The sequence below is a fragment of the Eschrichtius robustus genome, chromosome X (assembly GCF_028021215.1).
Source record: "Eschrichtius robustus isolate mEscRob2 chromosome X, mEscRob2.pri, whole genome shotgun sequence".
In the NCBI taxonomy this organism is placed as follows: Eukaryota; Metazoa; Chordata; class Mammalia; order Artiodactyla; family Eschrichtiidae; genus Eschrichtius; species Eschrichtius robustus.
This window is the reverse complement of record NC_090845.1, coordinates 90,711,418-90,999,775: the sequence shown is the minus strand read 5'-3', so window position 1 is coordinate 90,999,775 and position 288,358 is coordinate 90,711,418. Positions and strand designations below refer to the sequence as shown.

The following is a 288,358-nucleotide window of genomic DNA, read 5'->3' as shown; positions in this document are numbered from 1 at the left end:
TGGATAAATCCAGAAATAATTAGGTTGAAGGAAAGAAGACAGACAAAAAAAATACATTGTATGATTCCATTCATATAAAATTATAGGAAAAGAAAACGAATCTATAATGACAGAAGATCACTAGTTATCTGAGAACGGGGTAGGGTGATGTAGAGAGAGAGGCAAGAGAGAGTTAGATGGGAAGATTACAAAGGAGCACTAGGAAGCTTTTTAAGTTGATGGATATGTTCATTATCTGGACTGTAGTATTGGATTCACAGGTGCATACATATATCAAAACATTAAAGCATATACTTTAAGTAAGTACAGTATATTGTATGTTAACCATACCTCAAAAAGTATTTGAAATATATTTGTATATTCATAATTCTCTGATGCAATTAATCAGTTGAAAGATTCCCACAATTATGCTCTTATAGTATTAACAGGTCCACACTCTATATTATCAAATTGGTCCACACTACAGACAACCAAAATAGAAATAATCATTTGCAATGAAATATATCCAAATATTTAGGGAAAGCTGATGTCCATTTCTACCTGAAGTACAGAAATAAAAATATTACATCCTAGAAAAATAATCATAATGATATTTAAGAGTAACTGGTTCTTTTAGAGAATGAGGCCGAGTATCATTATAATAAACTCTAGGATAATAATTATTTTTTAAAATATTAAGTTCTAATAACTGAGATTTTAAACTAACACTTGGACTTCCCTGGCACTCCAGTGGTTAAGACTCCGCGCCTCTACTGCAGGGGGCATGGGTTCAATCCCTAGTCAGGGAACTAAGATCCTGCGTGTCGTGTGGTGCCGCCAAAAATAAATAAATAAACGAACACTTGGAAATTTTCTGCCTCTTTAAAATATTTCATTATATAATAGGAAAAAAAACGTGGTCAGCAGAGAACGATCTATATTACAATCTCAAATTGCTAGAAGAGCTAACAACTGCATATTTCCACACTCATCTGAGAGATACATGGGAAGTGATGATTATTATTTGTACAGTAAAAACAATTTGGTATATTTATTGCAAATGCTTGTTTAAGACCAAGTAAGTTCCTTCCTCAACTGGACAATTCATTGTTTTTCAGCCAAAAAGAAAAAAAAAAAAAAAAAGGCTTCTCTGAGATGGGCCTCGAGGGCTACTGCAAAGCATGTAGCTGCTGATGGAATGAAATTCCACCTGCTAAACAACTTCTTCCATGATGAGATCAAAGTAGCTTCTCTACTTTTAGGCTAGTTTGTGAACCTCAAAGGAACTATTCCACAACATGCTTTTATCAGATCTATGAACTCACTTGAGTCAGGCAGCATAACCAACTAAAGATGTGAAACGTTGGGGTCTCCTGAGGACTGCTGCCCTTGAACCTGGAGTAGAAGCTATAGCTGCCTTCAGGACACAGATCCTCAGAACCTGAGTCCTTCAGACACCTGATGTGAGCAAGGCCACTGGCATGAGGAGCTGCAGAGGGAGAGACAGATCCAGCAATCGCCATGCTTTACTGGCGTAACTGTGTGCCCGGCACTATACTATGTCCCCTTTCACCAAAAACAAAACACCTTCCCTCTTCAGACCAGCTATCTGAGATGACCCTTCCTATAGGGCAGGTCTGGGGAAATGAGCAATCAATCAGATTCACAATAAAGACATAGGATGGTAATAGCTGGTGTTGGAGGAATGAAGGGGCAATAGATACTGGCATACACTGTTGGTGCCAAATGAGCATATCCATTTTCTGATGCCCATGTTATTACAGCTGAATAACTTGAATGGCCTTTGATACAGAAGTCCTATTTCCACCAACAAGAGAGTTTTGGGTGAGGGAGAGTTTTGGGAAGGATTCCCAAGGTGATTATGATCTGCATCCAGGTTAAGGGGCCCTAGCTGAGGGGAGGCATATAAAGGAGCTACATGAGTTCTCAGATTTGTGGGGGACGGACAGCTAATATTTATGAAGCTTTTTTAAAAACAGGGCCAATGAATAGGTTCTTCACATTGTTGGCTGAATTTAGTCCTCACCACAAACTTGCTAGTGAGGTATCAGTATCCTCTCCATGGATGTTAATGACTCCAAGCATGCATTCCTAAGCACAGAGACAGATGGCAAAGAAGATAAAAATCCAGGTTCCCCACTTAGCCTTTACTAACATGGGGGATGGGGCAGGGATGGGAGTGGACGGGAAGTGGTGCCTTGTTAGTACTGCTTGGTTAAAGTAGGATTTCACTCCCCACCAGGCCTCCACCGACACTACCCTGGAAGGTGGGGAAAGACACTTCCTTACTGCTCTCCATGTGGCCTCCCCCGACACTGTGGAGGGCAGTGAGGTGGGTGTTCGTTTCCACCAGGTGGGGATGAAAGTCCCACTTTCCCATGGGGTCTTCTCTGATACCACCCCAAAGAGTGGAGAGGGGTACCTGTTTACCATCAAGTGGGCATGGAGTCCACATTTCCCACTCAGTCTTTGCTGCCATGGTGAGGGCGCAGCTGTTTCACTCTGTGATGTTAGGGCAGTTGTTGTCTAAAAGCTTTCTTTCTTGCTAGGTTCCCCCTTTTTCTGGTCCTGTGTCTAGATACAGCAGGCTTTTCTTGGAGCTCTTCTTGTCTTTTCCTGTTGGCATTTTTGGTCACTTGCTCTTCCAGCACCCCGTCTGGGATATATGAGGCAAAAATAAAGCCAAGGGAATTCACTGCATGTCATACCTTGGGTCCCAAAGTCCCAAGCCAGTCTGCCTTTTTTCTCTCCACCTTTCAGAGTCCTATATTTGTTTTACATATAATATCGAGAGATTTTAGCTGCACCTTGCAGGAGTAATAGGGAGAAGTGTATCTACTCCTTCTGGTCTCCAAAATAGAAGTCCTTTCCTTCTACTTTTAATATAAGTAAATAGTACCACGCCATTTAAACCTTCATGTACATTGACTTTCTCACTAAACATTATATTCTGGAGATCTCTCCACAGCCCTATGTGGAAATTTTCATCATTCTTTACACCTTACGTACTGTACGCCTTTGTGTGATTGTTCGATGCTTTATTCCTCCATCACACAACCGATGAATATTTAGGTTGTTCCCATTCTTTTGCTATTCACATAGTGCCAGAATGAATATCTGTATCTATATTTTTATTATATTTATATCTAAAACCGTTTGTGTCATTGCCAATATATCCTTAGGATATCCCTGGAAATAAGATTCGTGAGTCAAAAAGTAAAGGCATATAAAAAATTGCTACATATTATAAAATTCCCCACAATAATTGTATTAGTTTCCAATGACCACTATACTAAATTACCACAGGGAGTTCCCTGGCGGTCCAGTGGCTAGGGTTCGGCGCTTTCACTGCTGTTGCCCCAGGTTCAATCCTTGGTAAGGGAACTAAGATTCTGCAAGCTGTGTGCGTGCATGCGGCATGGCCAAAAATAAATGAATAAGTAAATAAATAACAATAAACTTGGTGTCATTAAACAACAGACATATTCTTTCATAGTTCTGGAGGCTACAAGTCCAAAAGTAGTTTCAGTGGGCCAAAATCAAGGTGTTAGCCAACTTAACTCCCTTCAGAGACTATAGGGGAGCCTCCTTGCCTCTTCCAGCTTTTGTTGGCTGCCAACATTCCTTGGCTTGTGGCTCTATCACTCCAGCATCTGCATCCTTGGCCACATTGCCTTCTCTTCTGTCTGTGTCAACTCTCCCTCTGCTCCTCTCTTATAAGGACACTTGGGTTTGCATTTAGGGCCCATTTGGAAAATCTAAGATAATCTCCCCATTTTAAGATCCTTAATCTAATCACATCTACAAACACCCTTTTTCCATATAAGGTAATATTTAATAGGTTCCGGGGGCTAGGACCTACTATCTTTATGGAGACCATCAAGCCTACTACAGTGATCATACCATTTTGCATCCCTGTGAGCAGGGTGTGAAAGGACATGTTTTTCCACATCCTCACCAACTGACTGTGTTGACAAAAATCTGGATCTTTGCTAATCTAATACTTAAGAAACAGTATCTTAGTGTAGTGCTAATTGCATCTCTCTTAATTAAAGAAAGCTGGAGACTTTTTTCATACGTCTAAAGACAATTTATATATTTTTTTTTTCTGTTAACTTCAATAGGACTTTGTTTTTTCATGCCTCTATATTGACAAGCGTTTATATTGGAGGGATATGAATGCTTTTTCAAAGACGTTAGCCGCAAATGTTTTTTCCCAGTGTCTTTATTGGCTAGTGTGTTTTTGCCATGCAGAGTTGTCATTGTTATTTTTATGTTGTCAAATATGTCAATCTTCTTCCTTAATGCTCCTGCATATTGATTTATACTTAGGAAAGCTTCCTCTGCTTCCAGATTATAGAATTCACCTATATGTTCTAATACAACACTTGTATGGATATTTCTTTTATACTTCATTCAGAACCATTTGGAATCTATCCTGCTGTGTGACAGAGAAAGGGATCCCTTTTTACCTTTTTAATCTTATGGTTATCTAGCTATCTCAATACCACTTCTTAATCCTCCATCACATCTCCACTGATTTGTAATGCTGCTTTTGTCATAGTCTAAATTTCTAATTATAACTGGGGCTATATCACTATTTTTTATTGTTTCAATAATTTTTCAGTCAATTTATGGACCAGTAAAATAAAAATTAAAATATTTTACCTCTACTCACGTAGAGCTTTCTCTTCCACTTAGAAGGAGGCTGCACTTTCTGTCTGGAGGTCATCAACATCCCTGTACCATGGCGAACCCCACCCCACCCCACCCTAGGCATTCAGAAAGCTCTGACGGGTGGATGTGGGCCACAGCCCCTCCCTCCCACCTTCCTGCTCCGCGATGCTCAAGCTGCAGTTCACGCTTCTGTCAACAGGTGGCACCAACGTACCGCCATCATCAAACTTCTCTACAAAAATGGGTCAGTTAGAAGCAAAAAAAAAAAAAAGCAATACCCTCCCTTCAAAGGCAGCCTGTGAACGTCTGTGTTGAATGATTCTTAATTCTATCTGAGAAGAACTGTAGGTGTAAAAGAAGACCATAGAAACATATACTCTGGGGACTGCACACGATGAAACACCAGGTGGCAGCAGCACCATGGCAGTGGGCAGTGGGTGGGTGAAGGGCAGCGCAGGGCAGGAGGGAGGTGACAGAGAGGATGGGGCATAGGAGCGGGATCTAAACAGCTGTGTCCAGTGTCGTGGACAGAGGATGACAGACAGGGGGTGTGAGAAAGTCTGAGAAGCCTGTACGGGTTAGGCTAATGGAGGGTGAACACCCAGCTCTTGGGGAGGGGCCCCACTACCGTGTAGACAAGTCAACCTACACTTACGAGCGAAGAGATGACTGAATAAAAATGATGTAGACTTGGGGTCAACAGCAGATGGAACTGCTTTGAATACATATGAATTTTCCAAACAGAACTGGTATCAGAGTAAACAAACCATTTAAAGACATTTCCTACTCTTTGTAAAATGTACGGTTTCACAGCTGTGTGGCGTGAGCGCCGTGCGATGGAGCTGGGGAAGAGGCAAAGTATCACCACACAGCTTCCAGTGAACTGAGAGGGGACAGGCAAGCACATCCTCACTCCTGTCTCTTGTATTTCATGTGCTTTCCCTTCCTCTCACTTTCTTCTCTATTCCATGTGCTGTCTTATCCCTTACTCTCCCTTCTAGTGGAACATCAGAGAAGGGTGTGGACTCTGAGCCCCAGAAACAGGAGCTGATAGAGAAGAACCAAGTGTGATGGTGAATCTGCTAGACAAGTTCCTGGAGCAAGAGTGAAGAGATCGGGCCCCATCATTGGGACACTTTAGGTAACTCACTAACCTTTCCTCCATCGTCTTCTATACAACAGGATAACGATACCCAATCCCCCTGACTACCCAGGACTATTGTGGAGTTTAAGTATGATCCATGTGGGAAAGCAATCTGTGCTCAGAGCTGGGAGGGAAGGACCAATGCATTTTCGAGTAATTATATTAACAATGACATCCCAGAAATCATAGAACTCTGCATGGTAGGCATTAAATTAATGCTACACAAATGTCAGCTGTTTGGTCAGAATTTTCCCAAGTGTGGTTCATGGCAAGATTCCTGTTTCACTCTAGTTTGAGAAAACTGGCAATAAGCAGGCAAGTCAATAAGCAGGGCAATTTTGTATGGGGATGAGTGCTTTGAAGAAAATAAACACATAAATTGAGTAGAAAACATCAGGTCAGGGAATACTATAGATGGCGTTGTCAGTGAAGCTTTTGCCTTGTGTACCATTAGTTTGATGCCTACCATGCAGTGAAGTTCCAATACTAGATTGAATAGAAGTGGCAAAAACAGGCATCCTTGTCTTGTTCCTGATGGGTTGTTGCTTTGAGATTTATTTGAGTTAACAGATGAAATCCCTTTGAATAATGCTACGCACACAGTAAGAGCTCAATAAATGTTAGATTTTGTATAAATATGAGCAAGTTGACATTTTTACAGTTTTGATAGTTTTACAGTTTTCATGTGTCTTTAGTAAAGTTTAATAATCTTGCAACTGAATCCTATTCATCAACTAAGGCATATTTTCTTGTTTTATGGATTTTAAGCAGATAAAAAATTGATATATAACATAATATTAGTTTCAGGTGTACAACATAATGATTCAATACATTAACTCAATTAAAGAGCTTCACTGACAACCTTATTCAATGGGGAAAGAAAAGTCTTTTCAACAAACGGTGCAGGGGAAAGTGGATATCCATATGCATAAAAATGAAGTTACACCCTTACTTTATACCACATATTAAAATGAACTCAAAATGGATCCAAGACCTGAACATAAGAGCTAAAACTATAAAACTCTTAGAAGAAAACATGGGGGGAACCTTCATGACACCGGATTTGGCAATGATTTCTTGGATATGACACCAAAAGCATAGGCAACAAAAGAAAACATAGATAAATTGGACTTCATCAAAATTAAAAACTTTTGGTGTGAATCAAAGTGATAGTGAATCAAAGCACACTATCAGGAGAGTGAAAAGACAATCCACAGAATGGGAGAAGATACTTGCAAATCATATATCTGATAAGGGATTAATATCCAGGATATATAGAATTTTTATAACTCACGAACAAAAAAACCTAACAACACAATGCAAAAATGGGCAAAGGACTTGAATACAAATTTCTCCAGAAAAGATATACAAATGGCCAATAAGCACATGAAAAGATGTTCAACATCACTAGTCAGCAGGGAAATGCAAATCAAAACCACAATGAGAAACCACTTCACACCCAATGGTATGGCTATTATCAAAAACAAACAAACAAACAAACAAAGGAAAGTAAGAAGTGTTGGCAAGACTATGCAGAAACTACAACACTTGTGCACTGTTGGTGGGAATGTAAAATGGTGCAGTCTGTGCAGAAAGCAGTATGTTGGTTCCTCAAAAAAAATAAACACAGAATTACCATATTATCTAGCAATTCCACCTCTAGGCATATTCCCAAGAGAACTGAAAGCAGGGACTCAAACAGATACTTACACACCAATGTTCATAGCAGCATTATTCACAATAGCCAAAAGGTGGAAGCAACCCAAGTGTCCATCAACAAGATGAATGGATTTTTTAAAATGTGATATACACATACAATGGAATATTATTCAGCCTTAAATCAGAAGGAAATTCTGATACGTGCTACAACATGGATGAACCTTGAAAACATTCTGCTATGTGAAATAATCCAGACACAAAAAGACAAATATTGTATGACTCAACTTATGTGAGGTACCGAGGATAGGTAAATTCATAGAGACAGAAAGTATAATAGAGGTTACCAAGGACCGGGGAAGAGGGGAATGGAGAGTTATTGTTTACTGGGTACAGAGTTTCTATTTGAGATGATGAAAAAGTTCTGGAAATAGATAGTGGTGATGGTCGCACAACATTGTGAATGTAAGTAATGCTACTGAACTGTATACTTGAAGTTGGTTAAAACAGTGAATTCTGTTATGTATATTTTACCACAATTTTTAAAAAAGAGTCCTTTCAAGGGAAAGAGGGAGGCAGAAGAGTCAGAGAAAGAGATGTGACAACAGATGCAGGGGTAGTAGTGAGAAAAAGATTGGAAGATGCTACTGTGCTGGCTTTGAAGATAGAGGCCACAAGCCTCAAGCCATAAGCCAGGAAGGGCCACAGGCCTAGGAATGCAGTCAGGCACTAGAAGCTGGAATAGGCAAGGAAATTCATCCTCCCCTAGACCCTCCAGAAGGGATGCAGTCCAGCTGATATCTTAATTTTAGCCCCAGTAATACCGATTTTGGACTTCTGAACTCCAGAACTGTACGATGATAGATTTTGTTGTTGTTGTTGTTGTTGTTTTTATTGCTTTTTGGTCACGCTGCTTGTGGTATCTTAGTTCCCTGACCAGGGGTCAAACCTGGGCCCTTGGCAGCAAAAGCACGGAGTCCTATCCACTGGACCACCAGGGAATTCCCTAGATTTCTGTTGTTTTAAGCCACTAAACAAAAAGTGAGCTGTGGCCAAATAATGGGTTTCTGTTCATTTTGGCATCCCCTTGCTTGTTCTTTTTTGTGATTTCCTTGCTTGTAAATAACTAACTTAATCTCTGGTTTGTCATTTTTAACAGAAAATATTTTATTTCTTGTATGAGGCATTACTTCCTGTCTTAGTCCATTCGGGCTGCTATAACAAAAATACCATAAACTGCATGGCTTATAAACAACAGAAATGTGTTTCTCATAGTTCTGGAAGCTGGAAGTCCAAGATCAAGGTATAAGCATGGTCAGGAAAGGGCCCTCTTCCAGGTCACAGATTTCTCACTGTATCTCCATGTGGTGGAAGAAGCTCTATGAAGTCTCCTTTATAACAGCACTAAGCCCATTCATGAGAGCTCTGGCCTCATGACCTAATCACCCCAAAGGCCCCATCTCATCACTTTAGGGCTTAGGATTTCAACATATGAATTTTGACCATATGTTGAACATTCAGACCGTAGCACTTCCTGTATCAACAAGTTTTAACTGTGTTAATATTTTTATATTATTAAATCTGCCTAGGCTTTTGTTATATGTACATTTTACCACACAGACTTTTTCTAAAATATGAACTGACAAGAATCAGCCTCACTAGTAGAATTGAGCATAATTTTGTATGTCTGCTGCCTATCTTATGTTTTGGTGGTTACAAAGACCATTTTCATTAAGTTCTAAACACACTTAGCATTGTTCTGATGGAATAGAATGATTTCCTCTCCATGTATCTAGAATTTCCTTTACCTTTGCTTTTTGCTAGACCACACACACACACACACAGACACACACACACACACTTAATGCTCCTTAGAATATGGATAATCAATGCACATGATTAAAGAGAAAGTTTAATGAAGTGTCAAGAATGGAATCAGGACCAATTCCATTCTACTGGGCATTGAACTGGGATGTACTTTTCATTGTGCCAAGTTAACATGGTGGGTTTTATTTGTCAAACACAAGTACTTGAAAGTGAAAAAAAAAAACAACTCAACATTCAACTCTTTTGAGGAAAAAGAAAGAGCACCACCCTGTTAGCTTACTTGGTCACCATAATTTTTGTAATTTGCTGCAAGAGAGGAGAGGTATGCCCACTGGTAGCTCTAGATGCATGTCCATGTCCATCCATGATTAAAAGCAAGCAAGCAGGGACTACCCTGGCAGTCCAGTGGTGAAGACTCCGTGCTCCCAATGCAGGGGGCCTGGGTTCGATCCCTGGTTGGGGAACTAAGATCCCACATGCTGCACAGTACGGCCAAATAAATTTTTTTAAAAAGCAAGCAAACGAACAAGAGACACGTATCACACAAATTCTGAACATCCCGGAAAGACTCTTACTGACTCAGCCTGAATGACTTTCCCACACTTGGAGGCAAAGGCTGAAGCCCAGGGGCTGCAATTCCTGATTGTCTGGGGCCAGAGAACAGTAGGGTGGGAGGGGGCTGCTCTCACTGGAGGTTCCCGTTAGTCAAATGACACATAAAGGCAGGTAATAAAGGTTTCTGGTAAAAAATGAAAGATTCTAGGGTGGAAAATAAAAGAATAGAATGATACTAAATGAAATAAAATACAGACTTAAAAAAATGAAGCCACATTGATATAAACAGATAATTATATATATATATATATATATTTGAATTAATAATGAATGAGAGGAGACAAATTGTTTTTATTGAATAATTCTAAATAACATATGTTGATACCCTGCTTCTGTGAAGGGAACCTGAAATCTGCCTTCCACCTCTGAGGGTAGGGCAGACTTAGTGACTCACTTCTGCAGAACAGAGGAGGCAAATGGAAAACAGTTACTGTACACTGGAGAAACTGGGCAAACAGCACCTTAACCCACTGATGAAGGTCAACATCTCCAGTGACTCAGTGATGTCATGTGAGTACCATGTCCTCCCAGATATGATGTGATGAGAAGGGCACTTCAACTCTGTGGTATTCTTTCTCAAAACCCACAACCACAGGCTAATCACAAGAAAAATAAGAGACTATGCCTGTATTCTTCAAGATTATCAAGGTCAGGAAAACAGTCTGGCAGCTCCTCAAACAGTTAAACAGAGAGTTACCATACGACCCAGCAGTTCCACTGCTAGGTACACAGCCAAGAGAAATGACAACATATGTCTACATAAAAACTTGTACGTGAATGTACGTAGCATCATTATTCATAATAGCCAAAGGTGGACACAACCCAAATGTCTACAAATTAATGAATAAATAAAATGTGGTATATTATTTGGCAATAAAAAAGAAATGAAGTACTGATACACGCTACAACATGGATGGACCCTGAAAACAGTATGTCAAGTGAAAGAAACCAAATATCAGAAGAAATAAGTGGAATCATTGTATGAAATGTCCAGAATAGGTGAGTCCCTGGGTTCCTGGGGTTAGGGGTGAATGTGGGCATTAACTGCATTCAAGCACAATGGGACTTTTTGGGGTGATGGAACATCTAAAACTTGATTATGATAGCGGTTGTATAACTCTACACAGTTACTAAAAATCATCAAACTGTACTCTTAAAATGTGTGGACTTTGTACATTGTAAATTATATTGCAAGAAAGCTGTTAGAAATATGATACTGGCCTGGTCTTGTTTCACCACAGTAACAACCAATCTTTTCCATACAAAGGTCTAGATGCACGTGTTTTACGTGTCACGTGTTTTACACAAATGTTAATTTATATAAATGGGGGCTGTATCCCAGACCCGCTGACTCTATGTCCTCTGTTCCTCCAAGCAATGCTTTTCCCCCACAAATATTACTGCAGGTTGTGCTTGTGTGCAGAGTTTAATTTATGTGTGATCACGTCCACATCTTCCCACTGTGGTGGTGACTTGAGAGTGGGTCTACGATAGAATCCAGGGCCTGGCCTGTGTGACACAGTATCAGCCTTACGACTTCGTTCACTCCACTGTGGCCTTTCCCACGTGACTCCACTTTGGGGAGATTACACTGGAACTATCTTTCTGGGTGTCAGTATGGCAGGACTTCTCAAAGGGCCATATAGTTGCACACCCTTTGTACCAACAATTTCCCTTTTAGAGGTTTACATTCAGGATGCAGCTAAGGGTGGTGATTAGGATTTGGTTATAAAGACGGCCATCCTGGTAATTCCCTAGCTTCACTTCTGGGTCTGAATTTAGGAAGGGAGACCAAATGGCAAGCAACGCCATGAAGGCACAGAAGGAAGCAGAAGGAAATGTGGCTGTCAGTGCGTGCACGCGCGCTCACGCGCACGCGTGCACACACACACACACACACACACACACACACACTCATACACCAAACAGATTCTGTTATCATAATACTAGAATTCTCCCAAGACAGTTTTCTAGACTCAAAGAGGGCACAGTCAGCTCAATAGCAAATAGCCATGAGGAATGTGTCCTTTAGCAGTACACAGACACTTTCAGATGCCATCCACAGTGTTAGTAGGGAATATCAGAAACACTCTGTAACACAAGGTTGTGAGAATTAATTATGTCACATCCATAGTGATAAAAGAAATGTTCACATATTGAGGTATGGGGAAGTCATTCTAGCTTATACATGAGTTAACTTGAATTTTGTGCTAACTAAAACGGCCTCTTTGTGGCCTTTCAAGCATACATTGTACATCTGCTTTAATTACTAAAGAAAAGGGCACACTGACCAGAAGTAAAGAATGTCCAAGTTAAAAGTCAAGATGAAATGCCCCTCTTTCTGGGATGCTAATGCTGGTACTCCTTTGATGATAAGACTCCCTTCCTAGCTGCCAAGGCCATACTGTACTTGCTGTGCTGTACGCGTATGTGCTGGTCTGTTTTTTTTGAAACATTGGAGAAATGTGTCCCTGACTTGTTTAATGTTCTTTGTTCTGACAAGATATAAAACTGCTAAAGGGGACTTCCCTGGTGGCGCAGTGGTTGAGAGTCTGCCTGCCGGTGCAGGGGACACGGGTTCGAGCCCTGGCCTGGGAGGATCCCACATGCCGCGGAGCGACTGGGCCCGTGGGCCACAACTGCTGAGCCTGCGCGTCTGGAGCCTGTGCTCCGCAACAAGAGAGGCCGCGATAGTGAGGGGCCTGCGCACCGCGATGAAGAGTGGCCCCCGCTCGCCGCAGCTGGAGAAAGCCCTCGCACAGAAACGAAGACCCAACACAGCCAAAAATAAATAAATAAATAAATAAATTTATTAAAAAAAAAAAAAAAAAACTGCTAAAAACCATGCTTCTCTGGAGCAGTTCCTCAGAGCTATCTGAGAAGCTGGCTTCTGGGCTACAGTCTGCAGTTTGGCTCAAATAAAACTCTTTTCTATTCCTATTATAGATTGTTAATTGTGTATTTCCATCGACATTATGACGGAATTCTAGAAAAGCAGCAAAAACAAGTGATAATCAAAACAATGAGGAGAGATGATTTGCTGCCTATAGGAAAAGCAAAGATTCACATTATTTCTAATGCGTGGAGACACAGGCACTTTCTTACAATGATGTTAGGAATATAAATTAGTAATGTTATTTCCAATGTTGTGTAAATATAAAACATTACATATTTCCTTGTTTATAAAGAACATTTTCAAGAAATTATATAAAGAAACACTTCAAAGATATATATGTATATATGAGCAAGGGTGTTAAGTATACTGTTGTTTGTAACAGGAAATACGGTAAGGGCACTAAATTTTCACTACTTGGGTACTGGTGAAATAGTTTGGAGCATCATATGGTGCAATGCTCAATCAATATTAAAAATTGAAATTATAAAAATATTTAAAATATATCATAGAAACGTATTTATGTGAAAAGATGGCCATAAAAGTACAAAAGAAAATCACAAAGATTTTAAGTGGCCTTGATCCATTTTGGCTAATAAGATTTCTAGCTATTCACCCAGAGATCTCAAAGAGTAAAATGTTTAAATGATCTTTTATTTCCACTCACATAAAACTTTTTCTTCACCGTAGAAGGAGGCTGCACTTTCTGTCTGGATATCTCAATGTCCCTGTATCCTGGGAATGCCCCCCTTTCCACGCAGACTTCCAGAAAGCTCTGCCAGCTGGGTGTGGGTCACAGCCCGTCCCTCCCACCTTTCTGCTTCACGATGTTCAAACTGCAGTTCAGGTTTCTGTCACGAGGTGGCATCAATGTACCGCCATCATCAAACTTCCTGACAAAAATGGGTCAGCTTGGAGGGGAAAAAAAAACCCCACAAATACCCTCCCTCAAAACACAGCTTTTGAATCTATGTACAAAATGATTCTAATTCTGTCTAAAAAAAAAAAAAGATAGGTATAAAATAAGACTGTAAAAACATATACGCTGGGGGCTGCACATGATGAAACACCAGGTGACAGTAGCGCCTTGGCAGTGGGTGGTGGGGGGGCGAAGGGCAGCACTGGGTGCGGGGGGCGGGGGAGAGAGGATGGGGCATCCAAGTGGGATCTGAACAGCTGTGTCCAGTGTCCTGGACAGAGGATGACCGACAGGGCAGACAGGGGGTATGAGAAGGACTGGGCAGCCTGTACAAGGGTGGGGTAATGGAGGATGAACGCCCCGCTCTCTGAAAGGGACCCCTCTACAGTGTGGACCCATCAACTGACAAGAGAGAAATCAATGAACACGATGTAGATTTGTGATCAACAGCGAATGGAACTGCTTTAAGAGACATATGAATTTTCCAAACAGAATTGGTATCTCAGGAAACAAACTGTTCAATGACGTTTATTCCATTTTGCTACGTGTACTCATTTTCCTTAAAAAATAAAAATAAAAATAATAATGGAGATGGCGGTCTGCAGGTAGCTGGATCCAGGATGCTAGCTCTGAGAGTCTCAGACTCAGAGGCTCAGCAAGAGGGAGGGAGTGATGGAGGTTCAGATATTGGTCTAATGGTTTCAGCTAGAGTTTTATGGAATTTTAAAATCTACTGGCAGCCATCTACCTGTTTCCATCATTTTCTAGGAAATCTAAACCTGAAATTGGAAGTCCAGCTTTGGTTTGAACTGAAGATAAAGCTGCAGCTGTGAGAGTGTGAGTACTTAGGGTGATAGAGCTGGAGGAGACATCGAAACACACACCTGTGCAGACAGAGACACTTGCAACTCTATTTTTTCCTGCTTTGTTTTTCCATGTAACTGAAAAAATAAAGGCTTTTCCAAAGTAATGAATGCCTGTGTACATTACTTTTCTGAATCTGTTTGCAAGTATGTTCTGCTTTCAAATTTTTGTCAAAATACTTTTTCCCTGAATACAATATTTCAAACTATATATGAAAGTACATCTATAAAATGAAATTATCCGGTATCTCTCAGTAGCGTGACCCTACCCCCTGACCCAAAGGGGTCTGTAATCATTGAATGATGCCTCCCTTCCAGACGTGTGCCTGTGGTGAAGGCACATGACACCCTGCACACCCACAGGGTCTTTTCCAAAATAAGAGTCACATTACTCATCTTTTGCATCTTGTCTTTTCCACTCAATATGAATTCTCAGGATTTATATCTGCATCTTATTAATGCTTGTGGTTTGGGCAGATTTTGACATGTTTATTGTTCATTTATAATTTTACACGAATTTGCTGTTTAAATTATGAGCCAATCTCTTTGTTTGTTATTAAGCATGTATCACAAACCAGGGATACTAACCCAGTAGCTGAGTAGTAGTTTGCATATGCTTTCTCCCCTGTTTTCAAACAATTCTTAGTATATTCTCCATTTAGAATGTGTTTTAAATCTCAGTAATATTGCAACTTAAAAATTATGTAGTTCACAATTCTAAAAATACAGTGAACAACACTCCAAGAGCAAATAAGGCAGCCCCTAGAGTTTAAGTCATTCAGAGCCCAAGAAGAGTCAAGACGAAAAATGAAAAACTTTAGAATAATCCCCCAGTTAGCTGTTGATCCTGAGAAAATAAAGTTGTTGCCCTGATTTATTTAAACTCCCTTAAAGTCAGTATCCTGATTTGAATTATAGATAGATAGAGAGAGAGAGAGAGAGAGAGAGAGAGAGAGAGAGGAGAATAGCTGGTTATGATCAAAGGAGATGAAATATAAAATGCATTTGCTTAAAGTAGCTCTGTACACATCACTTTCCTTCCCTCTGGGTCACCTGTCCCATCTATGCTTCTGCACCAGTCCAATTCAGCACTTCAGGGATGAGCCAATGGATATGGCCAACACCCAGGTCTCTTGACACAAGGGGCGGGATTTCATCTCCTCTGTCATCTTCCTCACCCAGAGGGTTTGGTGAGTGAGTACCCATGGGGCCACAATAGCAGGGAGTGTGATCGACCACTTCTCCAGCCCTGGAAGCCCATCTTCTGAAAGGGAGGCTGCTCTGTGTCCTCGAGAGAAGGTGAGGGATGGAAACTCATCCTATCCCACCACTTACCTGGAGAGGTGACCTAGGCTCTGTCAGCCTGAGCTTGGGCATCTGTGATGTGGGACTCACGATACCTGTGTCACAGAGCTGTCCTGAGGGGTGAATGAGGAAACCTGCCCAGAGTATATGGCACGTGGTGGGACTTCAGTGCCTTTTAAATGTTGGGATCCAACAGTAGGGGCTGTCTGAGCCTCGGGACTAAGGCAGGGATTATGAAAAGTCATTTCTCACTGTTTCTCCTACAGAGATTACATACATCTAGAGGAAGGGAGCAAATATCTCTCTGACAAGTGTTGACTTGAAGGGTTTGAGATAGTCGGTTCTCTTCATTCTCTGGTGTTACAGAAGCTCCTAAGAGCTGCTCCATATCATTCCCGGGTGCTGATCCTAATCCGGTTCCCCACGCTGGGAAGACAGGCTTGCCTTTGACTCACCTGATGAGCTCAGTGAGAGGTGGCACCAGGGCAGCGCGCTGCGGTGTTTGCCTAACTGCTGCTCCTGGACTGCTCTGTACGTTAATATGTTTATAGGAAAATTTGGGACTCACCCCACATTCACCAGTGCAGGGGTCCTCAGATCATGCATCATCCAGCCACATCACACCAGGACTGCAGCCATCTGCTGTCTCCCTGAGAGGCAAAGTTCCGAGGGTTACTAACATTTCTTTGTTTCACTCTTTCATTCACTAATAACTAAATATATATTGAGCTCAAAACCCATAGTATTCCATTAGAGTTGTCTCTTTACCTCTAATGTGGAGGGAAGAGGAAAATATGGGAAAAGTCAATGGTTAAATCTGAGGTGACATGGCTCCTGCACATTAACTTTTATACTTTCAAGGAACTGAAGATTTTTTTTTTTAATCCCTCTTTGTACCTCTCATCCCCATACAGTCACAGGCCTCTGTCTCTCTTTTCCCCTTTCTCTCCCACCCTTCAAAATCAAAGTTCCAGAAAGCATTTTCTGCACTCCCTTTTAACACTCTTCACTTCCCACTGTCTCCTTATCTCACTGCACTGTAGCTTCTGTCCCCATAATTGCAATGAACGTGCTCCCACCAAGGTCACAAGCCTCCTTTTTGTCACTAGGTTCAGATATTTTGTATAAATATGTTAACATACTGAGTGTTACTTTTAATAACCACTTAAAATATGCATCTTTGTGCAGACTGCTCCTGTCACTTAATATCAAATCTTTGACAGTTTCCCTGGCTCTGGAGCATGAGGTGCCAGGTATAAACCCAAGCTGTCCTGCTCCCCAACTGTGCAGTCCTGGGCCAAGTCCTTATTCTCCCTGTTGCACAGTTTTTCATCTATAAAATGAGGATTAGCAACAGTATCTACCTCATAGAGGTGCCGGAAGCACTGATAAACTCATACATAAAAGGCACTTGGTACATAATACATCTTAGCCTATTTTTTATTTCGTTTTCCCTGTATCTTTATTGATATTACTATCCCAGCAGTTATGAAAAAATAGGACTTTGATGCTTATTCACAGTCAGTGACGTTTGGGGGATGTTTTTACTGAGTGTATCAGTTTCCTAAGGTTGCCATAAAAAACAAAAAACAAAAAACCATGGAATTCATGGCTTAAAACAACAGAATTTTTTTTCTCTCTCTCACTTCTGGAGACCAAAGTCCAAAAGTAGGGTGTTGGCAGGGCCATACTAGAGCAGCAAACTCCAGTCTCTGCCTCCATCTTTACGTGGCCTCCTTCCTTGTGTGTGTGAAATCCCCCTTTCCTTTCTCTTATAAGGACACCAGTCATCGGGCTTAGGGGCCACCTTAAATTCAATATGAACTCATCTCAAGATTAATTACATGTGCTCAGACCGTACTTCTAAATAAGGTCGCATTCACAGGTATGGGTTAAGGCTTGGACATACCTTGTTGGGGGATATAATTCAACCCACTATAGTGATATAAGCAGGCTAAAAAACTAAAATGAGATCTTACCTTTTGTACAGAAGCATAGGAATGCATCCGTTCATGCATAAATACCCAAATTCCCATATAAGAAAACTTTGGGGAAAACATAACCCAGATGAAAACATTAGCAGGGATTACCTTTGAGTGCTGTGTTTAGGGTATTGTTGTATTATTTCCTTTTCTATGTGTTTTATTTTTACCTATAGCAAATATGTATTACTCTTGTAAATACACAAAATAATAAAATCACTGGGAAACATAAGCAATCTCTGCTCCGCCTACAGGAGAGCCATAAATTTAGAAGAGGAACATCCCTGAGGCACAGGAAGGGAGAACAAGATGTTGGGGAGCCCATTCCACAGTATAACAGGACACAATTCCCCCAATTCCAAACCATATTGCTTGCTATCAATATTTTAAATTCCCTGTTATTAAACTGGGGGAAAATGTTGTACCTCGGTTTGATCTGTTTTTTTGTGCCCTAATGAACAGTGAGGCTGAGGGTCTTATCATATGCGAAGCACTAGTTAGTGTACACAGGATAGCTGTGGGGCTCGGCAGCCACACACTGTCTGTTCACATCTTAGTCTTGTGACTGGCTAGCCCTGCCCTCATGGTGCCCCAGTTCCCTGATGGTTAAAGTGGGGCAACAGGAGCTCCTCCTCATAGGCTGTGGGGAGGATAAAATGAGTAAGCATAGGGTTAACGCCTACATCAGTGCTGGGCAGTGAAGAGGTCACGAACAAATATTAATGATTCTTATTATTATCATACCTAAATGGATCATTAGAAATTATAGGATCATTTTTATTACTATGTGAGCTTATATTGACTGGCTTGACTTTCAAAATATGGTGTTTATCATAAAAAAGTAGTTTATAAAACTGTAAGTAGAGAAAAACAAATATCATATACTAACACATGTATGTGGAACCTAGAAAAATGGTACAGATGAACCGGTTTGCAGGGAAGAAGTTGAGACACAGATGTAGAGAACAAAAGTATGGACACCAAGGGGGGAAAACCGCGGTGGGGTGGGGATGGTGGTGTGCTGAATTGGGAGATTGGGATTGACACGTATACACTGACGTGTATAAAATTGACGACTGATGTAAAAAAAAAAAAAAAACTGTAAGTAGGATTTCACCTCATTGCTATTCCTAAAAATGCATAATTATACTTGCATAGTACAATTTCTGAAAAAAAAATATGTGGACCGTTCTTAGCCACGGGAAATAGACTTTTAAGACTTTTAATGATTTTTTTTTTCATTTCATGCATTGTCTATCCATTTTTATCTACAACAAAAGTGTCTTGGTTTTGGAAGTGCAAAATATAATAAGAATAAATGTCCCTAGCCCTTCCCATAGGAAAGTAGGTCAGCGTCAACATGGGGAATCCTTAAGCCACGGGAATTAAGTAATGGGCGGTCTCAGAACTAATTCATGAATCTACCACATGACACTCCTAGTTGGGCTAGGAGAAAATCAGAGATGCCAGCAAGCATTTCTCTCTAATAAACCTTACATTCAGCAGTCAGACGACATCTCCACTTCCCAGGATTTTAGTGAAGGTCATGAGATGAAAAGTAGTTTCACAACATGCTTCTTTCTGTTCTCTCCCAAGTAAAGCCCCTTGAGCTAAGAGCAAGCCATGTATTTAACCACCAGTTAGCCAAGCAGTGAACTCCACAGGGAAGGGAAAGGGTGAGGGTCTGCATGAGATCACCTAGCACCCGGCCCTACGGCATCCAGAGGGGAGAATGCTTAAACAGCAGGATTCAGGGGAAAAGTTTAGTCACAGGATAAATCAGACAAAGTCCCCAGGAACAATCATCATGTGAGAATGAAATCAACTTTAAAGTACCTTCCTTATGCAACTAAAAATAAGAAAAGGAAAATACACACATGCCCATCACTTGCAATACAATATCAGCTCAAGTTCAAAATGGGATACATGCCCAAACCAACTGAAGGATTTGGGTGTTAGTCTGAACACAGGAAAACTAACTGCCTGCAATCACATCTTCTTTCACCAGGATGACCCAGATTAGGTTTCAGATGTACAGGCCTAGCTGAGCAACAGTGTGAATGAAAGACAGAAAAATTGGGCCTGGACAAAGGGAAGAAGTGTCATATTCAGGAGGCACTGAGACACTGTTTAGAGCTAGCTGAGACATGGCAACTCTAAGACTTTGAACACAGCAGATAAAAAGCGACTAAAAATAGTGTCTGCTGATTCCGTTAGCAAAGAAACTGAGAAAACAGGTGTGTCCATTTTAGAAGCTCTGAAAGAGAATATATATGGCATAACATTCATAACATATACATTTCCTTTCTGCTCCTTCAAATCCAAGTGATCTCTATGAGCTCTTTTTATTTAAGTCATCTGTTTTCTTAGGGGAGAACAGAGGAGAAACCATACATATGTTTACTGAAGTTTTATGATATTATAGATCAGATATCTTCTCTCGGTTTGTTCATTTTTCCTCACAACAGATCTGAGGTAGGTATCAACATGCCATTTCATAGATGACCCACTATACTGTCACACACATCTACTTAGAGGAATCTTTCTTCATTTTCCACGGGTTATTTTTTTCCCAATGAAAAGATATAATTTTTAGGAATAGAAACAAAAAGTTTCCTTTAAAGCAGATTACAAAAATTAACTGTTGCATGATCCCAATGCCCGTTAAAGAATTCATGTGTTTAAAAAGAATGAAAGGACATATAGGTAGCTTTCATTTCCTGCTTACTCCTGCATCTGCATCTCATTTCTTTATTAAATGTGAATTAGGTGTCTACTGTGTACCAGGCACGGTCAGTCCAATTCCACATCTGCATCCCACGCCTTCCCTCCCCTGATCAGTAGGCCTGGGTAACTGGAGATGTCCACAGGCAGCAAGGTGGATGTTAGTGCGCACACCATGGGGTGGTGAGGTATGACCTCAAAGGGACTCCATTCCAAACAAGTTTAGTCCAAGCTTCACCCTGAGTCCAGGAAACCTGGCATCTAAACAGGAAATAATGCAGTTGAGAGGGGAGAGGTTGTACTTGGGAAACCGAGGCAGCTCCTAACCCACACCTATGTTCTCTTGAAGAGCCCTAAGAGGCTACTACTTTCTCCTGACGAGACTTCCCTCCCAGAAGGACAGTGAGTGTCAAGGTTATAACACTGTGTGGTTTCAGTCTTGGTTCTCTCATGGGTGCGAGCTAGAGCATTACTTTCTCTTAGTTCTTGGCTGGGTTGTGTGATAGATTTCGAGAGTGATTTTGTGTCTGTCTTATCCCTAGGAGGGTGGTCCCTCCCATTTAGTTATCTGAGGGGTCCATCAGAGGTGACATGGAGTTTCTGCTTCATTTAGGGCCTTGTCTCCCAGTGGTGGGGGCCTGGACCCAGATCCACAGGAGACAGAAAGCACAGAGACCAAGTTCTCAAAGACAAGCCCAGATCGGGACCCTGATCTGAACATCTAAGTCTCCTGATTTAGTGGATAGTTTTCACAGCTTTCTCCCAAGATGAGACCTCCCCTCAGGGTTCCTGTAATTCCCAACACCCCTTATGATCCATCGTTCTCTCTTCCCTCTCCTGTCCACAGAAGTACACCCACAGTGAAGTTCCTCTATAAACTTGCTGGTGAGAAACCATTTCCAACTATGACTAAATATCCAGAAGGAATTAGGGAAAAGATGATATATTCATTTTAAAAAATACATTGCAAAAGAAAAGCACATAAGCAAAGCAAAATGAAAAATTAAAAATTGGGAAAAATATTTAGAACTTGCATACAACAAAGGGTTATATCCGTAATACGTAGAGAACTCATGAAAAAGTGAGGGGGAGGGGAACCAAAAAACATGAAAAACACCAAGAAAGAAAAAGGGGCAATAGATACTAACAGGTATGTCACCAAAAAAAAGGTCCTTAAACATGTAAAAATTGTTCAATCTAACTCATGATAAGAGATACAAAGAAAAAAAATAACTACCTCTTCTCACTAAATATATAGTCTGTGAGGAAACAGGCTTCCCAGGCATTACTGGAGCTTATGTGAAATGGTCCAACCCCCATGGATAGGGTTTAATGCTATCTAGTAAAATTACTAGTAAAGTGTATTTCCCCTTGGAACCGGTAATCACTCTTCTAAGTAACTATCCCAAAGAAACAATGCAAAAGATAAAAAGGCATAAGCACAAGGTCATTCCTTTCAGAAAAATTTGTAACAGCAGAAAATTAGAAACAAGACAAGAGTCCACCAGCAGGGAGCTGGATGATCACCAATGGTCCATCTACATTCTAGCAGACTATGCAGCTGTGGAAGCAACGAGGACTCCCTCTCTGTGACGTGACTCTGTGGAGTCATCTCCAGGATATATTGTTCAGTTAACAAAGCCCGGTGCAGAGAAATGTGTAGAGCTTCTGTCCAATACAGTAGCCACTAGACACACGTGGTTATTTAAATTTATATTAGTTATATTAATGAAATTAAAAATTCGGTTCCTTAGTCACAACAGCCACATTTTAGGTGCTCAACACCCGCAAGTAACCTGTGGCTACCATGCTGAACAGACAGATACATAGCATTTTCATTTCTGCAGAAACTTCTATTGCACAGCACTGGTGTAGAATATGCCGCCTTTTATCTATGAACAGGGGAGAAAACTAATATATGTATTGTAATTGATTATATTTTTTTAAATGGAAGGTTAAAACTCAGACTAACAAAAATGATTACCTATAAGATGACAGAGGAGCAGCTCAGGATGGAAGATGATAGATATTCTCATTAAAAATGTGATACATTTTTTCTTTTTTTTTCTTTGATTCCATATATATGTGTTAGCATACAGTATTTGTTTTTCTCTTTCTGTCTTACTTCACTCTGTATGACAGACTCTAACTCCATCCACCTCATTACAAATACCTCCATTTCATTTCTTTTTACGGCTGAGCAATATTCCATTGTATATATGTGCCACATCTTCTTTATCCATTCATCCGATGATGGACACTTTGGTTGCTTCCATGTCCTGGCTATTGTAAATAGAGCTGCAATGAACATTTTGGTACATGACTCTTTTTGAATTATGGTTTTCTCAGGGTTTATGCCCAGTAGTGGGATTGCTGGGTCGTATGGTAGTTCTATTTTTAGAAAAAATGGTCATGAATAACCTAGGGGCAAGACGGGAATAAAGACACAGACCTACTAGAGAATGGACTTGAGGATACAGGGAGGGGGAAGGGTAAGCTGGGACGAAGTGAGAGAGTGGTATGGACATATATACACTACCAAACGTAAAATAGATAGCTAGTGGGAAGCAGCCGCATAGCACAGGGAGATCAGCTCGGTGCTTGGTGACCACCTAGAGGGGTGGGATAGGGATGGCGGGAGGGAGACGCAAGAGGGAGGAGATATGGGGACATATGTATATGTATAACTGATTCACTTTGTTATAAAGCAGAAACTAACACACCATTATAAAGAATTATACTCCAATAAAGATGTTTAAAAAAAAAAAAAAATATATATATATATATATAATACATAATTACTGACTCCAGGTACTGAAAAGGACAAGAAACAATGACCAATCCAGTAGCAATGAGCAACTCTAGTTGCTCAGATTGAACTAAACACATTTCCCACTAAAAGGAACCAGGCTTCCTTGGAGAAAAGGCTGATTCTGAGACTAAGCAGGGATTGTAGCAGATGAGTCTGAACCAAACTCTCATACAAGCACACATGTCAAAGACACAACAGCCAACCCAAAGACTCAGAGGCCAACCCAAAGGCTCTCACACGGTCCAATAATAGAACAATTTGAACATCAAAAATATGAATGACTGCAACGGATTAAAACATCAAGTATATAAACGTCTAGAGCCTATGATGACCCTCTAAAAGAGAAAACAAACAAACAAAACCTCCAGCTTTGGAGGAGCCCAGGGAAACAACTATTGTTTTTTTTTTTGTTTTTTTTTTGGTTGCACTGTGCAGCTTACAGGATCTCAGTTCCCTGACCAGGGATTGAACCTGGGCCATGGCAGTGAAAGCCCAGAATCCTAACCACTAGGCCACCGGGGAACTCCCAACAACTCACTATTTTGAAAAGTAGAAATACTGCAAAAGAATTAAGCATTAATCCTTCTCTTCTGTGTCAACCAGACCTCAGTGTAACCTCATAGCCGATAAGGAGAAGTTTGTTTTATAGAAGAATTCCAACCAATAAATGCAAAAGAAATTATAGAATTAAAACATTACTGGGAATTCCCTGGCAGTCCAGTGGTTAGGACTCCACACTTTCACTGCTGAGGGCATGTGTTTGATCCCCAGTCAGGGAACTAAGATCCTGTAAGCCGTGTGGTGCGGCCAAAAAAAAAAAACAAAAGAATTAAAACATTACCATTTGCAACCATTAATGAAATATAGATCTAGGCCATAATCTTTAAGAGGCTAAAAAACCATGAGTTAAAAGGTCTATGGGAAATTTCATAATGCGTGGATCAGACTGACAACACCTGGACCCAGTGGTCAGTCTCAAAGACACAGTAGGAAAGACAACCAGATATGATGAGGCTCCTGATGTAGGGCTACAGGAAGTACAACTCCACATCTCAGGTACTCTTTCCACAAATCTGAATCTGAGCAAGCCTCTCTATATATAGTAATTACCAATTTAAAGGAAATAGGATGGGCCAGAGGAATAGAACAAACAGCATAATAGAGATACAATCAGCATAATCCAGAATGCAAATTTCACAGGAAAAAGATCCAGTTTGTTAAGTAAATCAATGGAGATTAAAAAAAGAGGACATTTGGATGAAAAGAGACTAAGATTTCAGAGAAATTAAACTTAAAACCACAATGAGATACTACCACATGCATATAAGAACAACAAAAATGAGAAAGATGAAAAATATCAAATTGTCTAATGCATAGTAACTGTGATGATTATCTTTTAACTTTTATAATTAGTATCTTCACATTTTTGTTAAATAAATATGGCCTGTATACGCAAAAACGCCTACTAAAGCATAGTTTCCACCTAACGTCACCCAACATAGGCTGACATAGTTCAACAAATGTCTCTTTCTTCTTCCTAAGTATATTGGCTAGGAGTGTGGGCTATGGAGACAGACCAGGTCCAAACCATTGTTCTACCATTTATAAATGGTATGAATTTGAGCACTTTTACTTCACCTCATAGTCACTCAATTGCCTCATCTGCAAAACAGCAATTATACAGTACTGACCATAGAAGAAAGAAGTTCAAAGCAAAAATATTGCCTTGTGTTTTGGTTTCTACAAGGATAAATGGTCAGGAATCACACAATTTTTAAAATTCTACTGCAGAGACACTGGGATAGCTGGCTCTCTCTGAACCCTAGGAAAAAGAAAGAACCTCTATGTGCCTCAGTTTCATCTTCTGTAAGATGAGGAAAACAACTGTCCTTACCTCATGGGTTGTTGTTTTGAGAATTAATTGAGTTAATACATGCAAACACTTTGAACGATGTGAGGTACACAATATCAGCTCATTAAATGCTAGAATTTTCATAAGTACATGCAAGTTTTGATAGTTTTACAATAAGTTTTCATGCGTCTTTAATAAAGTTTGTCATTTGGGACTCAGCTCAAATAAAACTTCCTGAGAAAGAGCTTCACTGACAACCCTGTCTACAATAATCCCTGTCCTCGTCATTGTCTACTCAATGGATTTTATTTTGTTGCAAAATAAAAAATATAAAATATTTGTTGCAAAATAAAAAATATAAAATGGCCCTGCTTACTGATTTGTTTCCCTGCTTATTGACAGTTTCCCCAAACGAGAATAAAAGCTCCAGGGATACTGCCCTGTCTTGTTCACTGTGTTGCATCCCCAGGGACTAGCTCAGTGAGTGTTATGGGTTGAAATATGTCACCCCAAAAAAGGTATGTTGAAGTCTTAACCCCCAGTACCTCGGAACATAACCTTACTTGGAACTATGGGTGTTGCAGATGTAGTTAGTTAAGATGAGGTCATACTGGAGTAGGGTGGCCCCTAAACCAATGTGACTGGTGTCCTGATAAGAAGACAGCCACATGAAGACAGAAGAACAGGGATAACACCATGTGATGATGCAGGCAGAGGTTGGAGTTACGCAGGGCCAAGCCAAGAAATGCAAAGATTGCCAGCAAACCACCAGAAGCTAGAAGCACAGATAGATTCCCCAACTGGTTTCAGAGGGAGCATGGCCCTGGTAATACCTTGATTTCAGGTTTCTCGCCTCCAGAGCCGTGAGACAATACATTTCTATTGTTTAAGCCACCCAGCTTGTGGTACTTTGCCATGGCAGCCTTAGGAAACTACTGTAGTCCCTCCCATATAAAACACTGAATAAGTATTACTGAAAAGAAAGAACTGTTGACGCCAAAATTACACATTAAAGGATTCACAATTTTAACACCACCTTCTTGCAAATCCACAGCAGTGCTTTTCAAACTTGGATGATACCACAACCAAGAAGAGAAATTACTCAACACGTACACACCTCCCAAACCACCTCCCTATTTTAGATACAGCAGACCTAGGATGAGCCCAGGAATCTGCTGTTTCAACAAGCAGCCCTGGACAATTTTGATGAAGTTGTCCATCGACCACACTTGGAAAAATCCTGACCTACACATCTGACGTTGGTGTACTATTAATTTAATGTCTACCATACAGAGGTCTGTGATAGCTGGTGTGTCTCTGTTAATGTAATTTACTCAAAAGTGCACTGGTCCTCCCCTCCCACCTACAACCACACATTGCTTTCCCACAGGGGATCACAATTAAGTTCCTTTGGATTTTTTTCTTTTTTTTTCTTTTTTTTTGGCCGTGCCATGTGGCTTGTGGGATCTTAGTTCCCCCGACCAGGGACTGAACCCAGGCCCTCGGCAGTGAAAGTGCAGAGCCCTAACCACTGGACCGCCAGGGAATTCCCTCCTTTGGACTTTATCTACAACATCAGCTCCTCGTGACTCACCAGCACACTACCTTCAGGCTACAACTGAAACACTTTCCTGAGTCTCCAGCCTGCTGGCTTTCCCCATCAGACTCCACAAAGCCTCCACAAACTAATGAGTCAATTCCTTAAAATAAATCACTATCTATATATAAACACCCTACTGGTTCTCTTTGAGAACCCTGGCTAATACAGGTATTAAGAATCAAGTATCTTTTCCATCTTAGAGTAACCTGTGCTTTCAACCAAAAAGATTCCCCAGCAACATTTGGCTACTGACAGTTCAGTGAAAATATAATACCTAGAAACTGTAATAAAAATATTCCCATGACAATAACATCAAAAAGTATGAACTACCTAGAGATAACCTATGTTGCACATCCATGTCCACAAATGTGCAAGGCCTAAACTCTGAATGCTGCAAAACATTGCTGAGAAAAATTAAATCAGGACTCAATAAATGAAGGGATATACCATACTCCTAGGTCAGAAGACTCAGTATTGTTAAGATGTCTATTCTCCCCAAACTGATCTATAGATTCCTTGCAATCCCAATAAAAATCCTAGTGTGGGACTTCCCTGGTGGTGCAGTGGTTAAGAATCCACCTGCCAATGCAGGGGACACGGGTTCGATCCCTGGTCCGGGAAGATCCCATGTGCTCCAGAACAACTAAGCCTGTGTGCTACAACTACTGAGCCTGCGCTCTAGAGCCCACGAGCCACAATTACTGAGCCCACGTGCTCTAGGGCCTGCATACCACAACTACTGAGCCTGCGTGCTGCAACTACTGAAGCTCACGCGCCTAGAGCCCATGCTCCACAACAAGAGAAGCCATGCAATGAGAAGCCTGCGCACCGCAACGAAGAGTAGCCCCCACTCGCCTGCATGCAGCAACGAAGACCCAACGCAGCCGAAAAAAAAAAAAATCCTAGTGTGCATATTCTTTTAAAATATTGACAGAATTATTCAAAAACTCATGTGCAAATGTGAAGGGCCCAGTCTATGAAAAACAACTTTGAAAAGAAAAAAGTTGGAGGTTAAGCACTTTTTCAAAACTCATAAATCTACAGTAATCAAGGCAATGTGGTATTGGGATGAAGGTAGAAAAATGTATATCAAAATTTAAAAGTCCAGAAATAGACCCACACATATATGGACAACTGATTTTCAACAAAGCTACAAAGGCAATTCAGTGGAAAAAGGAGTCTTTTCAACAAATAGCACTGGAACAAGTGGATAGCCATATGCACAAACATAAACTGTGATCCATATAATGCACCACATACAAAAGTTAACTCAAAAAGAATCACTGACGTAAACATAAAAGCTAAAACTATTGAAAAATTCTAGAAAAATTCCAGTAGAAAATTCTTGTGACCTTAGGTTTGGTGAAGATTTCTTAGATATGAAATCAAAAGCAAAATCTAAACCATAAATGAACAAATCGATGCACTAAATTTCCACAAAATTAAAACTGTTCTTCCAAAAACACTGTTGAGAGAAAAGACAAGCCATTGAATGAATGAGAGAAAATGTTTGCAATTCATAGATCTGCTATCCAGAATTAAAAATCTCACAAAGGTCAGTAAGAGGAAAACAGATACTCCAATAAATAAGTGGACAAAAGATTTGAACAGATACTTCACCTGAGATATACAAATGTCAAATAAACACATGAAAAGATGTTCATCATCATTAGTCACTACGAAAATGTAAATGAAAACGATGAGAAAACACTACACCCCTCTGAGAAAGTCCAAAATTAAAAAGACTGACCATACTAAGTATTGGCAAGGCTGTGGAGGATGAAACTCTCGTATCTCATACACTGCTAGTGGCAATGAAAAATGATTTGACTACTTAGGAAAAAAATTTAGCAGTTTCTAACAAAGTTAATTTTACAACTACCATATGACCCAGCCGTTGCTCTTCTAAGTATTTACTTAGAAAGAGAAAACGTATGTCCCAGCAAAGAATTATATACAAATGTTCATAGAAAGTTTATTTACAAGAGCTCCAAGTTGGAAACAACCCAAATATCCATTAACAGGTGAATGGATAGAACAAATTGTGGTATATCCATATAATGGAATATTTCCACATTACAGGAAAGGAAAACTAATCTAAAGTGACAAAAGTCAGTAGTTGTATGAGAATGAGGTAGGTTGAAGTAGAGACAGAGGCAGGAGAGAGCTAGGTGGGCAGATTACCAAGGAGCACAAGGAAGCTTTTTGAGGTGATGGATATGTTCATTATCTTGAGTGTAGTATTAGATTCACAGGTGCATACATATATCAAAACTTAGAGCGTATACTTTATTTTTTTTTTTAACTTTATTTATTTGGCTGTGCCGGGTCTTAGTTGCAGCACACAGGATTTTCGTTGCCGCGTGCGGAATCTTTGTTGCAGTGTGCGGAATCTTCGCTGTGGCGTGTGGGATCTTTAGTCGTGGCATGCGAACTCTTAGTTACGGCATGTGGGATCTAGTTCCCCAACCAGGGATCAAACCCAGGCCCCCTGCATTGGGAGTGTGGTGTCTTAGCCACTGGACCACCAGGGAAGTCCTTAGAGCATATACTTTAAATATGCCCAGTATCTTGTATGTTAACCATACCTCAACATAATATTTGAAATATATTTATATATTCATAATTCTCTGATGCAATTAAGTTAATCAGGTGAAAAATTCTTACAATTATGCTCTTGTACATTAACAGATCCACACTATGTCATCAAATAACCAAAATAATCATATGCAATAAAGTATGCCCAAATATGTAGGGAAAGTTGATGTTCATTTCCTTCTGAAGTACAGAAATAAAAACATTATATCTCAGGAAAATCATAATGATATTAAAGAGGAACTGGTTATTTCAGGGAATGTAGCTGAGTATCATTCTGTTAGGGCAAACTCTAAAGTAACAAATGCTTTTTTAAAAATAAATTCTATCACTGACATTTTAAACTAACACTTGGAAATTGTCTGGTTCTTTTAAAAACGTCATTATAAAAGGAAAAACAACCATAGTCACCAGGGAAGAATCTACATTACAATGTCAAATTGTTAGGAAGATCTAACTACTGCATATTTCCATACTCATCTGAGAGATACCAGGGAATCACTGATTATTATGTAAAAGGTGAGAACAATTTAGGTTTATTTATTACTAATGAATGTTAAAGGCCAACTTCCTTCCCAAATGGACAATCCATTGCTTTTCAGCACCAAAAAAGAAAGAAAGAAAGAAAGAGAGAGAGAGAGAGAGAGAGAAGGAGGGAGGGAGGGAGGAAGGAAGGAAGGAAGGAAGGAAGGAAGGAAGGAAGGAAGGAAGGAAGGAAGGAAGGAAGGAAGGAAGGAAGGAAGGGGAAAAAAAGACTTCTATCAGACGGGCCTCAAGGGTTACTACAAAGCATGTAGCTGCTGATGGAAATCCCAAGTGCTGAACCTCTTTCCCATGATTAAATCAAAGTAGCTTCTGTACATTTTGCGAACCTCACAGGAGCTATTCCACAACATGCTTTTATCAGATCTATGAACTCACTTGAGCCAGGCAGCATATCCAAAGAAAGATGTGACGTGTTGGGCTCTCCTGCCCTTGAACCTGGAGTAGAAGCTCCAGCAGCCATCAGGACACAGATGCTCAGAACCTGCCTCCTTCAGACACCTGATATGAGCAAGGCCACCAGCATGAGGAGCTGCACAGGGAGAGACAAATCCAGCAATCACCATGCTTTACTGGTGTAACTGTGGGCCAGGCACCGTGCTAGGCACAGCGTTAGAGACAAGGACACTGAAACAACTGGGTAGTGATCCTAACCACCAGAAGGTACAATGAGCTTCCCACCAGGGCCTTTTTCTTCTCCTTTCCTCATATGTCCCCTGAGAACAAAGTGGAAAAGGAATAAGAAGTGGCCTGAATTCATACAAACATCCATGGTCCTGCGATAACCACAGGACCATCGGCTTATTCACGTGTTATCGCTAAATGTTCACCGAGACCCTTTAGGGAAAGCATCCTTATCCCCATTTTACAGAGGGGAAAGCTGAGGCTCAGAGAGAGTCGTTACCTGTCTCACCTCCCACGCCCCTGCCTTTAGAAGGAAAGTGGCTCGAGGACACCCCTGGAGCAGGACACCGCACCCACTGGGGCCGGGCAGGACCCCAATGGCTTTGCCTACGAGACAGCCCGGGCACCGAGCCCCCAAAGCGGGAAAGAAGTGACCTGGATGTGGATCCCTTTGTCTCCCCACACTGCAGGGTGGTCCAGCCCCCGTCGCGGGTACCCACTCTCCCAACTCAGTTCCAAACGCCTAAAGGAGAAACCTGCTCTCCTTGCCAGGCCGCTTCTGTCTCCATTAAAAAGTCGTCAAGCTCGCCTTATTGACGTCACGTTTCTATAGTATAGTAACCGCCTGGCTCAGGCAGGTCCTCCACCACCTTAAATACCTCCCCACCCTCCTTCACCCCCTTGTCTTTAGCTTAAAGCAAAACACCGTAGCTCTTCAGGCTGCCACTTGGAAAAAAACATACTAATTTGAAGCACTAGACTGGGACCCCGGCAACTGGCAAAAAAATCTGTCCAGTTTCGTGGGACAAAACATGTGCTTGTCGTCAGGAATTGTGTTTGCTTCAAAGAGACAGTAGGGGTGTATTATCAGAACACAGAGACCCAGGGAAGTATGTAGGGTTCCTGCAGTCGAGTTAGCCCTCCCTCTGAGGGTGAACGTGTACTATCACAGCCCATGCTAAGCAGTTAGCCATCTGTGGCAGAGAACTAAGAACTCTCTATAATCATGTAACCCAATGATCTTGATACCTATACAAAAATGTCATTTACAAATCTCAGAGTTATTCCAGGGAGGCAGGCCTAAAACATCATAGTCATTTAATAGGCAGAAACCTGGGTCAATTGAACGATACATTGTTTTTTCCTGGGGAATTCCTAGCCTCCATTCGCAATATTTCCTTCCACGTGGAGGGACAGCCACGGCCAAACCCATGTAACCTCTCTAGACACTCACTCCTCTATCTAGAGAATCACTTACCTGATTAGTGAGGTTGGTTGAACAAACAGGTTGCACAGCCCAGGCCCTCTCCCTTCAAAGTTCTTGAACCAACCTGCCCTTATGGAGCACATGTTTACTCTGCCCTCAGGAGTGGGTCTACAAATAGATCCACAGCTCCTTTCCCTTTCCTGTGCCTCGCCGGGTCCCCAACTATTCCTATGGTCTTGCTCTAAAATGACTGAGTCTTTAAGGGGCCTTGAAAATACACCCCTTCTCCATACCTTGACTCTAAACCAACTAAGAAATATGAAAAATAAGGTGAAAATACATCAACTTTATTCCTTATAAAGGTGATATTGTAGAATGTGGCTCAGATTTCCACAAGGGTAGTGGTCTTCGTATTAATGAACCCCAGAACTGCACAGACGTATCCACCCAGCAGTGCTGCACTGGGACAGCCAGAAAGGACCAGGACTGCAATGCATATGTCTCTGAGGTCTGGTGAAGGCATCCTATGTGTACTCAAGAAGAGGGGCTTCCTTGCAAGGCTATCCTTGTAGCAGGAGAAAGTGTTTCAGGACACCTTCTTTGAGAAACCCTTCTTAAAATGAGTAAACACCCCTTGTTCTGACAGCGTACGCACCAAGGCACCTTCTGAGGATACGGCTTTCCATGTGCCTCAGGGAGCAGTTTGTAGCAATACCTCTCCATCCCTTCACAAGCATGACTGCGGTGGAGCCTCGTCTGTGGAAGGGAATTTAGGAATAAATTTCTAAAATTCCAAGAGTGTGATGAAAATCATACATCGTGAAAATTTATCTTGGGAATCCCAGAAGGAACTGAGGAAATTTCAAAATCTATACCCACATGTAAACCCACACAGAGACTATAGCCAAAATTATAATGACGTCCTATCGAACCTTCAAAGATCAGCAAGTCCCTATCTTATCCAAAGATTACAGACTATAGAGAAAGAGAGTTCACCAAAACTACATGGTTCAGATGTCCACTTCTGTTTAACAAACACCACCAAAACAATAGCCATTTTTTAATTTCTCAGGATAATGTGGGTTGACTGGGTTCAGCCGGATAGTTTTCTGCTCCATGTGGTGTCTCACCTGGGGCTGCCATCAGCTGGAGGCTCCGTTAGGCTGGTACATCTGAGAGAGCTCACTCACATGGATGAGCACGGGTTCTGGCTTCTGCTAGGGGCTCAGCTGTGGTTGTTGACTGGAGCACCTTGGTTCCCCTCCAGATCCCTCCATGTGTAGGGTTACCAGATTATATTTAAACCATTTACATTTGAATTTAAGATAAACAAAAAATCCTTTTTTGTGTAAATTTGTCACGTGCAATATTACTTTGTTCATCTGAAATTCAAGTTCAGCTGGGCATCCAGTATGTTTATTTGCTAAATCTGGCAACCCGAGGGGAGGAGCCTGTGAATTTATAACATTAAGGACAGACCTTCTGAGGTGACTCTTCCACTGGGACTGGTCTGGAAAAAAGAAGAGATCATATTTAGCAATAAAGACAAAAGCTGTTAGTAACTGATGCTGGTGGAATGAAGGGGAAATGGACACTGCCACACACTACGGGTGCCAAATGGGCATATCTGTTTGTTAAGGCCCATATTATCATGGCTGAATAACTTGAATGGCTTCTGATACAGAAGCCCTCTTTCCACCAACAAGGGAAATTCATATGAGGGTTTAGAAAAAGATCCCCAAGGTGATTCTGACCTGCAATCTGGTTAAGGGGCCCCAGCTGAAGGGGCGGGCGAGGACCACATGAGCTCTCTGATTGACGGAGGAAAGGGCTACTATTTATGAAGCAGGTTGTTTAGAGGGGCCCAGATCTAGGTTCTTCATGTTAGTGACTGGATTTAATCTCACAACAGCCCCACTAGTGATGTATCACTATCCTCTCCTCATGGATGTGTGTGACTACAAAGCAAGTGCTCTTGAGCACAGAGACAAATGGCAAAGAGGTGGTTCCCCACGCCAACAGCCAGAGCCAGGGGTGGGACCTGGCAGCCTGGTCACCTTTAGTTGCTGGCGGCAGATCTTTAGCAAAGGTATCAGGACATGTACCGCTGAGGTGGTTAATCTCTGTTCTCCCTGTGTTAACCCTCCCAGCAGCAGGAAGCCAAGCCTGGTGGTCCTTCCCCCTGCCGCGTGGGAAGTTTGTGACCAGGCTGGAAGCAGAAGCTGTCTGAAGCCAGTGTTTCTTCTGTCCTTTGTGAAAACTTATGGAAATGATTAGGCTGCTTGTACCTGCTAGGGAGGAAAGGGCATCTGAGGACACAGAGAGGAAAGTGAAATTTCTCCCAGAGAGGGATGAGGGTGGCTCCGTGGATGGTCTATCAAGGCTGGGCATCTAATCATGACAGATTTTCTAGTGTGGATCGAGGGATGTATGGAGCAGGTGTGGGATTCCAGCTTTTGCCCTAATCACAATATACCATGCATTCTCAACAGATGACATCACCCCCAAGAGGTCAAAGATTGGTTCTTGAGGTTAGGGTTTTCATAGATATTACAACGGTCTGTGAGCTTCCAAAGGACCACAGTACATAAACAGATAAACTACATCTGGAGTATTAAAAATTTCACATTCCGCTGGGGAGTGGGGTTGGGGGTAATTAGGCAAAAAATGTCTGAAAGGGCTCCTGGAGGGTGATAATGAAAGAAGACTGACAAACGCTTCATATACACAGTGACCGCTTATGCAGATGTTGGTGTTGGTGATGATGATTGATGAGGATGAGAATTAAGTATGGGGATTATGTGAATGACTGCTTTCTAAGATGGTGGGTAGAAAGGGATCAGTCAGAACAGACGTCTCCTCTGAGAAAGATGATATGGAGGGTAGGAAATGAATGTAAACAAATGGTACTCTAAATTGTATCTCCTTTACTCTTAACACTTATTCAGTTACCTACTTAATCCTATAATTTAAACATTTCTTTTAATTTATTTATTTATGTATTTATTTATTTAATTTTTGGCTGTATTGGGTCTTCGTTGCTGCGCGTGGGCTTTCTCTAGTTGCAGAGAGTGGGGGCTACTCTTCGTTGTGGTGTGTAGGCTTCTCATTGCAGTGGCTTCTCTTATTGTGGAGCACTGGCTCTAAGCATGTGGGCTTCAGTAGTTGTGGCATGCAGGCTCAGTAGTTGTGGCTCATGGGCTCTAGAGTGCAGGCTCTATAGTTGTGGCTCACGGGCTTAGCTGCTCCAAGGCATGTGGGATCTTCCTGGGCCAGGGCTCGAACCCATGTCCACTGCACTATCAGGCGGATTCCTAACCACTGCACCACCAGGGAAGTCCCTATTTAATCCTATAATTTAGATAAGGGTAAGAAGTTAGGAGAGGTGAAGTAAATCAGGGGAACTGCTATGGGTACCTGCTCAGTACGTGAGCTTGAAATTACTCTAAAGCTTTTCCCGTTGTATCCTGAAGCCACCAGGGCTCTAAATGCTCTAAGTTCTCTGGACACTGGCATTCAATGCTGTCCAAGGTATTGCTTAATTGATTAAGAATGACCTATTTTACTTTTTTTTTTTTTTACTGAAGTATAGTTGATTTCCAATGTTGTATTAATTTCTGGCGTACAGCAAAGTGATTCAGTTATAGATATATATATATATATACATATATTCTTTTTCATGTTCTTTTCCATTATAGTTTATTACAGGATATTGAATACAGTTCCCTCTGCTATACAGTAGGTTCTTGTTGTTTATTTTACATATGGTAGTGTGTATATGTTAATCCCAAACTCCTAATTTATCACTCCCTCCCCCGCTTCCCCTTTGGTTACCATAAGTTTGTTTTCTATATCTGTGAGTCTGTTTCTGTTTTGTCAATAAGTTCATTTGTATCATATTTCAGATTCCACATATAAGTGATATCATATGGCATTTGTCTTTCTCTTTCTGACTTCACGTAGTATGATAATCTCTAGGTCCATCCATGTTGCTGCAAATGGCATTATTTCATTCTTTTTTGTGGCTGAGTAGTATTCCATTGTATATACATACCACCTCTTCTTTATCCACTCATCTGTCGATGGACATTTAGACTGTTTCCATGTCTTGGCTATTGTAAAGAATGTTGTTAGGAACAGTGGGGTGCATGTATCTTGAATTAGAGTTTTCTCTGGATATATGCTCAGAGAGTGGGATTGCTAGATCATATGGCAACTCTATTTTTAGATTTTAAGGAACCTCTGTACTGTTTTTCATAGTGGCTGTACCAATTTACATTTCCACCAATTTAGAATTCATGGAGATCTACGGAGAAAGTGAATATGATAATGCAGCTGAATGGGCTTCCAAAATCATGGTAAATAGTGGAAAATCACAGCAAAATATAACATTAACAGATGGAGTTTTCAATAAAGTAGCTATAGTAGGTATCTATGTAGGTTTCAGTGTAGTTATAATACATAAGGCAAATGTAATGTAAAGGGGGGAGGGTAAGGGGATCTATTAAGGTGAGGTTTCTACATATCAACTGAAGTGGTAACATAATGATTCTGAGTATTGATTCTGAATAGACTGTGGAAAGTTAAGTAGGGAGTTTGTAATCCACAGAGCAACCACAAAAATATTATACAAAGAGATATATTCAAATTCAGAATAGAAACTTAAAATGAAATACTAAAAGGCATTCAGATAAGCCAAAGAAAGGGGAAACAGGGTAATGAAAAACAGAGAGGACAAACAAAACATGCAAAATAAAGTGGTAGATCTAAACAGAAACATATCAATAATTAATTGTCAATGGTCTAAATACATAACTAAATGACTTAGATCGTCAGAATGGATTTATAAAACAACAAAAAACAAAAATGGCCCAACTATATGTTGTCTACAAGAAACTCCCTTCAAATATAATGATATAGGTAGCTTAAGAGTAAAACAATGAATAAAAATACACCACGCAAACACTGATCAGAAGAAAGCAGGAGAATCTATAGATTCTTTACATTATCAGACAATGTCGACTTGAAAGCAAACACAGTTACCAGGGATAAATAGAGTCAGTCAATTCACCCGGAAGATACAACAATTTTAAATATGTATTATATCTAACAATGGAGTCTTAAAATACAAGAGGCAAAACTGACAGAACTGAAAGGGGAATAGACAAATCCACAATTATAATTTGGGCCTTCAATACTCCTCTCTCAGTAATAGAATTAGTAGACAAAAAATTAGCAAGGTTATAGATGAACTGAACACCACCATCAACCAACTAGATCTAACTGACATTTATAGAACAGTCCACCCAAAAACAGCAGAATACACACTCTTTTCAAATGCACATGGAACATTCAGCAAGATAGACTATATCCTGAGTCATAAAACAAACCTTAACAGCTTAAAAAAATTGAAACCAAACAGAATGTGTTATCTGACAATAATGGAATAAAATTCTAGAAATTAATAATAGAAAGATAACAGGAAAATCTCTAAGAACTTGGAAACTGAGCAACACATATCAAGTTAATTCATGGGTCAAAGAGGAAGTCTCAAGGGAAATCAAAAATACGTAGAACAGAAATCAACTATACTTCAATTAAAAATACATAGAACAGAATTAAAATGAAAATAAAAGTGAAAACCTACAGCTATCAAAATTTGGGAGTCAGAAAACAAATAGGTCGTTGTCAGGGTTGAGGTGGGGAGAATGGGTTGACTACAAAAAGGCACAGGAGAATTTTTTGGCATAATGGAACTCGTATATCCTGATTGTGGTGTGGTTATACAACTGTACACAAGTGTACATATACAAGTGTATGTACTTTTCAAGACATAGAACTGGACACTGAAAGGAGTGAATTTTATTTTCTCTAAATCATACCTTAATGAAAACAATTTAAAAAGCACACATCTTGTTAAATGAAGAACATAAGTAGCAGATCAGTGTTATTCTGTGATTCCAATTTCATATCTAACAAACAAATCAGTTAATGTGTAAACCATTGTATCTATTTACGTATGTGTATTTCAATATGCACAGAAAAATGCATGCCAAATACAAATCAAACAATAGCAGTGGTTACCGTTGGGGAGTGGGATGCAGGAATATTGATTAGAAAAGAGACTTTCACTTTGTCCGGCTGTGAGGCATTTTAAACCACACATAAATTATTTATATTTATAACCCATTATGAAACAATATATATGGGAGATATTCTGATAGACAGTGAGGGTACTGAGGAGAATAAAAATAATATTCATTATATACTTAAAACACATTTGTCTAACTCTCCCTTCCACTAAAATTAATTCAGGAATGATAATTAACTCCATATGGTTTATGATCTAAAAATGCAAAAAATAAAATCAAGTTCAGTGGATACAGCTAAAAATTTAAATAAATGTGAACTCTGTTCCTTCAGAATTATAGTTCATTAAGGGAAGATGTTATGCCCTTGGTGAATAATAATGGTATCTTTTAAGAACATCAAATGATCAGGACCTGTGACTGGGTATGATTATAATAGGGAAAATGTTATAGGGGAATATGGACCTCTTGTCATGAACAATTTCCAGGTAGGTTCTAACCGCTTTTTTTTGGTATCCTGTTCTTCCCAATGGCTGTCATTCTTTTAATGGTTGTGCCCTGCCTCCTTCCTTCCTGTCTCAGTTAGAACCTACTAGGCTAGGCCCTACTCCCTGATTTCAAAGCTTACTACAAAACTACAATAATCAAAACAGTGTGGGGAATTCCCTGGCAGTCCAGTGGTTAGGACTCCATGCTTCCACTGCCAAGGGCGTGGGTTCAATCTCTGGTCCGGGAACTAAGATCCTGTCTCAGTTAGAACCTACTAGGCTAGGCCCAAGATAGGCCCAGTTAGAACCTACTAGGCTAGGCCCAAGCCTCATTATATGCTCATTGTAATATATTAGCATACGCCAAATGACACAGCCACCAGCACCATGACAGTTCCCAGGCCATAAAAGGCCAAAAAGTGGGCAGTGGCCCAAGTCCTGGAATCCCCACCCCTTCTCCAAAATAGTTGGACTAATCCTCCTACTTATTAGCCTATGAAATTACCCAGCCCATAAAAAGCTAACCACTCCATACGTGGGGGCCCGTTCTCACCATCTGAGATGGCCCACACTCTGTCTGTGGAGTGTGTATCTCTCTCAATAAATCTACTTCTTACCTATCACTTTTCCTCTCACTGCATTCCTTCTGCAGTGAGACATAAAGAACCTGAACTTCATTAAGTCCTGAGACCAGGTGTGCAGTTTTACCTGGGAGATTGTGGATTTGAGTACCTTCCTAAGCCAGAGATTGTGGGTTCAAGTCCCATCTGAGGTGCAAGTCAGGTGGGTTCGAGTCTCATCTGAGGTGAGATTAGGTTCAAGTCCCAAGCTGAGGTGCACGGTTTCAAAAACTACAATGAGGTATCACCTCACACTAGTCAGAATGGCTATTATCAAAAAGTCTACAAATAATAAATGCTGCAAAGGGTGTGGAGAAAAGGGAACCCTCCTACACTGTTGGTGGGAATGTAAACTGGTGCACTATGGAAAACAGTATGGAAGTTCCTTAAAAAAAATAAAAATAAAGTTACCATGTGATCCAGCAATCCCACTCCTTGGCATATAACTGGAGAAAACTCTAATGTGAAAAGATACATGCACCCCAATGTTCATAGCAGCACTATTTACAATAGCCAAGACATGGAAGCAACCTAAATGTCCATTGACACGAATGGATAAAGATGTGGAATATATACAATGGAATACTACTCAGCCATGAAAAAGAATAAAATAATGCCATTTACAGCAACATGGATGGACCTAGAGATCATCATACTAAGTGATGTAAGTCAAAGAAAGACAAATACCATATGATATCACTTACATGTGGTATCTAAAATATGATACAAATGAACTTATTTACAAAACAAACAGACTCACAAACATAGAAAACACACTTATGGTTACCAAAGGGGAAAGGAGGGGGGAGGAGTAAATTAAGAGTTTGGGATTAGCAGACACAAAATACTATATATAGAACAGATAAACAACAAGGTCCTACAGTATAGCACAGGGAACTATATTCAATATCTTGTAATAACCTGTAATGAAAAAGAATATGAAAAAGATTATATATATGTATAACTGAATCACTTTGCTGTACACCAGAAACTAATACAACGTTGTAAGTCAACTATACTTCAATTAAAAAAAAGAAAAAGAAAACCTCCTTAATATCTCTTCTACTATGTCTGTTGAATTCTTATACATGTTCCTGCACTTAATTTGTTGTCATTACGGTACATAATGAATCTCTGGAAAATTTTGCCATACATTCATGAGAAAATGAGAGTGAAAAAGGTAAATAACTTTATCTTACAGACCCTGTGAAAGGTTGACCTAGAAAAATAAAAGAACTCACTCTTTAGTAAAGTGGTATAATGCAACATTATTGAACAAAACTCACTATTTCATTTTGAGCAAATTAGACCATAGATATATTAAAATGTAGTTGATAATATTTAGTTCTTTGTAAAAAAGATGTTTAAAAATTAGCAGGATGACACACTTTAAAAAACAAAGTCGATCAAAGTTTATCAGAATACAGTTCTTATTAAGAAAACTGAGGTGGCTCTGAAAAGATCCTTTGGTTTGCGATGCTCAGGTGGTCCGGAGGCAGCTCATTTGCCGGTGATGTACCGAATGACTGCCTTGGTGGCGCTGGATATGGCGTGCTTGCCCCTCTTCCCAGGCAGCAGCAGGCGCACGGAGGTCTGCATGTCTCTGGAGGTGAGGGTGGAGCGCTTGCTGGAGCGGACCAGGCGCGCCGCCTCGCCGGCGATTCGCTCAAAGATGTCCTTCACGAACGAATCCATGACGTTCACGGCCTCCTGCGAGAGGCTCAGGCCCTCCTGGACCCGCTGCAGCACCCTTCCGAAATAGGTGGCAAAGCTGTCGAAGCCGTCAGAGAGGCGGCGGCGGCTGCAGCGGCGGCGGCAGCGGCTGCAGCGGCGACGGCGGCTGCAGCGGCGCTTCGGTGTCTTCTGCTCCGGGTTCTTCGGCTCGGCTTCCTTGGTGCCCGGGCTTTCTTCAGACGTCTCCTTGGTGCCCGGGCTTTCTTCAGACGTCTCAGACGAAGGCTCAAGCATGTCGGAATCGTCTTCCCCGCAGCTCAGAGGGAAGGACAGGGCGGCCGTCGAGGTCCCTTGGCCCGGTGTCTACTCCCTGCCTTCTATGACGTCACGGGCAATGCTCACATCTGATTGGATAAAATGCAAAGCAGGGAGGTCTGTCACTAAGGAACCCCATGTCACCTGTGATTGGATGGCCCCCTGCTTGGCCTCCAGTCAGCCAATCACAGTGGAAATCTGGTGACTTTAAACTTTCCGTGACCTGTACCAGAAAATCTTTGAACTATGCCCCGTGTAGGCAAAGTTCACCTCAGCTGATTTATGCCTACTATTTATGCATGAGAACTCTGAAAAGATGTCACCCAAGTCACCTACACTGAAGAAAAATCAGTTTGAGCTTCCTGAGCGAGTCTGACCTCCCTAACTCAAGTCGTTGCCGCCATCAGAATGACTTTAGCCACTTGGCGGGCCATTTTACTCCCACATAGTATCTTGTCTTTCCATGGCTGAGCCTCCGTGGCTTGAGCCGGAAGTCTCTGACATGGTCTGCAGAGTGCTCCTCGAAATCATGGGACATAATTGACCATCTACTGCCTCCAATTATGATCAAAACCCTCAGTGAATCAGAAAAAATTGAAATCTCAAAGCCACATTGTCCAAAGTTGGAACACAAACAGAAATGGGAATACTTTTAAAATTAGTAAAAATACTTAAACATTTCTCAAATATAAAGTTTTCTTAACATTCCTTAGGTCCTCAAAATACCCCACATGCTTGAATTTGTGAACAAAGGTAAGAGTTGTTGATTGAAAGCAATGATTAATTCTCTAAGAAAACACCATAGGAAGAATGGAAGGAATAAATGGGAAGTTCTTTAAAATAAAAGCGTATTTCTTGCAAGAATACATGACAATACAGACAGAGGCATTTCTTTAATGTGTTTCCTTACCAATAAATTGCAGAATTGGAATCAAAAAATGACTTAAGAAGAATTGAAAAAAGGGGGGGGGGTTCATCAATGTGGTTTCATCTGAAATGGTCAAGATTCCAAAGCTGTGTCCATTTGCACTTTTAAAGAACTGCTATTTCTACTGCTCATGAAATGTTTCCAATTATGAAAGCGGAAAGCTAATCTTTATTACCAGAAAATGTAATATGGTGATAAAACCAGTGAAGGAAGCTTGCCGTTCCTTATTTCTAAAGAATCCCATTTACCAATGAAAATACAAAAATCCCACTTGATGTGTTAGTAGTCAAATCCTTCCCTTACTTGTATACAAGGGACAAGAGACACATACAGTACAATCTCTGAATTCAGATCATTAACTTACAGTGATTAAAAACAAGCTAGCAAGCAAACAACAGGGAAGGAACCCCTCCAGTTTCCTCCACAATGCCCAAGTCTGAACCTCCCAAGAATGCTTTTATTTGTTTTTCCCTGGCCACTTTCCCACACTGGGCCAAAGGCTGTGGCTCACAAGCTTCCAGTCCATCACTGGCCGAACCAGTGAACAGGACGTGAGCTGCTCTCATTGGACACTCTTATCATCCAAGTGTTGCATAACTGCAGTATTTAGCTATGTCTTGTTTACTTGATTCTTCAAAGGAACTGTAATCATTATTGCAACTTTTGTGTACAGTCATTGTTTTACATTTACCTCTACTTGCTAATTTATTCTATTAACATTCCTACCTGCATCTCAGATCATCTGCTGTGATCTTTTTCCATCTTCCTAAATTACATTCTTTAGAAGTTCCTTTAACATGGTGTCAGTTGATGTAAACACGATAAGATTTCATTTTTCTCAAAAGTCTTTATTTCTCAGTTAAGCTCCAAAAGGAAGCCAGCACTGAGATGGGGTTAATTATGTGGGAATGTTAATCAGGATTACCATCTGAGGATGGGATGAGACATATATTTATACCCTCCCCTTGTTCAGACATTGGATGTGACTGTCTCAGGAAGTCCCTAACTTTGGGCAAATTAGCTCTCTGAAGCTGAGGAAATATCTGAAAGGTTCAATGGCTGAGGATTAGCACCTGACTGTACTCTCAGCAGCCGGTGGAGCAAGTCTACATTTGAGTGTGGTTTGGGGAGGTCCATCTTCATGTGTAGCATAGCTTCACTATTAAATGATACCTTGGCTAGATATGCAACTCTAGGATGATAGTTACTTTCTCTCAGCACTTGCTTTTGGCTTCAATTTATTAAGACAAAGAGGTCTGCAGTCACACTATTTGGTATTCCTTTTTTAGGCACTGCGTCTTTTTGTCTGCTATTTTGATCTCTAGGGTTACCTTGAAGGTTTACTATGATTTGTCAGGTCTGCTTCCTGAATGGAGGAACTTATGGCTCCCCCTAACTCTGGGAATTACCAGCCATTTTCCTTTGAATAGTATTTTTCCAATATTCACCCAGTTTTATGCTTCTGGAATGCCTATGTGATACTTATCACCTACTTACTCCATTCCTTGAGTCTCTTTGCCTCACCTTTATCCTTTTTTTTTTCTTTTACTTTCTGTGAAGTATTCTATATTATTTCTATTATTTTATCTGTCTTCTAGTTCACCAATCCTCTGTCCAGCTATATCTCATTGGTTATGTAAAATTTCTTCAATCTTTTGTTCATATAATGAATGTTTGCATTTTCACAAAGAATACATTACAAACTTGGAAGGAATAGAATCAGATTCATCTGAATGACTTAGAGTAGCATCTCCAGATATTAGGGAACGGGGAATAGGTTTTTTTCTTGAACTTTTTGATTTTGATATTTCTGTACCATGTTTGGCTTTTCTCTTATGTTTTCAATGAATTCTGTAACAAAGATAATGTTGAATAAGTTTGATTGCGATATGTTTGCTATATTAATACTATTTTCCAGGGTTGCTTATAATTTCTTATTGAAGTAGTAAACCTGTTTCCCTCAATTAGTCTTTTTTATTGAGATATAATGGACATGAAACATTAGTTTCATAATGATTCGATATATGTCTATATTATGAAATGATCACCCCAATAATTCTAGTTAACAGCCACCACCACACACAGTTACACATTTTTTTTCTTGTGATAAGAACTTTTAAGGTCTACTTTCTTAGCAACATTCAAATATACAATACAGTATTTAACTATAGCCACCATGCTGTATATTACATGTCTGCGAATTATTTAATTAAAACTGGAAGTTTGGACCTTACTTCAATCTTTACTGTTAACCATACCATTAGATCATAATTGCCCCTTTTCTTCAATCACCTTCTGAAGTGAATGATCAGATGTACTCATTTTATCTTCCAGTCTTCAACATCAAAACCCATTTTTCCTCTCTCTATCCTAGATTTCATATCTGTCATTCACCTTTGCACTCCCAGTCTTCACTGTCTATATGGTATATTTTAAATGGCATTTCACTAATCCTTCTATTCTATTTCTGAAATTTTAGGTGCAAAACGCCCAAAGAGCTATAAAAATGTCCCAACAGATTCATTTTCTTAAAATAACTTCTCACATAATACAATATGTATGAGACTAGTATGCAAGATCAAGATTGGCAAAACATTTGTATGTCATATGGACAAACACTAGGATTTTGAAGCAGCGGTAGTGAGCATGATGGAAATAAAATGACTTACGCTGTGCATTCCAACTGGTTTACAGTTCTATCTTTGAAATGAGCATGGTTTCAAAAGAGGCTTTGGCTCCCAAAGTTTTGTCCCCTATGTGTATGACGATCTCAAGGCACTATTCAGAGGGATTTACTTGTAGTTGCTCTCCTGACAATTTTCCTGATCACCTTGGAAAGAAAATTCTTTTATTTTCAAGTTCTTTAATGAGATTTTTCTAATATTCCCGAATAATTTTAACTAATGACCCTCATGAAGGGGGTCCAATTATCCTAAATCCTTACTCTAATTTCCCAAGGAGAACTCTGGAAGTATAATGGCTCATCAGAGATCTTCCACAATGGGCTGAAAAACAAACAAAGAAATTTGTACCCAGTCCTGGATCAGGCGTTTCCTCCCTTCCTGCTGCACTACTTAGGAAAACAATTTCTAGTTTCTTGCCCTGCTCACAACCTTTCTCTTGAGTTCATACAGTTCTGCTAAAGCTACATAGATTTGTCTCTCCTGGAGGTTCCTGTCCCTCTTCTGATGGGTTCAAGGAAAGTTTTTTTTTTTCTTTCACACACACACACACACACTGTATTTTATTTTTACAAGAGATAAATAGACTGACACCAAGCATTGTACATGGCTGACCACAACAAAGGCAACAATGATTGCAATTACCAAACATGAAACACACTCATACTATGTCATAATATTGACATTCAGTCCAGTAATCCTCCACTGTAACAGCTGCTTTACTTTGCAGTGAAAACTGATTTGTATATTCTTTGCCTCTGAGTCCTTGTGGGATTTTTTTTTTTTAATTCAAACAGAAAGTCACAAAAATTATACTCATCCTCATCAGTTCACTCAGTCCCATGTAATTAATTTTTTTTTCATCTTGATCTTTTGTTAGCACTTTTATGAGTTCATCAGTTATTCATTAGAGTTCTGAAAATGCTTATTCATTCAGTTCAGCAGTACAGTCAGTTACCAGAAACCTGTACTTGTCAGAGTCTTTTCCATGAATTTCTTGAAGATGAAACCCTTTTATAGGAACATATTTGCAAAAGCATCAGAGTACACCCAGAACTGTCTGTAAATGACAAAAGACTTAAAAATGACCACGGTTAAAGATTTGATGAAAGTTCATAATAATGCAGTTGACAAGAAAATTAGTTATTTCTGAGATATACATTTTAAAGTAATAACTAGGATTATGACTATAACATTATACCAGAACATATAAGGTTTTTAGAAATTTCATGTAATGTCTGAAACATTTATATTAACATATTTCCATACAAGTAACCCAATGAAAGTTTAGTATTCGTTGTTTTGCTTGTTTGTTTGTTTATACTGCAGGTTCTTATTAGTCATCAAGGAAAGTTTTGATTTTTGCAGATTATCCAGCTTTTGCCTCTTTGTTTGGCTCAAAGTGATATTCTTCACAGAAGAAATTACAAATTATTTTAAAAGTACAAATACAGTCCTTTAAAATATTGAACTAATAATGGAGTTTAAAGAAAGTCATAAACAATTCCTAAGGGTTGAAATCACTGAGTATCTTCTCCCTTCACAGAAGTAAGAAGCTAAAAATAAAGAAAATTAAACTAAGCAATGAATAGTCGGAGTGAAAAGAGGATGAATGAAGTCACCTTTTTTCTCTTAATGGGAAACTAAATAATCAATATGATGGAAGAGTCAGCACATGTGCCAATCTACAGCTCAGGTTTCATATCACATATACTTTGAATTGCGTCCCCTGAAATTCTTATATTGAAGTCCTAAACCCCAGTACCTCAAATGTAATCTTACTTGGAGTTAGGGTCATGAATGAGGCAATCAAATTAAAATCTGATATCCAGACCAGATTCTGGTAGAGTTCTTTGAAGCATGTACTCACTCGAAACATTCTCCTTTCTGTCAATCTGTGTGTCTGTATTTCTATGTCCAGGGGCCCAGGAGTAGGGGGATGGTATGTCTACAATGGTCAGAAACTTCATGCCACCAGAGGGAAAGGTTTGACCCGGATTACAGGGATTCACTGCATGCAGGAGTTCACCCAGATAAGAGTGAGTCAAGTGGGAAAGTATTCCATAGTTTAACGACACTGTGGCCCAAGGAACCCAGGACCTTGTGCTACGGACATATCATGTGTGTGGCACCCAGCAGCATCTCAAAAAGCATGTGTTGTGTGGCACTGTTTGTTAGATTTGTGAAAGCTGCTCATTCCCAGACACTTCTCAGATGGATTAAGCATGTCTGTTCCCCTGCCTCTTGACTCTGGCAGGCCTATAATTGCTTTGACCAATGGAGTATGAAAGAAGTGATGTTATGCCCATTACAGAGCTAATCTTTAAGAGGACACATAGCTTCCGCTTTGCTGTTTGAGAGTTCTGAGCCGACAAGTAAAAATCTGCCTATCCTGCTGGACAACCCCTTGGAGAGGTACCTCCATGGCACCAGTATGAGTGTTAGTTGTCTTTTACGCTGCAGAGTAGTTTAAAGGGTCAGTTACACTTCTGTTTTGGTCAATAAATGGAATAGAAAATGGGGGAAATTTACATTCAAGACATGAAAAATAACTTGACAAAATTATTTATATACATTATTGAAAATGCTCACCTCTGTGTGAAAAGTGACAGAAATTAATACTTCATTGAGATCTTTAATAATTGTGGTTGCTTGAGTGGCTGCACCCTTAATGAAAAACTGGACTTTTTCTAATGGAAAGGGAAGATGCCAGTAAAAAAGAATTCTACACCATGCCCTAGATTTGGGGTCAGGAAAAGTCTCCTTGAGAATTTGTAATCACAAAGGTGTCCTCCTGTAGCTTTGGGGTTCATGTTAACACTATCATTATGGTCCAAAGAATTCCCTGTTGTAAACTTTCTTCCACGGTTTGATCATCATATTGTATTTACCAGTAATAAAAAATAGCATTTATCCTTTCATGATTGGAACTATTTTGATAGCAGTAGAATTAGCCGCTCCTTGAAGCCCTCACAGGAAACACACCTGGAAACCTGACCATTAGGATCTTAGCTCATTGAAGACCTCCATTTCTTCAAGTCTTCCTAAGTCCTTCTTGGTTCAATGTCTGTAATTTATTTTTACATAAATACATTAAAGATATACGTTGCTTGAGTTACGTAGGGTTTTGAAAGGAATGTGTTTCTAATTTTTAAATATTTCCCTTTTACTGATTAGTTTCTTCTCACTCAGAAGGTTTCTAGGGAATTAGAAAAATAATTTCTTTCAACTAACACATATTTTTTCATCAATTCCAGTATGTGTGGTATTTGGGGTACCTAAGTAATGTTAAAAAAAATTAAAATTTGCTAAATGTTAAATATTTTTAGTATTTATGTACAAGTATCCGATTTCTGTTTGTGGCCTGTCTTTGGAGAATGTGGTTTTACTGTTCTTTCTGATTCCCTGTAAGTTTGATAAGAATTGGAGGTAAGGGCTGGTCAGTTATGTCCTATGACTGATTTTGAGGAGCACTCTGCTGACCAAGTCAGAGAGTTCCTGCTCAAGCCACGGTGGCTCAGCCATGGAAAGAGAAAATTCTGTGTTGAGAAAAATGGCCCCCAAGTGGCCAGAGTCATTTTGATGGTGGCAAAGGTTTGAGTTATAGAGACTCTCTCAGGGAACTCAAACTGATTTTTCTTCAATGTAGGTGACTTCGGTGACATCTTTTCAAAGTTCTCATGCATAAATAGTAGGCATAAATCAGCTGCAGTGAACGGATGACCTTTTCCTACATGGGGCATAGTTCAAAGATTTTTCTAGTGGAGGTCACGGAAAGTTTAAAGGTCACCAGATTTCCACTGGGATTGGTTGACGGGAGGCCAGGCAGGGTGGCATCCAATGACACGTGACATGGGCTGCCTTAGTGACAGGCCTCCCTGCCTTGCATTTTGTCCAGTCAGATATGGACGTTGCCTGTGACATCAGAGAACGCAGGGATTATAAACCCGGCCACTGGCCCTCAGCAGCCTCATTGTCCTTCCCTCTGAGCTGTGGGGAAGGTGGCTCCGACATGGCCGAGCCTTGCCGTGAGACTTCTTCTGAGGAAAGCCTGGGCACCAAAGAGCCCACAGAGGCCGAACCAAAGAGCCCAAAGCAGAAGATGCCAAGGCGTTGTCGCCGCTGCTGCCCAGACAGTTTCATCACCTGTTTCCCCAGCGTGCTGAAGCAGGTTTTCACGAGGGCCTGGACATCTTCGAGCCCATCGCCGAGGAGGCTGCACCCCTGGCCAGCTCCACCAAGCGCTCCACCATCACCTTCAGAGAGATCCAGACCTCCGTGCCCCTGCTGCTGCCCAGGGAGATTGGCAAGCACGCCATGTCCTAGGCCACCAAGGCAGTCATCAGGTACACCATCCTCAAATGAGCTGCTTCAGAACCACCTGAGCCTCGCAAACCAAAGGGTCTTTTCAGAGCCACTCACTTGTCAGGAAAAGACCTGTAGCACTGAAGAGTCAGATTGACTCTAGTTTTTCGACCTGTGCCATACTACTGCCCATCACTAAAACATTTTGAAGTTGAAGTAAACATCAAACATTATCAGTTCTACTTGAATATATGTCTGTAGTGCAGTTTGTTCCAACAAAAATTGTGACTATTCCTTAACCATACTGCATTTCATAACTTACCTGAACAGTCATTTTAGTTCTAGGTCAGCCTTTATAGAGTTCCTTAAGGTCTAAATTATTTTTGTATTAATTTTATTTTGCATTTTAATTCTCATTCCCTGGGAGGATGTTGTGGAATTTCCTAGAGATACTTTATGTGTGATATAGCCAGAGATAAAGTGAGGAAGCAAATAAGCCCACCAATACATCCCTCTTCAACCTTTTTCGACATGTCCCATAATATTAAGTCATTTAAATGCACACATGAGTACTCAAACATATTACAAAATAGCTACCTGAAACTTCCAAGAAACAATTCACTTTTTTAAGTCACTGGTTTCTGAAATTACTACTGGAATTCATTCAGATTCATACAATTTATTGTTTCCCAATCGAGAATTTTTTGATTTTTAGAACCTTCAGGACCTGCAATTTTGCATCACTGGATGATGAGAGTATCCAGTGAGAGGAGCTCAGGCCCCACCCTCCACTGATGCAGCCGAGGAGGGACTGGCAGCCCGTGAGCCACAGCTATTGGTCCAAAGAGTGGTGGAGTGACCAGGCCTGAACCAATAACAGCCTTCCTGTGATACTCAACCCCGAGATAGAGTAGGAAGGAGGTGTGATAGCTTCCCTGTTGTTTTTCTGTTCAAGTACTTGCTTTGCACCATGGTGATTTAAGTACAGGCATCCAGATTTGGTAGTGGGACATGTCTCCATCTCCTTGCATCAAAATAAGAGGAGGATGTTCAGCAGTTAAGAGAAGTAAGATGACTCCTTCTCCTACCTCAAGTCATTTGAGTGTTAATGCTTATGATAATATTTATTTAATTTAACATCTATTGTGTTCTCTTCTTGGTGCATTGACTTTTTTAGATTTGGTTTTTCTATAGAGGAGAACGTACATGCGCAAAGAATTAGAGGGAGGTGTCAAATGGACACAGAGGTCAACTTGAAGGGCTAACACTGGCCAATTCTGGGACAATTTGAGCATCAAAATACTTAATGATAATAAACCCTTTGAGAAAAATAGGACTTTAGGGGTCATACTTATACAAACGAAAACAATTATTTAATAATTAATTAATGATGGGGAAAAGGGAAAGCTTGACCCTACACTCAAACGCTAAGTAATAATTCTAGAAGAAATGACAAAATTGGAAAAGCAATACTTAAAAGAAACCATAGCAACAAGTGATTCAGGTAAGAATCATAAATAGATGCTCAGACTGCGTCAAATCTCACTGCAGTCACAGAGTCACCATGGTAACTATGCTGGCCTAGTAAAACTGGGAAAAAACAAACAATATCCACCCTGATTACATTCCAATATGTGATAGGAATTAAATAGAACTGACATAACACACAGTAATTAACCTCAAGTATTCTGCACAATAAAGGTTCCTGGAAGCTTTAGCAATATACACATAAGTGTATACGTACATACATACATACATACCCACATACACACATGCTCTCTCTTTCCCTCTCCCTCCTTCTCCTCCCCCACCCCCCCCATTCTCCCTCACCACCCAATATCCCAGGAATTCACTGAATGGATTCACTGGTGTATAAAGAAGAAAATCCCCACAATTCAACAGATTCATTTCTGATCACACATAAATTTCAAAGCTACTGGACTATTTTAGTGATGGATTTTTCTGGAGATGACTTGTAGAATTGTCTCTGGGACATTTTTCTCCATAATTTCAGTAGATTGCCAATAATGGGTAAAAGCTGATGTGGAAATACAGGAAACACAAGTTATGCATCAAATACACTTTCCATTCTACAGTAGCCTGTGCTTTCACTCAAAAAGCTTCCCCAACACTTTCTGTTGAATATTTGGCTACTGACAATTCAACAAAAATAAAATACATGAAAATTTTAACATTTTAATTAAAAATACTGCCATTTATAATAGTTACAAGAAGTACGAGATACTTAGGAATAATTTGTCCACAGATGTGCAATGCCTATACTTTGAGCACTACAAAACATTGCTCATAAAAGTTAAACAACACCTGAATAAATAGAGAGACATGCCATCTTCGTGGTTTGGAAGACACAGTATTGTTAAGATGTCTATTCTCAAACTGATTTACAGATTCAATGAAATCACAATAAAAATCCCAGCAGACACTTTTTTAAAGAAACTGACAGGATGATTTCTAATTTCATATGGAAATAAAAAGGACCTAGACCATGAAAAATCACTCTGACAATAACAGGGTGGGAAGATAAACACTACCTGATTTCAAGACTCATTTTAATTCTGCAAGAATAAAAACAGTGTGGTTTGTGGTGAAGGTGAAAATGTATATCAAAGGAACAAAATGAAGAGTCAAAAAATAGACCCACACATATGTGAACAACTGATTTACAACAAAGCTACAAAGGTAATTTGGTGGACAAAAAATAGTCTTTTCAACAAATGGTGCTTGGAGAAGTGGACATCCACATGCACAAACATAAACTGTGATCCATATATAGTACCATATACAAAACTCAACTCAAAATACATCATAAACCTAAATATAATAGCAAAAACTGTAAAATTGTACCAGAAAACACAAGAGAAAGTCCTTGTGACACTAGATTAGGTAAAAATTTCATAGATGATAAATCAATACCACAATCTGTAAATGAACAAATCGATAAATTGTACTTCCTGAAAGGTAAAAATTTCTGCTCTTCCAAAGACACCGTTGAGAGAATGAAAAGACAAGCCAATGACTGGGAAAGTGTTTGAAAATCATATAACTGATAAAGGACTTGTATCCAGAATATAGAAAATCTCACAAAAGCCAATAAGAAGGAAAAAGACACTCAAATAAATGGGCAAAAATTATGAATAGACATTGCTCACACACCAAAAATCAAATATCAAATAAGTACTACATGGAACAATGCTCAACATCATTAATCATTAGGGAAATGCAAACGAAAACTTCAATGAAATACTACTGCATCCCTGTGAGAATGACGAAAATTAAAAAGACTGAACACACCAAGTCTTGGCAAGACTATAGGGGATGGAACTCTCATACAACTGCTAGTGGAAATGAAAAATGGTGTGACCACTTTGGAAAACAGTTTGTCACTTTATTGTAATGTTAATCTCACATCTATCACATGATCCAGCCATTGCACTCCTAAGTATTTATTCTAGAAGAAGAAAGTCTATGTCTCTACAAAGACTAATACGCAAATGCTTATAAAAGCTTTATTTAAAAGACCCCTAAATTGGAAACCACCCGAACATCCATTAACAGGTAAATGGATAAAAGAAATTGTGGTGTATTCATATACTGGAATACTACTAAGCAATACAAAAGAATGAACTATTGATATGTGCAACAAAATGAACAAATCTAAAAATAATTACAATGAATGAACAAACCCAGACCAAAAAAAAAATTAATAAAACTTATTTGGTTCTATTTAAATACATTTCTGGGACATGAAAACTAATCCATAGTGGCAGATAACTGTTTTTGCCTAGGGACAGGGCAGTGGGAGGGCTAGGGAGGCCATGTAGTACAGAACTAAAAATGTTATGTGCTGGAAAAAATAATACTAATGACATTTAAACCTATATGGTTATTTTAGGGGACATGGTTTGGTATCATTATAATAGGGCAAACTATAGGGTAATTAATATTTTTGAAAATACAAACATTCTTGTAACTGACATTTTAACTAACAGTTGAAAAATTCCTGGCATCTTAAAAATTTCATTATACAATGGATAAAAACATGGTGTCCATGGAAGAATCCATATTACAATATTAAATTGCTAGGAAGACCTTTGAACCAATGGCATATTTCAACAACCATCTGAGAGATATATAGGAATCACTGATTATTATTTATACAGTCAGAAAAATATATATAAATTTATGCACATGCATGTTAAACATAAAGAGCCTTCCTCAAGCTAGACAATTAATTGCTTTCAAAGAAAGCATCTCTAAGATGGGCATCAGGGCTACTGCAAAGCATGTAGCTGCTGATGGAATTAAATGCCACCTGCTAAACCTCTTCTTCCAAGATGAGATCAAAGTAGTTTCCCTACTTTTAGGCTAGTTTGTGAACCTCACAGGAGCTATTCTACAACATGCTTTTGTTCAGATCTATGAACTCACTTGAGTCAGGTGTCATATCCAACTAAAGATGTGAAGTGTTGTGGTTTCCTGAGGACTGCTGCCCTTGAACCTGGAGTAGAAGCTCCAGCAGCCATCAGGACACAGATGCTCAGAACCTGCCTCTTTCAGACACCTGATATGAGCAAGGCCACCAGCATGAGGATCTGCAAAGGGAGAGACAAATCCAGCAATCACCATGCTTTAGCTTTACTGGTGTAACTATGTGCCCCGCACCGTGGTAGGTACTGGGTTAGTGACAATGACACTGAAACAATTGGGTAGTGATTGTAACAACCCAATGTTACAATGGGCTTCTCATCAGGGCTTTTCTTTTTTTTCTCAGTTATTCCTCTGTCTACTACTTAAAAACAAAAAATGTTAAAAAGGAATAAGAAGTGGCCTGAATTCATACAGGCACTCATGATCCCGCAACAACCACAGGGCCGCTGGCTTATTCATGTGTTATCACTGAATGTTCACAGCGACCCTGTGGGGAGGGCATTCTTATCTCCACTTTACAGAGGGGAAAGCTGAGGCTCAGAGAGAGTCGTTACTTGTCTCACCTCCCGCAACCCTGCCTTTAGAAGGAAAGTGGCTCCAGGACACCCTTGGAGCAGGACACCGCACTCACTGGGGCCAGGAGGGACCACAATGGCTTTACCTATGAGACAGCGGAGGCACCGAGCCCCAAAGCGGGAAAGAGGTGACTTGGATGTGGATCCCTTTGTCTCCCCACACCCCAGCGTGGTCCAGCCCCCACCGGGGACCCGCACCCTCAGCTGAGTCCCAAACACCTGAAGGCATGACCGGATCTTCTCTTCAGGCCACGTCTGCCTCGGTAGAAAAGTCTTCACGGTCGCCATAGTGACGTCCAGTTTCTATGGCAACCACAATGCGTAGGCTTGGCCTCCACACCGGAAATGTCTCCTCACCCTGCTACACCAATGGACTTTCGTTGAAATAAAATCACCTTTGCTCTTCAGGCTACCACCTGAGAAAGCATAATAATTAAAGGCACTAGACTGGGACCGGGTAGTTGGCAGAACTCTACACATGTTGTTGGAACAAATCACGTTCCTACAGTCAGAAATTTTTTGCTTTAAAGAGGCAGTAGGAGAATATTGTCAGTATACAGAGACCCAGGGAGGTATCCTAGGGTTCTTGGAGATGAGAGGGTGAGCATATAAAATTACAGGCCATGCTAAGCAGCAATGACTTACCTGATTCACGAGGTTGGAAGGAGAAACAGGGGTTTCGCAGCCCAGACCCTCTCTCTTCAAAACTCTTATAGCAAGCTGCCCATATGTAGCATGTGTTCTGCCCTGCCCTTAGGGGTGTGTCTTACAATTAGCTTACAGTTCTCCCTTTTTTGTGTCTCTCTAGCTCACCAGCTATTCTTATGTTATTGCTTTAAAATGCTTGTGTCATTACTGCCCCCTCAAATACACCTCTGCTCTATGTCTGATTTATGTAGACCAACCAAGAAATGAAAAAAAGAATAAGGAGAACAATACATCAACTTGATTCCTTATAAAGGTGAAATTGGAGAAAGTGGCTTAGATTTGCTGGCAAATGGGCTTCCTATTAATGATGTCCAGAATTGGACAGACTTGTCCACTCAGTAGTGCTGTATTGGGACACTCTCTAAGGCCAAAGACTGCAATGTATATCTATCTGCTGTCTGGTAGAAGAGTCTCGTCTATGTGTACTCAAAGAAAGTGACTTTCTTGCCATTGGCAGTCTCTGTAGCAAGAAAAACTGTTTCAGGACACCTTCTTTGAGAAACACTTCTCAAAGTGAAGAAATACCCTTTGTTCTGAATGAATACTCACCAAACCACCTTCTGAGGCTCCTCCCATGGAGCCATTGTGGCAACACTTTCTTAGTACATTAATTTTGTGATTATAGTGTGATTCCATAATTATTATGGAATTATTTTCCAATTTCCAAGACTAATGTATCATATATTGTGAAAATTTCCCTAGGAAATCCCCTCAAGAAGGAACTGATGGAATGCTCAGAAATGTTCTCCCTCTCATAAACCAACACACAAATTGTAGTCAAAATGATAACAGTCCTACCAAGCCTTCAAGGATAAGAGAATCTCTATATTATCCAATGATAACAGACTACAGGAAAAAAAGAAGTAACATTCACCAAGATCACAATGTTTTGAATATCCATTTCTGCTTAGCAATAAACAAAATAATAACCATGTATTATTTCTCAGGATTCTGTGGGTTGACTGGGTGTTTTTCTGCTCCGTTTGGTGTCTGTTACCTGAGGCTGCAGTCTGGAGGCACCTCTCATCTGGAACATCCAAGAAAGCCCATTCACATGCATGAGGGTTAATGTTGGCATATGTTGGGAGCTCACTGGGGCTGTTGACTGGAGCACTTTGGGTCTTCTCCACAGAGCTCTCCACATGTAGGGCTGCCAGATAAAACAGAGGACACTTAGTTAAATCTGGATTCCAGACAACCAAGAAATGATTTTTAGTGTAAGTAAGTGTGATGGTTAATTTCGTGTGTCAACAAGACTGGGCCAAGGTGCCCAGATATCTAGTCAAACATTATTCCGGCTGTTTCTGTGATGTTTGGATGATATTAACATTTAAATAGGGGGACATTGAGTAAAGCAGATGAAGGCCTGAATAGAACAAAAGATTGACCTCTAACAAGCAGAAGGATTCTGCAGCAGATGGTGTTCGGGCATCTTATAATGGCTTAATGGCCTTTGATACAGAGGTACTATTGATATTTCCACCAATAAGGGAGTTTCAGGTGAAAGTTTAGACAGGGATCATCATGGTGATTCTAATGTGCCACCTGGTTAAGACTCCCTGGCTGAGGAGACACGTCAAAATGCAATAGGAGTAGCCTGATCTGGGGAGGAAAGACAGCTACTATTTATGAAGTAGATCATTTAGAGGGGCCCAGCACTACATTCTTCAAGTTAGTGGCTGGATTTAATCCTTATAACTACCCTGGTGGTGAGGTATTGCTATCGTCTCTTCATGGATGTGTGTGACTCCAAAGCACGTGCTTCTAAGCACAGAGACAAATGGCAAAGAGGTTGCTCCCCATGCCAACTGCTAGAGCCAGGGGTGGGACCTGGCAGCCTGGGTACCTTTAGTTGCTGGTGGCAGTGCTTTAGCAAAGGTATCAGGACATGTACTGCTGAGGTGGTTAATCTCTGTTCTCTCTGTATTTACCCTCCCTGCAGCAGGAAGCCAGGTTGGTACTCACTCCCTCTGCCACATGGGAGGTTTATGATGGGGCTGGAAGCAGAAGCTGTCTGAAGCCAATGTTTCTTCTGTCCTTTGTGAAAGCTTGACTTTACACCATGGAATGTGCTGCCTGTACCTGGTAGGGAGGGGAGGACATCTGAGGACACAGAGGAGGCCTGGAAGGGAAATTTCTCCCAGACAGGGGTGAGGTAAGAGTTCTAAAGGCCCTTCCTGGAGGAGGAGGGACCTGAGCACGGGTCCATATCAACACTTGGGGTTGCTCTTTGGATGGCTCATAAAAGCTGCACATCCAGCCATGAGACAGATTATCCTATTTGGATCAAGGGATGAGTCATGCAAGGTTGGGGCGTGAAGGCACAGAGCCAGCTAGGGCAAAGGTCAGCTCAGCCCTGAGCAGTGTAGACAGATGAGTATTGATGATAGGGGGCTCCCTAGGGTGTATCTGGAAATTGAATTCACACACGTGGGACTGCTTTGTCAAAGAACAAGAATATTTAACATTTTAAATACTGTCTAGGTGAAATTTAAAGTCTCTTTACTAATATATATCTCAACGAACTACAAGATGAGAGCACTTGTTTATCCAGATTTATGCAATAATGAGTTTTACAACATTATTAATATTTGCTAATGTGAAACCCTATTGTTGGAGTGTTAGATTACTTTTCATTTTTTCCCCTTTTTCCATATAAATGGTATATTTCACATGTGCTTTTCTAAGTTAGAAAGTAGGGTGGGAAAGAAACTAACACTTCAAGGGCCCACTACTGGCCAGTGTGTTAGGAACTCTACATACTGTTTTTATAACTTCTTACAACTGTTCTGTAAGTTAAGTATCAGTATTCCCTGTTACAACTCATTCCTCCCCCAAGGCACACTCTACCAAGGCTCAGAGAGGTTAAATACATTATCCAAGGACACACGTGGTAAGAGTGTATCCTAATCCAGGGTTGTTGGATTCCAAAGTTGGGTTCTACTCTGAATCTGTGCACATAGGGTGGGTAGTAACGTTTACTTTGCTCTTGAGCAGGTTTTCTCAACCTTAGCACTGTTGATACTATGGGTCAGAGAACTCCTTGTTGTGAAGGCTGTTCTATGTATTGTGGGATATTTAGCCTCCACCCACAAGATTTCAGTAGCACCCCCAGTTGTGACTACCAAAAATGTTTTCAGACATTTCCACATGTCTCCTAGAGCTGGGGAGCAAAATCACCACCATTTGAGAACTACTGCTCTAGATATACATTTCTGACAGGTAGTTGGATACATGGGTCTGGAGCCTGGAAAAACGTTCTGAGACGAAGACATGATTTGTAGGCTTATGGGGCCTGGCATGTAATAGATGCCCCATAAATATTTGTTAAATAAATGCAAATGACTTATAAAATTGAGAGTCATCAAGTCTTTTTCTATCCTTATACCAGTTCTACAAACTGAAGTAGGACCATTCTTATAAACTTTATCAAAATCTGCATTTTCAACCCAACATTTATTGCTTAGCTTTTGTTTCCCTGTGTAAAAGAAATGTATTTGAAATGGTAGAACATGTTGAAATGGGTTATATTACCACCAGGTAAAGCCAGAGCCACAACGCAACATTAAGATGGTGGAACAAAAGAGTGAAGGTCCAGTGTAGCCTGCATTTCTATGCCAGACCAATGTTAAGTATTTTAATGATACTAACATATTTGATCTTCAAACAGCCCTTTAAGGTTTTATCACCATTTATGGATCAGAAGTTCAAGGCATGGAGAGGTTAAGGAACTGGTCTAGGTCACATGGTTAGTAGGAGACAGAGGAATGGCCCTTCCCAGGACTATATGGTATTAAAGCCCATTGATACTAACCACGAAGGTACCCTACCATGCATCAACAAATATCTCTAGAGTCTCGCCCAGGGTCTGGAACTCAGTGAATTTTGAACTGAATTGAACTTAGATATAGTGACTGAATGTAGAATTCTGGTGAGCCTGCAGCATGACTCTTAAAATAATTTCTTGGACTTACATGGAAAAATATCTCCCTTCTAGAAACTCAAAGTGTTTTTCTGAATGGAAATGACTTTATTCTATGGCCCAGACCTAGCTGGTTGGGAGAAGAGGCTGGTGTGATCTTCTTTGACAGGTGAGACCACCTCCTCTTTGGGCAGTGACTTACCCAAGATCATCCTAGAGTTTTGAGGTGAGGTCTGCCCCTGGGACCCAGGGAGATCTCCTGGCTGGTACTGTAGGATCTTGTACAAAATACACAGAAATAGCTTTTGGTCCTATGTAGCACAGGAAAACACAGGGAATGGGGCAAGTGGTGACTTCATTCCCTACCCCAAACTCTATTCATGGGTTACATGACTCAACTGAGTGGAAATGGTAATAATCACCTTCTTCCTTTCCCCAGCCCCATCATTCCACTACATAGAAATGGCATTGATTCTATCATAGTCAAGATAGAAATGTGTGTGTATTTTCCTTCTTCTCTCCACATGCTCTCCAGATCATTCTGCCCTTCAAATACAGTCACATCTGTGGTTCACACTCTCTTGCCCCCTCCACTACTAGTGGGGTAAAGCTCCACCAGATTCCTGACTCTCTCGGCAAATCCGTTCTCAGAAAGTGCGAGTCCCTCTTCCTTTTCCCTCCAAATGTACTGCTCAGCTTCTGTCTTCACAGGCCCATTGAGGCTAGAAGTAAAAGGGGCCAAGTTCCCAAGACAGTGGTCTTATGGGTCCCCACATTCCCAGGGCCCTGAATGCCTCCTGATTTGCATGTTTCTTTTTTTTTTTTTAATCAGACAACTTTAGGGAAGCAGAAGAAGTAAACATGTCAAATTTATATGTATTTTCTGTTGCACAAATTTGTTTGGGACTAAATGTTGTTCTGCACAATAATCTAAAATTTTTAAAGTATGTGTGACCACATTCCTTGTTAAGAGAAGCTGCCATAAGGTATGTCTTCAAATGGCTTTTAAAACATAGGGGGGAAATGGCATTTGCTTTATCGAGGGGCAGATATATTCTTTTTTGTGTGGACGATTCAATATTTTTATAGATTATACTCCATTTAAAGTTATTATAAAACATTGGCTATATTCCCTGTGTTGTACAACACATTCTTGTATCTTATTTTTTTAATTTTTATTGAAGTATAGTTGATTTACAATATTGTGTTAGTTTCAGGTGTATAGCATAGTGATTCAGTATTTTTGCAGATTACATTCCATTATAGGTTATTACAAGATAATAGGTATAATTCCCTGTGCTATACAGTATATCCTTGCTGCTTATCTGTTTCATATATAGAAGTTTGTATCTAATCCCGTACCCCTAACTTGTCCCTCCCCCTTCCCTCTCCCCTTTGGTAATCCCAGAGTGTATGAGATTTTGTGTTCTTCTTGGCAACTCTGATACCAAAATGCAGTGGCAGGAATGTTTATAGTCCTCTCCTGGGATTTATATCCAGTGCAGTGTACCCTACACCCTTGGTATTGATAACCAGTGCACAGTAATCTGCTCAACAGAAAGAGTATGGAGGTTCTTTTAAAACTTGAAAATAGAAATACTATATGACCGAGCAATCCCAATTCTGGTTATTTATCCAAAAGAACTGAAAATCAGGATCTCAAAGAGATGTTTGCACTGTGATGTTTATTTTAAAGCTATTCACAATACCCAAGATAAAGAAACAACAGATAAGTAAATAAAGAAAATGACATATACATATAATAGATTATTACTCAGCCTTAAAAAAAAGAAAGAATTTCTGCAATATACAACAACATGGATAAACGTTGAATGCATTATGCTAAGTGAAACAAGCCAGGCACTGGAAGACAAACATTGTATGATTCTACTTATTTGAGATATCTAAAATAGTCAAATTGATAGAATTAAAGAGTAAAATGGTGTTTTCCAGGGGCTGGGGGATGGGGAAGTGAAGAGTTATTAATCAATGGTCATAACGTTTCAGTTAAGCAATATGAATAAGTTCTAGGGGTCTGCTGTACAATGTTATATAAGTAGTTATCAATACTGTATTGCACACTTAAATATTTTTAAGAGGGTAAATCTCATGTTAAGTGTTCTTATCAAAATAAAATAAAATAAAATAGGAAAAAAAAGAAGTCAACTGATAATTCTAAATCTGGCAAAACTGTCCTTCAAAAATGAGGGTGAAATTGTCTCCCCATTCCATTGCTGGTTACAGATTTTGTCTGTAACTCTAAGGGGATTGAAATTATTATAGAAATTCTTAGATTCATGTAGGCCACTGTAAGGTATTGAAGTGCTTCATTCAACAATGTATATATCAGAGAACATTGGGAAACATTCTACCAACACTGTACTGTATTTTGTAATAAAATATTTTGAAGATTGAAAAAAATGTGGATGAAATTAAGATATTCACAGACAAACAAAAGCTGAGGGAGTTTATTGCCACTGGACCTGCTCATGAGAAATGCTAAAGAGAATCCTTCAAATTGGAAAGAAAAGATGACATACAGTTTCTTGAGGTCATATGAAAATATAAAGATCTCCAGCAAAAGTAAATAGATGGACAAATATAAAAACAAGTATGATTATAATTTTGCTTTGTAACTCAATTCTTTATTTTATACAGGAATTAAAAGACGAATGCACATAGCACAGGGAGATCAGCTCGGTGCTTTGTGTCCACCTAGAGGGGTGGGATAGGGAGGGTGGGAGGAAGACACAAGAGGGAAGAGATATGGGGATATATGTATATGTATAGCTGATTCACTTCGTTATACAGCAGAAACTAACACACCATTGTAAAGCAATTATACTCCAATAAAGATGTTTAAAAAAAGACGAATGCACAAAAATTAATTACAAATCTATTTTAATGGGTACTAAATATATAACAATGAAATTAGTGACATCAGTAACATAAAGTTGGGGGGTGAGGTACAGAACGGTAAAGAGTAGAGTTTTTGTGTGTGATTGAAGTGAAGTTGGTTTCAATTTATATTACATCATTATAACTTCAGGATAGTATATGTAATGCCCATCAAAACCACAAAGAAAATATTTATAGAATATACACAAAAAGAAAAGAGAAGGGAATAAAAATGTGTAGTGACAAAAATATCAAGTAAATACAAATAAAGGCAGCAATGAAGGAGATGAAGGACAAAAAAGCTATAAGCTATACAGAAACAATAAAATAGCAAAGTAAGTCCTTCCCTATCAGTAATGAGTCTAAATATATGATTAAATGCCCCAATCAAAAGACATAGATAGCCAGAATGGATTTTTATAAAAGCAGTATCCAACTCTACATTGTGTCCAAGAGACCATTTTAGAATTACGGACATGCATAGGTTGAAAGTGAATGGACGGAGAAAGATATTCCATGCAAATAGTAACCAAAGGAGAGCAGGGGTGGCTACTCTAATAACAGACAAAATGGATTTTAATACAAGAAGTGGTAAGAAGCAAAGAAGGACATTATATAATGATAAAAGGGTCAACTCAGAAAGAAGATATAACAGTTTTAAACATAGATGCATCAAACATCAGAGCCCAAAAATATATAAAGCAAACATTGATATAATTGAAGAGACAAATAGGTATCTTTACAATAACAGTAGGAAACTTCAGTATCTCACGTTTATTAATGGATAGAACAACCAGAGAGAAGAGTAATAAAGAAATAGAGGACCTGAACAACACTACAGACCAATTGGATCTAACAGACATATACAGAACATCCACCAAGGAAGAGCAGAATACAATTTTTTAATTGCAAGTGGAGTATTCTCCAGGATAGACCATATGTTATGTCACAAAACATGTCTCACTAGACTTGAAAAGATAGCTGTTGTATAAAGTATGTTCTCCAACCACAATGGAATGAATCGGTAACAGAAGGAAAATAGGGAAATTTACAAATATATAGAAATTAAACAACACAGTCTGAAAAACCAATGGGTCAAAGAAGAAGTCACAAAGGAAAATAGAAAATGTCTTGAGACAAATGAAATGAAAACACAACACACCAAAACTTATAGGATGCAATAAAACCAGTGCTAAGAGGGATATGTATGGCTATTATATTTAAAAAGGAAGAAAGATGTCAAATGAACAACCTAACTTTACACCTTAAAGAACTAGAAAAAGAAGAACAAACTAAACTCAAAGCTAGTAGGAAAAAGAAAATAATAAAAATTAGAGCTGAGATAAATAAAATAGAGAATAGAAAATTTAACGGAAAAAATAACAATAATAGAAAAATAACAATGATACTAAGAGCTAATTTCTTCAAAAAGATAAACAAAATGGACAAACTTTTAGCTAACTGACTAATAAAAAAGAGATAGAAGACTCTAACAACTAAAATCATAAATGAAAATTGGGGATATTTACAACCAGTTTCACAGAATAAAAAAGATAACACAGTACTATGGAAATTATATGTCAATGAATTGTATGACGTAAATGAAATGAACAATTTCTAGAAACACATAACCTACCAAAACTGAATATGAAGAAATAAAATGTCTGAAGAGATCAAAATATTTAGCAGATTGAATCAGTAAAAATAATTTTTAAAACTTCTCAATAAAGAAAAGCCCAAGACCAGATTGCTTTTACAGGTGAATTCTACCAAACATTTAAAGAAGAATTAACACCAATCCTTCTCAAACTCTTCCAAAAAAATTGAAGTGTAGGGAACACTTCCTAACTTATTCTGTGAGGCCAGCATTACCCTTATACCAAAGCCAGACAAAGACACTACAAGAAATGAAAACTACAGGGAAGTATCTCTATGAATATTGGTGCAAAAATCTTCAACTAGATACTAGCAAACCGAATTCATCTGCATATTAAATAGATTATATACCATAACCAATAAGATTTATTCCTATAATGCAAGGCTGGTTTAATATATGAAAGTCAATCAATGTAGTACACCACATTAACAGAATGAAGGGGAAAAAACCACAATCATCTCGATGTAGAAAAATTGTTTGACAAAATTCAACATATTTGCATAATAAAAACTTCAAAAAACTAGGAATAGACAGAATCTACCTAACATAATAATGGCCATGTATGAAAAACCCACAGTTAAAAGCATACTCCATGGTTAAAACAATAAGGTTTTCTGCTAATATCTGAAGCACGATAATGATGCCCACTTTTGCCACTTCTATTCAACATAGTGCTGGAAGTTCCAGCCAGAGCAATTAAGCAAGGAAAAGAAATAAAGGGCATCCAAATTGGAAAGGAAAAGATAAAATCCTCATTGTTTATAGATGACATGATCTTGTATGTAGAAAACCCTAAAGATTCCACAAACTGTTAAAACTAATAAATGAATTCATCAAAGTTACAGGATACAAATAAACCATGCAAAAATCAGTTTCATTTCTATACATTAACAATTGACAATTTGAAAAGGAAATTAAGAAAATAATTTCACACACAGTAGCATGAAAAATAATAAAATACTTGAGAATAAACTTAACCAAGGAGGCAAAAGATTTGTACACTGAAAACTGCAAAGCATTGCTAAAAAAATTTTTAAGAAGACATAAGTAATTGGAAAGCAGCCCACATTACTGGATTGGAAGACTTAATATTGTTAAGATGTCAATACTACCCAAAGCAATCTACAGAGTCAATGAATCATTATAAAAATCCAAACAACATTTTTGCAGAAATAGAAAAATCCACCCTAAAATTCATATGGAATCTCAAAGGACACCAAATGGCCAAAATAATCTTGAAAGAGAGGAAGAAAGTTGGGGGACTCAGACTTACTGATTTCAAAAGTTACTACAAAGCTACAGTAATCAAAACAGTGTGATACTGGCATAAAGACAGACATATAAACCAATGGAATCGAGCACAGAATCCAGATATAAACCCTTACATATATGGTCAATTGAGTTTCAACAGTAGTGCCAGTACCATTCAGTACAGAACAGATAGTCTTTTCTGCAAATGGTTTTGGAAGAACCGGATATCCATATGCGAAAGAATGAAGTTCCACCTTTACTTTACACCATACACAAAAATTAACTCACAGTGCATCAGACTTAAATGTAAGAGTTAAAACTATAAAACTGTCGGAAGAAAACAAAAGGGAAAAGTTTTATGACATTGGACTTGTCACTGATTTCTTGAGTATGACACCAAAAACACAAGAAAAAATTGATAAATTGGACTTCATCAAAATTAAAACTTTTGTGCATGAAAGAACACTATAAACAGAGTGAAAAAGCAACCTATGGAATGGAGAAAATATTTACAAATCATATATCTGATAAGAGATTAACATCAAGAATATAAGGAACTCTTACAACTCAATAACAAAAAATAAACAACTTGATTTAAAACTTGGTAAAGGACTTGAATACACATTTCTCCGAAAGGGATACATCAATGGCCAATAAGCACCTGAAAAGATGCTCAACATCACTAATCTTTAGGAAAATGCAAATTGAAACCACAATGAGATATCACTTCACACTCATTAGGATGGCCATTGTTAAGGGAAAAAAAACCAGGAAATAAGTTTTGGAGAGGATGTGGAGAAATTGGAAAACTTGTGCTTTGCTGGTGGGAATTTAAAATTGTGCACTGGCTGTGGAAAACAGTACGGCAGTTCATCAAAAAGTTAAACATAAAACCCAGTGACTCCATTCCGGATACTATATTTATAGCAGTATTATTCACAGATTCACAGAGCCAAGAGGTAGAAGCAATCCAAGTGTCCACTGACAGATGAATTGATAAATTACATATATATGTATGTATGTATAGGTATATATATATATTTTACACACACATACACACTGGAATATTATTCAGCTTAAAAAGGAATGAAATTCTAACACATCCTACAACATGGGTGAACCGCGAAGACATTGTCCTAAGTGAAATAAGCCAGACACAAAAGGAAAATTATTTTATGATTCTACTTATATGAAGTACCTAGAGTAGTCAAATATTTATAGACACAAAGTAGAATGGGCTTGCAGGGGTTGGGTGGAGTGGGGAATGGGAAGTTATTGTTTAACAGGTATGGAGTTTCAGTTTGGGAAGACAAAAAATGTTCTGGAGATAGATGGTGATGATGGTTGCACCACAGTGTGAATGTATTTAATGTCATTGAACTATACACTTAAAAATGGATAAAATGGTAAATTTTATGTTATGTGTATTTTACCACAATGAAAAAGGAATGAAGTATTAACACATGCAACAAAATATTATGCTGAATGAAAGAAGCCAGATAAAAAGAGTATATACTGTATGATTCCACTTACATAAAATTATAGAAAATGAAAACTAATTCATAGTGACAGAAAGCAGATCAGTGGTTTCCTGGATGAGGGGAAGTTGGTACATGGAGAGATGAGAGGTAAGGTTACTAAGGGGCAGAAAGAAACTTGGAGATGATGGATATGTTCATTATTGTGGTGATAATTTCATGTGTGTCTACATATGTCAAAGCTTATGAAACTGTATACTTTAAATATGCACAGTTTATCGTAAGTAAATTATACCTCAATAAAGCTGTTTTTTAACTTGTGGTTAGACACTTAACATGAAATCTACCCTCTTAACATATTTTAAGTGTACAATACAGTATTGTTAACTAAAGACACAATGTTGCACAAAAGATTTCTAGAACTTATTCACCTTGCGTAACTGAAACTTTATACCCATTAAATAACTAAAGCTGTTTTTAAGATGTGTGTTCCATGGATTGTAATCATCTGGGAGCTTGTTATAAATACAGCAGAGTCACAGGCTAATCTATTGAATCAGAATCTGCATTTTAATAAGATCCCCAGATGATTTGTATGTAAAATAAGTTTTCAGAAATCTGCTTTAATGAATATGTATTATTTTTGCAGAGAAGAATACAAGAAATAATTGTTAATTTTGGAAAGTGGATTATGAAACTACAGTATAATATGATTCTTTTTTCCCCAGTTTGAGATATAATTGACATATAGCATTGTATATATTAAAGGTGTACAACATGATTTGATATATGTATATACTACCAAATGTTTACGGCAATAAGTTTAAGATATTAATTCCATCACCTCACATACACATATTTTCCTTGTGATGAGAATTTTTAAGATCTACTCTCTTAGTAATTTCAAATATGCACTATAGTATTATTAACTAAAGTCATCAAGTTGTACATTACATCCCCAGAACTTATTTATTTTGTAACTAGAAGTTTGTACCTTTTGATCACCTTTATCCAATTCCCCCACCCCGACCCCTTGCCTCTGGCAAGCACAAACCTGTTCTCTGTTCCTATGAGTTTTTTTTTTTTTTTAGATTTCACATATAAGTGAGATCATATAGTATTTGTCTTTGTATGACTTATTTACCATAATGCCCTCAAAGTCCATCCATGTTGTTGCAAATGGCAGAATTACCTTCTTTTTTTATGGCTGAATAGTATTCTAATGGTATATATATATATATATATATATATATACACACACACACATATATATACACACACACATATATACACACATATATATATATCACACTTTCTTTATCCATTCATCCATCGATGAACACTTAGGTTGTTTCCATGTCTTGACTATTGTAAATAATGCTGCAATGAACATAGGGGTGCAGCTATATCTATTTGGAATAGTGATTTCATTTCCTTTGTATATATGTCCAGAAGTGGAATTACTGTATCATATGGTAGTTCTTTTTTTATTTTTATTTATTTATTTATTTATTTGGTTGCGCCGGGTCTTAGTTGCGGCTCATGGGCTCCTTAGTTGTGGCATGTGAAATCTTAGTTGTGGCATACATGTGGGATCTAGTTCCCTGACCAGGGATCGAACCCAGGGCCCCTGCATTGGGAGCATGGAGTCTTATCTACTGTGCCACCAGGGAAGTCCCTGGTAGTTCTAGTTTTTAATTTTTTGAGGAATCTCCATACTGTTCTCCATAGTGGATATAACAATTCACACTCCTACCAACAGTGCACAAGGGTTCACATTTCTCCACATTCTTGCCAGCATTTTCTATCTCTTGTCTTTTTGATGATAGCCATTTTAACAGTGAGGTGACATCTTATTGTGGTTTTGATTTGTATTTTAGTGATATTAAGCACATTTCATGTACCTGTTGGCCATATGAATATCTTCTTTGGAAAAATGTCTATTCAGGTCCTTTGCCCATTTTTTAATTGGAGTATTGTTTTTTGTTTGTTTGCTATTAAGTTGTATGAGTTCCTTATATAGTTTGGATAATAGCTTCTTATCAGATATATGATTTGCAAAGATTTTCTCCCATTTCTTAGACTGCCTTTTCATTTTGTTGATCATTTCTTTTGCTGTGCAGAAGTGTTTTAGTTTGATGTAGTCCCATTTGTTTATTTTTTATTTTCTTGCTTGTGCTTTAGGTAACATATCCAAAAAATCATCATTGTCAAGAACCCCTGTTAAGAAGATTTTCCCCCTGTGATTTCTTCCAGGAGTTTTATGGTTTCCGGTCTTACATTTACGTCTTTAATCCATTTCGAGTTAATTGTTGAGAGTGGTGTAAGATAGGGGTTTCGTTTCATTCTTTTGCATGTGAATATCCAGTTTTCCTAGCACCATTTATTGAAGAGACTATCTTTTCTCTATTGAGTATGCTTGGCTCCCTTGTCAAGTATTAGTTGACTGTATATGCATGGGCCCTCAATTCTGTTCCATTGGTCCATCTGTTTGTTTTTAAGCCAGTAGTATACTGTTTTAATTACTATAGTTTTTGTATAAATGCACATACATATACATATTTTTAAATTGCATAAATTTACATATAACATTTAGGTGTACAACATAATGATTTGATATTTGTATACATTGTGAAATTATGACCACAATAAATCTAGTTAACATTCATCATATGGTTGCAAAAAACTTTTTTTCTTGTGATAACAATGTTTAAGATCTACTCTCTGAAAAACTTTCAAATATCCAATTCACTATTATTAACTATAGTCTATAGCTATAAACTATAGCTTTTTAATATAGTTTGAAATCAGAAAGCGTGATGCCTCCAGCTTTCTTATTCTTTCTCAATATTATTTTGGCTATTTGGGGTCTTTTGTCATTCCATACAAATTTTAGGATTGTTTTTTTCTATTTCTGTAAAAAAGTCATTGGAATCTTGTTATGGATTACACTGAATCTATAGATGGCTTTGGGTAGTATGAACATTTTCACAATATTAATTCTTCCAATCCCTGAACATGGGATCTTTTTCCACTTATTTGTGTCTTCTTCAATTTCTTTCATCAATGTCATAGCTTTCAGTTTAGTGATCTTTCATCTCCTTAGTTAAAATTATTTCTAAGTATTTTATTGTTTCTGATCCTATTGAAATGGGATTGTTTTATTTTCTTTTCAGATAATTTGTTGTTAGTATATAGAAATGCTACTGATTTTTGTATGTTGATTTTGTATCCTGCAACTATATGATATTCGTTGATTAGATCTAACAATTTTTTGGTGGAATCTTTAGGAATTTCTATATAAAAAATCATGTCCTCTGAAAATAGAGAAATTTTACTTCTTCCTGTACAATTATGATAACTTTTAGTTCTTTTTCTTGCCTGATTGCTCTGGCTAGGATTTCCAGTACTATGCTGAATAGGAGTGGTGAGAGTGAGCACCCTTGTCTTGTTCCTGATCTTAGAAGAAAAGCTTTCAACCCTTCACTGTTAAGTATGATGTTAACTGTGGGCTTGTCATATATGCCCTTTTTATGTTGAGATATGGTTCTTCTATACCTAAATTATTGAGAGTTGTTATCATGAAAGGATGTTGAATTTTGCCAAGTGCTTTTTCTGTATCTATTATGATCATATGGCCATTATCTTTCATTCTACCAATGTCACGTAACACATTTATTGATTTACATATGTTGACTCCTCCTTGCATCCCAGGGATGAATCCTACTTCATGGTGTATGATCCTTTTAATGTGTTGCTGAATTTGGCTTGCTAGTATTTTGTTGAGAATTTTTGCATCTATATTCTTTAGGGATATTGGCATGTAGTATTCTTTTCTTGTAATGTCTTTCTCTGGCTTTGGTATCAGGGCAATGCTGGCCTCATGAGTTTTGAAATCTTCTCTACTCTTCAATTTTTTGGAAGAGTTTGAGATTAATGGGCATTCATTCCTCTTTAAATGTTTGGTAGAATTCACCAGTGAAGATATCTGGTCCAGGGCTTTGCTTTGGAAGTTTTCGATTACTGATTCAATCTTCTTACTCATTATTGGTCAGTTCAGTTTTTCTCTTTCTTCCTGATTCAGCCTTGGTAGGTTGTATGCTTCTAGGAATTTATACATTTCTTCTAGGTTGTCCAGTTTGTTGGTGTATAGTTGTTCATAGTAGTCTCTTATGACCATTTGTATTTTAGTAGTATCAGTTGTAATGTCTGAGTTTTCATTTATAATTTTGCTTATTATTTAGGTGCTCTTTTTAAATTGGTTAATCCATTGGTTGTTCAGGAGTGTGTTGTTCAATTTCCATGTATTTGTGAATTTCCCAGTTCTCCTCCTGTTATTGATTTCTAGTTTCATACCATTATGGTCAGAAAATATTCTTGGTATGATTTCAATCTTTTTAAATTTGCTAAGACTTATTTTGTGGGATAACATATGACCTAGCAAATGTTCCATGTGTGCTTGATAAGTCTGTGTATTCTACAGTTGTTGGACGAAATGTTCTATATATGTCTGTAAGGTAGAATTGGTCTATAGTGTTGTTCAAATCAGCTGTTTCCTTATTGATTCTCTGTCTGGATGATCTATCCATTGTTGAGAGTGGGGTATTAAAGTCCCTAACTATCATTGCGTTGATGTTTATTTCTCTTTTCTGTTTTGTTAGCATTTGCTTTATTTATTTAGGTGCTATGATATTGGGTGCATAAATATTTACAATTGTTATATCTTCTTGAATGACTCCTTATCATTATATAATTACCTTCTTTGTCTCTTTTCACCATTTTTAGCTTAAAGTCTATTTTGCCTGATAAAAGTAAAGTTACCCCTTCATTCTTTTGATTACCATTTGATTGAATCTTTTTCCATCCCTTTACTCTCAGTCTATGTGTGTCTTTAAAGCTAAAGTGAGTCTCTTATAGGTAGCATGTTGTTGCATTCTGTTTTGTTATCTGGTATTCAGCCATTCTATTTTTTTGATTGGATAATTTAAATTATTTACCTTTTAAGTAATGATTGTTAGTTTAAGGACTTACTATTACCATTTTGTTAATTGTTTTATGACCATTTTGTAGGTCCATCATTCCTTGCTTCTTATCTTGCTATCTTCCTTTGTGATCTAATGACTTTTTTTAGCTTTGTGCTTTGACTCCTTTATCATTATCTTTTGTGTAAATACTACAGAGTTTTCTTGTGTGTGATTACCATGATGCTTCCTTAAAATATCTTATAACAACACCCTATTTTAAGCTGATAACAACTCAACTTTGATAGCATTCCTAAACTTTACACTTTTACTGACCCCTCTTGACATTTTAGGTTATTGATGTAACAATTTACTTATATTTTATATTATGTACCCAATAATGAATTATGGTAGTCATGATTATTTTTAACACATTTGCTTTTATACTACAATTGTAAGTGAATTACACAACACCATTACAATATTAGAGAATTTGATTATATATTAACCCTTAGTAGTGAGTTTTACACTTACATTCATATGTTTTTATGTTATTAATAAGCATCCTTTTATTCCTGCCTAAAGAGCTCCCTTTAGCATTTCTTGTAAGGCAGGGTAATCTGATTATTTTTGAAAAATATAATACATATGCATAGGACAAGACTGTTAGGATAAGTAGTAAGTTATATTTGCTGATGATTCCCACAATTATTTTAAAATATTTAATTTTTTCTCAGTTTTACTTAATAATACGGTAAATATCAATCAATATAACCCACATATAAACTAAAGTTCCTTGGAGTCCTCAATAATTTTAAAAGTGCAAAAGTCTTCTGAGACCAAAAGTTTAAGAACCACTGCTCTAGATGACTCTCAAGCATACACATGAGCTGGGTATCTGTGATATCCTTTAAGCCCTAGACAAACAAGATACCAGACAAAATCTATGACATGGGTTTGCACAGACGGCAACTGGAGTGAAGATTAGGAGATCTAACTGGGTCCTGGTGTCTGAGCTACTGCTGATTATAGTGTACACATAAGCTAGGTGTCTGTGATATTCTTGGAGATCCAGAAAGACAATATATTAGAAGAAGCACAATGACAGATCTGCTGGCCAAGATGCTGGGGTAAGGGTCAGGAGAGTTTCCTGGGTCCCATGGCCAGAGGCATCACCAATGATAGGACATTGGGTGAGTCAATTCCCTTCTACAGGCCCGAACTGATCACCAGGTTGAAATTGGGGAAGCTGCCCAGCTGTCCTGGAGTATTGTGGAGACCCACAAGATCCCAGCTGGGAAAACACTCTGGGTTCTCAGCAGGGTAGGTAGGAAGGAAGGAACTCTGTTAAAGCCAAGGAATTATTTTAAGTATGGATGGAAAAGTTTAACAAAACAAAAAGAAAGTTGCATTCTGTTGCTTACTCTGATGTATTGATAGAAAGAAAAGAAGGAGCTCTGTTGAGTGCAAGGTCATCATTAGCTCTTATTATTAATGTTATTTATTGAAGTCCATTGATGCAGGTAGAATACTAAGGTCACCTAAAATAACGAGTCTCCTGTCTTCTAGGGAACTAGGGAAAATCACTAGCATCCAGTGTCTTCTGTGTGCTTTCTATGAGTTTTTTACTTTATTATCACTAGGTTTTGAGAGGTAAATTGTGTTCTGACTGTTCTCATTCTTTTGGAAGTAATTTGGGTTTTTAATCCTTTCCTTTGCCTGAGGCTATTTTTAGTCACTGCCCATATAGGAGTTGTTTTGAAGTTATTAGGAAGAGTTAATATGGATATAACTGGCAAATATACCCTCATTTGGATTTTTGTGCCTATTTTGGAGAACTGCAGGAAAATCAAGAGAAAAGAATCTGATCCTATTTTGTTTTTGAATGGCAGCATCTAATTTCTAGCCCATTCTTTGCACTCAACAAATGAATTTCCTCATATTTGTCCACTCATTAACCAGTAGATATTTACTGAGCACCCACCAGTGACAAAAGGGCAGTAAAAGATAACATGATAAATGTAACACACAGTGTTTCAGGGTGATGAAAATAATGATGTACCAGGTAGGCTGCCACTTTACAGCTGTGCAACCTTGAGCAAATGACTTTATCTCTGAAATAGTTTCCTTTAGGGAATATGATTGAAAATGGTGAAATGAGATGCCATAAAGTGCTTAGCACGGTGGCTGGCACATGGAAGATAATTAAAAAATCCTGCCCTCCCCTCAACCCTGCTTTTTTGCTCTAATTGCTACACCTCTTGGTACTTGAGGAACGTAAAATACGTCTCCTAGATTGAGTTTTATTGTGAAAAGAATAAGCACATTACAGTATTGTCATTAACATATAGTTACACAACACCCCAGGAAAAGCACATTACCTCTGGGGTGTTGCGTGAGTATCTATATGTTAATGACAGAGCATAGGCAGCATACCAGTTAAGGTTTAAACCAGCCAGTCCCTGGACCATAAAAAAACTGCTATGTATAAGGGAGGATTCATTGAGCGTTAAGAGCACAGTCACTGAAATTAAACAAAACTATATGGGAATTCTGGCTCTGCCACTACTTAGCAATAACCTTTGAAAGGTTTCTTAACTTTGTTCAGCCTTAGTTTCTCCATCTATCAAATAAGGACAATGGTAAATACATCGGAGATTTTGTAGAGTCAGGAAGGGAAATAAGAACACATTTACATTATATATGACCTTCAGCACCATTTTTGTGTTGTAAAATGATTAGGGTGATATAATTGGGATAGGGATGAAAATATCACCCATTTCTATGTAAACGGTGTATGTACATTCCTGCTTCCTGTTTTCTTTTCTGTTGGTTGTATCCTTCAAGTTACAGAGAAACAGGATCCCACAAAAGAACAAAGCAAAATAATGATTCTGCCAAACAGTACACTATAATGAGAGGCAGGAAATCTGGGTCCCAGGGCTATATTCACCACATTCTCACATTATGACATTAAGTCATTCCACCCTTCCTTACTTCCATCAAAACAGTAATAATACCACTTAGACCTGATGGCCATCCAGAAGAAGCATAATGAAGAGAAACTTGCTCAGTTTTATACTAAAATAATTACAAGTCTAGAATAATTAAAACCAATGAAAGTATATATAATTTAATGAAATAGAATAGAAAGCCCAGAAAGAGACCAAAGTATTTATAAATGTATATTATGATAAAGTGGCATTTTCAAGTCGCTGGGTAAAGAAAACAACTTTAAAAATACTTTCATTAAATATTCAAAAGAAAATAAAGTTAGATTGCCTTCATCACAGCATATTATATAGGATATAATGTCAAATGATAAAAGTATTATTTAAAATCATATGTTCATTAATATACCAATATTTAATTAAAAAAAAAGAAAACAAACCCTCAATTATGCCTATACGTACAGAACATTTGGGAAAAAGTTCACATATGCAGTTTGAATTGGTTCATTTGAATCATGAAGCTTACCTGATGATGGGGTGTGTGAATGATGACTGAAGAAGGGACCTACTCAAATTCAGTGCATTGTTTCTATCACAGTTTGAAATATCTCGAAGATGTCCATTCCATTCAAGAGATTTTTGTGCGAATAAAATTCCTGGTGGCAAAGGCTATCCAAGGAACTAATATTTATTTCTCAACTTACATTTTACAGATGAGGAATTGTTTTTTCAGTATCTAGGGCCTTGTACCTCATTCATTCATTCCTTTATTCATGTAAAAAAAGGAACCCTCAGTAGTGACTAAGTGCTGTTTTTTACATTGTAGGATTTTAGATGGTAGTGAGGGTCTTATGGCAATTATTAGTCAATTGTGTTCCCTGATACTGGAACCATATTACCTTAACCAAAGGGTAAGAGTGTACAGAATGTCAGTTTCAAGGGAGAAGAAGAAACATCTTCGTTAGTTGCTTTTTGTTCCAATCACAGAATAATCCTAACTGTCTGGGAGGTACGACTCAACATAAAGCCACAACCATTTAACAATTTCTGTGTGGCTGGTGAAAGATAAAAACATAATAATTTTATTATTCTTTGCTTTTGACAAGACTTGATAGTCATTTTTTTAAAAAAGGAAGTCTGATATCTGAATGTAAAATAACTCTTTGCATTGCCAATAAGGTATGCAATGCCTATCTGTGAATTTCCACTTCCCTTGATCAATTCCTCCAGGGAACAAAGCAGCTTTTCTCTTCCCATTATACACTTTCAGTGTTTATGTTAATCAGGTTTCTTGAGTTCTAGCTGTTTACAAAACTTACGAATTCCTGTAAGTCTCCCAGCATCTTGGGAGATAATCCCCCTTAATCATCTTGATGAAGGAAGATTCTGGCTTGCTTAATTAAACATCTGATTTACTTTGGGGATTACTATAGGTTTTAGCTCATATTTATGCCTTCCTTTTTATATTTTTGTAATTCCTAGACTAATATGGGTACTTGAAACTTGACTTTGTATCTTGCTCCAATAATTCACCCCTAAAGAATTACTACTTAACTGATATTTTCTTTATGGGTATATGCTCATCAGTTTGTATAACAAATCCTTCCTTATCAGATCTTCTCCTTATGTTATAATTTTATTACAGAAGTAGTATTTGTTTACCTAAGAAAAATTAAAAATAAGCTAAATAAAATAATAATAAAACACTCATGTCTCTCCAGCTATAACCAGTTGGATTTTTGGTATGTCATTCCAGTTTCTCTTTTTGCATATAACTATTATTTTTCAAAAAGATCATGCTTTAGTACATATAGATGTCTTTGATTATTTTTAACTGATGCATAATATCTCATGTTATGGAAATATTGTAAATTATTTACCTCATCTCCTATTCATGGATATCTGGAATATTTCTAGTTGTTAAATTACGAACAATGCTGCAATTAACATATTTATACATAAATTTTGCTTGTTTTTATGAATTTTTCTGTAGGACATATATCTACTAATTTATCATTCAAAAGTATGAACATTTATATTTTAATAGATATTGGGAAAGGACCATTAAAATGGCTATATCAAATTATCCGCCTCTACCTCCAATAGTATATGAAATTGCCTGATTCTTTGCAACAGTGGTTTTCAAATTTGACTGCACATTAGAATCACGTAGGGAGTTTTAAAAAAAATTATCAGCACCCAAGTTCCTCTCCAGACCAATTAAATCAACATCTCTGGGAGAAGAATTCTGGGCGTCCATATTTTCTAAATGTTCTCCAGGTGATTATAATGCAACCAGGATTGAGAATCACTGCTATGCTTTCACCAACAGTGAAAAATGTTTTACTCTGACCTAGAAATTCTATTTCTAGAAATTTTTCTAGAAGAACACTTGGGCAAATGAGTGTGTGTACAGTCCAGGGCTCTACTTTTGGCAGAAAGAAAATAAGGCAAGGGAGTTGAGGACCCTGATATTAAAATAGCAAAAAATAATGAATTTGGGGCTTGTATTCAAAACTACTACTTACTCTGGTCTGCCATGTGTGTGACATCTTCCTTCAAAAATGGAATTTGTGTAAGTTCTCAGACTATATATTTGAAAGCATTGTACAGAGCCTTCAATAAAGAATGTAAAGCCTGAACACAGGGGAATCTTTTGGGAAACATAAATGATTTCCTTCAACTGAAAAAACTTAGTAGACACTAATAATGTCAGTCTTACAAATATGCAGAAAGGCAATTCAACCATTAGATGCAGATTCTTTTAAAAGACGGACGGATATCTATAGAAGTGGTCACAAAAATTTCTAACTGGGGAAACCTTTTCCCAAACACACTCTTACTCATAACCGCAAAGTGGAATTCCCTGGTGGCCCAGTGGTTAGGACTCTGCGCTGTCACTGCTGAGGGTGCGGGTTTGACCCCTGGCTGGGGAACTAAGATTCCACAAGCCGCACAGCTTGGGAAGAAAAAAAAAAAAAAAATATATATATATATATATATATTTATTTATATATATATATATATATATATATATATATATATATATATATATATATATATATATATATATATATATATATATATATGGCATAACCGCAAAGTGAAGCTGCTTTGATTGAAGGTGCTGTGGAACACACAGAACCAACCCATGCACCCTCCCCTGATCCTCTGCGGTGCCTTCTGAAGCATTTTCAGATAATCCTAGAAGTCAAGGAAACACAGATTGAAAACCCCTGTCCTGGGGTACAGCATCTCACTGGTATACTAGAAATGGGTTATAGGTGTGTCAGAGATACTGCTTCCCTCAATGCTCGGAGTAGTTGCAGCAGGGAATGCAACAGTGGCTCCAGCTAGAGTCACTGGGGCTGATGCGTTTAATGGAGAGCAAATGTACAAATATGATCATTTTCTATGTGTGCCATTACATGATAAAGATTGGGGGGCACTGATCTAGAGAACAGAACTATTCAGTATATAGCCATGGATATAAAATAATGGTTCTGGTGTTCTTGTGTGACTCAGAAACTGGTTCTGAAAGTAGTTTCAATGTTTCAAACAATTACAGCATAAGTGTAGGGCTTTCCATGGGGGCCACTGTAAAGAATAATATTCATGGGCGCTTACATTTTGATGTTTGTTAAGTACAGTCAATCTCATATCATATTGTCATATTGTATAGAATCAAGATAGTTCTGATAAAAGATTAATGCTTCATATTCTTAAAACACAATAGCATAGCTATACATGAAAGTTACATAATATTTCATGGGCCTAGAGGAGTGTACTGTACTCTCTCCAATGCAACATTCACTTTCCATTGTCATGTTAAAATGACATTCCATCATCAAGGAAAGGGATTAGCACTTTCTTGATTCAAAGAATGCACCTGGAAACACATTTCATTCTGCATTACTATTCCTCCCAACCATTGCTAACATACTAGGCATTTTGTCTATTCTTGACATATTTTAGAGTTTTCGCAAAGTACCTAACTGGGCTGTGGGGAGTAGAATAGCAAGTCTCCCCTGCCCAGATGGAGGATTAACAACTTCTGGAGAAAAAAATTTCTACCGCACGCTTTTATACTGTGCTTTATTTTGAATACTACAACCTGAGAACAGCCAAGTTTAGTTTGCTAAATGTTCAACATGCACAACAAACATTTTGCAAGTTTCTGGAGTTCTCCTCTCCTTCAGGGAAACCTTGGCAATGAGTATTGAGAGGGATTTGGCACCTCTAGGAAAGAGGTAGCCAGAGCTTCTTTCAGATTTGCTGACAGGGTACATAACACTGTCCAGCTGAGAGTAGGTGTCCAGAGATAAGCTAAGAGGGTCCTATGAACTCTTAAGGCAAAATCTGCACGTTGGTTTACTGAAGACTTTTTATCAACTCATGATTATGATGCTGTTTTGAAGCTTATTTTATAAAATAATGACCAATCTCTTTAATCTGAAGAACTTAAAATATTTATATAATCTTTATAAGGCTATAACTGGAAAGCAGTTTTGCTCACTGCAAAGCTTGTGCTTGTCTCAATAATAATAACCCCCATTGTCTTGAGTTGTACTTGCATGTACATATCAGTTTCCAGTCTACTGACTGTGGTTGTTGCCTAAGGGTGGGTCCGTAAGAGAGTTCAGGACCTAAACTCTGTAATACAATGTCAGCAAGCTAAACTCTTCACTCTTCTGTTTTAAATTTAGTTCACAAAGTGTAAAGTGGTACAACTTTTCTGGTTGTCAGTTGGTGGTACTTGTCGGGGCTTGAATCTGGAGATCATATGGGAGGGGCAGCAATGAGGGGGCATGAGTAAAATAGGCAAAGTGATGCATGCATGTATATACTCCACTCCTTCTCCCACTAGGTGACAGGGCCCATCCTTACATCCCTAGAATTAACCCAATGGAATATAGAGGTGTGATTCAATTGTCACATTCATATACAGAATATTATGTAACCTTTAAAATGTTATAAATAAAACAGAGATGATTTTTCTGCCTCTGAGGATAGCAACGATTGAAAATATTGATACTGAATGCTGACAAGAATATGAAGAAATAGACATTCATGCACCATGGGTTGAGGGGATATATTTTGAAGGTCAGTGAGCAAATGTATGTAAAAATTTGAAAATATCCATGAGAAGAAGAAAAGCAGCCCTTGACATCCAGGAGCTGGCCCAGCATTCACAGCTAAGCCTTGGTGTTCTCTTGTCAAATATAAACAATTTCACAGAACATTAACATCCGATAAGGCCACTCTGCGACTGTGATATATCAAGACAAAAACTAGCTTACTCTGTAATCATGTATGAACACAGAGAAACATTGTCCCAATCACAAAAATGGCCAAATATCCTCCTATTCTGGCTAACATAAGTGGCTGCTGCTTCTTTACCTATCACAACTTCAGCCTTGACCTAGTCTTCCCCATTTGTAGAACAAGATTTATTTAGATACCAAATCATAGAATTACAGTTGACCCCTGAAAAACATGGGGGTTAGCGGTGCTGACCCTCCATGCAGTTGAAAATCTGCGTATAACTTTACAGTCGGCCCTCCCTATATGTGACTCTACATCCACGGATTCAACCAACCATAATCATGTAGTACTGTAGCACTATTTATTGAAAAAAATCCACTCAGTTCAAATCCATGTTCTTCAAGGGTCTACTGTACTCATATTTCCTGACAGCTTTCAATCTACAGCAAAGCCTCACTTCCTTAAACCCTCCTCCAAATCACCTAACACAAGTCCTAATCCTAAAATAAGTTGTTTCTAAAACCCCATTATTGAAGCACCCCATGATTCCCCATGGTGTGTGTTCTTCCTCTCTACAACCTAACTTGTTCAAATATTGGTGGTTTTGGCTGGAGGGCATTGCCATTCATGATCTTTGACAAAGTGGTTCTATTTCAAGGAATTTGTCATACAGAAATATTCAAACAGGCATGAAGACATAAACAATGATGCATCACTTTTCACAGAAGAAAGAATATAAGAGTATGCTAAAGAATAAGAATATGAAAGAATAAACGAATAAGTATGTTGCATAAAAACTATAAAATGCTGCTGAGAGAAATTAAAGGAGACCTAAATAAACAGAAGATTCAATATTGTTAAGATGTCAGTTCTCCCCAAATTTATCTACTGATTCAAAGCTATCCCAATCAAAATCCCGGCTGGAGTTTTTGTAGAAAGGGACAAGCTGACTCTAAAATTCATATGGAAAAGCACGAGTAAGAATAACCCAAATAACTGAAAAATAATAGAGGACTCACGCTGCCTGATTTCAAGACATTATAAAGCTACAGTAATCAAGACAATGTAGCATTGTAATGAAGATACACAAGTAGATCAATGGAACAGAATAAAGAGTCCAGAAACAGACCCATTACATACAGAGACAACTGATTTTTGACAAAGTTGCAAAGGCAACTCAGTGGAGAAAGAAGAGTCTTTTAAGCAAGTGATACTGTACCAACTGGATATCACTATGTCAAAATTGAACTTCAACCTATATATAAGGTGTACCATATATAAAAAACTCAAAATGGATCATAGACCTAAATATGAAACCTAAAACTGTAAAACTTTTAGAATATAGGATACGATCTTTATGACCTTGGTTAGGCAACAATTTCTTATATTTAACACAAAAACACAATTGGTAAAAGAATTGTCCTTCATTAAAATTAAAAAGTTCTTCTTTCCAAAAGACATTTTTAAGAGAATAAAAAGACAATCCACAGACTGGGAGAAAATATTTGTAAAACATATATCTAATAATACACTTATATCAAGTATATATAAAGAACTCTTTAAAATTGACAATAAAAAGGAACCACTCAATTTAAAAAAATGGGGCAAAATATTTATACCTACTTCACCCAATATATATGGATGGCAAATATGCATATGAAAAGATGTTCAACATCATTAGTGATTAGCGAAGTGCAAATGAGAACCACAATGAGATATGGCTAAAATTAAAAGACCAGCCACACCAAGCGTTAGCAAGGATATGGAGGAATCAGAACTCTCATGCACTGCTGTGGGAATGTAATATGGTACAACCATTTTGGAAAATGTAAAAGTTAAATGTATACCTCCCATATGACCCAGCCATCCCACTCCTAGGTAGTTATCCAAGAGAAAAGCAAATGTCCATACAAACAGTTCTACAAGAAACAGTTGTAGCAGCTTTATTTGCAGTAGCTCAAATCTGGAAAAAACCCAAATGCCCATCAACAGATGAATGGATAAACTGTGCAAACTGTGGTATAGACATATAGTAGAATACTACTTGGCAATAAAAAGCAATGAACTATTGACACACAAAACAACATAGATGGATCTCATATAATTATGCTGAGTGAAAGAAGCGAGATCCCCTTCCCTCCAAAAGAATATATGCTGTATGATTCCTTTTATGTAAAACTACAGAAAATGAAAATGATTCTATATTGTCAGAAAGCAGATCAGTGGTTGTTTGGGGACAAAATAGGGAGAGGTGGGAAGGAGGCATTACAAAGGGGCATGAAGAAACTTTTCGGGGTGATGGGTATGTTTGCTATCTTGATTGTGGTGATGGTTTCATGTCTGTATACATATGTTAAAACTTACCAAACTGTATACTTTAAATATGTATGGTTTGAGGTATGTCAATTATATCTCAATAAAGCTATTAAATAAAAGCATGTGGTAGATCTGTATAATACTAAATTGGAAAGATAACCGAAAAGACAAAAAGGCAAGTTGCAGAATACTGTAGTTCTATTTCTGCAAGAGAATAAATTTATGTATATTCTTTATTAAGATGATATGCAATGAAAGATTAGGGCACTATGCACCAAATGTTAACATAGGAAAAACATTAAGAGATTCAAAAATATTTGTAGAAGCCTATTTATTGATATGGAAAGATGGTCACAATATACAGTTAGTGGGAGGAAAGGCAAGTTACAAACAGTATTTACAGTATGATCTTGTTTTAATTTCTTAACTGTTTAAAAATCTCCCAATATTTTTACACACTGAAACATTCTCTTCAGCTCAGACCAGGGGTTGTAATTCCTACCCTGAGTCTTAGAAAACACAGCTATAGCCCAAGTCCTGGGAATGCTTTCTGGACCATAGACTTCCAGGAACCACTATCATGTAGATTGAGGCAGCAGCTCCTCTCCTAGCTTTCCTGTTTTGTGTTGATGAAGCTGCAGTTCTGGGCCTGGGCCTAAATTTCTCCAATTAAGTTTATCCTGTACAGTTTTAGCTGGTACAAATGCAGAGTAGGCTTGCCTACTAGTAAAAGATAGAACCGTTTATCTTTTCATATGACACACAGGAGGATAAATTATAAATGGTAAACAAATTAAGGTATAATTTTGCAAGGAGGAAAAAAGCAATTATCTTTTAAACTGTAAGGTATGAAAACAATGTACAGAATGATTCCAGTTCTTTATTGAAGAAGATAGGAAGGACACATAGCAAATTTCAGTTGTTTGACTCCAAATCTACATCTCATTCATTCACCAGTTTTGGGCACCTCCTGTTTCCCAGACACTGCCAGTTCAAATCCATACACTCATCCCAGACTTTTCTTCTGACTCCAGCAAGGTTTAGCCAAATGCCCAATGGACATCTGCATTTAGAGGAAGTTAAGAATTTCAAGACTGGCAGGGACATTATCTACAGCAAAATTGAATCATTAAAACCAGTCTGTGAGCCTTGAAGGCCGCCACACAAAAAAGTGGAAGAGGACTATAAGGTAGTGCAATAAGAGCGGGTTTTGGTATCAGACAAAACAGCTATGCCACACTTTCCTGCTGTGGGAATCTAGGAATAAGTATTCAACCTCCTTAACTGCCATTGGAGGCAATCCAGAATAACGAGTTATAATCATAAAAAAAAATACCAGTACATAGCTCAGAGAACCATTGTTGAGAAGAAGAAACCTGTAAAATATAATGCCAACACAGTATCTGACATGAGTAGGTACTCAGGAAATGTTTCCTCCCTACATCTACCTCCTTTCTCTTCTGCAAGATGACTTGACATAAATGAAATAGCCTAACAATTTAAGAGTTATAAATGTCATAGCAAAATAAAAGATGAATATTACATTTTATCTGAGATTCAGGGCCATTTGTGTGTTGTAGAATGAGTTATCTGATGCAGGTAGAATAGGGGAAAAACAGTAATTCCTTTTACATTAAACAGCTGGTAGCAACCCTGCTTTCTTTATGTATTGAGAGTGCACATTTGGCAATGAGTGTGTGTGTATACATATACGTGCATGTGTGTGTACTGTTAGATATCTTTTTGTGTGTATATGCTTTGTTTCTACAACTAGATTATAAATTCAAGAATATTATCTTTTTAAATCATTTGAAGCTGCAAATGGATCTAAGCAGATACTAATGAAAAGTTAGCTTACTTATGATGCACCAATTTGCTATCTTAAATGTTAAAAAGCTCCCCATCTACACAAGAGAATAATCAACAGATGTTTTCAACTCACAATGAAATATTGATACCCCAAAATGGTCTAGCTCAGACCTAGACTGTCACAGGTAATATTGTGTTAAAGATGTAATTTATAACATGCACACTGTAATAACCAAAACATTATGCATGGCTCTTTGGGAACACACAGCCTGTTAAGAGTTTGGAGATTGTTCAAAGGGTTCTCTTTTATTTCTAGCTCATTTTACATTGTTTCGATGATCACTTTAACTTCACGGAAAATAGCCATGAGTGTATTATAACTCAAATGATCAACGACTACAATTGAGCCCTTTCTGATATGCTCCTTTATGTTAATAAATATGGCCACAGCACTAACGAGATTGGCTTTTGCCTCTTTTTGGTTAAAGATGAGTTTTAATGCTGCTAATGCTTTTGTATTGATCATGTCTCTGGCTGCAGCTGGATTTTCAGACATATTCAAAAGTACTTTCAAAACAAGATTTCTGGTTTTACGATTTCCCAGGGAGAGCAAATGAAAAAGCTCTGAAAAGTAATTGGCAACAATGTGGTGATGGTTAGAATCAGTAGTCAGCTGTCCTAGTATCTTTAATCCGGATTGCTGTCCAGGTGAGTTCAAGGGAAAAGACATGGTTTCCTTACACATATGCTTAACATGTAATTCAACCTTGCGTTGTCTTTCATCCCCAGAGGGGGGATTCAGAGTAATTACAGCCTTTTTTCTCATTTCAGAGGAAGGAAAACTAAGCAAGCTTTCAATAAGTGTCACTACACCCACCTCATTAATGAACTCTTGGGCAAATGGATGAACATTAATGATCCCCATTGCAATTTGAGCTATTTTATGAATGAGAGGATCAGTAGTTGATTTAAGTAAGGTAACAAGTTTTTCAAACTCCTCAGAATCCATGTAGCATTCCATTTTGCAAGGGCAAGCAAATGGCTTAATCCCATTCACCTCCCTGATCCTGATTTGGCGCCTGATCTCCTCTATGGTCTGGATACAAGGGTCAGAACCAAATGGGTACTCAGAGACAGGCTGTGAGCTTGAGGGAGTGCTCCTAGAAGGGCACGCCGCTGTTGCCACAGGCAAAGAACGGGTATTTTCCTCAGCGGAGGCCAGGACAACATATGAAGGAGGCTTTTTCTCAAATGGGACTTGGGATCTAAAGCCTAACACTGCTGGAGTTACAGCAGGAGCTTTGGGCCAGATAGTTACCTCAGACCAGTCCTTGGGCCTATCTTTTTCATTAATTTCATCCACAGGTTGGGGCTTAATTATCCTGCTCACAGGTCTAGGGTTAGGGTCAAAACTAGTTTCATCTCCATCCCAAAACCAGCTCCCAATAACGTTCTCCTCCTCCTCCTCCTCAGCCCCTGGCCTAGCCTTGCAGTTGGCCCCAGCCACAGGCTCCAACTTCTTAGCACAGGATGGGGGACAAATATCAGCTTTACCTTCATCCTTAGCACTGAAACGATTCCCAGCCTCTTCTCCATTCCAGAACCAGGAACCAACACTGGATTCTTCCCCAGCCCCAAACCAGGTATCAATACCAGTCTTATCTTTACATGTAGACCTGGACTCAGCACTGGACTCAGCACTAGCCTCAGCCACAGAACAAAACCGAGATGCTCTAGTGGCCTCATCTTCAGCTTTGGGACTGAAATCTGCCAGAGCTCTTTCCTTCATCTCAGTAACAATCTTGTTCTTAGACGCTGCCTTCACCTCTGCCACTGCATCTTCCTGAGTCCCTGCCTTGGCTATTGCTTTGGCCTGGGTCTTGGCTACAGATCTGACTATGGCAGTAGCCTCCCTCTTGGCTTCAGCTTCTACACCAGCCCTTTTTTCAGTTTTGGCCTTCTTTTTACTCTCATTCTTTCTACTCCTATTCTTTCTACTTGCATTCTTAACCCCAGCCATGGTTGAAGCCCAGTTATATAGATAGTTCTATACAGTCTTGGCTTTGGTTCTCAATATGTCCCAGGTCAGTGTCTTAATATTCTTTTACTGGGTTGAAGGTGATGATCTTCTGTCACTTCAAGGCCACCACAGCCACCACTGGAGATAGGCCTGAGGTGGAAGAAGAAAATGGGCTTTGAGTCTCTTCCAACTGTGCTTTTCTATGCAGACAGCCACACAAGACATGAGAAAGTAGAGATAGATTGTGTGGTAGGAGAAGTAGAATAGTAGAAAACTCTGTTACCTCATTTTATCCCTTCCACAGTCCCACTAATGCCCAACAATGCCCTGCCCAGGCACTTCCATACTCTTTTCTCTGCATCAAATAGGAACGGAGACGACGGGAAAGCTTGGTGAAAGTGAGAGAGGCTAAGGAGTGTCCAGCCCCTTTGGTATATACCACTATACTCTATAGGTCTATCTGGTAGGCCTCACACCAACCTGCACTGATCTGGTGCAATTTTCTCCTTTCTTGCTTCCAGTGTTGATAAGCCCTATAGTCGACTCACAGGCAGACCTATGGACAAAAACACAGGAGGGATTGGAATTTTAAGTATTTGGTAGACAGACATGGATTCTGGCTTCTAAACCCAATACCTGCCTTTCCAAATCTAAGGCTTTGTGAATATAATGTTTCTGGCCTCCTTGGTCCTCCTCATGGCTTCCTTCCCCACTTCCTAGGTATCTATCAATTACCCTATAGGCACAATCCTAGCTCACCCTAGCCCCATTTCCTATACATAAATGTGAGGGCAGAGGTGTGTGGGAAGTTGGAAGACAATGGCTCCAAGATATGATCTGGTCTTACTTGCCAACAGCCAATTCCCATTCCCAATCAATAGGGGTGCTCATGCTCACACTCACCTTGGATCCAAATGAATAGCTTTTGTCCTCTTTCTTATCAAATTCAAAGTGAACAGCTACCTGCAGATTTCTACAGTACTCTATAAGGGAACAAACCTATGGATAGACAAAAAGAGGAAAGAAAACAAAAGAGACTGAGATGGCCCAACACCCATGACAAGTGTTACAACATATGCTTCTGTACATTCAAGGCCATGTTAAATAATCTCCCACCTGTCTGCTCCTCCCAAATGATCCCCCATCCACTCCCCAAAGACCTGCAGCTTGTCTAATCACACCTCCCAACACTAAAGTCAGTCATGTTCCTAGCAGAGGCCACACCTCCTTCCTTGAACAAAAAGATGAGGTGCAAGAATGGGTAGTGGAACACAGGCAACTGTATTTAGAAGACAAGCAGTGAACATAATGGGGACTACTATTTCAATACCATCTTGCATGCCCCTGCCTTTTCCCCTTCCCCACACATACATAGTTCCTATCTCATTCACCACCTATGCCAGCCAGCCCACATAGCAGGTGTCCTCAGGAGATGCTACCCTTACCACTACAGAACAGTCCACTAGCTGGAGAAGAGTCACGCCCTATAGAAAGAGAAGGGGCATTCAGCAAAACACCAAGAGAGTATATTTACAATGGTAGAAAAGTATCAGGTTAATGAACAGATCCCCAGAATTCAGGTCCTAAAACCTCCTTTTGAAGAATCAAGGAATAAGTAAATAAATGTCTCTCATGTCTCAGAATTTCCCAGGAACTCCACAAAATCTTCTGTGGGACTGCTTCTGCACCAAAATGAGAGGGGGCTGTGAAGGGTAGATGGGGTTTGGGTTTCCAAAACCAGAAAATGAAGAAGCAAACTGACTTCACGCGTTCTAAATTGACCCTTCAGAAAAATTTCCTCTCTATTCTGCAGCGCCATTCCCACACCTCAACATATTAAAGTGGGCTAGGATGTTGAGAAAACAGATCCCAAATGTGAAAGATCGATTAATACATTATTTATTTACACGGATCCTTCCTATGAAAGCCTATTGACTCCTCAACCTGTCATTTGCTTGCATTTAATTGGGTCCAAGACCTAAATATGGAAGGCAACAAAACTGCTGTATTAAGAGGTGCATAAACTTTTCATTTTGGTGTCTTCATAATCTACTCGCTCAGTTCCCCTTCCACTGAATGTGCCAGACCTACCGCGCACACAGGACACCCCGGCATCAAAGAGGCGCCTGTGGGAAGGGACAGCACCTGGCACGCGGGGTCCGACAAACCCCTTTCCAGGATCAGGGACCGGGCGGGCGGCCCCCCGCGCCCGCCCGCTCGTCACCCGGCTCCGACCGCCACCCCCGGCGGCCTCCCCGACGCCCCCACCCCGGCTCCCCTCCGCCATTTCGCCCGCAGCAGCCTCCCCCACAGCCCTCTCCTGGCACAGGCACCGTCGACGGCGGGGCGCGGGAGTCCAGAAAGCCCGCCGGGGAGCGGCCGCGCCGTTCGCCTCCCCAGGATCCGAGGGAAGCCCTGCGGCCAAGACCTCGCGCCCCGGGCCCGGTCCGCGCCGGTCGCCGCCTCCTCAGCGCCAGGGGTCCCCCGGCGCTGCGCACCTCTCTCAGGGACCCGCTCCGACCCGGTTGCCTCCCCCTCGTCAGGCTGCCAGGGTCCGCGGGGCAGGGTGTGAGCCGGTCGTCGCCCCCGAGACACCTCCACTTGCCTTCGCAGGCGCAGGGTCCCGATGGTCGGCCTCCCCCTCCTGTCGCAGCTCCTCACTCGGATTCCCACCGCTCGCCGTGCGGGCAGAACGGCAAAGAGGCGTCCCGCCCCCCCGCGCGGCTGCGCCAAACCAGGCAGGGGCTGCGAAGGCTGCGGCACCAACAGCTCGCGGCGAGGGTGTCGGGAAGGGGGCGGAGGGATACGGCACGAATGGGCTCGGCGCCCCCTCCCAGGCCCACCGTAGTTCCGACCCAGAAAGGGGCGGGGCCGGGAAGAGTCCCGGCCTCAGGGGCGGGGCCACGCCGGCCCTCCACCGCCCCCCGTCGGGCGACCACCCTCCCCGCCCCGTACACTTCTGGCACCGCAGCGTGTGGGGCCGGCGGGCGGTGGGCAGTGGGGACCGGGATTGGGAGGGTAGGGAGGGGCCGCGCTGGAGGGAGCAGCGGATGGATACAGATCGTGCCGGGGTGTGTGTGTGTCTGTGTGTGTACAGGACTGCTCGGAGTCCGCCCCCCTACCCTCCCCCATCGCGCCCGCCATCCTCCCTGGGCGCCAGTGGCAGAGGAGCTGTGAGGACGGCCCTCCCCGGGTCTGCTTTCCACCTTCTGGGTCTGCTTTCCACCTTCTGGGGCCGCGGGCGGGAGGAAGGTGGGAGGCGGCGCCCGTGGAGGCCGAGCCACTGCCCGTCTTCTAAGGGAAGGCAGCCCTAGATAGACCTCTGGCCTGAGGAAACAAACCACCTGTCTGCGCCAGTGTCGTCATCCTCTCTGCCACACTGCCGTTTTCTCAGTCGCAGTGGTAGCACGGTAGCACACTTTGCCATTTCGCCGCCCCCACAGTTGCCCAGGAAAGAGGGCCTTTCTCTCTCAGGACCCGCACCGGCTCAGACAGTCCTCCCTGTCTCTCATCCCATAGCCACGTGTCAGGCACCAGGTAGGGCCGGTCCTGGCTTCTCTCCCCAGGTTCTGTCAGGTCTTCTCTTGCAGTTGCCTCCAAGCGCTCATCATCTTTGGCAGGGTGGGAATGTGGCAGGGATTAGAACCAACTGGGATCTCACACACTTGCCATACACACCAGTCTAGTTTATCTATTAGGGCTGTTAACAAATAAATCATACTTACTTTAAATTCCAAAATCTGCATTATATCTGAGCCTGGTTCTGATGCTTTGTGTCCTTCAACAATGCTTTTTCTTGCCTTTATTATGTGTTATAATTTTGTGTTGAAAGCTGGATATGATGTGTTGGGTAATAGGAACTGAGGTAAAAAACCTTTAGTGAGAAGCTTTATGTTAAGCTGGTTAGCAGTTGGGCTGTGTGTAATGTTTGCTGTAGCTGCAGGTGTCAGTCTTCAAATTCCTCTAGCGTCTTTATTTTTGTCTCTCCTCTTAACTTTGTGTTTCCCTAATTACATCTTGCAGAGAGAGTCTGCATCTTGAAACTCTTTCAGCTGCACTCCACTGTTACTACACTGGAGGCCTGTTAGCATGTGGAGGAGAGGAAGTGTTATATAATCTTCTGGTTAAATTCCAGTCTTTTGTGGGCCTGTCTGTAGACCGTGACCTTCACCTTCACAAGTGTTTCTTTAGCATCTTTCTCCCCCTTACAGGAGAATGGAAGGCTAGAGTGGGCTGGATAGGAGGAATGCCTTTCCCTCAGCTGGGATAAGGCTCTGGGAAAGTCTTTTCTGCTGGAGAGTAGGCCTTTGTTATGGAGAAGACTCGGGGGTGTATTTCTTGAGTGTACACTTCCCCTCCCACTGCCAGAGCCCTGAGGAGATCTTTCTGGGATCTTCACTATGAGAACCTGCTGGAGATCCTGGAGGTAAAGCCCACAACACTGCTAAGACTGCAGGTCCCTAGGGGTTTCTCACTCTCCTACTATTCCACCCTCAGTCTCCATCAATTTGTCAAAATTCCCACTTAAGTGTTCTTACCTGTTTATGTCTCTAGCAGTTTCTGCTCTATGTAAAGAGATATAGGCTGTGACTCTCTGGATGTCATTTCTCCAGAATTTGGGGTGGTCATTTGCCCTGTGACCTCAGTTCTCTGATGGGTCTAAGATAAGTCATTGATTCTCAGTTTGTTCAGCTTTTTTTCTTGTAAGTACAGGAACAATGACTTCCAAGCTCTTTACATGTCAGAACTGAAACTGGAAGTGTGTCCTATGGATTTCAACAGGATAACTAAAGACCAATGAACACAGCTTTCATCCTCTTCTTTTCAGCTGAACTTCAGATCTGGGAATAAAGTTGCCCTTGAAAACCTAGCTGCTCCATAAATATCTGTTCTTTTCCCTCCCAGGTATAGAAAATTTACATGACTCCCTGAACCTGGCATCTCAGCCCCCAAGTTCTTAACGTGGAGTGCAGATTAGAATTCAGACTTCCTGAATCAAATTTCCTGGTGGTGAGGTCTGAGCAACTGTGACTTAACCCCAGTAGAAAAGTCATCTCTGTTACCACCACCACCACCATGAAGAGGCAGTGCACTATACTACTAGGTGCTTGCTTAGACTAGAGTTACCAGTTTCTGATCCCTGGAAGCACTTTCTAAAAGGAGGCTGCATGATAGAGTACAGACTCTCTCCCCTGGGCTCTACTCTGGGACTTAGCCAGACTTCAGAGACAGGCAGTCCAAAGTTTAAATGGAGATTTTTACCACTAACTATTTGTGTCACTTTGGAAAAGTTACTTAATGTTTTTATAACTCAGTTAAGTCATCCCTCAAAGGGGATTGGTAATAACTACTTCACAGGATTCTTGTACACACTAACTGAGAAACTATCTGATATTCTGAAATATCTGCAAGTATCAGGTCTTTCTAGTTCCTTTTAAAATTGTAATCTAGTCATATTATGGGGTGGGCTGGGGAAAGCAGTAAGAGTAGATGAAGTAAGTCAGAAAGAGAAAAACAAATACAGTATGCTAACACATATATATGGAATCTAAAAAAAAAAATGGTCATGAAGAACCTAGGGGCAAGATGGGAATAAAGACGCAGATCTACTAGAGAATGGACGTGAGGATATGGGGAGGGGGAAGGGTAAGAGGTGATGAAGTGAGAGAGTGGCATGGACATATATACACTACCAAATGTAAAATAGCTAGCTAGTGGGAAGCAGCCGCATAGCACAGGGAGATCAGCTCGGTGCTTTGTGACCACCTGAAGGGGTGGGACAGGGAGGGTGGGAGGGAGGGAGACGCAAGAGGGAAGAGATATGGGAACATATGTGTATGTATAACTGATTCACTTTGTTATAATGCAGAAACTAACACACCATTGTAAAGCAATTATACTCCAATAAAGATGTTAAAAAACAAAAAAAAAGAGTAGATGCGATCTCCACGGTGGCTTTTAGAGGTCATGATTGCTAAGACATCGCCACTGTGCTCTTTCTTACTGTAACCTTGGTGCTTTGTATATTCTGTGTTGCTTAACATAACCCTTTACTAAAAGAACATCACTTTTACATAAGTATGCCTCCCTCCTCCTTATAGTGATGAGCCACAGGGAGGCTGATCCAAATTCCAGAGGTGAGTTTGCTTGGTCTAAGGATAATTCATCCCCTTGGTACTCCAGTTCAGGAATGGGTGGTGATGTAACTCTGCTCAGTGAGACATGAAGAGAAGATTGCAGAAGGATTTCTGAGGAAAGTGTCCTCACTCATAAGACAAGGCCATCAGTAAAGGTATCTCCTTTTCCTCCTTGGAAAGTTGCTTGACTCCTTGCAGCCATCAAGTTTCCAGCCTTAAGATGGAAGTTGATATTATGAATGGCAGAAGAAAGAGATGGAAAAAAGCTGAGTCCTTAGCTGAATCAAACAATCACCAAGACTTCTCTGCCTCAGTACTTCTGATCTGTGGATAATAAATTTACTTATTAAGTTAGTTTTAGTTGAATTCCTTGTTATATGGAACAATCCTAAATGTTATGTATGCTCAGGCACAAAACAACGCTTCAGTGAGTAATAGTTCCTGACTTCTGTCTGTCAGTAAGCCCTACCTCTTAAAACCAGTGGCAGAACTCATGTTTCCATGTGAAAGGAAAACTGTAGATTCTGAACATCTTGCCTAATGATTGCTAGAGGTCTGACAACTGTGACTGGTTTCTGTTTTAGACTGAAAAGGAAGGCTTCAGGCAGAAAACCTAAACCTTACTTATCTAGGGGGTTCAGAGGTACATTAAATACATGAGCTTATAGATAAGCCTAGTTTCAATTCAGAGAGTCATTGTGTGGAAGTGCACCCATGTGAAATATCCATAGTGTAAGGATATCAAAGGTTATCTGCTTTCTATCCAGAGGACTGTACTGAGGTTGAGAAAGATAAATTCATAGTGTCAAAAGCCAGAAAGTTTTGGTTAACTTTCCCCAGGTGCACTGTACTAAGCAACACAGGTATAGAAAGAGGTGGATATTTGGGATTTATCAAGAGCTGAGATTTTGCCAGGACAGTGGAGCCAGGCGCTAGAGGATGAGGTAGGCGAGTAGTAAAAATGATGGCCCATGATGGACCATTAAGTTGGGAAGGAAGGAAAATCTGGAGTATGCTGATTCACAGGTAGAAGGGGATAAGGGACAGGGAGTCTAGCAACACTCAGGTTCAAGTTTCTTTATGATGAATAAAGTACTTTGCTACAAGCTGTAAGGAGGAGAAAATCTGATGATGAAGATAGACCTGGTGATGATGGCAGCTTTTAGTGATACTTAGCACTAGAGGGATATATTGGGCTGGCCAAAAAGTTTGAACGAACTTTTTGGCCAACCCAATAGATGTAGTGTAGTGGCAACACATGCCAGCTCCAGATTCAAACTACAAAGGTTTGAATCTCAACTCCTCTGCTAATCAAATCAAGCTCTGCTAACTGAGCTTGCCAAGTTACCAGTCTGTGCCTCAGCTTCCTCATGTGTAGAACAGAGACAATAACAGCATCTACTCTATACAGTTGTTTTGAGGATTAAATAAGTTAATATATTTAGAACCCTTAGAAGAGTGTCTGGCACTCATAAAGCACTCATTAAATCTTGATATTAACAATAAGTACAGTCACCCTTCCATATCCTGGGTTCCGCATCCACAGATTCAACCAACCAGGGATCAAAAATATTTGAATCAAAGAACTCCAGAAAGTTCCAGAAATCAAAACTTTAACTTGACACACACTGGCAACTATTTATGTAGCATTGGCATTGTATTTACAACATTTACGCAGAATTTACATTGTATTAGGTATTGTAAGTAATCTAGAGATGACTTAAAGTATATGGGGAGGGGACTTCCCTGGTGGTCCAGTGGTTAAGGGTCCGCCTTCTAATGCAGGGGACGCGGGTTCGATCCCTGGTCGGGGAACTAAGATCCCACATGTTACCAGGCAACTAAGCCCACGCGTCACAACCAGAGAGAAGCCCATGTGCCACAACAAAGAGCCTGTGTGCTGCAAGGAAGACCCAGTGCAGCCAAAAAAATAAATAAATAAAATAAAGATGTTTAAAAAAATAATAATAATAAAATAAAGTATATGGGGAGATGCGCACAAGTTATGTGCAAATAATATGCCATTTTATATAAGGGACTTGAGCATCTGTGGATTTTTGTATCTCTGGATGGTCCTGGAACCAATCCCCCCTGGATACAGAAGGATGACTGTACTATGAAAAGTAGTAAAAGGCTCAGGCATTGAGGTCAGACTGACTGGGGTCTGATTCACACTTTCAGAATCCAAGTTTCTTCCTCTATGCTACCTGGCCCTCAACACTAGTTCTGTCTTATTCATAAAAAAGGCCCCAGTGCATGATACAAAGAAACAAATGCTAAAATAGGGGTGAATAAAATACTGTGTAAGTACATAGGATGGAGGCATTACTTCCTACCAAGGGGCAAAGAGTAAGGGTGAGAGTATCAGAAAGACTTCAAACAGGCCCTAGCATTTGAGCTGAGCCTAAAAGGATGACTGTGTTTCCTACAGGCAGAGAAAGGGCATGAGGGCATTGAAGATTGTTGGAACAGCCTGGGGAAATGCACAAAAGTAGTAAAGCACAGAGTATAGCTGGGTTGGGAAATAGCAGATAGTCCCATGTGGCTTAAGTGCAGGCAAAGTGGAGCAAGGCTTGGACTGGGTGAGGCACGAGTGAGTGCCTCCTTAAATTGTATCTTTATCTCATTCTAGTCCTGGCCCTGACTTGGAAGAATGTGTTGGAAATGGAGATGGAAAGGTAGAATTGTATGGGAAAGTACAGGGCCTTGAAACCTTCCATTGGGGACCTGGTAGTATTTTATAGACGAGATCCCACTGAAGGCTGCTTTTTTGAAATTGGGGGCAGAGTAGAGGGTCAGCTGTGCTGTAAGATACCCTTCTTTCATTCATGATTGGACAGATGACAAATTCACTCTAATTTTATCCCCAGGCAGCAACATTGTAGGTCAAATGACATCTGAACGGGCCCTGATATTTATTACATGAGATAGCCCATAATATTTATCCAGAAAGGGGGCAGAAACAAAAGGGCCATATGAGTGTTGAGGTATTTACTTTAACTACACTCCCAGGAAAAAATTGAGGGATGATCTTGGCCCTTACAAGTGCTACTCAAGGAGTGATCAGAACAGAGATAATCATCTTCATGCATGGACACACACACCCCACACTTACCCACTCCTTTGGCTGAGACTGAAAAAACCCACAGGCGTGAGTTAGTTAAGTATCTGCCCTGCAATGCATGTGAGACTTAGAGGTATCTCTCCAGACCGCAGTGTGAAGTTCCCCAAACATAAATGCAGTACCCCCAACAGGAAAAACAGGCTGAGGGAGCTCTGATAAGGAAAGAATATAGAGAGAACTTTAAAAATCATCTAAATTGTAGACGCATGCCACAAAAACATATGCTGCTTTTTTCACCCATAATACACTGGTAGGCTCTGCCTCCTTTATTTTAACTTGCTTATGCATGATGCATAGGATCAAAGGTCAGTTTACAGATATTAATCTAGGGGTGGCTGCTAAAAATAAGGATGTGTGACACTATTATTCTGACATCAGTTCTTTGACACCAACTACCTGGAGTTAGCATCAGACTCCACAGGTTTAAGGGTGCAGTCCCCAATAATACTGCCCCCACTTGAGATCAGATGTCAGTTACAAGACTTGGGGGACCACCCATACTTCTGACTGACCAGTTATAAATTCAGGGGTTCCCACGACCCCCTCAGGTTTGATAATTTACTAGAACACAGTAAAAGTGCTATATGTAGAATTATAGTTTTATTAGAAAGGATACACATAGGACAGGTCTTGAAGGGTCTGAGACATACAGATTCCACGTCCTCTTCACATGGATTCAGGGCAATATCACCCTCCCTGGATATCAGTATGCTCACCAACCAGGAAGAGTATACACTGGGGTTTCATTACATAGGCACGACTGTTCACGTGATCGAACCCCAAATCCAGCCCTCCTTCCTTCTCTGGAGTTCCTGCTGGCCTAAAGCTCCAACTCTAATCACGTGGTTGGTCCTTCTAGCGACCAGCCCACATCCTCACAACCAAAGCTAACTAGGGACCCACCACAGCCCGTTCATTAGCATAACAAAGATACCCCCAGGGCTCAAGAAATTCCAAGGTTTTTCAGGCCCTATGCCAGGAACCAGGGACAAAGGTTAGATATATTCTTTCTTATACCACATGATGTTTGAGGTGTTTGTCAAACTCTAAACGACACAGACAAGACAACAAAGCTTGAGGGGAAAGGCCACAACCTAAACATTGGTCCCGATACTTATATTACCAGAATTCTGAAGAGTGGAGGGAGGAGGATAATACAAAGGAGGCAGGAGGTAAGAGAGGAGGAGGTAGTCCTAAGGCCTCAATCTCTAATTTTACCCACATGCCCACTGCTCAATTCCAGATTTTAAATATAAACAGGAGGGCCTGAAGTAGTATTACTGCATAGTTTCAACTCTATAGTGAGTATAAAAATAAGGATATGAGTGGGCTTAGGACAATTCATTACTTCCTAGTGGCACTTTCTTGAACTGCCTTGGTATCCAGTGGATGCCAGGGTCGGGGGAGAGAGGTGGGCAGGGGGAGTGGGGATAATTCAGTTAGAAAGAGGACAAGGACTTACCAAAGGCTGCTACCTAGGATAAGACCAAAGGAACAAGCCCTAAGAAGTGGACAGAGAGCAAAACACAAGGAAGAGAGCGAAGTGTCTGCAGAGTGGACACATGAGACCATCCATAAAAGTTTCCATAGGTGATTCCCAGAAAAACCCTATTCTGAGGCCCAGCACAGTAGCAGGAGGGAGCCTCAATGGAGTATCAGCTTTTGAGTTCCTAGATGGGAGGGAGCTGCTGCCTGGAGCTCAGGTCCAGGAATCATCTTGGGAGTTGAGAAGCTTGGCAGTATCCCAAAGAGAAATCCTAAGTGAAGGGCCCAAAGCATCCAGATTCCCTCCTCCTGAGTCTGTTAGCTCCCCTTCCCCAGAGCTGCCCAGATTGGGGTTCATTCCTCTCTTGAATCTCCAGGCAGCTGGAGCCTTGGATCTCCCCCCCTCCCCCAATTATGAGCTGGTCTCACAGTCTGGAAAAGACAAACAGTAGAGAGTGAGTGCCAACTAGGTGGGAGGAAGGGAGTGTAGCCCACAGTTCCTATCCTCACACCTGCGTTTCCTGATCCAGGGCCACCGGTGTTCACAAATTGTCACTTCACCGTTTCCTCTCTCTGGGCTCCCCTGAAGCCAACTGCTTCCACGTGTCCACCTCTCCCACCCACACAGAGAAACAGAGTCACGCAGCGCTGGGCGGGGAGACGGGGGTGGGGTAGGGGCTTTCAGAAGGCAGGAGGGAGCGCGAGGCTCCGAGACACTTCCTCTGCCCGGATCTAGTCTCCACCACCACCTCCCACGGATGCCAATATATGGCCTCGAGCCCACCTCCTCTAGCAGCGGCCGATGCTTCTCTCCACTTATGCCTCCCGCAGGATGACTTCCTGCCTCTTGAGCTCCCGGGCAAAAACAGACCCCGGCTAGGACGCTCACGATTGGCTGAGGGATTGTGTCCTCCGCCAACAAAGGCCATAATTCTGGGCGCTTGAGGGATTAGCTTTCAGGCTAGTGCAGCATGGAGAGACACCCACCCACGCACCCACCATCACGTCCTACCACTCCTCTCACGGCCGTCTGTCAAGCGTCAGGTGCAAGTCTTTCCCGTCCCTTTCCGGCGCGACAAACCTCTACGCCGGTCCAAGTGAGAGTGCGGTCACGTGACCCACAGTTAGTCCCACGTGACCGCGCACTCTGGAAGTCTGCGCAGCCCTGCAGCACGCAAGGCACAGTCCTCTGCCTCTGGGGGTGAGCTGCTTGCTAGAACAATCTGAAGCTCCCGATGGGGGTGAAGATAGAGAGCTGAAAGGAAGGCTGGATTCGGAGCCAAAGCTTCCAGCCCTAAGCCTGGGCCTTGCTCTGTAGGAGCACAGGGCTGGCGAGGAACACCCCATGAGGAGTTTGGAGACCAACTGACTTTTAATATTCTGTGCAAAACTCGGGCGACATATTAAAACACACACAGGATCTGTCTTGAAAAATATTGATAGCCAAAACAAACATCCAATCTCCAATTTCCACCACCAGGACGATCTCTGTTAGCACTTGTGGTTCGTGAATGGAGGCAAAACTGCCACTTTGCCCTACTTCCATAAACCTTGCAGCCTAGAATCAGGTGGGGGGGAGGGGAAAGCAGGTTGCACTGTCAGAAAAATTATACAAAAATTGGGTAAAGACAACATAGGTTACTGGATACTAGTTCAGTGCAGTGCTGGGCTTCACTTTCTGTTGATAGGGCAAGTTTTCAACCCTGAGAGACTTATGTTAACTTGTAGGTATTTTGTCCAATAGCTATGGAAATGATTTATGTCCAGTGGAACAGATAACATAAATGGTTTCAATTTATCGCCCTTAAGATATCAATCAGTTTTGTACTTGATCCAGCAATGTTATACTAACATTTATTTTCTATGTGTGTATGAAATTTAATATACATGTTTTGTTTATATTATTTTATTGTGTATATTGTATATACACATCTCCTTCAACCATTCTCATAATCTTAGCAGTTGTTAATTGTGTTGAAAAAAAACTTCCATGTGTTCATTTCTAATTTACAAATCATAATTTTACCTTTTCAAAAATTTACAGCATCCTCAGACAAAACAGAAATAACATTTCACCATGTCTAAAAATAATAAAACATATATTTCCCATAAGCCTGTATTCCCTCTCCAAACCAACTCTATCCCAGACTTACGCAATTCTTGTCTGAAGGTATGGTACGATGTTTTTACTTATTACTGTGGAAAACACACATAATACAAAGCTTACCATTTTAACCATTTTAAAGTGTACAATTCAGTGGCATTAAGTACATGCACAATGCTGTGCAATCATTACCACTATCTATTTCTGAAACTTTGTTGTCACTCCAAAAGGAAACGTGATGATCTTTCAAATGCAACAGTCATGTAAAAGGCTGCCATCTTTGTACAAGAGACTAGTATAAACTTAGCAACCTTGGTAATTTTACTTTTCTTTAAAACACTTCATAAGCTAATCTTTCTGAAGTCTCATTCCTTTTCAACTTTTCTAAATGAGTTTATCTCTAAAAAATTCTTTTTAACATATATTCATTTATATAACTGTATCCTTTCCAACATGTCCACCTACAACTTGAGGCACTAGATGTAAGCATATTAAAAGAAAAAATCCTTGTCTAATTAATTTTTGTATCTCCCCAATGTCTGTCACTGAAAACTTTTTTAGCATAGTGTATTTTCTTCCAGATTATGGAATATATGAAGTTTCTTAGAAAGTCATATTGAAATTGCACAGAAATTGTGTCTATTTACACACAGGTTTTTAAAATGGGATCTAATTTTCCACAGATGTCACAGTCTTCTCTATTACACCAGATGTAAAAGCATCAGTGTCATTTCATGCCAATAAATAGATCATTTTTTTTAATCTGCATGCTATTTTATTTCCATTAGAAAAATATTATCCATATAAAATTTGGTCCAGTTTCTTCTCCTTTACCTCTACCATTCAAACTTAAATGCTTTAATTTTACTCAAGTAAAAGCAGAATCATGTATCTGACATGAGAACTAAATAGTTCACATCATTAAATTAATAGAGTTTAATTGAATTAGGTGTGCTCTTTATTATTTCTCAGGAATAGTAACTCATCTTTCCTACATGCTATTTTCCTTTACTTTTATTTTTCTGAGTAACTATGTAATGTGTGTCTCTTTTCCCACATCCAGTAATATGAGTGCTACAGAAGTGTAATTTATAACATCAGTAACTAGATTCATCATTAATCTTCAACTCATGTTCAATTCCCCTTATTATATGGTATTTCCATAATAACTTCAGATATTTCAGTCAACCTTACACTTTCCAGCAAATACTGTAAAAATTAAGACATTAATTTAAAAACATTATTAAAATTCCAGGCTAAATAACACTGGGCCCACTTAGAGTGATGCTGTCACGAGAGGTCCTTGGACAGCTACTGCTTCAATCTCAACACGGCCTCCTTTGGGCAAAGCAGCAACCTGGTAAGCAGCTCTTGCAGGAAAATTACTCTGGAAATATTGTTTGTAGATGTCATTGACAGTATTGAAGTCGTTTATGTCAGCCAGCAAAACAGTTGTTTTTACCACATTCGTGAAGTCACAGCTCGCTGCTTTCAGAATTTCATCCATGTTTGTAAGAGCTTGTTTAGCCTCTTCTGTCACCCCTCCTGGCACAAGCTGTCCACTTGCAGGATCCATGCCTAGCTGTCCTGAAATGTAAATGGTCCTGTCGACTAACACAGCCTGACTGTAGGGACCAATGGCCGCTGGGGCTTTCGCGGTGCTGATCACCTTTCTGATCAAAGACGACATGGCTAATCCTTTTCCCTTGCCGCCCCTCGGAGACAACTACCCCGTATGCGGCTCCTACTCGCGTCTCACGGGTCTCAATAGATCATTTTTAATAGCTGCGTGCTATTTCCTTAATACTTTCCTTGGATTAGGATCACAAAGGAAAGCTTATTCCTGACTCCATTTAATTGGTGTGCTGTTCTACTCTTTCACTCTTCAGGTGGCACTGAGCAACACCTGTACTTTGTGTTGCAAAATGTGCAGATTTGGCCAACTTAGTTCTCCAAAGTGGCCTCATTCCAACTGCATCCCTCACTAAACTTGTCTCACCTATTCCAGGCAGACAGATTATATCCATACTACTGGAACAGATTTTCCAATTACACACTTTTCTTTATACCGCCACTGCTCACTTCCAAGAATGACCTAATGGGTTGTCTTATCCTACTTTTCAGTGACCAAATTTAAGTGCGTGCCTCTTCTCTGAAGCATTCCTCAAGTACCACGGCCCACAGTAATCTCTTCCTTCTTAAGCTCCAGGAATGGGATTTTCCAATGAGGGTATGTATGTCATACTACTCATTGTCTATGTTTGTAACTGTGCACAATGTATCTACACCTGGATTTTAAACTGAAGAAGGGTCACTTCTGCCACTTTTCACACAGAACTTTATTGAAAACACAGACTTGAATAGAGAACCATATGTTTAAACAATGAATAGCAGGGGAGGTTACACAGGCGGCTCAGTTCATTGGAAGCTCAATACTGAAAAATACAGCAACGGACAGCAAGACAAATATCAACAAATTTTTTTCAGCACTAATAGTCATTTGGCATCCACAAAATGATCCAGCTCAAACCAAGAATTGGACAAAGTTAACATCAGCATTAAAATATAAGTTACAAAATAAAACCAGACTGAAAACCAAAGCACTACTCAGGGTTCTTTGGGAACATAAGGCTGATCAGAGGCAGGTGGTTAATCATATTAGCTTTGCTGTCCCACCTCAGGATCATTCTGATTGTCTATTTGGACTTGCAGTTCCTCAGCTAACTTCTCAAACTCATGGAATGCAGAAATAAGCGGCTCAAGACTGAAATCATCATCAATTAAGGACATTGTTCCATTTTTTATAATACTACTGATATTCTGAAACATTTTAATAACAATTTGAATGTTATCATTTGTCTCTTCTATGTTAAAGAGACCCACAAATATCGATAGAGCCTTGGCACTGAATAGTTTTTTTGCCACCATAGGATTTTCAGACAAATTCAATAACATTTTCAGAACGTGAAACTTTGTTCTTGCATTGCCTGTGGTTAATAAGGAGAGAAACCCAGACATATAATTGGCAACCAGTGTGTGATAGTCTGTAGTTGTAGTGAGGTGTCTAAGCATCCTTAATCCAAGCAGCTGCTCAGGGGAACCCACGCTATGAGCAAGGGTTTCCTCACACACTTGACATATGAATGTCTCAATCATGTTTAGATTTGGGTAAGGTGGAGCCATATGAATCATATTTTCCAAAAAACTTGTCCTAACTCGGGAGGAGGGATAATTGAGCAAAGTTTCAATAAGTGAGACAACTCCTGAATCGCGAATGAAATCACGGGTAAACTGAGAAGCAGTCCTCATACCCATTGCAATCTTAGATATTTCATGAATGAAAGGATCTCGAATTTTGTCCATTAATAGAAGGAGTTCTTCAAACTCTTCAGGACCAATTTTAAGCTCACACTGTATGCAGCTGCAGGACCAACTCTCAGGCTCTGCACTCTCCCTGGTCCTAAGATGCTCTCGAATTTCCCTGACTGACCGGTAGGATGGATCATATTGAAATGGGAACTCAGGGTCAGGCTGATCAGGCTGAAGCAAAGATTCCTGCTCTTCCCCTCCTGGGGTAACTTCCACATTCTTGGGCTTTCCCTCAAACATTTCAGAGTATACGGATGCTGCTTCTTCAGGAATTCTAAAGGGGCTTGGGGATGGGAAGCCAATCCCATGACAAGGACCAGGTTTGAATTCAACAGTGACCTCTTCCCAGGTTTGGGGCCTGGATGATACATTAACTTCCTCCTCAGCTGTATCTCTGAACCTGGGGCTAGCCTTGTACACAGGATGGGGATTTAAGTCAAAGCAGGCCTCATCCCTGTCCCAGAACCAGGACCCAAATATGGCATCTTCTTCAGACTCTGGCCTGGTCTCTTCTCTGGCCACAGCACCCAAACTGGACTTCTCCTCCGCCCAGAACAAGGATCCACCAATGGCCCCCTCCTCAGCCCCTGGCTCAGATTCACAAATGGCTGAAGCCCCAGCCTCCATACTGACCTCTTTCTCTGCCCAGAACCAGGACCCAATAATGACTTCCTCCTCAAACCTGGGCTCTTGTTTGACCCTGTCACTGTTATTAACATCTTTCTGGGCCCTGGGCTTCAAGACAGTATTAGACTCTTCCTTGTCTCTGGGCCTGAATCTACTATTGGCCTCTTCTCCAGGCAAAAACCAAGACTCTTTATAGTACTCTTCTTCAGACTCAGATTCAAAAAAGTCCTCTCTCTTTGTCCTGAGCTTGGACCTCATATTTGCCTCATCCCTGACTCTGGGCCTGAACAAATTATTGGTATTTTCTCCAGCCCACAAGCAGAATGGGTTGCCAGACTCTTCCTCAGACCCAGACCAGGAATCAATATAGGGTTCTTGCTTGAATCTGGGCCTGGATCTGGGATTAGGCTGATGTTTGGCCCTGTGCCTGGACCTGGTATTGGCCTCTTCCCTAGGCCATGATCTGATACTGGCCTCTTCTCCAGCCCAGAAAGAGGACATTGTAGAGGTCTCATCTGCTGACCAGAATCCAGACTCATTAGAGGCCTCCTCTCTGGCCCTGGACCTGGGATAGCACCAAGACCCCATATTAGTTTCCTCCCCTGATCCAAACCAGGGTTGGATTCCTGTCTGAACCTGGGAGCCAGGAAAGGTCTCAGTGTCTACACTGACCAGTTCCCTATCCACAGATAGGGCCATAGGTTTAGCAGCTGACCCAGACTCAGTATTGACCAGTGGCCAGGTTACTGCATTGGTCTGAGACACGCCCTCTGCTTGTGACATTGCCTCAGCCCCAAACTCAGTCTGGGCCCAAGCCTGGGCTTCATCCTTGGGCCTTGCCCCAGGGATTGCCTTGGCTTCAGTCTTAGGACGTGCCCCACCTACTGCCCTGGTTTCAGTTTTGGGTCTTGTCCCTGCCATTGCCTGGGATTCAGTTTTGGGCCTTGCCCCGGCCATTGTCTGGGACTCAGCTTTGGGTCTTGCCCCAGCCATTGCCTGGGACTCAGTTTTAGGCCTTGCCCCAGCCACTGCCTTAGACTCGGTTTTGGGCCTTGCCCCAGCCATAGCCTTGGACTCAGTTTTAGGCCTTGCCCCAGGTGTGGCCTGGGTCCTAACCTTGGGTCTGACCACCATTGGGACTTCATTCTCTCTCTCAGCCCCACCCCCAACCTCTTCTCCAGGCTTCTTTTCAGGCTTGGCCTGGACACCAGGCTCAATCTCAGCCCCAGTCATAGTACAAGTTACAGAGGAGTCCTGATTAAATACCACTATCCCAGTCTCAGCCTCTACCACAGATCTGTCACAGTTTTCTATCTTCACACTCTAATCTTTCGATGATTCAGGTGATACAGTTGGAAACAAAAGTTAGAGTCAATCACCAGTCCAGCAGTCAATCAGCCTCCTTTCCAATCCCAGTCTCAGCCAATATTATAGACAGAGTGCAGAAGAAGCACAACCAAGCTGGGAGAGGATGGATGGTTCCAGGGTGGGTGCACACCTGTTGAGGGTGGTGGTTAGCAGCAATTCCACCACCACCAGAGATGCCACTGGAGATCAATCTAGGAATCGAGAACGACATGCGGCTTTGAGTCTCTTCCAACTGTGTCACTCCATGCAAAGACCCACACACAGAGACTGGACCTTGAATGCTTCGTGGGAGAGTTAGGCTCTCAGAAAATCTCTCTGTTATCCTCATTTCACCCCACACCCTTTACCCCCAGAGCTGTCACATTGCTTTGCTTGCTACAACACAGGTGCGAAAATGGTGGGAAAGTATCTCGGCAATGGGAGAGGCTGAGGCCCTCAGACCAGACCCTAATCACCCTTGGACCTGTGCTGGTCTTCTCTACCCCACCCAAAAATTGTACCCATTCTCATACCTGCACTGTTGTGGTGCAATTTGCCTCTCCTTGCTTTGTTCCAGTGGTATTAAGCCTTAAGCAAACAGCAGGCCATCCTATGGATAAGTAAACATACAGGAGAAATGAAGTCTGAGTTCTTGGTTGACAGGCAGACACCCTGATCCCTGATGCAAATATCTCTTTCTGTTTAAGTATCTAATTTGTCTGATGTTTCCTGTCGCTTGATTCCTGCTCTCAGGTCTTCTCTGCCCATTCACAGCCCAATCCACACCTACCCCAATAGTCCTAATACTCCTGCAGGAAATGAGCAACGGGTTCTGCAGCAGTGTGCAAATCTGAAAGAGAGTAAGACATGTGAATCAAAGACACCCAACTGGATCAAAAACACCTGTCAATCTTCCTCTGTAGCTGCCCCTTGCATTGCCCCACTTTGCACAAACCTCCAGAGATTTAAGGCAGTCTTTTCCTTCTTTCCTTCTTTGCAAAAGTAACCAGCCTTAAAGCAGACCTATGGACCAAAGATAAAAAGGTTAAGACAATCAGAAGACCATGGTAGCAACTAAGCGCCTGATGGACAGACTAACATCAAGGATAGGAATCCATATACTGCCTTTCAATATTCAGAGTCCTCTTAGTAGAATATTCTCATTTTATCTTGGCCCTCTATTTCAGCATTCCAGATAACAAACATCTCTTCTAGACGTCATATTTTTCGCATTGCTCCCCTCTCCAATTCTGAGGATTCACCACTAGGTGCACCACATCCCTTTGCCTTGCGCAGCATAAATTGGGGGAAGGGCGCCCGCATATTCTAGAAAACAGGTTGTGCGGTGGTACTTGTATTTATAATTTGTCCCACCCTCACCTCCCAGTCCATCTTTTCCACCCCCAATTTTGGATGGAGGTGAGGGAGGAAGGCCAGAAAGTGTGGAGAAACAGGGTAGAGAGGAGAATTTTAGGAGGTATTCCTGGATGCCTGACCTGCTCTGGTCACAGTCACCCCATCCCGATTCGGGTGTCCAGTCAATGGCTGCTGCCCACCCTCACCCCCCATCCCCACACAACGTCAGAAATACAGTCCGTTTTCCCGTCCCTAGTTTTTCTCAAGCCTCTCCTGTACAGATGCACGCCGTGGCCTGAAATCGCCAGACCTACCGCGCACACAGGACACTCCGGCATCAAAGAGGCGCCTGTGGGAAGGGAGAGCACCCGGCATGCGGGGTCCGACAAACCCCTTTCCAGGATCAGGGCCCGGGCGGGCGCCCCCCGCGCCCGACCGCTCGGCACCCGGCTCCGACCGCCACCCCCGGCGGCCTCCCCGACGCCCCCACCCCGGCTCCCCTCCGCCATTTCGCCCGCAGCAGCCTCCCCCACAGCCCTCTCCTGGCACAGGCACCGTCGACGGCGGGGCGCGGGAGTCCAGAAAGCCCGCCGGGGAGCGGCCGCGCCGTTCGCCTCCCCAGGATCCGAGGGAAGCCCTGCGGCCAAGACCTCGCGCCCCGGACCCGGTCCACGCCGGTCGCCGCCTCCTCAGCGCCAGGGGTCCACCGGCGCTGCGCACCTCTCTCAGGGACCCGCTCCGACCCGGTTGCCTCCCCCTCGTCAGGCTGCCAGGGTCCGCGGGGCAGGGTGTGAGCCGGTCGTCGCCCCCGAGACACCCCCACTTGCCTTCGCAGGCGCAGGGTCCCGATGGTCGGCCTCCCCCTCCTGTCGCAGCTCCTCACTCGGATTCCCACCGCTCGCCGTGCGGGCAGAACGGCAAAGAGGCGTCCCGCCCCCCCGCGCGGCTGCGCCAAACCGGGCAGGGGCTACGAAGGCTGCGGCACCAACAGCTCGCGGCGAGGGTGTCGGGAAGGGGGCGGAGGGATACGGCACGAATGGGCTCGGCGCCCCCTCCCAGGCCCACCGTAGTTCCGACCCAGAAAGGGGCGGGGCCGGGAGGAGTCCCGGACTCAGGGGCGGGGCCACGCCGGCCCTCCACCGCCCCCCGTCGGGCAACCACCCTCCCCGCCCCGTACACTTCTGGCACCGCAGCGTGTGGGGCCGGCGGGCGGTGGGGGCCGGGGTTGGGAGGGTAGGGAGGGGCTGCGCTGGAGGGAGCAGCGGATGGATACAGATCGTCCCGGGGGGAGGGTGTGTGTGTCTGTGTGTGTACAGGACTGCTCGGAGTCCGCCCCCCTACCTTCCCCCATCGCGCCCGCCATCCTCCCTGGGCGCCAGTGGCAGAGGAGCTGTGAGGACGGCCCTCCCCGGGTCTGCTTTCCACCTTCTGGGGCCGCGGGCGGGAGGAAGGTGGCAGGCGGCGCCCGTGGAGGCCGAGCCACTGCCTCTCTTCTAAGGGAAGGCAGCCCTAGATAGACCTCTGGCCTGAGGAAACAAACCACCTGTCTGCGCCAGTGTCGTCATCCTCTCTGCCACACTGCCATTTTCTCAGTCGCAGTGGTAGCACGGTAGCACACTTTGCCATTTCGCCGCCCCCACAGTTGCCCAGGAAAGAGGGCCTTTCCCTCTCAGGACCCGCACCGGCTCAGACAGTCCTCCCTGTCTCTCATCCCATAGCCACGTGTCAGGCACCAGGTAGGGCCGGTCCTGGCTTCTCTCCCCAGGTTCTGTCAGGTCTTCTTCTCTTGCAGTTGCCTCCAAGCGCTCATCATCTTTGGCAGGGTGGGAATGTGGCAGGGATTAGAACCAACTGGGATCTCACACACTTGCCATACACACCAGTCTACTTTCCCCAGCCATTCTTTGGAGAAGGCCCCACCAGGCACCCACTTCCCCAAGACAGAAACCTGCTGGCCCTTGAATCCTCTGATTCCTGCACTCCTATATCCTTCCTGTAGTCTCCAGCCCCTCCTTTCTGTGCTCCATGGGGCAAACAGCAACCCTGGTTAAGCACACCTGTGGTTGAGCACAAACCTGCTGGCACTGTTGCCCGTTTTAAAACCCACCTAAATGGCACGCTCGCTGTGGTAAGCTGAATAAAGGTCCCCCAAAGATGTTCACGTCCTGTTCTCCAGAACCTGTAAATATGTGATGTTACATGGCAAAGGAGAATTAAGGTTGCAGATGGAATTAAGATTGCCAATCAGCTGAATGTAAAGTAAGATTACACTGCTGTATCTTGGCCAATGCCATGGCAAGGCTACTTTAAATGTGGAAGAGGCAGGCAGAAGAGTCAGTGTCACAGTGAAGTTGCATGAGAAAGACGCCACAAGTGGACGGGATATCACTAGTTTTGAAGATGGAAGGAAGCCAGAGGCCAAGGACTGCAGGCAGACCCAGAAGTTGGAAAAGGCAAGGAGACAGATTCTTCCTAGAACCCCTTGGAAGAATGAAGTCCTCCTATCACCTTTATTTCAGACCAGAGAGACCCTTTTCCTATTTCCAACCTTCAGGACTGCAAGATAATATTTTATTGTTTTTGTTTTTTTAAGCCAGCAAGATTGTGGTAATTTGTTACAGCAGCAGTGGGAACCGAATTCACTCACCATCCTGATAAAGTCCATTCCCCTTCACTTTCTTGAATTGGGCTTCAGCCCCTGGGAGGATCAATTTGGGCGCTCATCTCACACCACTATAACCACCCTCTTAAGCGCCTTCTCTCTTTTCTAAAGAAGAGAGATTTTGCAATCATCTTTGAGGTTCGTCTTGGAGAAAGTCCCTATTTACTGAATATCATGGATGCTTACCAGGATGAAAAGGGAACCTTATTCTTACCATGAATTTTCATATCAGCTTTTGTTATTAGATATTTATTATAACTGTACAATATTTAGGTGATAGAGAAAAAATCTAGAGATGATTCTATACTATATCTAGAGACAACAGATGTCAGTTTTCAGAGGAAAGTCTTTCACTGTGCTCTTTCAATGGCCTCAGCTGAATTGTGGATTTTCTTTGTTCCAAAGTATACTCTCTTGGGTGAATGCCAGGGTGGAAGAAGGGAGTCTGAGCTCTTCTGGGATCTGTGCGTGTGCATGAATCTCTTTGCCTCTCTGAACTGTTCCTTCCCCTTCTGAAAGTGTCTGGTGCCTTTTATTCATTCAACAAATATATATGAGTATCTACTTTGTCCTAGGCAGAAACAAAAAAGAAAGAAATCTCTGTTCTCGTGGAGGTGACATTCATTTGTAATTTCATTCTTATTAATTTCTTGTCTAAAAATTTACAGATTTATCCAAAGTCATACCAGCAATCTTATCTGATAATTCTGGATATTGTGAAATCTTGATTCCAAGATACTTTCTGACAGAGGAGTGAATCTACCACTAGCTGACAGATTATACTGTGAGATTTTGAAATACCTGTTGGACAATTTATTGTTAATTCATTTAGAGAACAGACACTACGACTCATTAACATTTATTGAACTGAGAAAATTCCTATTTTAAGCTCTTTATGTGTATTAGCTCACAAAACTATTTGACATTATGGACTACTATCAAAATAATCTATTACCTTCATGTAACAGGGAAGGAAACCAGCTCGGATGAGTTGTTTCATCTTTAAAGTCAGAGGGAAAAATAAAAGATTAAAATATTAAAAGGATGCTGACCTATGTCTGTCTGACTGGTAGGCACTATTTACTTCATCCTAAAATGGATTCCAGTCTAATAGATTCTGATGGCCAAGATTCCGCTCTCCTGTGCCTCCACCAGACCTGTGTAACCCTTACTTACCCCTGAAATCTAAATCTCAGAACCAAATAACCTCCAAGCATTAAGCCCAGGATACAGATGCAGCTGTGCTATATCATACCTACAGCTCTGCCCCTGACCCCACCCCACCTCCTACATACTTATGCACGTGAACTTTCACACTAGCATATTCCTTGCCTATGCAACACACATGATCTACTCCTCTTCCCTCTTAATCACCATGGACACAGACCTGTTTTTGTCTATTAAGCTTAACTTGGCTATATTCTGTTGTTTTAATTTGCAATTCCATAATGACATAGGATGTTGAGCATATTTTCATATGCTTATTTGCCATCTGTAGATCTTTTTTGGTCAATTATCTGTTCAGATCACTGACCTTTTTTTTAAATGAGATTGACTGTTTTCTTATTGTTAAATTTTAAGGGTTCTTTGTATATTTTGGATACCAGTCTTCTATCAGATGTTTTGCAAAGTTTTCTTCTCAATCTCCACTTGTCTTTTCATTCTATTAATAGAGTATTTTGCAGAGAAGGTTTATTTTTAATGAAGTCCATCTTACCAATATTTTCTTTCATGGTTCACACTTTTGATGTTGTATCTACAAAGTCCTTGCCAAACACAAAATTACCTAGATCTTTTACTATGTTGTCTTCTAGGAGTTTTATAGTTTTGCCTTTTACATGTAAGTCTATGATCCATTTTAAGTTAATATTACTGAAAGATGTAATGTATGAGTCTAGATTTTCTTTGCATGTAGATGACCAGTCGTTCTAGCATCATCTGTTGAAATGATTATCCTTTCTGCATTGAATTACCTTTGCTCATCTATCAACAACTGGTTGAATATATTTGTGTGGGTCTATTTCTGGTCTCTCTCTTCTGTTGCATTGATCTATTTGTCTTTTCTTTTGCCAATACCACACTGTCTGGATTACTGTGGCTTTATGGAAAATATTGAATTTGGGTAATGTCAGTCCTCTGATGTTCTTCTCCTTCAATATTTGCTATTCTTGGTCTTTTGCCTTTCAATATAAACTTTATAATCTGTTTGCTGATATCCATAAGATAACTTGCAGGGATCTTGATTGGGATTGCATGGAACCTATAAGTTGGGAAGAACTGACATCTTGACAATATTGAGTTTTCCTATCCTTGCACATGAAATAGCTCCACATTTATTTAGATCTTTGATTTCTTTCATCAGTGTTTTGTAGTTTTCCTCATATAAGTATTGTACACACTTTGTTAGATTATGCCTAAATATTTCATTTTTGGTGCTAATATAAATGGTATTGTTTTTAATGTCAAATTCCATTTTTTCAATGCTGGTATATAAGAAAATTTGAATTCTGTATATTAACCTCGTATCTGGCAACAGTGCTATAATTGCTTATTAGTTCCAGGGGTTTTTTGTTGATTCTTTGAGATTCCTACAGATATGATCATGTCATCTGTGAACAAGTACAGTTTTAATTCTTCCTTCCCCATCTGTATATTTTAATTTCTTTTTCTTCTCTTATTGCAATAGCTAGGATGTCCTGTGTGATATTAAACAGGAATGATGAGTGGGGACATCCTCTCCTTGTTCCTAATCTTAGCAGAAAAGCATTTAGTTGCTCAGCCTTGTGATGTTAGCTGTAGGTTTTTTTGTAGATGTTCTTCATTAAGTTTAAGGAGTTTCCTCTATTCCTAGTTTTCTCACTTTTTATCATGAATGGGTGTTCAATTTTGCCAAATGCTTTTTCCACTCTAAATGATCATATTTTTCTTCTTTAGCCTTTGATGTGATGGATTACATTAATTGATTTTCAAAAGTTGAACCAGTATTGTATACTTGGAATAAATTCCACTAGGTTGTGGTGTATAATTCTTTTTATACATTGTTGGGTTTTATTGGCTAACATTTTGTGAGGATTTTTATATCTATGTGCATGAAAGATACTGGCCTGCAATTTTTCCTTTTTGTAATGTATGTGCTTGGTTTGGGTCCTAGGTTAATGCTGTTCTCATAGAATTTGGGGGGGGGATTATTCCCTCAACTTCTATTTTCTTTAAGTGATTGTGTAAAATTGGTATAATTTCTTCATTGAGTGTTTGATATAATTCACCAGTGAACCTGAGTCTGGTGTTTTCTCTTTTGTAAGGTTAATCATTGATTCAATTTCTTTAATAGTTATAGGTATATGCAGAGTACCTATTTATCCTTGTGTCAATTTTGGTAGATTGTGTCTTTCAAGAAATTGTAATTCTTCTAGGTTGTCAATGTTTTGGGACAAAGTTGTTCATAATATTCCTTTATTATCCTTTTAAGGTCCATGGGAACATTTCTGGTGTTAGCAATTTGTGTCTTTTCTCCCTTTTCTTAGTTAACTTGGCTAGAGGCATATAAATTTTATTAATCTTTCAAAGAACCAACTTTTGGTTTTATTGAATTTCTCTATTGATTTCCTGTTTTTAATAGCACTTATTTCTGCTCTAATTTTTAAAATCTCTTTTCTTCTGCTTACTTTGGATTTAATTTGCTCTTCTTTCTCTAGTGGCTAAGGTGGAAACTTCAGTTATTAATTTTAGATTGTTTTTCCTTTCTAATACATTCATTCAATGCTATAAATTTCCCTCTAAACATCCCACAACTTTGATAAATTTTCACAATTTTTTTTAGAATATTTAAAAATTTCTCTTGAGAGTTCTTTGACCCACATGCTATTTAGAAGTGTGTTGGTTAATCTCCAAGTGTTTTAGGGTTTCCAGTTATTTTTCTGTAATTAGTGTTTAGTTTAATTTCATTGTGATCTGAGAGCACAGTTTGAATGATGTCTATTCTTTAAAAAATTTTAAGGTATATTTTATATCCCAGGATGTGGTCTATCTTGCTGAATGTTCCGTGTGAGCTTGAGAAGAATCTGTATTCTGCTGTTTTGGATGTACAAAACAGAATACACAAAAATTTATAAGTATTAACTAGGTACTGTTGATTGATGGTGCTGTTTAATTCAAGTTTGTTTTTACTGATTTTTCTACCTTCTGAGTCTGTCAATTACTGATAGAGTGGTGTTGAAGTCTCCCACTATAATAGTGGATTTGTCTTTTTTCCTTCAATTCTGTCAGTTTTTGCCCTATGTATTTCTGTACTTTTTTGTCAGGTGCGTACACATTAAGGATTGTTATGTCTTCTTTGAGAACTGGGCCACTTATCAGTATGTAATTCCCCCTTTCTCCTGGTAATGTTCCACGCTCTGCATCCTGCTTTATCTGAAATTAATAGAGCTACTCTGGCTTTCACTTGTTTAATGTAAATTTGTTTAATGATGGTATTTCTTTCTCCATCCCTTTATTTTTAATCTATTGGTGTCTTTAAAGTAGGTTTCTTTTAGACTACATGTAGCTGTATCTTATTTATTTAATCCACCCTGACAGTCTATCTTTTTTGATTGGTGTTAGACCACTGACATCTATGATCATTGATACAGCTGGATAAATACCTACCATATTTGTTACTGTTTTCCATATGTTGCCCTTTTTCTTTTTTTGTCTTATCTTTTTCTGCCTTCTCTGTTTTATTTTATTATTTTTTTTTAAACATCTTTATTGAAGTATAATTGCCTTACAATGGTGTGTTAGCTTCTGCTTTATAACAAAGTGAATCAGTTATACATATACAATATGTTCCCATTTCTCTTCCCTCTTGCATCTCCCTCCCTCCCACCCTCCCCATCCCACCCCTCTATGTGGTCACAAAGCACCGAGCTGATCTCTCTGTTTTAAATTGTACATTTTATATGATATCATTTCTCTCTTCTCTTAGCATATAAATGATACTTCTAATTTTACTTTTCTAGTGGTTGCCCTAGAGTTTGCAATATTCAAGGCCACTTTCAAATAACACCATACTGTTTCACAGGTAGTGCAAGTACTTTACAACAGAGTATTTCCAATTCCTCCCTCTTATCCGTGATAACATTGCTGTCATTCATTTCACTTATCTATAAGCTGTAATCACCACATACACTGTTGATATGCTTATTTTGAACAAACTGTAATCTGTTAAATCAACTAAGAATAAAAAGACTTCATTTCACCTTCATTTATTCCTTCTCTAACACTCTTCCTTTTTTCAATAGATATGAATTTTTGATCTATATAATTTTCCTTCTCTCTGAAGAATTTTGTTTAACATCCCCTGCAGGACAAGTCTACTGGGGACAAATTCTCTCAATTTTTGTTTGTCTGAGAATGTCTTTATTTCTCCTTCACTTTCAAAGAATAATTTTACTGAATACAGAATTCTAGATTGGTAATTTTTTTCCTTCAACACTTTAAACATTTCTCTCCACTCTCTTCTGCTTGTATGGTCTCTGAAGAGAAATCTGATGTAATTCTTACTCCTGCTCCTCTATAGGTAATGTGGTAGGTTTCTCTGGCTTTTTTCAATATTTTCTCTTTGTCTTTGATGTTCTCCCATCTGCATATAATAGCCTAGGTATAGATATTCTGGTTTTTATCCTGCTTCATGTTCTCTGAGCTTCCTAGATCTATGGTTTGAAGTGTGTCATTAATTTTGGAAACTTCTCAGCCATCATTACTCAAATATTTCATCTGTTTCTCTCTTTTCTGTCTTTGTGGTATTTCTATTACATGTATGTTACACCTTTTGTAACTGTCCCACAGTTTGTGGATATTTTGTTCAGTCTTTTTCACTTTTTATCTCTTTGTATTCTCTTTCGGAAGTTTCTACTGACATTTCTTCAAGCTCATTGATTTACTCTCAGCCATGTTCAGTCTATTGAGGAGCCCATCAAAAACATTCTTCATTTCCTTTACACTGTTTTTGATTTCTAGCATTCACTTTTTGATTCTTTCTTAGGGTTTACAGCTCTGTGTTTATATTACCATCTGTTTTTGCATGTTGTCCACTTTTTCCATTAGAGCACCTAGCATATTAACCATAGTTGTTTTAAATTCCTGGTCTAATTCCAAAATTTCTGCCATATCTGGATCTGTTTCTGATGCTTGCTCTGTCTCTTGATACTGGTGTGCTGGGGTTTTTTGTTTGTTCGTTTGTTTTGTTTTTGTGAGTTTTTTTGGCTTTTAGTATGCCTTGTAATTTTTTGTTAAAAGGTAGACAATATGGGTTAAAGAAACTGAGGTAAATAGACTGTTAGCGTGAGGTTTTATGTTTATCTGGCTAGGAGTTAGGCTGTGTACACTGTTTGCTATAGCTCTATGTGTCAGAGGCTAAATATTCTGTTGTCCTTGTTTTAGTTTCTCCTGTTGTCTTTGGGTTTCCCTAGAGACTTTTAAAAACAGAAATGTGACCTTGCTGAGGCTAGGAAGGCATCTTGGTACTGTACGTGATACAAATGATGCCCTTACAAGGATATGACATCTAGCTTTTATCTTAATATTTAGAAAGGAATGTGCAAACATCACAGAACCATGTTTCCCAAATATTATTCCATTGAACATGAGGCCATCAGGATGTTAAGGGGCATTCCATTTTTTAACGTGGTCTAATGAAACTGGGAAATGTTTTTATAGAAGACCCTGAAATATTTTGATTAAAATGATGTGAAAGACCTGTGAGTAGAGTTTAAAAGAGAAGAGATTTTTTAGGAGTAAAATAAAGCTGAGGGGAGATGTAAGTAGTTGGAGGGTTATTATAAGCTAGATATACCACAGCTGCCTTATCTCCATAAAGTCAGAAGTTGACATACTGCAGCAAGAGAGAGATGGGTTAGAAATGGACTGCATAGTGAGGGTGTGAGAGAAAAATATTAACTTATTATTGTAAGAGAGCATATCATCTTCAACTCTGGACACATGATAGGAAAGGCAAAAAACCATTTAAGGATGATTTATGTGTCTTGCTGCCTGAAGCTGCCAGGAAGGTAACTCTGAATTTCTTTCTCACTCCAGAATTCCATGGCCCTAGTCCTGTAGGTCCTAGGATGCAGGGTAGAGACGTTTTCTTAAAGAAGGTCTGAGATGTACACTTCCTTCAGCTTTAATCTGCTCTTATTATACATGAGCCTTATTGATGTGGTTGGAAGGTGTTGGGGGAATGGGAAACATTCTATGGTTCTATTATTTGGTCTCAGTGTTTCAGTGAGCCTTTGTCCCTGGTTTGTGACATTCACAAGTGCTTCTCAGTTTTTTTTCTTTTTTAGGTGAGACAGGAGGTCTATAGGGGGCTAGAGTTGTGTATTTTCCTCTAGTCTGTGAACTCACAAATGTTTCTTACCTTTTTTTTCCTCCCAAGGCAAGATAAGAAATGCTAGATGGGGCTGGAATTGAAAAAAAAGCCTTTCCCCTGGTGGGATAAGGCTCTAGTAGTTTTTTCCCATTCAGAGCAGGCAGTTGTCATGGAGAATGCTCTGAGTGTATTTCAAAATGTTTGCTCTTCCCATCCCTCTGCTGTATCCATGAGGGAATACTTCTTGGCTCTTCACCATGAGAACTGAGTGGTTTTCCTGGAGGTCAAATCCACAAAATCTCCTGTAAGACTGTGACACACAGAATTTCTCACTCCCTTGATGGTCCACACTCAGCCTCCAGCAATTTATCAAAATTACCATTCAAGTGTTCCTACCAGTTTTGGCTCCAGTGGATTCTACTCCAGGTAAGCAGATCTCAACTGTGATTCTGAATTTGTCTGTTTCTCCAGATTTTGTAGTGGTGATTTGGCCTATGATCTTAGTTATCTGATGGGTCCAAGAAAAGCCAGGTATTTTCAGATTTTTCTTGTTGTGACTTTGGGAGTCACGACTTCCAGGCTCTTTATATATTGTAACTGAAACCAAAATTTTGGATGGAAGACTTAATTTATGCTGTTTGAAAATGTGTTGACAGCTATTTCCCCTCAAGCCTCTGTATACCCTTTAACTCATCCCTCTTCCTTATTCAAGTACTTACTCAAATTGACCACTGAATAAGTGTTACTACGCCACCATAAAGGAAGTGACAGAAGGTGATTGTAATTTTTCTTTTTTTACAACTAAGAGTTATTTAACAGAAATTATTTGAACCAGGAATTCTACTTCTAGGAGTATGCCCTAAGGAAATAGTTAAGGATGTGCAAGCCAGTTTAGCTACAAGTGTATCAGTCCTCTGCTATCCCTTCAACGATGGGATGACTGTAGAGAAGAAAAATATCACAGAGGGAGTGCACTGAAGGCATAGATGGAAACAGAAAGACTGAGACAAGTGGTCTAGACAGCAGCAAACACAAACACCTACACGATCCACAGATCTGTTTTTCAAGATCTGTTCTCAGTATTCTGGAATTCACCCAGGTGATCATGTGGGGTAGAAAAGGGCAAAAACAATAACTTGACTGAAATAAATAAAAACACACAGGTGAAATGTACCATTTAGTGACAGAAATTTACTACGGGAATGTTCATCACAGAATTGTTTTTAATAGGAAAAAATAGAGATAACCTAAATATATGAGTATAGGAAATTTGTTAATTATGGCAAGCTCGGTAGATGGGATTCTATGCCAACAATAAATGGAAGTGTCTGTTTCAGAAACACCTTGTCAGCATTGGGCTTTATCCAACTTTTATTTTTGTCAATATGCTGGGTAAAAAATGGAATACTATTATTTTGATTTGTATTTCTACAATTGTGCAGGAGCATATCAGGGCATACTACATTAAAGTAGCAGTAACAAATGACCCTCAAATCTCAGTAACTTAAAGCAACAAAAATGTATTTCTTGTTCATACTACATACCCAACACAGGTTGGTTGGGGCTACACTTACTAAGATTAAAGTGATGGAACAGTCACTATATGGAACATTGCTGGTTACCATGGAATAGGAAAAGACAGATCATGACAAATCACACAGTGGCTATTAAAATTTTACCCCCCAAACTGACAAAAATTTTTCTGTTATGTTCCACTAATTAAAGCAAGTTATATGGCCATAGCTGTGTTCAAAAGGAATGGGGAAGTGCAAGACTAAGTGTCTGAAAATTACACAGAAGGAAATCTTGGTTAGATTGCCATATATGTTCTAACTAGTGTTTCTAGTATATGCTATCTTTTCACTTGTTTATGGTAATTTACAACAGCTTTATTGAGATACAGTCTACTTACCATACAATTCACCAATTTAAAGTGTACGATTCAATGGCATTTAATAGATTCAGAATTGTGAATGCATCATCAAAATCAATTTTGGAACATTTTCATTAGCCCAAGAATATACCCTGTAGCCCTTAGCTATCAGACTCCTTGCCCCTATTCCTAAACCAGAGACAACAATGAATCTGCTTTCTGTCTCTGTAAATTGGCCTTTTCTGGACATTTCATATAAATGGAATCATGTGATATGTGGTCCTTACTAGCTTCTTTCACTTATCACTTGTAACATGTATCAGTACGTCATTGTTTTATTGCTGAAAATTATCCCATGATATAAACAGGCCACATTTTATTTATCCATTTATCAGCGATGGATATTTGGGTTGTTTCCACTTATTGACTATTATGAATAATGCTGTTATGAACACTTGTGTTCAACATTTTGTTTGGACATATGTTTTCATTTCTCTTAGATGTATACCCAGGAGTAGAATTGATGGAACATATGGTCACCTTTTGAAGTTACTGTTTCCCAAAACAACCACACCACTTTACATTCCCACCAGCAGGGTATGAGGATTCCAATATCTCCCTATACTTTCTAGCACCTTTTATTATCTGTCTTTAGTATTATAGTCATCCTAGTGGGTGTGAAATGGTACCTAATTGTGGTTTTGATTTTCCTAATGGCTGATGATGTTGAGCATCTTTTCATGTGCTTATTGGCCACTTTTATATCTTCTTTGGATAAACGTCTATCCAGGTCCTTTGACCATTTAAAAATTGGATTATTTATCTTTTTATTATTGATTTGTACCTTTATTATTGAGTTGGAACCGTTTTTTATACATTTTAGATCCAAGTCCCTTACCAAATGATTTGCAAAATTCTCTCCAATTTTGTGGGTTGGCATTTCATTTACTTGATTGTGCCTTTTGAAGCACAAAAGTTTTTAATTTTGATGATGTCCAGTTTGTCTATTTTTCCTTCTGTTGCTTGTGCTTTTCATGTCATATGTTTGAAACTACTACTTAATCCAAGGTCACATAAATTTATACCTATGTTTTATAGTTTTAGGTCTTACATTTAGGACGTTGATCAATTTTGAGTTTTAAAATATGGTGTGAGGTAGGGATCCAAATTCATTCTTTTGCATGTGCTTATCCAGTTGTGCCAGCACCATTTGTTGAAAAGACAATTCTTACCCCATTGTATGGTCCTAACATCCTTGTCAAAACTCAATAAATATAAAGATTTATTTCTGGACTCTCAATTCTATTCCACTGATATATGTGTGTGTGTGTGTGTATATATATATATATATATATATATATATATATATATATATATATATATATATATATATATATATATATATACACACCCTATGTCAGTACTGCACAGTCCTGATTATTGTAGCTTTGTAATAAGTATTGAAATCTCACAGTGTAAATCCTCCAACTTTGTTCTTTTTAAAGATTATTTTGGCTATTCTGGATCCCTTGCACTTACATATAAGTTTTAGGAACAGCTTGTGAATGCCTGAAAAAAAACGGAGCTGTAATGTGGTAAGGATTGCATTTAATCCATAGATCAATTTGGCCAGTATTGGTACCTTAACAATACTAAGTTTTCCAATCCATGAACACAGGATGTCCTTCCATTTGTTTAGTTCTCTAATTTCTTTCAACAATGGTTTGTAGGTTTTCAGTGTACAAACCTTACACTTTTTTGGTTAAATTTATTTCTAAGTTTTTTATTCTTTTTAATGGTATTGTAGTTGTTTTTAAAATTTTATTGGTTTGCTCATTACTACTGTATAAAAATACAACTGTGTTTTGTATATTGATATTTTATCATGTGAATTTGCTCAACTTATTGGTTTTAATAGTTTCTTAGTGGATTTCCTAGGATTTTCTAAATATAAGATTAATTCACCTGCAAATGTTTCGGTATTATGAATCATGTCAACATTATCAGTTAACTTTATCAATCTTTTTTTTTAATGCCCCCATTGATTTCTATCTAACCAGCCATGGCATTTTCTCTCACCAAGAATATAAGTAAAAAAAATTCTCCTGGTACTTTTATGTTTCAATATTTGCATTTAAATCTTTGAACTAATTGCAGTTTATTGTGGTGGAATGTATTTTATGTTATTTATCTCCAAATAGGTTGCCACTCTTCCAAATTGTGGTAAAATATACATGACATAATATTTATTACTTTAGTCATTTGTAAGTGTATAATTCAATGGCATTAAATACATTCACAATGTTGTATAATCATCACTACTATTTATACCAAAACATTTTCATCATTCCCAACAGAAACACTATACCCAATAAAAAATAACTCCTCTTTTTCTCCTCCCCTAAGCTCCTGGTAAACACTATTCTACTTTATGTCTCCATAAATATGCCTATTCTAGGTACCTTATACAAGTGGAATACTATAATATTTGTGCTTCTGTGTCTGCCATATTTCACTAAGTATAATGTCTTCAAGGCCAATCCATGGTTTAGTACATACCAAAATTTCATTCCTTCCTATGGTTAAATAAAATTCCATTTTATGTATATACCATATTTTGTGTACCCATTCATCCACCAATGGGCTCTTAGGTTGTTTCCACCTTTTGGCTATTGTGAATAATAATGCTAGAACACTGGTGTATACATATTTCAAGTTACTGCTTTCAATTATTTTGGGTATATAGCCAGGTGTGGGATTGCTGGGTCATATGATAGTTCTATGTTTAACCTTGTGAGAAGCTGACAAACTGTTTTCCACTGCAGCCATGCTATTTTACATTCCCACCAGCAATGCACAAGAGTTCTAGTTTCTCCACATCCTTGCCAATGCTTGCTACTTTAGTTTAAAAAAATTATAGGTGTCCTAGTAGGTGTAAACTGGTATCTCGTGGTTTTGATTTGCATTTCACTCATGACTAATGATGCTGAACATTTTTTCACATGCTTATTGGCCATTTGTTATGTTCTCTGGAGACATGTTTTAAGTCCTTTGCCCATTTTTAAATTGGGTTGTTTGCTTTTTTGTTGTTTAGTTTTAGGAGTTCTTTATGTATTATGGATATTAATCACTTTTAAGATATATCATTTCCAAATATTTTCTCCCATTCAGTAGGTTGTCTATCCACTTTCTTGATAGTATCTTTTGATGTACAAAAGTTCTTAATTTTGATGAAGTCCAATGTATGTATTTTGTTGTTGCTGTTGCCTGTGTTGCTTGGTGTCATATCCATGAAACTGTTGTCAAACCTAGTATCATGAAATTTTCTCGAATGTTTTCTTCTGAGAGTTTTACAGGTTTAGCTCTTAAGTTTAGGTCATGGATTCATTTTGAGTTATTTTTTGTATATGGTGTAAGGTAAGGGTCCAACTTAATTGTTCTGCATGTGGATGTCCAGTTTCCCTGCACCATTTATTCAAAAGACTGTCCCTTCTCAATGGAAGGGTCTTGGCATCCCTTGTGGAAAACCAATTGACTATTGATTTTCTGTTTATATCTGGGGTCTCTATTCCATTGGTCTATGTGTCTGTCCTTATGCAACTACCATACTGTTTTTTGTTTTGTTTGTTTGTTTGTTTATTTATTTATTTATTTATTTTTGGCTGCATTGGGTCTTCATTGCTGCACGTGGGCTTTCCATACTGTTTTAATTACCATAGCTTTGTAGTAAGTTTCGAAGTTGGGAAGTATGAGTCCTCAATTTATTTTTATTTTTCAAGACAGTCATGGCTATTCAAGGCCCCTTCCAATTCCATATGAATCTGAAGATCAGCTTTCACATTTCTGCAAAAAAAGGCTCTTTGAATTTTTATTGCATTGAATCTGTAGATCACTTTGGAAAGCATTGACATCTTAACAATATTATGTCTTCCTATCATGAACACAGAATGTCTATCCATTTGTTTAGGTCTTCTTTAATTCTTTCAGGAATGTTTTGTAGCTTTCAGCAAGCGAATCTTTCAGCTCCTTGGTTAAATTATTACAAAGTATTTAATTATTTTATATGCTATTGTAAAAGGAATTGCTTTCTTAATTTCCTTTTTGGATAGTTCATTGCTTCTGTATAGAAACACAAGTGATTTTTTTGAGTGTGTTTTGTACCCTGCAACTTTGCTGAGTTGGGATTGTTAGCTCTAATAGCTTTCTTGTGGATTAATTGGGATTTTCTGTATAACAGATCATATCAGCAGTGAATAGTGATAGTTTTACCTCTTCCTTTCCAATTTGTATGTCTTTTCTTTTTCTTGTCTAATAGCTCTGGCTAGAATTTCTAGTACAATGTTGACTTGCAGCAATGAAAGTGGGCAATCATGTCTTATTCTTGATTTTAGGGGAAAATCCTTTAGACTTTCACCATTGAGTATGATGTTAGCTGTGGAACTTTCATAAATACTTGTTATCATGTTGAGAAAATTTCCCTCTATTCCTAGTTTTCTGAGTGTCTTTATTATGAAAGGGTATTGGATTTTGTCAAATGCTTTTTCTGTATCAACTGAGATGATCATTTTGTCTTCTTTCATTTATATTAGTGTGATGTATTACATTGGTTGATTTTCTTATGTTGAAACACCCTTGAATTCCTGGGATAAATCCCATTTGGTTATGCTGAATAATCCTTTTAATATGCTGTTGGATTTGCTCTGCTAATATTTTGTTGAGAATATTGGTATTATAGTTATAAAGGATATTAGTTTGTAATTTTATTTTCTTGTGGTATCTTTATCTGGCTGTGGTATCAGGGTAATGCTGGCCTCACAGAAAGAGTTTTAGGAAGTGTTCCCTTCTCTTCAGTTATTTTGGAAGAATTTGTGAAGGACTGGTGTTAATTCTTCATTAAATACATAATAGAATTCACTGGTGAAAGTATCTGGTCCAGGACTTTTATTTGGGGGAGGTTTTTGACTACTGATTCAATCTCTTTATTTGTTTTAGGTATATTGAGTTTTTTTTATTATGGTAAAAACCACATAACATAAAATTTAACACCTTAACAATTTTTCAGTGTACAGTTGAATAGGGTTAAGTATATTCACATTATAGTACAAAAGATCTCCAGAACTTTTTCATCTTTCAAACCTGAAACTCTACCCATTAAACAATTCCTCTTTTCCCCTTCCCCTGGCCCATGGAAACCATTATTCTATTTTCTGCAGCTATGATTTGACTACTTTAGAGACCTCATATAAGTGGAATCATATAGTATTTGTCTTTATGTGACTGGCTAATTTCACTTAGCATAATGTCATTAAGGCTATTTCCATATTGAAGCATGTGACAGGATTTCCTTCCTTTTTAGTGCTGAATAAAATTCCATTGTATGCATATACATATTTTGTTTATCCACTCATCCTTCAGTGGACATTTTGGTTGCTTCCACCTCTTGGTTATAGTGAATAGTGCTGAATTCGTTCATTGGTTCTATCAGTGTTTGTGTGTATGTAATTTTTAGCATTTTCTACATATAAGATCAAGCCATCTACAGAGAGAATTTTACTTCTTGCTTTCCAAATTGAATGCCTTTTATTTCTTTTTCTTGCCTAATTCCTCTGGCTAGGACTTCCAATACTATGTTGAATAGAAGTGGTGAGAGTGGGCATCCTTGCCTTGTTGCTGATTTTAGAGGAAAAGCTGTCAGGCTTTCACCACTGAGTGCAATGATAGTTGTAGGCTTTTCACATATGACCTTTATTATGTTGAGGAAGTTTCCTTCTATTTTTAGCTTATCGAGTGTTTTTGTCATGAAAAGGAGTTGAATATTTTAAAATTCTTTTTCTTTATAGTTCTATTTTTAACTTATCACGAAATCATCTAATTATTGCAGTTTCATGATAAACACCTATTTTAAATTCAATTTCACATTTTGAATTTAAGGTCTGTTTAAGGTAGTGTTACACTAGAAGAGGAATGAAATAATAAAAGATACTAGTGAAATTCATGGTACACTATAGTTTTCATGATCACTACCAAATTATGTCTGTGCATTTTGTCACTTTAACCTAGTGCCTTGCATGGTGCTAGTCACAGTGTCACTACTTCATAGAAGATGAGAATTCCTGGGTAGAATCTCTCAGATAGCAGTTCTTCATGCATGGAAGTAATGTCCTCAGTTGGCTAGAAGGGTACACACTCTGAGTACACTTTCTTGTTAACAGTTTTTGCCTTCCCTTTCAGAGTCTAATGACAGCAGCTGATAGGAGAACCTAACCCTTTGCCTTCTTGGTATGATGCAGTCTAGGTTTAGAGAATGTGAGGCAATTCTTGTGACATTTATAAAATTATCCAGAAAGGAGGAAAGCAATTGATATTTAACATTTGGATATGAGCCTTATTAGGTGGACACACTCCCTTCTCATCAGCATCTGCATTTCCCTTTAAAAGCTCCCAGAGCTCCCCATTATTGGTGGTTTAGATGCTGCCTATAGCACTTATTAGTGCTACCAGAAAGCTAAACTGTCACTCACTTTTAAAATATTAATATGAAATAATAAACAGAGGCTAATGTATTAAGCTGTGATAACCATCCCCATAGACATATTTTATCTTGTCACACTTGTCTACCTAATTTCCTAATGAGGTATTTCTAAAAGTGAAAGTGCTGAAGCCAAAAGTTTGGGCCTCCTCTGTTCATTGATACTTACCACAAATTACTCCTGCTTAAAATTCATACCATATTACAGTCCTTACAGCAAGGTATTGGCATGCCTGTAAAATTAAAATTCCTCTAATTTTATGTACTCAATAATTTAAATGAAAAACCTCACCACTGTGAACCTCACCAATAGATGAAAATCAGTATGTTTCTTTCATTACATGTGAATTTAAAGATACTTTTAATACTTTAGTTGGCAATCTTTATTTCTTGTTTTGTGACAAATCTCTTCATGGTCTTTACTCATTTTGAGACAGGAGGTAGATGGGTCCCCCCAGGGTAAGGAATTGGAGATTCGTTCCCTGTGGACCGATACTCCAAGATGAGTATAGCAGGACAATCGAGAGAGGAGGCTAGAAGATAAGAGACCACATATTTCTCATCCTTGAAGTCAAGGAGACCTTCCCGACTAGAAAGCTCCTTGGAGGTCAAAAGGCAAGTGATGCTAAGCTACCCATAGGCCTCTTTGGTGGAATCCATCTTGGCTGAGAGATGCATGCACACATATGGGAGGATCCTGAGATATACCAAATACGTACTCTGAACCAGGCAAATCAAAATGATTGGCCAAAGGAAACCTGGAAGAAATGCCCCATATAAGTGATTTAAACTACCACGAGGGCATGAGTCTCTCTCTGCGTCTGCCCATGTGTCTATCCACGCATATTGTATGCTTTTTCCTCCTAATAAATGCTTTACTTATGTCACTACTTTCCGTCTTTGTGGGAATTCTTTTCTGCAAAGCCGAAGGGCCAGGGCCTTGTAACTGACCAGTGGTCTAGTGGTTAGGGTTTGGCACTTCCACCGCTGTGGCCTGGCTTCGATTCCCGGTGTGGGAACCAAAACCCTGCTTCAAGCCACTGAAGGCCGAGGCCACCCGAGATCATATTTGGTGCCGAAACCCGGGACTTCAAGGTAAACCGCGAGCTTCGCCCAGCTGCGGCTTGAGTCCTCTGACTTTTGCTCTTGCTTTCTTTCTTTCACTCTCCGCTTTGCATTCTTTTCAAGACCTGCAGGGCATAACCTCTGTCCACCTACAGTGTTATGGCTCCCTCCAACATTGGGGGTGGCAGTGGGATTCCCCAGGCCGTGCAGATTAAAATAACGCTTGGGCGACAGCTGACGCTGTCCTTTGGGACCTGGTGGAAATGTGATTTCCGACCGTGCAGGAGCCCCAGGGGTCTCTCTCTCTTTCTCTCGCTCTCCCTCTCTCACTGCCCCGTATGGAACACTCCACTACGCTTTTCCTTCCCACCTTACTCACACAAGAAGGTCTCTTTCTCACTTCATATCTCCGTGCCCTTTTAGGGAAGGATTTCCTGGATATCATTCTTAAATGATTCCTGGGCCCTACCACTGCCAAACCCAGTGCTGCTTGTGTCAGACAAAATTGTCAGACAATTCCCAATTCTATCTTAGCTGCCAGACAGGACAAAGGATTTTGGGTTCTTCTGCTGTCTAGTCTCTCACCTCACTCAACACCCGGAAATTTACTATGAGAATTTCTCCATCTCCTGCCCTTCGAGCCTTGAACCCCATGCCACCTTCCATAGCGCTCAACTCCAATTTCTCCAAGGGTTCTTCTTCGCATCTATCAGACCCCCTTTAGTCCAGGCCTTGGCAGCATACACACTGCTACGGACAGCCTATTGGGCTGGCCGCTACCCAGAAGCCCGAATTATAAATTTTGTAGATGCTCAGTCATGAGGAATACACCCCAGCATAGGAAGACATCATAGGACATAAGCTCTATAGCCATGGGATCCTTCCTAAGGAAAGTCCTGGCAACCGGTCTGCACTAGTTCAAATGTCCTCCCCTGGTTATGTGGGGAGACACCTTGGGCAAGGTACCACGGAAGACCAGAGACGTCTAGTCAGAAATCGATGAGGGAGTAGAGGATGCTTGAAACCCCATCAGGTTCAAAGGGAATTTGGGGGATGCCCTGAACCCGTTCAGGTTAAAGCCTCCTGGTAAATGTTTCTGGGATGCTGGATTCCATTTCTAGGAGTGCTCTCTTGTTCTCAGTTGCAGGTTACTCAACAGGGCAGGATCCCCTTCCAAGCCAGAAGAAACACCTCTGGAGTGTATCCTTAAGAATTGGAATTTTTTTTGGGGGGGCTGCATTGGGTCTTTGTTGCTGTGTGTGGGCTACTCTTTGTTGTGGTGTGTGGGCTTCTCATTCAGTGGCTTCCCTTGTGGAGCATGGGCTCTAGGTGCGCGGGCTTCAGCAGTTGTAGCATGTCAGCTCAGTAGTTGCAGCACACGGGCCCTAGAACGCGCAGGCTTCGGTAGTTGTGGCACGTGGGCTCAGTAGTTGCTGTGCGTGGGTTCTAGGGCATGCAGGCTTCAGTAGTTGTGGCGTGCAGGCTCATTAGTTGTGGCTCATGGGCTCTAGAGCTCAGGCTCAGTAGTTGTGGCGCACGGGCTTAGTTGCTCCATGGCATGTGGGATCTTCCTGGACCAGGTATTGAACCCGTGTCCCCTGCATTGGCAGGCAGACTCCTAACTACTGCACCACCAGGGAAGTCCTAGAATTGGAAATTTTTTAAAATAGAGGGCTAAGAAAGGAAAAACTTAAGTTCTACTGTAACAGTGCCTGGCCTTTGTGTAAGTTGGGGAATGGAGAAAAATGGCCTGAAAATGGGTCTCTAAATTATAATACTGTTCTACAATTAGGTCATTATTGCCACAGGATGGGAAAGTGGACTGAGGTTCCCTATATTCAGGCTTTCACGGTCCTTTACCAAAATCCCGCCCTATACAGCTCTTGTAATTCAAAACCTGGGGAACCAGAAAACTCTCCAGACATTTTAGACGATCCCCTTCTAAGCTCTCCCATCTCTCGGGGGGAAACCTAGCTCCTCCTAAGCCTGACAGTAACCCTACTTCTCCGGAGCCACCTACTTCTCTCGGTCCCTCTGACTGATCCCCAAATCCACCTCCCTATATCCCTCCATACTCTCTGTAACCCAAAGAAAGAGAGACTAGTCCCTCTGGGGTAACTGGCAGTGGAGCTTCCTATCACCCAGGATCAGGGAAATTATGCCCTCTTAGGGAACAACCGACTAGTGGTTATGCCCTGTGGGTCTTGAAAAGAAAGCAAAGCGGAGAGTGAAAGAAAGAAAGCAAGAGCAAAAGTCAGAGGACTCAAGCCACAGCTGGGCGAAGCTCGCGGTTTACCTTGAAGTCCCGGGTTTCGGCACCAAATATGATCTCGGGTGGCCTCGGCCTTCAGTGGCTTGAAGCAGGGTTTTGGTTCCCACACCGGGAATCGAAGCCAGGCCACAGCGGTGGAAGTGCCAAACCCTAACCACTAGACCACTGGTCAGTTACAAGGCCCTGGCCCTTCGACTTTGCAGAAAAGAATTCCCACAAAGACGGAAAGTAGTGACATAAGTAAAGCATTTATTAGGAGGAAAAAGCATACAATATGCGTGGATAGACACATGGGCAGACGCAGAGAGAGACTCATGCCCTCGTGGTAGTTTAAATCACTTATATGGGGCATTTCTTCCAGGTTTTCTTTGGTCAATCATTTTGATTTGCCTGGTTCAGAGTACGTATTTGGTATATCTCAGGATGCTCCCATGTGTGTGTATGCATCTCTCAGCCAAGATGGATTCCACCTAAGAGGCCTATGGGTAGCTTAGCATCACTTGCCTTTTGACCTCTGAGGAGCTTTCTAGTCAGGAAGGTCTCATTGACTTCGAGAATGAGAAATATGTGGTCTCTTATCTTCTATCTGGGCAGGGCCCAGCCTCCTCTCTCGATTGTCCTGCTATTCTCATCTTGGAGTATCGGTCCACAGGGAATGAATGTCCAGTTGCTTACCCTGGGGGGACCCATCTACCTCTTGCCTCAATTTTGCTTTAAATATCCTCATACGTTCCTTAAGATTTGTGCTTCCCCCTCCTGGTGCTGAGATGGATACCTAGGTTGGTTAAATCCAAGCATTGTGGTCTTCTCATGAGTTACTGCAAAGCTGCTTCAGGAGGCACTTGTGCATAAGCTCTTGTCAATTACTAATCATTAGTAAGTCAACGAACTGTGGCTGAAGCCTGAAAGATGGTCCTTGACAGAAACTAGTGCCCATCCTTTGTGAAATAATGTCAGGATGGCTACATTCCTCCCTCCCCCGTGCCTTATTATTCAATTGCAATTTATGTCCTGTAAATTGGTACAGTTTTCTTGGTGCCACTTATGAAATTGAATTAAATTGGGGCATTCTATTTAAGTCAGCATTTCCAGTTATAAAAATTTATCCTAATGAAAGAGTAAAGGACATTCAAAATTAATTAAAATTGTCATCTTTGAAAATCACCAGCTTAATTCATCTGTAATAGCCCAGAATTTAGAAATGGCAGGGGTAGGGCAGCAATAAAGTTGCAAGGGGAAAGAGAAATTCTTTAGACGTCACCAGATATGCAATGTGTGCATGCATGCGCATGCGCACACACACACACAATCATGCATACACACATATATACACAGTTCTATAGGTTCTGTTGTTAAAATCATAAATTTGGGGACAGAAGAAAGATGGCAAATTCGTTAATTCTTTGGTAAGTTGAGTCAAATGATATATATGAAAAATATACTTTAAGAAATAAAAATAACTAAAAGGATGTTAGTATTAGTTTTCTATTGCTCATGTAACAAATTGCCACAGACTGGGTGGCTGAGAACAACAGATATTTATTCTCTCACAATTCTGGAGGGCAGAAATCCAAAATCAGTATAACCAAGCTAAAATCAAGGTGTTGGCAGAACTGTGCCAGAGGCTCTCAGGAACAGTCCCTTTCTTGCCTCTTCCAGCATCTGGTGGCTGCCAGCATTCCTTGGCATGCCCCAATCTCTGCCTCTGTAGTCACATTGCCTTCTCTTCTGTGCCTGTCTTCTCCTCTTTTGTGTGAAATATCCCTCTGCATCTCTCTTAAAAAGACATTCTGATTGCATTTAGAGCCATCTCTACTAATCCAGAATCATCTCCCCATCTCAATTTCCATATTCAAATCCCAAAATAACCATTTTTTTTTTTTGCCATATAAGATAACATTCACAGGTTCCAGGAATTAAGACATGGATAACTTTCAGGGGGCAACTTTTAGCCTACCACAATGTTCATTGTTGTATATTTTGTTACAGGGAAAATGATAACCATCCTAGATGGTCAACAATATGAATTGGTTCAATCATGTCACAGTCATAGGATAGAATGCTACGTGAGCATTAAAATTAGTTATATTATTAAAATGTAAAATATAAAATAAGTTATATTGCTAACTGAAAATTTTTTCTATCAAACTACACAAAAATTAAAAATACAAAGAACAGCCCATGCTTGCAAAGGTGTGGGGAACTAGACACTAATACATTTTTGGCAGGAATATATTTACAATGTTTGGAAGATTTATTTGAAATAAATAATAAAATATACAATGTTCAGGCTTTTTGGTAAAAGTTTTAGGTCTAGGACATCATGTAGATATATTCCCTCCTCAAGTGCAAATTGTATGGGGAAGGTTGATTACTGTAGCTAGTTTGTAAAAATGGGAAAGAAGCACAATGTCCCTCACCCAGGAACAAATGGAAAACTAGGCAATCTTTAAAAAGAAGAGATTAGATTTGTAACTGCAATAGACCGGCATGATATATTAAGTGAAAAAGCATGTAAAGATAGACTAGATGTATTGCTAATCCAAAAATCAGCCCAAGATATTTTGTATAGGGAGGTAGAAGGAGAGAAGACACAGGGGATGTATGCATCTGTGTTGCTGGAATTACTTTACAACAAATGTTTAACACTTTTGTAGCCAGAAAGAAGTGATTGAGTTAAAAACCTGAAAATATGGGTAATATTGTGATGTATATTGACAAGGCTAGTTCTCACCCTCCTGAAGACAGTTTCCTTGTCTACAAAATGGAAAATCTCATAACATTTTCCTGAAGATGTAATGACATAATGTGTTTGTTAGGGTCAACCCAATGCAAATTTGATCCCAAGATGTTAATGAAGTTGTGGTAAAATATGTTTATTACTGTTCGGTTGTAAATATTTTATAACCTCCACACTGACTTCTTTAATCCATAGATTATTTTGAAGTGTGCCTAAATTTCAAAACACTTTTTGTTGTTGTTTCTAGTTGTCATTTTGCTATTGATTTCTAACTTTTTTGTATTATGGTCAAAGAATATAATCTATAGAACAACTCTTTGAAATTTGTTGAGATTTGATTTATAAACTTTTGTGTGGTCAGTTTCAGTAAATGTTCTAGTTTTGTTCTAAATAATGTATATTCTGGCAATTGTTAGGTGCAGTGTTTTATATGCATGCTTTAAATTAAGCTTATTGTATTGTTGAAACTTCTGTGTCACTTTTTTTTTTGTTCCATAATCTAACACTTATAATCTTTAAATCTTCCATCATGGTGATGGACGTATCTATTTCTCCATGTAATTCACTGAATATTTATTTATATATTTTGAAATTGTTATTAAGTGATTACAGAATGTAATTGTTATGCATTCCTGATGAATTAGATATTTTATCATTATGAAGTTACCATTTTGATCAATTTCTATTTTTCAGAGTTTAATAAAGCTACACCAGAAATTTTTGTTTAGCTAGCACGACATGTAATTTTTTATACTCTTAGTTTCAATCATTCTGTATCCTAGTTTTAGATATGTTTCTTGCAAACAGGATATGATTAGATTCTTTTTGTATCCAGTCTGAAAATCTTTGTCCTTTGAGTGTTAATCTTGTTACATTTTTGTAACAAATGACCTATTTAAATGTATCTTCCATTTTATTTTGTGCTTTCTACCTTTCTAACCTCATCTACTTTTCTCTCCTCTCTGTCTTATGAATTGACTTGAGTATTTTTCCTCATTCCATGTTTTAAGAATCTGCTACTTCAAAAGTTACCTACTCTATTTCTATTATGTTAGTGGTTACCCTACACATTTTTATAAAAAAATAAAATAAAATGAAGAACTCTTAATGTTCCTCCCAAACTCAAAACATTTTAAACTCTAATCACCTCCTCCCAACTCACAATCTTGTATTGTCATTTACTTAATTCTTTACTATGTTCTCATCTTGCAAGATATTCTTTTTAAGCCAATGTTTCTTTAGATTTACACATATTTACCACTTCTGCTGCTTTTCATTCTTACTGCATCATCTCAAAACATCATCCTTTCTGCCCAAAATACAATTTTAAAATTTCTTTTTGTGAACTTACTTTTGGAAAATATCTCTATTACTATCTATCTGAAATGCCTTTATTTCAACCTCATTCTTTTCATTAATTTTTTAATGAACATTTAGAACATACATAAAGATAGAATAAGAAAATAAACACCTATATACAGACCTGGGTTCAATAAATAAATATATTCTTTTACATAGTTTTGTCTAAACCTTTCAAAGTAAATTATACCATGTCAGCCTAAATAATTTACCATGCATCTTCATAGTATAAGAACATTTTCCTACATAATCAAAATACCATCATTGCTATAATAAGATTAACTATAGTTCCCCATATCTGATTCCCTCCATATTTAAATTTTCCCAGTTGTTCCAAAATGTGGTATACAGCAGTTTTACAAACCAGGTTCCAATCAAGGATCACATACTCTATTAGTTGCTGTTACATTTCTTAAATCTCATTTATCTACCACAGTTTGTCCTGTCGAACTTTTTTCATGACACTGACCTTTTGAAGAGACTGGGCTGATTGTTTTAAATAATGTCCTACATTCAGAATTTGTCTCATTGAATATTTATGACATTGTTTCACTTGTTTTCTATGCCCTATATTTCCTGTTACCTATGAGTTAGCTCCAATGCCTAACGTCATGTAACTTTTTCCTCTAATTCTCTAGGGGTAGCACTCTAGATTGACAGCTTTGTTTCTTTCATTATTGCTATTGAGAATTAGCTGCGTGTATAATTGGTATTTCTTTGAAGGCAATTTATTTTTATGTAGCTCCTATTAATATTTTCTGTATGAGTTTAACGTATACAACTTTACTATAATGTGTTTAGGTATGTATATCTTTCTCTTAAGTTGCTTTAAATTTACTGGGGTTTCTGAAGATGTGGTTTCTATTTTTCATCAATTCTGAAAAATTCTGAGTCACTGTCTCTTCAAATTTTGCTTCTGTTTCATTCCTTCTTTCCCTTCTATATGGCATGTTCTGTCTCTTAATGCTAACTGTAGAAAAATTTATTCAAAAACCTCCCAACAAATAAAAATCTAGGACCAGACAGCTTCACTGGTGAATTCTACCAAACATTCAAAGAAGAATTAATACTAGTCCTTCTCAAACATTTCCAAAAAATACAAGAGGAGGGACTCTTCCAAGCTCATGTTCTGAGGCCAGTATTCTCCTGATAACAAAACCTGATGGGGCACGGCAAGAAAAGAAAATTAGAGGCCAATATCCCTGATGACCATAGATGCAAAAATCCTCACCAAAATATTAGCAAACCAGATTCAACAATACATTAAAAGGATCATACACCATGATCAACAGGGATTTATTCCAGGAATGACAGAGTGGTTCAGCATTTGCAAATCAGTCACTGTGATACACCACATTAACAAAGTGAAGGATAAAAATTATATCATCACCTTAATAGACACAGAGAGAGCACTTGACAAAATTCAACATCCGTTTATTGTAAAAACTCTTAACAAAGTCAGTATAGAGGGAATGTACAGCAACGTAATAAACACCATATATGACAAGCCCACAGCTAACATCATAATGGTAAAAAGCTGAAAACCTTTCCTCTAAGATCAAGAACAAGACAAGGATGCCCACTCTCACCACTTCTATTCAACACAGTATTGGAAGTCCTAGCCAGAGCAATTAGGCAAGAAAAAGAAATAAAAGGCATCCAAATTGGAAAGGACGAAGTAAAGTTATCACTATTTGAATTTAACATAATATTATATATAGAAAACCCTAAAGACTCAATCAAAAAACTGTTAGAACTAATAAATTCAGTAAAGTGGCAGGATAAAAAATCAACACACAAAAATCTATTGCATTTCTACACACTAATAATGAACTATCAGAAAGAGAAATTAAAAAAAAAAAACAATCCCAGTTACAACTGCATCAAAAAGAACAAAATACCTAGGATGAAATTTAATCCAGTAGATGAAAGACCTGCATATTGGAAATTACAAGACATTAATGAAAGAAACTGAAGAAGATACAAACAAATGGAAAGACATTCCATACTCATGAATTGGAAGAATGAATATTGTTAAAATGTCTATACTACCCAAAGCAACCTACAAATTCAATCAAAGCCCTGTCAAAATTCCCATGGCATTTTTCAGAGAAATAAAACAAATAATCCTAAAATTTGTATGGAACCTCAAAAACCAAATAGCCAAAGGAATCTTGAGAAAGAAGGGCAAAGCTGGAGGCATCACACTCCCTGACTTCAAACTATATTACAAAGCTATAGTAGTTCAAACAGTATGGTATTGGCATAAAAACAAGACACATAGATCAATGGAACAGAATAGAGAGCCCCAAAATAAACCCATGCATATATGGTCAATTAATTTATGACAAACAAGCCAAGAATATGCAATGGTGAAAGGTGTTGGGAAAACTGGACAGTCACATGCAAAAGAATAAAACACAACCACTATTTTACACCATACACAAAAAGGAACTCAAAATGGATTAAAGACAAATTGAAGACCTGAAACCATAAAACTCCTAGAAAAAGACATAGGCAGTATGGTCTTTGACATCAATCCTAGCAATATTTTTCTGGATATGTCTCCTCAGGTAAGGGAGACAAAAGCAAAAATAAGCAAATAGGACTGCATCAAACTAAAAAGCTTCTAGACAGCAAATTAAACCATCAACAAAATTAAAAGGCAGCCTACAGAATGAGAGAAAATATTTGCAAATCATATATCCAAAGGAGTTAATACACAAGATACATAAAGAACACATACAATTCAATACCAAAAAATGAAACAATCTGATTTAAAGATCTGAGTAGACATTTTTCCAAAGCAAACATACAGATGGCCAAAAGGTACATGAAAAGATGCTCAACATCGTTAATCATCAGGGAAATGTAAATGAAAACCACAATAGACATCAACTCACACCTGTTAGAATGGCTTTTCTCAAAAAGACAAGAGATAAGAAATGTTGACGAGGATGTGGAGAAAAAGGAAGACTTGTGCACTGTTGGTAGAATTGTAAGTTGGTGCAGCCAGTATGGAAAATAGTATGGATATTCCTCAAATTACTACAAATAGCACTACCATATGATCTAGCAATTCCACATCTGGGTATTTATCTGAAGAAAATGAAAACGCTAACTCAAAAAGATATATGCCCACCCATGTTCAGTGAAGCATTATTTATAATAGACAAGATATGGAAACAACCTGTGTCCATTAGTAGATGAATGAATAAAAATTATGGTAAATATATATACACAATGGACTATTATTCAGCCATAAAAATGATGAAATATTGCCATTTACAATAAAATGGATGGACCTCGGGCATTATGCTAAGTGAAATAAGTCAGAAAGATAAAGACAAATACTGTATGATCTCTCTTATATGTGGAATCTAAAAGGGAAAAAAAAACCCCAAGCTCACTGATATGCAGATCAGTTTGGTGGTTGCCAAAGGCTGAGGGTGGGGAGTGGGAAAAATGGGGAAAAGGGGTATACATTTATTTTAAAATTTTAAAATAGTGATATTAAAACAAGATCACTCAGAAAATTCACCTGAAGATTATCTTAAAATAAATTGTGAAAAAGTTAAATTTACAAAAACGTAGAGAAAAGTTATAAAATTATATATCAAATACCATGTGTACCATATATTTGCTATGCCACATATGTAATAATTCTTTCATATCTCTTTTTTTAAGGTAATAACATTTATGGATACAATCAGAAACTCACCCCCATCCTTCCCCCTTTCTTACTTCCTCCTTCCTCAGAGGTAAACACTATACCGAGTGTGTGTATATTACTCATTTGCATGTTTATACATTACTACATACATATGTATTTATAAATATATAGCATTACTTTTAATTTATATATGTATTCTATTTTTGAAATGTATCCATATTGTCAAAACAATCCTAAAATTCCAAAATCTGAAGTTCGTGGGAGTTTTGACAAGTTAGAACACTTGGTCCTTGAACATAATTTCCTCATGTGTGTTTGATGATTTCTCACTGTGAGGTTCATATTTTCTTTGAAGCTTCATCTGTGGAAATACTTTAAGACCTAAGGAAAATGTAGGTTTCCCCAGGGACTTGTTTGAGCAATGTACCTGGGTTCACTCTGTTTTGGGGACCTCAGAATTGTATACATGATATTTATTAGACCACCCAAATACTGTGACATAGAACTTCAAATTGCTGTGTGAGTTGGCTTAAGAGTAAAAATTCTCATGGTAGTGATGTCACTGAAAATGGTGGAGCAGGAAACTTCAAAACTTTACCCCTCCATCAAAGGAAGAATTAAGATGGCAAAAATTGTCAGAATCAAATGTTTTAGAACACTGTATTCTAATAAAAAAAACTTACAATAACCAAGGGAACATTTAATGAGGAAAAAAGTTGCTAACTTTCAGGAAGAAATTGTTGTGGCATATTACTTTTTATTTTTTAAATTTTTTTTCACATTTTATTTATTTATTTATTTATTTATTTATTTAGTTTAACATCTTACTGGAGTATAATGGCTTTACAATGGTGTGTTAGTTTCTGCTTTATAACAAAGTGAATCAGTTATACATATACATATGTTCCCATATCTCCTCCCTCTTGCATCTCCCTCCCTCCTACCCTTCCTATCCCACCCCTCTAGGTGGTCACAAAGCACCAAGCTGATATCCCTGTGCTATGCGGTTGCTTCCCACTAGCTATCTATTTTACGTTTGGTAGTGTATATATGTCCATGCCACTCTCTAACTTTGTCCCAGCTTACCCTTACCCCTCCCCATATCCTCAAGTCCATTCTCTAGTAGGTCTGTGTCTTTATTCCTGTCTTGCCACTAGGTTCTTCATGACTTTTTTTTCCCTTAGATTCCATATATATGTGTTAGCATACTGTATTTGCTTTTCTCTTTCTGACTTAGTTCACTCTGTATGACAGACTCTAACTCCATCCACCTCATTACAAATACCTCCATTTCATTTCTTTTTATGGCTGAGTAATATTCCACTGTATATATGTGCCACATCTTCTTTATCCATTCATCCGATGACGGACACTTAGGTTGCTTCCATGTCCTGGCTACTGTAAATAAAGCTGCAATGAACATTTTGGTACATGACACTTATTGAATTATGGTTTTCTCAGGGTATATGCCCAGTAGTGGGATTGCTGGGTCGTATGGTAGTTCTATTTTTAGTTTTTTAAGGAACCTTCATACTGTTCTCCATAGTGGCTGTATCAATTTACATTCCCACCAACAGTGCAAGAGGGTTCCCTTTTCTCCACACCCTCTCCATCATTTATTGTTTCTAGATTTTTTGATGTTGGCCATTCTGACCGGTGTGAGATGATATCTCATTGTAGTTTTGATTTGCATTTCTCTAATGATTAATGATGTTGAGCATTCTTTCATGTGTTTGTTAGCAATCTGTATATCTTCTTTGGAGAAATGTCTATTTAGGTCTTCTGCCCATTTTTGGATTGGGCTGTTTGTTTTTTTGATATTGAGCTGCATTAGCTGCTTGTAAATTTTGGAGATTAATCCTTTGTCAGTTGCTTTATTTGCAAATATTTTCTCCCATTCTGAGGGTTGTCTTTTTGTCTTGTTTATGGTTTCCTTTGCTGTGCAAAAGCTTTTAAGTTTCATTAGGTCCCACTTGTTTATTTTTGTTTTTATTTCCATTTCTCTAGGAGCTGGGTCAAAAAGGATCTTGCTGTGATTTATGTCATAGAGTGTTCTGCCTATGTTTTCCTCTAAGAGTTTGATAGTGTCTGGCCTTATATTTATGTCTTTAATCCATTTTGAGTTTATTTCTGTGTATGGTGTTAGGCAGTGTCCTAATTTCATACTTTTACATGTACCTGTCCAGTTTTTGCAGCACCACTTATTGAAGACCCTGTCTTTTATCCACTGTATATGCTTGCCTCCTTTATCAAAGATAAGGTGACCATATGTGTGTGGGTTTATCTCTGGGCTTTCTATCCTGTTCCATTGATCTATATTTCTGTTTTTGTGCCAGTACCATACTGTCTTGATTACTGTAGCTTTATAGTATAGTCTGAAGTCAGGGAGCCGGATTCCTCCAGCTCCGTTTTTCTTTCCCAAGATTGCTTTGGCTATTCAGAGTCTTTTGTGTTTCCATACAAATTGTGAAATTTTTTGTTCTAGTTCTGTAAAAAATGCCATTGGTAATTTGATAGGGATTGCATTGAATCTGTAGATTGCTTTGGGTAGTAGACTCATTTTCACAATGTTGATTCTTCCAATCGAAGAACTGGTCTATCGCTCCATCTATTTGTATCGTCTTTAATTTCTTTCATCAGTGTCTTATAATTTTCTGCATACAGGTCTTTTGTCTCCTTAGGTAGGTTTATACCTAGATATTTTATTCTTTTTGTTGCAATGGTAAATGGGAGTGTTTTCTTAATTTCACTTTCAAACTTTTCATCATTAGTGTATAGGAATGCAAGAGATTTCTGTGCATTCATTTTGTATCCTGCTACTTTACCAAATTCATTGATTAGCTCTAGGAGTTTTCTGGTAGCATCTTTAGGATTCTCTATGTATAGTATCATGTCATCTGCAAATAATGACAGCTTTACTTCTTCTTTTCCAATTTGGATTCCTTTTATTTCTTTTTCTGCTCTGATTGCTGTGGCTAAACTTCCAAAACTATGTTGAATAATAGTGGTGAGAGTGGGCAACCTTGTCTTGTTCCTGATCTTAGTGGAAATGTTTTCAGTTTTTCACCATTGAGGACGATGTTGGCTGTGGGTTTGTCATATATGGCCTTTATTATGTTGAGGAAAGTTCCCTCTATGCCTACTTTCTGCAGGGCTTTTATCATAAATGGGTGTTGAATTTTGTCGAAAGCTTTCTCTGCATCTATTGAGATGATCATATGGTTTTTCTCCTTCAATTTTTTAATATGGTGTATCACGTTGATTGATTTGCATATATTGAAGAATCCTTGCATTGCTGGGATAAACCCCACTTAATCATGGTGTATGATCCTTTTAATATGCTGTTGGATTCTGTTTGCTAGTATTTTGTTGAGGATTTTTGCATCTCTGTTCATCAGTGATATTGGCCTGTAGTTTTCTTTCTTTGTGACATCTTTGTCTGGTTTTGGTATCAGAGTGATGGTGGCCTCGTAGAATGAGTGTGGGAGTGTTCCTCCCTCTGCAATATTTTGGAAGAGTTTGAGAAGGATAGGTGTTAGCTCTTCTCTAAATGTTAGATAGAATTCGCCTGTGAAGCCATCTGGTCCTGGGCTTTTGTTTGTTGGAAGATTTTTAATCACAGTTTCAATTTCAGTGCTTGTGATTGGTGTGTTCATATTTTCTATTTCTTCCTCGTTCAGTCTCGGCAGGTTGTGCATTTCTAAGAATTTGTCCATTTTTTCCAGGTTGTCCATTTTATTGGCATAGAGTTGCTTGTAGTAATCTCTCATGATCGTTTGTATTTCTGCAGTGTCAGTGGTTACTTCTCCTTTTTCATTTCTAATTCTATTGATTTGAGTCTTCTCCCTTTCTTTCTTGATGAGTCTGGCTAATGGTTTGTCAATTTTGTTTATCTTCTCAAAGAACCAGCTTTTAGTTTTACTGATGTTTGCTATCATTTCCTTCCTTTCTTTTTATTTATTTCTGATCTGATCTTTATGATTTCTTTCCTTTTGCTAACTTTGGAGGTTTTTGTTCTTCTTTCTCTAATTGCTTTAGGTGCAAGGTTAGGTTGTTTATTTGAGATGTTTCCTGTTTCTTAAGGTAGGATTGTATTGCTATAAACTTCCCTCTTACAACTGCTTTTGCTGCATCCCATATGTTTTGGGTCGTCATCTCTCCATTGTCATTTGTTTCTAGGTATTTTTTGATTTCCCCTTTGATTTCTTCAGTGATCACTTCGTTATTAAGTAGTGTATTGTTTAGCCTCCATGTGTTTGTATTTTTTTACAGAATTTCTCCTGTAATTGATATCTAGTCTCATAGCATTGTGGTCGGAAAAGATACTTGATATGATTTCCATTTTCTTAAATTTACCAAGGCTTGATTTGTGACCCAAGATATGATCTATCCTGGAGAGTGTTCCATGAGCACTTGAGAAAAATGTGTATTCTGTTGTTTTTGGGTGGAATGTCCTATAAATATCAATTAAGTCCATCTTGTTTAATGTATCATTTAAAGCTTGTTTTTCCTTATTTATTTTCATTTTGGATGATCTGTCCATTGGTGAAAGTGGGGTGTTAAAGTCCCCTACTATGATTGTGTTACTGTTGATTTCCCCTTTTATGGCTGTTAGTATTTGCCTTATGTATTGAGGTGCTCCTATATTGGGTGCATAAATATTTACAATTTTTATATCTTCTTCTTGGATCGATCCCTTGATCATTATGTAGTGTCCTTCTTTGTCTCTTGTAATAGTCTTTATGTTAAAGTCTATTTTGTCTGATATGAGAATTGTTACTGCAGCTTTCTTTTGATTTCCATTTGCATGGAATATCTTTTTCCATCCCCTCACTTTCAGTCTGTATGTGTCCCTAGGTCTGAAGTGGGTCTCTTGTAGACAGCATGTATATGGGTCCTGTTTTTGTATCCATTCAGCCAGTCTGTGTCTTTTGGTTGGAGCATTTAATCCATTTACATTTAAGGTAATTATGGATATGTATGTTCCTATTCCCATTTTCTTAAATGTTTTGGGTTTGTTATTGTAGGTGTTTTCCTTCTCTTGTGTTTCTTGCCTAGAGAAGTTCCTTTAGCATTTGTTGTAAAGCTGGTTTGGTGGTGCTGAACTCTCTCAGCTTTTGCTTGTCTGTAAAGGTTTTAATTTCTTCATCAAATCTGAATGAGATCCTTGCTGGGTAGTGTAATCTTGGTTGTAGGTTTTTCTCCTTCATCACTTTAAATATGTCCTGCCACTCCCTTCTGGCTTGCAGAGTTTCTGCTGGAAGATCAGCTGTTAACCTTATGGGGATTCCCTTGTGTGTTATTTGTTGTTTTTCCCTTGCTGCTGTTAGTATGTTTTTTTAAAAATTAATTAATTAATTAATTAATTTTTGGCTGTGTTGGGTCTTCGTTTCTGTGCAAGGGCCCTGTCTAGTTGTGGTGAGCGGGGACCACTCTTCATCGCGGTGCTCGGGCCTCTCAGTGTCGCGGCCTCTCTTGTTGTGGAGCACAGGCTCCAGACGCGCAGGCTCAGTAGTTGTGGCTCACGGGCTTAGTCACTCCGCGGCATGTGGGATCTTCCCAGACCAGGGCTTGAACCCGTGTCCCCTGCATTGGCAGACAGATTCTCAACCACTGTGCCACCAGGGAAGCCTAGTATGTTTTCTTTATATTTAATTTTTGACAGTTTGATTAATATGTGTCTTGGTGTGTTTCTCCTTGGATTTATCCTGTATTGCACTCTCTGTGCTTCCTGGACTTGATTAACTATTTCCTTTCCCATATTAGGGAAGTTTTCAACTATAATCTCTTCAAATATTTTCTCAGTCACTTTCTTTTTCTCTTCTTCTTCTGGGACCCCTTTAATTCGAGTGTTGGTGCGTTTCATGTTGTCCCAGAGGTCTCTGAGACTGTCCTCAGTTCTTTTCATTCTTTTTTCTTTATTCTGCTCTGCAGTAGTTATTTCCACTATTTTATCTTCCAGGTCACTTATCCGTTCTTCTGCCTCAGTTATTCTGCTATTGATCCCTTCTAGAGTATTGTTAATTTCATTTATTGTGTTGTTCATCGTTGTTTGTTTCCTCTTTAGTTCTTCTAGGTCCTTGTTAAATGTTTCTTGCATTTTGTCTATTCTATTTCCAAGATTTTGGATCATCTTTACTATCATTATTCTGAATTCTTTTTCAGGTAGACTGCCTATTTCCTCTTCATTTGTTAGGTCTGGTGTGTTTTTACCTTGCTCCTTCATCTGCTGTGTGTTTTTCTGTCTTCTCATTTTGCTTATCTTACTGTGTTTGGGGTCTCCTTTTTGCAGGCTGCAGGTTCGTAGTTTCTGTTGTTTTTGGTGTCTGTCTCCAGTGGCTAAGGTTGGTTCAGTGGGTTGTGTAAGCTTCCTGGTGGAGGGGACTAGTGCCTGTGTTCTGGTGGATGAGGCTGGATCTTGTCTTTCTGGTGGGCAGGTCCACGTCTGGTCGTGTGTTTTGGGGTGTCTGTGGCCTTATTATGATTTTAGGTAGCCTCTCTGCTAATTGATGGGGCTGTGTTCCTGTGTTGCTAGTTGTTTGGCATAGGGTGTCCAGCACTGTAGCTTGCTCCAGCACTGTAGCTTGCTGGTCATTGAGTGAAGCTGGGTCTTGGTGTTGAGATGGAGATCTCTGGGAGATTTTCGCCGTTTGATATTACGTGGAGCTGGGAGGTCTCTTGTGGACCTGTGTCCTGAAGTTGGCTCTCCCACCTCAGAGGCACAGCCCTGATGCCTGGCTGGAGCACCAAGAGCCTTTTATCCACACGGCTTAGAATAAGAGGGAGAAAAAATAGAAAGAAAGAAAGAGGCTTTTGGGAAGTCTGAGGTCTTCTGCCAGCGTTCAGTGGGTGTTCTATAGGAGCAGTTCCACATGTAGATGTATTTCTGATGTATCTGTGGGGAGGAAGGTGATCTCCGCATCTTACTCTTCTGCCATCTTCTTTTTCGCACTGCCCTAGTCTCGAAGCTCCCGCCCCTGCTCCTCAGTCCGGGTCTCCATGGGAGGCCTGTTGTGGCATTTTAACTTACCACCTACCATCCTACACTATGGATGCCATATGGATGGCTGCCTGTGTTTCTGGTGAAACTTTCTGGAGCCAGAGGGCAATACAGAACTTATTCTCAAAGAAATGTATTTTTGTGATTTGACCCATCTGGAGGTTTCCAGAGGGGCTGTCTAAGGAGTTGCCTTTTTTTGCCTGATGTGGAACTTTCTCAAGGAAGAAGTGGCCTATCAGGCAACACTTGTTGAAATCATTTATAGGTAGACCTACTGCTGCAGTCTCCTGGGACATAGATAACAGAAGGGGTAAGCAACAGACAGACCAAAAAGCCTGGGAAGGAGAAACATGGGAGAATAAGTACTTTTAAAAGCACCCACATATAATAGAGAATCTATAAAGCCACACACATGTTCAGGGAGAGATGCTTGCTCAGAAAATACTGAGAAGATTCTAAGATTTCATCTCCAGCTGATCTTTTGGTTCATGCAAGCAGGAAATGAAGGATGAAGCAAAAATGTAAATTGCAGACCTAAGCACTGAAAGAGTGCCCCAATACAGCCAATCTACAAGGACTTGATGAGTGTCTTTTAAATTTGTTTTGGCCCCAGATATTTAAGAAAGTATCTGGAAAATCACTAGTTGGCCACTAAGATTACAGAACAGAGATGTTAGTGACCAAAAATTTTTAAAAACTACAGTCTCTAAAAATAGTTTTGAAGAGTCACTAAACAAACAAAACTTACAACACACAACAAAGTGCACCAACAAACTCTGGAGAGGGGAAAGAACCTGATTTATAGAGTTACCACATAATGATATTCCAAATATCTAGTTTTCAACAGAAAATGAGGAATGCAAAGAAATAAGAAAGTATGGCTCATTTACAGGAAAAAAATAAATTAATATAAACAGTCTCTGAGTAAGCCAAGACATTGGACTTACTAAACAAAGACTTTTTTTTTAATGTCTGAAACATTTATATTAACATATTTCCATACAAATAACCCAAAGAAAGTTTAGTATTAGTTGTTTTTTGTTTGTTTTTTTATACTGCAGGTTCTTATCAGTCATCAATTTTGTACACATCAGTGTATACATGTCAATCCCAATCACCCAATTCAGCACACTAAACAAAAACTTTAAAGCAACTATTTTAAATATGCTCAAAGAGCTAAAGGAAACTATGAGAAAAGAACTAAAGGAAATCGAGAGAACAATGTCTCAACAAATAGAGAATATCAATAAAGAGATAGAAATTATAAGAAGGAAACATAAAAATTCTGGAAAATAAAGAACAATACTCAGAATTAAAAGTTCATAAGAAGGTTTTAAGAGCAAATTTGAGCAGGCAGAAGAAAAAAATCAGCAAACTTGAAGATAGTTCAACTGAGATTATTCAGTCTGAGGAGAAAGTAAACAGAATTTTAAAAAATGAACACAACCTAAGATGCCTGTAGGAGACCATGAAGCACACCAACATACACAGAATGGGAGTCACAGGTAACAAGAGAGAAAAAGGAACAGAAATAATATTTGAAAAAAATGGCTGAAAATTTCCCGCATTTTGACACTTGACACCAATCTACACATTTAAGAAGCTCAATGAACTCCAAGTAGAAAAACTAAAGATATCCTCACCTAAACATATTATAATTAAACTGCCAAAAGGCAAAGACAAAGAAAATCTTAAATGTAGCAGCAAAGTAGAAGGGATTCTCAATAAGAAAAACACTCAGTTTCTCATAAGAAATATGGAGGCCAGAAGGCAGTCATATTTAAAGTGCTGAAAGAAAATACTGTCAAAAGTTATAAAGGTGTCAAACTATACTTCAAAGAGAAGGAGATATTAAGATATTTCCAGATAAACAAAAACTAAAAGCTTTTGTTGTTAGTAGATCTGCCCTACAGGAAATGCTAAAGAGAACACTTCATGCTGAAATGAAATAACACTAGGAAGTAAGTATACAGGTAAACATGAAAAGCAGTATTACAATATTTTTGGTTTGTAACTCCTATTTTGATTTAAAATACAGAAAATAAATAATCATAAAAATATGTTAATGGACTCATGAGGTATACAGATATAATTTGTAACAATGACAACATAAGGGGGGTTGCCGCTGTATAGGAATAGAAACTTTGTATATTATCGAAACTGAGCATTAATTCAAACTAGACTGTTATAAATTTAGGACATTAACTGTAATCCCCAAGTTAACCAATAAGACAATAACTAAAATATATATAGAAAAGTAAATAAGAGAGGAATCAAAATGGTAGACAAGAAAAAGTTCAAATATAAAGAAGGCAGTAATGGTGGAAGTGAAGAACAAGAAACATATGACATACTGAAAACAAAGAGCAAAGTAGTAGAAGTTAAGTCCTTCATTTGTAATTGCATTCAATACAAATAGATTAAACTCTCCAATCAAAAGGCAGACGTGGCAAAATGGATTTTAAAAAAAGGAAACATGATCCAACTATATGTTGTCTACAAGAGACTTTCTTAGATCCAAAGACATAAATAGGTTGAAAGTGAGAGAACAGAAAAAAGTTATTTCATACAAAGTTAATAAAAGAGACCTGAGGTGGCTATGCTAATCTCAGACAATATAGGCTTTAAGACAAAAATTGTTACCAGAGACAATGAAGACATTATATATTGGTAAAAGTTTTAATCCATCAAAAGATTTAAAAAATATAAACACAAATACACCTAACAACAGAACTCCAGAATATATGAAGCAAAAATTGACCAAATTGAAGGTAGAAATAGACAGCTCTGCAATAAGTTACAGAGACTACTATGAACAACTATATGCCAATAAAATGGACAACATAAGAGAAATAGACAAGTTCCTAGAAACATATAATCTTCCAAGACTGAACCAGGAAGAAATAGAAAATATGAACAGACTGATTACCAGTAATGAAATTGAATCAGTAATTAAAAAAAAATTCCCAACAAACATAAATCCAGGACCAGATGGCTTCACAGGTGAGTTCTACCAAACATTTAGAGAAAAGTTAACACCTATCCTTCTCAAACTATTCCCAAAAAACTGCAGAGGAAGCAAAGCCTCCAAACTCATTCTACTGATGTAAGGCCAGCATCAACCCAATACAAAAACCAGGAAAAGATATCACCAAAAAAATTACAGGTCAGGGACTTCCTTGGTGGCCCAGTGGTTAAGAATCTGCCTTCCAATTCAGGGGATGCAGGTTTGATCCCTGGTCCGTGAACTAAGATCTCACATGCTGCGGGGCAACTAAGCCCGTGCCCACAACTACAGAGCCCACGTGCTCTGGAGTCTGCGCACCACAACTACAGAGCCCATGTGCTCTGGAGCCCATGTGCCACAACTAGAGAGAAGCCCATGCACCACAACTAGAGAGAAGCCCATGCGCCACTACAGAGAAGCCTGCATGCTAAAACGAAGAGCCCGTGTGCCACAATGAAAGATCTCACATGCTGCAACTAAGACCCGACTAAGCCAAAAATAAGTAAATAAAATAATAATTTAAAAAACTACAGCTCAATATTACTGATGAACATAGATGCAAAAATCCTCAACAAAATATTAGCAAACCAAATCTAACAATACATTAAAAGAATGATACACCATGATCAAGTGAGATTTATCCCTGGGATACAAGGATGGTTCAATATCTGCAAATCAATCAATGTGATACATCACGTTAACAAATTGAGGAATAAAAGCCATATGATCATCTCAAAAGATGCAGAAAAAGCTTTTGATAAAATGCAACATACATGTACAATAAAAACTCTCCAGAAAGTGGGCATAGAGGGAATATACTTCAACATAATAAAGGCCATATATGACAAATGCACAGCTAACATCATACTCAATGGTAAAAAGCTGAAAGCATTTCCTCTAAGATCAGTAATAAGACAAGGATGCCCACTGTTGCCACTTTTATTCAACATAGTTTTGGAAGTCCTAACCACAGCAATCAGACAAGAAAAAGAAATAAAGGAATCCAGATTGGAAAAGAAGAAGTAAAACTGTCACTGACTGCAGATGACATGACACTATACATAGAAAACCCTAAAGATGCCATCAAGAAACTATTAAAGCTCATTGATGAATTTAGTTAAGTTGCAGGATACAAGATTAATATACAGAAATTCTGTTGTATTTCTATACACTAACACTGAACTATCAGAAAGAGAAATTAAGGAAAAATACCATTTACAATTGCATGAAAAAGAAGAAAATACCTAGGAATAAGCTTACCTAAGGAGGTAAAACATCTGTACTCAGAAAACTATAAAACACTGATGAAGGAAATTGAAAACGACACAAACAGAAGGAAAGATATACTATGTTCATGGATTGGAAGAATTAATATTCTTAAAATGACCATATTACCCCAGGCAATCTACAAATTCAATGCAATCCCTAACAAAATACCAGTGGCATTTTTCATAGAACTAGAACAAATAATTTTAAAATTTGTATGGATTCACAAAAGACCCTGAATAGCCAAAACAATCTTGACAAAGAAGAACAGAACACTTCTCCACTTATTTTATGAGGTCAGAATCATGATAATAGCAAAACTGGACAAAGACATCAAAAGAGAAAAAAACCACAGGCCAATATTCCTGATTAACATGGATGCAAAAATTCTCAACAAAACATTAACAAACCAAGTTCAACAGCACATTAAAAGGACCATACACCCTCACCCTGACCAAGTGGGATTTTTCCCTGGGATGCAAGGATGTTTAATATATATACAAATGAATTAATATGATATACCACATTAACAGAATGAAGGATAAAAATCACATATCTCAATAGATGCAGAAAAAGCATATGACAAAATTCAACATCTTTTCATGGTAAAACAATTAATTAGGTATAGAAGAAACTTACCTCACCACAATAAAGTATATATATGACAAGTCCACAGCTGACATCACACCCAGTTGTGAATGGTTGAAAGTTTTGCCTCTATGATCAGAAACAAGACAGGAGTGCCCACTCTCACCATTCCTATTCAGCACAGTACTGAACAACCTTGCCAGAGCAATTTGGTGAGAAAAAGAAATAGAAATAATCCAATTTGGAAAGGAAGATATGAATTGTCTCTGTTTGCAGATGACATGATCTTATATGTGGAAAACCCTATTGCCTTCCCAAACAATATGTTAAAACTAATAAACAAATTCAGCAAAGTTGCTGGATACAAAATCAATACACATTTCTCAAAAAATCAGTTACATTTCTCTATACTAACAATGAACTATCTAAAAAGGAAATTAAGAAACCAATTCCATTTACGACAGCATCAAAAAGAATAAATTATTTCAGAATAAACTTACCCAAGGAGGTGAAATACTTGCACACTGTAAACTATAAAACACTGAGGAAAGAAATGAAAGCAAACACAAAAATGTAAAGACATCTTAAGTTCATGGATTGGAAGAATTAATATTGTTAAAATGTCCATGCTATCCAAAGCGATCTACAGATTTAATACCATTCCCATCAAAATACCAATGGCATTTTTTCCCCACAAAAATAGATAAAACAATCTTAAAATTCAAATGGAACCACGAAGGACTCCAATATAGTCAAAGCAATTTTGGGCAAGCAGAAAAAAGATGAAGGCATCACACTTCTTGATTTCAAAATATATTACAAAACTACAGTAATCAAAACGTTATGATATTGGCATAAATACAAAAAGACCAATGAAAAAGAAAAAACAGCCGAGAGTAAACATAAACATATATGGCCAATTGATCCTTGACATGGGTACCATGAATAATACAGTGGGGAAAGGATAGTCTCTTTAATAAATGATGTTGAGAAAACTGGGTATCTATATGCAAAAGAATGAAATTGGACCCTTATCTCACACCATACATAAAAATCAACTCAAACTGGGTTAAAGACTTAAACATAAGACCTGAAACTGTAAAACTCATAGGACGAAACAGGGGGAGAGCTTCTTGACACTGGCCTTGGCAATGATTTTTTTGGATATGAAACAAAGAATACAGGAACTAAAAGCAAAACACACAAGTGGAATTACATCAAACCAAAAAGCTACTGAACAGCAAAGAACCAATTACCAAAATGAAAAGGTAACTTATGGGAGAAAATATTTGCAAATGATATATCTGACACTACGTTAATCTCTAAAATATATAAGGAAATTCTACAACTCAATAGCAAAAAAACCCAAATAACCCAATTAAAAATTGGGCTAAGGATTTGAATAGACATTTCTCCAAAGAAGATATAGAAATGGTCAACAGATTTCTGTATATTATTCTTGTATCCTGCTACCTTGCAGAATTCATTTATTAATTTGAATAGCTTTTGTGTGGAGAATATAAGGTTCTTTATATAGAGTATTATGCCATCTGCAGTAGTGACAATTTTACTTCTTCCCTTCCAATTTTGATAACTTTTATTTCATTTTCTTGTCTGACTGCTGTGGCTAGGACTTCCAATAATATGCTGAATAGAAGTAGTGATGGTAGGTGTCCTTGTTTTGTTCCTAAATTTAGCAGGAAGTCTTTCAGCTTTTCACTGTTGAGTATGATGTTGGCTGTGGATTTGTCATAAATGGCTTTTATTATGTTGAGATATGTTCCTTCTATACCCACTGTGGTGAGAGCTTTTATCATGAATAGATGTTGAATTTCATCAAATGATTTTTCTGTGTCTATTGAGATGATCAAACAACCCAATCAAAAAAATGGGCTGAAGACCTAAATAGACATTTCTCCAAAGAAGACATACAGATGGCCAACAGGCACATGAAAATATGCTCAACGTTGCTAATTATTAGAGAAATGCAAATCAAAACTACAATGAAGTATCACCTCACACCAGTCAGAATGTCTATCATCAAAAGTCTGCAAATAATAAATGCTGGAGAGGGTGTGGAGAAAAGGGAGCCCTTGTACACTGTTGGTGGGAAGGTAAATTGGTGCAGCCACTATGGAAAACAGTATGAAGTTTCCTTTAAAAACTAAAAATAGAGCTACAGTATGATCCAGTAATCCCACTCCTGGATATATATCTGGGAAAAAATGAAAACTCTAATTAGAAAAGATACACGCACCCTAATGTTCATAGCATCACTATTTACAATAGCTAAGACATAGAAACAACCCAAGTGCCCATCAACAGACAACTGCCTTAAGAAGATGTGGGGTGTGTGTATGTATACACAATAGAATATTACTCAGCCATAAAAAAGAACGAAATATTGCCATTTGCAGCAACATGGATGGACCTAGAGACTATTATACTTAGTGAAGCAAGACAGAGAAAGACAAATATATCACTTATATATGGAATCTAAAAAAATAATAGGAATGAATCGATATACAAAACAGAAACAGACTCACAGAGATAGAACACAAACTTATGCTTACCAAATGGGAGAGGGAGGGAAGGAGGGACAAATTTGGAGTATGGAATTAACAGGTACAAACTATCATACATAAAATAGATAAGCAACAAGGATTTACTGTATAGCACAGGGAATTATATTCATTATCTTATAATAACCTATTATGAAAAATAATCTGAAAAAAGTATACATATATAAGTGAATCCATTTTCTGTACACCTGAAACAAACACAATATTGTAAATCAACTATATTTCAATAATTAAAAAAAAAAGAAATGGCCAACAGGTATATGAAAAGGTGCTCAAAATCACTAATCATGAGGGAAAGGCAAATCAAAATCACAAAGAAATACCACCTAACACCTGTTAAGAGGGCTATAATTTTAAAAAAAGATAACATTGGTGAGGATATGGAGAAAAGGGAACTCTTGTACACTGTTGATGGAAATGTCAATTAGTGCAGCCACTATAGAAAACAGTATGGAGTTTCTTCAAAAAATTAAAAATAGAACTGCCATAGAATCCAACAATCTCACTTCTGTGTACACGTCCAAAGGAAATGAAATCAGGGTCTCAAAGAGATGTCTGCACTCCCAAGTTCATCGCAGCATTATTCATGGTAGCAAGACATGGAAGCAACCTAAATGTCCATTGATGAATGAATGGATAAAGAAAATGTTGTATATACATACCATAGAATATTTTTCAGCCTTCAAAAAGAAAGAAATCCTGCCATTTGCAACAAAATGGATGGACCTGGAGAATATTATGCTAAGTGAAATTAGCCAGGCACAGAAGGACAAATACTATACAATACCACTTATATGAGGAATATAAAATAGTGAATCTCATAGAAACAGAGACTAGAATGGTGGTTTCCAGAGGCTGCAGGGAGGGGGAAATGGAGAGGTATTAGTCACAGGATACAAAGTTTGTTATACAAAATGAATAAATTCTAGAGACCTACTGAACAGCAAAGTGCCTATAATGAACAATATTGTATTGTATACTTAAAAATTTTCTAAGAGGGTAGATCTTAAAGTGCTCTTATCACACACAAAAATAATAAAGAGGGCTGGAAGAAACTTTTGGAGGTGATGGATATGTTTATGGCATAGATTGTGGTGATGGTTTCATGGCTATACAATTATCTTCAAACTTATCAAGTTGTACATATGAAGTATGCACAACTTTTTATATGTCAATCATATCTCAAAAAAAGATTAAAAATATCATCTTAATACACCACATTAAGAGAATGAGGGAAAAATATCACAGGATCTTAGGAATTAATAGAAAAAATCATTTGATAAAATCCAATGCATTGGACACCAGGAACTCTGGTCTGAAGGGCTGGGCGTGAGGCCTCTGCACACAGCTCGCTGTGAGCCAGTGAAGCTAGACTCAGCACGAAGGAAAAGAAAGAGCTGACTTTCCAAGATGGTGGAGGAGTAGGAGGACATGGAGTTCATCTCTCCTCACAAATGTATCAAGAATACATCTACAAATGGAACAATTCTCAAAGAGCGCCTGCTGAACACTAGCAGAGGACCTCGGACACCTAAAAGGACAAGAAAGATTCCCCATGTAACCAAATAGGACAAAAGAAAGAAGAAGTGAGAAGGAAGAGGAGAGGAAGCAGGACGGGACCTGCACCCCTGGTGGGGAGCTGAAGGTGAGGAGAGGTTCCTGCATCTGGGGAAGACCCATTGCTGGCAGGGAAATCAGATGGGACAGAGGGGGGCTTTGGGGGCTCGGAGGAGAGCCCAGCAACTGGTCTGTGGCAGGCAGGACAGAGTGAGACCTACACAGATGGTCCGTGCCACAGCACTGTGCACCCCAGCCTGGGATGGGTGCCCACCAGTGCACACAGGGGCTGGGTGCTGGAACGTGGGGTTTGGAGAGCAGACCCAGGGAGGGGACTGCTGATTGCTGTGAGGAGACAGCCTGAGGGGATGGAAATGAGGAGCTACGTAACTGGGAATGCTTGTAGAGGAAGCCCGGACCACCACAGAAGTGAAGCGCCACTGTTGAGTGACACACAAAGGGCAGGGCTGTATTGCAGCCTCTCTCCTCACGTGCCAAACCCTGCCTCCACAGGCACTAGGGAGTGCTCCCGCCAGAGCTAGCTCACACGCCCCTGCCATCGCCTCTTCCCCCCAACCCCCGGCCTGGGCAACCTGCTCGCCCCAATCGCCACCTGACAGGCTCCTTCCTGCCTGACAGGCTTGTGTGTTCTGACAATCTCTGAAGCAGACTCTGGTGGGAGGAACGCATGCAGAGGTGGGGCTGAAACCACAGCTGAGCCCCAGGGACCACGTGACTAAGGAAGAAGAGCTGAAATCTCTCCTCGCGGCTGTGCACACCAAGGAGTTACATCTCCTCTGATGGCTTCCTAAATTCAGCACCTGCGAAACATCTGAAAGGATAAAAAGTGTTCCTGCAGCTGGGATGGGTCTGGCTTTAGCAGCTGTGGGCTTTGTGAACACGTATATGCGGTGGTTGGGCCAGGCCAGAGTCTGAGCTGCCTCCATAGCTCCCACAGTGGGTCCAGGTGCATGACTACTGCAGTCCTGGGACCTGACCTCAGTGGATCTGTGCTGGTGGCCTGGTGAAAACAAAGCCTGAGAGTCACCAGGGCCAATTACCGGCATACCCAAAGGTAAGGTGGGACTGAGAGCAGTGCTAACAACAGTGGACTTTATGAGCCTGCACAACAGGTGAAAGGGGATAGAAGAGAGCACATTCACAGGTGAACAGCTCCAGAGAAGGAATACTCAGTGGCTTCTCTCCCAGTGGGAGTGCTCCAATCCCACCTACCTTGCACCGCAGATCAGGATCACGGCTAAGAAACAGATCTGGGGGCCTCTACTCCAACAACTAGGGAGCAGACACTGTTCCTGACAGGGCAGTGATAGCCACAGAGCAAAGGGGAGGGCCTGCTCAATATCCACGGAAGGCTCTGGTCACCACAACAGCAGTCAAACCTCCTATCAAGGGGATAATGGCACAAGCCTCTGGACCAAACTCACCCACTAGGGAACAGACACCAGAAGCAAAAGGAACTACGATCCTGCAGCCTGTGGAAAGGAGACCACAAACACAGTAAGTTAGACAAAATGAGATGACAAAGAAATAGATCGCAGACGAAGGAGCAAGATAAAAACCTACAAGAACAACTAAATGAAGATGAGATAGGCAATCTACCTGAAAAAGAATTCAGAATAATGATAGTAAAGATGATCCAAGATCTCAGAAAAAGACTGGAGGCACAGATAGAGAAGACAGAAGAAGTGTTTAACAAAGACCTAGAAGAACTAAAGAAGAAGCAAACAGAGATGAACGATACAATAACTGAAATGAAAAATACACCAGAAGGAATCAATAGCAGAATAACTGAGGCAGAAGAATGGATAAGTGAGCTGGAAGACAGAATGGTGGAAATCACTGCCACAGAACAGAATAAAGAGAAAAGAATAAAAAGAAATGAGGACAGCCTCAGAGACCTCTGGGACAACATTAAACATACCAACATTCGAATTATAGGGGTCCCAGAAGAAGAAGAAGAAAACGAGAAAGGGCCTGAGAAAATATTTCAAGAGATTATAGTAAAAAGCTTCCCTAACATAGGAAAGGAAATAGTCACTCAAGTCCAGGAAGCACAGAGAGTCCCATACAGGATAAACCCAAGGAGGAACATGCCAAGACACATATTAATCAAACTAACAAAAATTAAACACAAAGAAAAAATCTTAAAAGCAACAAGGAAAAAGCAACAAATAACACACAAGGAAATCCCCATACGGTTATCAGCTGATTTTTCAGCTGATACTCTGCAGGCCAGAAGGGAGTGGCAGGATATATTTAAAGTGATGAAAGGGAAAAACATACAACCAAGAATACTCTACACAGGAAGGCTCTCATTCAGATTTGACAGATAAATCAAAAGCTTTACAGACAAGCAAAAGCTAAGAGAATTCAGCACCACCAATCCAGCATTACAACAAATGATAAAGGAACTTCTCTAGGCAGGGGGAAAATAAGGGGGGGGCAAAAATAGAAATAAGAAAACCACAAATGGGAAAGCTCACAGGAAAACACAGACCTACAGTAAAAGCAGGAAATCATCCATATACAAATATAATATCAAAACCAGCAACCGTGAGAAGAGTAGAGTATGAATGCAGGAAATGGGAATTGCATTTGAAAGTAAGCAACCAGCAACTAAAAACGACCTTGAATATATATAGACTGTTTTATCAAAACCTCATAGGATATGCAAATCAAAAAGCTACAGCACATACACACACAAAAAAAGAAAAACCAACCCAAACACAACACTAAAGACGGTCATCAAACCACAAGAGAAGAGAACAAAAGGGGAAGGGAAGAAAAAAAATCTACAAAAACAAACCCAATAAAACTAAGAAAATGGAAATAGGAACATACATATAAATAATTACCTCAAATGCAAATGGATTAAATCCTCCAACCTAAAGACACAGACTGGCTGATGGGATACAAAAACAAGACATGTATATATGCTGTCTACAAGAAACCCACTTCAGACCTAGGAACACATACAGACTGAAAGTGAGGGGATATAAAAAGATATTCCATGCAAATGGAAATCAAAAGAAAGCTGGAGTAGCAATACTTGTATCAGATAAAATAGACTTTAAAATAGACTGTTACAAGAGACAAGGAAGGACACTACATAATGATCAAGGGATCAATCCAAGAAGAAGATATAAAAATTGTAAATATATATGCACCCAACATAGGAGCACCTCAATATATAAGGCAAATGCTAACAGCTATAAAAGGGGAAATTGACAGTAACACAAAAACAGTGGGGGACTTTAACACCCCACTTACACCAATGGACAGATCATCCAGACAGAAAATTAATAAGGAAACACAAGCCTTAAGTGACACATTAGACCAGATAGACTTAATTGATATTTACAGGACATTCCATCCGAAAGAAGCAGAATACACTTTCTTGTCGAGTGCACAAGAACATTCTCCAGGATAGATAACATCTTGGGTCACAAATCAAGCCTCAGTAAATTTAAAATTGAAATCATATCAAGCATCTTTTCCAACCACAACGCTATGAAATTAGAAATCAAGTGCAGGAAAAAAAATGTAAAAAACACAAACACATGGAGGCTACACAATATGTTACTAAATAACCAATGAATCACGAAGAAATCAAAGAGAAAATAAAAAAAAAACCTAGAGACAAATGACAATGAAAACATGACAATCCAACATCTATGGGATACAGCCAAAGCACTTCTAAGAGGGAAGTTTACAGCAATAAATCTTATCTCAAGAAACAAGAAAAATTTCAAGTAAACAACCTAACCTTACACCTAAAGTAACTAGAGAAAGAAAAACAAACAAAACCCAAAGTTAGTATAAGGAAAGAAATCATAAAGATCAGAGAAGAAATAAATGAAATAGAGACAAAGAAAACAATAACAAAGATCAATGAAACGAAAAGCTGATTCTTTGAGAAGTTAAACAAAATTGATAAACCTTTAGCCAGAAGCATCAAGAAAAAAAGGGAGAGGACTCAAATCAATAAAATAGGAAGCGAAAAAGGAGACATTACAACAGACACTACAGAAATACAAAGAATCATAAGAGACTACTACAAGCAACTATATGCAAGTAAAATGGACAACCTAGAAGAAATGCACAAATCCTTAGAAAGGTACAACCTTCCAAGACTGAACCAGGAAGAAAGAGAAAATATGAACAGACCAATCACAAGTAATGAAATTGAAACTGTGATTAAAAATCTTCCAACAAACAAAAGTACAAGACCAGATGGCTTCACAGGTGAATTCTATCAAACATTTAGAGAAGAGTTAACACCTACACTTCTGAAACTCTTCCAAAATATTGCAGAGGAAGAAACACTCCCAAGCTCATTCTACGAGGCCACCATCACCCTGATACCAAAACCCAACAAAGACATCACAAAAAAAAGAAAATTACAGGCCAATATCACTGATGAACATAGATGCAAAAGTCCTCAACAAAATACTAGCAAAGGGAATCCAACAACACATTAAAGGGATCGTACACCATGATCAAGTGGGATTTATCCCCAGGATGCAAGGATTTTTCAATATCTGCAAATCAATCAGTGTGAAACACCACATTAATAAATTGAAGAATAAAAACCATCATCTCAGTAGATGCAGAAAACTTTTGACAAAATTTAACACCAATTTATGATAAAAACTCTCCAGTAAGTGGGCATACAGGGAACCTACCTCAACATAATAAAGGCCATATATGACAAACCCACAGCAAACATCATTCTCAATGGTGAAAAACTGAAAGCATTTCCTCCAAGATCAGGAAAAAGACAAGGATGCCCACTCTCGCCACTATTATCCAACATAGTTTTGGAAGTCCTAGCCAGGGCAATCAGAGAAGAAAAAAAATACAAGGAATCCAAATTGGAAAAGATGATGTAAAACTGTCACTGTTTGCAGATGACATGATACTATACATAGAAAATCCTAAAGATACTACCAGAAAACCAATAGAGCTTATCAGTGAATTTGGTAAGGTTGCAGGATACAAAATTAATACACAGAAATCTCTTGTATTCCTAAACACTAACAATGAAAGATCAAAAAGAGAAATCATTTACCCCATTTACCATCACATCAAAAAGAATAAAATACCTAGGAATAAACCTACCTCAGGAAGCAAAAGAACTGTACTCAGAAAACTATAAGATACTGATGAAAGAAATCAAAGATTACACAAACAGATGGAGAGGTATACCATGTTCTTTGATAGGAAAAATCGATATTGCCAAAATGCCTAAACTACCCAAAGTAATCTAATATTCAATGCAATCCCTATCAAATTACCAATGGCATTTTTTATAGAATTAGAGCAAAAATATTTATAATTTGTATGGAAACACAAAAGACCACGAACAGCCAAAGCAATTTCGAGAAAGGAAAACAGAGCTGGAGGAATCAGGCTCCCTGACTTCAAAATATACTACAAAGCTACAGTAATCAAAACAGTATGTTACTGGCACAAAAACAGAAATATAGATCAATGGAACAGGATAGAAAGGCCAGTGATAAACCTACTCACTTATGGTCACCTAATCTATAACAAAGGAGGCAAGAATATACAACGAAGAAAAGACAGCCTCTTCAATAAGTGGTGCTGGAAAAACTGGGCAGCTACATGTAAACGAATGAAATCACAACACTCCCTAACACCATATAATAAAAATAAACTCAAAATGGATTAAAGACCTAAATGTAAGGCCAGATTCTATAAAATTCTTAGAGGAAAACATCGGAAGAACACTCTTTGACATAAATCACAGCAAGATCTTTTTTGATCCACCTCCTAGAATAATGGAAATAAAAACAAAAATAAACAAATGGGACCTAATGAAACTTCAAAGCTTTTGCACAGCAAAGCAAACCATAAACAAAATGAAAAGACAACCCTGAGAATGGGAGAAAATATTTGCAAATGAAGCAACTGACAAGGAATTATTCTCTAAAATATACAAACAGCTCATGCAGCTCAATTAAAAAAAAACACCCAATCAAAAAATGGGGGGAAGATCTAAGTAGACATTTCTCCAAAGAAGACATTCAGATAGCTAAGAGGCAGATGAAAAGGTGTTCAACATCACTAATTATTACAGAAATGCAAATCAATACTACAATGAGGTACTACCTTACACCAGTCAGAATGGCCATCATCAAAATTCTACAAACAGTAAATGCTGGAGAGGGTGTGGAGAAAAGGGAACCCTCCTACACTGTTGGTGGGAAGGTAAATTTGTAAAGCCACTATGGTGAACAGTATGGAGTTCCTTAAAAAACTAAATATAGAGCTACCATATGATCCAGAAATCCCACTCCTGGGCATATATCCAGAGAAAAAGATAATTCGAAAAGATACATGTACCCCAATGTTCACTGCAGCACTATTTACAATAGCCAGGATATGGAAGCAACCTAAATGTCCATCAACAGAGGAATGCATAAAGAAGATGTGGTACATATATACAATGGAATATTACTCAGCCATAAAAAAGAACGAAATAATGCCATTTGTAGCAACATGCATGGACCTAGAGATTGTCATACTGAGTGAAGTAAGTCAGACACATAAAGACAAATATATGAAATCACTTATATGTGGAATCTAAAAAAAGGGTACAAATGAACTTATCTACAAAACAGAAATAGTGTTACAGATGTAGAAAACAAACTTATAGCTGTCATGTGGTAAGGGGAGGGATAAATTGGGAGATTGGGATTGACATATACACACTACTATATATAAAATAGATAACTAATAATGACTTGTTGTATAGCACAGGGAACTCTACTCAGTACTCTGTAATGGCCTATATGGGAAAAGAATCTAAAATAGAGTGGATATATGTGTATGTATAACTGATTCACTTTGCTGTACACCAGAAACTTAAACACAACATTGTAAATGAACTGTACTCCAATAAAAATTTTTCTTAAATTAAAAAATATGCCAGTATCACATCTAATACAAATACCACACCTAATGCAATACTCCCTAATAAAAGTATCATTGTTAAAAAACATCCAATGCATTGCCATGATAAATACACTGAATAAACTAGGAATAGAAGGGAACTTCCTCCACATGATAAAAGCATTTATGAAAAACCCTCAGCTAACACCATACTTAAGGATGAAAAACTTATAAGGAAACTCCTAAGATCAGAAACAAGAGAATATCTATCTTCACTACATCAATTCAAAATTGAAATGGAAGTTCTATCCAAACCAATTAGGCAAGAAAAAGGAATAAAAGTCATATAAATTGGAAAGCAAGAAGTAAAACTCTATTTCCTGATGATCCTGTACATTAAAAAATCCAAAGAATCTACAAGAAAGCTACGAGAGCTAATAAACCAATCCATCCAAATTATAGGGCATAACATCAACACACAAAGAATAGTTTTGTTTCTGCATGTCTGCAATGAATAATCTGAAAAGGAAATTAAAGTAATTTAAATTTCATTTAAAATAGCAACTAAATAAAATCTTTAGAAATTAAATGAAGGAAGGAGATGCAAGATTCATACTCTGGAAAGTAAAAAACACTACAGAAAGAAATTAAATGAGACCTAAGTATTTGTGAGACTCCCCATGTTTATGATTCGAAGACTTAATATTGTTAAGATGGCAATACTTTACATATTGATATACGGATTCAATGCTATCTCTATGAAAATGCCAATGGCCTTTTTTTAATATATGGAAAAACTAAACCTCAAAATCCTACGCAACAGCAAGGGTCCCCAAATAGCCAAAACAATCCTGAAAAAGAAAAAAATTGAAAGCCTTACATTTCCCAATTTCAAAACTTACTACAAAGCTACAGTACTTAAAATAGTATGATATTGGCATAAGAATATACATATAGACCAACGAAATAGAATTGAGTGTCCAGAAATAAACCTACACATTTGTGGCTAAAACAATTTCAAGAATAATGCCAAGAGCATTCAATGGGAAAGAACAGTCTCTTCAAAAATTATGTCAGGACAACTGAATATCCACATGTAAAATGATGAATTTGGATCCTTGCCTCATACAATACACAAAAATTAACTCAAAATGGATCAGTGACCTGAACATAAGAGCTAAAATTATAAAACTCTTGGGCAAAAGACATAGGGATAATTGTTCATGACTTTGTATCTATCAATGGTTTCTTAAATATGACATGAAAAGTACAAGCTTCAAAAGGAAAAAATAAATTGGACTTTATCAAAATTAAAAACTTTTGTGCATCAAAGGATATTACCAAAAAATGAAACGACAACTCACTGTTGGAAGAAAATATTTGCAACTCATGTATTTGATAAAGATCCACGACCAGTACATATAAAGAAAGTGTACAACCCCCAAACAAACCCAATTAATAATAGGCAAAGTACTTGAATAGACATTTCTTCAAATAAATATACAAATGGCCAACAAGTGTACAAAAAGCTGATCAACATCAGTAGCCATTAGGAAAATCCAAATGAAAACCACAATGAGATACAACTTCACACTAACTAGGATGCCTATATTAATAATTTTTTAAATGGCATTTAATAAGTATTGTTGAGAATGTGGAGAAAGTGGAACCCTTGTACATTGCTGGTGGGAATGTAAAATGTTACAGTCACTGTGGAAAAGAGTTTGGCCATACCTTAGTAAATTAAACATAGAATTACCATATGACCCAGCATATGACTTCAATATATCTGAGGTATTAAAATTTCCAGGGGTGGGTATGGGTAATGGGGAAAATATTGTCTAAAAAGCCTCCTTAGAAGGGTAAGAAATACAAGGTATTATAATATCAAAATGGCTTTTTTTTTCAATTAGACCAGTGAATGGCGAACAGTGACATCTCACAATTTCAAGTATTTATTGGCCATTATTATATTTGTGATTGGGTGATATGGCTTTTTAAATTCCTTATAAATATTTGGAGGTAGTAGTGTTTATTGATTTACAAGAGCTTTTACATAATATATTAGATGTATTAACAGTTTGACATACATATTGTTATATGGACACTATTTTATGCAGCCAAATCTCTTAATCTCTTTTGTATTTTCCCCTTTTACTGTCATATGTAGGGAGTCCTTTACCATGCCAATATTATGTAACTTTTTAAATAGACTTCATTTTTGGGAGCAGATTTAGGTTCACAGCAAAACTGAACAGAAGGTACAGAGATTTCCCATATGCCCCTTGCCCCCACACATTAGCCTACCCCATTATCAACATCCCCCCACAAGAATGGTACATTTGTTACAACTGATGAACCTACATTGACATATCATGATCACCTAAAGTCTATAATTTACATTAAGGTTAACTATTCATGTATATTATATGGGTTTGGATAAATGTATATTGACATGTATCCACCATTATAATATCATACAAAATGTTTCACTGCCCTAAAAGTCCTCCATGCTCCACCTATTAATAACTCTCTCTCCCTTAACCCATGGCAATCACTGAAATTTTTACTGTTTCCACAGTTTTGCCTTTTCCAGAATGTCAAATAGTAGTAATTATATATTATGTATCCTTTTCAGATTTACTTCTTTCACTTAGTAATATGCATTTAAGTTTCCTCCATGTCTTTTCATGTCTTGATAGATTATTTCTTTTAGTAATGATAATTTTCCATTGTCTGGATTTACCAAAGTTTATTTATCCATTTACCTGGGCACCTTGGTTGCTTCCAAGATTTAGCAATTATGAATAAAGCTGCTATAAACAATCTTGTGCAGGTTTTTGCGTGGACACAAGTTTTCACCTGCTTTGGGTAAATTCTAAGGAATATGATTGCTGGATGATATGGTAGGAGTATGTTTAGTTTTGTAAGAAACTGCCAAACAGCCTTCAAGAGTGTCTGTACCATTCTGCATTCCCTCTAACATTGAGCAAGAATTCCTGTTCCTCCACATCCTCAACAGCATTTGGTTTTGTCAGTGTTCTGGATTTTGGTCATTCTAATAGGTGTGTAATAGAATCCCATAATTGTTTTAAATTGCATTTCCCTGATAATATACGATGTTGAGCATCTTTTCATATGTTTATTTGTCATGTATATCTTTTTTGGTGAGGTGTCTGTTAATGTACTTGACCCATTTAATTGCGTTGTTTGCTGCTTACTGTTGAGTTTTTAGAGTTATTTGTATATTTTGGGTAATAGTCCTCTATCAGATATGTTTTTTACAAATATTTTCAACCACTTTGTGACTTGTCTTCTCATTCTCTTGACAGTGTCTTTTGCAGAGCAGAATTTTAAAATTTCAACAAAGTCCAGATTATCAATTATTTCTTTCATGGACTGTGCTTTTAGTGTTGTATCTAAAAAGTCAACACTAAACCCAAGGTCATCTAGATTTTCTCTTATGTCAGCTTATAGGAGTTTTATAGTTTTTCATTTAAAATTTAGCCCTGTGATCCATTCTGAGTTAATTTTTGTGAAGGATATAAGGTCTGTACCTCATAGATTAAGTTTTTTGCATGTGGATGTCCAGATGTTTCAGCACCATTTATTGAGGAGACTAACTTTTCTCCATCCTATTGCATTTAGCCCTTTGTCGAAGATCAGTTGACTATATTTATGCCAGTATATTTCTGGACTCTCTATCCTGTTCCATTTATCTATTTGTCTATTCTTTTGCCAGTATCACACCATCCTGATTACTAAGTCTTGAAGTCAGGTAATATCAGTCCTCTGACTCTGTTCTCCTTCAGTACTGAGTTGGCTATTCTGGGTCTTTTGCTTCTTCATGTAAACTTTAGTATCATATAAACTTGCTAGGAGTTTGATTGGGACTGCATTGAACCGATAAATCAGGTTGAGAAGAACTGACAGTATTGAGTCATCCTACCCATAAACGTTGAGTGTTTCTCCATTTATTTAGCTCTTCTTTGAATTATTTCATAGGAGTTTTGTAGTTTTCCTCATATAGATCTTACACATATTATGTTAGATTTATATATAAGTATTTCATCTTTTAGGTGCTAATGTAGATCTGTAATTTCAAGTTCCACTTTTTCATTGCTGGTGTTTAGGAAAACAATGGACATTGTAATATTAATCTTGCATCCTGCAACTTTGCTATAATCACTTATTAGTTCAGAAGCATTTTGTTGATTCAGATTTTCTACGTAGATAATGATAACATTTGTGAACAAAGAGATTTTTTTTTCTTTTTGGACGTGCCATATGACTTGTGGGATCTCAGTTCTCTGACCAGGGACTGAACCCAGGCCATGGCAGTGAAAGCCTGGAGTCCTAACCACTAGGTCATCAGGGAACTCCCCAGTTTTATTATTATTATTTTTTGCTCTAAATCTGTATCCCTTTTATTTCCTTTTCTTGTTTTATTGCATTAGCAAGGACTTCCAATATGATGTTAAAAGCAGTGATGAAAGGAAACATCTTTACCCTGTTCCTGATCTCTTTGGGAAAGGTTCTAGTTTCTCACCATTATATATGATACTAGCTGTAGGCTTTTTGTAGATACTTTTTATCAATCTAAGGAAGTTCCCCTCTTTTCTTAGTTTTAAAGTTTTTATCATGAATGGGTGTTACATTTCTATCAAATGCTTTTTTCTGTATCCACTGATATGATCATGTGATGTTTCTTTTTTAGCTTGTTGATGTGATGGATTACATTAATTGATTTTTGAAAATTGAACCAGGCTTTCATACATCGAAAAATCCCACTTAGTCATGGTATATAACTTATTGTACAAAGATCTTGATTTACTTTTGTAACAAAGGAGAAAGGGTTTTTAAAAAAGTTAACCCATCTGATTGTTTTAGGTGTATGTTTTGGGTGGGAACCTGGGCTTATTTCCTATCAATAGTTAATCTGTTGTCACAATATGTCTAGGATATTTCATTCCATTCTCCTCTCATTCAGAATGTCACTTTATCTACTGTTTCTGCAATGAGCCTGTATTTTCATGACTTCTGCATTTAAATTCTTCACCGTATTCCATATATTAGTAACAATCTTTCTAGTAAACAAATTAAAAATACCAGAGCTGGTGGACTTCTAAATGGAGTTTTTGCTTCCCTCTGAAGGGATCAGATTTTTGTCCACATATCCTATAATGAAATATTCCATGTCAATACTCTTGCTAAAGTGAATATATGGACTGTTTTTCAATAGGTGGCAAACTGTTTGTTACCAGTTTGCAAAGACATAACTAGCTTTCATCAAAATGTAAACGTACTCATAGCTACTTTCATCAAGAAAATTTTGCTACAAAAATAATGTGTGCTTTGATGTAGTCCATTCAAATTTTGGCACAAATTCCTTTTTTTCATTTTAGACTGGCACTTTGGGTAGCATCACTCAAGAATGATCATATGAGAGGAACATCAGCAAGATGGTGAAACAGGTGGTCCCTGGATTCAGTCACCCTCTCAGAAAGTCAATTAGCATTTATCAGAGACAAGACACTTTTGTGAATATCCCAGAACCTGGGGGTGAGGCTGAAGCATTCCCTTGGACAGAAAAAAAAAAAAGGCCAGAAAAACTACATTAGAAAAGATAGACGAGCAATTTCACTTTCATTGCATTGCCCCGCCTCCAGCCCAGCAGAATGCCACACTGAGGGTCCCTCTGGGTTTATGGCTACTCCAGCATGAAAAAGAGAGCTCAAGCTGGACATCCAGGTTCCCCAGCAGTGTTAGACGATTCCTGGGAGTCCCACTTCAGTCTTACTTCATGGGGATCACTAGGGGAACCAGTGGGCCTAGACTACAGGGGATCTGCTAGAGATGAAAAGGGGGTGAGGCTCACAGCAACCAGCAAGCAGATCTTGGCAGACTGTATTCCAACTGGCAGCAGCTCCTGTGCAGAGAGCTCAGCCATCTTCAGAACCGTGCCAGTGGACTCAAGTCGGCAGGGAGCTTGGCTGGCAGTTCTGCCTGGTTTAGGTCCTCAGCCAACAGGCTGTCCCACGGAGTCCATCATATGACTTCACTTGGACAGAGTGGCAAGCCAGTAGCCCTGCCCAACTTCTAAGCATAGTCTCCAGTCCCACCCAACCAGTAAGCCTGGCTAGAGACCCCAAGCAACTACAGAGCCCATCCTATGGCCCACTGAGGCAGTGAGTCAAGCCAGCAGTCCTGCTCAACTTTGGAGCATGGCTTCTAGCCTCTCCTGAGCTGGGAGCCCAAACAGCAACCTCAGATTATAGCCCATGACCCCCATCCAGGCAGAGAGCCAAACCAACAGCCCCATCAAACTACAGAATATAGCATCTGGTCCCGCTTGACCAGGGAATATAAGCTGTGACACCATGTAGCCATGGCACACAGTCTATAGCTCCACACAGGCAGAGAGCCAAGCTGAATTCCCTGCCAAATTGTTGGGCATAGCCTCCAGCCCTGCCCAATCAGGAAGCCTGGCCAGAGGTCCTGGACTGTGGACCACATTCTTCAGCCCCACTTGGGCAGGAAGCCAAGCAAGTAGCCCTGCCCAACTGTGGAGGATAGCCTCTGCCTCGCCCCACCCTCCTCTAAGTGGGGAACCTGAATAATAACCTCGGACAGCCACAGAGCCCATTCTACAGGGCTATAAATGAATGGGTGGTCAAACCAGCAGCCCCACCTAACTGTGGAACAGGGCTTGCAGCTTCACCCAACAAGGGTGCCTGGGTAGCAACCCTGCTCAGCCATAATGTCCAGCCTATGGTACTGCCCAATTGGTGAACACAGCCTACTGCCTCATATGGGTAAGGAGCCTAACGACCAGCTCTGCCTAATCATGGAGCATCTACCATTGCCTCACTTGTCTAGGGAGAACAGAAAGCCATCCCACCCAACTGCACAGCACATCCTACAACCTCACAGAACTGCAGAGTATAGCTGGTGGCCATGCCAGACTAGGGAGCCTGGTCAAGTACCCCATTGGAGAGCCTACGCTATGGCCCTGGCCAACTGTAAGGCAAAGCTTATGGCTTTTCCTGATTATAGACAGCCTGAGGCCTGGTCTAATCATGAAACCCAGACTACTGGCCCACCTGACTCTGGAGCCCAGCTAGCAGGTATGTCCAACCAGGGAGCCCTGACAGCAGCCCTGCCCTAACATGGAGGCCAGCCAGCAGGCTTAACTGACCATGGAGCATAGCCATTGGCCACCACTCCCCTGATCTCACAGTATGGGAAGTGGTCCTACCAAACTAGAGACCGTGATAGCAAGCCCTCTCTGCCCATGGACACTATAAGTGGTACATCCAGAACCCCAAACTGGACTGACTGATAAACAACTTTCCCTGCTAAATTGCATCTGTAAAGGTTAGAAGAAGAGACCGCTTCCTCAGTTACACAGATACTAACATACGAACACAAGGATCATGAAGGATCATGTAAACATGACACTACCAAAGAAAACTAATAAAGCTCCAATAACTGACCCTAAAAAAATGGAGATCTAAGAAATGATTGATGACAAATAATTCAGAATAATCCTCTTAAAGAAGTTCAGTGAACTACATGAAAACACAACTGGAAAACTGAACAAAACTAGGAAAACAATACATGAACATAACTAGAAATTCCACAAAGAAATACAAACCATTAAAAACAACAACAACAGAAATCCTAGAGCTGAAAAATACAATGACTGAATTGAAGAATTCAATACAGAGCTTCAGCAACAGACTTGATGAAGCAAAATAAAAAATCCGACTTGAAGACATGTCATTTGAAATTATCAGGTCAGAGGAGCAAAAAGAAAAAAGAATGAAAAAGAGAGAAGAAAGCATACAGGACTTAAAGATCACCTTAAGGTGAAACAATATATCTGGGATTGTGGGAATCCCAGAAGGAGAGAGAAAGAAAGGGATAAATGTTTATTTAAAGAAATAATGGCTGCAAATGTCCAAACTTGGGGAGAGAAAAGGACATTGAGATTCACAAGGCCCAAAATTCCTTACATAGGATGAACATGAAAAGGGCTACACCAAGATACATTATAATTAAATTGTAAAAAGTTAAAGACAAAGAATTTTGAAAGCAAAAGGGAAAAGAAACTTGTTACATACGAGGGAGCCCCATAAGATTATCAGTGGATTTTGCAGCAGAAACCTTGCAAGCCAGGAGAGTACAGGAAGATACATTTAAAATATTGAAAGAAAAAAGTCAACCAAGAGTACTATATCCAGCAAAGCTGTCCTCAGATATAAAGGAGAGATAAAGATGTTCCCAAACAAACAACTGATGAAGGAGTTCATCAGCACTAGACTTGGCTTCCAAGGAATACTAAAGGGAGTTCTTCAAGCTGAAAAGAAATGATACCATTTAACAGTGTAAAACATATGAATGAGTAAAACTCATTGCTGAAGGTACATACTCAGATTCTCTAATATTGTAATGGTGATGTATAAAACAATTTCAACTCTAAAATTTTTTTAAAAACCTTATATATATGACAGCAAGAGAAGAAAGGAAGAGACTACAAAAGCCAGAAAACAACAGAATGGCACTGGTAAGTCCTAACCTATCAATATTATTTTAAAGAGAAATGGATTGAACTCTCCAATCAAAAGACACAGATAACTTAGGCAAAACATTTTCTGACATAAATCATAGCAATACTTTCTTAAATCAGTCTCCCAAAGCAAAAGAAATAAAAGCCAAAGTAACAAATGGGCCCTAATCAAACTTATAAGCTTTTGCACAGCAAAGGAAACCATAAACAAAAAGAAAAGACAACCTACAGACTGGGAGAAAATATTTGCAAACAATGCAACCAACAGGGGATTAAATTCCAAAATATACAAACAGCTCACACAGCTCAATATAAAAAACAAACAACCCAATCAAAAATTGGGCAGAAGACCTAAATAGACATTTCTCCAAAGAAGACACACAGATGGTCGAAAGGCATGTGAAAAGGAATACTCAACATTGCTAATTATTAGCAAAATGCAAATCAAAACTATAATGAGGTATCACCCCACACCAGTCAGAATGACCATTATCAAAAAGTCTACAAATAATAAATGCTGCAGAGGATGTGGAGAAAAGGGAACCCTTGTACACTGTTGGTGGGAATGTAAATTGGTACAGCCACTATGGAGAGCAGTATGGACGTTCCTTAGAAAACTAAAAATAGAGCTACCATATATTCCAGCAATCCCACTCCTAGGCATGTATCTCGAAAAGGCAAAAATTCTAATTTGAAAAGATACACACACCCCAATGTTCAAAGTAGCACTATTTACAATAGCCAAGACTTGGAAGCAACCTAAGTGTCCACTGACAGATGAATGGATAAAGAAGATGTGGCATATATATACAATGGAATATTAGTCAGCCATAAAAAAGAATGAAATATTGCCATTTGCAGCAACATGGATGGACCTAGAGATTATCATACTAAGTGAAGTAAGTCAGACAAAGACAAATATCATATAATATTATTTATATGTGATATCTTAAAAATGATACAAATGAACTTATTTACAAAACAGAAACAGACTCATAGACACAGGAAACAAACTTATGGTTACTGAAGGGGAAAGGGGGGGAGGGATAAATTAGGAGTTTGGGGTTAACAGATACACACTACTATATATAAAATAGATAAACAACAAGGTCCTACTGTATAGCTCAGGGAACTATATTCAATGTCTTGTAATAACTATAATGGAAAAGAATCTGAAAAAGAATATATATAAATAACTGAATCACTATTCTGTACACATGAAACACAACATTGCAAATCAACTATATTTCAGTTTAAAAAAGAATTATTAAAAAAGACATAGAATGGCTGAATGGATTTAAAAAAATAACAAGATACAATGATATGCTACCTATGAGAGATTCACATTAGCTCTAAGGACAGACATATGCTGAAAGTGAATGGATAGAAAAGATATTCCAAGCAAATGGGAACAAAAAGAACAGAGGTGGCTATACATGTATCAAGCAAAATAGACTTTAAGTTAAAAGTGCTTACAAGAGACAAATAAGATCATTATATAATGAAAAAGGGGTCAATTAATAAAGATGTAACAGTTGTAAATATTTATGCACCTAACATCAGAGCACTTAGTATTTAAAGCAAATGTTAACAGAATTGAAAGGAGAAATAAACAGCAATACAATAATAGTAGGTGACATTAGTACTCCACTCCTAACAATGGATACATCATTCAGGCAAAAAATCAATGGGGGAAAAGCAAATTTGAACAACACTATAGATCAAATGTACCTACCACACATATACAGAACATTCTATCCAACAGCAGCAGAATACACATTCTTCTCAAGTGTACATGGAACAACCTCCAGGAAAGATCATATGTTAGGCCACAAAACAAGTCTTAACAAATTCAAAATTATTGAAATCATACCAAGAATCTTTTTCTACCACAATGGTATGAAACTAGAACTCAGTAACAGGAGGAGAACTGGAAAATTCACAAATTTGTGGAAATTAAATAACACATTCCTACTCCTGAACAACCAATGAATCAAAGAAGAAATCTAAAAGGAAATTTTAAAAATCTTGACACCAATGAAAATAGGAACACAATATACCAAAAGTTATGGGAGGCAGCAAAATTATTTCTGAATGTTTATAGTTATAAATTTTCATTTTGAGAAAAAAAGAAAGATCTCAAATAAACAACCTAACACTACACTTCATAAAACTAGAATAAGAACTAAGCCTAAAATTAGCTGAAAGAAGTAAATAATAAAGATTAGAGCAGACAGAAATATCTGCAATAAAGAAAACAATAGAGAGAATTAACCAAGATGGCGGCGTAGAAGGACGTTCTCTCACTCCCTCTTGCGAGAGCACCAGAATCACAACTGGCTGCTGGACAATCATCGACAGGAAGACACTGGATTTCACCAAGGAGGATACCCTATGTCCAAGGAGAGAGGAGAAGCCACAGTGAGACGGTAGGAGGGGCGCAATCAAAGTAAAATCAAATCCCGTAACTGCTGGGTGGGTGACTCACAGACTGGCGAACACTTATACCACAGAAGTCCACCCACTGGAGTGAAGGTTCTGAGCCCCACGTCAGGCTTCCCAACCTGGGGGTCTGGCAACGGGAGGAGGAATTCATAGAGAATCAGACTTTGAAGCCTAGTGGGAATTGATTGCAGGACTTTGACAGGACTGGGGGAAGCAGAGACCCCACTCTTGGAGGGTGCACACAAAATAGTGTGTGCATCAGGACCCAGGGGAAGGAGCACTGACCCTGGGGGAGACTGAAACAGACACACCTGCTGGTGTTTGGGGGTCTCCTGCAGAGGCGGGGGCTGGCTCTGTTTCACCGTGGGGACAAGGACACTGGCAGCGGAGGTTCTGGGAAGTACTCCTTGGCGTGAGCCCTCCCAGAGTCTGCCATTAGCCCCACCAAAGAGCCCGGGTAGGCTCCAGTGTTGGGTTGCCTCGGGCAAAACAACCAACAGGGAGGGAACCCAGCCCCACCCATCAACAGTCAAGTGGATTAAAGTTTTACGGAGCTCTGACCGCCACAGCAATAGTCAGCTCTACCCACCACCAGAGCCTCCCATCAAGCCTCTTAGATAGCCTCAACCACCAGAGGGCAGACAGCAGAAGCAAGAAAAACTACAATCCTGCAGCCTGTGGACCAAAAACCACAGTTACAGAAAGATAGAGAAGATGAAAAGGCAGAGGGCTATGTACCAGATGAAGGAACAAGAAAAAACCCCAGAAAAACAACTAAATGAAGTGGAGATAGGCAACCTTCCAGAAAAAGAATTCAGAATAATGATAGTGAAGATGATCCAGGACCTCGGAATAAGAATGGAGGCAAAGATTGAGAAGATGCAAGAAATGATTAACAAAGACCTAGAAGAATTAAAGAACAAACAAACAGAGATGACCAATACAATAACTGAAATGAAAACTACACTAGAAGGAAGCAATAGCAGAATAACTGAGGCAGAAGAATGGATAAGTGACCTGGAAGACAGAATGGTGGAATTCACTGCAGCGGAACAGACTAAAGAAAAAAGAATGAAAAGAAATGAAGACAGCCTAAGAGACCTCTGGGACAACATTAAACGCAACAACATTCACATTATAGGGGTCCCAGAAGGAGAAGAGAGAGAGAAAGGACCAGAGAAAATATTTGAAGAGATTATAGTCGAAAACTTCCCTAACATGGGAAAGGAAATAGCCACCCAAGTCCAGGAAGCGCAGAGAGTCCCATACAGAATAAACCCAAGGAGAAACACGCCGAGACACATAGTAATCAAAGTGGCAAAAATTAAAGACAAAGAAAAATTATTGAAAGCAGCAAGGGAAAAACGACAAATAACATACAAGGGAACTCCCATAAGGTTAACAGCTGATTTCTCAGCAGAAACTCTGCAAGCCAGAAGGGAGTGGCATGATATACTTAAAGTGATGAAAGGGAAGAACCTACAACCAAGATTACTCTACCCGGCAAGGATCTCATTTAGATTTGATGGAGAAATCAAAAGCTTTACAGACAAGCAAAAGCTAAGAGAATTCAGCACCACCAAACCAGCTCTACAACAAATGCTAAAGGAATTTCTCTAAGTGGGAAACACAAGAGAAGAAAAGGACCTACAAAAACAAACCCAAAACAATTAAGAAAATGGTCATAGGAACATACATATCGATAATTACCTTAAACGTGAATGGATTAAATGCTCCAACCAAAAGACACAGGCTTGCTGAATGGATACAAAAACAAGACCCATATATATGCTGTCTACGAGAGACCCACTTTAGACCTAGGGACACATACCGACTGAAAGTGAGGGGATGGAAAAAGATATTCTATGCAAATGAAAATCAAAAGAAAGCTGGAGTAGCTATACTCATATCAGATAAAATAGACCTTAAAATAAAGAATGTTACAAGAGACAAGAAAGGACACTACATAATGATCAAGGGATCAATCCAAGAAGAAGATATAATAATTATAAATATATATGCACCCAACATAGGAGCACCTCAATACATAAGGCAACTGCTAACAGCTATAAAAGAGGAAATCGACAGTAACACAATAAGAGTGGGGGACTTTAACACCTCACTTACACCAATGGACAGATCATCCAAAATGAAAATAAATAAGGAAACAGAACCTTTAAATGACACAAAAGACCAGATAGATTTAATTGATATTAATAGGACATTCCATCCAAAAACAGATTACACGTTCTTCTCAAGTGAGCACAGAACATTCTCCAGGATAGGTCACATCTTGGGTCACAAATCAAGCCTCAGTAAATTTAAGAAAATTGAAATCATATCAAACATCTTTTCTGACCACAACGCTATGAGATTGGAAATGAATTACAGGGAAAAAAACGTAAAACACACAAACACATGGAGGCTAAACAATACGTTACTAAATAACCAAGAGATCACTGAAGGAATCAAAGAGGAAATCAAAAAATACCTAGAGACAAATGACAATGAAAACACGACGACCCAAAACCTACGGGATGCAGCAAAAGCGGTTCTAAGAGGGAAGTTCATAGCTATACAAGCCTACCTCAAGAAACAAGAAAAATCTCAAGTAAACAATTTAACCTTACACCTAAAGAAACTAGAGAAAGAAGAACAAACAAAACCCAAAGTTAGCAGAGGGAAAGAAATCATAAAGATCAGAGTGGAAATAAATGAAATAGAAACAAAGAAAACAATAGCAAAGATCAATAAAACTAAAAGCTGGTTCTTTGAGAAGATAAACAAAATTGATAAGCCATTAGCCAGACTCATCAAGAAAAAGAGGGAGAGGACTCAAATCAATAAAATCAGAAATGAAAAAGGAGAAGTTACAACAGACACCGCAGAAATAGAAAGCATCCTAAGAGACTACTACAAGCAACTTTATGCCAATAAAATGGACAACCTGGAAGAAATGGACAAATTCTTAGAAAGGTATAACCTACCAAGACTGAACCAGGAAGAAACAGAAAATATGAACAGACCAATCACAAGTAATGAAATTGAAACTGTGATTAAAAATCTTCCAACAAACAAAAGTCCAGGACCAAATGGCTTCACAGGCGAATTCTATCAAACATTTAGAGAAGAGCTAACACCTATCCTTCTCAAACTCTTCCAAAAAATTGCAGAGGAAGGAACACTCCCAAACTCGTTCTATGAGGCCACCATCACCTTGATACCAAAACCAGACAAAGACACCACAAAAAAAGAAAATTACAGACCAATATCACTGATGAATATACATGCAAAAATCCTCAACAAAATACTAGCAAACAGAATCCAACAACACATTAAAAGGATCATACACCACGATCAAGTGGGATTTATCCCAGGGATGCAAGGATTCTTCAATATACGCAAATCAATCAATGTGATACACCATATTAACAAATTGAAGAATAAAAACCATATGATCCTCTCAATAGATGCAGAAAAAGCTTTGGACAAAATTCACACCCATTTATGATAAAAATTCTCCAGAAAGTTGGCATAGAGGGAACCTACCTCAACGTAATAAAGGCCATATATGACAAACCCACAGCAAACATCATTCTCAACGGTGAAAAACTGAAAGCATTTCCTCTAAGATCAGGAACGAGACAAGGATGTCCACTCTCACCACTATAATTCAACATAGTTCTGGAAGTCCTAGCCACGGCAATCAGAGAAGAAAAAGAAATAAAAGGAATCCAAATTGGAAAAGAAGAAGTAAAATTGTCACTGTTTGCAGATGACATGATACTATACATAGAGAATCCTAAAACTGCCACCAGAAAACTGCTAGAGCTAATTAATGAATATGGTAAAGTTGCAGGATACAAAATTAATGCACAGAAATATCTTGCATTCCTATACATTAATGTTGAAAAATCTGAAAGAGAAATTATGGAAACACTCCCATTTACCGTTGCAACAAAAAGAATAAAATACCTAGGAATAAACCTACCTAGGGAGACAAAAGACCTGTATGCAGAAAACTATAAGACACTGATGAAAGAAATTAAAGATGATACCAACAGATGGAGAGATATACCATGTTCTTGGATTGGAAGAATCAACATTGTGAAAATGACTATACTACCCAAAGCAATCTACAGATTCAATGCAATCCCTATCAAATTACCAATGGCATTTTTTACAGAGCTAGAACAAATCATTTTAAAATTTGTATGGAGACACAAAAGACCCCGAATAGCCAAAGCAGTCTTGAGGGAAAAAAAACGGAGCTGGAGGAACCAGACTCCTTGACTTCAGACTATACTACAAAGCTACAATAATCAAGACAATATGGTACTGGCACAAAAACAGAAACATAGATCAATGGAACAGGATAGAAAGCCCAGAGATAAACCCATGCACCTATGGTCAACTAATCTATGACAAAGGAGGCAAAGATATACAATGGAGAAAAGACAGTCTCTTCAATAAGTGGTGCTGGGAAAACTGGACAGCTACATGTAAAAGAATGAAATTAGAATTCTCCCTAACACCATACACAAAAATAAACTCAAAGTGGATTAGAGACCTAAATGAAAGACTGGACACTATAAAACTCTTAGAGGAAAACATAGGAAGAACACTCTTTGACATAAATCACAGGAAGATCTTTTTTGATCCACCTCCTAGAGTAATGGAAATAAAAACAAAAATAAACAAATGGGACCTAATGAAACTTCAAAGCTTTTGCACAGCAAAGGAAACCATAAACAAGACGAAAAGACAACCCTCAGAATGGGAGAAAATATTTGCAAATGAATCAACGGACAAAGGATTAATCTCCAAAATATATAAACAGCTCATGCAGCTCAATATTAAAGAAACAAACACCCCAATCCAAAAATGGGCAGAAGACCTAAATAGACATTTCTCCAAAGAAGACATACAGACAGCCACGAAGCACATGAAAAGATGCTCAACATCACTAATTATTAGAGAAATGCAAATCAAAACTACAATGAGGTATCACCTCACACCAGTTAGAATGGGCATCATCAGAAAATCTACAAACAACAAATGCTGGAGAGGGTGTGGAGAAAAGGGAACCCTCTTGCACTGTTGGTGGGAATGTAAATTGATACAGGCACTATGGAGAACAATATGGAGGTTCCTTAAAAAACTAAAAATAGAACTACCATATGACCCAGCAATCCCACTACTGGGCATATACCTAGAGAAAACCATAATTCAAAAAGACACATGCACCCGAATGTTCATTGCAGCACTATTTACAATAGCCAGGTCATGGAAGCAACCTAAATGCCCATCAACAGATGAATGGATAAAGAAGATGTGGTACATATATACAATGGAATATTACTCAGCCATAAAAAGGAACAAAATTGGGTCATTTGTAGAGACGTGGATGGACCTAGAGACTGTCATACAGAGTGAAGTAAGTCAGAAAGAGAAAAACGAATATCGTATATTAACGCATGTATGTGGAACCTAGAAAAATGGTACAGATGAGCCGGTTTGCAGGACAGAAGTTGAGACACAGATGTAGAGAACAGACATATGGACACCAAGGGGGGAAAACTGCGGTGGGGTGGGGATGGTGGTGTGCTGAATTTGGCGATTGGGATTGACATGTATACACTGATGTGTATAAAATTGATGACTAATAAGAATCTGCAGTATAAAAAAACAAACAAAACAACGAATACTAAAAAAAAAAAGAAAAAGAAAACAATAGAAAATATCAACAAAACTAAGAATTGTGTTTTGAAAGATAAACAAAATTGACAAACTTTTAGCTAGACTAACCAAGAAAAAAAGAAAGAGGACTCAAATAAATAAAATTATAAATGAAAGAGGAGACATTACAACTGATACCACAGAAATACAAAGGATCATAAGAGACTACTATGAACAATTATACACCAACAAATTGGATAAACTGCATAATCCCTACAAACATGCAACTTACCAAGACTGAATCATGAAGAAATAGAAAATCTGAACAGACTAATAATGAGTAAAGAGATCAAATCAGTAATCAAACACCTCTCAACAGATAAAAGCCCAGTACCAGATGGCTTCTGTGATGAATTCTACCAAATATTTAAAGAAGAATTAATGCCAATATTTCTCAAAAATTGAAGAGAGGGAACACTCCCAAACTCAATTGATGAGGCCACCATCACTGTCATACCAAAGCCAAAGAAGGACACTACAAGAAAAGAAAATTAGATGAGTTGAAAAAGAATATATATGTATAACTGAATTACTGTGCTGTACACCTGAAACTAACATGACATTGTAAATCAACTAGACTTTAATTAAAAAATCAAAAAAATAAAAAACAATGCCACAAAAATTTTTTTAATTAAAAAAAGTAAAGAAAATTACAAGCCAATATCCATGATGAAAATACATGCAAATGCAAATATTCTGAACAAAATGCTAGCAAACTGAATTCAACAGTACATTGAAAGGATCATATTCCACGATCAAGTGAGATTTATCTCTGAGATGAAAGCATTCTTCACCATATGCAAATCAATAAATGAGATCCACTACATTAACAGAATGAAGGATAAAAATCATATGATCTTAATAGATGTAAAAAAAGTATTTGAAAAAATTCAACACCCTTTCATGATAAACTCTCAAAAATAGGGTATACAAGGACGTACCTCAACATAATAAAGGCCATACATGAGAAGCTCATAGCTAATATTATAGTCAATGGTGAAAGCATTTCCTTTAAGATCTGGAACAAGACAAGTGTGCCCACTCTGACTACCCCTATTCAATATAGTACTGGAAGTCCTAGCCAGAGAAATTAGGGAATAAAAAGCAACCCAATTGGAAAGGAATAAGTACAACTGTCTGTGTTTGCACATGAAATAAACTTATATTTAGAAAAGCCTAAAGACTCAACCAAAAAACTGCTGGAATGAATTTGGTAAAGTTTCGGGTTACACAATCAACACAGAAAAATCAGTTGTGTTTCTATACACTAACAACAAACTATCTGAAAAATAAAGAAAGAAAACAATTGCAATTACAATAGCATCAATAACAGTAAAATTCTTAGGAATAAATTTAAATAAGTGAAAGATCTGTACATTGAAAGCTATAAGACTTTGATAAAAAGAAAGTGAAGAACAAACGAATAAATGGAAATATATCCTGTGTCCATTGATCAGAATAATTAATATTGTTAAAATGTCCATACTACCCAAAGTGATCTATAGATTTAATGAAATCCCTATCAAAATTCCTATAGAATTTTAAACAAAAAAACAACCCTAAAATTCGTATGGAACCACAAGCAACCAATGCAGTCCTGAAAAAAAAAGAACAAAACTAAAGGAATTACACTTTGTAATTGCAAACTTTATTACAAAGCTATAGAATCATAACACTATGGTACTGGCATAAAGACAGACATGTAGACCAATGGAACAGAATCAAGAGCCCAGAAATAAACCCACACATATACAGTAAACTAATATTTGACAAGAAAGCCAAGAAAAATCAATGGGAAAATATAGTCTCTTCAATACATTGTCCTGGGAAAAGTGGATATTCACATGCAAAAGAATGAAACTGAACCCCTACCTTACACCACTCATAAAAATTCACTTGAAATGGATTAAATGTCACACCCGAAACAGTAAAACTCCTAAAAGAAAACATAGGGAAAAGGCTCCTTGGCATTGGTCTTGGCAAAAAAAATTCTTTATATGACACCAAAATCACAAGGAACAAAAGTAAAAGTAAACAAGTGGACTACATCAAACTAAAAAGCTTCTGCACAGAAAAAGAAATGATCAACAAAATGAAAAGACAACCTACAGAATGGGGAAAAACATTTGCAAAACCTGTATCTGAAAACAGTTTAATATCTAAAATATATAAGGAAATCATATAACTGAATAGTAAAAATAATAATAATAATCTGATTTTAAAATGGGTAAAGGACCTGAATAGACAGTTTTCTACAAAAGAGATACAAACGGCCAACAGTTCCATGAAAAGATGACATCACTAATGTCATGAAAAGATGACATCACTAGTCATCAGAGAAATGCAAATCAAAACCACAGTGAGGTATCACTTCAACCTGTTAGAATGACTATTATCAAAAAGACAAGAGATAATACGTGTTGATGAGAATATAGAGAAAAGCAAACTCTTATACACTGTTAGTAGGAATGTAGGTTAGTGCAGCCACTATGGAAGACAGCATGGAGGCTTTTAAAAAAAATTAAAAATAAATTACCACATGATCCAGTAATCCCACTTTTGGGTATATATTCAAAGGAAATGAAATCACCATATCTAAGAGATATCTATTCTACCATGTTCATTGAAGCATTATTCACAATAGACAAGACATGGAAACTACCTAAATATGCACTGACAGATGAATGGATAAAGAAAATGTTATATATATAAATATGTATAACATTTATTTACATATATAAATAAAATTCAGCCATGAGAATAAAAGGAAATTATGCCATTTGACATGGCAACACAGAGACATATTCTTTGGCCTGGCCAACACACTTTTCCATTTTGAAACTCCAAGAGAATTTCAAAGGAGTTGTATGAGAATATTAGTACCCCTCCACCTCAATCAATATGATATTAAAGATAAGATAAAATGGTAAAATTAATTGGAGAGTAATCATGTATGAATTATGGATATTACATTTCAGATAACCCACAGTGTTTGTTAGTTTGTTATAAACTGCAATAAGCAAACCTGTATGCTTCTAACACCAGAGAGAATTTACCTCAGAAACATATTTGAAGATAACTCCATATATTACAAAAGAGACATGAGAAATTGTTGGAGTAAGGGCATATTATTTAATAAATGATACTGGTATTATGTGGAAAGGATCCATTTCCATTTCCCTCTACATATCAGAAGCCAAAATTCATTCTAGGTAATTGAGTGTTTCTTTTTCTTTATCCTCCCACCCCTTTTGATATATTTAAGGTATGTAATCTTAGTGGAATTTGTTCACATGTACTGTGATATAACATTACTTGTTTTCCCAAATGATTAGCTAATTATTCTAACACCACTCACTAAATGTGTAGAAAAGAGTTAGCACAGCAGACCTGAGATTGCTAGCCTTATAAAGTGCTTACAAGGTTGGCCTTTGGCTGGATTCTGTTAACCTGGATTTAAAGAAGGTTCCCACCATTCCCAGAACAGATAAGATTGGCTCACTGTACCTAAATTCTTTGTGCAAACAATATGGTTTATGCTGAATAACTTCTTTCCTTCTGGGAGTCTGGAATTTCGGTACATGCTAGGCAAAGGGTACCCCAACCTCCCCCAAATTTTGGGCACTGAGTATCTAATAAGCTTCCTTGATAAATAACATTTCACACATGTTGTCATCAATTGTTGTTGGAGGAATTAAGTGTATTCTGTGGGACTCCACTGGGAGAAGGCTCCTGGAAGCTTGCACCTGGTTTTTTTTAAACTTTGCTCCATGCGCTTTTTTCCTTCACTGATTTGGTTTTGCATTCTTTTGTAATAAATCATAACTGTGAGTACAACTGTATACTGAACCTTGTAAGTCCTGCTAGCGAATCATTGAACCTGTGAATGGTCTTGAGGATCCCTGACACACTGAATCTTTCACTTTTCTCCATGAATCTGAACTGTCACCCTACTATAACTGCCCACATATATGTGGCAATATAAGGGCTCTCTATCTGTATTCCATTTAACTTTTCCTGAGTAGTTCTACTCTGTTTTGCCAACAGATTTGACAAAATTTTAAAAATTCTTTGTGGGGCAAATACTTTCCAACTTCCATATTATTTTTCTTTCAAAATTCCCTGGACTATTCACAGGCTTGTGTGTATATACAAATCAATAAGGAGTTCTTGAACCTTTAAGAACCTCTAAACCAAGAACCTCTAAAAGGCAAATGGGAAAAGCCTACACATACTCTGCTCACAAAAAGAAGACCAAACTGGCAAATAAACATCTCAAAGTAGGTTTAATCTCATTAATAATATCAAAACAACAATGCAATACCATGTTCCCCAATTCTATTAGTACAGGACTTAAAAATTTTGCTACTAGGGTTATAGACCTATTAAAAACTGTATCTACTAAGCTCACTATACAGTTCTAAGACAAATTATCCAGCCTACAGCCCCATCCCAAAGGAAGAAGTCCTTGCTTGACTCTTGAGTAAGGCATGACCACTCGACCAGCATTGGACACCTGAGGTGAGAGTTCATGGAGCTGATGAAAGGGATCACGAGTGTCACTATGAAGGGGGTGGATGGCCTTCTAGAAAATCTCTGAAGAATGGATAGGCCTTTGAAAGACATTATAGGGGGCTGGAGATGACTGGTAGGAAGGGACAAGTGAGTGAGAAAGTTGACCCCTCCAGGTGCAAGGAACTGTGTGAATAAGCTGTGGTGAAGATAATGTCTGTGAAAGCCTATTTTGTGTTACCTGTAAAATGCTATATAATGTATATTCTGCCATAAAAGAATGTCTTTTTAAAGACATTCTTTATGTTATACAAACTCTTCCTGAGACTAGAAAAAGAACAAAAACTATCCTAACTCATTTAATAAGACTAATATAACTTTGAAACTATGGTGAGAAAACTACGGCATAAAAAAATAAAATCATAGACCAATATCACTCATGAAGAATAATGAAAAAACTGGCAAGTTGAATCTAGCAGTATATTAAAAAACAGTAACAACAAAAAAAATATTGTGATAGAATGTCAAGGAGATAGGCATATCCACAATTACAGTCAGATTTCAGCACCTCTCTCTCAATAACAAGTACAGACAAAATAAGTAAAGATATACAACAGAAGACCTAAACAAGTTTATGAACCAACTAGACCTAACTGACATTTATAGAACAGTTCACAGGACAACAGAAAAATACACATTCTTTTCAAGTGCAATTGGAATATTTACCAAGATAGACCATATTCTGGGCCATAAAGGAAGACTCAATAAATTAAAAGGATTCAGGCCACACAAAGTAAGTTCTCTGACCACAATGATACTGTGGTCAGCACTGTAGAAATACATAACTGAAACATATCTGGAAAAGCCTCAAATACTTAGGAACTACATAGCCTACTTCTAAATAACTCTTGGATCAAAGAAGAAACTAAAAAAGAAATTAGTATGTAATTTCCATTGAAGAAAAATGAAAACACAACATATTAAAATTTGTGGGATAAAGCTTAAGCAGTATTAGAGGGAATTTTACAGTACTAAAAAGCCTATATTAGAAAAACAATGGTCTCAAATTAATGACCTCAGCTTCTATTTCAAGTAGCTAGAAATAAAATAGTAACAAACACAAAGTAAACCAAAGAAAAAAAAATAAGGGCAAAACCCAATGAAATAGAAACAAGAAAAACAATAAAGAAAACCAATAAAACTAAACACTAGTTTGTTGAGGTCAATAAAATTGATAAGCCTCCAGCCAGAATGATAAAGGAAAACAAAAGAGAAGACACAATTACCAACATTAGGAATGAGAGAGATGACATCACTAGATATTTTACAAACATCAAAAGGATAATAAGAAATTTATTGGCAAGGCTGAAGGTAAACAGACAACCCATAAATTGCTGATAGGGATGAAATTCTGTAATACCCCTTTGGAGGGATATTTCAGAGTATCTAATAAAACTACATATGAAGTTATCATTTGATCAACCATCCCCACTTCTAGGAATCTACCCTGAAGATATACCTCTAACCATACAAAAATTACAATTGCACAAGGTTATTCTTCCAGCAGTGTTTGCAACAGCAAAATATTGGAAACAAATGCCCATATATAGGAGAGTAATTGAACAAATTATAGTAGTGACACATAATGGAGGAATATGAATCTGTAAAAAAGAAATGAAAAAGATTGCTATGTACTAATTGGCTTCAAATCTGTAAAATGTGCAAATACTGAGGTTAATGGGATTAGTAAAATTTATTCTTTTCTAACTATACTCTCCTAAAAGGACTTTGGCATCTTGTGGATACCTCCTAAAGCTGAGCTCTGACCAAAATGGATTAGCACAAATAAGGGAGTGCCACTAAGGATAGATGCAAATCACCAAGTCTAAAGCACTGGCCAGAAAAAAAATACAAGGAAAAGAGCAAAGGGTCAGCGGAGGTGAACTTGTGAGAATATTCATAAGGCAGTTTGTAGGTGGTTCCCAGAAGGACCCTCCTCTGAGACCCAAGACTGAAAAGGGAGGGAGCCTCAGATGGAGCAGGTGGAACAATGACCCTTGTGTCTCTAGATGGGAACTGTTGAGGGCACAATGGGACTAAGCTCTTTCAGAATCTCACATCCAGGGCAGACCCCCAGGATGCTGCTGCCTGGGTTGAGATCCAGGGATCCTCTTGAGGGTTGAGAAGCTTGCTTATAACCCAATGAGAAATCCTATGTGAAGGGCCCAAAGCATCTAGGTTCCCTCCTTGTGAGTGTGTTGTCTCTCCCCTTCCCTAGAGCTGCCCAGATTGAGGTTCATTCCTCTCTTGCATCTCCAGGCAGCTGGAACCTTAGAGTAAAAGTCAGTCCTGTTGCCCTCTCATTACCCCCACCCCACCCCCGCCACTAACTTGCCCACAATATTGAGCCCAGCCATCCCCGCTGTCTGACAGACAGACAGAAGAGTGAGTGCCAACTAGGTGGGAGGAAGGGAGTGTGTAGCCCACAGTTCCTATCCTCACACCTGCGTTTCCTGATCCAGGGCCACCGGTGTTCACAAATTGTCACTTCACCGTTTCCTCTCTCTGGGCTCCCCTGAAGCCAACTGCTTCCACGTGTCCACCTCTCCCACCCACACAGAGAAACAGAGTCACGCAGCGCTGGGCGGGGAGACGGGGGTGGGGTAGGGGCTTTCAGAAGGCAGGAGGGAGCGCGAGGCTCCGAGACACTTCCTCTGCCCGGATCTAGTCTCCACCACCACCTCCCACGGATGCCAATATATGGCCTCGAGCCCACCTCCTCTAGCAGCGGCCGATGCTTCTCTCCACTTATGCCTCCCGCAGGATGACTTCCTGCCTCTTGAGCTCCCGGGCAAAAACAGACCCCGGCTAGGACGCTCACGATTGGCTGAGGGATTGTGTCCTCCGCCAACAAAGGCCATAATTCTGGGCGCTTGAGGGATTAGCTTTCAGGCTAGTGCAGCATGGAGAGACACCCACCCACGCACCCACCATCACGTCCTACCACTCCTCTCACGGCCGTCTGTCAAGCGTCAGGTGCAAGTCTTTCCCGTCCCTTTCCGGCGCGACAAACCTCTACGCCGGTCCAAGTGAGAGTGCGGTCACGTGACCCACAGTTAGTCCCACGTGACCGCGCACTCTGGAAGTCTGCGCAGCCCTGCAGCACGCAAGGCACAGTCCTCTGCCTCTGGGGGTGAGCTGCTTGCTAGAACAATCTGAAGCTCCCGATGGGGGTGAAGATAGAGAGCTGAAAGGAAGGCTGGATTCGGAGCCAAAGCTTCCAGCCCTAAGCCTGGGCCTTGCTCTGTAGGAGCACAGGGCTGGCGAGGAACACCCCATGAGGAGTTTGGAGACCAACTGACTTTTAATATTCTGTGCAAAACTCGGGCGACATATTAAAACACACACAGGATCTGTCTTGAAAAATATTGATAGCCAAAACAAACATCCAATCTCCAATTTCCACCACCAGGACGATCTCTGTTAGCACTTGTGGTTTGTGAATGGAGGCAAAACTGCCACTTTGCCCTACTTCCATAACCTTGCAGCCTAGAATCCGGTAGGAAAAAAGCACTTTGCACCCTGAGACAAACGAAAAGTGAATAAAACTTTGTATATTTTCCTTTAGCCTGGACTACCCCCACCCCAAACCAACTTTATCCCTGACTTTTGCTCCTGTCTGAGGATACGTTATTACTTTTGTGAATCCGAAAAATGTGTACCATAAACTCAGAAACTTTGGAAAGTTTACAGCTTACTCCCTTTAAATTATGCATTTTTATTTAGCAAGCCAGTGCTTCTGAAGTCGTAGTCTCTCACACTTCTTTATTCCTTTGACATGTTTTACATGGTTGCAGGATTTTCCATAATCAAATAATATACATTTGCATAAATTCAGTCCATTTCACACATCTTTTGGGGAGAGGGATCATCTTTCCATGTATGATACCAGTCTTTTCTATTTCACCAAATATAGAAGGTATCAGAGCTTTTCTTAGCCAATTTTAAAACCTATATATCATCAATTTTAGTGGCCTGTATGCTATTACCTTAACACTTTCCATGGCACCACCATGAAGAAATGGAACTCCTGACAGTTAAATTTGTGTGCTTTCTGGTCTTATTCTTTGAACCTTTAAGCAAGATCAAAGAAACACCCATACTTTGAACTGCAAAATGCAACTTCTCAGCTCTTAAAAACTTACCTTATCCTCTATATCCCTTAATACACTCCTCCCAGCCACTCCAGGCAGACTGGATACCTCACTCCCATAGGAACACTTTTTCCAACTCCAAGCTTTTCTTCACAACATCCAACCTCTTCCTTACATTTCAGAGCCCAAATTAATTGGGTCCTTCTTCTCTGAAGCATACCCTGAGTAGCAGCCCATGGTAACATTTTCATTTAAAGATATGAGAATAGCTTTTTCAAGGAGCATTATTATTCATATGCTAATTACCTCTGTGTTATCGTACGTTATTTTTTGCATGTATATTTTAAGTTCACGGAGAAGGGTGATTTCTGCCAACTTTAACACAGAACTTTATTGAAAACACAACATGATTCAAATAGACATCAATAACACTTACTTTGCTTACTTATGATAGCTCAGTTCACTATAAGCTTAAATGGTAAATTCACAATCTAGACACAAACAAGTATCAACAAACGTGCTTTCAGTTTTAATATTCGTTTGGCATCAGAAGATTGATCCAGCTCATACACAGAGTTTGGCAAAGTCAGTATCAGCATTAAAGTGTACATTACAACATAGAACCAACTTTGAAAACTAAAGCATTATTCAAGGACCATAACTCAGGAACATAAGGACAATCAGAGGCAATTGATTAATCATACTCATTTTTTTGTTCTGCCTCAGGGTCATTCTGATAATCTGTTTTGCCTTGCAGTTCCTTAGCAAATTTCTCAACTTCATGGAATGCAGAAATAAATGGCTCAAGACTGAAATCATCATCAGTGAACCACAACACCTCTTTTTTAATATTGTTACCAATATTCTCAAGCATTGCTAGAACCACCTGAATATTGTCATTTGTCTCTTTCCTGTTAAAAAGGCCCATAAATTCTGACACTGCTTCAGCACTGAGTAGTTCTTTTGTCATGACAGGATTTTCAGACAAATTCAGCAGCATTTTCAGAACATGAAATCTTGTTTTGGTATTGCCCGTGGCTAATAAGGAGAGAAACCCAGATATATACTTGGCAACCAGTGTGTGATAGTCAGTAGTTGTAGTGAGGTGTCTAACCATCTTTATTCCAGATAACTGCTCAGGGGAATCCAACCTATAAGCAAGAGTTTCCTCACACACTTGACATACGTATGTCTGAATCATGTTTAGATTTGGATAAGGTGGAGCCATGTGAATCATATTTTCCAAAAACCTTGTCTTAACTCGGGAGGAGGGATAATTGAGCAAGGTTTCAATAAGTGAGACAACACCTGAATCGCGAATGAAATAACGAGTAAATTGAGAAGCACTCCTCATACCCATTGCAATTTTAGATATTTCATGAATAAAAGGATCTCGAATTTTGTCCATTAATAGAAGGAGTTCTTCAAACTCTTCAGGACCAATTTTAAGCTCACACTGTATGCAGTTGCAGAACCAACTCTCAGGTTCTGCACTCTCCCTCGTCCTAAGATGTTCTCGAATTTCCCTGACTGACCGGTAGGACGGATCATACTGAAATGGGAACTCAGGGTCAGGCTTATCAGGCTGAAGCAAAGATTCCTGCTCTTCCCCTTCTAGGCTCAGTTCCATGTGCTTGGGCTTTCCTCCAAACATTTCAGAGAACAGAAATGCTGCTTCTTTTGAAAATCTAAAGGGGCTTGGGGATGGGAAGCCAACCCTACCCCATGGGCCAGGCTTGAACTGAACAGCAACCTCCTCCCAGCTCTGCGGCCTGCGTAAAGCATCAGGCTCCTGCTCAACTGAACATCTGGACCTGCAAATGGCCCTGTACACAGGGCTAGGATTTGATTCAAAATGGGCCTCATCTCCTGCCCAGAACCAGGACCCCACTATGGCTTCATCCTCCTCAGCTACTGTCCTTGACTCATAGTTGGTTCCATTACCAGTCCTGTTATTGGCCTCATTTTTAGCTCCAAACCAGGACCCAACAACTGCCCCTTCCTCATTTTCTGGCCTGGATTCAGAGGTGGCCACAGTTTCAGTCTCATTAATGGCCTTGTCTCCAGACCACAACCAGGACTCAACAATCATCTCTTCATCATCCTCTGGCTTATATGCACAGCATGTTTCTGCTTCTACATTGATTTCTTTTGCATCCCAGAACCAGGATCCAAAAGTGGTTTCCTCTCCAGACCTTGATGTGGTCTCTTCTATTGCCTGGGGTCCAACGTCTATATTATATTCTTCAGCCCAGAACCAGGACCCAACAATGATTTCCTCCTTTTCAGTGCCATGCTTGGACTCAAAACTATCCCCTGCCTCCAGACTGGCTTCTTCTTCAGCCCAGAACCAGGACTCAACAATGACTTCCTCCTCTTCAGCTTCTGGACTGTATTTGCTGCAAATGTTAGCCTTGTTCCTAATGGCCTCTTCCCTGGCCCAGAACCAAGACCCAACAAAATGTTCCTCTTCAGCTGCCAGCCTGTCCTCTTCTCTAGCCTCTGCTTCTGTTTCAAGCCTGTCTTCCTCCCCAGCCCAGAACCAAGAACCAATAATGTCTTCCTCTTCAGCATCTGGCCTGGATTCTTCTCTATCTGTAGCCTCTATAATGGCTTTATCCCCTTTCCAGAACCAGGACGTGATCATGGTCTCCTCCTTGGTTGGTGCCTTGGCTTCTTCTTCAGTCCTATCATCTATACTGCCCTCTTCCACAGCCCATAACCAGGGCCCTACAGTGGTCTCTGGCCTTGTATATTTTCTGGACCAGAACCATGAATCAACAGTGTCCTGTTCCTCCTCTGGCCTAGACTTCCAGCTGCCTCCATTGGCAGCAAACATACAGGGATCTTCTCCTGACCAGAAGTCAGACTCAGTATTGATCTCTTCAGCAGTTGTCATAAAGTTACATTGGGCACCAGTGGCATACTTCATACTGATCTCTTCAGTGGTCCCAAACCAAGATGATATAATACCCTTTTCCTTGTCCTCCAGGCTAGACTTGTTGCTGACTTCAGCCCTCCCACAAGCTTCTACTCCAGCCCAGAACCATGACCGAATAATGGGCTCCTCCTCTTCAGTCTCTGGCATAGTGTCACAATTGACTTCAGCCCCAGAATCCATCTGGGCCTGGTTTCCAGCCCAAAACCAGGACCCAAATATTGTCTCTTCTTCAGCTCCTGGCCTGGCCTCTTCTCTAAACTCAGGTTCTGTATTGATTTCTTCTCCAGCCCAGAACCAGGGACCAATGACCTCTTCTTCCTCAGACCTTGGCCTGGACCCACAGCTGGCCCCAATACCAGCTTCCACACTGGCCTCATCACTGACCCAAAACCAAGACCCAAAAATGGTCTCTTCTTTAGCCTCTGGGTTGGTTTCTTCATTACCCCAGAAGCAGAAACTGGCAGTGACCTTTTCTGTATCATCTGCTGGCACAGATTTGGAAGTGGCATCAGCCTCAGTTTCCACACTGGTCTTTTCCCCAGTTCCAAGCATAGAATTGCCAATAGGCTCCTGCTCAGTCTTTGGTCTGAATTTACCACTGGCCTCAGTCCCCATACTGGCCTCTTCTTCAGTCCAGAACCAACTGCCAACAATGGACTCATCCTCCACTTGAGAACAGGACTTGACAGTGTCCCCACCCACTATGCTGGACTCTTCTGCAGCCCAGAACCAGGCCCCAGTGAGGAACTCTTCCTCTGACCTGGCTTCTCGCTTTGTCCTGGCTCTGGCCTTGATTTTGGCCTCTTCCTTTGCCATTGCTCTGGCCCTGACCTCTTTCTTGGACTTGGGCCTAGACAAGTTATTAGCCTCTTCTCCAGGCCAGAACCAGGACTCTTTTTTGACTGTATCCATAGACCCAGACATGAAATCAATGGAAGCTTCTCGCTTGGCCCTGTGCCTGACCCTGACATCGGCCCCTTTCCTGGCTCTGGGTTTGTACCTGGCCTCCTCTCCAGCCCAGAACCAGGATTTTACATTGTCCTCACATTCAGACCCAGAATTAGATTCAGAGACTTCTTTCTTAGACCTAAACCAGGACCTACTATTGGTCTCTTCCCTGGGCCTAGACCAGACACTGGTCTTTTCTCTGGCCCAGAACCAGGATGTCTTAATAGATTCATCCTCAGAACCAGAACTGGATGCAACATAAAGCTCCCGACTGCTTTTGGGCCTAGAAATGGCCTCTTCTTTGGCCATGTGCCTGGACCTAGTACTGGCCTTTACCCTGTCTCTAGGATGAAGCCTTGTACTGACCTCTTCTCTACTCCAGAACCAGGAGCTCAGAGAGGATCTATCCACCCATCTGAAATCACAACTGTGAGAAGTCTCTTTTTTGGATGTAGGCCTGGGATGGCACCAGGACCCCATATTCGTCTCCTCCTCTGACTCAAACAAAGGCTGGATACCTGATTGGGACTTGACCTTGGTGCCAGGAAAGGACTCAGCATCCATACTGACCAGTTCCCTATCCATAGACCAGATCTTAGTTTTAGCAATGGACCCAGACTCAGTACTGATCAGTGACCAGGATACAGCATTGGTTTGGGACACTCCCTCTGTCTTCAGTAGTGCCTCAGCATGAAACTCAGTCTTGGCCCATGAATAGGTTTCATCCATGGACCTTGCCCCAGTGACTGCCTTGGCCTCACTCTTAGGATGTGTCCCAACTACTGCCATGGTCTCAGTTTTGGGCCTTGCTCCAGGCATTACCTGGGCCTGGGTCCTAACCTTGGGTCTGACCACCACTGGGACTTCATTCTCTCTCTCAGCCCCACCCCCAACTTCTTCTCCAGGCTTCTTTTCAGGCTTGGCCTGGATGCCAGGCTCAATCTCAGCCCCAGTCATAGTACAAGTTACAGAGGAGACCTGATTAAATACTGCTATCCCAGTCAGTCTCAGCCTCTACCACAGATCTGTCACAGTCTTGTATCTTCACACTCTAATCTTTTGATGATTCAGGTGATACAGTTGGAAACAAAAGTTAGAGTCAATCACCAGTCCAGCAGTCAATCAGCCTCCTTCCCAATCCCAGCCTCAGCCAATACTACAGTCAGAGTGAAGAAAAAGCACAACCAAGCTGGGAGAGGATGGATGATTCTTGGGTGGGTGTAGACCTGTTGAGGGTGGTGGTCAGCAGCAATTCCAACACCACCAGAGCTGCCACTGGAAGTCAATCTAGGAAGCGAGAATGACATGGGGCTTTGAGTCTATTCCAACTGTGTCACTCCATGAAGACTCACATAGAGAGACTGGACCTCGAATGCTTGATGGGAGAGTTAGGCTATTAGAAGTCTCTCTATCACCTTCATTTTTTCTACAATTTTTATCCCCAAAGCTGCCATATTACTTTGCCTGTTATTAAACAGGTTATGAAGATGGTGGAAAAGTATCTGGGCAATGGAAGACACTGAGGAGCACCCAGGCCAGACCCTAATCACTCTTGGACCTATGTTGGTCTCCTCTACCCCACCCAAAAGTTGTACCCATTCCCATACCAACCTGCACTGATGTGGCACAATTTCTTGCTCCTTTCCTTGATTCCAGTGGCATCAAACTCTACAGCAGCCTGCATATCCTGGGTACAAGTAAACATATAGCAGAGAATGGAGCCTGACTGCTAGATAGACAAGCAAGAACCCTGACCCCTGATACAAACATCTCTCTTTCTGTTTAAGGGTCTAATATGTCTAATGTTTTCTGTCTCCTGGTTCCTACACTTAGGTCTTTTCCTCCCATTCACGACTCAATCCACACTTACCCCACTATTCCTAATATCTCCTGCAGGAAATGGGCAAGGGGTTCTGCGGCAATGTGCAAATTTGACAGAGAGTAGGAGAGGTGGAGGAGGCCCTGAAACCACTTGGATCAAAGAACCTGCCATGATAATACTGTGCAGCTGTCTCCTGCATCGCCCCTCTTCGCACAAACCTCCAGAGATTTGAACCAGACTCCTCCTCCTTTCTTTCCTTGCAGAAGTGACCAGCCTTAAAGCAGGCCTATGGAAAAACAGATCAAAAGGTAAGATGGTCAAGAAATGATGGTAGCAGCTGAGTGCTTGGTGGACAGACAAACAACAAACATAGGAGTACCCAAGTTATCTATCTTTTAACATTTACAGTCCCGTTGGTTAGAATATTTTCTTTTAACTTAAGCCCTATGGATCAGGCTTCTGGATAACTCATCTTCACATCACACACTTCCTCTTAGTCTCTTCTCCAATTCTGAAGATTCACTACTTGGTGTTCACATCCCTTGTGCTATACAACATAGATTGGGGGAAGGGCGCTCGCATATTCTAGAAAACAGGTTGTGCGGTGGTACTTGTATTTACGACTTCTGTCCCACCCTCACCTCCCAGTCCATCTTTTCCACCCCCAATTTTGGATGGAGTTGAGGGAGGAAGGCCAGGAAGTGTGGAGAAACAAGGTAGAGAGGAGACTTTTAGGAGGTATTCCTGGATGCCTGACCTGCTCTGGTCGCAGTCACCCCATCCCGATTCGGGTGTCCAGTCAATGGCTGCTGCCCACCCTCACCCCCCATCCCCACACAACGTCAGAAATACAGGCCGTTTTCCCGTCCCTAGTTTTTCTCAAGCCTCTCCTGTACAGATGCACGCCGTGGCCTGAAATTGCCAGACCTACCGCGCACACAGGACACCCCGGCATCAAAGAGGCGCCTGTGGGAAGGGACAGCACCTGGCACGCGGGGTCCGACAAACCTCTTTCCAGGATCAGGGACCGGGCGGGCGGCCCCCCGCGCCCGCCCGCTCGTCACCCGGCTCCGACCGCCACCCCCGGCGGCCTCCCCGACGCCCCCACCCCGGCTCCCCTCCGCCATTTCGCCCGCAGCAGCCTCCCCCACAGCCCTCTCCTGGCACAGGCACCGTCGACGGCGGGGCGCGGGAGTCCAGAAAGCCCGCCGGGGAGCGGCCGCGCCGTTCGCCTCCCCAGGATCCGAGGGAAGCCCTGCGGCCAAGACCTCGCGCCCCGGGCCCGGTCCGCGCCGGTCGCCGCCTCCTCAGCGCCAGGGGTCCCCCGGCGCTGCGCACCTCTCTCAGGGACCCGCTCCGACCCGGTTGCCTCCCCCTCGTCAGGCTGCCAGGGTCCGCGGGGCAGGGTGTGAGCCGGTCGTCGCCCCCGAGACACCCCCACTTGCCTTCGCAGGCGCAAGGTCCCGATGGTCGGTCTCCCCCTCCTGTCGCAGCTCCTCACTCGGATTCCCACCGCTCGCCGTGCGGGCAGAACGGCAAAGAGGCGTCCCGCCCCCCGCGCGGCTGCGCCAAACCAGGCAGGGGCTGCGAAGGCTGCGGCACCAACAGCTCGCGGCGAGGGTGTCGGGAAGGGGGCGGAGGGATACGGCACGAATGGGCTCGGCGCCCCCTCCCAGGCCCACCGTAGTTCCGACCCAGAAAGGGGCGGGGCCGGGAGGAGTCCCGGCCTCAGGGGCGGGGCCACGCCGGCCCTCCACCGACCCCCATCGGGCGACCACCCTCCCCGCCCCGTACACTTCTGGCACCGCAGCGTGTGGGGCCGGCGGGCGGTGGGCAGTGGGGGCCGGGGTTGGGAGGGTAGGGAGGGGCCGCGCTGGAGGGAGCAGCGGATGGATACAGATCGTGCCGGGGTGTGTGTGTGTCTGTGTGTGTACAGGACTGCTCGGAGTCCGCCCCCCTACCCTCCCCCATCGCGCCCGCCATCCTCCCTGGGCGCCAGTGGCAGAGGAGCTGTGAGGACGGCCCTCCCCGGGTCTGCTTTCCACCTTCTGGGTCTGCTTTCCACCTTCTGGGGCCGCGGGCGGGAGGAAGGTGGCAGGCGGCGCCCGTGGAGGCCGAGCCACTGCCCGTCTTCTAAGGGAAGGCAGCCCTAGATAGACCTCTGGCCTGAGGAAACAAACTACCTGTCTGCGCCAGTGTCGTCATCCTCTCTGCCACACTGCCATTTTCTCAGTCGCAGTGGTAGCACGGTAGCACACTTTGCCATTTCGCCGCCCCCACAGTTGCCCAGGAAAGAGGGCCTTTCTCTCTCAGGACCCGCACCGGCTCAGACAGTCCTCCCTGTCTCTCATCCCATAGCCACGTGTCAGGCACCAGGTAGGGCCGGTCCTGGCTTCTCTCCCCAGGTTCTGTCAGGTCTTCTCTTGCAGTTGCCTCCAAGCGTTCATCATCTTTGGCAGGGTGGGAATGTGGCAGGGATTGGAACCAACTGGGATCTCACACACTTGCCATACACACCAGTCTACTTTCCCCAGCCATTCTTTGGAGAAGGCCCCACCAGGCACCCACTTCCCCAAGACAGAAACCTGCTGGCCCTTGAATCCTCTGATTCCTGCACTCCTATATCCTTCCTGTAGTCTCCAGCCCCTCCTTTCTGTGCTCCATGGGGCAAACAGCAACCCTGGTTAAGCACACCTGTGGTTGAGCACAAACCTGCTGGCACTGTTGCCCGTTTTAAAACCCACCTAAATGGCACGCTCGCTGTGGTAAGCTGAATAAAGGTCCCCCAAAGATGTTCACGTCCTGTTCTCCAGAACCTGTAAATATGTGATGTTACATGGCAAAGGAGAATTAAGGTTGCAGATGGAATTAAGATTGCCAATCAGCTGAATGTAAAGTAAGATTACACTGCTGTATCTTGGCCAATGCCATGGCAAGGCTACTTTAAATGTGGAAGAGGCAGGCAGAAGAATCAGTGTCACAGTGAAGTTGCATGAGAAAGACGCCACAAGTGGACGGGATATCACTAGTTTTGAAGATGGAAGGAAGCCAGAGGCCAAGGACTGCAGGCAGACCCAGAAGTTGGAAAAGGCAAGGAGACAGATTCTTCCTAGAACCCCTTGGAAGAATGAAGTCCTCCTATCACCTTTATTTCAGACCAGAGAGACCCTTTTCCTATTTCCAACCTTCAGGACTGCAAGATAATATTTTATTGTTTTTGTTTTTTTAAGCCAGCAAGATTGTGGTAATTTGTTACAGCAGCAGTGGGAACCGAATTCACTCACCATCCTGATAAAGTCCATTCCCCTTCACTTTCTTGAATTGGGCTTCAGCCCCTGGGAGGATCAATTTGGGCGCTCATCTCACACCACTATAACCACCCTCTTAAGTGCCTTCTCTCTTTTCTAAAGAAGAGAGATTTTGCAATCATCTTTGAGGTTCGTCTTGGAGAAAGTCCCTATTTACTGAATATCATGGATGCTTACCAGGATGAAAAGGGAACCTTATTCTTACCATGAATTTTCATATCAGCTTTTGTTATTAGATATTTATTATAACTGTACAATATTTAGGTGATAGAGAAAAAATCTAGAGATGATTCTATACTATATCTAGAGACAACAGATGTCAGTTTTCAGAGGAAAGTCTTTCACTGTGCTCTTTCAATGGCCTCAGCTGAATTGTGGATTTTCTTTGTTCCAAAGTATACTCTCTTGGGTGAATGCCAGGGTGGAAGAAGGGAGTCTGAGCTCTTCTGGGATCTGTGCGTGTGCATGAATCTCTTTGCCTCTCTGAACTGTTCCTTCCCCTTCTGAAAGTGTCTGGTGCCTTTTATTCATTCAACAAATATATATGAGTATCTGCTTTGCCCTAGGCACTGGAGATGCAGTAGGAAAAAAAACACTGGAAAGAAATCTCTGTTCTCTTGAGTTTACATTTACTTGTGTTTTCTATTTTATTTAGCTTTCTATCCTAAAAGTTTATGGTCATACCAATGCAAGCTTCTCTGGTAATTTCCAGGTGCTGGGATATTGATCCCAAAATATTTACTGGCACGGGAGTGGATCTACCAAAACTGACTGATTTTACTGTGAGACTTTGAAATATCTTTTGGACAATTTGTTCTAAATTCATTTACAGAAGACACTATTGCTGTTAACATTTATTGAACTGAGAAAAGTCCTATTTTAAACTTTTTATGTGTTAGCTCTTTATGTGTATCTATCAGATAGATTAAGTGTCATCTTTAAAATCAGAGAGCAAAGAAAAGATTTAAACAAGATGCTGATCTATGTCTGTCTGTTAAGTAATATTATATTTACTTCCTTGTAAAATGGATTCTCGTGTGATTGCAACAGCCACAGTTTCACTCTCCAGTGTCTCCACTAGCACCTGTGTAACCCTGACTAGCCTCTGGAATATAAATTTCTGTAGTGTAAGTGCTGGGCATCATGCTTTTTGATTTCAGTTTAAGTGCCTGACATTAAGCTTTTGATTGCCAAGGCATCCATTTCAAAAGAAAACCAGCTTGAATAATCATATTATGGGCTGTAAGACATAGCTACCAGCAAAAGGACCTGAGAAGGAACTAGGCCACTCCCACTCATTAAGTTCCCTCTTTCAGAAAGCCTTGGTTAACCTAGACAACTGAGTCCTTGAGAGATCCTGCCTTTTCCTTCCTGAGACTACTATCTGCTCTTGTGCTTTAAATTAGCCAATAAAGACAACCTGACAAATCCTAGGCTCTCTACACTGGGACCCTAATAAAAGCAGAGCCCCAGCTTCATGTTCTCTCTGTCTCTCTCTTCCCCCCAAATAATTCGCCCACCAGTAAGCCTGGGATACAGAAGCAGCTGTGCTGCTGCACTATACCCACCCCACCTCCCACATACATGCACATGAACTTTCACACTAGCATATCCCTTGCCTGTGCAGCTTGAGTGATCTACTCTTGTCTCTCTCAGTCATTGTGGTCATGGACCTAGTTTTCCCCATTTAGCTTAATTTACCTTTCTTCTGTCCTTCATGTGCCTCAGGCAAACTTTCCCTCTGGGATCTCCCTTTTGTTCAAGGTTGATCCAAACCCTATGTATTCTTAGAATATATCCATTCTCATATTCCTGAGTTGCAGGAGCTTTACACAGGAACTCAGGTCCCTTGCAGGTGGGACCAACCAGGCTGGGTTGCATTCTTGTAAACTATGAAACTGGATCAATAGATGTCTACTGGGCTTCCCTGGTGGCGCAGTGGTTGAGAATCTGCCTGCCAATGCAGGGGACATGGGTTCAAGCCCTGGTCTGGGAAGGTCCCACATGCCGCGGAGCAACTGGGCCTGTGAGCCACAACTACTGAGCCTGTGCGTCTGGAGCCTGTGCTCCGCAACAAGAGAGGCCGCGATAGTGAGAGGCCCATGCACCGCGATGAAGAGTGGCCCCCACTTGACGCAACTAGAGAAAGCCCTCGCACAGAAACGAAGACCCAACACAGCCAAAAAAAAAAAAAATTAATCAAAAAAATGTGCAAAAAAAAATAGATGTCTACCTTCAGTAGAGACTGAAGAACCTCTAGGAAAGATCTAAACTGTGTCTACTACCTGAGACAAAGCACATCTAAAGAACTTGTGGGGAGGCCTGACCCAAGAATATTTTCAGGTTATATTTGGAGTGGGTTCTTCTTTAAGAGAATTTATGCTGAAGGAAAACAAGAGCCAGGCACAATGACCTCAGCCCAGGAACAATGCCTTTTCATTAGAGGAGTATAGCTATTCTAATGGCAGCACTGGGATTAGGGCTCCTATTTTTGCCTCTTCTAACATATGCCTTCAACTGTATGTCTGTTACAACAAAGGCAGGTTCATAAGTTGTCCTGAAAAGCACAGTTTGCAAAGAAATTATATTCTGGGGTGCAGATCCCACTTATAAAGTATAACCTAAAGAGAGGAAAACGTCCTCCTCTCCAACATGGCTTTAAAATTTAGAGTAGTACTCAACTCTAACATGATGAGGACTCTGGGTATGGGTAGTGGTTGGACAAATTAGAGGGAGCAATTGGAGGGACTTAAGTGCTTCACAGTAAAGCTTACTGTGGCAACCACACATGGAAAAATCGTGTGAAAACCATCAAAATTCAGGACATGGGAAATACCCCTTGCAGATTTCTAGAACTAAAGGGGCTGGTGAGGTGAGTTCATGGTTATTAACTTTGCAGGGAGAAGAAATCCTGAATTTCCACAATGCCAGCGAATATTGGCAGTTAATTGAATGTTAAAGTAACTTTTCAAAACAGAAAAAATATGCGATGGGGCATCACCGTAGTCTGCGTCTAGCCAGCAAAATGGGAAAAAAAGAGTAGAGGTAGTCCACCTGCTTCTTAAAATCCATGGTAAAGAAATGCCTACATCATTTACACTTACATTTCATTGATTGGAATTCAATCACCATTTGTTGAAAATCCCGTCCATTCACAAGCTGTGCTGGGACAAATAGATATCCACATGCAAAAGAATAAAATTGTCTCAGCAAACTAGGAATAGAATAGAACTTCCTTGACTTGATAAAGAACATATACAGAAACACCACAGCTAACACCATACATAATGGTTAGGAACTAGCTTTACCATTAAGATCAAGAAAAGTCAAGGATGCCCCCTCTCACCACTCCTTTTCAAAACTGTACTGGAATTCCTAGCTAATGCATTAAGACCAGAAAAGGATATAAAAGGAATACAGATTGGGAAGAAGAAATAAAACTGCCTTTGTTTGCAGATGATGTGTTTGTCTATGTAGAAAATCTAAAAGAATATCCAAAAATATTGGAACTAATAAGCAACTCCAGTAAGGTTAGAGGATAAGGTTAATATAAAAAAAGGCAATTGCTTTTCTATATACCAGCAACGAACAAGTGAAGTTTGAAATTAATAACACAGTACCTTTTATATTAGCACCCTCAAAAATGAAGTACATAGGTATAAATCTAACAAATATGTACAAGATCTATATGAGGAAAATTACAAAACTCTGATTAATGAAATCATACAAGAATTAAATAAATGGAGAGATAGTCCATGTTCATGGATAGGAAGACTCAATATTGTCAAGACTAGTTCTTCCTAACCAGCTCTTCCTAAACCAAAGCATAGCAAGTTATTTTGTGAATACTGACAGATACCAAAGTTTATATGAAGAGGCAAAAGACCCAGAATAGACAACTCAGTATTGAAGGAGAAGAACAGAGTCAGAGGACTGATATCACTTGACTTCAAGACTTACTATAAAGTTACAGTAATCAAGATGATGTGATATTGGTGAAAGAATGGACAAACAGATCAATGGAACATCATCAGAACAGAACAGAGAGTCCAGAAATATACCAACATAAACATAATCAACTGATCTTTGACAAAGGGTCAAAGACAACACAATGGAGCAAAGAGTCTTTTCAACAAATGGTGCTGGAGTAAATGAACATCCGCATGCAGAAAACTGAATCTAGACACAGACCTTACATCCTTCACAAAAATCAACAGAAAATGGATGATAGACCTAAATATGAAATGCGAAACTATAAAACTCCTAGAAGATAACATAGGAGAAAACCTTGATGATGTTCAGTATGATGATGTCTTTTTAAAACAGCTTTATTGAGATATAATTGATATATTAAAAACAATATATTTAATGTATACAATTTGGTTAGTTTGGACATAAGTATACACTCATGAAACCATCATCACCATCAAGATAATAGACATATCTATCACCTCTAATTTTCTTTGTGCCCATTTGTTGTTGTTGTAAGAACACATGAGATCTACCTTCTTAACAAAATTTTAAGTGCACAACACAGTATTGTGAACTATAGGCACTATGTTGTACAGCAGATCTCTAAAACTTATTCATCTTGCATAACTGAAACTTCATACCCATTCAACAACACCCTATTTCCTCTCCCCCGATCCCTGGTAACCACCATTCTCTCTTCACTATGAGTTTGACTATTTTAAATACCATGTATATGTGGAATCATGTAGTGTTTGTCCTTCTATGACTGCCTTATTTCACTTAGCATAATGTTCTACAGGTTCATGTTGTCACAAATGGTAGGATTTCCTTCTTTTTTTTTTTAATTTTTTTATTTATTTATGGCTGTGTTGGGTCTTCGTTTCTGTGCGAGGGCTTTCTCTAGTTGTGGCAAGTGGGGGCCACTCTTCTTCATTGCGGTGCGCGGGCCTCTCTTGTTGTGGAGCACAGGCTCCAGACGCGCAGGCTCAGTAGTTGTGGCTCACGGGCCCAGTTGCTCCGTGGCATGTGGGATCTTCCCAGACCAGGGCTCAAACCCGTGTCCCCTGCACTGGCAGGCAGATTCTCAACCACTGCGCCACCAGGGAAGCCCTCCTTCTTTTTTAAGGCTGAATAATACTCAATTCTGTGTATATACCACATTTTCTTTATCCATTCATTTATCAATGAACATTTGGGTTCTTTCCATATCTTGGCTGTTGTGAATAATGCTGCAATGAACAAGGGAGAGCAGAAATCCCTTTGAGATCCTAATTTCCATTATTTTGAATTTACACTCAGAAATGGAATTGCTGGATCACATGGCAATTCTATTTTTGTTTTTTAATAAGTGCTTTTATTTTATTTTTTTTAAACATCTTTATTGGAGTATAACTGCTTTACAATGGTGTGTTAGTTTCTGCTTTATAACAGAGTGAATCAGTTATATATATACATATGTTCCCATATCTCCTCCCTCCTGCATCTCCCTCCCTCCCACCCTCCCTATCCCACCCCCCTAGGTGGTCACAAAGCACCGAGCTGATCTCCCTGTGCTATGCGGCTGCTTCCCACTAGCTATCTATTCTACGTTTGGTAGTGTATATATGTGCATGCCACTCTCTCACTTTGTCACAGCCTACCCCTCCCCCTCCCCATATCCTCAAGTCCATTCTCTAGTAGGTCTGTGTCTTTATTCCCGTCTTACCACTAGGTTCTTCATGACCTTTTTTTTTTTCTGAGATTCCATATATGTGTTAGCATACTGTATTTGTTTTTCTCTTTCTGACTTACATCACTCTGTATGACAGACTCTAACTCCATCCACCTCACTACAAATAACTCAATTTCGTTTCTTTTCATGGCTGAGTAATATTCCATTGTATATATGTGCCACATCTTCTTTACCCATTCATCCGATGATGGACACTTAGGTTGCTTCCATGTCCTAGCTATTGTAAATAGAGCTGCAATGAATATTTTGGTACATGACTCTTTTTTTTTAATTTATTTATTTTTTGGCTTTGTTGGGTCTTCGTTTCTGTGCGAGGGCTTTCTCTAGTTGCGGCAAGCAGGGGCCACTCTTCATCGCGGTGCGCGGGCCTCTCACTATCGCGGCCTCTCTTGTTGCGGAGCACAGGCTCCACACACGCAGGCTCAGGAGTTGTGGCTCACGGGCCTAGTTGCTCTGCGGCATGTGGGATCTTCCCAGACCAGGGCCCGAACCCGTGTCCGCTGCATTAGCAGGCAGATTCTCAACCACTGTGCCACCAGGGAAGCCCCAGATGACTCTTTCTGAATTATGGTTTTCTCAGGGTATATGCCCAGTAGTGGGATTGCTGGGTAGTATGGTAGTTCTATTTCTAGTATTTTAAGGAACCTCCATACTGTTCTCCATAGTGGCTGTATCAATTTACATTCCCACCAACAGTGCAAGAGTGTTCCCTTTTTCCACACCCTCTCCAGCATTTATTGTTTGCAAATTTTCTGATGATGGCCATTCTGACCGTTGTGAGGTGATACCTGAATGTAGTTTTGATTTGCATTTCTCTAATGATTAGTGATTTTGAGCATTCTTTCATGTGTTTGTTGGCAATCTGTATATCTTCTTTGGAGAAATGTCTATTTAGGTCTTCTGCCCATTGTTGGATTGGGTTGTTTGTTTTTTGTTATTGACCTGCATGAGCTGCTTGTAAATGTTGGAGATTAATCCTTTGTCAGTTGCTTCATTTGCAAATATTTTCTCCCATTCTGAGGGTTGTCTTTTGGTCTTGTTTATGGTTTCCTTTGCTGTGCAAAAGCTTTGAAGTTTCATTAGGTCCCATTTGTTTATTTTTGTTTTGATTTCCATTTCTCTAGGAGCTGGGTCAAAAAGGATCTTGCTGTGATTTATGTCATAGAGTGTTCTGCCTATGTTTTCCTCTAAGAGTTTGATAGTGTCTGGCCTTACATTTAGGTCTTTACTCCATTTTGAGTTTATTTTTGTGTATGGTGTTAGGCAGTGTCCTAATTTCATACTTTTACATGTACCTGTCCAGTTTTTGCAGCACCACTTATTGAAGAGGCTGTCTTTCCTCCACTGTATGTGCTTGCCTCCTTTATCAAAGATAAGGTGACCATATGTGCGTGGGTTTATCTCTGGGTTTTCTATCCTGTTCCACTGATCTATATTTCTGTTTTTGTGCCAGTACCACACTGTCTTGATTACTGTAGCTTTGTAGTATAGTCTGAAGTCAGGGAGCCTGATTCCTCCAGCTCCATTTTGCGTTCTCAAGATTGCTTTGGCTATTCGGGGTCTTTTGTGTTTCCCTGCAAATTGTGAAATTTTTTGTTCTAGTTCTGTGAAAAATGCCAGTGGTACTTTGATAGGGATTGCATTGAATCTGTAGATTGCTTTGGGTAGTATAGTCATTTTCACAATGTTGATTCTTCCAATCCAAGAACATGGTCTATCTCTCCATCTATTTGTATCATCTTTAATTTCTTTCATCAGTGTCTTAAAATTTTCTGCATACAGGTCTTTTGTCTCCTTAGGTAGGTTTATTCCTAGATATTTTATTCTTTTTGTTGCAATGGTAAATGGAAGTGTTTTCTTAATTTCACTTTCAGATTATTCATCATTAGTCTATAGGAATGCAAGAGATTTCTGTGCATTCATTTTATATCCTGCTACTTTACCAAATTCATTGATTAGCTCTAGTAGTTTTCTGGTAGCATCTTTAGGATTCTCTATGTATAGTATCATGTCATCTGCAAACAGTGGCAGCTTTACTTCTTCTTTTCTGATTTGGATTCCTTTTATTTCTTTTTCTTGTCTGATTGCTGTGGCTAAAACTTCCAAAACTATGTTGAATAATAGTGGTGAGAGTGGGCAACCTTGTCTTGTTCCTTATTTTAGTGGAAATGGTTTCAGTTTTTCACCATTGAGGACGATGTTGGCTGTGGGTTTGTCATATATGGTCTTTATTATGTTGCAGAAAGTTCCCTCTATGCCTACTTTCTGCAGGGCTTTTATCATAAATGGGTGTTGAATTTTGTCAAAAGCTTTCTCTGCATCTATTGAGATGATCATATGGTTTTTCTCCTTCAATTTGTTAATATGGTGTATCACAATGATTGATTTGCGTATACTGAAGAATCCTTGCATTCCTGGAATAAACCCCACTTGATCATGGTGTATGATCCTTTTAATGTGCTGTTGGATTCTGTTTGCTAGTATTTTGTTGAGGATTTTTGCATCTATGTTCATCAGTGATATTGCCCTGGAAGAAATGGACAAATTCTTAGAAATGCACAACCTGCTCAGACTGAACCAGGAAGTAATAGAAAATATGAACAGGCCAATCACAACCACTGAAATTGAAACTGTGATTAAAAATCTTCCAACAAACAAAAGCCCAGGACCAGATGGCTTCACAGGCAAATTCTATCCAACATTTAGAGAAGAGCTAACACCTATCCTTCTCAAACTCTTCCAAAATATTGCAGAGGGAGGAACACTCTCCAACTCATTCTACGAGGCCAGCATCACCCTGATATTTTTGTTTTTTTGAGGGGCTTCCATACTCTACCCTATAGTGGCTGCACCATTTGACATTCCTAGAGCAGTGTCTAAGGGTTCCAATTTCTCCAAATCCTTGCTAACACTTGTGATCTTTTGTTTTTCTGATAATAGCCATCCTAACAGGTGTGAGGGGATATCTCATTTTGGTTTTGATTTGCATTTCCCTGATGATTAGTGATGTTGAGCACCTTCTTATATACCTGGTTGCCATTTGTATGTCTTCTTTGGAGAAATGTCTATTCAAGTCCTTTGCCTTTTTTTTCTTTTTTTGGCTATGAAGTTGTAGGAGTTCGTTACATATTTTAGGTATTAGTCCCTTAGATATATGGTTTGCAAATATGTTCTCCCATTCTGTAGTCTTCCTTTTCATTCTGTTGATTATTTCCTTTGTTGTGCACAACGTTTTAGTTTGATATGGTCTCATTTGTCTATTTTTGCTTTTGTTGTCAGTGGCTTTGGTGCTATATCCAAGAAATCACTTCCAAGACCAACATCAAGACTTTCACCTATGTTGTTTTCTTTTTTTTTTTTTACTGAGGTATAGTTGATTTACAATACTATATGTTTCAGGTGTACAACACAGTGTTTCACAATTTTTAAAGATTATACTCCATTTATAGCTATAATAAAATATTGGCTATATTCCCTGTGCTGTACAATATATCCTTGAAGCTTATTTATTTTACACATAGTAGTTGGTACCTCTTAATCTCTTACCCCTATATTGTCCCTCCCCACATCCCTCTCCCCACTGGCAACCAGTAGTTTGTTCTCTATATCTGTGAGTCTGTTTCTTTTTTGTTATATTCACTAGTTTATTTTTTAGATTCCACATATAAGTAATAACATACAGTATTTGCCTTTCTCTGTCTGACTTATTTCACTAAGCATAATACCCTCCAAGTCCAATCATGTTGTTGCAAAAGGCAAAATTTCATTCTTTTTTATGGCTGAGTAGTATTCCATTGTATATATATATACCACTTCTTTTTTAAAATTTTATTTTATTGAAGTATAGTTGATTTACAGTGTTGTGTTAATTTCTGCTGTACAGCAAAGTTATCCAGTTATACATATATATACATTCTTTTTTATATTCTTTTCCATTATGGTTTATCACAGGATATTGAATATAGTTCCCTGTGCTCTACAGTAGGACCTTGTTGTTTATCCATTCTGTATATAATAGTTTGCATCTGCTAATCCCAAACCCCCAACCCATCCCTCCCCCACCCCTGCCTCCCCCTTGGCAATCACAAGTCTGATCTCTATGTCTGTGCGTCTGTTTCTGTTTCGTAGGTAAGTCCATTTGTACAACATCTTCGTTATCCATTCATCTGTTGATGGGCACTTGGGTTGCTTCCATGTCTTGGCTACTGTAAACAGTGCTGTGGTGAACACTGGGGTGCATGTATCTTTCATATTAGAGTTTTTGTTTTTTCCGGATATATACTCAAGAGTGGAATTGCTGGGTCTATGGTAGTTCTATTTTTAGTTTTTTGAGAAACCTCCACACTGTTTTCCATAGTGACTGCACCTATTTATATTCTCACCAACAGTGTATTATGGTTTCCTTTTCTCCACTCTTTGCTACCATTTGTTATTTGTGGTCTTTCTGATGAGGTATGAGGTGATATCTCATTGTGGTTTTGATTTGCATTTCTCTGATGATTAGAGACATTGAGCATCTTTGATGATGATGAGCAATGTTGATTAGTGCCTGTTGGCCATCTATATGACTTCTTTGAAAAAATGTCTATTCAGGTCTTCTGCCCATTTTTTAATTGGGTTGTTTGTCTTTTTGATACTGAGTTGTATGACCTATCTATATACTTTGGATATTAACCCCTTTATCAGTCATATCATTTGCAAATATTTTCTCCCATTCAGTAGGTTGTTGTTTAGTTTTGTCATCCTCTATGCTTTTATCTAACAGTTTTAGTTTCAGGTCACATGTTTAAGACTATAATACATTTTGAGTTGATTTTTGTAGATGTTAGGACTCTAACATATCTTTTGGGGGAACACAATTCAACTCATAACAAATGATTAAAGTTTTTGGAAATAGTGGTGATGGATATACAACACTATGAATGCAACTGATGCCACTTAATTATCCACTTAAAATAGTTAAAATGGGTACATATATACAAAATGCAATATTACTCAGCCATAAAAAAGAACAAACTAATGCCATCTGCAGCAACATGGATGGACCTAGAGATTATCATACTGAGTGAAGTCAGACACAAAGACATATATCATATGCTATCACTTATATGTGAAATCTAAAAAAAAGGGGTGTAAATGAACTTATTTACAAAACAGAAATAGAGTCACAAATGTAGAAAACAAACTTATGGTTTCCAGGGGATAAGGGGGAAGGATAAATTGGGAGATTGGGATTGACATATACACACTACTATATATAAAATAAATAACCAATAAGAACCTGCTGTACAGCAAAGGGAACTCTACTCAATACTCTGTAATGGCCTATATGGGAAAAGAATATTAAAAAAAAGAGTGGATATATGTATATGTATAACTGATTCACTTTGGTATACATCTGAAACTAACACAACATTGTAAATCAACTATGCTCCAATAAAAATTTAAAAAAATTTTAATATAGTTAATTAAAATGGCAAATCTTATGTCATATATATTAAAAAAAAAGACATCATACCTTCTCTTCTCTCCTCAAACCCCAATTACCTCCTACCTATTCCTCAGTCTCAGATGATAACCTTGCTTCTTATTTCATTGAAAAAATAAAAGGAGTTTGAAGAGAACTTCCACAAACTCCTACTGCCATATCTACTTGCATCTGTGCCCATAAATTCTGCCTTTTCTGATGTTCTCTGAATGAATGTCCATGCTGCTATCTAAAGCTTGCCTATCCATTTGTCCATTGGATGATATCCCAACTCTCCTACTCAAGGTCATTGTTCCAAAATTTTCTTCTCTCTTTTATCCTAAAAATTTCCCTCTCTCGTGGAATATTCCCATCAATATTCAAACATACTGTACTATCTCCTATCTTAAAAACAAAATTTTCTCTTTACCCCATATCATTCAATAGCTATTACCCCATTTCTCAGATTCCTTTTGCTACACAATTCCTTACAACTGTGGTCTTCAGTTACCATATCAATGCTGTCTCCTCCTTTTCTCTTGAAACCATGCTAATCTTTCATCTCCAACATCCAATGAAGTTTCACTGATCCACTGAAATTGCTCTTGTCAAAATTGCTGATGATGTCCATGTTGGTAAATCCAATAATCAGTTCTCAATCCTCATCTTGACCTACCATCCTAGTGACCATACAATTTATCATTCAAATTGCAACATTTCTGAGAGTGAAAAAGGATTTTGTTAACAATTATTTCTGTACAACAGACATAAACTGGGACTTTCCTGGGAAAATAGGAATATTCTGTCACCTTACCTATCAGCAGTGTTAGGCAGGGTTGAAAACTTCCTTCTTGAAACATCTTGACTTAGCTTTCAGGATACCATACTCTCCTGGTTTTTCTCCTACTTTACTGGCTACTCCTGACTGCACATTCTTAGTTTTCTTTTTTCGATTTTGCTTTTACTAGTTCATTATCATCTCCTATATCTCAATATTGAAATGCCCCAGAGCTCAATCTTTGGACTTCTTCCCTTGCTACTTACATTATCTATATTCCTTAGTGATCTCATCCAGTTTCATGGCTTTAAATACCATCTGTACCTTGATGACTCTCAAATTTCTATCTCTAATCTAGAACTCTTTCAACATTCCGAGACACATATATCCAAGTGCCTACTTTTCATCTCCATGTATACATATAAAAGGCATCTCAAACTCAACATGTCCTAACCTGAGCTCATGACCTTCCCCCTAAAACCTGCTCTTCCCAGTCTTCATTCATCTCAGTAAATGACAGCTTTATTCACTCAGTTGCTCAGCATCAGAATCATCATTGATTCCTCTCTCTTACTTTGCATTCAATCCATGCATAATATCCATTGGATTCACCACTAAAATATATGCCAAAGCTGGACACTTAATACCATTTCCACAGCTAACACCTTAGTCCAAGCCACTATCATCTCTGACCTAGACCATTGTAATTACTTCCTAGCTTCCAATTGGTCTCCCTGTTTCCATTCTTGTTTCCCTAGGGTCCATTCTTTACACAGCAGACAGGATTATCCCTTAAAAACATAAGTTGTATCACACTGCTCCCCTTGTCAAAATCCTCTAATGGCTTCCCATAACACTTAGAATAATACCTAAACTTCTTTCCATGGCCTACAGTATCTCACAAGATCTGGCCCCTGGCTACCACTTTACACTTCTCTCCAACCACTCTCTCTTTGCTTACATTTGAGCCACACTGGCCTCCTTGATGTTTCTTGAATAAGCTAATCACATCTCTACCCAAGGAGCTCTACATTTGTTGTTCCCACTGCCTAGAATACTTCTTCCGCAGATAGCTTCATGCTCCATTCCCTCAGTTCTTTCATGTATTTACTCACAGAGAACTTCTCTATCTCATCCAAAATAGTATCCTCCCTTCCAATATCCTCTATCCTCCTCTATCCTCATACCCTGTTCTACTTTTCTCCATAGCATTTATCACTACTTAATATTACATTACATATTTTATATATTTACTTTATTATGTTTCCCTTCATCCCTAAATGTAAGCTCTATGAGGATGACACTTTATTTTTTTCTATGCTATATTCCCAGGACCTAGGAACAGTTCCTGGCACATAATAGATTGCTTAATAAATACCTGTTGAATATATAAATGCCTCCAGAACACTGGAGTGTCTTTTCTGTTGATTATATAAATCATATCAGTTTACACTATGATTTTAAATCTGAGAGTTATTACACTTTTACGTGCTTCTATCACTGACCAAACTAAGAAGCACCCCATTAAAAATCTTTAGACTAATTAGTTTGTTGGAGATAATATTTTTTGTTGGTAAAGGTGAAAGTACCCCACCCAGTGTTTTTTTATTCTGCCATCTAAAGCAGATAGAAAGTTAATGTATACACACTACCACACTGGAATTGGATATAATACTGAAAAAGGGCTATTGGTTTGCTAGGATTTATAAAATTTGGAATTTTAAAGAAATGTCCACAAAATTCTATATATTAACCATAAACATGGGTCTTCTGTTTTCCCAAACTGATGTAAGATGCCAAGCCAATAAATAAAAGTTTGAGGATGTATTAGTTTGCTGGGGCTGCCATAACAAAATATCACAGACTGGGTGGCTTAAACAGAAATTTATTTTCTCACAGGTATGTAGGCTAGAGGTCCAAGATCAAGGTGTCAGCAGGTTTGGTTTCTCCTGAGGCCTTTCCCCTTGGATTTCAGATGGTCACCTTCTTGCTGTGTCCTCATGTGGTCTTTCCTCTGTGCACATGCATGTCTGATGTCTCCCTTTGTGTTCAAATTTCCACTTCTTATAAGGACACCAGTCTAATGGCCTCATTTTAACTTGATCACCTCTTTAAATGCCCTGTCTCCAAATATAATCACATTCTGAGGTATAAGAGGTTAGGATTTTAACATATGAATTTGGGGAAAGGGGAACAATTTAGCCCATAACAGAGGGTTATCATGATAAAGAGAAAGTTAAAATGAACCCTTATCATATGTACAGGAAGTCCACCACAGAACAGGTTTCCAAGTTGTTTAGTTCATTGTGAGGTGAAATGTACAGAATGGTAAAATTCCACAACTCCGCTTTGGAAAGGAAACCTGGAGAGTTTGACATCATTTGTTTGCACTTTATTATAATACACCCTTGTGTGAACTCATGGGTGATGACTCGATGGATGTCTGTCAAATATGTCCATAAAATACTAAAAACTCAAAATATATGAATAGCCTGTTTTACCACAGTATCTACCCATCTGGAACTTGCTTTACTGTTTCTGTGACCACTGCCTTTACTGTAAGTTGTATGGTAGACTGAATAATGCCCCTCCCCTCCAGAGATGTCAATATCTTGATCCCTGGAACTTGTCAGTATGTTACCTTACATGCTAATGTAAATAAGTTAAGGATTTTGAAATGGGAAGATTATCCTGGATTATGAAGATGGGCAAATGTAAGTACAGGATCCTTAAAAGAGGGAAGCAAGAAGGTCAAAGACAGAAGGAAGAGATGGGACAATGGAATCAAAGTTTGGAATGATGCAAGGAAAGGACCATGAACCAAGGAATGTAGGCAGACTCTAGAGGCTCAAAAAAGACAAGGAAATGGATTCACCCTTCACAGCCTCCAGAAGGAATCAGCCTTGCCAATATCTTCATATATCCCAGTGAGACTAATTTTGGACTTTTGACCTCCAGAACACTAAAATAATAAATTCATGTTGTCTTAAGCAACCATATTTGTAGTAATTTGTCACAGGACCAATAGGAAACTAAGAAAAGTGGTCTCTGATTTTAAGCAGTAGAGAGATATACTAGAACTCTTCTTTAGGGAATTACCTAGGTGAATTGTTGAGAATATTGATATTAAGCACATCACAAAGTCCCTATCCACTCTGCCCTAACCCTACTGCTGTATGCTCTAAATCATAAGGCTGTAAAACAACAGCTGATAAGACGTTGCTGGAGTTTAAGGGGATTATTTAGAATTTAGGAAATAGCACCAAGGCCTATTTTCAGGCTTAAAGATCTCAAGCTTGTTTACTGCTCTGTGAGGAAAGGTGAACTCATAAGTATTATTTTGTGATAACAGTGGCAGATAAAAATAAAGTAGGTGGAAAAACTCAGCATACGGTCTACAAGTGTATGATTACTAACTAGTATGTTCCCTAATGTCTATTGAATCCTTTGAGGAGTAGCAACAGCCCTTCTTTTCCTAAGTCCTGACTAGCCTCTCTATTCCTGGAAAAAGCTATTTGTAATTTTTAAAAAGGTACAGAAAAGCATATATGATATTATCAATGTTTTTAAAGAGATGCTATAACTGCTAGCATCCTTTGAATAGCAAACTATAATAGCATGTCCCAAACATTCAATTTATGGTATTTTTCCCTGCAAGGATTAATGATGATGAATTATTTCCAACTAACATATAAATATGGTGGTTCTGGATCTCTGATATACAGAGTTTACAAAAGTGATGAGGTTAAAAAGTCTCCACATTCTGTTTACTACCAGAATCTAAGATTCATTTGCATCTTTGACAATGTAGCTTGCTAAATAAAAGAGCCTCATAATCAAAATGAACAGACTAGACCAGAAACCATAAAACTCCTAGAGGAAAACACAGGCTGAACAATCTTTGTCATAAATCGTAGCAGTATTTTTTTGGATCTGTCTCCTAAAGGAAAGGAAATAAAAGCAAAAATAAACAAATGGGACATAATTAAACTTAAAAGCTTTTGCACAGCAAAGGAAAGCATTCACAAAACGAAAAGACAACCTACTAAATGGGAGAAAATATTTGTAAATGATATGACCAATAAGGGATTAATAGCCAACATATATTATATAAACAGCTCATACAGCTCAACATCAAAAAAACAACCCAGACTTCCCTGGTGGTCCAGTGGTTAAGACTCCATGCTTCCACTGCAGGGGGCACAGGTTCGATCCCTGGTCCCCCTGGTTGGAGAAGTTCCACATGCTGCGTGGTGTGGCAAAAAAAAAAAAAAATGTTTGAAACATTAAAAAAATTTTTTTAAACTTTAAAAATTTTTTTTAAAAATTAAAAAATATTTAAAAAACAAACAACCTGATTAAAAAATGGGCAGAAGACCTAAAGAGACATTTTTCCAAAGAGGAAATGCAGATGGCCAACGGATACATGTAAAGATGCTCTACATTGCTAATCATCAGGGAAATGCAAATCAAAACCACAATGAGATATCTCCTCACACCTGTCAGAATGGCTATCATGAAAAAGAACACAAATAACAAACGTTGGCGAGGATATGGAGAAGAGGGAGCCCTCGTACACTGTTGGTGGGAATGTATTGTAAATTGGCGTAGCCACTATGGAAAACAGCATGGAGGTTCCTCAAAAAACTAAAAATAGAACTACCATATGACCCAGCAATTCCATTCCTGGGTATATATCTGAAAAAAACAAAAACACTAATTCAAAAAGATACATGCACCCTAATGTTCACTGCAGCATTGTTTACAATAGCCAAGACATGGAAACAACCCAAGTGCCCATCAATAGATGAATGGACAAAGAAGATGTGATACACAAGCACACATACACACACACACACACACACACAATGGAATACTACTCAGCCATAAAAAATGAAACTTTGCCATTTGCAGCAACATGGACAGACCCAGAGAGTACTATGCTAAGTGAAATAAGTCAGAGAAAGACAAATACTGTGTGATCTCTCTTATATGTGGAATCTAAAAAATAAACTAGTGAATATAACAAAAAAGAAGCAGACTCACAGATATAAAGAACAAACTAGTGGTTACCAGTAGGGAGAGGAAAGAGGGGAGGGGCAATATAGGGGTAAGGGATTAAGAGGTACAAACTATTACGTATAAAATAAGCTACAAGGATATACTGTACAGCAAGAGAATATAGCCAATATTTTATAATAACTATAAATGGAGTATAATCTTTAAAAATTGTGAATCACTATATTGTACATGTGTAACATATAATATTGTACATCAACTATACTTCAATAAAAAAAATGAACAGAGACCATGTGGCTCTTGCTAAAAATCCACAAATGCAATCAATATCAAAATTCCAAAGGCCTTTTTAGCAGAATTGGAAAAACAGATTCTCAAATTCACATGGAATTGTAAGGGGCCTCAAATAGTCAAAACAATTTTGAAAAAGAACAACTTTGGGAGACTCACAATTCTTTTTTTTTTTAAGATTGATTGATTGATTGATTGCTATGTTGGGTCTTCGTTTCTCTGCGAGGGCTTTCTCTAGTTGCGGCAAGCGGGGGCCACTCTTCATCACGGTGCGCGGGCCTCTCACTATCGTGGCCTCTCTTGTTGCGGAGCACAGGCTCTAGACGCGCAGGCTCAGTAGTTGTGGCTCACGGGCCTAGTTGCTCCGCGGCATGTGGGATCTTCCCAGACCAGGGCTCGAACCCGTGTCCCCTGCATTAGCAGGCAGATTCTCAACCGCTGCACCACCAGGGAAGCCCCTTCACAATTCTTAATTTCAAAACATACTACAAAGCTACAGTAATCAAAACAGAGTGGTACTGGCATAAGAATACATATATAGATAAATGGAATATATTTGAGAGTCCAGGCATAAACTCCTACATCTATGGACAACTGACTTTTGACAATGGTACCAAGACCATTCAATAAGAAAACAAATGTCTTTTCAATAAATGCTTCTGTGACAACTAGAAAGCCACATGCAAAAGAATGATGTTGGACCCCTACCTCATACCATATATAAAAAATAACTCTAGGGAATTCCCTGGTGGTCCAGTGGTTAGGACTCTGAGCTTTCACTGCTGAGGGCCTGGGTTCAATACCTGGTTAGGGAACTAAGATCCCACCACAAGCTGCGTAGCATGAGCCAAAAAAAAAAAAAAAGAAAAGACAAAGAAAAAACGTTGTTCTCAAACTTGTTTTTTTTAAGAAGGACATTATGATACCTACATGGCCCTGTGACTAGGGGACTTATGACTAAGATAATATCTACCAAGAAATGTTCAGTAGCATGAAAGAACACTCAAAAAATCATAATACTGAGACTTATGGGTTCCAGTCTGACATGTAAAGAGCTTGGAAGTCATCATTCCCTTGGTCACTGTAAGAAAAAAACTGAACAAACTGAAAATCAATATCTTTGAGATCCATCAGAGAATTGAGGTCACAGGACAAGCCAATGCACCCAAAACTAAAGAGAGAAGTGGATACTGAGAACCATAGGTTACTGAGAGCAGAAACCCACTGCTCTCAGTGGGCTCTCATGAAGTTTAAATGTTTCTATTAATACTGGAGTCAGTACTGGAACACTTATACAGTAATTGATGAATTGCTGGAGGCTCTGTGTGATCTAGTTTTAGAATTAAAAAATCCAGGGGGTTCCCTGAGAGGGGTCTCCATACTTTCATGAGTTTTACCATCAAGAGCCCTGCCAGGTTCTCAAGGTAAAGAGTGGAGAAATATATCCTTGTTCCTCTAGTAGGTGGAGGGAAAAAGTAACCATCTGAAATATACCCAGAGCATTCTGTTCTCCTTAACAAATGCCTGCTACCCCCAAGGGAAATTATTTTACCAGAGCCTAACTGAATTGAGTTTTACCAGAGCCTAACTGACCTAGGGGAATGAAACACCAAACTCCAGCCCCTGTTAGCATTCAATGTGAGGGAAGGGAAATACTTATCTCCAGTCCCCTCTAGCCTTCCTGTACCACTTAATGGGGAGCACAGAGCTGAGAAGCATGTATAAAGGTAGCAGCACAGGGGTACAGGTTCACTATAGGACTAAGACCTAATCATAAGACTATAGAAGAATTCCCCTTGTCCTCACACTTTATTACCATAGTAATTAGGCTCCTGTATACTAACAAGGTATTACAGCTGAAACAACTATAAGTCTCAGACCCTATAGAGGAAGGATTCTCTAAGGAAGCCAAAGACAACAGAGCAGGGGAAAAGCAAGGACACTAGAGAAAATTTTAGTCTCTGACACCTACAACTACAGAAAACATTAAACACAGTCTAACGACTCCTAGACAGATAAACATAAAACCTTACACTAAAGGCCTATTTCAGTTCTGTTGCCCAATATATCCTGTCTGGCTTTCAACAAAAAATTACAAGGCATACTAAAAGGAAAAAACAGTCTGAAGAAAGAAAGCAAGCGTCAGAATCAGACTTAGATATGGCACAAATTTTGGAACAATCAGACCAGTATGCTAAAGGCTGTAATAGAAAAAGTGGACAACATGCAAAAGCAGACGGGTAATGTAAGCAGAGAGATGAAAACCCTAAGAGAGAATCAAAATGAAATGCTAGACATTAAAAACACTCTAACAGAAATGAAGAATGCATGTGAGGAATACCTTCATCGGTAGATGAGACATGGCCAAGGAAAGAATCAGTGAGCTTGGAGATATGCCAATAGAAATTATGCAAACTAAAAAACAAATAGAAAAAAGAATGAAAAACAAAGAACAGAATATTTAAGAACTGTGGGACAATTACAAAAGTTGTGCTTTGTGTGTGTAATTGTAAGCTTTTAGCAGTTTCTCTTCTATCTGTGGGCCTCGATGCAGGGCAGAAACTGCTTTGAATTCCTGAAGAGGCCTGTAAGGCAAAATAAATATATCGAAAATAACTTATACCATTTAAAAAAAATTTGTAACATATGAATAATGGGATAACAAAAGGAGATGAAAGAGAGAAATAAACAGAATACCTATTTGAAGTAATAATGGCTGAAAATTTTGTAAAATTAATGATAGATGTAAATTACAGAAAGGAGCTCAGAGAACACCCTACAGAATAAATATCAAAAAATCTACACTTAGGCATATCATATTCAAGCTTTAGAAAATCAGACAAAAGAAAATCTTCAAAGAAGCCAAAGGAAAAAATGCCTTACTTATAGGAGAATAAGGAAAAAATTACATTGGACTTCTCTTCAGAAACTATACAAGCAAGAAAAGAGTAGAGTAAAATATTTAGAGTGTTGAAGAAAAAAACACACTGACCTGGAATGTTGTATCAAGTAAAATACTTCTTCAAAAGTGAAGAAGAGATAAAGATTTTCTCAAGTAAATAAAAATTGAGAGAATTTATTCACAGTAGACTTGCCTTGTAAAAAATGTTAAATTCTTCATAAAGAAGGAAAATTATATAGGTGTGAAACCAAGATCTATCTATGTGAAGAAAGGAAGAGAATTTGAGAATGAATAGATGAACTTAAAAGATATTTCATTTTTCTTATTCCTAATGATCAAATAACTGTTTGTTCAAAATAACAATAGAAACAATATATTCAGTGATTACTGTATATAGTTGAAATGAATGGCAACAATATTGTAATGGTTGGGAGAGAGGAATTGGGAGTACATTGTAATAAAGTATGAGAACTACACAAGCAGTATAGTATTATTTGAAACTGGACTTAGACTAGTCACCAATGTAAATGACAAATTCTAGAGCAACCACTAAGAAAATTTTAAAAAGCATACATAATTAATATGCTAAGAGAGGAGAGTACACAGAATAATAAAAAATGCTCAATTAAAACAAGAGAAGGCAGAAAAAGAGTGGAAGACAAAAGATGAAACAAAAACATGGCAATGAACAGAAAATAGTTACAAATGTGGTAAATATTAATTCAATATAATCACTTTTGATATGAATGGTATGAATACACCAATTAAAAGGAAGAGACTGTCAGGATAGGATTAAAATACGAGATCTGACAGGAGACCTTCAAGATGGCAGAAGAGTAACACGTGGAGATCACCTTCCTCCCCACAAATACATCAGAAATACATCTACATGTGGAACAACTCCTACAGAACACCTACTGAACGCTGTCAGAAGACCTCAGACTTCCCCAAAGGCAAGAAACTCCCCATGTACCCAGGTAGGGCAAAAGAAAAAAGAAAAAAACAGAGACAAAAGAATAGGGATGGGACCTGCACCACTGGGAGGGAGCTGTGAAGGAGGAAAGGTTTCCACACACTAGGAAGCCCCTGCATTGGCAGAGACGGGGGGGGCAGCGGGGGGGAAGCTTCAGAGCCACGGAGGACAGCTCAGCAACAGGAGTGCAGAGGGCAAAGTGGAGAGATTCCTGCACAGAGGATCAGTACTGACCAGCACTCACCAGCCCAAGAGGCTTGTCTGCTCACCCGCCGGGGTGGGTGGGCACTGGGAGCTGAGGCAGGCTTCAGAGGTCAGATCCCAGGGGGAGGACTGGGGTTGGCTGCGTGAACACAGCCTGAAGGGGTTAGTGCGCCACAGCTAGCCGGGAGGGAGTCCGGGAAAATCTCTGGACCTGCCTGAGAGGCAAGAGACCATTGTTTTGGGGTGCATGAGGAGAGGGGATTCAGAACACCGCCTAAATGAGCTCCAGAGACAAGCGCGAGCCGCGGCTACCAGTACAGACACCAGAGACTAGCATGAGATGCTAAGGCTGCTGCTGCAGCCACCAAGAAGCCTGTGTGCAAGCACAGGTCACTATCCACACCTCCCCTCCTGGGAGCCTGTGCAGCCTGCCACTGCCAGGGTCCTGTGATCCAGGAACAGCTTCCCCGGGAGAACACACGGCATGCCTCAGGCTGTTGCAATGTCACGCTGGCCTCTGCCGCCACAGGCTCGCCCTGAACTCTGTACCGCTCCCTCCTCTCGGCCTGAGTGAGCCAGAGCCCCCAGAATCAGCTGCTACTTTAACCCCGTCCTGTCTGAGTGAAGAACAGACACCCTCAGGCGACCTACATGCAGAAGCAGGGCCAAATCCAAAGTTGAACCACAGGAGCTGTGTGAACAAAGAAGAGAAAGGGAAATCTCTCCCAGCAGCCTCAGGAGCAGTGGATTAAAGCTCCACAATCAACTTGATATACCCTGCATCTCTGGAATACCTGAATAGACAACAAATCATCCCAAAATTGAGGCGGTGGAGTTTGGGAGCAACTGTAGACTTGGAGTTTGCTTTCTTCTTCTAATTTGTTTCTGCTTTTATGTTTATCTTAGTTTAGTATTTAGAGTTTATTATCATTGGTAGATTTGTTTACTGATTTGGTTGCTCTCTTCCTTTTTTTTTAATATGTATATTTTTTTCCTTTTTCTGTTTTTCTGAGTGTGTATGTGTCTGCTTCTTTGTGTGATTTTGTCTGTATACCTTTGCTTTTACCATTTGTCCCAGTGTTCTGTCTGTCCTTTTTTTCCTTTATTTTTTATTACTTTTCAATTTTTTTTTACTTTTAATAACTATTCTGTTTTTTATTTTAATAACTTTTATTTTATTTTATTTTTCTCTTACTTTCTTTCTTTTTTTCTCCCTTTTCTTCTGAGCCATGTGGCTGACAGAGTCTTGGTGCTCTGGCCAGGTGTCAGGCCTGTGCCTCTGAGGTGGGAGAGCCGAGTTCAGGACATTGGTCCACCAGAGACCTCCTGGCCCCACGTAATATCAAACAGCGAAAGCTCTCCCAGAGATCTCCATCTCAGCACTAAGACCCAACTCCACTCAATGACCAGCAAGCTACAGTGCTGGACACCTGATGCAAAACAACTAGCAAGACAGGAACACAACCACACCCATTAGCAGAGAGGCTGCCTAAAATCATAATAAGGCAACAGACACCCCAAAACACACCACCGGATGCAGTCCTGCCACGAGAAAGACAAGATCCAGCCTCATCCTCCAGAACACAGGCACTAGTCCCCTCCACCAGGAAGCCTACACAACCCAATGAACCAACCTTAGCCACTGGGGACAGACACCAAAAAAAACAGGAAGTACGAACCTGCAGCCTGTGAAAAGGAGACCCCAAACAGAGTAAGTTAAGCAAAATGAGAAGACAGAGAAACACACAGCAGATGAAGGAGCAAGGCAAAAACCCACCAGACCTAACAAATGAAGAGAAAATAGGCAGGCTACCTGAAAAAGAATTCAGAGTAATGATAGCAAAGATGATCCAATATCGTGGAAAAAGAATGGAGAAAAAACAAGAAACCTTTAACAAGGACCTAGAAGAACTAAAGAGCAAACAAACAATGATGAACAACACAATAAATGAAACTAAAATTCTCTAGAAGGAATCAATAGCAGAAGAGGCAGAAGAACGGATAAGTGACCTGGAAGATAAAATAGTGGAAATAACTACTGCAGTGCAGAATAAAGAAAAAAGAATGAAGAGAATTGAGGATAGACTTAGAGATCTCTGGGACAACATTAAACACACCAACATTCGAATTATAGGGGTCCCAGAAGAAGAAGAGAAAAAGAAAGGGACTGAGAAAATATTAGAAGAGATTATAGTTGATAAATTCCCTAATACGGGAAAGGAAATAGTTAATCAAGTCCAGGAAGCACAGAGAGTCCTATACAGGATAAATCCAAGGAGAAACACGCCAAGACACATATTATTCAAACTATCAAAAATTAAACACAAAGAAAAAATATTAAAAGCAGCAAGGGAAAAACAATAAATAACACACAAGGGAATCCCCATAAGGTTAACAGCTGATGTTCCAGCAGAAACTCTGCAAGCCAGAAGGGAGTGGCAGGACATACTTAAAGTGATGAAGGAGAAAAACCTACAACCAAGATTACTCTACCCAGCAAGGATCTCATTCAGATTTGACAGAGAAATTAAAACCTTTATAGACAAGCAAAAGAAAAGAGAATTCAGCAACACCAAACCAGCTTTACAAAAAATGCTAAAGGAACTTCTCTAGGCACGAATAACAAGAGAAGGAAAAGACCTGCAATAACAAACCCAAAACAATTAAGAAAATGGTAATAAGAACATACATATTGAAAATTACCTTAAATGTAAATGGATTAAATGCTCCAACAAAAAAACATAGACTGGCTGAATGGATACAAAAACAAGACCCGTATGTATGCTGTCTACAAGAGACCCACCTCAGACCTAGGGACACATACAGAAGGAAAGTGAGGGGATGGAAAAAGATATTCCATGCAAATGGAAATCAGAAGAAAGCTGGAGTAGAAATTCTCATATCAGACATAACAGACTTTAAAACAAAGACTATTACAAGAGACAAAGAAAGACACTACATAATGATCAAGGGATCAATCTAAGAAGAAGATATAACAATTGTAAATATTTATGCACCCAACGTAGGAGCACCTCAGTACATAAGGCAAATACTAACAGCCATAAAAGGGGAAATCGACAGTAACACAATCATAGTAGGGGACTTTAACACCCCACTTTCACCAAGGGACAGATCATCCAAAATGAAAGTACATAAGGAAACACAAGCTTTAAATGATACATTAAACAAGATGGACTTAATTGATATTTATAGGACATTCCATCCCAAAACAGCAGAATACACCTTCTTCTCCAGTGCTCATGGAATATTCTCAAGCCTTGGAAAATTTAAGAAAATTGAAATCGCATCAAGTATCTTTTCCAACCACAGCGTATGAGATTAGATGTCAATTACAGTAAAAAAATCTGTAAAAAATACAAACAGATGGAGGCTAAACAATATACTACTTGATAACCAAGAGATCACTGAAGAAATCAAAGAGGAAATCAAAAAATACCTACAAACAAATGACAATGAAAACACGACGACCCAAAACCTATGGGATGCTGCAAAAGTAGTTCTAAGAGGGAAGTTTATAGCAATACAATCCTACCTTAAGAAACAAGAAACATCTCAAATAAACAACCTAACCTTGCACCTAAAGCAATTAGAGAAAGAAGAACAAAAAAGCCCCAAAGTGAGCAGAAGGAAAGAAATCATAAAGATCAGATCAGAAATAAATGAAAAAGAAATGAAGGAAATGATAGCAAAGATCAATAAAACTAAAAGCTGGTTCTTTGAGAAGATAAACAAAATTGATAAACCATTAGCCAGAATCATCAAGAAAAAAAGGGAGAAGACTCAAATCAATAGAATTAGAAATGAAAAAGGAGAAGTAACAACTGACACTGCAGAAATATAAAGCATCATGAGAGATTACTACAAGCAACTCTATGCCAATAAAATGGACAACCTGGAAGAAATGGACAAATTCTTAGAAAAGCACAACCTTCTGAGACTGAACTAGGAAGAAATAGAAAATATGAACAGACCAATCTCAAGCACTGAAATTGAGACTGTGTTTAAAATTCTTCCAACAAACAGAAGCTCAGGACCAGATGGCTTCACAGGCAAATTCTATGAAACATTTAGAGAAGAGCTAAAACCTATCCTTCTCAAATTCTTCCAAAATATAGCAGAGGGAGTAACACTCCCACGCTCATTCTACAAGGCCACCATCACCCTGATACCAAAAGCAGACAAAGATGTCACAAAGAAAGAAAACTACAGGCTAATATCACTGATGAACATAGATACAAAAATCCTCAACAAAATACTAGCAAACAGAATGCAACAACACATTAAAAGGATCATACACCATGATCAAGTGGAGTTTATCCCAGGAATACAAGGATTCTTCAATATATGCAAATCAATCAATGTGATACACCATATTAACAAAATGAAGGGGAAAAACCATTCGATCATCTCAGTAGATGCAGAGAAAGCTTTCAACAAAATTCAACACCCAGTTATGACAAAAACCCTCCAGAAAGTAGGCATAGAGGGAACTTTCCTCAACATAATAAAGGCCATATATGACAAACCCACAGCCAACATCGTTCTCAATGGTGAAAAACTGAAATCATTTCCACTAAGATCAGGAAGAAGACAAGGTTGCCCACTCTCACCACTATTATTCAACATAGTTTTGAAAGTTTTAGCCATAGCAATCAGACAAGAAAAAGAAATAAAAGGAATCCAAATTGGAAAAGAAGAAGTAAAGCTGTCACTGTTTGCAAATGACATGATACAATATAGAGAATCCTAAAGATGGTACTAGAAAACTACTAGAGCTAAACAATGAATTTGGTAAAGTAGCAGGATACAAAATTAATGCACAGAAATCTCTTGCATCGCTATACACTAATGCTGAAAAATCTGAAAGTGAAATTAAGAAAACACTCCCATTTACCATTGCAACAAAAAGAGTAAAATACCTAGGAATAAACCTACCTAAGGAGAGAAAATATCTGTATGCAGAAAACTATAAGACACTGATGAAAGAAATTAAAGATGATACAAATAGATGGAGAGATATACCATGTTCTTGGATTGGAAGAACTAACATTGTGAAAATGACTATACTACCCAGGGCAATCTACAGATTCAATGCAGCACTATCAAACTACCACTGGCATTTTTCACAGAACTAGAACAGAAAATTTCACAATTTGTATGGAAACACAAAAGACCCCGAATAGCCAAAGCAATCTTGAGAAAGAAAAACGGAGCTGGATAAATCAGGTTCCCTGACTTCAGACTACACTACAAAGCTACAGTAAACAAGACAGTATGGTAGTCGCACAAAAACAGAAATATAGATCAATAGAACAGGACAGAAAGCCCAGAGATAAACCCACACACATATGGTCACCTTATTTTTGATAAAGGAGGCAAGAATATACAGTGGAGAAAAGACAGCCTCTTCAATAAGTGGTGCTGGGAAAACTGACAGCTACACGTAAAAGAATGAAATTAGAACACTCCCTGACACCATACACAAAAATAAACTCAAAATGGATTAAAGATCTAAATGTAAGGCCAGACACTATCAAACTCTTAGAGGAAAACATAGGCAGAAAACTCTATGACATAAATCACGGCAACATCCTTTATGATTCACCTCCTAGAGAAATGGAAATAAAAACTAAAATAAACAAATGGGACCTAATGAAACTTAAAAGCTTTTGCACAGCAAAGGAAACCATAAACAAGACGAGAAGATAACCCTCATAATGGGAGAAAATATTTGCAAATGGAGCAACTGACAAAGGATTAATCTCCAAAATTTACAAGCAGCTCATGCAGCTCAATATCAAAAAAACAAACAACCCAATGCAAAAATGGGCAGAAGACCTAAATAGACATTTCTCCAAAGAAGATAGACAGATTGCCAACAAACACATGAAAGGATGCTCAACATCATTAATCATTAGAGAAATGCAAATCAAAGCTACAGTGAGATATCATCTCACACCGGTCAGAATGGCCATCATCAAAAACTCTACAAACAATAAACGCTGGAGAGGGTGTGGAGAAAAGGGAACCCTCTTGCATTCCCTGTTGGTGGGAATGTAAATTGATACAGCCACTATGGAGAACAGTATGGAGGTTCCTTAAAAAACTAAAAATAGAACTACCATACGACCCAGCAATCCCACTACTGGGCATATACCCTGAGAAAACCATAATTCAAAAAGAGTCATGTACCAAAATGTTCACTGCAGCTCTATTTACAATAGCCAGGACATGGAAGCAACCTAAGTGTCCATCAATAGGTGAATGGATAAAGAAGATGTGGCACATATACATAATGGAATATTACTCAGCCATAAAAAGAAACAAAATTGAGTTATTTGTAGTGAGGTGGATGGACCTAGAGTCTGTCATACAGAGTAAAGTAAGTCAGAAAGAGAAAAACAAATACCATGTGCTAACACATATATATGGAATCTAAAAAAAAAAAAAAGGTCATGAAGAACCTAGGGGCAAGATGGGAATAAAGACGCAGACCTACTAGAGAATGGACTTGAGGATACGGGGAGGGGTAAGGGTAAGCTGGGACAAAGTGAGAGAGTGGCATGGACATATATACACTACCAAACGTAAAATAGCTAGTGGGAAGCAGCCGCATAGCACAGGGAGATCAGCTCGGTGTTTTGTGACCTCCTAGTGGGGTGGGATAGGGAGGGTTGGAGGGAGGGAGACGCAAAAGGGTAGAGATTTGGGGACATATGTATATTTATAACTGATTCACTTTGTTATAAAGCGGAAACTAACACACCATTGTAAAGCAATTATACTCCAATAAAGATGTTAAATAAAAAAAAAGAAATGAAAGAAAGAATAGCAAAGATCAATAAAACTAAAAGCTGGTTCTTTGAGAAGATAAACAAAATTGATAAACCATTAGCCAGTCTCATCAAGAAAAAAGGGGAGATGACTTAAATCAATAGAATTAGAAATGCAAAAGGAGAAGTAACAACTGACACTGCAGAAATACAAAGGATCATGAGAGATTACTACAAGCAACTGTATGCCAATAAAATGGACAACCTGGAAGAAATGGACACATTCTTAGAAAAGCACAGCCTTCCATCACTGAACCAGGAAGGAATAGAAAATATAAACAGACCAATCACAAGCACTGAAACTGTGACTAAAAATCTTCCAACAAACAAAAGCCCAGGACCAGATGGCTTCACAGGCGAATTCTAGCAAACATTTAGAGAAGAGCTAACATCTATCCTTCTCAAACTCTTCCAAAATATAGCAGAGTGAGGAACACTCCCACACTCATTCTACAAGGCCACCATCACCCTGATACCAAAACCAGACAAGATGTCACAAAGAAAGAAAACTACAGACCAATATCACTGATGAACATAGATGCAAAAATCCTCAATAAAATACTAGCAAACAGTCCAGCAGCACATTAAAAGGATCATACACCATGATCAAGTAGGGTTTAACCCAGGAATGCAAGGATTCTTCAATATATGCAAATCAATCAATGTGATACACCATATTAACAAACTGAAGGATAAAATCTATACGATAATAGATGCAGAAAAAGCTTCTGACAAAATTCCACACCCATTTATTATAAAAAACCCTCCAGAAAGTAGGCATAGAGGGAACTTACCTCAACATAATCAAGGCCATATATGACAAAAGCACAGCCAACATCATTCTCAATAGTGAAAAACTGAGAACATCTTTTCGTGGTGTCCATGTCTGACTTTGGTATAAGGGTAATGCAAGCCTTATAAAATGAGTTTGAGAATGTTTCATCCTCTTCCATTTTGGGGAAGAGTTTGAGAAGGACTGGCATTAATTCTTTTTGAAATGTTTGGTAGAATTCACCTGGGAAACCACATGGTCCTGGGCTTTTCTTTGAGATTTTTGTTTACTGATTCAACCTCCTTACTTTGGTGATGTCATGTTTCCTTTGGTGTTGTCAAATTTCCTTGATTTTTCTTGTTCCTTGAAGTCTTGCATTGCACTCTTTGCATTTAAAGTAGTAGTCATCTCCTTCAGTCTTTACTAACTTAAGGAGAGAAATACCTTCCTTCAGTCCTGCTAGGGATTCTGAGGCTTTCACAGACCTTTTATGGATATGACTGCTTCTCACTTCTTGCTCCTGCTTGTGGCAGAATTCATAAATTTGTATACTTCTCTCAATCCTGCAATGCACCAGACTGGGTGCTGACAGCCTCCCTTTTGCTTTTCCAAGGGCAGAGATAAAGCTAAAGAGGCCAAATTTGTGGCCTCTCCGTGGCTCTCAGATTCAGGTTAGCCTTCTGTGCATGCTCACAAGCCGTCTGCCAGAGCTTGCTCTTGCTGCCTTTGAGAACACAGAGTGGGCCACAGGGTGGAGGTTTGTGGGGGTGAGGCAAGCAGTGTTCTGGGGGTGCCAGTGGGCCAGTTGTAGGGATCCACACGTGAGATGTCCCAAGTGGCTTGTGGGCTGGCTTCTTGATAGAGTCCGTGAAGCAGTTAGTAGGATCTATGTCCCATTAGTGCCCTCCAAAAGTCCTATATGTCACTCTCTCAGCCTCTTCCCACTCCCAGTCATGCAGCTGATGACTCGGTACTCTGAATGGAACGAGAGAGAAATGGGCCTCTTGGCCGTGTCCCACACAGCTGGGAAAGCCAGGCACTCCTTAACACACTTTCACTCCTCCCCCCATCCCCGCAGGAGAAATCACTGGCCAAGAAAGTGTCTCTTGGAACTGAGGGGTATTGCTTGGGGGAGGGGTGGTGCAGGTAAAGTCAAAATGTTACTCCTTCCCTCTCCAATGCATCCAAACTCAAATATATATATTATATATTTGTTTGTTTGTTTCCTCCAACAGCATGCTGGACCTTCTCTGCTGGAAACCTAGAATTCCATAAAGGCTTTCTTGTCCATGGGTGATTGTCTCATCCCTAGGTGATTGACAGTGTTCTTCAGGGTCTCCCAGACCATGGCTGAGAGGGACTGGGACCAGCACATGGTTCACTGCAGGGTCCGCAGCCAGGACTGAGATCTGTATGTGTATTACCTGAGGCACGAGTGGGTGAGACTCCTTCCGGGTCCTATGGCATATGGTGTTGGATCCCACAGCTTTCACAAAGGCACTTTTGTCTGTAGATGGATGCTAAATTGTTATTGTTGAATGGGGCATACGTTCGAGGAATGTCGTATTTGGCCATGTTGCTAACATCACTTCTGGCAATGAGTCCTTAAACACCAAAAGCATGATCTATGAAAGAAAAACCTCTTAAGTAGGACTTTATTAAAATTAAAAACCTCTGCTCCCTGAAAAAAATTTTTTTAAGATAATGAAAAACCAAGCCAGAGACTGGGAATAAATCTCTGCAAAATACATATATAATAAAGGACTGATATCCAAAATATACAAAGAATTCTTAAAACTAAACAACAGGAAAACAAACACCCATTTAAAAAAATGGGCAAAAAGTCTGATTAGACACCCATTTCACCTTAATGGCTCTAAAGTGGATTTTAGGAACTGAGGACAGAGACCAAATATTATAACAAAAGATGCTCCAATTGCCTTATCACTCAGGAAATTCCAAGGGTTGTGGGAGCTGTGAGCCAGGCACCGTGAATGGAGACCAAATATATACGAGAAATATATTTTGATCATCTTAATGACAAAATATATTTCTTATAAATCACAGTATTGCAGTCCACCTCTTGGTCTTTGAACACAGATCCCTTATAGCAAAACAATAAAAAATGTCAAAAGATATGGCACATTACTAGAATCTCATTCAGTCACTAATAACTATTGAACCCATTATGAAATCTTATGAAAATGTCTCTCAGGGCAAGGCCACTGAGGTTTGCAGGCTTCTATTCAATCTTGTCAGTTTCCAAAAGCAGGAGTGATCTCAGCAATATATGGCTTCACCCTTTCAGTGATCTAGTATAATTGAGCCGAGAGGCAATATCATCTTTTGCTCTGGGCCTCTTTTGAGATGTTCATGTAATACTGGATTTCTCTCATTACATAACCATTTATTCATTTTCTAACCCACAGCTACTATTTTTCATTCTCTCCACTTACACCCAAACTTTTCCATCTTTGGAAAGGACATTAGGTTCAGTCACTGTACTGGTCTAGATGGCAGGCAGCAATACTAGTCTAGCAAGTCCCACCCCCTCAGCTCACTTCTAGTCAGATAAGGTAAGGTAACACAGGTGCAGAAGTTACACAGGTGAGCTATCTTTATCACCAGGCAATATAGCTGCATTCACTGTTAATCCTAATTTTCCCAGATTGGGTGAAGGCATATCCTGCCCCATCAGGCCCTTAGGAATTCTGACATAAAGGTAAATAGTTTCTTGCTTAGGAATCATCCTTGTTTCATGCCCTTGTAGTTGCAGCCCTGGTCCTGTGACCATTGTATCAAGTGGTGGGGAAAAGAAAAAGTTGAGGTGATATGGAGAAGACAGAATACCAACATTTTCCCCACCCCCTCTTCCCCTGATCCACCAGAAAAACAGAAATCTATCCTGTGGGGGCACTCTTTTAGCCCCACTCATGTTCATCTTGAGTGTGAGCACATACTCGTGAAGGCACGTAAGCCAGCCCTTCATGCCTTTATTTCCCCCCACCACCATTTTAGACAGCCAATATTTTAACTGCCCATTCCAATTCTATCAAACTATGACTCTAAAGAGGTTATTTTTCTGACCACTGCTGGACATCATGAGATGTAAAGTGTGTTTGTTCCTTGGTCTAAAGAAATGATTCTCAACCGTCCAAATTTGTGCAATATCTTCTGTTATAGTACTTTTGAGCATTTGCATCTACTACTGGGTAGGCAAAGCCCAGTGCAGAGTCAATGTCTATTCCTATATTCCTGTCAGGACTCATTTGTAGCCTCCCAGGGCTACCAGCATTAGTCTGACTTGTCAGCTCTAATCAGGGCCTCCCCGCAACCCCCAAGGAATCTGCCACATAGCCATCTGCAGTCTGTCTCTTTTGCTGGCATACGGAACAGTTCTTATTGGCATTGCCTCAGAGGGTGCAAGAGAAATATGTTTAGATTCGGTCCATCTTTGCACTGCTGCAACTCCCCCATGTCCACTCATTTCATGGACCCAGGTGGCCACATCAAGGAAGCACACCAAAATGTCCACTTAGTGGTTCCAATCACCTTCTGAACCTTGGAAGGGGGTTCTTCTGATGGGCATCAACATGTCCTACTTTAATGTACCCCTTAAATTCCCAGTGATTTCCATGAGGCTGTGCCCTATTAAGGCCATCCCTTTAATAGTCCAGTTTTCCATTGTCTATCTACCTGACCATATGGCCAGGCCATGGGCTACTGTCCATGTCTAGGTAAAAACCCAAACATAAGGGCTTTTGCCATTGCTCAATTCTTCTACCACTGCTAGGAAAACAGCATGCAATTCAGCACACTAGGCTGATCTGTTTTTACCTTCTTCAATCAGAGTGGTGACTTTCCAAACATTTCCAAGATATTGTCTGTTCACCATGGAACTGCCATCCACAAGCCAAGCAGCTCTTTGTTGGTCTTAAGGGCTCTTTATAGGGCACTGTCCAAGTTACAACAGAATCCAGTAGCTCCTCACACAGTTCCAGAGTCAGTCCTTGGTTAAAAGAGGCTCCCTGCTCTCAGGAGTATCTCCTCCTTGCATCTCCCAGGCAGCATGTTCCTTTATAAACCATTTCCATTTTATTATGGAACTCTTCTGGGCACTGCCATCCCCATAATCCTAGATATTATGGCTGTTTCAAGTTTCAAGATCACTTTATGTCCTTCAGTCAGTCTTAGGGGTAGCTTCAATTAATCACTGATTGCAAGGTAGTAAATGCCCCTCAAATGGAAATTCTCTAGTCCAAAGTGCCAGTAGTTGTCGAGGTGCTCACAGCTCTTGTCATATGCCCCAGTCTATTCTATGCCTCACATAGGGGTATCACACAGCCTATCAGCACCTCAGCCTCTACTCCACGCTGTTTTGGCTCGGGCAATCTTACTGGTTCCCATTTAGCATGTCCAATTAACACTGCTTGAAGGGTAGATTTACATGCCTTCTATTTACAATACTAGGTATGGGAAACATTCACCAGTCAGTTATAATGTCCATCCCCACAATACAATCAGGTAAAAAGAGAAAAAAAAAAGATGCAACCACTTCACATAAAACCTGTTTAAATATACCAATTCTCCTACAAACTTTTACCTTAATTTCATCAACCCTTATATTCCTAACTGTAGCCTCCACTAGGACTTCATCAATAGGTTTTGGTTTTACAATACTAGGTAAGGGAGGTGTTCCCCAGCCAGACATAGTTTCCATTCCCAGAAAACATTCAGGTAACATTCCAACTTTCATAATTCAATTAACCATTACACTTTTATGTTCTCTCAATTGAACTGTAGCCCGAGTCAAGGTTTCACCAATGGATTTTGGTACCACAGTTCATAGGATTCCTGTATCAAGGAGTCCTGGAATCTTTTCTTCACCCCGACTATTTTACCCAAGCTTGTGCAAAAGGTTTTGATCCTTAGCAAGGGGTAGAGCCAAAGGACTCTATAAGTCACATAAAGTCTTATGTATAAGACTTATATGAACACTTATATAAAGTCTTATATATCTTAAATCTTATATAAGATTTGTCAATCTTATATTAATTGTTTACCCCTTGTCCTAAGTGATTGGTCAGATTTCTCATTGTAATTTCTGCTTTCTGGCTTTCAAAATTTCTCCAAATTGTGGTAAACAGAGCTGACTTCTTTAGGGCCCTTTAATGTTGGGGGGCCAGCAAGTCCTTTGGCAGTGTTGTATTAAAATCTCTGTTTTAAGCCCATCAAGATCTGTTTTATTCACTCTGCTTCTTTTTTTTTGTTTGTTTGTTTGTTTTTTTATACTGCAGGTTCTTATTAGGCATCAATTTTATACACATCAGTGTATACATGTCAATCCCAATCGCCCAATTCAGCACACCACCATCCCCACCCCACAGCAGTTTTCCCCCCTTGGTGTCCATATGTCCATTCTCTACATCTGTGTCTCAACTTCTGCCCTGCAAACTGGCTCATCTGTACCATTTTTCTAGGTTCCACATACATGCATTAATATACGATATTTGTTTTTCTCTTTCTGACTTCACTCTGTATGACAGTCTCTAGATCCATCCACGTCTCAACAAATGACTCAATTTCGTTCCTTTTTATGGCTGAGTAATATTCCATTGTATATATGTACCACAACTTCTTTATCCATTCGTCTGTTGATGGGCATTTAGGTTGCTTCCATGACCTGGTTATTGCAAACAGTGCTGCAATGAACATTCGGGTGCATGTGTCTTTTTGAATTACGGTTTTCTCTGGGTATATGCCCAGTAGTGGGATTGCTGGGTCATATGGTAATTCAATTTTTAGTTTTTTAAGGAACCTCCATATTGTTCTCCATAGTGGCTGTATCAATTTACATTCCCACCAACAGTGCAAGAGGGTTCCCTTTTCTCCACACCCTCTCCAGCATTTGTTGTTTGTAGATTTTCTGATGATGCCCATTCTAACAGGAGTGAGGTGATACCTCATTGTAGTTTTGATTTGCATTTCTCTAATAATTAGTGATGTTGAGCATCTTTTCATGTGCTTCGTGGCCGTCTGTATGTCTTCTTTGGAGAAACGTCTATTTAGGTCTTCTGCCCATTTTTGGATTGGGGTGTTTGTTTCTTTAATATTGAGCTGAATGAGCTGTTTATATATTTTGGAGATTAATCCTTTGTCCGTTGATTCATTTGCAAATATTTTCTCCCATTCTGAGGGTTGTCTTTTCGTCTTGTTTATGGTTTCCTTTGCTGTGCAAAAGCTTTGAAGTTTCATTAGGTCCCACTCGTTTATTTTTGTTTTTATTTCCATTACTCTAGGAGGTGGATCAAAAAAGATCTTGCTGTGATTTATGTCAAAGAGTGTTCTTCCTATGTTTTCCTCTAAGAGTTTTATAGTGTCCAGTCTTATATTTAGGTCTCTAATCCATTTTGAGTTTATTTTTGTGTATGGTGTTAGGGAGTATTCTAATTTCATTCTTTTACATGTAGCTGTCCAGTTTTCCCAGCACCACTTATTGAAGAGACTGTCTTTTCTCCATTGTATATCTTTGCCTCCTTTGTCATAGATTAGTTGACCATAGGTGCGTGGGTTAATCTCTGGGCTTTCTATCTTGTTCCATTGATCTATGCTTCTGTTTTTGTGCCAGTACCATATTGTCTTGATTACTGTAGCTTTTAGTATAATCTGAAGTCAGGGAGCCTGATTCCTCCAGCTCCATTTTTTTCCCTCAAGACTGCTTTGGCTATTCGGGGTCTTTTGTGTCTCCATACAAATCTTAAGATGACTTGTTCTAGCTCCGTAAAAAATGCCATTGGTAATTTGATAGGGATTGCATTGAATCTGTAGATTGCTTTGGGTAGTATACTCATTTTCACAATGTTGATTCTTCCAATCCAAGAACATGGTATATCTCTCCATCTGTTGGTATCATCTTTAATTTCTTTCATCAGTGTCTTATAGTTTTCTGCATACAGGTCTTTTGTCTCCCTAGTTAGGTTTATTCCTAGGTATTTTATTCTTTTTGTTGCAATGGTAAATGGGAGTGTTTCCATATTTTCTCTTTCAGATTTTTCATCATTAGTGTATAGGAATGCAAGAGATTTCTGTGCATTAATTTTGTATCCTGCAACTTTACCATACTCATTAATTAGCTCTAGCAGTTTTCTGGTGGCAGTTTTAGGATTCTCTATGTATAGTATCATGTCATCCGCAAACAGTGACAGTTTTACTTCTTCTTTTCCAATTTGTATTCCTTTTATTTCTTTTTCTTCTCTGATTGCCGTGGCTAGGACTTCCAGAACTATGTTGAATAATAGTGGTGAGAGTGGACATCCTTGTCTCGTTCCTGATCTTAGAGGAAATGCTTTCAGTTTTTCACCATTGAGAATGATGTTTGCTGTGGGTTTGTCATACATGGCCTTTATTATGTTGAGGTAGGTTCCCTCTATGCCCACTTTCTGGAGAGTTTTTATCAGAAATGGGTGTTGAATTTTGTCAAAAGCTTTTTCTGCATCTATTGAGATGATCATATGTTTTTTATTCTTCCATTGTTAATATGGTGTATCACACTGATTGATTTGCGTATATTGAAGAATCCTTGCATCCCTGGGATAAATCCCACTTGATCGTGGTGTATGATCCTTTTAACGTGTTGTTGGATTCTGTTTGCTAGTATTTTGTTGAGGATTTTTGCATCTATATTCATCAGTGATATTGGTCTGTAATTTTCTTTTTTTGTAGTGTCTTTGTCTGGTTTTGGTATCAGGGTGATGGTGGCCTCATAGAATGAGTTTGGGAGTGTTCCTTCCTCTGCAATTTTTTGGAAGAGTTTGAGAAGGATGGGTGTTAGCTCTTCTCTAAATGTTTGATAGAATTCACCTGTGAAGCCATCTGGTCCTGGACTTTTGTTTTTTGGAAGATTTTTAATCACAGTTTCAATTTCATTACTTGTGATTGGTCTGTTCATATTTTCTGTTTCTTCCTGGTTCAGTCTTGGAAGGTTATACCTTTCTAAAAATTTGTCCATTTCTTCCAGGTTGTCCATTTTATTGGCATAAAGTTGCTTGTAGTAGTCTCTTAGGATGCTTTGTATTTCTGCGGTGTCTGTTGTAACTTCTCCTTTTTCATTTCTGATTTTATTGATTTGAGTCCCCTCCGTCTTTTTCTTGATGAGTCTGGCTAATGGCTTATCAATTTTGTTTATCTTCTCAAAGAACCAACTTTTAGTTTTATTGATCTTTGCTATTGTTTTCTTTGTTTCTATTTCATTTATTTCTGCTCTGATCTTTATGATTTCTTTCCTTCTGCTAACTTTGGGTTTTGTTTGTTCTTCTTTCTCTAGTTTCTTTAGCTGTAAGGTTAGATTGTTTATTTGAGATTTTTCTTGTTTCCTTAGGTAGGCTTGTATAGCTATAAACTTCCCTCTTAGAACTGCTTTTGCTGCATCCCATAGGTTTTGGGTCGTCGTGTTTTCATTGTCATTTGTCTCTAGGTATTTCTTCATTTCCTCTTCAAATTCTTCATTGATCTCTTGGTTATTTAGTAACGTATTGTTTAGCCTCCATGTGTTTGTCTTTTTTACATTTTTTTCCCCGTAATTCATTTCTAATCTCATAGCGTTGTGGTCAGAAAAGATGCTTGATATGATTTCAATTCTCTTAAATTTACTGAGGCTTGATTTGTGACCCAAGATGTGATCTATCCTGGAGAATGTTCCGTGCGCACTTGAGAAGAAAGTGTAATCTGCTGTTTTTGGATGGAATGTCCTATATATATGAATTAAATCTATCTGGTCTATTGTGTCATTTAAAGCTTCTGTTTCCTTATTTATTTTCATTTTGGATGATCTGTCCATTGGTGTAAGTGACGTGTTAAAGTCCCCCACTATTATTGTGTTACTGTCGATTTCCTCTTTTAGAGCTGTTAGCAGTTGCCTTATGTATTGAGGTGCTCCTATGTTGGGAGCATATATATTTGTAATTGTTATATCTTCTTCTTGGATTGATCCCTGGATCATTATGTAGTGTCCTTCCTTGTCTCTTGTAACATTCCTTATTTTTAAGTCTATTTTATCTGATATGAGTATAGCTACTCCAGCTTTCTTTTGATTTCCATTTGCATGGAATATCTTTTTCCATCCCCTCACTTTCAGTCTGTATGTGTCCCTAGGTCTAAAGTGGGTCTCTCGTAGACAGCATATATATGGGTCTTGTTTTTGTATCCATTCAGCCAGTCTATGTCTTTTGGTTGGGGCATTTAATCCATTCACGTTTAAGGTAATTATCGATATGTATGTTCCTATGACCATTTTCTTAATTGTTTTGGGTTTGTTTTTGTAGGTCCTTTTCTTCTCTTGTGTTTCCCACTTAGAGAAGTTCCTTTAGCATTTGTTGTAGAGCTGGTTTGGTGGTGCTGAATTCTCTTAGCTTTTGCTTGTCTGTAAAGCTTTTGATTTCTCCATCAAATCTAAATGAGATCCTTGCCGGGTAGAGTAATCTTGGTTGTAGGTTCTTCCCTTTCATCACTTTAAGTATATCATGCCACTCCCTTCTGGCTTGCAGAGTTTCTGCTGAGAAATCAGCTGTTAACCTTATGGGAGTTCCCTTGTATGTTATTTGTCGTTTTTCCCTTGCTGCTTTCAATAATTTTTCTTTGTCTTTAATTTTTGCCACTTTGATTACTATGTGTCTCGGCGTGTTTCTCCTTGGGTTTATTCTGTATGGGACTCTCTGCGCTTCCTGGACTTGGGTGGCTATTTCCTTTCCCATGTTAGGGAAGTTTTCGACTATAATCTCTTCAAATATTTTCTCTGGTCCTTTCTCTCTCTCTTCTCCTTCTGGGACCCCTATAATGTGAATGTTGTTGCGTTTAATGTTGTCCCAGAGGTCTCTTAGGCTGTCTTCATTTCTTTTCATTCTTTTTTCTTTAGTCTGTTCCGCTGCAGTGAATTCCACCATTCTGTCTTCCAGGTCACTTATCCATTCTTCTGCCTCAGTTATTCTGCTATTGCTTCCTTCTAGTGTAGTTTTCATTTCAGTTATTGTATTGGTCATCTCTGTTTGTTTGTTCTTTAATTCTTCTAGGTCTTTGTTAATCATTTCTTGCATCTTCTCAATCTTTGCCTCCATTCTTATTCCGAGGTCCTGGATCATCTTCACTATCATTATTCTGAATTCTTTTTCTGGAAGGTTGCCTATCTCCACTTCATTTAGTTGTTTTTCTGGGGTTTTTTCTTGTTCCTTCATCTGGTACATAGCCCTCTGCCTTTTCATCTTCTCTATCTTTCTGTAACTGTGGTTTTTGGTCCACAGGCTGCAGGATTGTAGTTTTTCTTGCTTCTGCTGTCTGCCCTCTGGTGGTTGAGGCTATCTAAGAGGCTTGATGGGAGGCTCTGGTGGTGGGTAGAGCTGACTGTTGCTCTTCACTCTGCTTCTTAATTATCATCTAAAGATTTCCACCCTGCTGGGATGAGTCCCATGACTCTCCTCTTTCTATCTTCTTTGTTCCACTCCTATCAACATTTGCTTTATTCACCTTATTCCTTAATAACTTTAAAATTTCCTACCCTGCTAAAACTATTCTCTTGATTCTCTCCTCTGCTGTCTGCATTCTCTTGTTAATAACCTAATATTTTTATTAGCATCTATAAGACCATGAGGGGAAGCTGAGAAAGCAAATTCCATAAGGCTTCTTGAACTATCCCTCGGTTTTGCAGCAGTAAGGTTACAATGGGGTATCCACGTAAAAGAAGCCCTTTAACCACAGCATCTACTATGACCTGGATAACAAGTATATTCATTGGGTGAATATCCTGGTCATCATAAAGCCAGTCCCACATGGCTTGCATACAAAGCATATCAGCTGCTTCATCTGGGGTGTTCCGCTTGGCATTCATAGAGGAAGATGGACAGTCCCCTTCTCAGGGTAAACAGACCTTACAGTGGTCTTTATCCCATCTACCAGGCTAGTTGTTCCTTCAGAAAAAACCTCTTGTGTGTTTGGATCACACATAGCCATCTGTGATTGTTCTATAGTGATCTGTGCAACCTGTACCAACCCAAACATGCTCTTTCATTCTGCAGCACTCAAAACCAAAGACACAGCTCCTAAATTAGTCACTCTCACAATTTATTTCAGTAAAGGTTCCTCAGTAAACTGATGATATCAATCTACCAAATAAAACAACTCCTTCACACTATGTCCTCTGGTTTCAATAGTTTCTTGGTTTTCCCCTCACCCTACAATGACTACCTTCTTGGTGACCAGAGGTCTTAGAGGTACTTTCTGTTGCCCCTGCATAATTTTTACCTTGGAGTGAGGGCAGCTGTGAGGCTAGTGGCTGAAGCTCAGACTCACTGAAATCTGAGCTTGGTCTAGCATCAGGGTCTGATCCAGCACTCTCTTTTACTTTAAGTTTAGCTATTAACAGATAACAGTTACCAAGGGATTGTATATTTTACCTCTTTCTTATTAGTCTGCATTTCCTTATTCATCCAGTGAGACAACTCCCCAGGAGTTGGATTTGATGAAATAAAATTCATATTTTATGGCAAGACAAGAAAAATTTAAACGTAAAATTTTTCTCTGCCCCTTCGGGCTTCCTCCCTCTCCTCTAGTGTGTATTGTGCATCTGCACTAACCAGACCTCCCTAGGAGATAACCTTCCTTCTTAATCTTGTAAGGGATCATGATGGCCCCCTACTCACTTTGTACATGTAGATCCTGATTGTGTAAACTGTCAATACATCACTTGATATATAATCCTTTTTCTCAAAAATGTATATAACTGTGCTTTGACCTCTAACAGGTGGAACAGTCCTCAGAGCTTTCTGAAAGTCTGCCTTCCTAGTTATAATCCTCAGGCTGTCTCAAATAAAATTTTCTATTTCTTTCTTAGACTGACTGTCAGTTTTTCATCAACAGATCCATCCCTAAATTCCACTGGTAACTTTTACCCTTAGTAATGGATTGTAGCACAGCTGTTGTTCCATACCATGCATGACCATGAATCAAAGGTTCCTCAACCCCCACCCTTTCATCCTTTCTTTTCCCAAACTACATGTTTATGTGAGCCAGGGCTTTCTAGCAAACTCACTTCTCTGACACCAACTAAAGTGGTTCTGAACCCAATTCCAATGTGTGTGTGTCGGGGTGTTGGGGGGAAGATAGTTTCCTACAACAACAACAATTCTCAAATGCCAGCAAGGTGTCCTACGATTAAACTTAATTATGACACTATCTACCCAGAGAGAGCATCAGAGTCCACAGGTCAGGGGCTCAGTCCCACAAGACTGCTCTCCACTTCAAATGTCAATCTCAAGCCCAGGTTATTACTTGTGCTTCTGACCAACCAACTACAGATTGGAGGTTTCCACGACCCCCTCCTTGGACTTCAGATGCCAACTGCGCATCCAGGTTGCTACCTGTACGGCTAGCCAGCTACCAACTGGCTATAAATTAGAGGTTCCTATGGCTTCCTCCTTGATTTCAATTAATTTGCTAGAGTGGCTTACAGAATTCAGAGAAACATTTTACCTACCAGATTACTGGTTTATTATCAAAGGATGTAATTCAGAAACAGCCAGATGGATACGTAGGGCAAGGTATGGAGAATGGGTACAGAGCTTCCATGCTCTCTCCCAGCGCTCCACTGTCCCAGAATCTCCACATGTTCTCCAACTCAGAAGCTCTCCAAACCCCATCGTTTTGGGTGTTTACGGAGGCTTCATTACATAGGCATGACTGATTAAATCATTGGCCATTGGTGGTTGATTCAACTTCTAGCCTCTCTCCCCTCCCAGGAAGTAATAGGAGGGGTTTCAACTGAATATTACGAACTTCTAATCACAGAGTTGGTTCCTCCGGTGACGGACACCATCTTTGGTGCTTTCCAAAAGTCACCTCATTAACATAAACCCAGTTGTGGTGGAAAAAGGCTTGTTATGAGTAATAATACACCCGTTTCACCATAATGGCTCTGAAGTGGATTTTAGAAACTGAGGACAAGAGACCAAATATTATGACAAAACGGCTCCCATTGCTCTTATCATTCAGGAAATTTCAAGGGTTTCAGGAGCTGTGAGCCAGGAACCATGGATGGAGACCAAATATATATGAGAAATATATTTTGGTCCTCTGAGTGACCAATTATATTACTTATAAATCACAACATCACACAAAGCTTACTACAATAACTACAGCAATCTAAACAGTATGGTACCAACATAAAGATAGACATATAAACCAGTGAAACAGAATAAAGAGCCATGAAATAAACCCTTGCATATGTGGCCAAATGATTTTTGACAAGGGTACCAAGATCATTCAATGGGAAATGGACATTCTTTTCAAGAAATGGTGTTGGGAATATCCACATGCAAAAGAATTGATTTGGAGTTTTACCTTATACCACATACTAAGTTTAACTCAAAATGGATCAATGACAAACTCAAGAGCTAAAATTTTGAAACTCTTAGAAGAAAACATAGGAAAGAACTTTATGGCATTGAGTTTGGCAATGATTTCTTGGATAGGACACCAAAACATAAAAAAAGATAAATTGGACTTTGTCAAAATTAAAAACTTATGTGCATCAAAAGACCCTTTCAAGACAGTGAAAAGGCAAGCCATAGAATGGGAGAAAATACTTGCAAATCATAATATATGATAATGGGTTAATATCAAGAATATTTAAAGGACTCCTAAAACCTAACAACAATAACAAAAAAGACCAAACAACCCTATTTTTAAGGATTTATTTTTAAGGGCAAAGGCCTCAAATAGACATTTTTTTCAAAGAAGATATGTAAATGGCCAATAAGCACATGAAAAGATGCACAACATCAGTCATTAGGGAAATACCAAGCAAAACCATGAGATACCACCTCACACACATTAAGATGGGTATTATCAAAACACAGAAAATAACAAATGTTGGCAAGGATGTGGAGAAATTGATACCCATGTGAATTTTTGATGTGAATGAAAAATGATTCAGCCACTGTGGAAAACAGTATGTCAGTTCTTCAAATAAATTAAACATAGAATTACCATATGATGTAACAATTCCACTTCTAGTTATTTACCCAAAATAATTGAAAGCAAGGGCTCGAACAGGTATTTGTACCACCAATGTTCTTAGCAGCATGATTCACAACAGCCAAAAATTGGAAACAACCAAAATGTCCATTGACAGATGTATAGATAAACAAAATGTGGTATATACAAACAATGAAATATTATTCAGTCTTAAAAATAAATAAAATTTTGATACATGCTACAAGGATGAACTTTGAAAATATTATGCTATATGAAACAGCCAGACAAAGTAACAAATATCATAGATACATTCTGGATACATTGTATCTAGATTTGTCAAATTTGTAGAGATAGAAAATAGAATAGTGCTCACAAGGGCCTGATCAGAGTGGGTAGTGGGAAGTTATTGTTTAATGGATACAGAGTTTCAGTTTGGGATGATAAAAAAAAGTTCTGGAGATTGATATTGATGATGGTTAAATGACAGTGTAAATGTACTTAATGTCACTGAATTATACACATAAAAGTGGTTAAAATGGCAAACCTTATATGTTATTTTACCATAAGTTTTAAAAAACCATAGAAATGTACAATACAAAGGGTGAACCCTAATATATACTAGGGACTTTAGTTAGTAATAATGTATCAATATTCATTCATCAGCTGTAACTGATGCTCCCTGTATCTGTAAGTCTGTTCATGTTTTTCCAGGGTTTCTTTTTCTTTTCTTTTTTTTTTTTTGGCCGTGCAGTTTACGGGATTTCAGTTCCCTGACCAGGAATTGAACCTGGGCCACAGCACTGAAATCCCAGAATCCTAACCACTAGGCCACCAAGGAACTCCTACTGTTTCCATTTTGTTTTGTTTGTTTTGTTTTTTAGATTCCACATATAAGTGAGCTCATATGGTACCTGTCTTTCTCTGTCTGATTTATTTCACTTAGCAAACCATCAACAAAACGAAAAGACAACCCACTGAATGGCAGAAAATAATTGCAAATGATATATCCAATAAGAGGTTAATATCCAAATTATAAAGAAATCACACAACTCAATATAAAAAAAGAAAAATGAACAATCCAATTAAAAGATGGGCAGAGAACCTGAATAGACATTTCTCTAAAGAAGACAGACAGATGGCCAATAGACATATGAAAAGATGCTCAACATCACTAATCATCAGGGAAATGCAGATCTAAACCACAATGAGATATCACTCCATACCTGTTAGAAAGGCTATTATCAAAAAGACAAGAAGTAACATGTTGGCGAGAATGTGGAGAAAAGGGAACCCTCATGCACTGTTGGTGGGAATGTAAATTGGTGCAGCCACTATGGAAAACAGTATGGAAGTTCCTCAAAAAATTAAACATAGAACTAGCATACCATCCAGCAACTCCACTTCTGAGTATTCACCGGAAGAAAGCAAAAATACTAATTTGAAAAGATATACGCACCCCTATACTCATTGCGGCATTTAGAAGAGCCAAGATGTGGAAACAACCTAGATGTCCATCAATAGATGAATGGACAAAGAAGATACACACACTCATTATTGAGTAATAACTTTTCATTCTGTCTTGGTGTGTGTATGTGTGTGACATCATCAGTAGCAGCATCTGAACCAAATCTGGGGTGATAGTGTATTCTGTCTCTGAGGGGTGGCCACAACAGTCCCAAAAAGAAAATATATTTTTCTGTACAGTGGAGCCATGGGTTTCTGGCAGAATGAAGAGAAAGGGAGAGGGAATTAATTGTAAAGCTTTTCACTTAATAGAGTCGTTCATCTAGGCTATCTTTGGTAATTTTAATATTGTATTTCAAAACTTTATATATAATGACATTAATGGATTTATGTAAATTATAAAAGTTCCTACCATTGTTCTTGGTATACCAGAAAAACGACATTACTTTAACAGGAGGCTCAAATGGAAAAGGCACAACCTTTGAGCCATTTCCTCTTGTTTCTTATCCATTTGAGATTTATACACCAAGGGATGACAGCCACAGAAGTTTTTGTTTTTCATACCAGACTAGTTTTGACTCAGAAGAAATTATCTGTTATGAAAACTGAAGGATGATAGTGTGCCCCTCCTCTAAAAGCTTTTTTGTACTTGGTCACTGGCTCACTGAGGGATGAATCATTAGTTCTGGATGAGGATTTCTCACCTAAGGTGCTTCAGAGAGCTTGAAGTCCCATGTGGCTTGAATGCAGGTGGGATATAATGGGTACAATGAAAATATGCTGAAGGATATAGAGCCCTGAAAGACTTGCTAGGGAATTTGGTGATGTTATACAGATGGATTCCCCTGAAAGTTCCTCATTTAAAATTGAGGGCAAATAAATAAATAAATAAATAAATAAAATTGAGGGCCCAGCAAAGGGTCGGTAGGTGCTAATAGTCCAGCTGTGTTGCAGGAAGATTTCCTGCTTTACTTGATGACAGGAAAGATGAGAAATCTACACTGATTTTTACCCCCAGCCAGCAACATATTGAGACAAGTAACATCTGGATCAGCCCTGATACTACATGGGCTTGCCTGAATTATTTTTCCAGAAAAGGACATGAAACAAGAGATGAGCAATGGGGTTTTGACTTTGAGTACACCCCAGGAACAATTTGGGAACTGACTCTGTCTTCCATAATTCCTACTCAAGGACAGACCATCAGCTTCTTGCTTTGATACAAACACCTACATACCCCAAACTCACTGTTCTCTTTAACTAACGGAAAATTCCACAGCCATCAACTGATTAAGTGTGTGCTCCATAGGGCATTTGAGACACAGAATATTTCCAAAGGGTCTGGTCCAATTGTACTGTGAAGATCCCCAATTCTGAAAGCAGTACCCACAGCTGGAATTCCAGACGATGGGAGTTTTGTGGATTAAAAACAAGTTATAAAGAACTCCAAAAATCATCTAAGTTGCAACTGTATGTTGCAAAAAGCCTACCTACATTTTTTCACCCTTAATGCACAAATGTGGTTGGTTGTCTTTCATTTTAAGTCCTAGATATACAGAAGATAGATTCAGATTTGACCTCAACAGAAATTAAACTAAAGACAGCTGCTAAAACTAGGGGTACATGACACCTTGTTGAGATTTGTAGGTTTAGGCCTTCCCCCAAACACATAAAAAGTTAGGAGAGAGAGGAAGCTCAATAGAAAGACCAGTATTTGTACACTGTATTTCTCAATACCCAATTTCCCAATTCTGGGCAGTTAAGGAAAGAGGAATGATAACAGCAAAGGAGACAGAGGGTAGGAGAGGCAGAGGTGACCCCAGATCCCAATCTAAACTCTGGCATTCTATGCCACAAACTCTTAACCAGAACTTAGCTTTTATTAGGTATAAACAGGAGGAGCTGAGGTAGTATAGACAACATGGCTTCAGCTCTGTAAACTGTACAAATAAATAGGATAGTGGGATTAGGGGAATTAATTTCTTCCTAACCACACACTCCTAAAGGACTTTGGTCTCCTGTGGCTGTCTCATAGAGCTGAGCTCTAATCAAAAGGGATCAGCACAAACACGGCACTGTCATCAAGCATAGGTGCAAATCACCAAGTCCAAAGCATTGGTCAGCAAACAAAAGCAAGTATGAGAACAAACAGTCATAAAGATGGGGCAAATGAGATTTTCCATGAAGCAATTTTTGTAGTTAGACCCTAGAAAGGCCCTCCTCTGAGACCCAGGAATACAGGGGGAGGGAGCCTCAGATGAAGCAGTAAACTCGGTACCCCAAGATGGGGCACCTGGATGTTGAGGGCACAGTGGGACTAGGTCCTTTTAGAACCACACTTCCATGGCTTTGCTAAATGGGAATGAGAACCAGGAATTTTCTTGGAGGTTAAAAAGCTTCAAGATATCCTGATGAGACATCTTATGTGAAAGGCTGAGCACAAGTTCTGGGACTCAGACTGGAATGAAAGCATCTGTGTTCCTTTACTGCTAAGTCTATGTCTTCACTCCTTTCTCCAGGTCTGCCCAGATGTCAGCCAGTAGCACAGTCCTGTCTTCTTGTGTAAAGAGTGATTCTACTCTTTGAACATGCTGAAACTAAGTGATCTTTCAATGTAAACTTGTTTTGTTTGTACCCCACTACAGACACAGACATTGTTCTTTACTATTCTGTTACTTGTGCTTTATCCCTCTGACTAGACTTCAACTGAAGAACTAGGACAATGTTTTCACCAGTTTTAGCATGCAACTTTATTTACACGTAAATGAAGTATTAAATGAATACACTTATGTCAATATAAAGCACAGAAGTATAGCTTACTCAGGATGAATAAGTTCATTATTAGGTCATATTGCAGAAGTACTAAAAATATCTCAATTTATATAGCACAATAAAAATCAACAAACATTCAAGCTCTCAAGATCATTTGGTATCCATAAAACTGGCTCCTTCAATCAGCACAGATGGCATAAATATTGAACTTATAATATGCATTCATTTCATATTACAACACCAAAAAATTATTCAAGGCTTTGTGAGAACATACGGCTATTCAGAGTTTGAGTATTAATCGTATAACTTTATCTCTCACCTCAGGATCACTGTGCTCTGCTAAGTCTTGTAGTTTCTGACCAAACTCTTTTGCTTCCTGGAATATGGAAATAAGTTCAGATTTAGTGAACTCTTCCTTGGTAAATAGCTTCACCTTCTTTTTGAATTGGAAATTTATATTCTCAAATATTTCAATGATATTAAGAATATTGGCCTTTGACTCATTTTTGTTAAAGGGCGCAACCAATGATGACAGTACTTTGGCACTGATCAGTTCTCTTGTATTGGCTTGATTTTTAGACAAGCGCGAAAACACTTTTAAAACACAAAACTTGGTTTTGCCACTTCCCTTGTTTAACAAGGTGAGGAAATCTGGAATGTAATTGACAATCATATGGTGGTCCTCAAATTTTACACTCAGCTGCACTAATAATTTTAGTCCAGCCAGTTGCTCAGGGGAGTTCAAAGTATAAGAGATTATGTCCTTACAAACTTGGTTTACATATGACTCTCCTGTTTTTGGTTCTCCAGAAGACTCACAGTTGTCATCCACCATATTTAAAGTTCTAGGGTGTTCTTTAACATTGGGATTATTGACCAAGTTTTCAATCATAACAGTAATACCTACATCATGAATTATATCTTGGGTAAATGGATAAGCAGGACTGATACCCATTATCATTGTAGCTATTTCATGAATGAAAGGATCCCTAGTTAACTTAAGTAGGCCAACGAGTTTATCAAATTCTTTAGGCTCTAAACTAAAAACACGTGATTTGCAGCGGCAGGCTTTTGGATTGGGCCCATACTTTTCCCTATACTTAACCTGTTTTTTGAGCTCAGCTAAGGTCTGGAAGTAAGGCCCATTATAGGGTGGGATCTTGGTCAGAGGCCGAATCCCAAGAGGAGTTTCAATCAAGGTCTCAACCAGAGTCCAGTTCCCTTCTGGAGGCAAGGATCGTTCCCCTCCCTCTACTGGGACTAGGACACAAAACCTGGCCCTTGACCATGCTGCCGCTTTTTGCTTTATAGTAAGTTCGGGTTTGGGTTTGGGTGTGGGCTTGGGCTTTTCCTGGATCTTACGTGGAGGCTTATACACTTGAAAAGGGGTCTCTTCTTCAGGCCAGAACCAGGATCCTACACTAGGCTCTTCTCCAGTCCAAAACCAAGAGCAGACATTTTCTTCAGCCTCATCACTGGACTCGATTACAATACCAGCTCTGTCCCCCACCCTCAACTTGATGCTGGCCTCTCTCCTTCTCTGGGACCTGGACCCAATATTGTCTTTATCATCAGCCTTGGCAAAGGACCTGATATTGGCTTCACTTCCAGCACCAGCCTTGACTTCATACTTGGTCACAGCACTGACCCTGGACATAGGCATGGCCTTTGACTTGGTTTGGGACACTATACCAGGTTCTGTAGGGGGGTCTGCCTTAGTCTCAGCCACAACTCTAGTCTTAGTTTTAGCTTCCATCTTGCTCACTTCCCTTGTCAAGGCACGGCCTCAGCGTAGGTCACTGCCTGTGTCCTGGCCACTGCTCCATCCCCAGGCTTGGCCTGGGTCACTGGTCCTGTTTCCAATTCTGCCTCAGCCACTGCCTTGGCTTGGATCTTAGCCTTGGCTCTAGTGTTGGCAGGGCCACTGATTCCAGCTTTCAGGCCAGCTCCAGCCCCTCCTCTGCCCTTGCCTTAGCCTCGAAGCCAGTCATGATCCAAGTTAAAGGCAAGGCCAAATTATGTATCCCCACCCCCGTCTCAGCCTTGACTGAAGGTCTCTCCCAGGTTGGTGTTTTCATACAAAGTCCAGTTGTCACTCAGCCCCCTTTCCAACTATAGGCTCTGCCAGTGATATAAACAACGTGCAGAGGAAGCTCACTCAGGGAAGGGAAGGATGGCTGTGTGCCTGAGCGCAGCCCTGTGGAGGGTGGTGGTCTTCAGCCACTCCAAGGCCACCAGATCTGCCACTGAAGTTGGACCTAGGGGTGGAGGAAGGAAATGGGGCTTTGAGTCTTTTCCAACTTTTTGCTCATGTTGATTAGCACAGAGAGACAGGAAAGTATGAAAATTCAGTGCTAAGTGTAAAAGGCAGATAATTAGCAAACTCCTTCTCCCTTCATTTCATGCTCCCTACTACTGCAGTTGCAACCGATCTTTTTTCCAGACACAAAACAAGAGTATGGAGAGTGGAAAAGCTGAATGGGAGTGAGAGAGACTGAAGAATCCCTAGACTGGCTCTCTACCCCTACTGCACCCAAGCACATCTCCACTACTTCATCCTACAGGTCTACTGAGGAAGTCTCCACATACACTAACCTTCTCTGATCTGGAGTAATTTTCTCCTCCTTTCCTTGCTTCCAATGATGACAAGCCCTACAGCAGACCTAAAGGCAGATCTATGGACAAATAAACAAACAGGAGGATTGGAAACTGATCTCTTGGTAGACTGACCTTGGTCCCTGGTCCCTATATATGTAGTTTGTCTAGTGTTTCCCTCCTTCTGGTCCCTTCCCCCATTGCCTGCTTCAGGACTGCTCCTCCTCCCTGTTTCCCACCATTTTCCTCTTCAGTGACTGCCCTGGCATTTCCCTGTTTCAAAAATGGGCTGGGGTGAAGTATAAGAATAGGAAAACCAAGTGGGAAGTAATAAAAGCAGGTATTACCCTTCTATACCCCCAAAGCTTAGGAAGGCTCCCAACTAATTCAGCAGGGGACCAAACGGGTTAGTAAACTGGCAAAACAGAAGAGATAGAATTCTCTAGTCTCAATCACTCTACCCTCACACCAATCCAAACAGATATAGGACACATTTCTCTTCTTCATTATTTCCTAGCTTCAAGTTGGGTTACCATTTACAAGCCTTCACAACAACTGAGAGTTCCACAGACCTAAGGACAGACCTACACGCAAAGATTCACAAATGCAGAGATAAATAAATAAATAGAGACAATGGAGACCGAGCCCTTGGTAGAGATCAGCACATAGGACACTGATCCTTTCTGGATACAAGTACCTGATTGCCAAAAATTTCTCTCTTTCTTCCTCCCCTCCCCCAAATCTCCAAGCTCCTCTGCTCCATTCTCAAAGTCTGACAATTCCCCTGCAGAGACAACTCAAAAATCGCTGCAAGATAGTGGTGGTGTTAGTAGGGATGGAATGCTCAAACCATGGAAATTGGCTTCGAAATCAATGAAAAGTATGATTTCCAAATTTCATCTAAGTTCTTGTGTTTCCTTTTTCTCCCCAAAGCCTATCATTTTCTTCAACACAATGGGAATAAGGGAAGGCTGTTTGGAAAGCTGGCAGAAAGGAGATCTGGAATTTCCCCAAGATCCCTACCTGCTCTAGTCTTAGCCATCTACCACATCCAAGCACTGACCTCTCTACAGAAATTAAGCCAATTTTCTTTTTCTTATACCCTTTGAGGTTCACTGCCCCCTACCGGTCTTTACAGAAACATAGAGTACCGCAAATGCAGAAACAGACCTACACATATAAACGCATGATACATACTCAACGACCCAATGAAAAGACAGTGGGAGAGACTTGGTTATTAATAGTTAGCCTAGTAACCAGGACAGGAGACCCTTTTCTAATCCAGGGCCTTGATTATCAAACACTTACAACCGCTTTTTACACTCTTTCCCTCCCAGGGCTCCCCAGACCACTGCTCTCACAGACAGCAAGAAGCAGCCCCTCCTCCTATTAATGTAATCCATCATTTCTCCGCTAGAAGCCGCTACTACACTCCTTTCCCTCCCCAAACATGGTGGGTGGGGGGAGGGCAGTGTCTGGAAATCAAGCTAGCAAGAGGCAGATCATTTTAATTTATCACTGCGTGCCGCTCAAATGACCCCTGTCCCTCTCTCCCTCTCACCACCCGCGCCCCATGACCAAGTCACATTTCCCACGTTCATCTCTGACACCCATATCCACACTCCCAAGCAATGCCCGCCTTCTCACTGACCTGCTCTGCTTGGATGAGAAGCAGTTTTTTCATTTCCTTGCCTCGAGGGTTGCCGAGCCCTAAGAAAGAGGGACGGACAGTCAGACGGATACAAGGACACAAGACAATGGCGGCGACTATGTTTGGGGTTTGGCCCGGCACGGCGGATTCACGACGAGATACCTGCTTTATCAGATGAAGGGCCGTAACTGGCAAACGACTGTAACTTTCTGGAATTTCCTTCTCCTTACCGCCCCCAGGACTCCTCAGGGACCCGCTCCTAGTGATTCTTTTAACAGCTACCTTTTCCTCCGCAGACTTTGTCTCTCCACGTCCCCAGAACCAAAACGGACAGCGGGAGCAGCAAAGGGGAGTTGAAGGCGATTCGGCCTCACCGAAGCGGAGTGATACCAGGCCTTGCATAGCGCCACTTTCTCTGTCGGCGAGCTCCGTCCCGCCTACCCTGGCCGTTTCGGTACTGGAGTGGGCAGGGGCGGGGTCTGGATTTTTAGAAAGCAGCGCTGGACGGAGAGAAGCCGACTAAACCAAAGGGTCTCGGTATTAGTTCCCCTCTGTTAGGGAGCTCCTCCACCCCAAACCTACAATCTATTCCCCTGAACTGAAATGTATACGGGTTTCGGGAGGTGGCATCAGTGAATCCGCTTCGGCCCGATAAGGCGGACGGATACCAAAATATAGTTGTTACAAATACCCTTCTCCAAAGCCTGCGGCCCGCCGTAGTGGGTGGGTTGGGGGAGGGGGCCGAGGTAAGAAGGTCAGGAAAGAGGCTCAAGACTGAAAGAGGAAGGTGAATTCTGATCTATTCCAAAAACTATGCGTCCCCTTTATGAGAGAAGCCCCTTCAAAGCGCCCTTCTCAGCAATCAGCCTTTTGAACTAATGCGCAGGGGCGGGGCGGGGCGTCTGGAAAGCTGCTCTAGTCCGACTTGCTGATCAATATCAAACACCTTAGTCTTTTCTTGTTCTTCTCTAAGTTTCTCGCCCTTATTGCCTACCGTATTTCTTGCACAGAAATAGTCGAAGGTAAGGTGGGATGAGAATATAGGGAAAGCACAGATGGACGGAGAGAAGCATATTAATACCAAACTACCCCGGTGTGTACATAAGGCATTCTTATGCCCTGCCTCCCCTCCTGACGCCCACGATATTTTCTGCACCTAAACATGCAGGAGCCTGAGCATGGGTATGTGGAAAACAACTCTGTACTCATGGAAGAGGATGAATCTCAAATATCTTTGTACTGTTGAGCCACCTCCCACCCCACAACCCCACCGCAGGGTTTCCTTATTTGTCACCTAAAATGGAAGATGAAGTGGAAGAGAGTTAAGAAAGCAGCACTAAAGTGAGAAGGGATTAAATGCCAAACTATCTCGTTGCGGGGCCCTTTTTACGCCTGACCCACCATATTGCCTGCACAAAAAGTCAGATGAGGTAGAGGAAATATCAGAAAAGGAGGCTGGGAGAGGAGAGGCGATTTGAGGCCAGACCACCCCCGAGGTTCTGGGCAGCCCTCCCCAGTTCTGCTTTCACTGTTCCTGGGACCACGGACGGGAGGAAGGTGGCAGGCGGCGCCCGTGGAGGCCGAGCCACTGCCCCTCTTCTAAGGGACGGCAGCCCTAGATAGACCTCTGGCCTGAGGAAACAAACCACCTGTCTGTGCCAGTGTCGTCATTCTTTCTGCCACACTGCCATTTTCTCAGTCGCAGTGGTAGCACGGTAGCACACTTTGCCATTTCGCCGTCCCCACAGTTGCCCAGGAAAGTGGGTCTTTCCCTGTCAGAACCCGCACCGGCTCAGACAACCCTCCCTGTCTCACCCCACAGCCAGGTGTCAGGCACCAGGTAGGGCCTCACCTGGCTCCTCTTCACTGTCCTCTGTAAGGAAAAAGGGACACTACCCATGCATTTCTCAAGGGAGATCCTAGCTGCTCTCCTGACTTCTCTCACCACTACATCCTGCCTAATGAATGCACATGCTCATTCTCCCTGAACATATAAATTTTTTTTGATTTTCCATTCCAAGTTGAAAAAAGTGAGGGGCCATTGAGTCATGAAAATTCCATGGCACCTTCTACTGTTTGCAGATCAAGGCCTATCTCTAGGTTTGTCTTTGCCTTTGATGTCTGTAACCCCAAGGCTTAGCCTAGTGTCTGCCACATGGGAGATGCTCTGTGTATAATTTTCAATGTAGGAAGGAAGCAAAGATTTTTTTAAAAATGCATTTTGGAAAGAAACCTGGAGAATCTTAATATCACATTTTGCAATGAACATTTGGGAGGATACACGTAATTTAGATTTGATAGCTTTTTTTTTCCTTTTCTGTCTTCTTTTCATGCTTGAAACTATGCCTTACTAAGCTCCTTAATATATAGCAAACCCCTATGAAATCATAAAGAAAAGACCAGTGACCAACAACCCAGTAGAAAAATAAGCAAATATATAAACAGATTGTTCATAAAAAAGACAAATCAACGTTTCTTAAATATATGAGAAAATGTTTCATCTCACTGATAATAACAGAAGTGCAAATTATAATTACAATGATATATAGTTTCTCATCAATCATATTGGCAAAGAACAAGAAGTTTGGAAACAAATTGGATTGGAGAAAAGGTGGGAAAACTGGCATCCTTATACATTGTTAGTGGCTTGCCTCTTTTGGAGGGTAACCTATTGATAGACAAAGATGTGAAAGAGACTTGGAGGCTTACTTGTATGAACTTTTGTGTGTGCTTTTCGAATTTCTAACCTCATATTTATAATAACTATTCAAAAATAAATTTTAACTTAAATAAAATATGCCTTATAATCAGAGGATATTTAAAACACACCACATATTCTTAGAAATGCTCCAAATCCTCAGACTTACACGCTTAGATTCTAAACCAGGCCACCATGTTAGTAAAAGACAGTGAGAAAGGCCCACTGGTTGTCTTAGAAATGTTTCCAATTCTGAAATGGCATTAACGAGGGTAGATGGTTTATCCTCCAGATTTGAAGGACAAACTTCCAAGAGGCCCTTAACTACACATTTCTCCTGTGAGATTCACAATCTGTTTTACTGGGTAAGTCCATAATAAATGTTGTATGGACACTATTACTACTATTAAAGATAATTTTGCTTTCCATCGAGGAGACTGTATCTGGATCCATATAGAAGTGTGATGTGAAACAGCACTCTTGATACTTAGAAAATATCCAAAGAGCAGAAAGGGTAGCCATTGAAAATAATGATTATGGAAGATAAGCTTTCTATTTTTTAGGCACCTTTTTTGTTTTAGGGTGGTCCCAGATTTTGGTCCTTCCATTGGAGGAAACAAAGAATGGTGAGATAGTTCTCATGATTATACTCTTAACTGAATTCATATGCTGCTTTAGAAATGTCCTTTGTTCTGAAACTCATTTAACTTTTCTATTGCAATTTTTTAAAATTAATTAATTTATTTATTTATGGCTGCATTGGGTCTTCGTTGCTGTGCACGGGCTTTCTCTAGTTGCGGCGAGCAGGGGCTACTCTTCATTGCAGTGTGCAGGCTTCTCATTGCGGTGGCTTCTCTTGTTGTGGAGCACAGGCTCTAGGCATGTGGGCTTCAGTAGTTGTGGTACACAGGCTCAGTAGTTGTGGCACATGGGCTTAGTTGCTCCGCAGCATGTGGGATCTTCCCAGACCAGGGCTCGAACCCATGTCCCCTGCATTGGCAGGCAGATTCTTAACCACTGTGCCACCAGGGAAGTCCTATTGCAATTTGTTTAATTGAAGTTTCTGGGAATGTCTATTTTCCCTATCCTTTAACTTATTTTTTATTACCTAAGTTATATATGCTCACAGTAGAAAAATTGGTAATTATAAGAAAAACTTTTAGGAAAGGTATTGCATATCCTAACACTGATAAATACTGCTAACATTTTGGTATATATCCTTCCAGACTTATATCAGTGGCAGTCTGTGTCTATACAGACACACACATACACATGCATACACAAATATACACATGTATCTTCACCAAAAACGATTTCATTATGTTTATTTCACTGTAATCAGTTATCTATCCAGCAGCATAAAACACGCTATTATTTCTCCTATTTTATTTTATTTATTTAGTATTTTTTTAATCATTTTTTAACATCTTTATTGGAGTATAATTGCTTTACAATGGTGTGTTAGTTTCTGCTGTATAACAAAGTGAATCAGCTATATGTATACATATATCCCCATATACCCTCCCTCTTGCGTCTCCATTCCACCCTCCCAATCCCTCCCTTCTAGGTGGTCATAAAGCACCGAGCTGATCGCCCTGTGCAATGCAGCTGCTTCCAACTAGCTACCTATCTTACATTTGGTAGTGTATATATGTCCATGCTACTCTCTCACTTCATCCCAGTTTACGCTTCCCCCTCCCTGTGTCCTTAAGTCCATTCTCTACGTCTGTGTCTTTATTCCTGTCCTGTTGCTGGGTTCTTCAGAACCTTTTTTTTTTTTTTTTTTAGATTCCATATATATGTGTCAGAATACGGTATTTGTTTTTCTCTTTCTGACTTACTTCACTCTGTATGACAGACTCTAGATCCATCCACCTCACTACAATTACCTCAATTTCATTTCTTTTTATGGCTGAGTAATATTCCATTGTACATATGTGTCACATCTTCTTTATCCATTCATCTGTTGATGGACACTTAGATTGCTTCCATGTCCTGCCTATTGTAAATAGTGCTGCAATGAACATTGTACTACATGACTCATTTTCAATTATGGATTTCTCAGGATATATGCCCAGTAGTGGGATTGCTGGGTCACATGGTAGGTCTATTTTTATTTTTTTAAGGAACCTCCATACTGTTCTCCATTGTGGCTGTATCAATTTACATTCCCATCAAAAGTGCAAGAGGGTTCCCTTTTCTCCATACCCTCTCCAGTATTTATTGTTTGTAGATTTTTTGATGATGGCCATTCTGACCAGTGTGAGGTAATAGCTCATTGTAGTTTTGATTTGCATTTCTCTAATGATTAGTGATGTTGAGCATTCGTTCATGTGTTTATTAGCAATCTGTATAGCTTCATTGGAGAAATGTCTATATAGGTCTTCTGCCCATTTTTGGATTGGGTTGTTTGTTTTTTTGATACTGAGCTGCATGAGCTGCTTGTAAATTTTGGAGATTAATCCTTTGTCAGTTGCTTTGTTTGCAAATATTTTCTCCCATTCTGAGGGTTGTCTTTTCATCTTGATTATGGTTTCCTTTGCTGCGTAAAAGCTTTTAAGTGTCATTAGGTCCCATTTGTTTATTTTTGTTTTAATCTCCATTTCTCTAGGAGGTGGGTCAAAAAGGATCTTGCTGTGATTTCTGTCATAGAGTGTTCTGCCTATGTTTTCCACTAAGAGTTTGATAGTGTCTGGCCTTACATTTAGGTCTTTAATCCATTTTGAGTTTATTTTTCTGTATGGTGTTAGAGAATGTTCTAATTTCATTCTTTTACATGTAGCTTTCCAGTTTTCCCAGCACCATTTGTTGAAGAGGCTGTATTTTCTCCATTGTGTATTCTTTCCTCCTTTATCAAAGATAAGGTGACCATATGTTCATGAGTTTACCTCTGGGCTTTCTATCCTGTTCCATTGATCTATATTTCTGTTTTTGTGCCAGTACCATACTGTCTTGATTACTGTAGCTTTGTAGTATAGTCTGAAGTCAGGGAGCCTGATTCCTCCAGCTCCGTTTTTCTTGATCAAGATTGCTTTGGCTATTCGGGGTCTTTTGTGTTTCCATACAAATTGTGAAATTTTTTGTTCTAGTTCTGTGAAAAATGCCAGTGGTAGTTTGATAGGGATTGCATTGAATCTGTAGATTGCTTTGGGTAGTATACTCATTTTCACAGTGTGGATTCTTCCAATCCAAGAACATGGTATATCTCTCCATCTGTTTGTATCACCTTTAATTTCTTTCATCAGTGTCTTACAGTTTTCTGCATACAGGTCTTTTGCCTCCTTAGGCAGGTTTATTCCTAGGTATTTTACTCTTTTTGTTGCCATGGTAAATGGGAGTGTCTCCTTAATTTCTCTTTCAGATTTTTCATCATTAGTGTATAGGAATGCAAGAGATTTCTGTGCATTAATTTTGTATCCTGCTACTTTAACAAATTCATTGATTAGCTCTAGTAGTTTTCTGGTAGCATCTTTAGGATTCTCTATGTATAGTATCATGTCATCTGTAAACAATGACAGTTTTACTTCTTGTTTTCCGATTTGGATTCCTTTTATTTCTTTCTCTTCTGTGATTGCTGTGGCTAAAACTTCCAAAACTATGTTGAATAATAGTGGTGAGAGTGGGCAACCTTGTCTTGTTCCTGATGTTAGTGGAAATGGTTTCAGTTTTTCACCATTGAGAACAATGTGGGCTGTGGGTTTGTCATATATGGCTTTATTATGTTGAGATACGTTCCCTCTATGCCTACTTTCTGGAGAATTTTTTATCATCAATGGGTGTTGAATTTTGTCATAAGCTTTTTCTGCATCTATTGAAATGATCATATGAATTTTATCCTTCAATTTGTTAATATGGTGTATCACATTGATCGATGTGTGTATATTGAAGAATACTTGCATTCCTGGGTTAAACCCCACTTGATCATGGTGTATGATCCTTTTAATGTGCTGTTGGATTCTGTTTCCTAGTATTTCTTTTTTTAAAGAAGATTATTAATTAATTTATTTATTTATTTATATTTGGCTGTGTTGGGTCTTCGTTTCTGTGGAAGGGCTTTCTCCAGTTGCAGTGAGCGAGGGCCACTCTTCATCGTGGTGCACATGCCTCTCACCGTCGCGGCCTCTCCCGTTGTGGAGCACAAGCTCCAGACGCGCAGGCTCAGTAGTTGTGGCTCATGGGCCCAGCCGCTCCGCGGCATGTGGGATCCTCCCAGACCAGGGCTCGAACTCATGTCCCCTGCACTGGCAAGCAGACTCTCAACCACTGCGCCACCAGGGAAGCCCCTGTTTCCTAGTATTTTGTTGAGGATTTTTGCATCTATGTTCATTGGTGGTATTGGCCTGTAGTTTTATTTGTGTGTGACATCTATTCCTATTTTTGGTATCAGGGTGATTGTGGCCTCATAGAATGAGTTTGGGAGTGTTCCTCCCTCTGCTATATTTTGGAAGAGTTTGAGAAGGATAGGTGTTAGCTCTTCTCTAAGTGTTTGGTAGAATTGGCCTGTGAAGCCATCTGGTCCTGGACTTTTGTTTGTTGGAAGATTTTTAATCACAGTTTCAATTTCAGTGCTTGTGATTGGTCTGTTCATATTTTCTATTTCTTCCTGGTTCAGTCTTGGAAGGTTGTGCATCTCTAAGAATGTGTCCATTTCTTCCAGGTTGTCCATTTTATTGGCATATAGTTGCTTGTAGTAATCTCTCATGATCATTTGAATTTCTGCAGTATCAGTTGTTACTTCTCCTTTTTCATTTCTAATTCTATTAGTTTGAGTCTTCTCCCTTTTTTTCTCAATGAGTCTGGCTAATGATTTATCAATTTCGTTTATCTTCTCAAAGAACCAGCTTTTAGTTTTATTGATCTTTGCTATTGTTTTCTTCATTTCTTTTTCATTTATTTCTGATCTGATCTTTATGATTTCTTTCCTTCTACTAACTTTGGGGTTTTTCTGTTCTTCTTTCTCTACTTGCTTTAAGTGTAAGGTTAGGTTGTTTATTTGTGATGATTCTTGTTTCTTGAGGTAGGGTTGTATTGCTATATACTTCCCTCTTAGAACTGCTTTTGCTGCATCCCATAGGTTTTGGGTCATCATGTTTTCATTGTCATATGTTTCTAGGTATTTTTTGATTTCCTCTTTGATTTCTTCAGTGATCTCTTGGTTATTTAGTAGTGTATTTTTTAGCCTCCATTTGTTTGTATTTTTCACAGAATTTTTCCTGTAATTGATGTCTAGTCTCATAGCACTGTGGTTGGAAAAGATACTCTATACTGATTCAATTTTCTTAAATTTACTAAGGCTTGATTTGTGATCCACGATATGATCTATCCTGGAGAATGTTCCATGAGCACTTGAGAAGAAAGTGTATTCTGTTGTTTTTGGATGGAATGTGCTTTAAATATCAATTAAGTCCATATTGTTTATTGTATCATTTAAAGCTTGTGTTTCCTCATTTATTTTCATTTTGGATGATCTGTCCATTGATGAAAGTGGGATGTTAAAGTCCCCTACTATGATTGTGTTACTGTCGATTTCCCCTTTTATGGCTGTTAACATTTGTCTTATGTTTTGAGCTGCTCCTTTGTTGGGTGCATGAATATTTACAGTTGTTACATCTTCTTCTTGGATTGATCCCTTGATCATTATGTAGTGTCCTTCTTTGTCTCTTGTAATAGTCTTTGTTTTAAAGTCTGTTATGTCTGATATGAGAATTCCTCCTCCAGCTTTCTTTTGATTTCCATTTGCATGGAATATCTTTTTCCACCCCCTCACTTTTAGTCTGTATGTGTCCCTAGGTCTGGAGTGGGCCTCTTGTAGACAGTATATATACAGGTCTTGTTTTCGTATCCATTCAGCCAGTCTATGTCTTTTGGTTGGAGCATTTAATCCATTTACATTTAAGGTAATTTTCCATATGTATGTTCTTATTACCATTTTCTTAATTGTTTTGTGTTTCATATTGTACTTCTTTTCCTTCTCTTGTGTTTCCTGCCTAGATAAGTTCCTTTAGCATAAGTTCCTTTAGCATTTGTTGTAAAGCTGGTTTGGTGGTGCTGAATTCTCTTAGCTGTTGCTTGTCTGTCAAGGTTTCAATTTCTCCTTTGAATCTGAATGAGATCCTTGCTGGGTGGAGTAATCTTGGTTGTAGGTTTGTCCCCTTCATCACTTTAAATATGTCCTGCTACACCCTTCTGGCTTGCAGAGTTTCTGGTGAAAGTTCAGTTGTTAACCCTATGGGGATTCCCTTGTATGTTATTTGTTGCTTTTCCCTTGCTGCTTTTAATATTTTTATTTGTATTTAATTTTTGATAGTTTGATTAATATGTGTCTTGGCGTGTTTCTCCTTGAATTTATCCTGTATGGGACTCTCTGCGCTACCTGGACTTGACAGACTATTTCCTTTCCCATATTGGGGAAATTTTCAACTATAATCTCTTCAAATGTTTTCTCAGTCCCTTTCTTTTTCTCTTCTTCTTCTAGGACCCCTATGATTCTAATGTTGGTGCATTTAATGTTGTCCCAGAATTCTCTGAGACTGTCCTCAGTTCTTTTCATCCGTTTTTCTTTATTCTGCTCTGTGGTATTTACTTCCATTATTTTATCTTCCAGGTCTTATCCTTTCTTCTGCCTCAGTTATTCTACTATTGATTCCTTCTAGAGAATTTTTAATTTCATTTATTTTGTTGGTCCTCATTGTTTGTTTGCTCTTTAGTTCTTTTAGGTCCTTGTTAAACCTTTGTTGTATTTTCTCCATTCTATTTCGAAGGTTTTGGATCATGTTTGCGATCATTACTCTGAATTCTTTTTCAGGGTGACTGCCTATTTCATCTTCATTTGTTTGGTCTGGTGGGTTTTTACCTTGCTCCTTCTTCTGCTGTGTATTTCTCTGTCTTCTCATTTTCCTTAACCTACTGTGTTTGGCGTCTTCTTTGCACAGGCTGCAGGTTCGTAGTTCCCATTGTTTTTTGTGTCTGCCCCCAGTGGCTAGTTGGTTCAGTGGGTTGTGTAGGCTTCCTGGTGGAGGGAATGGTGCCTGTGTTCTGGTGGATGAGGCTGGATCTTGTCTTTCTGGTGGGCAGGACCCCGTCTGGTGGTGTGTTTTGGGGTGTCTGTGAACTTATTATGATTTTAGGCTGCCTCTCTTCTAATGGGTGTGGTTGTGTTCCTGTCTTGCTAGTTCTTTGGCATGGGGTGTCCAGCACTGTAGCTTGCTGGCCGTTGAGTTGCGCTGGGTCTCAGCATTGAGACGGAGATGTCTGGGAGAGCTCTTGCCAATTGATATTATGTGGGGCTGGGAGGTCTCTGGTGGTCCAATATCCTGAACTCGGCTCTCCCACCTCAGAGGCTCAGGCCTGACATCCGGCCGGAGCACCAAGACCTTGTCAGCCACACGGTTTAATCTTCTCAGCATCATAATGGATTTGTGAAAACCCACAATGACCAAAAGAACCTCCAACAATCAGCAACTCCTTTCCTTGGCCTCCCAGTGCAGGGTCCTTATTTCTCCTATTTTAAAAACACACTCTCTTGACCCCTCTTCCTCCAAAATCTTCTGCTCCTGCCACTTCTTGCTTCATTGATTTTTCTATTTGTTTATTTTTAGTATTTTGCCATTTGACTTTCAAAAAATGTTTAGGTATATTTTAATGACATAGGAAGAATTCTTATGAAATGATATCAAGTAAAAGAATATATTTTCAAAATTGATTTTATCCAGAACATATTATATAATTAAAAGATATGTGCATAGAAAAGCAAAAATCAGCAGTAGTGATTGCACTTATGATCTGGTTTATGTGAGGATTCTTTCCCTATGGTTTATACTATTCTGTATTTTCTACATTTCTACAGTAAGTATATTATATTCATGATAAAGTCAGTATTACTTTTAAAGGACTCCACTGTGAATTTTTAAAAATTATGGTAAAATACAGACAGCATAAAATTTACCATTTTAACCATTTTAAAGTGTGCAATCCAGTTGCATTAAGTACATCCACATGGTTGTATAATCATCATCATTATCTAGTTTTACAAATTATTCAGAAATCCTGTACTATTAAGCCCTCACTCCCATTCTGCCTCCACACGGCCCCTGGCAACTACTAATCTGTTTTCTTTTCCTGTTGCTTACCTATTCTGCCTATTTCATATAAGTGTCTTTTTTTACTTAGCAGAATGTCTTCAAGATTCATCCATGTTTTAGCTATATTTTTATTGTGGAAAAAGTCACATAGCATAAAATTCACCCCTTTAACCTGTTTAAAGTGTACAGCTCAGTGGCATTTAGTACAATAAAATTTTGTACAACCATCACCGATATCTAGTTCCAGAACATTCTCATCACCCCAAAAGGAGACCCCATATCCAGTAAGCAGTCATGCCCCATTTCCCCTTTGCCCTAGCCCTTGCCAAACACTAATCTACTTTCTATATCTATGGATTTTCATATTCTGGTTGTTTCATATAGATGGAATCATACAGTATGTGGTCCTTTGTTACTTACTTCCTTCACTTAGTATAATGTTTTCAACGTTCATCCATGTTGTAGTATGTATCAGAATTTCATTTCTTTTTATGGCTAAATATTATTCCACTGCATGTATTCAATATGTACCATATTTTGTTTATCCATTCATCTGTCAATAGATATTTGGGTTGTCTCCACATTTTAGCTATTGTGAACATTGGTGTACAGGTATCTGTCTGAGTCCCTACTTTCAATTCTTTTGGGCATATACCTAGGAGTAGAATTGCTGGGTCATATGTCAATTCTATGTTTAATTTTTTTGAGGAACCACCATGCTGTTTTCCACAGTGGCTGAACCATTTTTGCATTCTTAGCAGCAATACAGAAGGGTTTCTCCACATCTTCTCCAACACTTCCAACACTTATGTTCTGTGGGTTTTGTTTTTTAATATAGCCGTCCTATGGGGTATAGAGTGGAGTCTTATTGTTGTTTCTAATTTGCATTTCCCTAATGTTTACTGGTGTTGATCATCTTTTGATATGCTTATTGTTCATTTATATATCTTATTTGGAGAAGTGCCTATTCAAGTCCTTTGTCCATTTTTAATTAGATTTTTTTGTCTTTTGGTTGTTGAGTTTAAGAATTCTTTAGATATTCTGAATCCAAGTTTCTTATTAGATATATTTTTCATAGAAATAGACAACCAGATTCTCAAATTTAGTTAGAAATTCAAAGGACTGGAATAGCAATAAAAATTTCAAAAAGGAAAAACAATGTTGGAAGAGTTACACTACTGATTTCAAGCTACAAGTGAGGCATTGGTTAAAGGACATACATTTAGATTAATGAAGCAGAATAGAGGCTCAAAATAGACCCACATATAAGTGGTCAATTGATTTTTGAAAAAGTACTCAAATACTTTGAGATATCAAGGGAATTGATAGTCCTTCCAACAAATGGTGCTGATACTACTTGATGTCCATTTTGGGGAAAAAAATGAACCTAGATTCTTAACTCACATACTGCACAAAAATTAACTTGAAATTTATCATAGACCTAAACATAACAACTCAAACTATAAAGCATCTACAAAACAACATAGGAGAAATTTTTTGTACCTTTGAGGTAGACAAAAGATTTCTTAGGACAAAAAGGCATGAACCATAAGAGAATAAAAATTAAATTAGACATCTTAAGAAGTTTTGTTCTTAGAAAAAAACACCAAGATAATAAAAAGACTTGCTGGAGATTCTAACAAAGGACTTGCAAAAGGAATCTATAAAAAGAAAACTTACAACTCAATAATATAAAGACAGATGGCCCAATATAAAATCAAATAAAAAATATTTTAAAATCCTATAAAAATCCAATCTAATATAAAGTTCAAAATAAAATATAAAAATATCAAATGAACAAACAACTCGAATGAATTTATCACAAGTGGAGATACAAGTGACCAATGAGCATGTAAAGAAATGTTCAACATTATTAATCATCCTGAAAATGCAAATTAAAACTAAAATGCAAAACTTGTATGAATTCCCTATAACTTCTAAATTTAAAAAGGCTGACAATACTACCATACATTTCTGATGGGAATGAAAATCGGTACAACAACTTTGGACAACAGTTGGGCAGTTTCTTATAAAGTTAAAAATATACTTGCCATAATATGTGGCAAGTGATATGTCAATATCACTCCCAGATATCTACTCAAGAGAAAAAAAAGTTTATGTTCACATGAAAACCTGCACGTGAAAGTTTATTCATAGTCACCAAAACTAGGCACTACCCAAATGTTCATCAATATGTGAACAGAAATGTAAACATTGTGTATACATTCAATGGAATATTATGTATCAAAAAAAGAAACAAACAATGAATACATGCCACAACATGGAATCGGAATGTCTCAAAAGCATTATACTCCAAAAAATAAGCCAGATACAAAGTACTACATAAGATATGATTACATTTATATAAAATTCTAGAAAAAATAAAAATCATCTACAGTGATAGAAAATGGATCAGTGCATTTCTGAGTGTGCAATGGGAGAAGTATGAATGCAAAGAGGCATGAGGAAACTTTTTCAGATAATGGAAATATTCTATATCTTGATTTTGATGGTGCTGAAGGGAGCGGGGCAAGGAAGTTATGCTAGCAACAAGGACATTGCTTATGGCAAGTTCATTGTTTTTTGCTATATCTTTTTTTTTAACTTTTAATTTTATATTGGAGTATAGTTGATTAACAATGTTGTGTTAGTTTCAGGTGTACAGCAAATTGATTCAGTGATACATATACATGTATGTATTCTTTTTCAAATTCTTTTCCCATTTAGGTCATTACATAATATTGAGCACACTTCTCTGTGCTATACAGTAGGTCCTTGTTGGTTATTCATTTTAAATATAGCAGTGTGTACATGTCAATCCCAAACTCCCTAACTATCCTTCCCCCCCACTCTCCCTCCCTAGTAACCATAAGTTCGTTCTCTAAGTCTAGAGTCTGTTTCTGCTTTGTAAATAAGTTCATTTTATCATTTATCTTAGATTCTATAAGTGATATCATACAATGTTTGTCTTTTTCTGTCTGACTTACTTCACCAACTAAGTATGACAATCTCTAGGTCCATCCATGTTGCTGCAAATGGCATTATTTCATTCATTTTAATGGCTGAGTAATATTCCATTGTATATATGTACCACATCTTCTTTATCCATTCATCTGTCGATGGACATTTAGGTTGCTTCCATGTGTTGGCTATTGTAAACAGCGCTGCAGTGAGCATTCAGACGTATGCATCTTTTTGAATTATAGTTTTCGTCTTTTCCAGATATATGCCCAGGAGTGGGATTGCTGGATCATATAGTAACTCTAAGTGTTTTAAGGAACCTCCATACTGTTCTCCACAGTGGCTGTACCAATTTACATTCCCACCAACAATGTAAGAGGGTTCCCTTCTCTCCACACCCTCTCCAGCGTTTATCGTTCATAGATTTTTTGATAATGGCCATTCTGACTGGTGTGAGGTGATATCTCATTGTAGTTTTGATTTGCATTTCTCTAATAATAAGCAATGTTGAACATCTTTTCATGTGCCTCTTGGCCATCTGTATGTCTTCTTTAGAGAAATGTCTATTTAGGTCTTCTGCCCAATTTTTTGATTGGGTTCTTTGTTATTATGATATTAAGCCTCATGAGCTGTTTGTAAATTTTGGAGGCTAATCCCTTGTCGGTCGCATCTTTTGCAAATAATTTCTCCCATTCGGTGGGTTGTCTTTTCGTTTTGTTTATGGTTTCCTTTGCTGTGCAAAAGCTTTTGAGTTAAATTAGGTCCCATTTGTTTATTTTTGTTTTTATTTCCATTACTCTGGGAGGCAGATTGGAAAAGATATTGCTGCAATTTATGCCAAAGAGTGTTCTGCTATGTTTTCCTATAAGAGTTTTATAATGTCTGGTCTTATATTTAGGTCTTTAATCCATTATGAGTTTATTTTTGTGTACGGTGTTAAAGAGTGTTCTAATTTCATTTTTTTTACATGTAGCTGTCCAGTTTTCCCAGCACCATTGACTAAACAGACTGTCTTTCCTCCATTGTATAGTATTGCCTCTTTATCATAGATTAATTGACCATAAGTGTGTGGGATTATTTCTGGGCTTTCTATCCTGTTCCATTGATCTATATTTCTATTTGTGTGCCAGTCCCATACTGTTTTGATGACTGTCGCTTTGTAGTATAGTCTGAAGTCAGGGAGCCTGATTCCTCCAGCTCTGTCTTTCTTTCTCAAGATTTCTTTGGCTATTCTGGGTCTTTCGTGTCTCCATACAAATTTTAAGATTTTTTCTTCAAGTTCTGTGAAAAATACCATTGGTAATTTGATAGGGATTGCACTGAATCTGTAGATTGCCTTAGGTAGTATAGTCATTTTGACAATATTGATTCTTCCAATCCAAGAACATGGTATATCTTTCCATCTGTTTGTGTCATCTTCAATTTCTTTCATCAGCATCTTATAGTTTTTGGAGTACAGGTCTTTTGTCTCCTTAGGTAGGTTTATTCCTAGGTATTTTATTCTTTTTGATGTGATGGTAAATGGTATTGTTTCTTGAATTTCTCCTTCTGATCTTTCATTAATGTGCATAGAAATGCAACATATTTCTGTGTATTAATTTTGTAACCTGCGACTTTACCAAATTTATTAATGAGCTCTAGTAGTTTTCTGGTGGTGTCATTAGGATTTTCTATGTATAGTATCATGTCATCTGCAAACAGTGACAGTTTATCTTCTTTTCCAATTTGGATTCCTTTTCTTTCTTTTTCTTCTCTGATTGCCATAGCTAGAACTTCCAAATCTATGTTGAATAAAAGTGAGGAGAGTGGGCATCCTTGTCTTATCCCTGATCTTAGTGAAATGCTTTCAGCTTTTCACGATTGAGTATGATGTTAGCTGTAGGTTTGTCATATATGGCCTTTATTGTGTTGAGGTAGGTTCCCTCTATGCCCACTTTCTGGAGAGGTTTTTTTTTTTTTTAATCATAAATCCGTGTTGAATTTTGTCAAAAGCTTTTTCTGCATCTATTGAGATGATCATATGGTTTTTATTCTTCAATTTGTTGATGTGGTGTATCACACTGATTGATCTGTGGATTTTGAAATATCCTTGCATCCCTGGGATAAATCCCACTTAATCATGGTCTATGACCCTTTTAATTTATTGTTGGATTCGGATTGAGAGTATTTTGTTGAGTATTTCTGCGTCTATGTTCATCAGTGATATTGGCCTGTAATTTTTCTTTTTTGTGTTATCTTTGTCGGTTTTTGTATCAGCGTGATGGTGGACTCATAGAATGAGTTTCGGAGTTTTCCTTCCTCTTCAATTTTTTGGAACAGTTTCAGGAGGATAGGTATTAACTCTTCTGTAAATGTTTGATAGAATTTGCCTGTGAAGCCATCTAGTCCTGGACTTTTGTTTGTTGGGAATTTTTAAATCACAGTTTCAATTTCAGTACTTGTGATTCATCTGTTTGTATTTTCTATTTCTTCTTGGTGTATTGTGGGAGATTGTACCGTTCTAAGAATTTGTCCATTTCTTCCAGGTTGTCCATTTTATTGTCATATAGTTGCTTATAGTAGTCTCTTACAATCCTTTGTATTTCTGTAGTTTCAGTTGTAACTTCTCCTTTATCATTTCTAGTTTTTTTGACTTGAGTCCTTACCCTTTTTTTCTTGATGCGTCTGGCTAAAGGTTTATCAATTTTGTTTATCTTTTCAAAGAAACAGTTTTGGTTTCATGGGTCTTTGCTATTGTTTTCTTTGTTTCTATTTCATTTATTTCTCCTCTGATCTTTATGATTTCTTTCCTTCTACTAACCTTAGGTTTTGTTTGTTCTTCTTTCACTAGTTGCTTTAGGTGTAAGGTTAGGTTTTTTAGTTGAGATTTTTCTTGTTTCCTGAGGTAAGGTTGTATTGCTATAAACTTCCCTCTTAGAACTGCTTTTGCTGCATCCCATAGGTTTTGGATCATCATGCTTTCATTTTCATTTGTCTCTAGGTATTTTTTGATTTCCTCTTTGATTTCTTCAGTGGTCCATTGGTTTTAGTAGCATATTGTTTAGCCTCCACGTTGTTTGTGTTTTTTACAGTTTTCTTCTTGTAGTTTATTTCTAATCTCTTAGTGTTGTGGTCGGAAAAGATGCTTGATATGATTTCAGTTGTTTCAATTTACTGAAGCTCCTTTTGTGGAACAGCATGTGGTCAGTCCAGGAGAATGTTCCATGTGCACATGAGAAGAATGTGTATTCTGCTGCTTTTGGATGGAATACTCTATAAATATCAATTAAGTCCATCTGGTCTAATGTGTCATTTGAGGCCTGTGTTTCCTTATTGATTTTCTGTCTTGATGATCTGTTCGTTGATGAAAGTGGGGTGTTAAAGTCCCCCACTATTATTGCATCACTGTCAATTTCTCCCTTTATGACTGTTAGTAGTTGCCTTATATATTGAGGTGCTCCTATGTTGGGTGCATATATATTTACAATTGTTACATCTTCTTCTTGGATTGATCCCTTGATCATTATGTAGTATGCTTCTTTATCTCTTGTAATAGTATTTTAAATCTATTTTGTCTTATATGAGTATTGCTACTCCAGCTTTCTTTTGATTTCCATTTGCATGGAATACCTTTTTCCATCCCTTCACTTTCAGTCTGTATGTGTCCTTAGATCTGAAGTGGGTCTCTTACAGACAGTATATATATGGGTCTTGTTTTGGTATCCATTCAGCCAGTCTATATGTTTTGGTCAGAGCATTTATCCGTTTACAATTAAGGTAATTATTGATATATATGTTCTTATTGCCATTTTTTACTTGTTTTGGATTTGTTTTTGTAGGTCTTTTTTCCTTCCCTTCCTTTTTCATTCTCTTCTCCTCTTGTGATTTGATGACTACCTTTAGTGTTGTGTTTGGATTCCTTTTTCTTTTTTTGTGTGTATCTATTGTAGATTTTTGTTTCTAGTTACCAGGCACTTTTGATATAGCAGTCTATATAGAAACAAGATTGTTTTAAGTTACTGGTCTTTTAATTTCAATGCATTTCCAATATCCTGCATTTGTGCTCTCCTCTCCTCACAATTACTGATTTTGATATCATATTTGTGTGTGGATGATTTCCTACCTTTACTGTATGTTTGCCTTCACTGGTGAGCTTTTCCATTAGTAATTTTCTTGTGTCTAGTTGTGGTCCTTTCTTTTCCACTTAGAGAAGTTCCTTTAGCATTTGTTGCATAGCTGGTCTCATGGTGCTGGATTCTCTTAGCTTTTGCTTGTCTGTAAAGCTTTTGATTTCTCTGTCAAATCTAAATGAGAGCTTTGCTGGGTAGAGTATTTTCATCATTTTAAATATATCATGCCACTCCCTCTGGACTGCAGAGTTTCTGCTGAGAAATCAGCTGATATCTTTATGGGAGTTCCCTTGTATGTTATTTGTTGCTTTCTCCTTCTTGGTTTTAATATTTTTTCTTTGTCTCTAATTTGTCAATTTGATTACTGTGTGTCTCAGCATGTTCCTCCTTGGGTTTATCCTGCCTTGCACTCTCTGTGCTTCCTGGACTTGGGTGACTGTTTCCTTTCCCATGTTAGGGAAATTTTCAGCTATTTTCTCTTCAAATATTTTCTCAGGTTCTTCCTCTCTCTCTTCTCCTTCTGGGGCCCCTATAATGTGAATATTGGTTCATTTAATGTTGTACCAGAGGTCTCTTAGACTGTCTTCTTTTCTTTTCATTCTTTTTTCTTTTTTCTGTTCTGTGCCAGTGATTTCCACCATTCTGTCTTCCAGGTCACTTATCCGTCCTTCTGCCTCACCTATTCTGCTATTGATTCCTTCTAGTGTATTTTTCATTTTGGTTATTGTATTGTTCATCTCTGTTTGTTCTTTAGTTCTTCTAGTTCTTTGTTAAACATTTCTTGCATCTTCTTGATCCTTGCCTCCATTCATTTTCTGAGATCTTGGATCATCTTCACTATCATTATTCTGAATTCTTTTCCCAGTAGATTGGCTATCTCCACTTCACTTACTTGTTCACCTGGGGTTTCATCCATACCCACTCTGTGGGTGACCCACAAACTGGAAAATAGTTATATCAGAGATGGTATCCCACAGGAATGAAAGTTCTGAGCCCCACATCAGGCTTCCCAGCCTGGGGGTCTGGCAATGGGAGGAGTCCCTAGAGATTCTGGCTTTGAAGGCCAGCGGGGTTTGATTGCAGGACTTCCATAGGACAGGGGGAAACGAAAACTCTGCTCTTGGAGGACACACACAAAGTCTCGTGTACACCAGGACCCAGGGGAAAAAAGCAGTGACTCCATAAGGAATTGGGCCAGACCTACCTGCTAGTATTGGAGGGTCTCCTGTAGAGGTGGGGGGCAGCTGTGGCTCACTGCAGGGACAAAGACACTGGCAGCAGCAATTCTGGGAAATACTCATTGGCGTGAGCTCTCTTGGAGGCCACCATTAGCCCCACCAACAGCCTGTAGGCTTCAGTGCTGGGACACCTCAGGCCAAACAATTAACAGAGCAGGAACACAGTACCCCCCAACATCAGCAGACTAGTGGCTTAAAGTCTCCCTCAGCATGGCTCTGCCCACCAGAGGGACAAGACCCAGCTGCACCCACCACTGGGCAGGAGCCAACCCCTCCCATCAGGAAACTTGCACAATCCTCTTAGACAGCCTGATCCACCATAGGGCAGACAGCAGAAGCAAGAACTAAAATCCTGCAGCCTGTAGAACAGAAACCATAATCACAGAAATTTAGACAAAATAAGATGGCAGAGGAATATGTCCCAGATGAAGGCAAGGTCATTTTGCTTTAGAAGATGACAGGGGTCTACCAAGCAGACTACCTCACTAGTGCTGATCAGGCAGCTCCTGACTGACTGGTCCTATATTACACCTCTGGGAGAGGCCAAAAATGTAATTAAGTTAACTCTCAGTTTGGTAACAAGGATCTTGGCATAAGTGACTATTTTGGTTCTGTTGTCTTCTTTATAGCAGGCATTTTGGGCCTGTTGATTTCAATTGTTGGAAATGTATTGAGAAATTTGTTCTTGTTTTGGTAAATGTTCCATATTCACTTGGGAAGTATGTATTTAATATGGTATAAAAATGTATATAATGAAGAATGCATATTCTTTAATTGTTCATTTTAATATCCTATCTATGTCAATGAGGTTGTTTCTTAGTCTTTTTATTCAAATTTTTCATATCTCAACTGGATTTTTCTGTTTGTTCTAACAGTTACCAAGAGAGCTATGTTAATGCCTCCCACTCTCTGTTTTTGTGTATTTGTTCTTTTAGTTCCACAATTTATCCTTTGTATGTTTTGGAACTATGTTATTTGGAATATGCAAATTTAGAATTGTAATATCATCATGGAGGACTGACCCTTAATCATGAAAGCATCCTATCTGATATAATGCTGCTTATTCCCTTCATGTCTACATTTTTAATATTATTATAGCTACATCAGTTACCCTTTGGTTAGTGTTTTGCATGATATATTCATTTTTCCCCTTTAACTTTAAATTTTCCTGCGTTTTTATTTTTATGTATGTCTCTTGTTGCAGCTCAATAGTTTCTTTTTAAATTCAGCCTCACAATCATCCCTGTTAGTTCACTTTCATTTAATGTGATTACTTATATAATTGGTTTTAATTCCACCATTTTACTATTTATTTTCTATTTGTCCCACTTGTGGCATGATCCACTTTTCTCTCATTTGCTTTGTTCTTTTGGATAAATCAATTATTTAAAAAATTATTATTCAATTTTCCCCTCTATTAAGTTGTTAGGTGTGCATTCTTTTATCATTCCTTTAGGTTATCCTAGATTTCACAACATGCAGCTTTGACCTAGTCAAATTTATGATAGATGAGTGTTTTTAAGTCTTCCCCTGTCAATGTTAAAACCATAGTACATTTTAACACTATATGCCTCCAGTCTTTTCTGCTACTGTTTCAATGAGGATTTATCGCCACATATTATTTAAAGACATTATTATTGTTATTGTTTTATACAATCAACATTCATTTACATTTGTCCACACTTTTACTTGTTGCAGTGATCTTCATCCATTTCTGCATTTCTCTACTTCTGTCTGGGTTCATTTTTATTTTGCTTGAATAACTCCTGTCTTTTGATGTGGATCTGTGGGAGATGAATTCTTGTTTTGTTTGTCTGAAAATCCTTTATTTAACATAATATATAAAGATTATTTTTGCTCTGCGCAGAATTCTAGGTTGGTACTCATTTCTTTTCACCACTTAAAAATGTCATTCTATTATCTTTTCACCTCCAATTGTTTTTTGTTGAAATTTAGCTATCACTTTTATTGGTTCTTCTTTCATGGTAATGGACTATTTTCCTTTGGCTGATTTTAAGATTTTATTTTTTAACTTATTTTTTTAGCAGTTTTATTAAGATGATGATCCCAGGTATGTAAGTGTGAGTGTGTGTGTGTGTGTGTGTGTGTGTGTTTATCCTACATAGATTTTATAGAGATTCTTGAATATGTGACTTTATATTTTTCATCAGATTTGAAAATTCCTCATCAAGTATCTTTTCAAATATTGCTTCTGTTCCATTCAATCCCTCCCCCCAAGTCTTATGATGTCAATTACCCATATAGTAGAACAACTTATGTTGGCCTTTATGCCTTGTCTGTATTTTTCATCTGTTTTTTCTTTTTTTTTCCTCTCTGTGGTTCTGCCTGGATATTTTTCTGATTTAGCTTTAAGTTTACTAACTCTCTTCTGCTATGTCTATACTGCTGCTAAACCTAATGAGATACTAACTTGAATTATCATATTTTTCAGTTTTAGTGAACGCTCAGAGGGAGGTTGGTCTTATATGAAATACTCCATAATATCCACCTAAATGACCATGTTTTTGTTGAAATAACAAATTTTAAAGGGACTTTTAGAAATACACGAAATGGTATCTGTCACGAGCTTCCTGTCCTAACATAGCAAAATTTCAGAGATTTTAATTTTTTCTATGCTACATTCTTTATTTAGTCCCATATTTTAAAATTCTTTTTAAGTTCTTTACTGTGAAATAGTTATGGATACACATACAGTTGTTAGAAATAATACATAGTGATCTCATATACTCTTTACCCTGTTTCCCCAGGGTTACATCTTACAAAACTATATTGCAGAGGAGCTTCAAGCAGGTGGAAGAGTAAGACGTGGAGATCACCTTCCTCCCCACAGATACATCAGAAATACATCTACATGTGGAACAACTCCTACAGAACACCTACTGAACGCTAGCAGAAGACCTCAGACCTCCCCAAAGGCAAGAAACTCCCCACGTACCTGGGTAGGGCAAAAGAAAAAAGAAAAAAGAGACAAAAGAATAGGGACGGGACCTGCACCAGTGGGAGGGAGCTGTGAAGGATGAAAGGTTTCCACACACTAGGAAGCCCCTTCGTGGGCGGAGACTGCGGGTGGTGGAGGGGGGCAACATCAGAGCCACAGAGGAGAGAGCGCAGCAACAGTGGTGCAGAGGGCAAAGTGGAGAGATTCCCACACAGAGGATTGGTGCCGACCAGCACTCACCAGCCCAAGAGGCTTGTCTGCTCACCCACGTGGATGGGTGGGGGCTGGCAGCTGAGGCTTAGGCTTCAGAGGTCAGATCCCAGGGAAAGGACGGGGGTTGGCTGCGTGAACACAGCCTGAAGGGGGCTAATGCACCACAGCTAGCTGGGAGAGAGTCTGGGAAAAAGTCTGGAGCTGCCGAAGAGGCAAGAGACATTTTCTTGCCTCTTTGTTTCCCAGTGTGCGAGAAGAGGGGATTAAAAACACCTCTTAAAGGAGCTCCAGAGATGGGCGTGAGCCGCGGCTATCAGCACAGACCCCAGATTAGGCATGAGACGCTAAGGCTGCTGCTGCAGCCACCAAGCCTGTGTACAAGCACAGGTCACTATCCACACCTCCCCTCCTGGGAGCCTGTGCAGTGATCCAGGGACAACTTCCCTGGGAGAACACATGGCGTGCCTCAGGCTGTTGCAACTTTATGCTGGGTTCTGCCGCCGCAGGCTCACCCCACACTCTGTACCCCTCCTCCCCCCAGCCTGAGTGAGCCAAAGCCCCCAAATCAGCTGCTCCTTTAACCCCGTCCTGTCTGAGCGAAGAACAGACGCCCTCAGGCGACCTACACACAGAGGCGGGGCCAAATCCAAAGCTGAACCCCAGGAGCTGTGTGAAGAAAGAAGAGAAAGGGAAATTTCTCCCAGCAGCCTCAGGAGCAGCGGATTAAATCTTCACAATCAACTTGATGTACAATGCATCTGTGTAATACCTGAATAGACAATGAATCATCCGAAATTGAGGAGGTGGACTTTGGGAGCAATGATATATATATATTTTTCCCTTTTTGTGTGTGTGTATGTGTATGCTTCTGTGTGTGATTTTGTCTGTATAGCTTTACTTTTACCATTTGTCCTAGGGTTGTGTCTGTACGTTTTTTGTTTTTTTGTTTTTGCTTTTTTTAGTATAGATTTTAGCTCTTGTTATCATTGGTGGATTTGCTTTTTGGTTTGGTTGTTCTCTTCGTTGTTTCTTTATTTTTATTAATTAAAAAAAATTTTTAATAATTATTTTTTATTTTAATAACTTATTTATTTTATTTAATTTTATCTTCTTTTGATCTGTCTTTTTTTTCTCCCTTTTATTCTGAGCCGTGTGGATGACAGGCTCTTGGTGCTCCAGCCAGGCATCAGGGCTGTGCCTCTGAGGTGGGAGAGTCAAGTTCAGGACATTTGTCCACAAGAGACCTCCAAGCTACACGTAATGTCAAATGGCAAAAGTCTCCCAGAGACCTCCATCTCAACGCCAAGACCCAGTTCCACTCAACGACCAGCAAGCTACAGTGCTGGACACTTGATGCAAAACAGCTAGCGAGACAGGAACACAACCACACCCACTAGCAGAGAGGCTGCCTAAAATCATAATACGGCCACAGACACCACAAAACACACCACCAGACATGGACCCGCCCAACAGAAAGACAAGATCCAGCCTCATCCACCAGAACACAGGCACTAGTCTCCTGCACAAGAATGCCCACACAACCCACTGAACCAACCTTAGCCACTGGGGGCAGAAACCAAAAACAACGGGAACTGTGAACCAGCAGCCTGTGAAAAGGAGACCCCAAACACAGTAAGTTAAGCAAAATGAGAAGACAGAGAAACACATAGCAGATGAGGGAGCAAGGTAAAAACCCACCAGACCTAACAAATGAAGAGAAAATAGGCAGTCTACCTGAAAAAGAATTCAGAATAATGATAGTGAAGATGATCCAAAATCTTGGCAATAGAATGGAGAAAATACAAGAAATGTTTCACAAGGACCTACAAGAGGCAGAAGAACGGATAAGTGACCTGGAAGATAAAATAGTGGAAAAAACTACTGCGGAGAAGAATAAAGAAAAATGAAGGAAAAGAATTGAGGACAGTCTCAGAGACCTCTGGGACAACATTAAATGCACGAACATTCGAACTATACGGGTCCCAGAAGAAGAAGAGAAAAAGAAAGGGACTGAGAAAATATTTGAAGAGATTATGGTTGAAAACTTCCCTAATATGGAAAGGAAATAGTCTGTCAAGTCCAGGAGGCACAGAGAGTCCTATACAGGATAAATCCAAGGAGAAACATGCCAAGACACATACTAATCAAACTATCAAAAATTAAAAACAAAGAAAAAATATTAAAAGCAGCAAGGGGAAAACAACAAATAACATACAAGGGAATCCCCATAAGGCTAACAGCTGATCTTTCAGCAGAAACACTGCAAGCCAGAAGGGAGTGGCAGGACATATTTAAAGTGATGAAGGGGAAAATCCTACAACCAACATTACTCTACCCAGCAAGGATCTCATTCAGGTTTGATGGAGAAATTTAAACCTTTAGAGACAAGCAAAAGCTTTGAGAATTCAGCACCACCAAACCAGCTTTACAACAAATGCTAAAGGAACTTCTCTAGGCACGAAACACAAGAGAAGGAAAAGACCTACAATAAGAAACCCGAAACAATTAAGAAAATGGTAATAGGAACATACATATCAATAATTACCTTAAATGTAAATGGATTAAATGCTCCAACAAAAGACATAGACTGGCTGAAAGGATGCAAAAACGAGACCCGTATATATGCTGTCTACAAGAGACCCACTTCAGACCTAGGGAGACATACAGACTGAAAGTGAGGAGATGGAAAAGGATATTCCATGCAAATGGAAATCAAAAGAAAGCTGGAGTAGCAATTCTCATATCAGACAAAATAGACTTTAAAACAAAGACTATTACAAGAGACAAAGAAAGACACTACATAATGATCAAGGGATCAATCCAAGAAGATATAACAATTGTAAATATTTATGCACCCAACATACGAGCACCTCAATAAATAAGGCAAATGCTAACAGCCATAAATGGGGAAATCGACAGTAACACAATCATAGTCGGAGACATTTACACCCCACTTTCACCAATGGACACATCATCCAAAATGAAAATAAATAAGGAAACACAAGCTTTAAATGATACACTAAACGAGATGGACTTAATTGATATTTATAGGACATTCCATGCAAAAATAACAGGATACACTTTCTTCTCAAGTGCTCATGGAACATTCTCCAGGATAGATCATATCTTGGGTCACAAATCAAGCCCTGATAAATATAAGAAAATTGAAATTTTCTCTCAAGTATGCTGTCAAGTATCTTTTCTGACCACAATGCTATGAGACTAGAAATCAATTACAGGAAAAAATCTGTAAAAAATACAAACACATGGAGGCTAAACAATACATTGCTTAATAACCAAGAGATCACTGGAGAATTCAAAGAGGGAATCAAAAAATAATTAGAAACAAATGACAATGAAAACACGATGACCCAAAACCTATGGGATGCAGCAAAAGGAGTTCTAAGAAGGAAGTTTATAGCAATACCATCCTACCTTAAGAAACAAGAAATATGTCAAATAAACAACATAACCTTACACCTAAAGCAATTAGAGAAAAAAGAACAAAAAAGCCCCAAACTTAGCAGAAGGAAAGAAATCATAAAGATCAGATCAGAAATAAATGAAAAAGAAATGAAGGAAACAATAGCAAAGATCAATAAAACTAAAAGCTGGTTCTTTGAGAAGATAAAGAAAATTGATGAACCATTAGCCAGACTCATCAAGAAAAAAAGGGAGAAGACTCAAGTCAATAGAATTAGAAATGAAAAAGGAGAAGTAACAACTGACACTGCAGAAATACAAAGGATCATGAGAGATTACTACAAGCAACTCTATGCCAATAAAATGGACAACCTGGAAGAAATGGACAAATGCTTAGAAATGCACAACCATCCAAGACTGAACCAGGAAGAAATAGAAAACATGAACAGACCAATCACAAGCACTGAAATTGAAACTGTGATTAAAAATCTTCCAACAAACAAAAGCCCAGGACCAGATGGCTTCACAGACGAATTCTATCAAACATTTAGAGAAGAGCTAACACATATCCTTCTCAAACTCTTCCAAAATATAGCAGAGGGAGTAACACTCCCACACTCATTCTATGAGGCCACCATCACCCTGATACCAAAACCAGAAAAAGATGTCAAAATGAAAGAAAACTACAGGCCAATATCACTGATGAACATAGATGCAAAAATTCTCAACAAAATCCTAGCAAGCAGAATCCAACAGCACATTAAAAGGATCATACATTATGACCAAGTGGGGTTTATCCCAGGAATGCAAGGATTCTTCCATATATGCAAATCAATCAATGTGATACACCATATGAACAAACTGAAGGAGAAAAACCATATGATCATTTCAATAGATGCAGAGAGAGCTTTCGAGAAAATTCAACACCCAGTTATGATAAAAACCCTACAGAAAGTAGGCATAGAGGGAACGTACCTCAACATAATAAAGGTCATATATGACAAACCCACAGCCAACATCGTCTTCAATGGTGAAAAACTGAAACCATTTCCACTAACATCAGGAACAAGACAAGGTTGCCCACTCTCAATACTATTATTCAACATAGTTTTGGAAGTTTTAGCCACAGCAATCAGAGAAGAAAAAGAAATAAAAGGAATCCAAATCGGAAAAGAAGAAGTAAAGCTGTCACTGTTTGCAGATGACATGATATTATACATAGAGTATCCTATAGATGCTACCAGAAAACTACTAGAGCTAATCAATGAATTTGATAAACTAGCAGGATACAAAAAGAATGCACAGAAATCTCTTGCATTCCTATACACTAATGATGAAAAATCTGAAAATGAAATTAAGAAAACAATCCCATTTACCATTGCAACAAAAAGAATAAAATATCTAGGAATAAACCTACCTAAGGAGACAAAAGACCTGTATGCAGAAATCTATAAGACACTGATGAAAGAAATTAAAGATTCTACAAACAGATGGAGAGTTATATCATGTTCTTGGATTGGAAGAGATAATATTGTGAAAATGACTCTACTACCCAAAGCAATCTACAGATTCAATGCAATCCCTATCAAACTACCACTGGCATTTTTCACAGAACTAGAACAAAAAATGTCACAATTTGTATGGAAAAACAAAAGACCCCGAATAGCCAAAGCAATCTTGAGAAAGAAAAACGGAGCTGGAGGAATCAGGCTCCCTGACTTCAGACTATACTACAAAGCTACAGTAATCAAGACAGCATGGTACTGGCACAAAAACAGAAATATAGATCAGTGCAACAGAGTAGAAAGCCCACAGATAAACCCATGCACATATGGTCACCTTATCTTTGATAAAGAAGGCAAGAATATACAGTGGAGTAAAGACAGCCTCTTCAATAAGCGTTGCTGGGAAAACTGGACAGCTACATGTAAAAGAATGAAATTAGAACATTCCCTAACACCATACACAAAAATAAACTCAAAATGGATTGAAGACCTAAATGTAAGTCCAGACACTGTCAAACTCTTAGAGGAAAACATAGGCAGAAGGCTCTGACATAAATCACAGCAAGATCCTTTTTGACCCAGACCCTAGAGTAATGGAAATAAAAAGAAAAATAAATAAATGCGACTTAATGAAACTTAAAATCTTTTTCACAGCAAAGGAAACCATAAACAAGATGAAAACACAACCCTCAGGATGGGAGAAAATATTTGCAAATGAAGCAACTGACTAAGGATTAATCTCCAAAATTTACAAGCAGCTCATGCAGCTCAATATCAAAAAAACAAATAACCCAATCCAAAAATGGGCAGAAGACCTAAATAGACCTTTCTCCAAAGGAGATAGACAGATTGCCAACAAACACATGAAAGAATGCTCAACATCATTAATCATTAGAGAAATGCAAATCAAAACTCCAATGAGATGTCATCTCACACTGGTCAGAATGGCCATCATCAAAAAGTCTACAAACAATAAATGCTGGAGAGGGTGTGGAGAAAAGGGAACCCTCTTTCAGTGTTGGTGGGAATGTAAATTGATACCGCCACTGTGGAGAACAGTATGGAAGTTCCTTAAAAAACTAAAAATAGAACAACCATATGACTCAGCAATCTTACTAGTCGGCATATACCCTGAGAAAACCATAATTCAAAAAAAAAAGAGCCATGTACCACAATGTTCATTGCAGCTCTATTTACAATAGCCAGGACTTGGAAGCAACCTAAGTGTCCATCATCAGATGAATGGATAAAGAAGATGTGGCACATATATACAATGGAATATTACTCAGCCATAAAAAGAAACGAAATTGAGTTTTTTGTAGTGAGGTGGATGGACCTAGAATCTGTCATACAGGGTGAAGTTAGTCAGAAAGAGAAAAACAAATACTATATGCTAACACATATATATGGAATCTAAAATAAAAAATTTCTCATGAAGAACCTATGGGCAAGATGGAAATACAGATGCAGACCTACTAGAGAATGGGCTTGAGGATATGGGGAGGGGGAAGGGTAATCTGGGACAAAGATTTGGAAAAAGGATATCTAAAACATATCCATCTGGTATATCTACAATATACCAGAAATTACATCCTTTTCAAATTAGAAATATGAGAAGCCTGTTTTCAAGATTCTGGTAGGGGTATGAGAAGGAAAATATTACCTTAAAATTCTTCTTTTGAAAAGTTTCTGCTGTTCTGGATCTTCACCCAGCAATGGTCCACCTAGAGGAATATGTTAAATGCATTATCATTGCACCCTGCCCAGTTGCTGTCTGTATAAGTGGCACACCAATTCAACCTATCAGTTGTTTTCTGTTCAGGATTGTCTGGGAAGAACCTGACATTAGGCTGGGCTAATGTCTTGTCCTTTGATGGAGGGAGAACAGGCTTTTTCATTATCCTTGCCTGGGGCTCTTTAGAAATTTTTCTGGACAGCCTAAGCACTTTAACTGACGATTACCCATTAAAAAAGTGATACTGGGTTTGAGATACGTTAAATACTTACATTTTCCTTAAACCACCTATGGTAAATAGTATTGACAGGGGTTATTATTCCCTTGGACTGAAACACAATCTAAAGCACAGTGTGGTTTAAAGTGACTTCTTGGACTTCCCTGGTGGCGCAGTGGTTAGGAATCCGCCTGCCAATGCAGGTGACACGGGTTCGTGCCCCGGTCCGGGAAGATCCCACATGCCATGGAGCGGCTAGGCCTGTGAGCCACAACTACTGAGCCTGCGTGTCTGGAGCCTGTGCTCTGCAACGGGAGAGGCCGCGACAGTGAGAGGCCCGCGCACCGTGATGAAGAGTGGCCCCCACTCGCCGCAACTGGAGAAAGCCCTTGCACAGAAACGAAAACCCAACACAGCCAAAAATAAATAAATAAATAAATTTATTTATTTAAAAAAATGCTGAATACAGTTTGCACATTCCTTAGTTTGGAGATATTTTTAAAAAATAAAATAAAATAAAGTGACTTCTTGGAAATTGAAAAATATATTTTTAAGCAATAGAGACTAGGAAGAACCCTAGATCTCTTGATGCTCAATTCTGATAACATAAGACAATGATAATGATCATAATTATCCATTTATCATCACTGTCAAGTGTTGTGCTAAGCCCTATATATGCATTTTCTGAATGGAACACAATCAACAGTCTTAAGAAGTCACATCGATTGCCACTCTCAGATAGCCTCATCCACCAGAGGGCAGACAGCAGAAGCAAGAAGTACTACAATCTTGCAGCCTGTGGAACAAAAACCACATTCACAGAAAGATAGACAAAATGAAAAGGCAGAGGACTTTGTACCAGATGAAGGAACAAGATAAAACCCCAGAAAAACAACTAAATGAAGTGGAGATAGGCAACCTTCCAGAAAAAGAATTCAGAATAATGATAGTGAAGATGATTGAGGATGTCAGAAAAAGAAAGGAGGCAAAGATCGAGAAGATGCAAGAAACATTTAACAAAGACTGAGAAGAATGAAAGAACAAATGCCTAGAAGAACGAAAGAACAAACAAACAGAGATGAACAATACAATAACTGAAATGAAAAATACACTAGAAGGAACCAACAGCAGAATAACTGAGGTAGAAGAACAGATAAGGGACCTGGAAGACAGAATGGTGGAATTCACTGCTGTGGAACAGAATAAACAAAAAAGAATGAAAACCAGTGAAGACAGCTTAAGAGACCTCTGCGACAACAATAAACACACCAACATTTGCATTATAGCAGTCTCAGAAGGAGAAGAGAGAGAGAAAGGACCCAAGAAAATATTTGAAGAGATTATAGTCGAAAAATTCCCTAACGTGGGAAAAGAAATAGCCACCCAAGTCCAGGAAGCACAGAGAGTCCCAGGCAGGATAAACCCAAGGAGAAACACACGAAGGCACATAGTAATCAAACTGACAAAAATTAAAGGCAAAGAAATATTATTAAAAGCAACAAAGGAAAAATGACAACATACAAGGGAACTTGCAGAAGGTTAACAGCTGATTTCTCAGCAAAAACTCTACAAGCCAGAAGGGAGTGGCACGATACATTTAAAGTGATGAAAGGGAAGGACCTACAACCAAGATTACTCTACCTGGCAAGGATAGATTTGACAGAGAAATCAAAAGCTTTACAGACAAGCAAAAGCTAACAGAATTCAGCACCACCAAACCAGCTCTACAACAAATGCTAAAGGAACTTCTCTAAGTGGGAAACACAAGAGAAGAAAAGGACCAACGAAAACAAACACAAAACAATTAAGAAAATGGTAATAGGAACATACATATTGATAATTACCTTAAATGTGAATGGATTACATGCTCCAACCAAAAGACACAGGCTTGCTGAATGGATACAAAAACAAGACCCATATATATGCTGTCTACAAGAGACCCACTTCAGAACTAGGGACACATAGAGACTGAAAGTGAGGGGATGGAAAAAGATATTCCATGTAAATGGAAATCAAAAGAAAGCTGGAGTAGTAATACTCATATCAGACAAAATAGATTTTAAAATAAAGAATGTCACAAGAGACAAGGAAGGACACCACGTAACGATCAAGGGATCAATCCAAGAAGAAGGTATAAAAATTATAAATATATATGCACCCAACATAGGACCACCTCAACACATAAGGCAACTGCTAACAGCTATAAAAGAGGAAATTGACAGTAACACAATAATAGTGGGGGACTTTAACACCTCACTTACAGCAATGGACAGATCATCCAGACAGAAAATTAAAGAGGAAACACAAGCTTTAAATGACACAATAGACCAGATAGATTTAATTGATATTTATACGACATTCCATCCAAAAACAGCAGATTACACTTTCTTCTCAATTGCACACGGAACATTCTCCAGGATAGATCACACCTTGCATCACAAGTCAAGCCTCAGTAAATTTAAGAAAATTGAAATTATATCAAGCAGCTTTTCTGACCACAGAGCTATGAGACTAAAAATAAATTATAGGGAAAAAGACGTAAAAAACACAAACTCCTGGAGGCTAAACAATATGTTACTAAATAACCAAGAGATCAAGAAGAAATCAAAGAGGAAATCAAAAAATACCTAGAGACAAATGACAATGAACACAAGAGGGAAGGAGGAGATATGGGGATGTATGAATATGTATAGTTGAGTCACTTTGTTATAAAGCAGAAACTAACACACCATTGTAAAGAAATTTTACTCCAATAAAGATGTTTAAAAAAATGCCAATGAAAACACGACGACGAAAAACCTATTGGATGCAGCAAAAGCAGTTCTAAGAAGGAAGTTTATAGCAATACAATCCTACCTCAAGAAACAAGAAAAATCCCAAATAAGCAATCTAACCTTACACCTAAAGGAACTAGAGAAAGAAGAACAAACAAACCCCAAGTTAGTAGAAGGAAAGAATTCATAAAGATCAGAGCACAAATAAATGAAAAAGAAACAAAGAAGAGAATAACAAAGATCAATAAAACTAAAAGCTGGTTCTTTGAGAAGGTAAACAAAATTGATAAAACTTTAGCCAAATTCATCAAGAAAAAGGGGGAGAGGACTCAAATCAATGAAATTAGAAATGAAAAGGAGAAGATACAACAGACACAGCAGATATACAAAGGATCATAAGAGACTACTACAAGCAACTATATGCCAATATAATGGGCAACCTGGAAGAAATGGACAAATTCTTAGAAAGGTATAACCTTCCAAGACTGAACAGGAAGAAATAGAAAATATGAACAGACAAATCACAAGTACTAAAGTTGAAACTGTGATTAAAAATATTCCAAAAAACAAAAGTCAAGACCTGATGGTTTCACAGGTGAATTCTATCAAACATTTAGAGAAGAGCTAACACCCATCCTTGTCAAACACTTCCAAAAACTTCCAAAGGAAGGAACACTCCCAAAGTCATTCTACTATGCCACCATCACCCTGATACCAGAATCAGACAAAGACACTACAAAAAAAAGAAAATTACAGACCAATAACACTGATGAATATAGATGCAAAAATCCTCAACAAAATACTAGCAAACAGAATCCACCAACACGTCAAAAGGATCATACACCAGGATCAAGTGGGATTTATACCAGGAATGCAAGGATTCTTCAATATATGTAAATCAATCAATGTGATACACTATATTAACATACTGAAGGATAAAAACTGTATGATCATCTTAATAGAGGCAGAAAGAGCTTTCAACAAAATTTAACACCCATTTATGATAAAAAATTCTCCAGAAAGTGGGCATAGAGGAAAACTACCTCAACATAATAAAGGCCATATATGACAAACCCACAGCAAACATCATTCTCAGTGGTGAAAAACTGAAAGCATTTCCTCTAAGATCAGGAAAAGACAAGGATGTCCACTCTCACCACTATTATTCAACATAGTTTTGGAAGTCCTAGCCACGGCAATCAGACAAGAAAAAGAAATAAAAGGAACCTAAATTGGAAAAGAAGAAGTAAAACTGTCACTGTTTGCAGATGACATGATACTCTACATAGATAATCGTAAAGATGCCACCAGAAATCTACCAGAGCTAATCAATGAATTTGGTAAAGTAGTAGGATACAAAATTAATGCACAGAAATCACTTGCATTCCTATACACTAACAATGAAAGATCAGAAAGAGAAATTAAGGAAACACTCCCATTTACCACTGCAACAAAAAGAATAAAATACCTAGGAATAACCTACCTAAGGAGGTAAAAGACCTGTACTCAGAAAACTAAAAGACACTGATGAAAGAAATCAAAGATGACAAAAACAGATGGAGAGATATACCATGTTCTTGGATTGCAAGAATCAACATCGTGAAAATGACTATACTACCCAAAGCAATCTACAGATTCAATGCAATCCCGAACAAATTAACAGTGGCATTTTTTACAGAACTAGAACAAAAAGTCTTAAAAGTTATATGGAGACACAAAAGACCCTGAATAGCCAGTGCAATGTTGAGGGAAAAAAACGGAGTTGGAGGAATCAGACTCCCTGACTTCAGACAATACTACAAATCTACAGTAGTCAAGACAATATGATACTGGCACAAAAACAGAAATATAGATCGATGGAACAGGGTAGAAAGCCCAGAGATAAACCCACGCACATATGGACAACTAATCTATGACAAAGGAGGCAAGGATATACAATGGAGAAAAGACAGTCTCTTCAATACGTGGTGCTGGGAAAACTGGACAGCTACATGTAAAAGAATGAGATTAGAACACTCCCTAACACCATACACAAAAATAAACTCACAATGGATTAAAGACCTAAATGTAAGAGCGGACACCTGAAAACTCTTAAAGGAAAACATCAGAAGAACACTCTTTGACATAAATCACAGCAAGATATTTTTTATTCACCTCCTAGAGTAATGGAAATAAAAACAAAAATAAACAAATGGGACCTATTGATACTTGAAAGCTTTTGCACAGCAAAGGAAACTCTAAACAAGACAAAAAGACAACCCTCAGAATGGGAGAGAGTATTTGCAAGCAAATCAACGGACAAAGTATCAATCTCCAAAATATATAAACAACACATGCAGCTCAATATTAAAAAAATGGACAGCCCAATTAAAAAATGGGCAGAAGACCTAAATAGACATTTCTCCAAAGAAGACATACAGATGGCCAAGAGGCACATGAACAGCTGCTGAACATCACTAATTATTAGAGAAATGCAAATCAAAATTAAATGAGGTATCACCTCACACCCGTTAGAATGGGCATCATCAGAAAATCTACAAGCAACAATTGCTGGAGAGGGTGAGGAGTAAAGGGAACCCTCTTGCATGTTTGGTGGGAATGTAAATTGATATAGCCACTAGGGAGAGCAGTATGGAGGTTCCTTAAAAAACTAAAACTAGAATTACCATATGACCCAGCAATCCCACTACTGGGCATATAACCAGAGAAAAACATGATTCAAAAAGACACACGCACCCCAATGTTCATTGCAGCACTATGTACAATAGATAGGTCATGGAAGCAACGTAAATGCCCATCGACAGATGAATGGATAAAGAAGATGTGGTACATATATACAATGGAATATCACTCAGCCATAAAAAAGGAACAAATTTGGGTCATTTGTAGAGACGTGCATGGACTTAAAGGCTGTCATACAGAGTGAAGTAACTCAGAAAGAGAAAAACAAATATCGTAGATTAACACATATGTATGGAATCTAGAAAAATAGTGCAGATGAACCGGTTTGCAAGGCAGAAATAGAGACACAGATGTAGAGAACAAATGTATGCACACTAAGGGGAGAAAGTGGAGGGGGGTTGGGGATGGTGGTGGGATGCATTGGGAGATTGGGATTGACATGTATACACTAATATGTATAAACTAGATAAGTAATAAGAACCTGCTGAAAATAAATAAATAAATAAATAAATAAATAAATAAATAAATAAATAAATAAAATTCCAAAAAAAAATTGCCATTCTCCTTTTGAATATGGATAATGAAATCTTGGAAGAGTTGATGTGCCTGGCCAAGGTCGTGTAGCCTGTGGTACCACTAAGTGGTAAAGCCATAAAACCAGGGATCCAGTCTTAAGATGTTTGATGCCATTACCCCATCTACTGAAAGATGACATTGTAGTGCAAAAATTAAAATGGCCGTGGCTGGTCTACTTCTTTACCTGCAATTAGAGTATCAGAAAAAATGTTGGGCTTCCCTGGTGGCGCACGGGTTAAGAATCTGCCTGCCAATGCAGGGGACACGGGTTCGAGCCCTGGCCCGGGAAGATCCCACAGCCAGGGAGCAACTAAACCCGTGGGCCACAACTACTGAGCCTGTGCTCTAGAGCGCATGAGCCACAACTACTGAGCCCGTGTGCCACAGCTACTGAAGCCCACGCACCTAGAGCCCATGCTCCGCAACAAGAGAAGCCACTGCAATGAGAAACCTGTGCACCGCAACGAAGAGCAGCCCCTGCTTGCCACAACTAGAGAGAGCCCGCACGCAGCAACAAAGACCCAACGCAGCCAAAAATAAATAAAAAGAAAAAAGAAAAAAAAGTGTTGAAGAAAGAAAACAGAAAATAACAAAAGTAAACTAAAGCAAAATAAAAACAAAAAGGAAAACAAACGAACAAAGAAAAACAACCCAGAAAAGCTATGTTCAAATGCTAAGTGTCATGAAGGAAAGTAAGGCTTGTCTGATAAGGTGACAGAGATGTGAGTTTAGTCAGGAAGGTGGTTATAGGGCTATCTGGGGCAGGCTGTTACAGGAAAACACATAATTGTTGGGGAACATGTTTGGTGAGTTAGGGTTAGAGGCACAAAAAAGAGGCTAGTGTGGCTGGAGAGAAATTCATTCAACAAATATTCAAGTATCCAGTGAACCAGGCATTACTATAGGCACTTAGGATATGTTAATGAACAAACCAACAAAGATTCCTGCCCTCCTGGAATTTATATTTTTCCACCACGGGAGATGGCCAATTTACAAAACAGCATATGAATAAAGTGTATTGTATTCCAAAAGGTGGTAAACAATTGGGACCAGAAAAGGAAGCAGACAGGGAAGAAGTGGAATCAGGAGTCCAGGGAGAGGGTTGGAAACAAATACTATTAGCTATCCTTGCAATTGATAGGAGAGGTATCAGCGGGCGGCAGTTTTCTCCATTCCGTTGCTTTTGTCAAATAATGTAAATGCTCTGCTGGCTTTACTGCACAGAGGCAAGAATACATTTTTCCTATCTTTTGGTGGGGACTCGACCGCTTGTTTAATATAGCAGAAACTAACACACCACTGTAAAGCAATTATCCTCCAATAAAGATGTTAAATATAGATATAGATAGATATATATCTATATCTATCTATATCTATCTATCTATCTATCTATCTATCTATCTATCTATCTATCTATCTATCTATCATCTATCTATCTATAGCAGAGCCCCAGGGACACTAAAGTCTGACGGCTTTTTGTCATCAGTGGCCACTCGTTTTTAAGTTCACACACCCTGTTGTGTAGCCTATCAATTTGGACGTCAGCTCTCTAGGTTTGAGACGGGGCCTGGCAGAAACCCTGGCCAGGTGTTGCGCAGGCCACGAGGAGAGAGACTGTGCCAAGGAGATGTAGGAGGGTGGGGCTGGCGCCTGAGAAGAACCCTCTCACGCCTAAGGTTCTCTCCCCTCGGTCTCTCTGTGTGGGGTCGGGAATCTGGCCCCGCCTCCCAGTAGATTGAGGTATAGGGGGTCACCTGACCTGAGCTGCACCAATCCGAGTCCTTTTCCGGCGAGTTTAACTTTGAGAGAGAAGCGTTACGACGCCCAGTGCCGGAAACACTGAGGCTTGTCGGCTGCGAGCTTCAGAGAGGGAGGAACGTGCTCCTACTGCTGGGGTCTTGGACAGCTCAAGATTTTTCCAACTCTTGTTCCAATCAGGTAAGTTACAACAGCATTCTTTCTATAAATTACGCCTCTATTGACCTAAATTAAATTACCCAGGGTCAAGGTTTGGGGGTTAATAAGAAAGGCAATCGAACGGATTGCTCGGTCCACTGTCCTGTCCACGCTCCGTGCGTTCCTCTTTCCTCAGCTGTGATTCGCTTCAGTCGTGTGGCTAATCATTTCGCGCTCTCTCTTTAAAATCCCTCGATCAGCCTTCCGCTTCTTAAAAAAAAAAAAAAAGGTATTTCTCCTTTGCACCTCAGTTTTGTTTGCGGTTTGTTTCGATATCTCAGACTTTAAATTGTAAGTATTGAAATGTATGTCTCTCTCCCCCCTCCCCCACCTCTCTCTGTATCTCTCTGGTCTCTGTCTCTCTCTCTCTCTATATGTATGGTATTCCATTGCTTTTATACTTAAAATGGTTATCTTCTGAAGAGCAGATAAATACTCATCTACATCTTGGAGATGACTGCACTTTCATTTATTTTAATGGGCTCTCTAAAGCAGTTTGAAATAGTTTTGTAATGGATGATGCGGCTCGAGCATTTATCCATCCTCCTAACGGTATTTCAATTAGTTAAACTATTATTAAACAGTGTCGTTTATACAATAACCATTCCTTTAACCACTGAATTTTTTTTTAATGCTTTATTTTGAAATAATTTTAGGCTCACAGATACTTTGCGAATAGTATAGAAAGCCTTCACCCAGATTTCCCTAATGTTAACATCTTACATAGCCATAGAAAAATTATCAAAATTAGGAAATTAACATTGATGCAGTACTATTAACTAATCTACATACTTCATTTGAATTTCACCATTTGTCCCAGTAATCTCATTTTTCTATTCCAGCATCCCATTCTGGATACCACATTGCATTTGGCCATCATTTCTCCTTAGTCTCCTCCAGGCTGACAGTTCCTTCAGCTTTCTGGGTCTTTCCCAATCTTGACGCTTTTGAAGATACTGGTCAGGTATTTTATAGAATGTCTGTCGACTTGGGTTTGTCTGATGTGTTCTTGTGATTTGATTGAACTTATACATTTTTGGCAACAATACCTGTTTTATTCTCCTCCCCTTCATCCCATTGGTGATGGAGGAATTTCCACCCTAGTGCTCTGGGGGTGGCTGAACACACGACACCTGACACTGGACAGATACTACCCATAGCAGCTTATTAGTAACATTTACTCACAGCCTGGGGAGGAGGACACTGCTGGCCAGGTAGAGCCTCACAGGAGTCCTTCTCTGGAAGAGAGTGAACAAGCAGGGGCTGTGGGGGGCAGTCTGTAGTAGCAAGAGGACGAGGTGACCCTTGGGTCACATGGGAGGATGTGATTGGCTTGTTTGAATACTTCTGTGAGCTGGTAGGGAACTGAAACCCGATAGTCAGGGGCAAGCGGGCACTGTGGCTAGTTCCCATGATAAGGCTGGTTCTTTGGCTAGGGGACCTTCTTCCTGGGAGCACAAAAGGGGACTGGGAACTTGTGGTTAGTCCATTTGAGACCCTCTGGGTTTTCCCCCGAATGTCAGGGCATACATGTCACTGTGCCTTAATTTTAGGTCTTATACCACGGCGCTGCAAAAGCGATTCTGTTCCCTTCTGCAAGCATCATGTGAGGGGGTACATGGTGTCCATATGTTGTATTAATGATGATATTCATTTGCAACACTTGATTAAGGTAGGGACAGCTGTGTTGCTCCATTGTAATGGTACTGTTTTCCTATTTGTAAGTAATAAATATCGTGTAGGAAATACTTTCAGGCTATGAAAATGTCCTATTTCTTCTCAGACTGTTATTCCCGACTTTTGAAATCCATCTGTTGATCTTGCCTACAACAATTATGACTTAATGGTGACTTTCTATTTCCTTATTCCTACTACATTGGTTCATTGGAATTCTGAAGAGCTGTCTTTTCTCCCCCACTTATTTATTTATAAATTTTCAAGTTGTTTATAAAAATTGTTTTATAAAATTGATTTCAAATTATTGAATCAAATAACATTTATGTCAGTATTGAATCATGAATAACTATGTTATATTGTGACTTATAATCAAATTATATCATTATTTAGTTTCTTGAATTGTTCCAGCTTTGGTGACCGCAAGCTCCTTTTGGTGGGGTCTGTGTTCTTTCAGCATGACCTGATCCTTTTCTGTGTACTTCCTTGCTGGCATTGTAAGGTATTCCTGTTCGTCTTGTGTTCTTGTCCCCACCACGGCCCTGAAATCAAAACACTTCTGCAAAGAGCCATGCTTCCTTTTCTTGGAAAATGACATTTAGAAACCAATATCTCAGTGTGTGTTCGTTGCTATTGCGGTTTCATTGCTGCTACGTCCTCCCTCTCCCTCCACAAATGAAGGAAATATACTGTATGTATATACTCGTGCTTACAGATACTTCTCAATTTCTCTACCTATCTGTATAGATATTGAAAGCCAGGAGCTCATACTGATACTTCTAATTTTAACCCGTTGTAGCCTTGTTTGTAACTTCTTTGTCCGACCTGGCTCTCCTTATCTTCAATATTTACTTACTTGTTCATTCCTGATATATTCATGAAATAGTTGCAGAAATGCTACCCAATACACCTGTTAGAAACAGATTTGATAACTTGTGTTTGTGTACAGTTCTTTATGCCGTAGGCCTCAGAGGATGCAATCAAAGAAGTACTATTTTCCCAAGTTGCTTAGCTTAGCTATTTTCTTTCTCACCTCTTCAGTTGTGGTTAAGACATTCATTTGTAGTATAGTTAGGGTAATTTGTTGGTGTTTGTGTTTGAGTTTGCCTCCTCCCCACGTCTTAGTTGATTTTAATTTTTTATTTAATTCTGGGGTATGTGAAATATTACTGTGACTCAAAGAGTCAGGGCTGCACAGAAACATCTATTAGACAACTGTCACTCTTTCCTCATGCCTTCTAACCCCCTCCCGTTCCCCACTTATTTCCCACACTCCCCCTGTAGATAACCAATCTCTTTAGTTTCTGGTTTAATCTTTCCTGTATTTACTCTGCACGAATGAACTGACACATATATGTGTTCTTATATTCCCTTGTTTATTAAATGAAGGACGGCATTTTGTAATGCTCCTTTGCACTTTTCCTTTTTCAGTTAACAGCATTCCATTAAAAATCTCTTTATGCCATAGAGGGCTTCATTGTTTTTCTTTTTGTTTTTGTTTTTTTACAACTGCATTGGACTCTGCTGACATATGTAGGGGCATTTAACTTGTTTTCAACATTCTGCAACTACAAACAGTGCTGCAGTGAATAACCTTAGGCATAAGTATTTTTGTGTTGGTGGAAATGGATCTTCAAGTTTTATTCCCAGCAGTAGTATTGTTGGGCCAAAAGTTAAGTGCATGTGTAGTTCTGTTAGGTATTTCCAAATTTCTCTCCAGAAGGGTTGTACTGGTTTTCACTCCCACTAGCTACTGTGACTGTTTCCCCACAGACTCACTAAGAGAACATGTTGCCCTACTTTTGTGACCTTTGTTGATGTGGTAGGTGAGAAATGATATCTCGGTATTGTCCTAGTATGCATTTGTCTAGTTAAGAGAAAGTTTGACTATACTTTGAGGACTGTTTTATATATTTTTTGTGAATTTTCTGTTCATATCTTTTCCCATTTTTCTGTAGGAATACAGAGTTCTGTATATACTTGGACTATTATTCATTTGTCCGTGAGGCATGCTGCAAATACTTTATCTCAGTTTGTCAATTGCCTTTTGACTTAGTTATGATGTGTTTGCCGTACGTTAAAAAAAATCCTTTGTAGTCACATAGATCGTTGTTTTCTTTCCTTGCCTCTGGAAATTTGAGTCACAGTTAGAAAGCCTTTCCCTACGCTGAGGTTAAAGCAGAGTCCTGCCATATTTTCTTAAAGATTTTGTTATGGTTTCATTTGTTTAGATTCCTAACCCGTTTACAGTTTATTTTTGTGTATGGTGTGTGATATGGATCTACATTGATTCTTTTCCCAAATGTCTCAGTTGTTCCAGCATCATTTATTGAACGTCCATCTTTGCCTCAGTGATTTTCAATGCCCTTTCATCATATACTGAAATTTCCATATGTTATTGTTGTTTTTCTGGGTTTCCTATTCGATTTCACTGGACTATTTGTCTATTCATGTACCAGTACCACAGTGTTATAATTACCGAGGCTTTATAGCGTGCTTTAATGTCTGGTATCATTACTCCCCACTTATAGGTTTTCTTTTTCACTTATATCCTGGCTATTCTTGCATGATTTAAAAAAAATATATTAATTTTATTATCCATGGATCTAACTCCATAAAAACGTTTGCTGGTATTTTTGAGATTATATTAAATTTATACATTAGTTTAGGGAGAACCGACATCTTTTTAATGTTGAGTTATTCTATCCAAGAACATTGACCAATGTCTTTGTGCTTATTCAAGTTTCCTTCTATGTCGTTCAGGAGTGTCTAAAAATTTTCCTTGCGTAGATGGTCTCATTAAGTTTATTTCTATGCATTTAAGCTTTGCTTTTGCTACTGTATATGGAATTTTCTCTACTAAAGTGTCCTCCAGCTGTGTGTGTGTGTGTGTGTGTGTGTGTGTACACAAAGACCACTGACTTTTGTATGTAACTTTATATCCTACTACCTTGCTGATTTCTCTGATTGTTTTACTTAATCTGTCATTGTTTCTATAGGGCTTTTCAGGTGTACGGTAATATCATCTGCACACAGAGGTGGCTTTACTTCTTGTTATTCATTCTCATAAATCTAATTGATTTCTCTAGTCAACTGAGTAATGCTCGTAGTTGAAGATTGAACAGGAATGATATGATGGGCATACTTTTCTTGTTCCTGACCTTACTGGAAAACCTCTGGTAGTCCCCCACTAAATAAAATACTTGCATGAGGAATTAATTATATATCTTTTATCATGTTAGGAATGCATCCCTCTTTCCCATTCCTTGAGGTTTTTCTTTTCTTAACATGAATGGGTGTTGAAGTTTCCCAAAGATTTGTTTGGCATCTGTGGTTTTAATCATATGATATTTGTCCTTAATTATATTACTATGGTGAATGATATCAATGGAATTCCTAATATAGAACCAGCCTTGTATTAATGGAATCAATTGCACTTGATGACAGAATATTAGTTTCTAAATGTATTGTTGGATGTTTGCTAATATTCTATTTAGTATTTTGGTATCTACGTTTTACCTGTTAGCATCCTACTGGCTTCATAAAAGAAGTTAGGGAAGTTTCCTTCCTTTCTAATGTTCTTACATAACTCATAGAGCTTTGGTACTATTTGTTCTTGGATGGTTTACTAGAATTCACCTGTAAAACCATCTGAGCAAGGTGCTTCTTGGGGGGATTGCTGTAATAACTTTATTTCTTCTATGAAAATTGCCTAATTTAAGCTTTCTAACACTAGAATCAGAGTTTTGGTAATCTGTATTTATCTAGGAAGTTACCTATTTCACATAGATTTTCAAGTTTATTTGCATAGAGGTTGGCAAAGTAATCTCCTCTATTTTCTGTTTCAGTGATTATTTCTCCTTTGTCATTTATTATTTTGTCTATGTGTGATCTCTCCCTTTCTTCCTTCATCAAGCCAGCTAGGGGTTTGTCCGTTTTGAAAAGCAAGATTTCGTCTTTCTATTTTGTATCTCATTCATTTCTGCTTTTATGTTTTGCTTTCTTTAGTTGTTCTTGTTTTCCTAGTTTTTTTTTTTTTGCTTGTTTCATTTTTTGAGGCCATACTTTAATTCATTTATCTTCATTCTTCCATTTTTACTCATAAAAGTGTGTACTGTGTGAACTTGCCTCAGATCACCGCTCTAAATGTATCCCATAGATGCCGATATGTAGTATTTCATAGTCATTCTTTTAAAAAATTTCTTTGCAACTTGAGTTTGCAGCTCCTCTTATATTCAACATTTTTTAAGAGAAGCTTTAAAAATTTTTTTCAGGTGGAAAGGCCTTTCTGTTTTCAATTTTTGTTACTAACTTTTATTGCATTGGGGTTAGAGAGGATTGTTTGTACTATTTCTACTTTATAGAAATTAATTATCTCAACTCTGTGAGATAATTATGATGCATTTTTGACAAGAATATATTCCCTATATAACATTATTGATTAGCTTTCTCTTTTTTTTATATGACTTGATCAGCCTTAGACTGAGTTTGGTGTATTAAATCTCCTACTGTTTCTGTTTCCTGTTGTTATTATTATTACTTTATCTACGTCTTCTTGCATTTTTGCTTTATAAAGGTGTTTGTTTGTTATTGGTGCATAAATATTCCTAAGGCTTATATCTTCATTGTGAGTTTTGGCTTTTATCATTAAGACATGTTTTTGGTCCCGTTTAATGCTTTCTTAAAATCATCCTGAACCACCTGTTTTCTTAACACTTTACTCTCTGGTCTATGCATTTTTTCCTCCAGTATCTTTTAACACTCACCTAGTGCATTATGATAAAAAGTTTGTTCTATTTTCTTCTACTTCTCTCCCTTCTCTCATTTTTAGTTGCACAGTTTCCGTGTCTTTTTTTCACAGCATAAAACTTTTGTACATTAGTCTTCTCCCCTTTCCTCCACCTTGATTTTATTGTTGTATGTAAAATACTCACCATTAGGTATTTTGGTGAAGTTTTCCTTCTCATCGCAGTGGGATCACAATCCCAGTTCCTCTTTTAGATTACTTGGCAAACATTCTGTAAAGAGAAGTATAGGAGATATTGTAAGTTCCTGGGTCACAGTGTCGCTGTCACTCTACTCTGCTACTGGAGTGCAAAAGCATTCATAGACAATACATAAATGATTGATCATGGCTTTGTTCCAATAAAACTTTATTTACAAAATCAAGCAGTGGGCTGGATTTGGCTCAGTGGGCCAGCTTGCAGACCCCTGCTCTAGTAGCTTCCTTAGGAAGGGCTGAGGGGTGCAGAATTTCCTAAGTTTCTACAAGTTGAAAAGCTTTTTCTGTAGGCTGTGATATTTAAAGGACACCCCAGTTGGTTATAAACTCTTTGCTTCAGCCTTTCTTTTTAGTCAATCTCTGTCTTTTGATTTTTTAAAATATTCTATTTAAGGTGGGTTTCATATCCTCCAATGCTTGCTTGAGTATAATTAATTTTGTTTGGAGTGTTGACTTCCAGTCTTTTTCTCCTTCATGGTTGTTTAATATGTGTGCACTTTTGTTTCCTTATCTTTTTTTACAAAGTTTTGTATGGAATTCCCTTCATTCTGTTCATCTGTATGATATTGGTTTTTCAACAAGATTCCTAGTTTAATAATGTGATATGTGTTTTATTGTTTGTAGAGTTTTTGATGATGGCCATTCTGACCGGTGTGAGATGATATCTCACTGTAGTTTTGATTTGCATTTCTCTAATGATTAAAGATGTTGAGCATTCTTTCAAGTGTTTGTTGGCAATCTGTATATCTCCTTTGGAGAAATGTCTATTTAGGTCTTCTGCCCATTTTTGGATTGGGTTGTTTGTTTTTTTGATATTGAGCTGCATGAGCTGCTTGTATGCTTTGGAGATTAATCCTTTGTCAGTTGCTTCATTTGCAAATATTTCCTCGCATTCTGAGAGTTGTCTTTTCGTCTTGTTTATGCTTTCCTTTGCTGTGCAAAAGCTTTTAAGTTTCATTAGGTCCCATTTGTTTATTTTTGTTTTGATTTCCATTTCTCTAGGAGGTGGGTCAAAAAGGATCTTGCTGTGATTTATGTCATAGAGTGTTCTGCCTATGTTTTCCTGTAAGAGTTTGATGGTGTCTGGCCTTACATTTAGGTCTTTAATCCATTTTGAGTTTATTTTTGTGTATGGTGTTAGGGGGTGTTCTAGTTTCATTCTTTTACATGTTGCTGTCCAGTGTTCCCAGCACCATTTATTGAAGACACTGTCTTTTCCCCACTGTATATTCTTGCCGCCTTTGTCATAGATTAGGTGACCATAGGTGCGTGAGTTTATCTCTGGGCTTTCTATCCTGTTCCATTGAGCTATATTTCTGGTTTTGTGCCAGTACCATACTGCCTTGATTCCTGTAGCTTTGTAGTATAGACTGAAGTCCGGGAGCCTGATTCCTCCAGCTCTGTGTTTCTTTCTCAAGATTGCTTTGGCTATTCGGGGT

At 39.2% G+C, this 288,358-nt stretch overlaps 5 protein-coding genes and 1 pseudogene across 5 annotated transcripts; all 6 read right to left on the bottom strand.

The window, feature by feature from the left end:
* Positions 1-40,535: 40,535 nt before the first annotated feature.
* LOC137756373 (histone H2B-like) lies at positions 40,536-41,003 on the bottom strand. The gene has a single exon (XM_068532652.1). It carries the CDS (start codon positions 41,001-41,003, stop codon positions 40,536-40,538), a length of 468 nt encoding a protein of 155 aa, XP_068388753.1.
* Positions 41,004-83,255: 42,252 nt separating this feature from the next.
* GPRASP3 (G protein-coupled receptor associated sorting protein family member 3) lies at positions 83,256-97,006 on the bottom strand. The gene is made up of 4 exons (XM_068533366.1): positions 96,944-97,006; positions 86,102-86,197; positions 85,679-85,754; positions 83,256-85,348 (listed from the first exon to the last, which is right to left on the bottom strand). The coding sequence occupies exon 4, from the start codon at positions 85,196-85,198 to the stop codon at positions 83,501-83,503; it is 1,698 nt and encodes a 565-aa protein (XP_068389467.1). The 5' UTR covers positions 85,199-85,348; positions 85,679-85,754; positions 86,102-86,197; positions 96,944-97,006; the 3' UTR covers positions 83,256-83,500.
* A 1,810-nt stretch (positions 97,007-98,816) lies between these two features.
* On the bottom strand, positions 98,817-99,810 carry LOC137757327 (2-iminobutanoate/2-iminopropanoate deaminase pseudogene; annotated as a pseudogene).
* A 576-nt stretch (positions 99,811-100,386) lies between these two features.
* On the bottom strand, positions 100,387-103,537 carry GPRASP2 (G protein-coupled receptor associated sorting protein 2). The gene has a single exon (XM_068533303.1). The coding sequence runs from the start codon at positions 103,275-103,277 to the stop codon at positions 100,707-100,709; it is 2,571 nt and encodes an 856-aa protein (XP_068389404.1). The 5' UTR covers positions 103,278-103,537; the 3' UTR covers positions 100,387-100,706.
* Positions 103,538-103,562: 25 nt separating this feature from the next.
* On the bottom strand, positions 103,563-242,871 carry ARMCX5 (armadillo repeat containing X-linked 5). The gene is given in 8 exon segments (XM_068532651.1): positions 103,563-103,603; positions 103,925-104,001; positions 104,182-104,241; positions 104,347-104,414; positions 239,190-240,652; positions 240,655-240,840; positions 241,466-241,545; positions 242,774-242,871. Coding segments are annotated over 7 exon segments (1,983 nt in total). The 3' UTR covers positions 103,563-103,603; positions 103,925-103,973.
* Positions 183,078-188,614, bottom strand: GPRASP1 (G protein-coupled receptor associated sorting protein 1). The gene is made up of 3 exons (XM_068533075.1): positions 188,562-188,614; positions 188,133-188,208; positions 183,078-187,808 (listed from the first exon to the last, which is right to left on the bottom strand). The coding sequence occupies exon 3, from the start codon at positions 187,476-187,478 to the stop codon at positions 183,327-183,329; it is 4,152 nt and encodes a 1,383-aa protein (XP_068389176.1). The 5' UTR covers positions 187,479-187,808; positions 188,133-188,208; positions 188,562-188,614; the 3' UTR covers positions 183,078-183,326.
* Positions 242,872-288,358: the final 45,487 nt, after the last annotated feature.

What these genes read in the sequence shown, in the direction of transcription:
- LOC137756373 (XM_068532652.1), bottom strand. Translation starts at nt 41,003, where the DNA reads ATGCTTGAGCCTTCGTCTGAGACGTCTGAAGAAAGCCCGGGCACCAAG.
- GPRASP3 (XM_068533366.1), bottom strand. Translation starts at nt 85,198, where the DNA reads ATGGCTGGGGTTAAGAATGCAAGTAGAAAGAATAGGAGTAGAAAGAAT.
- GPRASP2 (XM_068533303.1), bottom strand. Translation starts at nt 103,277, where the DNA reads ATGACTGGGGCTGAGATTGAGCCTGGTGTCCAGGCCAAGCCTGAAAAG.
- GPRASP1 (XM_068533075.1), bottom strand. Translation starts at nt 187,478, where the DNA reads ATGACTGGGGCTGAGATTGAGCCTGGCATCCAGGCCAAGCCTGAAAAG.